The sequence below is a fragment of the Ursus americanus genome, chromosome 2, assembly GCF_024610735.1.
Source record: "Ursus americanus isolate L20-20 chromosome 2, mUrsAme1.1.p, whole genome shotgun sequence".
In the NCBI taxonomy this organism is placed as follows: Eukaryota; Metazoa; Chordata; class Mammalia; order Carnivora; family Ursidae; genus Ursus; species Ursus americanus.
In genome coordinates this window covers 75,448,133-75,705,074 of record NC_142128.1, presented here as the reverse complement: position 1 = coordinate 75,705,074, position 256,942 = coordinate 75,448,133, and the positions used below count along the sequence as shown (strand labels likewise).

General features: G+C 47.0%; 7 protein-coding genes and 1 non-coding gene across 41 annotated transcripts; 3 read left to right on the top strand and 5 right to left on the bottom strand.

The window, feature by feature from the left end:
- Positions 1-17,222: 17,222 nt before the first annotated feature.
- Positions 17,223-34,501, top strand: IRF6 (interferon regulatory factor 6). Its single transcript, XM_045787824.2, has 9 exons — positions 17,223-17,445; positions 21,522-21,605; positions 22,176-22,352; positions 27,087-27,291; positions 28,313-28,441; positions 30,686-30,829; positions 31,902-32,294; positions 32,981-33,099; positions 33,783-34,501. The coding sequence occupies exons 3-9, from the start codon at positions 22,179-22,181 to the stop codon at positions 34,005-34,007; spliced, it is 1,389 nt and encodes a 462-aa protein (XP_045643780.1). The 5' UTR covers positions 17,223-17,445; positions 21,522-21,605; positions 22,176-22,178; the 3' UTR covers positions 34,008-34,501.
- Positions 34,502-38,273: 3,772 nt separating this feature from the next.
- C2H1orf74 (chromosome 2 C1orf74 homolog) lies at positions 38,274-44,044 on the top strand. Its single transcript, XM_045787823.2, has 2 exons — positions 38,274-38,432; positions 39,128-44,044. Exon 2 carries the CDS (start codon positions 39,223-39,225, stop codon positions 40,012-40,014), a length of 792 nt encoding a protein of 263 aa, XP_045643779.1. The 5' UTR covers positions 38,274-38,432; positions 39,128-39,222; the 3' UTR covers positions 40,015-44,044.
- TRAF3IP3 (TRAF3 interacting protein 3) lies at positions 40,622-62,915 on the bottom strand. Of its 2 annotated transcripts, XM_045787822.2 has the most exons (16): positions 62,702-62,915; positions 58,717-59,120; positions 56,935-57,079; positions 56,731-56,794; positions 56,459-56,483; positions 56,168-56,197; positions 55,979-56,074; positions 49,471-49,542; positions 47,152-47,292; positions 46,890-47,027; positions 45,674-45,809; positions 45,039-45,101; positions 43,526-43,585; positions 42,322-42,458; positions 41,384-41,497; positions 40,622-40,760 (listed from the first exon to the last, which is right to left on the bottom strand). In XM_045787822.2, exons 2-16 carry the CDS (start codon positions 59,059-59,061, stop codon positions 40,668-40,670), a joined length of 1,659 nt encoding a protein of 552 aa, XP_045643778.1. In that variant the 5' UTR covers positions 59,062-59,120; positions 62,702-62,915; the 3' UTR covers positions 40,622-40,667. The 2 variants fall into 2 exon arrangements, with proteins under 2 accessions (XP_045643778.1, XP_087714021.1); XM_087857895.1 differs by lacking the exons at positions 40,622-40,760; positions 42,322-42,458 and having other exon boundaries at positions 62,702-62,913.
- A 1,557-nt stretch (positions 62,916-64,472) lies between these two features.
- Positions 64,473-64,545, bottom strand: TRNAN-AUU (transfer RNA asparagine (anticodon AUU)). Its single transcript has one exon. It is a non-coding gene; the product is annotated as a tRNA-Asn (tRNA).
- Positions 64,546-70,535: 5,990 nt separating this feature from the next.
- LAMB3 (laminin subunit beta 3) lies at positions 70,536-201,273 on the top strand. Of its 27 annotated transcripts, XM_087857867.1 has the most exons (29): positions 141,040-141,202; positions 153,997-154,315; positions 155,524-155,625; positions 157,561-162,176; positions 163,006-163,087; positions 163,330-163,404; positions 163,488-163,766; positions 165,129-165,193; positions 166,001-166,155; positions 176,740-176,854; positions 177,389-177,462; positions 181,287-181,478; positions 182,863-182,926; positions 183,350-183,543; positions 185,573-185,693; positions 186,423-186,611; positions 187,782-187,937; positions 188,270-188,466; positions 188,793-188,904; positions 189,730-190,108; positions 191,323-191,483; positions 191,609-191,829; positions 192,110-192,307; positions 192,652-192,796; positions 195,985-196,192; positions 196,627-196,768; positions 197,172-197,348; positions 198,090-198,243; positions 200,755-201,273. In XM_087857867.1, the coding sequence occupies exons 8-29, from the start codon at positions 165,166-165,168 to the stop codon at positions 200,889-200,891; spliced, it is 3,519 nt and encodes a 1,172-aa protein (XP_087713993.1). In that variant the 5' UTR covers positions 141,040-141,202; positions 153,997-154,315; positions 155,524-155,625; positions 157,561-162,176; positions 163,006-163,087; positions 163,330-163,404; positions 163,488-163,766; positions 165,129-165,165; the 3' UTR covers positions 200,892-201,273. The 27 variants fall into 27 exon arrangements, with proteins under 27 accessions (XP_087713892.1, XP_087713890.1, XP_087713900.1 ...); XM_087857766.1 differs by lacking the exons at positions 141,040-141,202; positions 163,488-163,766 and adding exons at positions 70,536-70,631; positions 75,704-75,742 and having other exon boundaries at positions 163,006-163,404; XM_087857861.1 differs by lacking the exon at positions 163,488-163,766 and having other exon boundaries at positions 157,640-157,741; positions 160,439-162,176; positions 163,006-163,404.
- HSD11B1 (hydroxysteroid 11-beta dehydrogenase 1) lies at positions 72,450-133,832 on the bottom strand. Of its 5 annotated transcripts, XM_045787818.2 has the most exons (8): positions 133,710-133,832; positions 123,060-123,210; positions 98,923-99,036; positions 98,044-98,174; positions 97,174-97,285; positions 96,858-97,043; positions 74,704-74,847; positions 72,450-73,011 (listed from the first exon to the last, which is right to left on the bottom strand). In XM_045787818.2, the coding sequence occupies exons 3-8, from the start codon at positions 99,008-99,010 to the stop codon at positions 72,794-72,796; spliced, it is 879 nt and encodes a 292-aa protein (XP_045643774.1). In that variant the 5' UTR covers positions 99,011-99,036; positions 123,060-123,210; positions 133,710-133,832; the 3' UTR covers positions 72,450-72,793. The 5 variants fall into 5 exon arrangements, with proteins under 5 accessions (XP_045643774.1, XP_087714017.1, XP_045643771.2 ...); XM_087857891.1 differs by lacking the exon at positions 98,923-99,036; XM_045787815.2 differs by lacking the exons at positions 123,060-123,210; positions 133,710-133,832 and adding an exon at positions 121,633-121,651.
- G0S2 (G0/G1 switch 2) lies at positions 139,917-140,597 on the bottom strand. Its single transcript, XM_045787821.2, has one exon. The coding sequence runs from the start codon at positions 140,595-140,597 to the stop codon at positions 140,286-140,288; it is 312 nt and encodes a 103-aa protein (XP_045643777.1). The 3' UTR covers positions 139,917-140,285.
- A 1,177-nt stretch (positions 201,274-202,450) lies between the features above and the next one.
- On the bottom strand, positions 202,451-232,007 carry CAMK1G (calcium/calmodulin dependent protein kinase IG). 3 transcript variants are annotated; one of them, XM_045787804.2, is made up of 13 exons: positions 231,927-232,007; positions 221,316-221,436; positions 216,246-216,374; positions 212,982-213,056; positions 210,386-210,524; positions 209,608-209,731; positions 208,187-208,262; positions 207,012-207,124; positions 206,170-206,248; positions 204,746-204,833; positions 204,085-204,509; positions 203,445-203,567; positions 202,451-203,319 (listed from the first exon to the last, which is right to left on the bottom strand). In XM_045787804.2, the coding sequence occupies exons 2-12, from the start codon at positions 221,405-221,407 to the stop codon at positions 203,477-203,479; spliced, it is 1,431 nt and encodes a 476-aa protein (XP_045643760.2). In that variant the 5' UTR covers positions 221,408-221,436; positions 231,927-232,007; the 3' UTR covers positions 202,451-203,319; positions 203,445-203,476. The 3 variants fall into 3 exon arrangements, with proteins under 3 accessions (XP_045643760.2, XP_045643761.2, XP_045643758.2); XM_045787805.2 differs by lacking the exon at positions 231,927-232,007 and adding an exon at positions 222,067-222,174; XM_045787802.2 differs by lacking the exon at positions 231,927-232,007 and adding an exon at positions 222,078-222,174.
- Positions 232,008-256,942: the final 24,935 nt, after the last annotated feature.

Genomic DNA, 256,942 nt, shown 5'->3' with positions numbered 1-256,942 from the left:
ACTCACTTGCTGAACTGTTCCTATGAAGACAAACTTCTCCCTTATCTAAAGTTGGGATACCCAGTGGTACAGTTTATATAGGAAAGGCAGAATAAATGCTTGATTCTCTCCCTTTATTTACACATTTTCAACACAAGGAGTCAATTCACTATATTCTAGTGGTGATTAATCAAGTTTTTTATTTTGTTTTTAGTATCATGATGAACTCATGGAGTTCTACAAATTGATGCACTTTCATCCCTTGCAAATACTAGGGTGTATATGGTTTAAAAGAGCTTATTTGATGTATAGCTATATGTTTGAAAAGATGAATAAACAAACCACTTTCTAATGCAAACTACAGAAAGTTATCAGGAGTCTATCTCAGATTCTCAGAAGAGGGGGAGGTTTGAGGAGGGTGGTGAGGGTGTACAACTTGAGGATACAGATCAGATACTGGAGATATTTGAGTTCTGAAACTAATGTGATAACTTATATAACAACAAGGTCACATGGGTTCAAGATACGTTGACAGGGAGCCATATGTAATCTAAAGGTATGCCTTTCTAATAATTAAAGTTCAGACTCCTCAGCTACTGATTTGGGAGGGTTCTGGGGAAGGTTCTTATATGCACACGCACACATTTGTCTCCTCTCCTCCAGCGGTCTTAAATCAGACAGTTTCCTATACCCAAGACCAGCTCCCTCATCACATGTATACACACGTGTCTCTATACACCCCAGAGCAATCCAGCCCCTCCCTGAGACTGCTGGTAGAAATCAGTATCTCACTGCCCTTATAATGAAATGAGTTTATTTATTCATTAAAAAATGCATATACTAAACACCGTGTGCCAGGTGCTACGCTAGCAGCTGAGGCTAGGAGAAAGAATAAGACCCAGGCTGGCTTCTTAAGGGAGTTTGCAGTCTTGTTTAGTATGGACAAGTATGCAGATTATTGCAATGCACCATGATAAATGCCCAACCCATAAATGCTAATGCCAAGGAAGCAGTCCGGACGGTTGTTTTGGGGAGGGGTGGGTGGGGTGGGGTGTGGGGGGAACTGCTGCCCTTGAGCATTTGTCAGTCAGTCACATTCATTGAACATGAGGATTGAATTCCAAATTGATCTAGATTCTAGATCTTTGGCAGTAGGAGTTGTTTCAGCTGACTTCATGAACAGCATGTGTGTGTGTGTGTGTGTGTGTGTGTGTGTGTGTGTGTGTGTGTGTTCAAGACAGGATATGAGAGATATAGGACAGCAGGAAATTAGAAAGCTGTGTAGTCATCGGATTCCGCGGTATTTACTGTGTATGGGGCAATAAATTTTCAAGGTGGAGCACGTTTTAGAAAATGAGACTCTGAGAAAAGAAAAGCTTCGTAATGCACTTCAGTGCACTCCACATAACATTGAAAAGTAAAATATTAGTATATATAGTTTCTACCCTTTCTGTTCATCTGGACTCATGAGAAGTACCCACTGTCAAACCCAGAGCCTGACATATAGTGACTTTTAATAAATACGTTTCCTTCAGGTTTATTAGAGATTGGTGTATGTTAGGTCAAGCCTAAAAATGAAATATTTTATCCAATTATACTAATCTAATTGAGATGGAGCCTAAAATGCTGTGCTAGTGGGGACAAAGCTTTCCATCCCTCCCTCCAGTGGAATACTGGTATAACCATACTCTACTTTTCATATTTTGGGGCAGGGCTCAGCATGCATGCATTCATTTATCAAACATTTACTAAACACTGTGTTCCAGGCATGACGCGAGGCATTCAACGAATTTAAAAGCTCCAACCTCAGAATTTTCCCTTGAAGCCCTCATAGTCTAATTGGGGAAGCAAAGCAAGTAATAAATAATTACACTGTCATGGGCTAAAATCTCTATTTGGCAGCGCCTGGCTGGCTCAGTGGAAAGAGCATGTGACTCTTGATCTCCAGGTCATGAGTTCGAGCCCCATGTTGGATGTAGAGATTACTTAAATAAATAAACTTTAAAAGAATAAAATAAAATAAGACCCGTATTAGAAGGATGCACAAGGGGTTCTGGGAACCCAGAGGATAAAGAAACTCACTCTTCTTTGGAGAGGAGGGAGAGGGTCATGGGGAGCTGCACAGAGGATATGGCAAGTCAGGGTTTCCCGAGTGAACAGAAGGGAAAGATCATTCCACGGAGAGGTAGTAACATGAGCAAAGGGTAAAGATGTGTTTGGAAAATGGCAAGTCCATGTTTCTGGGGTGGATGGGTGAGAGAGGAGTGGTGGAGAGGCCAACAGGTGAGAAGACCGTCCATTGAAGGCTTTGTGTACCTTGCTGGGGGGGGTTCAGGCCCAACCCCACATGAGGTAAGAAGCTGCTAAAGGATTTGGGGCCTGGGGGTTACATGATCAGGTGTGGACTTTAGAGAAATCCTAATGATGGGACAAGGCTATTCAATCTCCTTTTCAATGGCTCCCCTGAACAGTTAGGTTGCTACCCATGCTGCCCACCAGGATTTTGGAGACTTTTTCATATTTTTATCAAATGCTTCCTTCCACTTCTCAACATTTTTGAAACTAGCATCTCAAGAGACCCTGATAGAGTGATCATAGTAGAGACTATGGTGAATTCAATTTACGAAATCCATACCCTCCATGCTGGTCCCTGTGCAGGGCATGGTTACAACACCAGGGCATCCCATGGGCCAACTTCAGGGACTTGCGCCCCACAGCTGTTAACTTCTTCTGTTCTCCCTTTCTGGCCTCAGAGATCCTGCATCCATCTGCCTAACAAAAAAGATTATTTGATTCACCTGTGCTTGGGAACTTTATTAGACACCCAAGGGAAGAGATCCAAGAGGTAGTCAGAGATGCGTGCATGTCTGGCTTCAGGGAAGAGGTCCAGGATGCCAGGAGAGCCAGGCACATCTGGGAGTGGTCAGCATGAATAAGACACGATGAGATCACCTAGTATAAATACAGAGGGGAGGCCTGAGAACTGAACCCCGGGGCCCCGAAGATTTAGGAGGCTGGGGGGTTGAGGAAGAACCAGCAAGGTGACTGAGAAGGAGCAGACATTGGGGGAGCAGGAAAGCGACTATTTTCTTCCACTTACTGACTGATCCTTCTCAGGAAAGATAGGTTTACAAAAAGGCTAAGACAAGAGAGTACTGGACTCAGATGGATCCAGATTCAAATTTTGGTCATACATTATGTACTAAGTGAGGTTACACTTCATATGTGCTACTGGGTCCAGTCTAGGACCAGGAAGGTATTTGCTTGTTGAGTAATCCCTGACTGTGCACCACTGTGCTCCGGGCGTATATTGAGTGCCAAAGGCATTCATACGAAAGAATCAAATGCCCTCAGCTCTGGGAGCCTACAGTCCAGAGGGAAAGGGCAGCACCAGAAGCCCATGATTCTCCATGACATCACAACATGATCAATTCTTTAATGAACGTATGAGCCATGCACTGAGAGAGCAGAAAGGGGGGGGGGTTAATCCAGCTTGCGATGGCCTGACTTAAAGGTGATGCATTTCTTCCTCATTTGTCTTTTACGTGTCGTGTTGCCCAAGAAAATCGTGACTCTTCTAAGCACCACCAACCAGTCTATGTGACCATTTATGAGAATTTTTTTCTTTTGGAGAGAAGAAGTATAGGTTGTGGGTATAGATTGTGGTCCCACTTTTTGAAAAATGAGGAATTACCATCTTGAATGAAATCGAATGCACAATCGCCTATTAGCTCAAATTAACAGCAGCTGCTCTTACGCTCTCCCACATTTGACTATCACCATACCACTCCCCAGTGTAGCCCCCAAGCCGCTGGCCAAACCAGGGAGCCTATCACATCTGGTGCGGTAGGCTTCAGTGATCTGTTTCTCCTTGGGCGATAATTTACCTTCCATTTGGTGGGCCAGATTTTTTCTTCAACTAGGGAAGCCCCAGTGAACATCAGCCTTTTTGAGATTTAACAGCCATACATTTCTCCCGAATAAGATTTCTTGCATCTTCTTGTGCATTTTATTTCTCCTTGCTTTCTTCTCTATGCATTCATCCTGGTTCGAACTGAAAACTTTAGACATGAAATTTGTAACTGAAGACGTCCTTTCATGAGTTTATTATGAAGTCGTGAACTGAAAATTCCGCAAGGGCAGATCGCAGAGCTGTTTGGAGCTCAGTGTGGAGCACCGTGGACTATACTACCCTTATTCTGCAAACTGGTAGCTTCTCCAGCTCTGCCTGAAGACAGGGCTAGGGATTTGGGAGCCAGATGACGGTTTGGATCACTGTGTCCTCCAGTCCTAAAGTAACTGTAACAGTTGTCCCTTTGGTGGCTGGTATGGATGGTGGTGACTTGGGACAAGGCAGGTCCTAGTGGAAAGGGAGAGGAGGGTAGTCTGGGTAAGCGTTGAGCATTGGCAGCTGGGATCCAAGGAGGAAATTTTTTTCAACCACCCAAGAATATACCCTGAAATTAGTCTTTGCTCTGCAGAAAACAAAAGGACCTTGAAAATCATTAAAAGAAAAGAAAGTCAGAGAACTATGTATTCTTGATTTTAAAACAAAGAAAACTCTACCCTTTCCTCTTAGGGAAGATACATTTGTTCCTAAGTAGAGCATATTACTTGAAGAATACTCATTCTTCAAAGTTATCCCTGTGCTTCAGCCTTTAGCTAAAAGGAATGAGTTTCTTGGGGCTCCTGGGTGGCACAGTGGTTAAGCGTCTGCCTTCGGCTCAGGGCGTGATCCCGGCGTTATGGGATCGAGCCCCACATCAGGCTCCTCCGCTATGAGACTGCTTCTTCCTCTCCCACTCCTCCTGCTTGTGTTCCCTCTCTCGCTGGCTGTCTCTATCTCTGTCGAATAAATAAATAAAATCTTTAAAAAAAAAGGAATGAGTTTCTTTTAATATAGGAATCCCAATGATGCTGAATACACTGGACTGAGTATGTGTGTCCCCCCAAAATCATATGTTGAAATCCTAACCCCCAAAGTAATAGTATTTGGAAGTGGGGCCTCTCAGAAGTGATTAGGTCATAAAGGGGGAGCTCTCATGAATGTGTGTCCTTATAAAAGGGACTCAGAGAGCTCCCTCATGCCTTCCACCATGCGAGGACACAGCAAGAAGATGGCCTTTTAAGAACCGCGAAGCAGGCTGTCATCAAACTCCCTATCTGCCAACACCATGATCTTGAACTTCCCAGCCTCGGAACTGCAAGAAACAAACTTCTGTTGTTTATAAGCCACCCAGTTTATGGTATTCTGTTATAATGCCCCAAAAGGACTAAGACTTCAAGCTTCTACATGCATACATTAGCCGGAAATACACACTTCCCCCTGTTTTGGCCAAATCTCTCAATAATGTCCGAAGAGTCAGTCCTGGTTATACTCACATGAAGCAATCACTTCTGAAGCCTGGCTGTGTTCTGGGGGTAAGAACAGACATTCTCCCCTTCCCTCCCTTACCCTTCCGTTGGCTCCCCCAATTTGTTATACTCAGCCTCAGGCTGCCAAGCCAGAACTAGCTCCCACTGGAACACTCCTTCTGCTGACAGGCATTTCCCCAGACACTCCCACAGTGTAAAGCTGGGAGGGTCGGAAGGAGGCTCCAGCATCAGCCCCATGCTGTTTCCAGAGTGAGATCTCCCCTCTGATGGGCTCAAGACCCTTGGACACCCGTCCAGATCCTCCCATCTTATGGTGAAGGTCATTTCAACAGCCTAATCACAACTGTCTGTCACTGAGCCTCTGTCAGGGCATCCTAAGTTCATCTGGCATGTTGGGTAACTCTGAATCTCAGAGAGACTAGAACAATAACAATATGAGCTGTTATAGTCGTTGAGCATTATTTACTCTCTAAGCGTAAGTTCTTATTAAATGAAACTGAATGAAACAGGAAGGGTGAGGAGGACTTGGCTCTGATGCTTCCAGATGCATACTTGCATATGTGTGTGTGTGCGTGCATGTGTGTGCATGCGTGTATGTGGGGAAAGGAGCAGGCTGTAAAGACCAGGTCCTGAGGACATCTTCTGAGATCCAGGACTCTCCTTTGTTGTGATTTCCTAAGAGAACCTAGGGTAAGACCAATACCAAGGTACTGAAGACAGATTTGGGGGGACAGGGAAATTTTATAACATCTTATTAATCAGCCACCATCGGTCTGCAGTCTAAAATTCTTGAACTCTTGGACAGCGTGGGCAGTTGGGCAGTCTACACTGTCAACAGTAACCACGTCAGACATTTCTGTAAGTTTTGACAATCATATAACAGGCCAGATATGAGTCATACTATAGGTATGCCAGGAAACCCCAAAGCTGTTTAGAGCCCTGGGAATCCAGAGAGAGAGAGAGAGAGAGATGCTTCTTTGGCCTACGACAAGCATTATTTGGCACAATCAGTAATGCTGAGCATCTCCTCTATGCTAAACCTTTAGTGAAGGAAATGCTGTGGCTCTCTCTTTCTGTAGAACAGTAGATCACCTCCCTGGGAACGGCAGAAGGATGCAATCCTAGAAATAATGAAGACAACAAGACTCTGTACAGGGCCTCTGGGCATGACCTTTAGCTGCTCTGGCTACCACTGTGTGACCAGCTCCCTCCAGAGGGAAATGCTTACGTGTCTTCCCACATGGTCACTCTGCACAGCAGCAACTGATTCTTGAAATCGGGGTAGAGTTTGCAGGGCATTTGGGTCGAGAGGTGAAACTGCAGCAGCTGGCATCCCTTCTGTCCCGTGCAGGGCTAGGGTAGAAATGGTAGCTGGAGGCTTTACCATTTGCCAGGTGTTTTCAACCCAGGAAAGTAGGCACAGACATGTCCCAGGAGAGGGTGGTAGTAGTTCCTGTGGCCAGAGAGCTGGATGCCTTGTCCTGGTGCTGAATCATCTGAAAAGGTAAAACCAAAACCATGTCTAAGTCAAGGTGGGTGGGAACGGAGACCGGGGCTGGCAGGGACATCTACCTTAAGGTTGGATGAGAAGAGGTTGGCTGACTCCTGGGAAAGCGAGGTAGGTATTTCTTGCAAGAACTGAAGTCCCCTACTTTTCTACAGGGCTATGGGGAAAATTGCTTGTAATTATGTTAATTACAACAACAGAGCCCTTCACTTCTCAGGAGGGCTTTTCATCTTCAAAGGGGCTCCAGGATGGGACATTAATACTTGACATGAAAGTCTTTGGAGTTTCAGAACTGACGGTGGAGGGGCCCTAGCTATGTGGGCTGGGGCACCAGCGCTGGCCTGGAAAGCCAATGCCCAAGGAATTCTCTGGCTTTCAGGTGGGGAGCAGGTCAAAGCAGGGGTATGTTCCAGAAACTGGCCCTCACCTCACTGAAATTGGAGGGGCAGAGGGATGGAAGCATCAGCCTCTCTCTGGTTCTCCTGAACCCTGACCCCCTATATTGGAACACCCTGATAAATCTGAATTTCAGATAAACAATAAACACACAAATGCACTACACAATTTGCTTGCACACACCCACACACGGCCTGTGAGCAATCAGAGGCTGGGCTTCCTACGTAATAGACTGCTACCAGAGAGGTCAGCAAATTGGGGCGTGTTCCCTCCTGGGGCCACAGGGAACAAGGGCTCTTCAGACCTGCCCAGACCCAGCCTCTTTCCCACCCCCGTGTGGGAATGCCAGAAAGTCCTCCTTTCAGCTGTCAGGGCTAGAACTCAGGGCTGGGCTGCTGGGTGCAGTCCAGCCTCCCCAACTCCTTTATTTACCTTGGATTTGGGGATGAAACAGCCTCAGGAGTGGAATGTCTAAAGCTTCCCATCGCTCCCTCCCATCGTTCCTTCTCTGCACCCTGACCTGCACCCCACCGCTCTGTAGTTCAAGGGAGACATCTGCAGCTGTCCACTTGTATCTCCCCAAACTGCTGGAATAGAGAAATTCCTCTGTGACGAAAACCAGAGAGAGATGGTCCCTGGGCTGAGAGGAGCTTGCAGGCTCGGCAGTGGAATCCAGGCTGCCAGGACGGGTCTGGGCCTGACGGAGAAATGCCGCTGGGTTCCTGGGCTGGGCGGGAAGGGAAGACAAGCTGGCACTTGCCACAGCACAGAATAGTAACTGGGAGGTGGCCATGCTTGCTCTGAGACAGAGCGAAACTCTCAGGGCCTCCAGCCACGGACACACTGAGAGAGGTTCCCAGGCCCCTGAAGCTCCAGATCCAGCCCCTGGGCTCAGTCAGTCAGGGTCAAGGACAGAGCATGCTGCCTTCTTCACGCCCCCAGGACAGACAGATGGTCCCACACATCTACATCCTGGGATATTACTTCGGGCCTGTGGGCAAGATTAACATTCCCAAGCTTTGGTTCCCCCTCATGACCAAATGGAAAGGGCACGGAGTCAGTCAGGTGGGGCGGGGTCAGCTTCCCACTCACCATGGACCAGCTGAGTGACCTTGGGGAAGAGACTCTTCTACAAATCAAATTTTAAAAAGTCTCCCTACGTATCTGAACACAGAGCCATTTAAGGAAAATGGATGTGGGCAAGATGAACCTGGCTGGCTGGCCGGCAACGCTGCAGGGGGATTCCTGGACAGAGGGCAGGGCACAGAACCATGACCCTTCCTTCAAAGTACAAGATGCTGGAAAGATTCCAGAAAAGTTAATATTAGTAAATTACTCTTAGAATTGTACTGAGGAAGAGCAACTTTCTCCTGTGACTTGTGATGGTGGGTAAAACATGCTAATGTTTCTTTCTTTATCCTTTCTTCATGAATTAAAAGTGCAAGACTATATGAATGAAGTGTGACACACTCAGTTCATGGGCATCATTTAAACCATTACCTGCAGTTACGGAAGTATGTTGAACACTGAACGATAAATGTTTATTGATTGACTAACTAAGTCTGACTAGAGAAAGAAACAGCAGAAGCAAGGATTGATTTTACGTCAACTGAGTAGCTCTTATTAGAAATCCTGCATCTTATTTTAGAAGCCTCGAAGACTAGTATTTTATCTCCCCAAATCCCCACTCACTGGTTCTACTATTTTCCTTCCTCCTTCCATTTCTATTTATGCAGCAGTCATGCCTAGCTCTGCAGATAATGTTTTGTAACCAGTGAACCAGGGCAGCTACTTGGCTACGCTAAGGGATTTGTCAGCCAGGCGCCTGGCCAGTGAAGGCCTGGTGGGTCCTTCCTTGGATCTGAACGGCCCAGGAGAAACTGCTGCTTCTAACAGCTCCACGCTATGCAGATGTCACTGTGCTGGGGAGGGACAGGTGGTGTGTGGGCTGCCTCATCTCTAATTCCTAGGTCTGAACAAAATAAGGGAAAAAACAGTCCCACAGAGTGGGATCAGAAGTATCCCAGGGGAGTTAAAACCAGGCGGAGCCTCACACAAGACTTTGGTAACACGTGGGAATAGCCTTGGGATGGGGGTGTGTAAGGATCAGGTGAAGAGCCGTTTCTACTCTTAATCCATCTGTCTTGTGAGTCATTTTGTCTCATTTCAAGTTCAGAGATTTGATCTTGAACCAGAGTATGGTCACTTCCTGTGTGATCTATTATCTTCTGTGAGCCTCAGTTTCCTAAAGTGTAGGTAGGAATGCTAATTACTACCCCATATGTATGCATTGAATAAATATGTATTGAACACTTACTTTGTGCTGGGCCCTAATCGTCCAGCAAACTGCAGTTTCCTGAACTTCCCACGTGGTACCTCTGAACATTTGCGATGTTATGTTCTTTGCCCAAAATGTCATTTGAGTTTTTCTATCCAAAAAATTGATACTGATCTTTTAGGGTCATCTTCAACATTTCTCTCCCCATTTGTTCAGACTTCCGGTGAGGAAATGCCCAGAGAGTCACATGGGCTGGAGACCCTCAAAGATGGAATAGCTCCCTTTGAGACCCAAGGAGGAGCAATTGTTCTCTATCTTATGGTTGGGCCCAGGGACCTTCCAATTGGTGACAATTCATAAAAAGCCTCAGCGATCCCAATACATAGGGACAAAATATCAACATTAAATGAAATAATGTCTGTGAGTGAAATTAGATAATACTTCAAAAAAAACCCCATTTGACTGGAGTTATGGATGGTTAGTAAGTAGCAGCTATTATTCCAGTTGTATTATTATTAATATTGCAAGCGGAAGCAACTTTATCAAGAATAGGAGGCCAGCAGCCACAGTGGGTGTTCTGGGAAGAGTCTACTAGGGTTGTAGGGTAGGAGATGTGGTTGGAAAAGCAGGCTAGGGTGAGACAGGGGTCTTCCAACCAGTCTCCCTGCTTGGCCTTTCCCTCCCTTCTTTCTATCTTAAACACAGCAGCAGAGTGATGGTGCAAAGTAAGTCAGCCCATGTTGCTCTTACTCTAAAGCTCCTAGTGGCTCCCTGTCTCCCTCACAATAAAAGCTAAAGTCATTATCTCTCAGACCTCATATCCTAACACTCTCCCCCTGCTCCTCACTCTTCCAGCCACTGAACTTCATTCTGACCTCCCTGCCCGTCCTTTAATGGGCAAGCATGTGCTCACCTCAGGTCCTTTTCACTTGCCAGCCCCTCCTTCTGGAACAATCTTCCCTCTGCTATCTACAGGGCTCCATCCATCACTTTCTTAGATCTCTACTCAAATGTCATCTTCTCCCTGGTAGTCTATGTGAAATTTCACTTCTCCCCTGTCCCCTCCCCTTCTTTTTTTTTTTTTTTTTTTTAAAGATTTTATTTATTTATGTGACAGAGAGACAGCCAGCGAGAGAGGGAACACAGCAGGGGGAGTGGGAGAGGAAGAAGCAGGCTCACAGAGGAAGAGCCTGATGTGGGACTCGATCCCGGATAGCCAGGATCACGCCCTGAGCCGAAGGCAGACGCCTTAACGACTGCGCTACCCAGGCGCCCCCTGTCCCCTCCCCTTCTTAATCCCTGTTGATTTATTGTTCTTCTTGGAACTTATCACCAACTAACATGCTTTACTTGTTTCGCTTATTTGTCTTGGTTATTGTCTGTCTCCCCCACTAAAGTATAAGCACTATGAGAGCAGAAGTTCTTTTCTGTCTTGCTCACTGCTGTATCCCCCAGAACCTAGAACAGAGCCTGGCACATAACAGATACACACTAAACATCTGTCGGATAAGTGAATATAGTTTCTCGATTCAATAAACCTTGGGACATCACAGAATGTTTTTGAGCAGAAGAATGAATGGATTAGAGCTCACAGAGGGCTGTAGGATAGATTAGAATGGGCCTGGAAGCTGGTGGAGAGGAGGTAGTCACAATAGTAGAAGGACATATAAGTGAAAGTTTAAACAGGGCTTCAGTACCAATAGAAGAAGACAATAGGGGGCGGTTAAGTTTCATGAGGGCAGGGAATTTGTCCGGCATATAGTAGGTGCTCAATAAATATTTACTGATTGATGAATGAAGGGATGATGCTTGCGTTTTTCATGTGGGATTGCCTCAGGCCTCTGGTCTGAGTCAATCTTAGGGAAGACCTGAACATTTTCTGCTCTTGACTCTGGGGTTCCCTTGGCTAGGAGTTACATGAGCTCAACACTGAACTCTTACATTTATGGTACATCTTCCCTTCCTTCCTTATTGGGCTAACACTCCATGGCATGCAGTCATCTTTCAGGCCTCGGCTTAGCTCAGACAAATGGGGGTTCAGGCTGTAGGAATTGAGGTGGGGCTCAGGTTGTAAGTTTCTAGGGGCAGGGACCAGATCGAATGACATGTTTGAATACTATACAACTAAAGCTTTAGGCGATGTGGAGAAATTAGCGTGGAAGGGAGCTGGTAGTGTGGAAATGAGTGTGCCAGTCCAGAGCCCCTCAAGAGCTCCCCTTGGAGCTCAAGGAAATCCCTGTGGATGTCATCTTCAGCTTTCCTGCAGAACCACCGAGTAATGGATAGGAGGCTGATCTAGGTTGAGGCTGGGTGTGTGGACTGTGTTAAGAGAAAGTTCCACACTGGAGGGGTGGTGGGGTGCAAGGTGGGGTGGCTGCTTGGTCAAAGAACCTCACATTTATAACCTCCCTCGTCCGCCCTTTCCCTAGCTACATCTCCTCAAAGGAATTATTCCCTAGGCTCTGAGATCTACACTTGGACCTGGCTCCTAATCCAATCAGCAGAAATGAAATGTTTTGCTTCCTATCCTCCCTGCCCCAAGAATAAATATATAGTAGCTCATTTCTGAATTCTCCAGGTTTATATTAAGCGAATGCCTGGTGCCCAGAACTGCGCCAGATCCTTGCCTAAGGACGGTGGAGAAAAATAACATTTGCATCGGCCTTTTATTGTTTTATTTATTTAATTTGTTCTTCTTGCCCGTCCGGTGAAACAGCCAGTATCCTCATGCAGGAGATGAGTAAGCTGAGGTCCAGCTAGTTCACACAGCTAGAAACCAAGAAAAGGGAAATTCGAGACAAGTTTTGACAAATTCCAAAGCATAGGTTGGTTTTCTGAGGCCATTGGTGTTGCCTCTGGAATTTAATCACTGAACTAGGAATTGTTAGAACTGGAAGGTGATTGCAGAATTTGTTTAGCTCCTTCCAATGAGGGGCTCAGGCTCAGATAGTAGCAGCAACAAGCTTGGCAGTCACGGAATGCCAAAGAAAGGTCTAATACTCAAGTCTCCAGGCTCCCATGTGCTTTTTCTTTTGTCTTTGAAAGTCTGTGATGATAATATCTTTCTTAAATATTACATTTATCTGCTTTAAAAATTAAAGAGCACTGAAAGCTTTATAACCAAAACATCAGCTGTCCCTACTCCCTATTTTTGTTGAAATAATATTTCATCTCCTAATATTTCTGTTGGAATCTTTCATCCCTTCTCATCCCCCTTCCCATGCTTTTTGTCCTCTCTTAACCTTGTGGTTGTACTAGAATGATCGGAGGAGGGAAAAGAGATAAACACACTTGGTCAATCAGTCCTACTGGACAGAAGTCCAATGTCTTAACCACGCTGTCCTCCATAAGATTCTGTATAATTCATTTTTCTGAAGTCAACACATGTCCAGTGCTCACGTAGCTTACCCTGAGCCTGACCTGTGCTAGCAGCTTCTGGCTCACAAGAGTTCCTGTCTGGCCTGTGCCTTGCTGCCCTCAAGGACTTAACTAGGGCCAGAGAATGATTTACACAAGAAAACAAAGAGCAGATAACCGCAGAGATGATCCCTCCCATCCGCACTTGACCAATTTTGGAAAGCTTTCATATCCACAATCTCCTTTGACAGCAGCATATAATCACAGGATATATTGTTTGGTGCTGACCAGGGAGTCAAAATCGGGACACCGCTCTGTCCTGACAGGGCCACATATTTAAAATCAGCACTGTGAGTCTTCACATTCATGGTGGTTTCTTATTTAGCTCTTTTGTCTGCAGGGCCAATGGAAGCTTCTTTCGCCAGGGCAGGTGGAAGTGGACTCTGGGATTTGCACTGAAGGGGAGAAAGAATGATGGGAGGACCCCAGGGAGACAGCTTACTTCTAAGAGATTTACTGGGCCTTGTCTTCCCCCCTCTGCCTCCTCCCTATAGATCCAAGTTTGGGATAAAGAAAGCTGCTTCTTTGAGAACACTTTCTAGTGCTGGGTTCAAGGATAAAAAGAGAGTCAGAAAGTAATAATTCTAAACACTTCAGTGGGGAATTCACCTAAAGTCCCAAACTGAAGTCGGTTTCATTGCCTGGGTGGAAAGTGAGATCCATTTATCAATTTATTTCTGCTGCCCCTTTCACTGTAGAAATCTCAATGAGCCTCAAATTTGGGCCACACTCTGGGATGCCTTTATAGGGGAGAAGGGGACAGAGGAAGAGCAACAGTTCAGGCTGCAGTGTCGGCAAAGCGTTAAGCTCATCTATAGCCCCAGGACCTTGAAACACATGGATGGAGCCAGATTTAAATCAAGGTAGGATTTACGGCAGTCATGATGGGCTCCAAAATGCCTTCTAGAAGGCTGGATGGGGTCTGAGTTCCTCTGAGAGAGCACAGAATCGGACTGTTCAGCCTCTTCCACAGCCCCACCAACAAGGAGCCCAGTCTAGTGCTATTACTGACACGAGGGACACTAAGTTCTCCACTGTACTGAACCACTGGGAGCAGTCCCAGTTGCCACACCCTCTGACTGCCAAGACAAGTGGGATTTGGGTCACATAGCTTTATTGTCATATGATTGATACTGTAGAGATTAAAGCCTGTGGGTGGTGAAAGAGACCCGTCCTCACAAAGTAGGAGCTGCCTGGAAGCAGGAGAGAGGAATTCCCAGATTCCTTGTAGCCATAAATCAATGCCCCTGTGTTGAAATGCACATCTCACTGCCTGAAACTCAGACTCACAAGTGAGTCAGCAATGCCTTACCTGATCGGGGATGGAAGGCAAAACAATGGGAATATCACAGGCCCACGCCACATTGGGGATCTCTGAATCTTAAGAATGCTCTTTTGAGAACACAGAACTGATTTCTCCCGAGCCTTTGGAGGGGCTCACAAGACGTTCTTATTCCCCAGACCAAGCAGATGAGCTTGTATCTCAAGCAAAAGAAGACTTCAGGGTGGCCTATTGCCAGATCTCGTCATTTGAAGAGCCCGGAATTTCTTCCTGATCTCCACCTTAACTCCTCCTGCTTCATCTCCTTTCGTCGACTCTTCAGTAGAGTGACCCCAGAGTTGGGACTTTGTTTTCTTCACCATAGTATCAACAGTGCCTAGATACATGGGTGATTAAAAAAAAAATTAACAGGGGTGCCTGGGCGGCTCAGCCGTTAAGCGTCTGCCTTCAGCTCAGGTCATGATCCCAGGGTCCTGGGATCGAGCCCCACATCAGACTCCCTGCTCGGTGGAAAGCCTGCTTCTCCCTCTCACACTCCCCTTGCTTGTGTTCCCTCTCTCGCTGTCTCTCTCTGTCAAATAAATAAATAAAATCTTAAAAAAAAAAAAAAGAAAATTAACAACCAGTGCAGCACCAGTCAGAATAGACTCTGGTTGGGATGCTGAGCAGAGCCCAAGTGGAAGGGTTTGGGTGCTAGTCTTGGCTTTGTGTCTAATTTGCTACATGACCTGGAGCAAATCACTTGACCTCCTTGGACCTCAGTTTTCTCCTCTATGAAAAGGGGGAATATGGACTAGAAGTTGCAAACTCATATGCCTACAGGGTCAGGTAATTAAAGTAAATGAGTGAACCCAATAGGGTGGGGGTGTCCTGGATTTAACACGTGGATTCCGTCTAAATGAGCAGCTGGTGTCGGATGGAACTGCTGAGCCAGGCTGTCCGCAGCATTTGACTCTTCAAGAGATACTGAAAATCTGGATGCTTATGTGAAATCTACTGGTGTTTGAAATACTGTGTGGGTCCAACAAACATCTCTAAGTCAGTTTTGCCCTCAGACTAGAGGATTAGAAGGGCTTGGATTTTCTGATTTTAAAGTATGTGTCTTCTAAAGAAAATCTTTAAGAAATCACCTTAGTTATGAGGATTTCTGCCAGTGCACACATGAATGCCTGTGTGTGGGCTCCTGTTTGTATGACATAGGGCTTTTGGCTCCCCTTAAAATAACGCTTTCCTGGTAGTCTTCCCCCCACCCCTCACACATACCTGCAGTGGACGGTTTGCTTGGTCTCAAGAGCCAAGCCCTGAGCCAAATAGGAGATGCTGCTTGTCCAGTGAGCTCATCATAGTAAAGAGCAGGCTGTGTTGATGTTCCCCACCAGCAGTGGCTGAGCCAGAAGCTGCCTAAGTCAGGCTTGGGGACTTGCTATCTTCCCATTTGCTGGATATGTCCCTAAGCTGAACTGGCACCAGGAATCAGGTCCACATGATTACCAATCTGGAGTTCTCCAACACATCTGTATTAGTCTGCTGGGGCCAATGGAACTAAGTGCCACAGTGTGGGTAGCTTAAGCAACAGAAATGTCTTGTTTCACAATTCTGCAGCCTGGAAGTCCAAAATCAAGGTGTCAATAAGGTTGGATCCTTCTGAGGGCTCTGAGGGAAGGGTCTGTTCCAGGCCTCTCTCCTTGGCTTGTAGATGGTTGTCTTTTCCCTGTGTCTCTTCACATCATCTTCCCTCTGTGTCTGTCTGCCTCTTTGTCCAAATTTCCCTTTTTTTTAAAAAGGACACCAGTCCTTTAATAAGGACACCCTAGTTGATTAGGGCTCACCCTAATGACCTCATTTTAGCTGGATCACCTCTCTCAAGACTCTATGTCCAACTAAGGTCACATTCTGAGGTATTGGGGGCTGTAGGACTTCAACATCCAAATTTAGGGAGGGACACAATTCAGCCATAACGCTACTCCTTCATGGTCTCTGACTCATTGCTTTAAACTCCAAAACCTAAGTATCTTGCTTAAGCCCCTTCCTACCTGTGCCAGCTCAGTGCCTCAGGGTCTCATGAACTGGTACAGAGCTCACTGTAAGCATGTACTCTGTAAGGACTGGGGTTCACTCTGGTGGGAAAGGAGAGGGGACTCTCATCAAACACCTGTTAGGGGACATATCGGCCCTGAATTTCAGGTAATAACAGGAGATGTCGCCTCATTCTGTGAGGTGTATATACTTCTTATCCTTACACAAAAATTTCAAGTATTTATGTATCCCTCAGTAAGTGCCAAAGTACTGCTTCAAATGCTTTTTAGGAAACAATTTATTGAACGCCCACAACACCCATTTGAGGTGGGTACTATTATTAACCTTGTTGTATGAATAAGAAACTGAGGCCCAGAGAGCTTAAGAAACTTTTCCAAGTCTGTAGTAACTGATGGAGTTGGGGTTTGAATCCTAATAGCTCCGGGGCCCATGCTTTTAATCATTACCAGATAGTGACTGGAAAAGGCAGCAAATATTATTCTCCTTGAAAAGACGAGAAAAGTGAAACCAAGAAGCCAAGTAACTTACAGTTACTCAGGTCAGAGGCAGAATAAAGGCAGAATTCCACTAAGTGTCCTGAGTCCCTTCTCCATATGCCACTCACTTACGCAGGCCCACAGGTAATAGGGCCAGCCCAGAATCTCTTCAACCCTTATTTGTGGTAAACTGTCTCCAAACCACAGGGTAACTATGGGACAAGAGGAAAGGGGAGGCACCTTCTCCACTTTAGATCTGACCTCCGTGTTTCCAAGACCACCAGCCCCGAGGTATGAGGTCCGGACGCGAGTCTGGGAATTTTCTGTGCCGGGGTTAGAAGCCGGAGAGTGAGGTGGGAGAGGGGCTGGGCGGCGCTGGGGCGCCCGGGAACACAGTATCCTATTTCTCGTAACCCGCCAATCCTGAACGCGAGGGGGCGTGGCCATACCTGGGAGGCGTGGCCGGACGGCAGAGGGGGCTGCGGCGTCGCAGGGCGAGGCGCTGACGTGAGTTCGGCGCACCTGAGTCGGGCAGGTAAGGGCTAGTGCGGGACTGGGAGCGGAGCTCGAAGACTCTACCTGCGCAAAGCCCGGTGTTGCTTGCCCAGCCGGTCAAGGAAAGCGGTGGCGGTGGGTGATCTTAACTGGGGACGTGGTTCGGAGGGACGTCTGCTTCTGGTCGCCGGATTGAGAAAAGGTGAGTCGCTAACTTCTGAACATTAGCTTTGGAAGGGGGTGGGGGGTTGGGGACACACCCGCCCCTGAGTTTGTGCGGTTATGAACCTTGCTTGAGAACATCTGTTTGTTTGGGGAGACCTTCTGGGGCTGGGTGCCTGTCGCCCTGCTTTAGGTAGCTTCTGGGCGGTCCTGGCCCCGGAGCGCGGGGCCCCTCCCGAGCCCACACTTCTCTCTATTCTCTTTCCCCCCCTGCCCTACCGGAGTGTGCCGCTCTCGGCCCCTGCCCACCCACCATAGGATAGAGCGGCGGCGCCTCCACCCCTCCGGTCTTACCAGCTCGCTGGGCCGCTGGCCCCTGTGTCCCAAAGGGGATTTCCCAGGCCGCGGGCCTTTGGTCCTGGTGGGTGTTTGGGGAAACGGCGATAGGGCGGCCAGGAGCTCTAGCCAGTTTGTTTTTTCTCCTTGAATTTGTTTAGCAGTCAGGCCCCTATCTGGGGCCTCGGAGACACCCATGGATCTCCAAGTAGCCAAGCTTGGTGTTCGGGAGGGTGGCGCTGGGTGTGGTTGCTCCGGGGGGGGTGAGGCCCTCTTCGCCTGAAGGGGATGGAGGGTGGGTGTGGAATAATGGGGAAAGTCTCCCAGGCCTGACTGGAAAGGAGGCCTGGGGTGCCACTCTTTACAGGGAGCCTGCTTTGTAGTAAAAGGGTCGTCTCTGTCCTAACCCTGCTTTCCTAGTGGATGTCAAAAGTGGAATCCAGGGAAGGGAGAGGGAGAAGGTGCTTGAGTAGGAGTTGGTGAAGGCTGGTGCTGACCCAGGAGAGTAGTTTAGGGTTAGATGTGTGCATAATGCCTGACAGAAGCACCCAGTACCCTGTAGCTCCCTCTCACCAGCCCCCAACTCCAATCCAGCAGGGAGGAAGGGCATGGGAATTATGGCGAGAGGCATAGAATTTACCCGTAAGCAGGGCTAAACTAAATGGAGGAAAGATTGGGGAACTTGCAAGATGGCCTTTAGTTCCCTCCAAGGGAGGGGAAAAAGCAGGACTACCTGGCAAGTGTGTTTTACTCTAAGCCAAACCATTGGCAGCCCAATCTCCAAACCTTGGCTTTGAGGTAGTGGTGCCCCTGGAAACTAGTCTGGGCAGGGGCTGCAGAGGTGGCAGTGGGGGTGTTTATAGAGGACCTGCTCCCTGGAATGGGTGTGTGAGAGAGGACAGTCAGCACCTTGGGGGGGTTGAAAGTATCCCTGCTCAATGCCCAGTGTGAGGGGAGAGGATGGGTTAGCATCTTTGTTCTTTGGCGGGGTAAATACCTGTTGGAGACACAGGCCTTGAATTTCACTGTGATGGCAGCTAGAGATACCAGGGCTGAGTTCAGCTAGGCTAAGTTTCTGTGGGCATTGAGATTTGGGTGATGTGAGTGTTTTGAAAAAGAACTCTGATTTAGGTGTATTTGGGGGTGGATATCATGGAGTCTCCTCCCTAACCACATCCTTGGCCCTTCATGCTGCTGGGATCTTGTCAATATTTTGGTTTACACTGTGAGTGTGCAGAAGGAGGGACTTGGAAGGCAGGGTATTGGGGCAGGATTCAGTACTATGGCGTACTCCGACTCAGGAGTGTTGGGTCCCAGCCCCAGATGAAGCACTTTTCTGTGTCTCAGTTAACCCAGCTATAAAATGGGGATGACAATAGTACTACTTCCAGATCATGAGGATGAAATCAAACATGTTAAATAAAAGTGCATGTAAAATACTGTGAAGCCTATGTAGGTATAAAGTATCGTTGGTATCATGGTCTCAGCAGCTGAAGGTCATCATCTTTTATACCTTCCAATGGCCAAGAAAGATCTTAGCTTCCTGTGTTTAAAAAAATACTACTTGTAGGGTTTTTTTCCTTTTTAAAAAAAATTTGTTTGTTTATTTGACTGAGAGAGAGAGTGTGTGAGCGAGCACAAGCAGGGGGAGCAGCAGGCAAAGGGAGAAGCAGGCTTCCCACTGAGCAGAGAGCCCTATGTGGGGCTCGATCCCAGGACCCTGGGATCATGACCTGAGCTGAAGGCAGATGCTTAACCGACTGAGCCACCCAGGAGCCCCGTTTTTGGTTTTGGTTTTGTTTTTTCATTTTATTATAAATTGAAACATATTGTAGGAAAATGTGAATCATATACAAAAGTATATAGACAAGTATAAAATTCACCCATAATCCTATCACCAGGTCACCATTATGGATGTCTTGTTACACTGGTGTATTATTGCTTTTCCTTTTTTTATTCCTTTTATTGCAAGGCAAGTGCACGCTCTGTTACAGGATGGAGATACCACTACTGAATCAACACTGTATGCTGTATTTTCTCCCTTAACTTCATGTTGTAAACATTTCCCTAAATCCAATAAAAATTCTTCAGACACCCCGTGGTTAATGGTTGCTTAATAGGGCAGCCTATGAATATGTAATTAGCCATTTTCCTCTGTTATTTTGGTTGCTTCCAACTTTTCCCTCTCTGCCAGTTTTTAGAGCCCTAGTTACTGGGTGGCAGATAGGGGAGATCTTGGCAGACTTTCGGGAGGTTGGAGAGGGTTAGCAGCGGTGCAGGTGGGGCATGGAGGAAGGCAGGCTAGGGCGGGGTTGCTCATGTGTAGTGCCATCTTGAGAGATTGCTGAGAACCCAAGACTCTAGATCTTAACGATCAATCTCTATGAGATTGCTTCTCCTTCCCTATCACTATGTGCAGTTCCCTGTGTTGCCTTGGTTGCTTTAATTTTTTCTTGATGAGCTGTCGATCAACTAAGATAAGCCCTTTTCTTCAAAGTCTGTGGTCCGTCAAGAACTGGATCTCACATGTTTGGCAAGCGTAGACACAGACTTACAGGTACTGCAATAGAAATTCTCAAAAGTCCCTGACGAGGCTGACCTATGTGCTGCCCATTTCCCTATTCACTCTTCCCTTGCTCCATCCCCTTTGCAGTAGGCTGGGACTGAGAAGAAGAAGGTAGAACTTGCCCTTAGGAGAGTATGCATTCTCCCCTCCTTATAAGGTATATGTTTTCCCCCTGGTTTGATGGCTTGACTTGCTGCCCTACAAAACAACCTAAACAAGGCCAGAACATAGGGGTGGGGGTGAGGTGGGGGGACAGTTGAATAGTGCATGCCAACCTCACCTGCCCACTGTGAGCTGTGCTCCCAGGGGGAAGGTTTCAGTTGCAGGACTTGTTAATTGGGTCAGAAGGCTCAGGTGAGAGCAGGTTCTGCCTTGCTCTTAAAGTGCCAGAAGCTGAGTTGGGTTTGGGTTTTCCCTGTTTGTTGGGAGTCTGGCTGGGGAAGGAAGTGGTGTTAGGGGCCACCCCCTCAGCTAAGCTCCTCTGAGTGGGAGCCTTCAGCTGACTCAACTGGTTTGGTTTCTGAAGCGTGATCCAGGTGGGGACCTTCCTGGGTGGGAAGGTGACTTATTTATCTTCCTTTCCTCAGGCCATTGTGGGGCTTGAGCAGTTCCAGTGTGGATTTCTTCGGGGAGTCTGATGGAAAACGATGTGCTTTCTCAACGACATAGTGCTGGACACGCAGTAGCTGATAAACACGTATTTGTTGAGCAGATGAGATTTTGCAGGCCTCATCTTAAGTAAAAACAAAGTAAAAGGATCACACCAAAAAAAATCTAAACACAACATCCCAGGCAAACAATTCTCTAATGACCAGTTTTTCCTAAAGGCACCCAGTCTGGGCAGGCCTCTGTTTCCTGCTGTGAGTGCTGGCTGTTGCCAGATGTTATCTGCTATGCGCGTGTATTTTTATGAGAATCAATTGCAGACTTTACCCAGGCCGGCTCGTGCAACCAATGAGTTCGCTGTAGCCTCTGGGGGGAGGTAAACAGACCCAGGCGGAGGAGGCCTTATGAGCAGAGCTTGTCTTATGATTGTTTTTAGCAGTCTAGGGTGAGGAGCTATAGCGTTTGATTATTCTTGGGCTCCTGGACTTTTCTAGACTCAGGTGCAAGAAGGGTCCTTCGAGCCTTTGTCTCCCATGTTCCCAAGTCTCCTTCCAGCCACTGGATTGTCCTGTGGATAACCAACTCAAGACCCGTTTTTCTTGGTACAGAGTCTTTGGCTGGCCCAGAGAAAGGAACGCTGACTCGAGGCCCAGCTCTTCGGATCCCCGCGGATACACTGCCTGCTCATCTCTGTAAGTGAGGACTTTGGAACCAGGACCCACCCCTTGCCTCCTCCTCTCTCACCACGATGGCGTCATTTCTTACTAAAATATTCTCGATCACCTTTGGTTGTCTTGTCTAAAAAGAAAGTGTGCTTCAAATTCTTGCCCCTATCTTTGCTGTTTCCATAACTTTTTTTTCTCCCGTCTCCTGAGATGAGATTGAAAAGAGCAATTTCACTTCTCTTCCAAAGCCCTTGGTTCTTCAGGAAGAACTGTGTTCCAGCAGGGATGACGTCATCTTTTTTTTTTTTTTTCCTGCTTCAGGATTTAAACAGAAGAAATGTGATCTACTTACATGATAAGTCTGATTTGGCTAGAACATGAAGTATAAATGGCTTGGGAATAAGAATCAAAAGAACCTTTTAACCTCTTTTCTTTTCTTCCCCACCTGGCACAGTTTATTCCCATATTTAGTTTCTTTGCTGTAATCTAATGAAACTGTAGCTCTATCATACGGGAACAGTGGCTGGGAAAAGTTCCCAGAAGCTGGCCTAATTCTCCTGCTCTCCCTACTCTTTACCCTCCCCCCCAATCCCCCAGATCATGGCCCTCCACCCCCGCAGAGTTCGGCTGAAGCCCTGGCTGGTGGCCCAGGTGGATAGTGGCCTGTACCCCGGGCTCATCTGGCTACACAGGGACTCCAAACGCTTCCAGATTCCCTGGAAACATGCCACCCGGCATAGCCCCCAACAAGAGGAGGAAAATACCATTTTCAAGGTAAAGGACTTCTTCCACCATCTGACTTAAAATGTTTTCCAGTTCTGTCGGGGCTCTCTGGGTTTTTTGGTTGTTGTTGTTTTGTTCTGTTTTCTATTTTGGCATGAGGAATACGCTAGATCCAAAATGCTGATGCATCAGAGAGAATGTTTATGAAGGGGGTACCCAAACTTAGGCATAGTAATTTCTCTTGCTAGGGCATGTCTATGAGGCTGTTTATTCTTTCCCATTGGTTGCAGGTACTCAACTCACATCCCCAAAGATCCCAGGTGCAGTTGGCTAAACTGCAAATGACTGTATTGGTGTGGTTGTTCCAGAAGCTCCCAAGGGTCAGCAAATGACTCTTGCTCTTCATTCACTCAGGGCTCTTGCTATGAAGAGAGGTGCTTGGGCCTGGGAATGACTCTCCAGACCAGGACAGAACTACTGAGTGTTAGCAGGCTCCTAACATTGCCTGTACAGTGGGTGTAGAGGGCCCTCTGCAAGGTTTTCTTTTGATATTAAAATATCTTGCCCCATCCATAACCTCTGCTTAAAAATTAATAGTCATTTAGTACAAGTTTTTATTCCACAAGTATGTTTTCTTAAATAAAAAAGAGCTCTGATGTGAGAATTATTTACTTAAAGCAAGATTTAATCGCATGGGGGCGCCTGGGTGGCGTAGTCGTTAAGCGTCTGCCTTTGGCTCAGGGCGTGATCCTGGCGTTCTGGGATCGAGCCCCACATCAGGCTCTTCTGCTGGGAGCCTGCTTCTTCCGCTCCCACACCCCCTGCTTGTGTTCCCTCTCTCGCTGGCTGTCTCTATCTCTGTCAAATAAATAAATAAAATCTTTAAAAAAAAAAAAGATTTAATCACATGGCATTTTACAAAATGTAGTGAAGCCAAAGCTTGGCCGAAGACAGAAGTAGGTGAGAAGCTGGTCATGGGGAGGGGTGTTATGTGGTTTTTAACTCTGGCCCCTGTGCCTCTGCTTCAGACCAACGTCTCTGTGCTGGTCAGCCTTCCATCTCATGAGTTGCTTTCGTTTCTGCATCCCTGAGACACGGAGAAGTGAGTTTAGCCCTCTTTCCCTTTATAAGCTGGAAGTCATAATGAAATCCAGTCCCTACCCTGGGTCTCTCAAGACTGATGCCCTGGGCTCTTGCTGAGATTGGATCAGAAGAGGTTGGCTCACCCCTCCAAGGAGAGCCGTCCTAGAGGTGTTTCCCACCCAACTCGGTTATATCAGATATTGATACAAGAGGTAGAGGGAAAATTGGCCTGAGAGTACTTAGAAAGAAAGTAAATGAGCACTTTTAATTTAAAAAGTGCTAGGGAAAACGTCTGTAAACCAGCCCAGCCCTAGCCCAGCTAGCCTCTGGTCATGGCCTTGGTCTGAATCTGGATTTGCCGCTGGTGGCTGGGGCTGATTCCTGAAAGCCTCACTCATGAGAGTTATCTGCATGCGTAGGGCTTGAGAAAAAGGTGGCTGCAGGAAGCTTGTCTTATTTATATCTGTATCTCTGGTTGCAGAATGCTGCAGGAGGGCCGTGGAAGTCAGGTGAAGAGTGAGGGTGCTTTCACAGATCTCAAGCTCTGACAAGCCTTGGGCAGGATATGTGGGGGCAGGAAGGGGGGGCAGTAGCATTAAATGGGTGCCTGCTCTGTATCCCATGTCCATTATCTCATTTAATTCTCAGCAACTCTGTAAGGGAGGTATTACTCTCATGTTGTAGATGCAGAGGCCGAGTCTCCGAGGAGCCAAATAACTTGCCGAAATCATGCAGCCAATAAGGGGTGTGGTCAGGATTTGAACCCGAGCCTCTCTGCTCCCCCATTACCATATACCCCTTTCTGACCAGGAATTAGAAGAGCTGGTTTCAAATCCTACTACTATCAATTGCATGTATGCTCTTGAGCAAGTCATATCATCTCTTTGGGCTTCAGCTTCCCATTCATTAAAATGGGGATGAAACCAGTCTTGCCTGACTCGCAGGATTGTCGTGAGAATTGAGTGAAATAATGTGTGGGGAGGGACTCATGAATTGCCATTAAAATGCAGCGGTTACTTCCATTTCTGGAAGAGAAGAAGGGACCTGCATAGTGACCTGAGTGTCAGAAGCAAGACTCAGAATGGGTTTGAGTAAGTCACGTTCATAAATCGCAGTGATTGCCAAGTGGTGGGTACCACCCTCTGCTGCACCATCGGAGTAGGCCCTGAGAAGGAATGGCTGTGTTGTGAGCAAGAAGGCTGGGGCTGTGGTTCTGGCTTAGTCTGGCTGCTCTCCACGGAGGGGCAGGGATTTAGGGAGCCACAGAAATATGTCGACCTGTGCCAAAGTCAGCACAGCCCAAGCCAGCTGGGTGGGGCCAGCGTGGGAGTGGGCACAGGGGATCAAATAAACGGAAGGGAAAATGTGGTGAGGTAGCAGTCAGGTACCACCAGGCACAACTGGATATGTGCTTTTCAGATACTGCAGACCAATGACATTGAAATCCCCTGTAGGGAGCTGGATGGAATGGTGCCAGCACAGCCACCTCGGGCAGCACCACTTTGTCTGACCTCTTCATTCTGTACTGCAAAATGAATGCAGGTGCCCCCAAGTCTAAGAAGTGAGCCTGAATTAGAAGAGAAGGATTTTTTTTTTTTGATTTTTTATTATGTTAGTCACCATACAGTACATCATTAGTTTTTGATGTAGTGTTCCATGATTCATTGTTTGCGTATAACACCCAGTGCTCCATGAAGTACGTGCCCTCCTTAACACCCATCACCGGCCTAGCCCAATCCCCCACCCTCCTCCCCTCTGAAGCCCTCAGTTTGTTTCCCAGAGTCCATAGTCTCTCGTGGTTCATTCCCCCTTCTGTTTACCTCCCCTTCACTCTTCCCTTCCTTCTACCAATCTCCCTGCTATTCCTTATGTTCCACAAATGAGTGAAACCATATGATAATTGTCTTTCTCTGCTTGACTTATTTCACTTAGCATAATTTCCTCCAGTCCTGTCCATGTTGCTGCAAATGTTGGGTAGTCGTTCTTTCTGATGGCTGAGTAATATTCCATTGTATATATGGACTACATCTTCTTTATCCATTCGTCTATTGAAGGGCATCTCGGTTCCTTCCACAATTTAGCTGTTGTGGACAATGCTGCTATGAACATTGGGGTGCATATGGCCCTTCTCTAGAAGAGAAGGATTTAAATTTGTATTGGAAGACGCTTCCTCATGATCATCAGGCTCTGGGGGTGGGGGGGGAGTGACTGAGGGAGATAGAGATCTCAAAGGATGGGGCAGAAAATTTCCATTTCAGCTTGAGGTCAGAAGCAGAGGCAGGGAGTCGGGACTGGACACATGCCCTGTCTGCTTGAACAAGCTGGGGTATACTTCCTGGTCTCGAGGACTCTGCTAATGACATCCCCCTTTTCTGCATCAAACACAACGTCCTGAAGAAAGCATTGAAGTCTGAGATGATGTTAGCAGTGGGGGAGAGTGGATATCCCGTGAGCAGAAACATACATGCCTTTGGACCCAGAAACTGAAAACCAGAGAGGAGGAGCCAAAGTGGTTTTAGCTCATGCCGCCAGCCGCTGGTGTTTGCAGCGAAGTATTTCCAATGAAGTGGGACTTTGAGGAACTAGGGAAGGGCAGGGGATGGGGTTTCCTCGGACATGGGGCCAGCTGAATGAGGCCCTCCACCTCCAGTTGAACTCCCAGACTATGCTGCCTTGCCCTCCTCCAGGCACGTGTTTTCTACAATTATTTATGCATCAGATTGAAGAATGTAGGGGGAGGGAACGCCAAGGCCAAACTCTTCATATCACATGCCGTCTCCCTTTGTCTTATTATGTAAGTAATTAATGTGAAAAACAAGCCAAAAAAAATTTTACCTGAAATCCTGCTATCCAAAGTTACCCTTAGCATTTTGGTGTATACAGTGGACGCCTGGGCAACATGAGTTGAAACTACACAGGTCTACTTATTTATTTATTTTAAGTTTATTTATTTATTTAAATAATCTCTATACCTGAACTCACAATCTGGAGATCAAGAGCTGCATGCTTTTCTGACTGAGCCAGCCAGGCACCCCTGCACCAGTCCACTTATGTGCAGATTTTTTTTTCAATAAATACAGTAATATAAATTATATTTTCTCTTCCTTATGATTTTCCTAATAGAATTTTCTTTTCTCTGGCTTACTTTATTGTAAGAATGTAGTCTATAATATACAAAATATGTGTTAATCAACTGTTAACAGTAAGATAGTTAAGTTTTGGGGAGTCAAAAATATGTGGATTTTTGACAGTACAGGGGGTCAGTATTCCTGACCCCTGTATTGTTCAAGGGTGAACTGTCTTTTTTCCAGACTTTTCTTTATTTTCAACCCTTATTATAGCCACTCTTGACAGGTGGTGCTGGCACCAACAGTTGAGATAAGGCTCCTCCTCTCAGAAAGATCGTGTTTGCATATGGGTTAATTTCCCTCGGGCCCTGCCTGGCCTGGTCCTGAGGGTGGTGCTTCCTGCTGCAGGCTCTGTAAGTGGGGTTGGGATGGCAGGGCAGTCAGGCAGATGCTCACGGGATATCCACTCTCCCCCACTGCTAACATCATCTCAGACTTCAATGCTTTCTTCAGGACATTGTGTTTGATGCAGAAAAGGGGGATGTCATGTGCATGTGTATATGAGAGAGGGTGAGCACACTTGGCAGTGTTCCTGGGCAACAGCAGGCATTCACTGCGGTTTCCTGTTCCTCAGGCCTGGGCTGTGGAGACAGGGAAGTACCAGGAAGGGGTGGATGACCCTGACCCAGCTAAATGGAAGGCCCAGCTCCGCTGTGCTCTCAACAAGAGCAGGGAATTCAACCTGATGTACGATGGCACCAAGGAAGTACCTATGAACCCAGTGAAGATATATCAAGTGTGTGACATCCCCCAGCCTCAGGGATCGATCATTAACCCAGGTGAGCCCCAGCTGCTGGCGGAACAGGTGGACAGTAAGCCAGGTTCTGGGCTGGACTCTTAAAGAGAGAATTGACTTGAACATTGCTTACAAAGTTTAGTTACAAAGCAAGAAAGCCTTTCCCTAGGAAGGACCCAGAGACCCAAAGATATAAAGTCAGCAAAATCTTCTTGTTCACTTAGGGGAATAGTTACTAGCCCGACTGTTTAAAGCATGAGAAAGTAGAGGGAGTATAGAGTCCTACTGTAGAAAGAGCTTCCCTTGGGACTCAACACTGAGCGGAGAGGTCGGGTGGTTTCAAAAATGGAGGACTTAAAACTTAGGAGGTTTGAGTTCCAAACCTGGCTCTTATCACTTTGCTCCTTGTCGGACATGGAATCAAGTCATTTGACCTTTGAGCCTCAGTTTCTTCAGTGGTAAAATCTGGGCTCTCATCTTTCCTGCCTACCTCAAAGACTATTGTAGGACCCAATTGACATGACATTTAAAAGCTATTAAGTTCCCTTTGTAAATGTTGGATGAGTGATTATTTAATTTGTAGGGTACTTTTTCTAAGAGAATACCACCTGATCCTCCTATTTACCCCATGCTTAGCAAATACCAAGAGCCAGATAACTTAGACTTGTCCTCCAATGGATCTAGTGAGGCCCTGCCAAGAGGGAAGGGCTGCCCTCACATTAAGCTTACAAAGGGGAGAAGTTGGTGTCCTTGAGTCCTTAAAAGGGATGCTAAAGTGTAGCAAGACGTTTAAAGTAGGAATTAAGAAATTTCTAGGGAAGGGGATAGGGTCTGCAGCTCCTGGGTAGGGGAAGGGAAGAGAGCTTACATTAGAGCTCAGTAGGAGGAGGTAGAGCCAGAGGTTACCACTCTTTTGGGCTAGGGCATTAGGGGTGCACACTGAACCCAGGGGAGCCTCTGTACTACCAGTAATAGTACCTAGCCTGTACAGTGGATCAGCTGCAAGGATGACAGTGCAACACTAGTGGCTCACTCGCAGGCTTCTCTGTCCGTTTCTTGGTTAGGATCCACTGGATCTGCTCCTTGGGATGAGAAGGATAATGACGTAGATGAAGAAGATGAGGAAGATGAGCTTGATCAGTCACAACACCATGTTCCCATCCAGGACACCTTCCCCTTCCTGAACATCAATGGTGAGTGGGGGTGGTAGGTGGTAGAGAAGATTGAAGAGGATGGAACGGGCTTTGACTTGGCAACTACTGAGTGACCCCTCAGCCCCTACTGCACTGGGAGCAGTGACAAGGCCCTGCGGCCAAGCTGCTGGTCTACTAGCAGGTAGGGGTCACAGACGAGGGAACTCTGCTGGCCCAGTTATCCCAGTGGGCGGCTTCCAGGCATAGAGAACGTCTTCTGAATCTAAGAGATAATTCAGAGAAATTAAACAAACTCATTCTCAATCCCACATACAAGTCAGTTGTTATAAATTTCACTGATTTCCTCGGGGCCACGTGTAGATATTATTTTGACAAATTATTGGTAAACTCTTCCACTGTTTCCCTTGGTATAAATTTTGTGTCACTTTCTTAACAGAGTCTGCCCTGCTAAGGCTAGATCATGGGAAACTTGTGGTTTCTACACCTCTTAATACTAGGCTTTGGTAGAATTTATCTGCAAGAGACTTCTTGCTTCTTCTATGAACTCTTTGAATTCAGCCTCCCAGGAAAAATGAGTTGAGAGGCTGGAAGGTCACTGGGACAGAGCAGGTACTGACTGTCCAGTGCACATTCTGAGGGTGCTCAAACACAAGGTGAAGTGCTCTTCAGCATCTTCACTCGATCTGCCCACTGAAATGCTCCTAGTTGAGAAGGTCGTCACTGCGTTTCTAGTTCCATCTGGCTGCTATGGGTCAAATAAGAACTTGTGCCACTTAGAAGATTTATCAAGATGATTCCTTTGGGATTTTGGAGTCCCCTACTTTAGGTCATTTCCCTTACCTTTGAGAATCAGGAAATGACTCTTATTATCTGTCCACTTGCCCTCCTTCACTTAACCTGCCATTTATATCTTTACAACCAAGTGATGAGTTAAGAAAAATGTCATTGAAAATTTAAAAAACTAAAAGAAAAATATCATTGAGCTCCTTCAGGTCTATATTGCCACATGCTACATTCCCATTTAGTGATTTGAGTTGGATATCTGGAAATATGAGATCCTTTCCCAAATCCTTGGCTGACTCATTCTGGTATTTTCACCCCTTAAAAGGATGCGACCTATTTCCAGGATCCTGATTTCCAATTTCTGTTCATGTTTTACTCAAGTGAATGTTGTGTGGCCTTATATTATGGGTTGCTTTGGATCCTTTTTGGGAAGATGTGGGATATCTATTTAAAAAGTAGGGGTACTCGGGTGGCTCAGTCAGTTGGGTGTCCGACTCTTGATTTCAACTCATGTCATGATCTCAGGGTCCTGGGATTGAGCCCCAAGTTGGGCTCCCTGCTCAGGGGGTTCTGCTTGAGGGTTCACTCTCTCTCTCCCTTTGCCCCTCCCCCCATTTGTGCACTTGCTCTTTCTCAAATAAATAAATCTTTAAAAATAAAAAAAACCAAAAAAGTAAAATGGGTACGTAGATTTAACCAGGCTTTTGCATGAAGGGTCAAAGAAACATTAACTTCTATGATTTCAGAGCTGTTGGGGCAGAGGAAGAAGAATTGTTGAAGAATAGATGCCTAAGAGGTGAGGCTAGGAAGAGAAATCTGTAGACTTTGGAGTGAACCAACTTTGAGAATAGCAAGAAAATAGGATGGGTATTTCATTTTCTTTCTTAAAAGCTTTAATTGGATACTTTTGAATAAATATTGGTCTTACATGGTTTAAAATTCATAATGGTACAAAAAGGTAATCAGTTGAAAGGTTTTCCTACCTTTTTGTCTCTGAACCCCCCCTTTGGTTTCCCTGGAAGAAACTGATGCTTTCAGATTTTTGGGTATCCTTCCAGATGTTTTGTGCATGTGAAAGTATTTGTTTGTTTTTAATGGAATTTCTAGACACTCAGAGCTAATCAGCTAATTCAATTGAGTTCATTTTATAGAAGACAACCAACTTTGTAATTGCTGGGGTGAAAATCTGTGACAGGGAACCTTTTATTATTGCTTATTCTAATATAACCCCAGAGAAAACTCACATGTCTGGTAATCTTCAGCAAAATGCACATTTTCAGAACTATGAGTTTATGGGAGAACTAATATGATTAGGAAGTAGAAGCAGGGGAACTTTATATCTTATTGTGTTAGTTGTGGGAATCATTGATGGGCTGCCACACTGAGTCATAGTCTAGTGTTTGATTCTTGTCTGTTGACCTTGTTAGGTTTTAAAGCCCCAAGCTAGGTGATGTACATACGTGGTGCCCCTGCCTGCTCACGCACATCTTTCTGTTCTAGGTTCTCCCATGGCACCAGCCAGTGTGGGCAACTGCAGCCCTGAAGCAGTGTGGCCCAAAACTGAACCTCTGGAAATAGATGTACCCCAGGCACCTATACAGCCCTTCTATAGCTCTCCAGAGCTGTGGATCAGCTCTCTCCCAAGTAAGTGGGATCTTTCTAGCTGGGTCTTCAGCTCCTATTATAGTCCCTTCCCTGCCCCATCTTCTGCCTCCATTTCTTTGCCATGTATAGAATAGCTACCTGTCCTATAGGCAGCCTCTGTGTCTGGTTCCTGGCTGGCCAATGAGTCATCAGGTTAGAAGTAAAGAAACATTAGTTCATATCTACCTGCCCATGGGGATGCTCTGATCAGTTGCAGCTCAAGGTTACTCACCTCTTAGGTGGGTGGAAAGCCTGGGTTAATCAGTTTGGCTAGGGGATCTGGGCATAAGGGCAGTTGAGGAATAGGAAGATTAATGGCCATGGATTTGATCAAGAAGGTTTTGGATTTTGAGGGGCTTTTGGAAGAGAGAAAATCTCTCTGAATTGAACACAAATTGATCTCAATGAAGAATCAATGTCACTGTCCCATCTCCCTTTCACACTCTACATGGTGGTAGTAGGGATGGGGTGGAGGGGGGGGATGTGAGTGCTGGTATTTTGTCCAAAAGGCTAATAGCTTTCATAAGACCTATAGGGTTCAATTGAGGCTTGATGAGTGAAAATTTACTTTGCCATGAGCTGTGTCCTTTTATGGTAAATTATTAGAACAAATCCACAGAGTGTGTGCATGTGTGTAATTTTCAGAAAGACAAGATGGCTTGGTATTTTTTCTTATTCTTCTGATTTCTTTAAAAAATGAGCCAAAAATGAGACACAAACCAGATACGTTAGTTTTTAGCTGCTTCCGATGCCTACTGATGTGAAGACTCAGTCAGTATAAATGAGGAGACCGGACCCAGAAGTTTGCTTGGAGAAATTCTAGCCCTTAGGGTGTAATGATTAAACAGAGATAGTATACATGGACCTTGAGCTGTCTGCTTCTAAGGCAGCCTTTTGAGTGAATATTACAGGATAGGTTGATGTCTTCCTTTGTTGCAGGAAGGGTAACTGGTAGTGACCTTCCTGAATGCTGGTTGAAAGGTGGCTTGATCTTGATGGACTTGCATGAGTCTCGGGAATAGACAGGCAGAGCATTAAAGCAGAACTCTCACTGTCCTCTCTCACCTTGTAGTGACTGACCTGGACATCAAGTTTCAGTACCGTGGAAAGGAATATGGGCAGACCATGACCGTGAGCAACCCCCAGGGCTGCCGGCTCTTCTATGGGGACCTGGGTCCCATGCCTGACCAAGAGGAGCTCTTTGGTCCTGTCAGCCTGGAGCAGGTCAAGTTCCCTGGTCCAGAGCATATCACCAATGAGAAGCAGAAGCTGTTCACCAGTAAGCTGCTAGACGTCATGGACAGAGGACTGATCCTGGAGGTCAGCGGTCATGCCATTTATGCCATCAGGCTGTGCCAGTGCAAGGTGTACTGGTCTGGGCCATGTGCCCCATCGCTTGTTGCCCCCAACCTGATTGAGAGACAAAAGAAGGTCAAACTATTTTGCCTGGAAACATTCCTTAGTGGTAAGTCTTTTTCAGAAGGTGGGTGGTTGGGAATTTCTCCCCAGAAGTAGGTTTTCCACCTTCCCTACCCGCTTTCCTGGATCTGCAAAGATCTTAACAAAAAACTCCTGGAGGAAGTGAAGGTAGAAGAGAACCTTAGTTCTGGAAATGAAAGTGGCCTGGGCAACAAAGAAGGGCATTCCACTCCAAAGCTATGTACTTGGAAACTATTTTTAGGTTGGTTATGGCTCCTTTAGTGATAGAAGAGGGAGACAGCCTTGTCATTACCGCCAAATGCCACCAGTGCCACCTTAACTTTGGAAGTTGGCTTCATCATAATCAGCAAAACATTCTTCTCATTTGGGAAATATCTGGGTGGCAAATTCAAGCAGACAAATTTAGGGAGAGCACTGAGCTGTGGATTTTATAATATAATTTGAACCCCAGGTCTAGTTCAGTGATATCCAGTAGAACCCTCTGACATGATAAAAGTGTTCTTTATTTGTGTTGTCCACAATAGACCACATGGGGCAATTAAGCACATAATTGTGACTCATATGACTAAGGAACTATTTAATTTTAATTAATTTAAATGTAATAGCCACATGTGGCTAGTGACCACTATACTGGACAGCACAGAAGATGGTATTTACTGAGTGGATATGGAATGGCCCAGTACACCAGACTTGCTCTTCCACCCTCTGCAGATCTCATTGCCCACCAGAAAGGACAGATAGAGAAGCAGCCACCATTTGAGATCTACTTATGCTTTGGGGAAGAATGGCCAGATGGGAAACCCCTGGAAAGGAAACTCATCTTGGTTCAGGTGAGGCTATAAAGCTGTATCAACAACTCTTTGCCTGTTTACCAGTGCTTTAGCCCCTAGGACTAGGGTTGTGCTGAGCAAAGATCCATCAGCATGTGTGCCTTTTAATCCCATCAGATAGAACAGCGGACTCAAGCTTTGTATATTGTAAGAATCAAGTAGGTCCTATCAAAGTAGGACCAAACTGGAGCACACAGGGTCCTCAAAGTGGATGACTGGCTTAGTGAAGACCTTATCTTGCATTCTCTTACTGACATTAGAGTCTTTCTGAAACCTAACAGGATATGATCCTTTCCAGTTCTTTTAGAAAAACCTTTTGAGTTGCTTTTAAGAATGTAACCTTACTTTAGTAAGTGGCAGCAAGACCTCTTGGGTTTGGTCCCTGGACTTGTAGAAAAGATAGTCAACAGATGAAATGTGGGTAAGTCTTACTAAATAAGCAGCTGTTTATTTAGGCATGTGATGCAATGAAACATATAGGTTCTCTGCCTTCATTTGAACCAAATTCTAGAGTGAAACTTAGCAGGATGGTCCAGAGAGAAGAAGGCATACCCTGTATCTAGACATAAGGGTTGGGGGCTTCCCTGGGGCCTCACTAGTTTTTTCTATCATCTTGAGTCCCTTCTGCTATTTAAAAATCCCTTCTCTTCAGTGAATACCTGTGTGCTCTGTGTCCTGAACAGGTCATTCCAGTGGTCGCTCGGATGATCTACGAGATGTTTTCTGGTGATTTTACACGGTCCTTTGACAGTGGCAGTGTCCGCCTGCAGATCTCAACTCCAGACATCAAAGATAACATCGTTGCTCAACTGAAGCAGCTGTACCGCATCCTCCAAACCCAAGAGAGCTGGCAGCCCATGCAGCCCACCCCCAGCATGCAACTGCCCCCTGCCCTGCCAGCCCAGTAGTCACGAATGCCATCTTTTTTACAATATTGTACATACCGGTATTTTTTATTATTCAGATTTAACCAGCTTTTAAACCTCCTCTTTCTAACAATGTTAGTGGCCTCTGATTCTCCACATATGCCTGGCTTTTCAAGTTGATTTAATTTATGGAAAAAAATCACCCTTTGTATTCCCCCTTTCTTTTTTTAAACCTCCCAATGTTAGTGTAATATAGTAGAGGGAGATTTGGCCTGGGACTTTGGACACCAGCGTTCTAGCTGCAGCTCTGCTTCAGTGGTGTGACCTTGAGCCACCAAGTCATTTAACCTGTAGGGTTCAGATTCATTATTGTAAAACGAAGGGGTTGGAACAATGCTTGAAATAATGCCAGTTAAAACTCTGACCTGATGACTTCATTCTACTTGTACAAGGCAAAACTGCCTGGAACAGAACCCCTCTGCATTGTTCTTGCACCGCATTTTTTTCTTGCTTTCATTAAAGTTCCCTCAAGCACTGATTTGTCCAAGATTGATCTCCGTTTGACCTGTTCTGCTAGTATAGTAAGCTGGCTCCCTGACGGGGTAAGTGAGAGGGAGGGGAGCTGGCTGGTTGCCTAGGAAACAAGCTTGATATCTAAATAGAAATAGGTGCCAAAGTCTGAAAGTCACCTGGTCTGTGGAGTAAAAGCTCATAAACTGAGCTCCTAAAGGGAATCTGTCAACAGAAGGCCTAGGGACTCTGCAGAGTTGATTGTCAGGTGTTTACCTTGCCACCACTCAAATAACACCGTATGTGTGGTAGATGGGAGTATATGACTCAGTGGTACCTTTCAGACAGGACAGAGCTCTTTTTCTTTTTTCTTCTTTGAGGAAGAGCTGGGAGTGAGCTGGGCATCTAGGATAAACTGACTAAAAAAGGGGCGGTTCCTTCTTGTTCGGAAACTTTTACAGTCTTACTATCATTTGGATGTTTTGCAGTGAAAAAATGGGGTATTCAGGGTGAAGGAGGTTGGGGCAGTGCTCTTCTGCAGAAGGCTCATCTGGCTCAAATCTGCTTGTCTCCCTTTTTGTGGAGGTAGCTGGGTGTGGACTACTCAGGTGAAGAGTGGTGTAGAACATTGTAGCTATGGCTGCCACAGACTGGTCTTATCTCTTAACTTTTGCTCTGTCTCTGATCTTTTTGCCCTACCCCCCCATCTTAAAAGAAAAAAAAAAAGTATAATTTAAACTCCAAGACCTAAATGGAAAGCAAGATGTTAATCTCTGGTAGCAGGCCCCTAATGCTCTTGAATACTGATGCCTCTCTGTGCCAGGCAGTTATAAGAAAACCCATGTCTAATGTGCTACGCTTAAAGTTGGCCATCCCCTACTCGCTACTGAAGTTGAGCTAGCCAAAATATCAGGTAGCTTCAGAAGCCGTAAGCTCAATTCAGTTACAGGTGGCAGTGGGACTTATTTAGAATGCCGAAGCTGTGGTTTTAGGGTCTCTAAGGGATGAAGTGGGATCTGCTGTTACGGAAGTATGACCAAAAGAAATCCGAGTAAATGTCAGGTGCTCAGCTGTGAGCAGGAGTTGCGTTTCTAGAGACCAGGAAACATGCAAGGTATAGAAACTTTGTGGTTTTTTGGTCATTTTGCTGAGGGGGTAACGTGAAGGATTTCGTTTTGGTGTCTGGCTAACTCTGTGTGTAACTGCACAGCTCAAAGTTAAAAAGAACCCACTGTAGGTAAATTGGGGGGACAACTGCTAGATCTGGGTGGTCCTTTTCCCTTATGCTGTGAGAGGCTAACAGCCAGGCTTTCCATCTGTACGGGGGTCCAGATAATACGAGCTGGCAGAAGGTGATGAGGATTGTGTTCTGAAGGGTCAATATGGATCAAAGTATAGTATGTGACCATAATAAAAAGTTTATAAAGATGCCACAGGAATGGATGAGTGGTTTTATGTAGTCTTAACTAGAGAGCCCAGTTTCTTCCATGTTTTTTATTGTTTTCAGAATGCTGGGAGAGGAGCGCCCGGGTGGCTCAGTGGTTAAGTGTCAGACTCCTGATTTTGGCTCAGGTCATGACCTCAGGGTGATGAGACTGAGCCCCATGTTGGGCTCCACGCTTAGTGGGGAGTCTGCTTGAGATTCTCTTTCTTCCTCTTCCCCCCCACACTCACTCATTTTCTCTCTCTCTCTCTCAAATAATAACTACATCTTTAAAAAAAAAAAAAGTATGCTGGGTGAGTGCATGCAGTGCTGTTCACTCATCTCCCTCAGTGCCCCCTCTCTGGTCCTGATGGATAGATAGATACCAGGTTCCCTTTCTTTCTTGGAGAGTGTTACCTCCTTTGGTGACTATACCACACACTCTCTGTGTGGTCTACGTTCTTGCCTCTACCTTGCTTAAGAGTGGAAGGAGAATTAGATGGTGTCACTAGCTCTTCTTTTTGTTCTCTGTCCACCCCACCAAACTGGATTAGCTCAAAGTTAAAACACTATAGGTAAATTGGGAGGGCAATTTTGGATCTGGGCTTGTTCCTTCCCCATATAATTAGGTCTCTGGTTATATGTATATGTTCCCATATCATCCTATACTTCCTTTTTCAGAATAATCAATTCCCTTGTAATTGCTCAGCATCTGTGTCCTAGTTGACTACAAACTCGCTGAAGGTTGGGACTGTTTGTCTTGGACTCTGTTGCCAGTGCCTGGTACATACTATATTCTCAAATAGAACTGATCCTTGAACAACACAGGTTTGAACTGCGCAGGCCCACTTATCCTCAGATTGTTTTTTGATATAGTACAGTACTGTAAATGTATTTTCTTATGATTTTTTTAGCATTTTCTTTTTCTCTAGATTATTGTAAGAATACCGTATATAATGTTGCTATAACAAAAATATGTACTGTTTATATTATTGAAAAGGCTTCTGGTCAATAGTAGGCTATTAGTAAAGTTTTGGGGGAGTTAAAAGTTATGTTCAGAGTTTCTACTGTGTGGGGCACCCCCCAACACCTGCGTTATTCAAGGGTCCAACTGTATTTGTTAGAATAAATGAATGAACTCAATAAGTCTTTCATTTCACAGATTTGCTGCTAATGACCATGGGAAAATAAAAATAAATACGGGGAACGAAAAAATCCTAAAATTAGTTTCTAGTCTCTGCTTCTGACTCCCTCTGAGCTAAGGACCAGTGTTAGCCTGGGAGCTCCCACACGCTGATCCTGCTTCCGGGCTGGCCCTATCTTTACTCCATACTTGTCTGTTTTCACCTTTTGAAGATACCACCAAGGTAGAGCCAGGAGTGAAACCTCCAGTGTAGGAGCCCACAGTTCCCTTTGCCTGTCCTGCCCACGTAGCAATAAATTTGGGCCACTTCCTCAGAAGATGAGCTTTCTCAAGAAATTCTTACCCTATAGCTGGCAGTTCAGAGGTGTTAACCCTTCAGTGAAATAACACTTTCTTCCTACTGGCCTGATTGAAAAGCCTGTCTCTGCTCATTTCTCACGTGAAGTCAGAAAACTGATTTCCTCGAACTTGAGCACCCTGAAGGTGGGGTTTTTGTCTATTCTGTATGTTGTAATACCGCCAGTGCCTAGAAGCATGCCTGGCACACATTTATTCCGAGTGAATAATGCTCATGCCCTTCACACCCTACTTAGAGATGACAAATCTTGGACAGGACAGCACTTGTGCACCCACTTCTAAGAATTCAGCCTCTCAAATTTAAGATTTAGGCAGATCAAAGTAAACAGACAACTAACTTTGTTGGTCCACTCACAGGTGAGGACACTCTGCAAAACATGTCGCTTGTCTCGAGATAAGCTTCGTTTGGAGAAGAAATTGCATTTTCCCAGACACAAAACAAAGGTTTTTTTTTTTTTATGTTTTTTTATTATATTATGTTAGTCACCATACAGTACATCCCCGGTTTCCGATGTAAAGTTCGATGACTCATTAGTTGCGCATTGCATGGTGCACTGGGTGAAAACAAAAGGTGTTTTCGCGCTGTGTGCACTTCTCCGGCTTCCCAGACGTAGTAACACGACGCGAAGCCACGTGAGGGCAGCGGCAGCCTAGTTTTGCCAGGTCCCGCCTTCTTTCGGGCACTTCCGCCCCTCCCCGTCCCTACGCAGACGGGTCGGGCCGGCTTCTGTTTGGCCGGAAAGGGCCGGACTGCAGGAGTCCACACTTCCGGCACAACCTGGCGGGAGGTCCTAACGCAAGGCGCGCGGGCGGACTGGATGACGTCACGGGAAGCGGGGGGGGGGGGGGAATGGGTGGAGAGCTTGTGTTGGACATGCGCACTAGGTCGGTTTCGCCGACCTGAAGCTCCGCGCGTTAGGAGGGATTTCGTGTAGCGGCGGAGCGTACGGGTTTCGGCGTCTTCTCGGCAACCAACAGGAAACGTGAAGGCGCTTCTGAGCCCGCGAACCTGCAGCGGATGTGAAAGCAGAAAGTATGTGTGTGTGAGACAGACCTCTGACTCATTTAACAAATCACTATAATATGCTCAGCACTGGGTGTGGGGATTGGAGTGAGCCCATCTTCCGAAGGTCCGTGGATGTCGGCCAGAAGGGAAAGGCGGGCCGGCAAAAGTAAAATACAGCCGTCCTGCAGTTATAACAGATTGTATTTATTATTTTTACGTCCCAGGGTGCAGTGGTTGTAGGTCCGTATTCTAGTGTATATTAATCAGATCGCTATTCTTACAGCTTTTGGCGGGAAGGTAAGGGGACGTTGGCAGTGGAAAGGGGCGTTTGGAACCTAGAACTCTGCCTCAGAAGGGCAGTTTTAGGTAAAATGCCCGGAATTTTGCCAAAGACAGCTCTGCCACTACTCTGCCCCAAACTCTTAAGGTTCGAATCTGCGAAAGTAGTTTGGTAAAATTTAGAAGAAATCAGAGAGAATGAAAGCTTAGCCATAAAACCTGAAAGACACATGAATTTAGGACTAAGGGAGACTAAGTCAACCATAAAAATCAGGCAGCATTGACGATCCCATCTTGTCTGATCTGGGTTAGCATTTCAAAGCAGAGGGAGGGACACAAAGATCTTTGGAAGATGCTGTAAAACTTAGGGGAATGTTGTTGGCAGGTTTCTTGGTATGTCACTGACTGGTGTTAATAATCTCCTGCTACTGCTTTGTTTTTAGGCCCTTGCTCAAGTGTCTGGAGCTCAGAGATGCGGCCCAGGGGAAGGAACTGTAGCTAGGTAAGGAGGCCTTGCTTGACGTTGCTTCCAGATCCCATGTCAGCACCGAGTCCTCAGTTACTGGTGGCAGCTGCTCGGCAGACCCTGGGCATGGGAAGGAGACGGTGCCCACCCCAAGCCGTTTGCCTTCACCTAGCTGGAGAGGTGTTGGCTGTAGCCCGGGGACTGAAGCCAGCTCTGCTGTATGATTACAATTGTGCAGGGGCATCAGAGCTCCAGAGCTATGTGGAGGAACTGCAGGGCCTGGGCTTCCTGACCCAGGGACTTCACATCCTTGAGATTGGAGAAAACAGCTTGATTGTCAGTCCTGAGCACGTATGTCAGCACTTGGAGCAGGGACTGCTTGGTACCATAGCCTTTGTGGATGTTTCCAGCTCCCAACCTCACCCTTGTATTTGCTCCCTGGACCAGCTTCAGCATTTGAAGGCCCTAATGGCTGAGATCATCACGCATTTGCAAGGGCTGCAGAAGGACCTATCCCTGGCAGTCTCCTGCAGCAGACTTCGTTCCTCAGACTGGAATCTGTGTACCGTGTTTGGGATCCTCCTGGGCTATCCTGTTCCATATACCTTTCATCTGAACCAGGGAGATGACAACTGCTTAGCCCTGACCCCACTACGGGTATTCACTGCCCGGATCTCATGGCTGCGTGGTCATGCCCCAGTCTTGCTCTATTCCTTTAGTGTCCCAGAGAGCTTATTGCCAGCCCTGAGGGAGATTCTAAATACTTGGGAGAAAGACCTTAGAACTCGATGTAGGACTCAGAATGACTTTGCTGACCTGAGCATCTCCTCTGAGGTAGTCACGCTGCCAGCAGTGGCTCTCTGACTTTAACTCTTCTCTCGTGTAGAGGGTACTCAGTAAATGATCAGCTCTAGCTCAGGGATGGCATCTCAAGTACCAATTCAGAGCGTCTTGAGACCACTAGGGGAAAATGCTGGAATCAGTTGTCCACATCACAGCGGGCATGAGAATAGGTGGTGGTGGCATTGATCGTACATATTTGCCATTTTTGTACTAGGGAGTCCTCTTGACTTTGCTGAGATATCTGTTGATTTTTCACTGGATAGGAGATAGGAGAAAAGAGATTGTGGAAAAGGGTGGTGGAGGACGAGTAGTATACTCTTGTGTGGTAGCTGTAAATATACCTGGCCTCGTGGGTAGTCCCTGCCAGAAAGTGGAGCGCTAGGTAGGTTTTACTGCGTGTTTATATACCACCAACTGAATTGGACTAAGGAGGTGACTAGGGTGCTCAAATGTCTTATGTTTGTGATGTGACATGTCATTCAGGGGTAAACTAAGAGTTCTGAGGAACAGAGACTATTAGGTGAAGTTTGTTTATTTTACAGTAGGTTAAAAAAATAATAACAAAGTCAGAAATCTCAGGTGGAGAAACCCACACTTTAAAGTATGTCAACCTTCTGAGTTTTTTATTGAATTTCTTGCTTCAGATTTTCACCCAAGCAGCTGCCACACGTGATTCAGATCATCAGGCTGTCCTTGTTGGCCAGGAACACCGCCAGTGCTATAGCAATCATTACCATCAGCATCGAGAGCCATCGCCCACATTGCCTCTGTGAGGAGGGGGTGGGGGAGAGAAAGAGGCCATGGGTTGTTTGGAGAAGGTACAGGCAAAAATAATCTTCCTTCTTCCCCTCCTAGCCCAGTGGAAAACCTTGGGTCAGTAGAAGAGAACAAGCTTTTTATATCACTGTCTCTCTTACTTGGTCCCTTCCTTGGGATAAAACCACTTTACTGCTGGTCACTGGCTCCTAAGCCAGGATTACTAGCTCAGGGAACCATACCCAGCATGGGCCAGATACTTAAATACTGATAAGAATAATCAAGGATGGAAAATAACTCAGCAAAGTTATATTATTCTCTGTTCATATCCCTTAGTACTTTTACTCTCATCACTCTTGCCACTAGCTCATAATAGGCTAAAAGAGTACCACTTCATGCTTTAGCTAATAGTAAGTCTTTCCCTTCAGGCTCAAGAGTTCCATAAAAATTAGGCTTGCATGCATGAGCCAGTGTTTGCTGACACTGGCTATGCTGTCAAGTATATAAACCAAGTTGAATGGAACAGTCTGGCCAGATGTTGGCACAGGCTGATAAACTCTATCTGCAAGATCTGGCCAAAGGAGGAACCATCCCACCATCATCCAGGGCGATAAGGGAGGATAGACCCTCTTACTCTGGGAGGCGGCTCATGGCTCTGGTTCAGCTCTTCTCGACAGTGCTGCAGCTTACGCAGGCAGGAGAGATACTCATCACTGAGGTTGTCTAACTCCGAATGCAGTTCTCTGCACTGGGGGGGAGAATACCACCAACGTCATCACCACCAGTTCCTTCTGGGACAGAGCCCAGGTCAGAGCAAGGGCCCCATGTGAATTACCCCTTCATTTGCTTGGAATTTTTACCACCATCCTCTCTTCCCAGCTTTTCTCAGAAGTTCAGTTTGCCTTTTGATTGTCTCACCTAGTTTCTCTGGAATGTGTTCATTTAAATGATTGATTATAATGTATATTATAATATTACATATTATACATGTCAGTGCTCTCATGTGATTGTGTATGTGCAAGTGCTTTGTAAATGGGGGCATTTACAAATGCTTTGTAAACTTCAAAAAATGAAGTTCTTTAGCACAAAAGACCTGGGAGTGATCTTAGTGTAGCGTCTTCACCAGGACCTAGTTGAGTTGCATGTGAATGCTTCTGGGGATATGTATGTTTCCAAGTCGGTAGACGGAAAGAGTTCTGTTATTTAAAAGACACTATATATATATATATATATATATATATATATATATATATATATATATATATAAAGTTTTAAGATAACTCTAGGACAAAGTTTGAGGGGTAAATATGTTTATTAAATGTGTTTGAGTTTAGGTTGACTTTACAAAAGGTAACTATTTAATAAGACCTTGAATAGCAGTTGGTATAAATGAAGAAGGGAAAAGATTGACAAATCATCCCAAAAGCAAAGACATTTTATAAAGGCAGATGAATACCTGCTGGCATCCAGTCATGATTTAAACTTTGAAATCTTTGCTCTCTGGCTGCCTCCCAGCAGTTTTCCCTACCATTGTGGGATGATCCCCTCACTATCTTGAGGTCACCGTCTCACCTCCTTTTCCTTGGCCTGGAGCTGCAAAGTCTTCTTTTGCAGCTGGTCTCTGAAATCCCATTCTTTCTCCTTCCCTGTACCCTCAGGTTCCACTTCATTATGGGAGGGCTTTGGGCTCCACACAGGCAAAGCCTGATCTAAAAAAGCAGCCAAATTCTCAGTGATGGTGAGGTCCACACCTCTGAGGGAGGGCCCTATCACTGAGAGAAGCCTGGAGTGAGGGGAAGGGAGGAGAGGGAACAAGGGAGGACCTGTCCCTGATGAGACTGCATAGAGTAGAATTCTCTCACTTCCTCCCATTGGGACCCTGCTCAGTCTTGACACGGAGCTGGACTTTGAGCCCCTTGAGGGCAAGGTTGGCATCTTACTTTTCTTTGTATCCCTAGTCCTGTTTAGTGGCAGATATTTCTAGAGAATACTTACTAATCCATTTTCTTTTGTGGTATTTCTAGTAGGTTTGCTGGATGCTTCAATATAACTAACCCCTTCTCCCTTCTGGCCTCATTTCAGACATGAGAATGGCCGTCCTCTCCTAGAATTCATCTTCCTGTGGTTAGAGATGGCTTCTGAGCCACATGGCAGTCTTAGTCTTGGTGAAGAGAGCACTGAACTAGGAGTCAGAAATTCTGGATTGTTGTCCTAGCTGTGTCCTTAATTCTTATGACCGCAGACTTTCATTTTCTTACCCATACTATGTGGGTATCATAATTTCTGCCTTATCTTTTACATGGTGATTGTGATGAGAAAAGACCACATGGACTGCATAAGTGAGGAACTTCCCCCCTCTAACCCCACACACATGATGAATTCTTCTAAGGGAGCTAAGGCAGCAGACTCTTGAGGGCTAGCAGTGAGGTGGTTGTTGCATGCAACATGGTGTGGACTTGGGGAATTGGATGTGACTTGGAAAGTCAAGTATAAAAATTGACATTAAACCCTGAGTTCAAAATCAATTTATTGAAATGTTCAACACAGACATATGTTTTCAGAGAGAGTAGAAATTCTTTTCACAGTTTATATACCTCTCAGGATAGGCACTAACTGGTTAAAGTGTTCTCAGTCCTTAAAAAGCTCCCCTGGATCCCTGACCTAACAGACTCTTAGAACTGCATGGGACTCCAAGAGTTCATGTAGTCCATCCCCTGCCTCTAGACAGGCAAGGAAAGACGACTAGCTTAGAATTTGTGGAAGTAAATTTGCTGACCTTTCTTTGTTAAGAGTTTCTCCTGTTCTTGAAGCTGTAAGGATTGATTCTGGAGCAGACCTGTGGGAAAACACAAAGAACTTGTCTAAACTAGCATATCTACTGCAAACTGTCTTTTCAGAACTTTGCTTCAAACCTTAATTATTCAAGATGTTCCCGTCTTGTTATTGGTTGAATTGTGTCCTTCCCCCGCAAACTCATAGGACTTCCTAACCCCTAGTACCTCAGAATGTGACCTTATTTGGAGATAGGTTCTTTACAGAGGTAATCAAGTATTTTGGGATGTTAGAGCGGGCCCTAATCTCATATGACTGGTGTCCTTATAAGGAGAAATTTCAACACAGAACTAGTTAGAAGACATCTGAAGAAACATAGGGAGAAGAAGGCCATCTACAAGCCAAGGAAAGTGGCCTGGAACACATCCTTTCCTCAAAACCCTCAGAAGAAATCAGCCCTGCCGACACCTTGATCTTGGACTTATAGCCTCCAGAACAAAATAAATTTCTGTTTTTTAAGTCACCCAGTGTGTGGTATTTTGTGAATGAATACATCATCCTCTTATCTCTTCCTACCATGTCTTTACCTTTCAGCCTCTGCTTAACTGTTACCTTAGAAGAAAGACTTCCCCAGATGACCCTGTATGAAATAGCAACTGTTCCCCTTTAACCTGCTTTATTTTTCTCCATGGCAGTTATTACTACCTGACACATACTTAATTGTTCCTAAAAGCTCCATACTTTATTGTGGAGCTTACTTAGAATGTAAGCTTCATTAGGGAAGGAGCTGTGTCACTTCTGTTCGGCACTGTATCCTCAGTGTGTGTGTCTGAGGTGCCTGGCACTTGGTAGGGGAATACATAAAGGCATGATTTTTGAAGTGACTCCTTGCCCATTCAGCTCCTGCCCTATGGGTGCTCGGCATCTGCTGGGCTGCCTTACCCTTAATATTCATTGCATGGAACTTCTCTGTTGGGGTGTCAGAGGTTAAGGTGATTAATAGAGCTATTAATCGAATCAGGTTCTCCAGCTTTTTGGCCATTGCTTCCTTTTTTCTGAAAAGTCCCTTTTCCTGTTTGGCCCCAACAGGTAGTTTTGAAGTGGACTAAAGCACATGCAGTGTGAGCTGATTTTTCTGAACCATTCCTAATGACAGAAGTCTATAGAACATACTCATTATGTAATGAATGTCAATATATAAAATAATTGCCTTAGAAAACCCAGCGTTTTTTAAAATCTGAAAATCTGGGGGAAATGGCAATTCTGGGGAAAATTTGGGTGGTTATCATTGGCACGGAAGGAGAAAAGTAGAAAAGGAAAAAAAAGCAAGCCAATATTAACTTGTGAAGAGCTGTTAAATGACCTCACTTTCCAAGAAGGTCTGAAAACGCACAGAGGTAGGATATGTCAAAGACTGGGCTTCAGGCCCCTCCTTTGCATGCCTTTTGCGGGGCAGGAGCCCCAGGAACACCAAAGAGCCAGCTGTTGTACTTTGAGAATCTGGAAAGGGAACTTACTCTGCAGCTGCTGTACTTTGGCCACCAGGGCCAGTTTCTCCTCCTCTGACCTCTTCAGTTGATCTGAAAATGAAATAATGCAAACCGAAATAGATGAACCTAAGACTTAATGAACCCGACACCCGAGAAGGGGAGTTAGTCGTAGGTGCTGTCTTGTCTATGGCCTCTGATGTGTGCCAAGTTGAGGTTCCTCTTCTACTCGTCCCCAATCTGGAGAGGTAAACCAGATCCCGAGGACCTGGGATGTCATTGGCCTCAACAACATCAGGTTGAATCAAGAGTTGCATTTGCCCGTGATTTTATCGTCTCAGCTGACACAGAGGCAGTGATGGGACCTTCACTGGGCCTTGTTGTTTCAACTGACCTTTCCCTTCCAAATTAGAAATGCAGCCTTGCACGGGTGACTGAAGTGGAACTGCTGTGACCTGGCTCCGAGGGACTGGCTGGAAAAGCCGGCCAATACTACCAGACCCACTAGCGCAGCACAATTCATCTTCAGGCCTCCATGATTAAAACAGCCCTGCCTTTCCCTCGAGGTAAAATGAAATCACAAAGCCAACCAAGGACTGAGACCTTCTCCTCCACCCGGCCTCCTTTCTGGAGCTCGCTCAGCCAGAGGCCTCCGAGAACAGTACCTTGTAGGTGCTGGGTATCCGAGCTGTACAGGTCTCTGTCCCCCTGCAGGTGTTCAATCTTGGCCTGCAGTTCCTGGTGCTCATTCTCCAGAAGTCGCAGAGCCTGGTTCATCTGTAGGTCTCTACTGTCTGCTCCCTGTAAGGAGGGGGCCCGACACAGAAGCAGGTCAGTGCTGGGACAGAGATTGGAAACAGATCCCATGGAAGAGGAAAACTAGAATTTCAGAGACAGAAGGAGTATTAGGGAAATGGAAACTGGGATTTTTTTGTTTCTTCCCTCTGTTCTATTCCTCACATTGGATCAGACTTTTTGATATTTCACAAGGAACTCATTTGAGTCAGGCCCAAATGAAAGAATACCAAATCATCACTTTTTAAGGTGTCTTCACATTGTCTTTACTTCTCGTTCTAACACTGTCAATTTTTTTTTCCTTTGGTAGGGTCATTTTTCTCAAAAAATTAAGGTTCAAAAGAAAAAGGCCTTCATGAGAGATGTGGCTGTAGGGTATTGGGTCATGGCCAGCTGGGTTCACTCCTTTGATAAGACTCACACACCCCGTCTTACGAATTTGGTTTCTCAGGTGCCTGCTTCAGTAAAATGATAAAGGTAAATTTTTGGTGTGGGTCCTCAAAATTTCAAACCAAGTAAATAAAATCTATGATGAGAAATAGCTAATATGTATGGAGGCTTCTCTGTGCCCTGAGGGAATTTTGCTACTGCTTTGTAATAGATTACCGCAATCCTACAACAATCCTATGATGTAGATACTACTATTAGCATCCTTTTGGAGATGAGAAACCTGAGGCTTAGGAGATTAGTTAACTTTGACAAGGTAACACCGATTGGAAATGATGGAACCCTTGAGAATGCCAAGGGTCTATAATTGCTTAAAAATCACCTTGGCACGATGTTAGTCAATACTCAACCTCTAAGTAAGTTAGTGAGGCTTGTTCTGTGCCAGTAGTGGGCATTTCTGAGCTGAATGCTCTGCTGGATTGGGGTGCGGAGAGTCGTTGGAGTATGACAGTAGGCTGATGAATTAGATTTCAGGGCCCAAACAGCAAGTCAGGTACAAAGTGGGCAGTGAGTGAGGAACTAAAAGCCAGATGCTCTCAGGCTGCCTTTGGAACCCCCATCCCAGTGGCAGCTTCTCTCCTCACTGCTGTCACTGCCCCCATCCCACAAGCCTTTTCTCACCACCCCAGGGCCTGGTACCTGCAGTTTGGACTGAAGCACATGGAGTTGGCTCTCCAGCTCTCTGTGCTGGGTCCCCAGGTTCCTCCAGGCCTCCTTCAGAGCTTCGTACTGGCTCCTCCACTCTTCACACTTCTGCTCGGCCAGAGCCAGGGACCGCTGAGGGGGTGTTCAGACAAGAGGAGGGTGCCTTGGGGGTTCCACGGAGTTGTGCAGCTGGCTCCCATGCTGCCCAGAGCCACCCCAGGGTCCCAGCCCCAAGGATTACGCAGCATCCCTGCACCTGTGTGCTCTGCAGTTGCTGCTCTGCGCTCATTTTCTCCTCCAGCACTTTCTGCAGTGACTCCTTGGCCTTCTGCTCATAGCTGTTTTTCTGGTCTTCCATCTCCAGTAACACCTTTTTCATTCCCCAAGGGGAGTATTTCTGTAAATTTGGTGCAATTCAACAGACACATATTGAGCTTCTGTGTGCCAATCCCCGAGCTGGGATACAGAAAGGAAAAGAATTTGCTCCTTGCTCCCAGAGCAGAGATACCAGTAATCTGGTGGACTGTCTTCCAGGCTCGAGGTGGGCAAGGAGAGGGTCCCAGGTGATGAGGGAGGTAAGCGGGGTTAACACAATGCTCTAGCCATGTTGGCCCTCCCCCAGGCCTTCCAAGGGCACTTCAAATTCAACATTTCCAAAGCCAAGTCATCTTTCTCAACCTGCTCCTTTCTCCTGGGCTTCTTACCTCAGTGACCAGCATCATCACCCACTCAGTCTCCCAAGCCTGAGACCAGGGAGTCATCCTTGATTTCTCTCACTTTCTCCCACTGATCAGTTGTTCATCGAGCATTGTCAAATCAACCTTTTTAACGACTCATATCTGTCTCTTCTCCATACTTCCTGTCACTTCCTTAGTTCAGACTCCAATAATACTATTACATGGGTCAATGCAATATTTTCTCTATCTTCAAGCCTTGAAGCTAGAGGGTTGTAAATCTGATCATGTCACTCCCTGTTTAAATCTCTCGGTGACTAAGGATTGGGTACAAATTCCTTGGCATGGCTCCTACTTATAAGCTCAAACTTTGATTCGATGCTGCTTCCACTCACACTGAGCTGCTTGCAGATGCCCTAAGCATTGTGCATTTTGGCCTTTGCCTTTTTCCACATAGCTTCTGCCTAGCGGATCCTCACCTACCCTTTTCACCTGGTTAACTTCTACTCATGGTCAAGGTTCAGTCCAAGGATCATGTAAATTCGGATAAATCTTGACCAATCACCCCTATCCCCCAGAAAGGTAGCTTTTCTTAGTGTTCACATAGTAGCCTCTGTAAGTCTCTATCTTCCCACTCTATTGACTCATCTGTGTCCCTTATGGGATTGTAAACTCCTTCAAGGTAGAAAGCATGCTTTTTTTTTTTTTTTAATATTTGTAGCTTCAGAGATCTGAGCAATCCCTAGTACTGTCAATGTTTTCAAATTAATACATTTGCATTAAAAAGATTGTCTTGGCTTCAGGAGTTAAGAAAAGAGCAGCTTTGCAAATTCACTTAGGGTCTTCCCTTCCCTATCCCTTTCGTCTTTTTGCCCTGTGATTCTGGGGAAGTCAGGCAACTTTTACTGTCAACTCTGGGTTATCCCACTGAATAAGGATCAATATGAAATCATTTCCATTTAGCTTTGGAATCATCTGAAAATTTGGATTTAAATGTGAGTGGGTCTTATGTTCTTGGAATTTTCTTTAGAAGCCAGATCCAGGCTGGCTGAGGTCATACATGGGTATATCCCAGTTAGGGGACTTACTCATGCTGGCCAGCTTTACCCCCCATTGAAAATGAATAGACTGGCATTCCAGAGTACATGTCAGTATTTTATGAGCCTGGTTGGCATTATTTAGTTCATAAGAGTCTGACAAAACAGGCCATACTGAAAAAATAAAAGTTGTGGATCAGCAAACCTGTATATAAACTCTGTTCCCCATAAGACCCCAACCGTGCAGCCAGGTCTACCTTACCTCCCGAACTCTACATGCTTCACCTCATTCTTTTATCCGACATCTCACCACTTGTCAGAAATCCACCACTTTTCAAGTGTGAAGCTGATTTCTTTCTATCTCTTGTAATCCAAGATCAGGCCAATCGAGAGTTTAGTGAAGACGGATAACAATGCCATAAAAAAGCCAAGAGTCGTAGCCTTTTACTTTCCCCCAGGGATTGCTACTAGACTAAAGTTGCCCACGGAATGGAAATCATTTTGCAAGTTTTTATTATAATATCCAATTTATGTGTTCAAAGATTGGGACCTATGAAGGTCTATCTGGTGAGACTCTACCTAGGGCCTCTCCCTACACTTCCAGGTATTTCTAAGGTTCCCCTGGGCCTGGCAAAGTACTTGATGCTGGGGTTCCTTCTCAGGATGCGAAGGGAAGAACATGAGGAAAAAAGGAGAAGAGGGTGGGTTGGGGACCAAAATGAAAACGGCAAAGCAAGAACTGAGTGAGTAGGAATGGGTGCATTCATCTCTATCAGATGTCATTTCTAGAGAGTAGGATAGAGGTTCAAGCATTCTCCTTTAATTCTAGATTCCTGGGCTGGAAGTGTCTTCCAGAATGCTTACCTGGGTGCAGGTGTGCAGCTGGTTTTCTAAAGATCTCAGTTTGCCCTTCAATATGTCTTCGTTAAGCTGGCCCTAGAGCAAATGGGATGAGTTAATGAGTTTGGGCCAAAATATAGCATGCAGAGTTTTCTTCTGTTTTTCCAGCTTACTGCCTGGAACATGGTCTGTGCTCAAGCAATGTTTGTGGAAATGAACTCTTTCAGGAGGTAGGGAGGAGGAAAGATGACAAAGGATGTTTGAGTAGAAGAGGATCTTTTCTTCTTTCTCTGGCTCAGGAGAAGGAGGAATCAGACTGGCCCCAAGTCCTCTCTGTACCTTGAGGTTCTCTATCCGGTGGTTCAGGATATCATTGTAGGAGTTTACTTGAAGGAAATCTTCTCTCTTTTTCTTTCCTCCTTACCACTCTCCCTTGTCTGTCTAGGCACTTCTATATTCCTCACCTTCTCTCAGTCTTGTATATGAACCTTTATTCTAAAGTATAGGCCAGTAAGACTAAAGGAGTCCCCACATTCCCTTCCTTACCCCCTGTCATGGGCTGAATTCTGTCCTCCCCCTCCAAGGCCTCCCCACCAAATTTATATGTTAACATCCCTACTCCCAGCACCTCAGAATGTGACTGTATTTGGAGATAAGGTCCTTAAAGAGATAATTAAGTTAAGGGGCACCTGGGTGGCTCAGTCTGTTGAGTGTCTGGCTCTTGATTTTGGCTCAGGTCATGATCTTGGGGTTGTGGGATCAAGCCCCGAGTCAGGTTGCCTACTCAGCATAGAGTCAGCCTGAGATTCTCTGTCTCCCTCTTTCTGCCCCTCTCCTCCCCCTCGCTCTCTCTTTCCCATTCTTAAAAAAAAGAGATAAGTTAAAATGATGTCGTTAGGGTGGGCTCTAATCCAATATGACTGGTGTCCTCACAAGAAGAGAACAGAACACCATGTGAAGACACAGGAGAAGATAGCCATCTGCAAGCCAAGGAGAGAGGCCTCAGGAGAAACCAACCCTGTTTAATGCCTTGATTTTAGACTTGAAGCTTCCAGAATTGTGAGAAAAGAAATTTCTGTTGGTTCAGCCGCCTAGACCATGGTATTTTGTTATGGCACAGCCCTAACAAACTAATACCTCCCCTCCTCGCCTCCCGCAGGCATTCCCCCAACACACACACACACATGCACGCACTCGTGTGCGTGCACACACACACACACACACACACACACACACACTGGACTCGATGAGAGTGGGGCGCCTGGGTGGCTCAGTTGGTTGAGCATCTGCCTTCGGCTCAGGTCACGATCTCAGGGTCCTGGGATTGAGCCCTGCATCTGGCTCCCTGCTTAGTGGGGAGTCTGCTTCTCCCTCTGCCCTTCCTCCTCCCCCTGCTCACACTCTCTTTCATAAGTGCCCTCTCTCACATAAATAAATCAATAAATAATCTTTTTTAAAAAAAGATGAGAAATTCTTCAAGAAAGCAGGAAATGGAGGAGAGATATTAAGGCAGAGTGTGTGTATGTGGGGAGTGGTGGTGGTGGTAAAAGGGCTTCCCAGAAAGCCATGTTCTATGTCTTCATAAGCAGGGTCGGTTTCATGCCATTTTGGACATTCCAAGAGAGACACTAATCTTAAGAGTGAAGGTGGAGAAAGGCAGACTGTTAGAGCTTTATCTGTTTCTCAGTTTTTCAGTCTTTCAGCTGAGTAGCTAACAACCTCCTTGCTGCTTTGTTCTTTCCTCCACCTGTAGTGGTCTCCCTTTTTCCCAGGGCAGGGTTTTGTTCTTCCAGCCCTGAGTCTGACTTAAGATTGTGTGTATGAGGGGGCTGGGGAGAGGGGAGGGTGCCATCGATGAGAGCCAATTTCCCAGAGGAAAGGCCGTGGGTCTCTAGCAAGAACCGATTTTCATATTCTTTCTCTGACTTTTTCCAACCAGGCCCTGTAAGACACTTGCCAGGTTTAGAAATGACATTTCTCTCCAGGCCTGAGATGCCATATCCCCTCTCAGTCAGGCGGCTTGGGTGTTTGGAACCCTCATCATGTTTCTGGTCTACAATGGCCTGGTGCAAAGGAGGGGATTCTGTTTTGAGGTCTGTCCCCTTCAGTGAGTTTCAGGGCACCTGGGGGAGGCAGGAAGTGGTATCTCACAGCTCCTGTTTTGATCTTGTTTGGCTGATTCTTCTAACCCTAGGAGCCAGGGGGCGCCCCCACCCTTTCTGCTTCCTGTATTACTCAGCTGGGCTTTGCAAAAGCAAAAAGCTTTGCCAAAAATAATTTTTCAAAGTGCCTCCTGCTATTAATGCTTTTCATAATGTCTCGTGTGAGAGCTGAGAGTCCAGGATTTTGCATCTCCAGGAGCCACAGGGCTTAGGGACAGATAAAAGAGATGGACAAAGACTTTCACTATTCTGGCCTAACTGGTAGAAGGGCTGCATTCCCCTGAGCGGCCTGTTCACTGTCAATCCACGGGTCCCGAAATCAACTCCTGTACCCCCATTTCCTGGTTCAGATCTCTGCATTGTCCTTGTGCCTAAACTCTTGCTATGGCAGAATGTAATCAAACCCACTGAGTTTAAAGGTTTATCTTGCTGTACTTCGAGAAGAAAACAGTCATGCCCAAAGCCATCTCATTACATTTTTCCCCCGTCTCCTACCCTTTTTGGGTGGCTCCTCTCTTTTCCTTACTATGGTTTTAATCTAATATTTTGCCTCTCTCAACTGTTTTTTTGTATCTTAGCCATACCCCAGAGTACTTTTCCATTGACGATGGAATAGAAGACAGTTCAGGTGAGCCCCTGCAGTGGGGCTGAAGGACCACCCAAGGCTGGGGCTTGAAAAAATCTCTCGCCCATAGCTCCACCTTCCCAGACTCCCTGAGGCAGGGAAGACAGTCGTAGCCGAGTTGTTGCAAATGGGGCATGTAGTTTCTTGGTCTGAGCCCCAGCTCCCCCCCACCCCGTCCCTGCCCCTCCCCCATAAAGCCCTGTGGTAAGTATGTGGAAAGAAAGACTCTTTACAGGCCAACTGTGGACGTTTTTTTGGGGAATTGTCCCCCGAGAGCCCAGGGCTCAGAGAGCACAGTACCCCCGGTTGGAAAAGGGAGCAAGACGGAGGCCATACACACCTGGTGCTGGTCTGAGGGCTTCAGCTCCTGCTTCTGCTTGGCTTTCCCCAGGCTCTGATCTGTTCTCCAGAAACACTACCACCTCACCGCAGAAGCGCCAGCCCACAGTTCATCTCTGTTCTAGCAGAGCTTGCCTAGGGCTCGCAGCCAATCCCCTGCTGTGCTGTCATCTCAAGATCTCGTTTCCACTTTGCAGAACTTAAAACCCAAGTGTGCCCTGCTCCTGTTTTGTATTGCCCAACACTGACAGCTTGCTTTCTCTTCTGCCCGAATTGTTTCTGTTCTGAAGGTTGGACCCAGCTCTGGAGTGTCGGCAGTGCCCTAGGCCCATCACCTCCAATAGGCCCAGAGTCAGCTTTAAGGGGGAGGCAATGGAGGGAGCTCATTCTTGGGGTTCTTGCAGAGTTTGTGGTGAGCTCCCCCGCATGTGAACTTTGAGATTCGAATCATAGGGGCCAAATGGAAAAAATGAAGGCCTGAACTGGGCTGAATATCAGTCCCCGTTTTGGTCACATTCTTCCAGTTAGTTTTCCCAATACCACAGTCTGGGGCTGTCCTTCCATTGAAGTTGAGGCTTCCATGGCAGGGGTGGAGGGTTGGATTAATTTGTTTTGGGGGAAGCAAGAACTCTTAATGAAAAATCTATTTTTGTGAAAAACAGGAAACTGGGGGGTTGGTGGGGAGGAGGAAGAAAAGAAGGGTGAGTATAGGGAGGGGTGGGAAGAAGGGAGGGAGGAAACCACAACCAGAGGAACTTCGGCTTGTGTGCCCATTGGGGAGTGAAACTGCCGCCAGAGGTGACCTTGGAAATGTTTCCCGTTCCTGCCAAGCCTGCCATGACTTGTGTTCTGAGTGCGCCTTAGCTGGGATATAAGTTACCACGGCTTTGGCCACTTCCACACCACCCGGAGCCATGGTCCTCATTGTTGTCAGAGAACATTTCAAAACACAGATCTGATCCTTTTGGGCTCACTTGCGCAACTGTTTTAGCGTGTATGCTGCCGTCGTGAGCACGACTCCTGGTGAGGATGAGCCCAACACTGCTGAGTACACGCCTTTAAACCCGAAAACCGTGTCCTCCCATTGCTTCCCTGCCGAATGCCTGGAGCAGGGTTTCTCAAACTAGGGGTAGCATGTATTCTCGTGGATCTGCGATACATACACCTTTCATTTAGGAAAGAGTCTCTGCATCGTTTAAGTTTGAGATCCCCTGTCCAACGGGAAAAGTTTAAGCTTCATAATTCCAGAGACCTGCCCGAAGCCCTTCCTGGTCTTGTCTTTGGAACTCGTCTGCCACGATCCCTTCGTTTCAGCCACACTCCGCTATGCCCAATGGCTTATTACACAGAGGCCTATGATCATTCTGATTCCTTTACCTTAAACACCCTTTCCTTTCTGTTTTTTTTTCTTCCCCATCACCATTCCTACCGCTGTAACGGGTAAACGATGCCTCCTTCCAGACCCAGCTCAAGTGGTCCCTTTCCTTTGGAGCCTACTCTGTTCCACTTCAGGCAGAATAACTTTCCTTCTCTTTCCTCCGTGTCCCGTTTTAGAAACCACTGTTACGGCTTTATCACATCGCATGGGGGTTATTTACTACACGCTTCTCTCTTTTGGCTGATATGTGAGCTCCTCAAGAGCAAGAGCCCTACTTCTTTTTGTCCCTGTGGCACGGGGCTCAGCACATAGTTGGAACTTATCAAATGTCTCTCGAATAAATGAGTGAGATGATCTCAAATTAGTTCAGCACCGGAAACCACCTGGCACGCACAGCTGTCTGTCCCAGGCTCCGGCTCTGCTGATGAAAACGACTTCCTTGACAATCAGGAGCCCTGAACATAGACATTAATCCCAGAACGATGACGCGTGAGGAAGGAGGACTGAGCTGGGGAAGTCTCTCTTACATCACTGTAAACTTCTCTGTTTGTTCCACACCCTCGCAGCCCATCTCTCTGTCCACATACAAGCCATCTGTGCTGCAGGGTAAGATGTTCATGGAGGCCTGCGAGGTTGTGCGTTCTCTTTGTACCGGTGCTTTATGCTCGAGTGGCGTAGCTCCCTGAATAGCATAGTCTAGGGGGTTCCACTGTGGGGTCCTCGAAGAGTCCCTGAGAACCTTTCACAAGTTCTATGAGGTCTTTCCTTTCCCAGCTACGTATCTGTTTGAGGCCGGATTTTCCTTCCTATGCTTCCACCAAAACAACGTATTACAGTGGGTGGAAATGGGAGAATCTAGCAGTCTTCTCCTCAGACTTTGAAAAGATTTGCCAAAGTGTAAAACAATGCTACATCCCTCCCTGTTTTTGGAAAAATATACTTATTTTTCATAAAAATAGGTGATTTAGGTTCATGTGTAATGAGTTTACCATTGTTATTTTAAAATGTATACACATTTTAAGATTCCTGTTTTTGTTTCTAATATGGTAAATCCTAATATGGTAAATATAAAAAGTTCTTTGGGGTTTTCAATAAACTTTTTAAAGAGTATAAAGCAGTCCTGAGATTGAAAGGTTGCAAACCCACTGCATTAGACTATATCACACCTCTAGGTCTTTACCTGTGCTGTACCCCCAGCCTAGAATATAGTTCCTGCTTCTACATTAGTCTGGAAAATACTTATGTAACTATAAATATTTCCCTGTTGTTCTCTTCTTTAGAGTCATTCCCTCCGTCTTGTGTACTATTATATCCTGAAAACATTTCTCTTATTTCATTTCTCCGGTCTCTGCATTGTTTAGGCATCTGTCTCCCTGATGAAACCACAAGCTCTCTAAAAGCAGGAACCCTGACTAATTAATGTCATGATTTCCAGTGCTCAGTACAGAGAACATGATCTATGAATACTTGTGGAACGAATGGACTAAAATAAAGAGGTCTGAATTTTAGTTCCAGTTCTGCCTCTAACTAGCAATGTGACTTTGGGCAAGTCACTTGACCTCTCTGACACTCAGTTTCCTCACTGGTGAAATGAGAAAACTTAGACTACATGATCTCTAAAATCTCTTCTCACTTGTTCATTGATGTCTAAGCTGAATAGTAGGAGTATGATGGCTTACAGTTAATATTGGAGTGAATCCCGTACAAAAAAAGTTGACATTTACCACAGTCAGTAATAGCAAATGTATTGGGATCTTCCTTCTCTTCTTCCAACAAATGGAGAAATGGGAGTTCTTGCCAGTTTTGGTTCTGGGTCTTCCCTGGGTGTGGAGTAGCACGACCCCAGCAAATGACTCTGGATTTAGCTGAGCTTTCCCTTATATTTACTGTGACACATCTGACCTCTAGGTCTTAGCACTTCCTACCTCACCTCTTCAGTAGTGAGAAACCTCTTCTCTTGCTGGAATAGTATGGAAAGAAGAATAGAAGCCCATGAGCTTTGTTCCAACAAAGATTTCATTCCCTTACCTTCCAAGAGCTGTCCGAGGCCCTTATCAGAGTGGACAGTAGGTCTTGGAGAATCACCATTTTCTGTTTTAGAACCAGCTCCCTTTGTAGGGCCTCCTGGGGGGCAAAACGCAAGAAGGTATGATTAACCTGGAAGAGGATGGAGTCGATGGGGGAAGGAGCTGAAGGGAGAGTTCACATGTTACTTACTTTGAGGTACTCTGAAAGCTGGATGATTTCCTAGAGAGAAAGAAAAAAGGTGTTCAAGAAGACTCTAGGTCCCCTGAAATCCTGGAACACAGAACCTGAGCCAGGACTGGCTTGTGTCAAGTGAATGTTCTTCCTTGGCTCAGACAGAATCCTTCCAGGTCCCTGAGTCTGTGTCCAGGAAGAGGTGCCCCTCCATCCTAGCTGTGTTTACCATGGAATTCCAGAATGTCAGAGCTTGGGGGAGCTGAGATACCATCTGAGTCAACCCCTTCAAAGTGAGGATTTTCTTACCTTATCTAGAACGGCAACTCCGCAACTGGGAAGAGAAGAAATAACAACAGAAATGACAATGGATCTGAGAAATGAGCCCATCGGGAGGTGGTGAGTCAATTCCCTGTCTGAGCTCTTCTGAAGAGCCAATAGGGTGGGGCAGGTCTTCCTTTCTCTCAATTGACATGCATATGGAAGTTCCTTGTGTTCCTTCTCCACAGACAGGGTGAGGGTTCAAGCAATGCTTAGAAGAGAGGAATGGATGGGGGGGCAGGAACATGGAAGGTACTCACTTGGTTTGCTGACTGGCATCATTCTTAATTGTTGGCTGGGCTGCTTCTGCCTTTGTCTGAGTGCCTGAGCGATAGAGGATAAGGTGATTCAGAATCCATGGAGGAGGAAGTGGGAAGGGACAGGGACTCCCCACTGCCGGCAAGCTGAGTCTGCTGGCAAGATTCTCTGCAAGCCCCAGTGAGGGAGGGAGGCTCTGCTCTTACCACGGTGGTGTCGGGGTGGCTTTTTGGTGGGAGAGTCCTTTGGTGAAAGTTCCCCAGCCTGGGAGGGGCGGTCAGCCAGATCCCTCCACGTGCCTGAGGGAGGGTGACTCTGGGTTGGAAAGACCTCAGAGCTGGTCCCTGACACCTGGAAAGCAAGTGGAGGATGCTGAAAGCCTGTTAGAGTGCGATTCTGCAGCTGACTGCAGAAAGATGAACCAGTGATAACATTTCCGGTCCAGAAAACCAAAGTAAGCCTTTCAAACCTTGAGAACTACAAAGTTCTCCCTGCTTCCACACTCCCTCTTCCTGGCTGGTGGGAATGGTCCTCCCCAGGCCAGGCAAAGGGGGAGCTGGGCTTGTCTCTCCTGACTTTCTCTAGAATCCCTGGTCTACCTTGTGTGGTTTCAGCCACTTACACTGCCAGCATAGTGATGTGGCAAGAGAACTGGTCTGAGAGTGAGGGCGTCTGGGGTCAGACTCTGCCTTTTCTACCAGGTCTCCATCTCCTGTAAACATCTTTAGTCTGTGTGACGTCGATGGTCTCAGGTCCCTTCCATATTCGAGAGGGGGCTTCCTCCCTCTCAGCGCTGGCTGGAATGCTGCCGAGGTTTTGTGTGAAGAGCAGTAGAGCAGGGATGTGTAAGAAGGGGTGTAGTAGCAGTTGTCACAATCTAGTCCGCTCTGTGTTTACATTTTCTTCATACACACTCAAAACTTCTACGGTTGTTAACAGAACACCAAAAGGCTAGGGGATGCCTGTGGCAGCCAATGCTGCAGACTGACTCGATCCCAGTAAAACTTCAATAACCGATAGGCTTAGGTGAAATTCTTTAGTTAAATGTGTTTTTGTTCTTTTTCTCCTTAAAAAAAATTTTTTTAAACAAAAAGCATTCAGAAACCTTCTTGCCATAGAAAGTACCCAGTTTTATTTCACGATCGAGCTCAAGGATCGTTTTTCTGAACAGCACCCTCTGCTGTGGATGACGGGTCCTCTAGTTAAGAAGCCCTGACCGAACTTCTAGTCTGGGTATGAGGCCAGAGACTTCCAGGGAATACAGCGGACGGTCCCTGCTGTCAACGTGCTCACAACGTGGGTGGGAAGACACGGCTGGTCTGCTGCCTTAGGTCATCTCAGCACACCCTGATTCCTGCCAGCACTGCTCCTTCCCAGGCTGGAACGATGGGTTCTCTAAGTGTCATTACACCATCTGAGAGGATTTATAACCTCCTAAGGACCACAGAGAGCAGAGATGGCCTAGAGAAGCCAGGGAAAGCTTACTGGACCGGATAAAACCTTCGCTGAATGAATTTAGTACAAATGGAAGGGTCCAAGTGAAAGAGAAAAGGTAGGTGGGTGCAACAGCCTCACAGAAGACGAAAGGGGGGGGGGCTTTGTGTGTGTGTGTGTTCCTGAGAGGGGGCACCAAGAAGATGGGCCTGTGTACCTGGCATACAGTAAGCACTCCATAAATATCTGTGGAATGATGTATGTAGAGACTGCCCAAATATGAACTGATAACTAGGAATTAGCAATGGAATTGTTTAAAATTCTTTGTTCTTCCTTAAAAGCAAGTGCAAAACAAACAAACAAACAAAAAAATAGCTGAGCAAACAAAAAAGCCCCAAACAACAAAAATCTCTGAGTAAGTGGCTAAGGGAGAAACTATATTACTGAGGAAGCAGGAACTTAATTTAGATTGCTTTTTAGTGAGTCTGAGCCCACCCACGTGGCATAGTACCCCTGCCCCTGTCCAGAGCAGCGTGTCCCCTGACATGACCCACCTGCTGCCGAGTGGAAGAGATCCTGTGGGCCCAAGACAAGGGTTCCTTGAGGTCAGTTGGCTGGCCTGGCCTCCTGGAAGGACCTCGCTCCTTGGCCCTGGGGCTCTGGATCTTGCCTTTCTCCTCCACCTCCAGGTTCCTCCTCCTGAACAACTCCCGTTGTCGCGCTCTCTGGAGCTGCTCTCTCTGCTGGATCCTCAGTGCCTTCCCCACCTGGCGGCAAGTGGTCACATTGGGGCGGCAGCGGCGGCTCTCACGGGTCTCCTGCCGGCGCTCACACTTGGCCTCATAGCTCTCAGCCCACCGGGCCAAGCCAGGGGAAGGCCCGGGGTCCGGGCTGATCATGATGAACTCCTGAGCACCTGTTGTGCTTGGCTTCCAGTTCCTGGAATAGCTGCCTGGGTCTGCCAAATGCCAAGAGGGAGGAGAAGGGGAGGGGTCAGGAGATGGGCAGAAAAATGACTATCTCCCTGGACCAGGGGGCAGAAATAGCACAGCGTCTCATACGTGTGGGTTGAAAACTGACGAGGTGATGGTGTTGAACTGGGGAGTCAGGACTCCTGGGTCCAGGCTCTACACTAACTTTTGTTTTCCTCTGGCCTATGTTTCCTCCTCTGCAAAGTGGAAAGATCTCTTTGGCTACCATTTCTTCCTTGACCTTCCTTGACCTCACCCTGCCTCTAAGTCAGGAAAACCTGAGAAATAATTGATGAAAATTGTCATGAGCATATAGCCTTTTAGATGGCAGATAGGGATATGTTCATTTTCCAGAGACTTCTAGAAAACCAGGTAAATTGGCTCCCTGTTCTCCAATCTAAACGGAAAGCCAGCATCTTCACTGCTCTCTTGGCCCAAGTTGATGCTAAAACAGGTGAGTGACTCTTTTCAAGGCCTGGAGGGATAACCAGACCCCCCAAATTGGGTCCAGTCCTGTGACCACCACCCACTACTGTCTTCTTGGCCCTTAGTAACTAGCTTCTGAGCCTGGTCCTGGGCATGGTTTAGGAGGGAAACCTTGCTAACTCCTCCAGTCATGGAGTCCTGACATTGGTCCGTTGCTATCCACTCCTGGCCCAGCACTGGGCTCTGACCCTCGGGAGCACATCAACTCAAACCAGGATTGGCTGAGTACCTGCCATCTTCCCAGTGTTCACAGAAACCCATTTCAGAGCTTCCAGCTCAATAACTCCCCAGGCTGAAGGTTCCATGTTTTAGAATCTCCTCCCTGTTAGGGCTAAGAATGCTGCCAGGTCTGCTCTCCTTAACCCAAACAGAGATCATACCATCAAAACCAGCAACCACACGAAGGATACCTCAATAAGGTTATTATAAACAAAAATGAAACAAATGCAAACAGTCACCGCAAGTCCCCAGGGAACCAGACTTGGTGTAGAAGCCATACTTGTTGCCTCTTTACAGTCTTACCTGCCATTCACAGAACCCAAAACTTTAACCTCTTCTTCCTTCTCTCTGCCCTTCTCTCTCTTTCTCACTCTCCCTCACCTACCTTCTGCAAATTTGTTTATTCTCTTAGAACCCTCTGGTAGCTTGGCTGAGTTGGGGCTGGACTTGGCTGAGCAGATTCTGAGCACTGGAAATTCTGTGCCCTGCTTCCACTGATCACTGGAGTCAAGCCCACTGGATGATGAAGGAAGAGGGACTCCCCCTTCCAGCTTCTGCTTATCCTCTCTGTCCCATGATGTCATTACTCACTGCCTGCGGAACCAAGTTCTGGATAGGTCAGAGGGCATCTCAGCTTCACTGACCAGCAGGCAATTACCAGCTCTGGCCCCTTGAGTTTATTTATAGGCCAAACAGACTCAACAGGTAGCAGCCTCTCCGTCCTTTCATTGGAACTTTGCTTCCCATCTGGCTCAGTCCAGAATTCTCTGCAGGATTCTTATTCCGTCTCTGGTCATACCACTCATTCCCTGGGGTCATTCTTGGGTAGGGCAGTCTCACTCCAGGAGAGGCATCTTACAAGGTCATGCTCTCAAATGCCTGACTCTCAAGGCTTGGAGGGGCATGCTCTGCTCTTGGGCAGTGCAGACCCCAAGCAGAACTGTGAGGTGTCAATGCTTGTGCTCTCATCACATTCCTGGATAGCTCTCCCCTTTCTTTAGGCTTTTCTCCTCATTCCTACTCTATAGGGTTCCCTGACATCCCACCTGCCACTTCTGTTATTTAAAAACAGAACAGCATCCAGAAGGCCCATTCATGTTGAGTTATAAATGACTGAATGGAGGAGACTCAGGATTATGTGCAGGTGAGCTCCATGTCCAGAATCTACCCTTGTAGTAGCCTAAGCCATAGCCCCTGGCTATTCTGCCTTAGATGGGGGAGAGCCCTGGCTCCTGGCTGCATGGGTTCATATCCTGACTCTGTCATCTACTACCTCTGTGCTGTGGACAAGCTATTAAGCATCTCTAAGTCTTAGTTTTTTCATTAATAAAAGAGGACCACAACCTCCCTTGTAAGGTTATAAGAATTAAAGGAAAAAATGCCCATCAAGCATCTGGCACATAACACACAATAAACATTAGCTTTTTACAATGCTGAGCTAGGATTATTCTTACCCCGGTCTTGCTGATCTTGGCTCTTAAAGCCTTGGTGCTGTAAGACCAAGGCCTCCAGCTAGACTAGCACCCCAGGATCAAGAATGCCTCATCCTTCTGTCCCCCACCCTCTTCTCTTTGAAGGGGTGCTGTTTACTATGTGGAGGGGATGCAGCCTCGGGTTGAAATCATATTTACCCCTCTGGTTCATCTGACCTCTGGGTGTGGGCTACGAGGAAAAAGGACTTCTCTGTGATCTGGACACAACTGCCGTCTCAACTAGGCCCAGCAGAAAGGCAAAGAAGAGGTGGGGTGGAGAATCGGTGTCTAGCCTATCTGCATCCCACCATTAAAACATGGACTGCCAGGTCCCCTCCCTGTTTGGCTCCAGGTAATCTGAGGGCTTTGTAGAGGAGGCAAAGCCTGTGATTATGGAGAATCTTCCCACCTTCCTGCCGTGAGGAGGAAAGGACTGTGGGGGAGGAGCCGGAGCCTGAGAGAAGGTCTCCCTGGACTCTGCCAGGCTGCGGACATGCGGGGCAGCCTCACTCTGCTTCCGAGGGGCAGACCCTGGGACCTGTTACCCAAGCAGGGACTCGCAGTACAGATGGCTCCTTACAGAAGGCAGCATTCCCGGACCCCCAACCCCACCCCCATAAGGATTCGGTGCACACAGCTGAGTGGACTCACACGCAGCTTTCAGGGATGTCTTGACTGTTGTGATTTGCTTAAACACAAGAAGCCATGTGGGATGGCTGACTGACAGGGACGGGCTGCAAACGAAAAGGGAACTGGTCTCTGTGTGGTTCAAAGAGAGGTCACTGGACCACTGCCCAGGCCTTCTGGCATCTGGCAGCATGACAGGCCCCATGTGGAGCTTGGGGAGGAGGTGAGATGGGCTTAGGGCATCCTGCCACAAGGAGAGGTCAGGGTGCTGCCCTCACCTGACAGTGGTTAGTCGCCACCTTTCCAAGTCTGCTCCTACTTCCTGCCCGTGTGTGCAGTGGATGGCTTCCTGCATAGGTCTGGCCGTCCAGTGCAGAGCTCCCAGTGTAGCCGAGAGAAGGGCCTACACCTAAGCTGTGGACAGGCAGCTTGTTGTTTTGGGGACTCCTACTGTGAAGGCAACCGTCAAAAGTCATTTACTTCATGCCCATCACTGGGTAGCTGGGACCTGACTCACTCCTAATCTACTCTAATGGACAGAGCAGAGGAGCGTTCGAAGCTAGACCCCTGGGCCATGGCTAGTGCCTCTGGGACCCAGCGCAGGACGCTTTCTTGCTTACCCCACCCCGAACACTCTTAAACTAACCCATCTACTTCTGTGTCTTCCCCTTGAGCCTAAGGAAGCTTAGATGACAGATCATCTTCCCCACCCCAGAGTCGGAGGCCCCCAAACTGGACACAAAAACGTCCTCCTCCTCAGTTACCTTGGGTCCCAGGCTCCAAACCAAACAGCTCAGGAAAGCATTCCAGCTCTTGGCAGACCGTGGCTCTGGTCTCAGATGGGGCAGGACAGCAGCTGAGTAAAGTGCAAGCTCTCAATCCATGGCTCTGGGCCCCGTTAGCATTTCCCTTCTTAGCACTGTCTTTCTTTTTGCACAGCAGCCTTACTGAAACAGGAAACAGACAAAGCCACAGTGCTTGCTCACCCCAGTTCCTCTCTCTTGCGCTTGGGCACAATCTGAGTGGGCCCCTGAGCCCTGGAGGCCTCTGGGGCTGGGTACAGGAGCTCCTCCCATCTTTGGGCACCCCAGCTACCCTGTCTCTGGCTAGTGGATCGGTGTGAGCTTTCAGTTGGTTTCAAATCCGGATCCCTTTCTAAAAGTAGACAAGGATGGGACTCTGGGTCACATCCAAACCTTGCAGTTTTCTCTGAGGAGGAAAATACCTTTTTGACCTAGAAGAGACGTTCCCAGTATAGGTTTTCATGTATATCGAGTAGCTCTCTGTGTAAAGGTTTTCTCTTTCCTCTGGTTACTTCTTCCCAGTCCTAAAGAGTTGTAAAGAGTTTCTGCTCTTCTAAAGTACCTGGTATCTTTTTCAGAATTCTGGAATGAGGCCAGCTCCAAATTTGCTCCTTTCTGAAGCAATGAGGGGGAGGTGGTGTGAAAAGGTAATGGGTAGGTGGCTAAGGAATGATAGGAACAATAGCAGACAGAATCTCATAAAAAAAAAATTTCCAATTGACTAGGAAATTTGGGAAAAAACTAGAAAGAACTGATCTCTGTGCATTAAAAAGAAACTATTGCAAATGATATTGTCAGGAAATTCACAAGAAGTTCAGGATAAGAAGGTGGAGAGGGAACTGCATTAGGACAAGTTAACTAATAAGTAGCTTTGTAACCGTGTGCAATAAACCCTGTCTGAGCGGTCCACTCAGTACGGCTTCTATGAATTCTAAGGCGTGACACATGTAAGGGGTATAATGAGACTTTTAAATAGCTGTGGGAAGTATGTCACAATCCTCTTCGGTGCCTACTACTTCCCCCATTCTCTGAGAAGTAAAAGGACAAGGAGTGGGCAGGGAAAAGCACAGAGGATGGATTCTCACTAGAACTGAAGGCAAACCACATTCCCGCAGGATGAGAGACAAGAGCTCAAGATCCCGGAGCCTGACATATGGAGATGAGAATGAGCAGAGGATAGAGAGGTTGGGGAGTCCAACATGGCAGAATAATAAATTTTTATTGGCATGGATGAGTGAGAGGGTTCTGGTACTTTAGGGCACTAGAGTATAAAGATTATAACAGGAATTCCTATGGACCAACTATTTGGACTCCATTAAAAATCAGAAAGAAATGTGTATGGAGATCAAAGTCCTTTTTAGGACACACTCAATGGGCTACCACACCGATGATCACGTGAAAGGTAAGATGATTACCTTCATTTTCCGCCAAGAATTCTGAGAGCCTAAGCACCATTAACTGTACTCACTAACACTCTAATTCTGGAGATATCTGCTCCCTAGTGAAATTAGCTCATTTAATGGTTTTATCTTCTTTCTGAAACTGGCAATTTTCCTTCCTGGTTTAAACTGTCATTTCTTGCCACAGCCTTGGTTAAACTATCCCAGTTATTTCACAGATGGCCTCATATTCCAAACTGAAATATCCTCCAGAGCTTTTTCTGTACATTTTATACATTTCTATACTTACTTTACTTACCTTTTTAAATTTTTTATTTTTTAAGTAATCTCTATACCCAGCAGGGGGCTTGAACTCATGACCCTGAGATCAATAGTCGCATGCTCTACCGACTGAGCCAGCCAGGCACCCTTCCTTTCTGATCTATTTTATACTAAGAACAATCTATTGTTCGTAACAGAGAATATTTAAATTGATGCAGTAAAACTGAACCATAACTGATCTCACCAAAGAACTGACAGATTGCTGTCGGCCTGCTGTACAGAGAGCATTTTAGGGGCATGCTTTGAAGACTAATAAGGCAGATTGATGGAGAGATGGGTCAGAAAGCATTCAGATTTTCTTTTTTCAGCTTTGTAAAAATTATAATATAACATTAAAATAATTTGTATTTTTTGTTTGTATTTATGTATTTTTTATTTTTTTATTTTTATTTATTTTTTATTTTTATTTTTTATTTTTTTTAGATTTTTTATTTATTTATTTGACAGAGACAGAGACAGCCAGCGAGAGAGGGAACACAAGCAGGGGGAGTGGGAGAGGAAGAAGCAGGCTCATAGCGGAGGAGCCTGATGTGGGGCTCGATCCCAGAACGCCGGGATCACGCCCTGAGCCGAAGGCAGACGCTTAACCGCTGTGCCACCCAGGCGCCCCTGTATTTATGTATTTTTTAAAGTAGGTTCCACACCCAGCTTGTAGCCCAATGTGGGGCTCAAACTCACAACCCTGAGATCAAGACCTGAGCTGAGATCGAGTTGGATGCTTAACCAACTGAGCCACCCAGATGCCCCTTTTTAATTTTTGTTTAAATAAGTTTTAAAGTAGAAAAATAAACACTTTAATCCTACTCCCTAAACACGAATTAGTTTCATATTTTTCACATTCCCTTCTAGTTTTTGTCTATATGCACACCTTTTTTTTTCTTACATATTTCAAGTGTAGTGAACCTACAACTATGTGCTTGTTTTTCCACTTGATACTATAATTTTTTTCAGATTTTTTGCTTTTTCTCGTATTTTTACCTTTTAGTGTCGTCATGATCTTTCATAATGTACCACAATCTGTTTAATAATTTCCTTATTATCGAATAGTAGCCATGTCTAGCTGACATTGCTCAGGGTAATTATTAACCCCTGGTAAATACAATTTAATAGCCATAAGAAAAATGAGTCTGAGTTATCATAATTTTCTCTAACTGCAGTTATTAATTCAGAGCTGTGATAACTGTCAACCTTCTAACAGGATTACTTTGTATATCACATCTGTCACCTGCTCTGAAGCATACTGCCTGAGCCGCAGCCTCGCAGGAGCACTCGGAAGGAGGGCTGCCTGGGTTGGAAGCCTGGCTTTACCATTGACTTCCTGTTTCAGTTTAGTAAATTACTTGACGTCTTTGCATCTCTGGTTCCGCCCCTGTAAGACGGGCAATGATCATCATACCTACTCGAGGTGATTATTTTAGGATTCATGGTAGAACACTTATGATGTGCTCAATAAATTCCAGCTGTCACTACCGTCATAGTAACACCTGCATTTTGGAGCATCTGTCCTTGTGACTTATTAGTGGTTATGATGAAACAGACCCTCGATCGGACCTGCAGTTGTATGAAAATGAAGTAGTTTCAGTGCAATAGTGTGTTTTATCTGAGACCATTTCATGAGTATATCCAGAGGTTAAAAAACATTTAAAATCATCACTTTGAAAAATTAATAAACTTCAGGAACTTCTCCACCCATGGAATGATGGCAAACGTTAAAATACGTTAAGCTTTTCAACTTACCCAACTCAAGTCAACTGACTATGTTCTTTTACAAATATGTATCACACACCTGTATATGGAAGAAAAACATTTGACGTGCGTCTCAGTGTTCCTTCAAATAAGTGTCTTGGAGGCCATTTAACTTTCATTTTATATCAGACCGAAGCAAGTGTGTTCTGAAATAAATGATGGGAACACAATAGCCCTCTTGGGCTGTCTTGAGGATATAAATGAGTTCATATTTATGCAACAGAATAGTGCCTGAACATAGTAAGTCCTATGTTTACTAAAAACAAATCGTCCCAAGGTGGTGAGACTCTTCTTCATTTTTGCACGATGTAATTGATTATTTGATTCATCTGGAGATTATATAGAGGAATTTCTTTTTATTTATATGGAGATTTTTGTCATTTCTAATTTTTAACTTTTACAAATAATGTGCAAATGAGTATCTTCAGGCAGACAATTCTGTGTTTTTCTTCTTTTGAACTGATACCTTTAGGATAAAATCCAGGAGTGGGTACGCCAGCACAGTGTCAAGAAGAAGCAGTTTAGTTCTGCTTAGGAAGTTTTGCAGGAAGTGGGCAGGAAGGAACAGAGCCAGGGTTTAGGGCACTGCTGGCGATGGCAAGGTCCAGGGAACTGCTGAGAGGTGAGGGGCTCTCCCAACTGCTGCACCGCTACGGGCTGTTTGTAGACAGGCAAAAACAGGGGGTGGTGTGGGGAGAGGAATAATGGGCTGGAATCTGATGAAATGACTTTTAGATCCATCTACACCTTTTCCTCGAAATGAACTTTTCATTCAAATGAAAAGTTGTTTTGTCCCCATATTAAGCCTTTCCCAGTATTAGGGTCTAGGAGTCCTTTATTTCTCAAACATGAATCAAACACCTTATACACACACCAAGATCTGTGTTTGGTATTAGGGATGCAACAATGAGTAAAAGAAAAATACCTTCAAGTAATTATATAAGACATTTTTAAAGGTAAATTTAAAGCCTAGTGAACTAAAGTGATTGACAGATACAGAAATTATAGAGGCAAGGACTAGGGGTGGGAGAGCACCCATCCCAGCATTGAGGATAGGCCTTGGTGGCAGGGAAGACCCTTGTCCCAGAGGAGGTCATGGCAGAGCTGGGTCTTAAAGGACAGGTAGGAGTTAATCAGACAATAGGGAGAGTAAAGAGCATTTGGGGCAGAGGAGATAGCATGGGCAAAGGCCCAGTGGAGACAAAAGGGTGCCTTCAGAGGACCAGCAATTCCTTGTCCTTGGGGAATCAAAAGCAGGACAGGTGGCCTGAGATGTGGCCACGGAGGTAGCCAAGGTCCTTGGACATCACTCTAAAGAATTTGGGTTTTCTTTGTACCATTTTTCTCAGCGATGGCTTTGGGTATATGCAAGCCTCCAGTGGCATCCAAGAATCTGCCTCGATTTCCCCATTTCACCTTGACATTTCTTTCCCTAGGAGACTCACAGCACCTTGCTTTTAAGGGTGACCACTAGCTGTCGCTATTGAACAGATCTAGTTAAAGCCAATGGTTTAGGGCCTAGCCTCGCTGCTAGGGCCGGGCGGCCCCACCAGATGCTTGAGTCCCGCCCCGCCTCCGGTAAGGTGTGTTTATCTGCCCTAAGCGGTGATTCATGAGAAGGCCCGCAGTGACGAGGTGGTGGTAGCTGTCCCAGGACGTGGGCGCGAACTGGGGGGAAGAAATTGTGGTGAAGTGCGGTACACCACCAACAGTCAGCCACTGGGTGGCGCTGTCCCCCTCGACGGCAAAAATGGAGGCTTGTGAAAAGGAAAAGTCTTTGGTTAGGGTGGCCTGGCTCTTTGGTCTTGGGGTGGCCTGGCTTTTCGTGCCCTCGGTTAACCGGAGTTCAGGGTGCCACAGGACTGTTCAAGGACGGTGTAAGGCCCGGAAGGACGCCAACCCAACAGTCCCAGGGCAGCCAATCACAGCACAGAGAGACCCGGACACCAACGGCTTTGTGGTCTTTCAGACTTCAGCTCTCACCGGCGGTCTTTTGAAATCCTCTGTCTGGTTGCTGGTCATGCGACATGCCAGTGTGCCCTCCCCTTGGGCTGTCGTTTCTTTATCCTCCTCCCAGAAACTCCTTTCTCCACAGCCTCTGAAACTCAAGCAGAGCAGGCTGCTCATCTGGAACTTTCCTATTTTTTAAGAACTCACCCCCCCCACCACACACACACCTGCGGCTTTACATTTGCTCTAGGTTCCTGTCCTCACCCCATGTGTTCTAGATGTGTGCAGACTTAATTCTCCTCCTGCCGTTTTTTTTGGTTGTTTTTTTTTTTTTTTTTTGCCTGTGGGCATTGGTGTCCTCAGTCCTGTTGGACCTTCTTGAAAATTCTCTCTTTTCTCTTCTGCCTTTTCTTTTCACACTGGCTCTGTTCCCATTCCTGCTCCCCTCACCCCCTCTTTAAAAAACAGAGAATTTAGACACATTCTAAGCCTCACTAGAAAACTTCTAAGTTTAACAACTAAGTGAAGTTAGGTGAAGGATTGCTGAGGGGGCAGGACCTAGCATGTAAGGGATATTTTGATTTTCCTGAGCATTCTGCATGACCTAGTGACCCTTTGGCGTGGGATGGAGATCTAAGAGTGCTGAGATGTTGACAGCGAAGCAGAGTTGCTGGAGACGTGGTGAGACATGATATCAAGGTGGGCAATGTGTTTTTCTGTTCCCTTAATACTGCAAATTAGTTTGGTTTACATACTTTCCCCCAGAAATTAAGGGCTGCTTCCGGGACTTGGTTAGCATATGTTCCCTAGTGCTGTAGACTGGGCAATAATGAAGAAGAGTGTGGATCTTTGGCAAATTCCATGGACAGCAGGCAATGCGGGGGTGGGGGGGGCGATGGATTCTGTCCTACATGTGGCCCCCTGAGAGGGGAATGGGGGCTCACCCTGAACCACGGAGGCCCGCTGATGGCTAGAAGCATCACACATGCTGGCTTCTTTCTCTAACACGGCTTCGGAGCCCTGCTCTGCAGCGTCAGAAGAGCTACTGGATATGGGGAGATGTTGCAATTTCTACTTATTTTTTATCTTATCTTTTCAAGATTTCTATTTTTGTCTATGCTTTATGTTAATAAATATTGTGTGCATATATTATATAAATAGCAACCGTAGATCTGTTAGAAATCTATACGCCTAATCATTTTTTAGTAATGAAGTATGTGATCAAAAGTTTGGCAGCTACTCTCTGGAGAATCTTTGAAGCTTGCCATGGACTCTGGGGGTGGGTTTGCGACGCTGGCCTAGAGCAGTCCAGCCAAGGAGAAAGGCCCAGCCTGTGTGAACAGATGAGGTGGTGAGGTGGGAATGAACTGTCCCAAAGAGGGAACTCTCCGGGAACAGCAGATGGAATGAGTCACTGACACCTCGGACACCTCGGGGCTCCCTGCTACCTCTTATCTAGGGTCTTCCATACACTCTTAACTGAGGAGAGGGAATCATAGTTTCTCACAGTGAAATTGGGAGAGATGTTCTTCAGCATGGGGAGAGCTGGGACTAAATTAGACCTTGCAGGTGGTCAGTGGGACTGGATCCTGTCACTATGGTCAGGAAACTGGCATCTCAGGAACGGCGTCCTTCTGCTGTATTTCTTTGTTTCTGTCATGATTTACATTTGTGACAAACACTTCCGGTTGCCTCACAGAACCCCAATTTTGTTGGGGTGAGCATGCGCTCAGCTGAAAGCTCCATTTCTCAATCTCTCTTGAAGGGAGGCGTGGTCACGCGACATGACTCTGGGCCACAGGAGGGAGCTGAAGTCCTTGGCTGGGGCTTCCCGGTTTGCTCTTTATCAGGGGGCAGATTTGCTGGCCTGCATCTTTTGCCCTGCCCCTTCCCCTTTTCCTTCCCTGAAACACAGCATGACAGAACTAGAGCTGCTATCTTGCGACTCCACGGTGACAAGGAGGAGGATGGATAGTTGAGTAGAAAGACAGAAGGAGCCTGGCTCCCTGAGGCCTTGGTGTGCCGCTCCTAGACTTTTTGTTAGGGGAGGAAAAGTAATTTCTACTTGATTGAGCCACCGTCAGTGGGTTTTTCTGTTATTCCCAGGGGAATGCAGTGCTGGTGAACATGGAGGTCGATTTCGGGACTTGCACACATTTAAGGCTGTTGACTTAATGCAAAATGCTGACCCCCTGAGAGTTCAAGAATGTGAGCATCCCCTGTCTTTGGGAGCCCATGTTGCCCCAGCCTCGCCAGCAATGGTAGAAGGAAGCTGTCCTGTTAACTTTCAAGTCCTTGGAGGAGGAGAGAGGCATTGAGCTGGGCCTTTAAGAATAACTAATTCTGTCAAGAATGTGGAATGAGAAAGACAGGGCGGTGTGTTGATCAGGCTGTACGGGTTTGAGAGAGCTGATGGTGCATTTCTCTTCTATTACACATTCAGCGATGGGACCCAGTGGCTCGAAATCAACCAGGTGAGAGTATTTATATCAAGGAAGCAGGCTAATGTTACAAATCGGGGAGTGTTTCTTTTTTTCCTCTCTCTTTTTCTGGAGAGCCAGTCGTTAAACATTTACCAACACACCCTTGGAAAGACCAAAGGTTTCGTTTATTAGTTACATAAATACTGTTACGTACTTTTTCTTGCTTTCCCCATAAATGAACAGAATCAGGGAGCAGATGATTTATACTAAACATAGGCTGAAGTCTTAATGTGTCTTTAAGCCTAAAGAGAACCCTGAAAGTTCAGGCTGAAGGCAAAACTAATCTGAAGCTGACTCTGGCTGTAAATTTGTCATCTGCTCATGCTCCTGTCTCAGCATTTATCTCCTTTGCTCCTGATCAGCCTCCTGCCCTCGTCCACGACAAACCTGGCTTCTTGCGCCATTTGTGATGCATGCAGAAGCCCCGGATTCTGGGACTGGCACAACGGTTTATCACGCACGTCCAGACACTTCATGACCTTCTCTGACTCGGCACTAGTGTGCATGCATGTTGTGCTGTATGGTCAGAAATCTGACTTCACATTTTGGTCTATTTTCTTGCACACAGGTGCAGCCAGATCTTTCCTACTTCCTTGCGCTGAGCACAGTCTGGAAAGAATCTCTTTCTAAGAAAAGCCCACCCATATTCACCCTCAGATCTAGCTCCTTGTCCATGTGGTTGGGAGGCTCAGTGGATTCCAGTCTGTTCTGCTGCCTGGTCATTTAGATTAAGCAATGCGGAAAGGAAATTTCCCTTATGGGTCCAGGCCCATGTCTTGTGTCCTAGTATCTCTTACCATGGAAACCCTGCATTTGGGGATGTGGCGTTCATGCTGGATATATCCCATCTGTCCCTCCAGAACACTCTCCATTCTTTCCTACCCTGCTGTCCATGAGGAAGCGGACCTGTGTGGTTTATATCAGTCTTCTCCCTTGCGCCTCTGTATAGCTAATAGATAATATTAGCAAGAAATTGGAGGGAGGGAAGAGAGTAAGGCTGGGTTGTTTATTCTCCCAGATCCCTCCCGCGTGGTCCTAGCTGGCCTGGTGGCATCCTGTAACTAAGTATCACAGCTCCTGTTCTGTGATGCTCTCCAAACAGTTTCTACCTCTGGATTCTCATAACCGTTCTTTTTGTCCCTAAGGTGGGACTAGCCCCAAGATACTACCTTATCCCTTGTGACTGCCCTATAACCTTGTCCACACTTTTGTAAACAAGCCCCTTTTTATTAAAGCCTACTAAAATTATCTACTTTGCCATCTCTTACCTGTTGGGGACCTGACCAATACGGGGCTTTGCTGAGTTGTTAATATAGCTGATTTCTGTTACCTGTTTGGTCGTAGTCAGGTGATGCCTGGCAAGTGTTTGATAAATGTTTGTTGAATGAATAAATGACGAAATGAGTAAGTGGCAGGATGGAACTCCATTCCCTGCTCTCCAGACTTCTAAGACACAGTTGAGAGTTCACACATAACGCGGAGCTGCAGTCTGAGGGCAATAAACATGTGGAGGTTCTGTGGCTCGAGTTCCCAGGGACTTCCACTCCCATGGGTTTGCCCTAGTGATTTATATACACCCAGCTGTCCTTCCCAGAGGAGCAATATAAAATAGCATAAAGACTATCTGAAATACACGATATGGTATGGACACGATGTCCATTAAATGAAGAGTAGGGTGATTTCTTCAACTCAAGAAAGGAGAAAAGGTCCAGACCACAAAAGACGAAATGAACACTGAAAATTTTCGCTTGTAGAGGTTATGGTTTTAAAGGACCATAGTGAATGAACTGAATTTAGAGCTACTAATCATGAATTTACAACATTGATATGACCTTTATTATAATTAATATTGTATTAATCATAATATTATATACGAGGTAAATTTGATAGAACTACCTTTTAGTTATACCTATGGTTACTATCAATTTCACAACTGTGGGTTGCAGTGATTCATGACCTTCATTATAATTATGTTTCCACTGTGCAAGTGTTAGAGGAACACCTTCAGATTGTGAAATGTGATGTGTGACTTCCAACTCTCTTGGGAAACCCATTTGTCTCTCCTCAGAGATGCCTTCATGGATGGAGCTCAGATAAATATCGGGAAGAACAGTCACAAAGCTCCCTTACCATGCCCCACCTTAAGGAAGTGTTTAGTTTTTTATAAACTTGTCCAAACTATAACGTCTTAAGGACAAGAATTCCAAGAGCTTCCTCCCTGGATTTCGCAGCAGGAGATTTGTCCAGATCGAGTTGTCATAGTACACTTCCTCTTGACGCAGAGCTCCCCCTTTGATGATCTCCAGGGCACATTCTTCCTTTGGAGATGCTTCTATGTTGAGTATCCCCGAAACGGCCTTCATGGCTGTGTCTGCAGAATGATGAGAGAAGAGCGGGGTTATCCAAGGCCAGTAGAGTCTACAAGACGGAAAGTCTACAGACAGTAACAGCTTAGCTATTAGGGGCCGTTTGCCGGTGCCTGCTCTACAAGGCCCACCGGCCCTCTCAGAAGACCAGGTACATTTAGGGCCTGCTGTGCAAAGGGAGGCTTGGAGTTAATGTGGGTCCTGTCTTCCCGGATGAAGATTGGGTGGGGGGCAGTTAGAAGTGATTGAGAGATTTAAATCGTGCTTCTCTCTCGAGTGTTTTGGTTGGGGTGAGGGAATAACATGGGGGAGCAGAATGAGGATAGAAGTTATATCAAGACCCAATAGCTAATGGAAAGTGTCAGTCGGCAAAGCCGAGTGCTGTGTGATAACGATTTACTAATTCGTAAAAGGAAGAGATGGACAAGAATCCAGGCCTTTGCTTTCTGTCAACACGAACCACTTTCATTTTGGAAGGGAAGTTACTTCATCTCTTCCAAATTTCCATGTCCTTGTGGTACAGCTTTTTCTCTTTCTATCCTTGTTTCACTGTGTCTTTCTTTCTCTCTTGTTCTGTAACTACTACTAAGTTTACTCAGTTACTCTCTAAATAAAGTTTTCTTATTGTACCTATTCTAGGTAAACTTGCATTTGAACTTAGCAGAAAAGTTGTAAAAATTGTGCAGAGTATTCCCTTGTAGCCTTCACCCTGCTTCCCCTAATTATAACATCGCACATAAGCACTGTACAGTTATCAAGGTACAATATAATTAGGCCAATTTTACTAACTAAAACACAGACCTTATTTTTTTCACTAACATGCTTTTTATGTTCCAGGGTCTTAGCCAGGATTACGCTTAGTAGTCATTTCTTCTTATTTTCTCTCCAATCTGTGACAGTTCTTCATTCTTTCCTTGTCCCTCATGGCCTTGACACTTTTGAAGAGTATTGATCAATTGTTTTGTAGAATGTCAGTTTGGGTTTGTCCATTTTTCTCTCTTTTTTTAAAAAAAAAAAGATTTTATTTTTAAGTAATCTGTGTGCCCAACGTGGGACTCACACTTACAACCCTGAGATCAAGTCTCATGCTCTACCGACTGAGCCAGCCAGGTGCCTCTGTCTATTTTTCTCTCATGATTGGAGTGAGGCTATGCATTTTTGGCAAGAATATCACAAAAATGACATCGTGTCCTCAGTGCATCATATCAAAGGGTTTATGAGGGTCACCTGACTGGCTCAGTCAATAGAGCAAGCAACTCTTGATCTTGGGGTTGTAAGTTTGAGCCCCATATTGGGTGTAGAGATTACTTACCAAAAAAAAGAAGGTTCATGATATCAATATGTCTTATTACTGGTGATGGTATTAAGAATAACAAACTTGGACTTGATAAGCCTCAAAGAGGAAAGTAATGGCCACTGAGAGTTCCTGAGGATGTGAAGTGTTCAGATTAGAGTTAAGTGATGAGTCTGGTGTCACTTAGAACACAGATGAGTCTGGTGTCAGAATGGAAAGAAGTGTCAAAGAATAATAGTCAAAGGCTCCACTAGTGATGGAAGTGCTTCACTAAGTGGAGACTGGTGCTCTCGCTGGCTTTTAGTGCATGACACAGAAGTCAAGGTGTTCAACACCATCTTTACCCATAATGGTAAGGCAGGCAATCATATGCAGGCTGTTTATTCCACTCTCTTCACCTTACCTGTGTTTATGAGGCCGAGGATACAGAGAGTAATCGACACATTGACCTTGGTCATTGAATGTTCCATCCTGATAGAGGAGAAAAACCCATCCAGGGCAAACTTGCTTGCAGAATAGGGCGCAATAAGTGGACTAGTCATTTTCCCTAAATAATAAGGAAATGGGTTAAGAAGGTGACCCATTTTAGCTTCTACAGAGATGATCTTTGCTTTATCTGTAGTAGGATTTGTAACCCCTGTGGAATCCTTTTACCCTTTGAGGCATAGTTTCTCTTTACTCTTATAGAGATTATCATGCCGTGTTGCATTTCTGAAAGAAAAAAAGATTATTACGGTATCAAAGAAACTTCCCTTGAAGAGACTGGGGTGGGAGGTGGGGTGGGCTGCAGGAAAGGCGTCACTGAAGAAAGATTGGTTAGATTTTAGTAAGGGTGGTAAATAAGTGGGACTACAAAAGAGTCATGTAATCCCACAGCCGCTAACTCTGCTACCCCTGACCCAAGACAGCAGAGATGCAAGCGTTTGGCAAGAGCTCTCTGCCAACACAGCAACCTATTATTGATTTTCTTTCTATACAAAGGAAATGAAAATCCCTGTCTTTGCTTTTCTGCTTAAAACTGCTTTTCTTACTTTCATCACCCTGGTTAATTCTCAGCCAGTTTGGAGGAGGACATGTAAACATATGCCTAATAGGGTGACCTATTCATCATCCCTTTTCCAAGGGGAGGGATTAGAAGGCGCCTGAGACCTCAGACTCCTTGCTGAGTAAAGAGTTATAACAGCTACTTTAAAATTCTTGTCTACTAACTCTAAAATATGGGTCATTTAAGGATTGATCTCCATTGATTGCCTTTCCTCCTGAGTATCAGTCATATTTCCTATTTTTGTATGTGGAGTAATTTTGCAATGTATTCTTGATATTTTGAGTGATACATTATAGAGTCTCTGGATTCTGTCATATTCCTCCAAAGAGTATTGATTTTTGTTTTTGTTTTTTTTCAGGTGGGCATTTAATTTGGCTGAAACCCTGTGTCTCTTGCAGTAAGTTCCAGCTAAAATCTCTGTTGAATTATTTATTCTGGGCTTTTTGGTATCTACACTACCCATGTGTAATTCAGGGGACAAACAGATTTTGGAGGAGTTTATGTATGAAATTTGGTACTCTTCCACTGTGGCTCTTTCCTTTCCAGGATGTTCCCCTCCACTTTCTGGCTGCTACAGAAACCCTAAACTCTTCTTTCTGGTTCTTCAAGGTAGTAAGATGCCAGATGTCTATCCCAGATACGGTGTTGATTGTGGCCTACCCTTAGGCATAGGCTATAAAATTGGGAAACTCACCTAGTGTCAGCTCCCCCTTTCCTCTTTTCAAGTAGCAACAACTCTCCAGTTTTTGTCAGCTTTTGCTTTTTCTCTCCAGTGCTTTCAATGGTTGTTTTCAATATTTTGTCCAAAATTTGATCTGGGGCAAGATGATCTGTTAGGTATCCCTCTGCTATTATTGGAATTGGAAACTCTGTAAGTTCTTAAATGAATTTTCTTGCCAAATCAATGAAAAAAGAATGACTTATTCAATAAAGATGCTGGGAAAGTTGGTTAACTCATTGGAAAAAATTAGTAGCTCCTTGTTCTATATTATATATCCAAAAAATTCTAGATGTAAAGTATGGCAGACATCGTTGTCTACTCAATATCCATTTCCTCCTTTTTAATAATAGAATCTGACTTTTTCTCAAGACAGCAGTGTGTTCAGATAAAAATATTTATTTCCTCAGGATTCCCTTGCTCTTTTGTGTGGCCAAGCGATCTAGTTCTGGCCGATGAGAAATCTAACAGAGGGGGTGTCCAGGAAAGATATTAATTTCCTGATGAAATAGGTGGATTCAGGTGGCATGCAGTTTTTACATTTTGCCTCTCTTCTTTCATCCTAAATGTACTTCAGATGTGATGCCTAGAATTGCAGTGGTCATTTGTGAACTTGAGGAAAAGCTACATATTAAGGATTATAGCACAGAAATGTGGAATGAGCTTGGATTCTTGAAGATCTAGTAAGTCCACCAAACCAACCCTGAACTTATTACCTGAGAAAAGCACTATTTAGTGTTAAGTGATTGTAAGTGGAGTTTTTGTTATATGTGCAGCAGAATGCATCTTCTGACTGATAAAAAATCATTCAATCAGGAAAGAAGATAATATAGGTGAATATTCATCATATCCTCCATTATTAAAGATCATTCTAACAGAAAAGTAGAAAAAAATATGTAAAGGCAAGAAATATTTGATTATATAAAATGTAAAACTTCCATATGTGAAAGCAATAGCTATAATAACATCACTATAAAGGTAAAGGGTAGATGATAAACTAGAAAACAATTTGGAACAAAAGCTTAATATCTTTGATCTGAACTTCAGTTCTTAATGTATTAACTCTTCAAAAAAACACAAACAAATCTCTTTAGGGAACCACTCCTACTCCATTCTCAATCATGAGTTTTGGCTTGGATTGACTCTACAGTCAAGTTCCAGGAATGGGTGTGTGTGGCACACGATGTCCAACCAGAGTATCTGATACCACTGGGTTGTTGACTAGTCTAGGACAGGACCAAAGACTCCATCAGGGCTTCAGGACACATTGTTGGTTGCCTAAATTTCTCTACCTCTCTCTTGCAGAAACAAGAGACCATGTGAACCATAGTCCGAACTCCTATAGCAGTGATTTTTGTCCTACTAAGGAAACTTAGTGTATCCCACTTTCTGTCTTTAATTATGCCTTAGGTTATGCTCAAATTTCCTTCTCTTTAACCGAACTCCAGTTGAATTCATGTTCCCACCTGTTGTGGAGACTGCTAGCACGCTCTCAATATATCTTTTGCTCTTCTTTAGTAGTGGAATCTCTGATGTGTGTCTGGGCAAATAATTATCTGGGATAAAGTCCACATTTCTCAGCTTCTTTGAGCCAGATGTTGCCAAATGACTAAGTGCTGTCCAATGGGTTGTAAACAGAAATGTATCATGTGATTTCTGGGATATGTCCTTAAAAGAAGAAATCAGTCTCTCCCTTCCACTCCTTCCTCCTTCTTGGTGCCTGAAGGTGGATATGATGGTTGTGGCTCCAGAATTGTCTAGGACCATGAAGTAGAAGACACATGTTGAGAATGACAGAGCATTGAGAGAGGAGGGAAACTGTGTGACCATGGAGCCTCCATTCTAGCCCTACCTCCAGGGTACTGCCTACCTCCAGATTGATTTATCTTTTAACTTATTTAATCTACTGCTATTTTAACTTTTCTGCATTAAAGAGCTGAACCTAATCCTTATAGATAGTCCTTCTTACTTTTGTGCTGCCCGTGTTCCAAAGGAGAGTTGATACTATCTCTAACGCTAGGTCTGGGTTTGTATAATTGATTTAATCTAATCTCCTGGCCCATAATTGACACAGGAATGAGCATGTGCTCCATTTTGGACCAATGTCTTGAGGAGAATTTTGTTGGAGAATCTGAGAAAATTCTTTATTCTTCTGGGAGAGTTTCTTAAAGTAGCCATTTTGTTTCTCTTCTACTGGACATTTTTGTGCGTAGATATGGGGGCTAGAGTAGCTGCAGCTATCTCACTACCAGCCTGGGGATGAAGTCACACATGGAAGGGAGCAGAGCCAAGAGAATCATGAGGACGTTGAGCTTGAGCCAAGTCAACCTTAAATCTGGACTTCCAGTAATGTCAAAAATGTTTTCTATTGTTAAGCTAAAAATAGACCCAAATTATTTGTAAGAGTAGCATAGTGGTTAAAAGTATGAGTTCTACAATTAGATGACCTGAGTGTGAATCCCAAGTATGCCATTTCATAGCTGTCATATGTGGATAATAATACTGCTAAGCTGAAATAATCCTTGTAGTATACTTAGCACAAACTCTGGCACATAAAAAGTATTTAGTAAATGCGATCGTTATTAGTATTCATGTTTCAAATTGGTGAGAAAACTATGAGCTATTCAAAAGATTATGTTGCGACAAATAGGCTACTTGGAGAAAAGTGCCCTTCTAACAAAAAAATCCAAAGTATATGTGGAAAGTACAATAACAAAATGAGGGTCAATATATGATATCAAGGTAAGAGACACTTTTTAAAGCATGAAATCAAAGGCATAGATTATGAAAGAATATATAAGTAGGTTCAAATGTATAAAATTTAAAAGGGCTTCAGAGTTCTGGAAATGCTCACCATTGCCTTCTTACATACATATCCTTCAAGATTTTGCCTTCTGGGACGCCTGGGTGGCACAGCAGTTAAGCGTCTGCCTTTGGCTCAGGGCGTGATCCCAGCGTTCTGGGATCGAGCCCCACATCAGGCCCTCCTGCTGGGAGTCTGCTTCTTCCTCTCCCACTCCCCCTGCTTGTGTTCCCTCTCTCGCTGGCTGTCTCTATCTCTGTCGAATAAATAAATAAAATCTTAAAAAAAAAAAAAGATTTTGCCTTCTCAGCCGTAGAAGGTCAGGCGAGTGATAGCTAATATGCACAATGGCTTGAACATAGATCGTGGTCTCTTTCAAGATATTGAAATAAGTGATGCAAGGACTCCAACTAGCAGCTGTTGGATTTTAAACTAAAAAGTCATGTAAGGTTGGGACTTAGGTAACCATTTCCAGCCATGGAAAAGGAGAAGCAAACAGACAAGCAGCCATCTGGAGCAGAAAAACAAAATAATCACAAAAATTGGAGCTAAATAGGAGCTAACATTTACTTAGCGCTTATGTGCTAGGGTCAAGGCTAAATAATTGCCTAAAGTCACATAGTTAATGAGTAGGAGAACTGGGAGTCAAATCAGGGTTCAAATTTGACTCTAGTGGCCCACAATTTCAAGGAGTAGGGGATATTTTCTCAATAGAAGCCACTGTTCTTTTTTTTTTTAATCTTATTTTAATTCCAGTATAGCTAACGTGCCGTGTTATATTAGTTTCAGGTGTCCAGTATGGTGATTCAACCATTCTATACATCACTCAGTCAGAAGCCACTGTTCCTTATCTGAGTATTTTTCAGAAGTCATGTGTTAAATCCAGCCATTCCTGAATTAGTAAAGATTCTCTCTGCTTGACAATTAAGCCCCCAAATAGGCAAAATTTATGAATAACAGTATTATTTTCACTTCTAAGCTGACAGACTAGGCTACCCATTGGGCTAGTCACTACTAGTCCCTTTGTGTTAGTTTTCTAGGCCTGCCATAACAAATTACCACAGACTTGGTGGCTTGAGGGGACAAAATTTATTCTCTCATATTTCTGGAGACTACAAGTCCAAAACCAAGGTATCAGCAGGGCCAAAACCAAGGTATCAGCAGGGCTATGTTCTCTCCAAAGGCTCAAGTGGAGAATCCTTCCTTGCCTCTGCAAGCTTCTGATGTCTGCTGCCAATCTTAGGTGTTCCTTGGCTTATCAATGCATCACTCCAGTCTCTGCCTCCTTCTTCACGTGGCCTTCTCCAATTTTGTCTGTGTCTTACTTTTCTTATTAGGATACCTGCCATTGGATTTAGGCCCACCTATATAACCCAGAGCTCATTTTGAGATCCTTACCTTTATTACATCTGTAAAGACCTTTTTTCATATAAGGTCACATTCACAGGTCCCAGGTTGACATTTCAGCTCACTGTGCCCTTCTAGATGATAATAAAGATATTGACTGTGGTATTTTATGTGTCTGTCCAGGTAGCAACAGGGATGCAGAAGCAAGAGACCATGTGAACCATAGTCTGAACTCCTATAGCAGTGATTTTTGTCCTACTAAGGAAACTTAGTGTATTCCACTTTCTATCTTTAATTATGCCTTAGGTTATGTTCAAAGCACAAAGAAGATCTCGAATTGTTTTGCAGAAGAAAGGGAGAGATTTTTGTTGTTGGTGGTATTTTGTTTGTTTGTTTGTTTGTTTGTTGTTCCAGAGAGGAGGGTGAGAGAAGAGAGAAAGAAAGAGGAAGAGAAGAGAGAGGTAGAGAAATAGCCGGACATGGCAGAAAACTTCTGGAAAAATTCACCAGATAGATGCATGGTTTAAAAATATATTTTTAAAGACTTTGTGTATTTATTTGAGAGAGAGAGAGGGAGAGCACAAGTGGGGAGAGAGGCAAAGGGAGAGGGAGAAGCAGATGCCCCACTGAGCAGGGAGCCTGATGCGGGGCCCGATCCCAGGACACTGGGATCCCGTGTTGACCCAAGCTGAAGGCAGATGCTTAACCAACTGAGCCACCCAAGCACCCCTAAAAAAATATTTTTAAATGGTGAAGAAAAATACTGAATTATTAGGGAAGGGTCAAGACTGGACAAAGACTGTTGAAAACTCTTTAACCTTTGCTATGAAAACCATGCGTGAGATACACTGCATCTGTCATTGACATTCATTATCACTTAAATTTTGTGACCTGCCATTGATCTGCAAACCTTTAAACCAGTAATTCTCAGATTCAAATATGGAGAGATGCGGCACCTGACTGGCTAAGTTGGTAGAGCACACAACTCTTGATCTTGGGGTTATAATTTTAAGACCCATGTTGGGTGTAGAGATTACTTAAAAATAATAAAGTCTTAAAAAAAAAAAAACAAATATGGAGAGAAACTGCCGATTTGAGTCTATTCCCTTCCCAGAGTTTTCTAGTCTGTATTCTGGGGTAGAGGGCTGTGTTGAAGGGTTCAGTAGGAAAGAAGGTCTTCATCCATAAAACATATTTATGGTGGGTTTGAGGGTTGTGGGAGCAGGAGATGCATGGTGATTTAAACTCATTGAACCTGATCTAGGAACTCCCAGAAGGGGGGAGGGAAGGTCTTTGGAAGGCACCGAAGTCTTATGACAGCAGCTGGGTGAGCTATCACTAAATTATGAGTTATTGTGTCTCTTTAAACTCCAAACTAGTGTGACCTGGGAAACCATTCGTCCCAAATCTAAACTTGATATTTAGGTGAAGACAGATATTGGACTAACCTAGGAAACTTCAAACTTCACCTTCAGGAGGGAGACTGTGAACTCTGCATTGATGAGAGAAGGTACAGAAGGGCCTGGGACGCACGGGAATGGCTTGTACAAAGACTGGAGGTGGGGATGAGTTAGTTACAATGAGAAGCTAGTAGAACAAGAAAAATAGTAACACAGTTCTTTGTATTTTCTCCTCTTCAAAAGTATAGGCTAATATAAGCACTTGTCCAAAACCCATAGGGCCAGATGTGTTAAGGAATTCAGAATTATTTTTGGATTTTAGGAGGTGGTCTGGGGTTTATACTGTATATTACATAACACTCCCCAGTAGGGCCTGGGGAGGCATGCTGTAAGCAAACACATTATTATTTCTGCACTAAAATATTTGAAAGTTCACACTGAGATAAAAGCTTCAAGTAGCTTCCCTTCAGTTCAAGTTAAATTAACTATAGAGAATTAATTACAGGGGAAAAAAGTTCTTAGTATTCCTAGCTCCCACCCACCCACCCCCACCCTGCCCCCCAGCCCTTCCCATAGCTTTTTGGATTTTGGAGTTGCAGATAAAGGATTTTGTGAACAAGTCTAGGCTCGCTAAAGAAAAGCTAAAACATCAAAAAGCAGAAAAAAAGAGAAAAGAAGGAAGAAGAATCTCCTAGGTGCTCACTATTTCAAAAACAACCCGGGTGCATTTCATTAAAGTCTGTTTTCTATTCACAGAGCTGTTCTTAAACATTTCCCCATATAATGCTGATTGGCTTGTGTGAGGGAACATCTGCATTCCGCTGTATGTAAAATATATTTAGAAGTTTCAGAAAGCTGAAAAGAGCAAGACCCCTCTAAAAACCCAGACTTTTATTTTTTAGAAAAGTTCCATGAGTAAAGGGGCCCTGGCCAAGATGGAATAAATAACATGTAACAGGATGTTAAAAATTGACTTCTCCTGCTCTAGTTTCAGCTGAGGTTCAAAGACTGAGAGCAAACTGGCAAATGCCTCCATCTTCTGAAGGGAGGTTCCAGACTGCCTGTGCCCTTCCACAGCGTTTGTGGTAACACAGATAAGCAAAAACGCGAAAAACCACAAAACCAAAAATGTGTTTGTAACATGTAGACCTTCAACCATCCTGAGGGCAGAAAGGGCCTGAAAGCAGAGAGGCCAGAGGGCGTGGAGTAGGGAAAGGAAATGAGCTGCATCTCAGTGACCTTCCAAGGAGAAAGGGTGGGCCTTCCCCCTCATGTCCATTCTTGTGAGAGAAGCTCCAAGGGCACCTCATGGAGAGCTAGTCCCGAGGAGTTTGAGGGGCACCAAGGACTGGGGTTTGACCCCACCTAAGAGGCTCTGTTCACTACGGGCAAGGCCCCTACAGAGCGGGTGCAAACTGTGTCATACACAAGGGAAGGAAGGCTTCCTGTAGGAAGCTGGACATCCAGCCCACACTCCGTTTGCCGCCACCCTAGGGGCTTTGTCCTAGCGCTCATCCCTTCTTCTCCAGAGCCGTTTCCAATCCTGTCCCAAAGGACAGCCCCAAGTGGTGAGTGTATCTGCCCGTATTCCCACTGTACTCCCAGGGCCAGAGGGAAATACATCACATGAGCGCCTGCTGCCCGCATCACCAGAACTAGCAGAGTTCCAGCAGGGGCTTCCTGAAGACCCCACAAAAACACCCAATGCAAGAATCGGGTTTGGTCATCCTCCCAGCTCAGAGAGCATGAGCTTTGAACATTTGCTGTGACCAGAGTTCAGTGGTATATTAGCTTGGTGCCAGCCAAGTAAGGCCTTACCCCTCCTGAACCTCTGTTCTTTCCTGTGCCCCCCCCCCTTCTTTCAAACAAGAGAGGCTAGAGGGATCCTGGTAAGTGAGGAGGAGATAGGGAACAGGAGGAGAAGCTGAACCCATCTCTCTTTCCTACCCCTGTTTCCTACAGTAGGCTCAAGCTTGGTCAGGGGGGAAGCTTTAGTGAAATAACTCATGACCGGACATTTTAATTACTGAAGGGAGACCTTTCTTGAGACTGGAGGCAGCCAGAGGATCTTTTCTTATCCTAGAGCGTTGCCGTCTGCCTGCCATCACATCCAGGTTCAGGGATGAGCAAACCCATAAATGGGTCTGCGGGAAAGAATAAAGTTGTTTTCCGACTGCAGCCCACAAGATTCACTTGTTCAACTACCAGTTGGAAAACATGCCGGAGTATGAGCTTAATTAAGTCAAATGAACAAGTAAATAAATGTACTAATTTGAATGAAACTGTCATGAAAGTGAAGGGGTAGAAGCCTGAGTGCTTCTGCCCGAGGTCGAGTCTCGTTTACGTGGGGAGAATGGAGCCATCACAGCAGAGTAGATGTATGTGAGCTTGATTTCTCTCCTGGGAAGTTTTAGCCCGTAGAGAAACAGAGCTCTGGTGATCATATTTTCTGAAGCAAAATATGGGACATGGAGTCTGACAAGTAAGAGTGCAGACTTGGTGATGAATGGGACATACTGTTTGCAATTAGCTCTGTCCCAGAAACGCTGGGACTTCGCCACTGTAGGAACAGCTAGAGCCAGAGGGCTGGCAGCTTAGCTGTGCGCTGGAGCTTGTTAGCTGAGAAGAAGAGGTCAAAAGCAGGCCTCGGAGCTTTTGTTCATCCACTCCACACCCTCCATCCCCAACTGCCCTGCTGAGATTTTGAAATTACAGTATTTCCATTTCAAAGGCAGATTTCAAACTGCTTGAGTTGAGAGCTCTGAAGAAAGCGTGCAGGATGGAAAGACTCATTTCTGCCTGCCTTCAGACTTTCAGAGCGACCCCAGGCAAATGCACCACATATTCTACGGAGCAAGCCCCAACTTGGGGTTCACCATGCCCTGGTGGCTTCGAGGCTGGGAACTCATCCTGGATCCTGCCCCTTTTATCCAGCTCTTCCTAAAAATATTTCCTGAGCTGGGCCCCGCAGGGTCTAACCTCTTGAGTTGTTTGGGTTGAGTTGGGTTCTAAAGATAAATCCATGTTTCTACTCCAGGCATTGGAGAACCTGAGGTGTCATTGTAAGTAGTGAGAAAACCCACAATCCAGTGGTAATTGAAACAATGGGAATGGATGGCAATGCCGAGGGAGAGTATGTTGAGTGAGAAGAGAAGAGGGCTCAGGAGGGAAAGAATCTTAAGGAAACCAACGGTAAGACTTCGGCATGAAGAGAACTGCGACAAAGCATTCAGGGTGGCCAGAGGACATGACACCAGGGGGCGGGGGGGGGGAGGGGTGTTTTGGCTGAACACAAAAGAGGAGGATATGATGTTGAAACAGTGCAAAATGTAGCAGAGATAAGTAAGATAAAACCTGTTAGCTAGGTTTTGCAAGATGACTTTGGCAAGAGCTTTCCTGTGCATGTACAAGGCCATGAAATGTGACTCTTCCTTTTGATCTGAGCATAAACACATCTCCCAAGGTGAGACTAAGAGAGTAGATTTCAAGAGCCCCCACAGTTGAAGGCTGGGCCCACCAGTTCCACTAGTATTACCTAATCACCCACATCCAGCCTAAATAGTTATGCTTGGAGAAAGGAGAGTTGTTACTGTCATACGTGTTCATCCACTGGGGGTCAGGGAGGCATTTGCATTCCCGTCATAAGAGAGGCTTTAAGATTATTTGGAGACCTTTGCAAGTGTCCACTGGAGTTTGGGAACTGGTTAAGTGCAATGTGGGATTAAATATATCAGTAAGCATCAGGCTTCTCAGAAACCAAATGTGGAGCCCATGGAGGGGAGCTGGCCTGGGGTCACCTGCCCAGGGATGGTGGGGTGGACTGGGCCCAGGGGGATGGGTTGATCAAAGCCTTGGAGCTGAGGAAGAAGCCAAAAGGGGTGAGCTGGAGGAAACATTAGCACATCTCCTACAGGGGATCTCCAAGGAACTCACGAGAAAGTCCCACAAAATCCGCCCTCATACCTCTTCCAAGTCACTGGATCCCTAGGATGGGGATTTTTTTTCTTTTGAAATAATTTCAAGCTTAGAGAAGAGTTGCAAGAATAGTACAAAGGACCTCTCCCTTCCCCTTCCTGAACCATTTGGGAATAATTGCTGTAATGGAGATCATCGCTGACCCAATGTCCCACCGCCCCGAATATGTTAGTGTGCATTTCCTACACAGAGGGGCATCCTTGGACATAACCACAATGCGACTATCAAAATGTGGAAAGTGGGGCACCTGGGTGGCACAGCGGTTAAGCGTCTGCCTTTGGCTCAGGGCGTGATCCCAGCGTTATGGGATCGAGCCCCACATCGGGCTCCTCTGCTATGAGCCTGCTTCTTCCTCTCCCACTCCCCCTGCTTGTGTTCCCTCTCTTGCTGGCTGTCTCTATCTCTGTCAAATAAATAAATAAAATCTTTAAAATAAAAAAAAATGTGGAAAGTACTTTATTCATTTTCTAGACCTGCCATATCAAGTTACTACAAGCTGGCTGACTTACCACAACAGAAATTTACTCTTTCATGGTTCTGGAGACCAGAAGTCTGAAATCAAGGTGTTGGCTGGGCTGCACGCCCTCCAAAGGTTCTAGGGGAGAGAGAATCCTCCCTTCTTTCTCTAGCTTCTAGTGGCTGTCAGCATTCATCATAGCTATATCACTCCAAACTCTGCCTCTCTCTTTACACAGCTCTCTCCTTATGTCCATGTCTTCTCTTCTGTCTCTTTCAAGGATATTTGCCATTGGATTTAGAGCCTACCCAGGTCATCCAGGATGATCTCATCTCAAAATCCTTAATTACAGCTGCAATGACCCTTTTTCCAAATAACATCACATATATAAGTTCAGGGAGTTGGGACATAGACACATCTTTTTGAGGGTCACCATTCAACCTCCTACAACATTTTGTAGGATGGTACTTAGAAAAAAACAACTATCTTAACCAATGTTAAGTGTACAGTTCAATGGTATTAAGCACATTCATATTGTTCTGCCAGTCATTACCAGCATCCATCTCTAGAGCTCTTTTCATCTTGCCACACTGAAACTGTGTGTCTATTAACAATAGCTCCCCATTCCCCCATACCCCTAGCCCCTGGCAACCACCATCTATTTTCTATCTCTATGATTTTGACTACTCTAAGTATCTTATGCAAGTGTAATTATATAATATTTGCCTTTTTGTGACTGGTTTATTTCACTTGTCCTCAAGGTCCATCCATGTTGTAGCATTTATCAGAGTTTTCTTTCTTTTTAAGTCTGAATTATATGTATATACTACGTTTTGCTTATCCTCTCATCTGCTGATGGACACTTGGGTTGCTTCCATGATTTAGCTATTATGAATAATGCATCTATAAATAGGAGTATAAAGTTATTGGTTTTTTTTGAGGTGTGCTTTCAGTTCTTTTGAGTATATACCAAGGAATATAATTTCTGGATCATACGGTAATTCTATTCTTAATTTTTTGAGGAACCTCTACACTAGTTTCCATAGTGGCTGCACCATTTAACATTCCCACCAACAGTACACGAAGGTTCTAGTCTCTCTACATCCTCACCAGATCTTGTTACTTTCTGTTTTTGTTTTTATTTTGTTTTGTTTTGTTCTTATTTTTTATAATGACCACCCCAACAGTTGTTGGTGATACCTCATTATGGTTTGGGTCTACATTTCTCTGATAAGTAGTGATGTTGAGTATCTTTTCATAGACCCATTCGTCATTTGCGTGTCGTCTTTGGAGAAATGTCTGTTCAAGTCCTTTGTTCATTTTTGAATCATTGTTTTTCTGTTGTTGAGTAGGGTGGTACTTTAAGACTGTATAAATACCATGTTTCTTATTAAACTTTTATCCACTAGTTTTGGCATCCACTGATGCTTTCTGGCTGAATTATTACTAATTATTTTTTTGAATTATTACTAATTATTTCTAATTTCATCACTCCTTCTATATTTCTCATTTAGCTTTCCACTGTATGGAAATGCCTTCTCCACTCCCCATTTGTTCATGTATTTATTTATATCATCATGGATTTTTATTGTATCTTATGGGTTATAATCCGTTATTATCATTATTTATTTGAATGTCCCAATGGTGCCAGGTTTGGCTAGTGGGAGCCTTTTAAAAGTTTCTGTGTCCTAGTAACATCTCCCTATTATTCTTTGGGCAGTTTTTAAATTACTGGCACAAGATTTTCAGGTTCATCTTAAACTTTTCCTGGCACTGCCCTGGAATCAACCATTTCTCCAAGAATACTTGGCTCCTTTTAGTGGAGAATGATATTTAGAAACCAAGATCTGGACACTCAGTGTGCTCCCAGGTCCTCTCAGTAGACAGAGCTGGGAATATATGCATGCATATAGAGACATACATATCTATATTACCATATCTATTCATGGATATTAAGAATGATTGGTTCATAGACACCTCCAGGTCCAATCCAATATCACAGGGTTCATTCAAATTTGTAACACTGACAGCGAGATCCATCATCCTTAGTATGTATTACTTATTTGATGAATGTCCCTTGTACGTAATTATTCTGTAGTTATTTCCGAGCCTTCTGTGTGGATGCCCTCCTCATCCCACCTGGGCACTTCCTACCAGGGCACATGGGTAACCTTTTCACTCGAGGTTGGGCTGCCCCTTGACAGCACCCTTTGCAGATGTCCCCATCGCCCCTCTTAGTTCTAGCACTCCATGCCAGGTGCCACACGGACACCCTTCTTGGCCCACCTGAGCTCTGAAACTTCACACCGGGCTACCATTGCTGCCTCTTGTACGGACGCCCTCCTCACCTCATCTCAGCGTTGCTATCCTGAGCCAGGCTGCCACTTCTGCTCCCTGATACAAACCTGTCCTGTCCTGCTCACATTGGAAAACCTGGGCTGCCAGAAGCAGTCTTTAAGGAAGATTATCTAAAGGCTATGCAAATGACTCAGACAAGTCAACCATTGTTCACCCTGCTTCTTTCCTAACTCTGTCCTCCCCGTGGCCTCATTGATTAGCCCTGAGTCAATAATTGTGTCTCCAGGCTGGTCAAGTCATGAGTAACTTGGGGGATTGACTTATAAAATTCAGCTGAGACAATTAGATACCTCTTCTTCTGGTGGTGGGAGGGAGGATTTGGAATTGGGAGATTGAGAGACCAGGAGAGCTGGCCATGGGGCAGAAGTTTAAAGCATATTGAGAGTTGTTAGGCTGAGAAAAGGGCTGTGGCAGCCAGGTTGAAGCAGGTGCCAAATGAAGCAGAGGTTAATGGAGAGAGAAGAAGGGGAGCAGGTGTGCTGAGTAAAGCAGGTATGGCAGGGCCCTGCCATCAGCTACAATTGCCATAAGCCCAGCGGCCTCCCCAGGGATAGACTGAGACAGATGTATGTCCAATGTGGACCAGTGATCTGGCACCCCTTAAAAATAATATTCTCTAAATATTGTTTAACATTTATTTAATGTTAATTACTTTTCTAATGCTAGAAATAAAAGATTTATTTTATGCACCTATTACATGGGAGTTCCTGAACCAGACAACTTTGTGGGAAAATATCAAATAATTTAAAACCCATATAATAACATGGACTGTGCATTACTTGGATCCTGAACTTTCAGTTGGCTGTGATGGCTGATTCAGGCACATTTCAGTGGGCTATTCTCAGTGTTGGTAGCTTTGCCTGCGATTGGTAGACAAGCTGAAAAAAATCCTGCGGTAAATGTTTTCCTGCATACATCTGTGACTGGATTGACAGTTATATCTTGATAGATTCTCAACATTATGTCTGCTAAGTGAAATGATGGAAGCACGTCTGAGGCTATTGATACCTACTGACAAGTTGCTTTAGACAAAATGGACAATGAGGCACTAGACTTTTAAAGATCAGTGGTGGAAACCACTTAAAAGTGATTTAAAAAAAACCATACTCTTCCCCACCAGGAGTATATGAGAGTGTCCCGCTTACAGCTACTCTGTGGGGGGAATAAAGTTCTCAGCAATTGACAATTTTGTAGGCAAACAAACAAAACAAAACAACAAAAATCAACACTCCACTCCCACCATGGCACTTAGTAGTTTGAATTTGGTAATGCAGAAGTTTCAGTCACTTAAATCTGCTTGTTCACTTGTGAGACTGAGCACAACCTCTGGCCTTCCCTCCCCTCAAGTCAGCCATCATGGGAGGAGAAATATTTTGGTTCTGGTTACCATATAGAACCTGGTCCCTTACTTTTATTTAAAAAAAAATGATTTTAATTTTTCTAATTATTCTAAGCTCATTGTGCAATAAACAGTTCCGAGGTCTATAAAATGAAAGGTAAAAGCCCCTTTCTTTAAACACAGTTGGGCTCATACTATATATACTGTTCTCTAAATTACTTTTCTTTCAAACATTATGATTTTGATAGTCAGTATGTATAAAAATTTACCTAGTATTTCACTGTAGTTTAGAAACCTGTCACTAGTGGTGGATATTCAGATTGCTTTCAGTTTTTTAGTAACTATAAACAATGTAACGATGGTTTACACTGGAATGGGGGCTCCACAATGATGCCCCTTACCTTGCCTTCCTTGTTCACTGCCATAGCTCTGGCATCTGGCACTGTGTGTGGCTCAGAGTGGACCCGCGATTCATATTTTTTAAATAAATGAATGAATATATTTTGCAAACACTTTTGCAAATTTATATGTAGAATAAATTTCTCAGATGTAAAGTTATGCTCTCTCTGCCCAGGCCTTCCTCCTCTTGAAATATCTTGAGTGGACTTCTACTTATTGAAATCAGTACTTATTTCAACAGGAATTCTCCTTGGGTCAAACCCAACTGTCTAAACGTCTATATTCACACCATGTCAAATTCACTTTTCACTGTATCAGTTTTATACTTAGCTGAGTTTCAAAGGTATGCCTTTGCCAACATTTGCAACAAGAAGCTGCATATGAAATCAAGTAGGTGTATTTATTATTAGAAAAGTTTTGCTAACATCTTGATGGGCAGGCTCATGGGAAAACAATTCACAGAATAGAAAATATAAACATCCCATAAACACATGAAAATGTAATTAATTCACTATTGGCCTTTACTAAATATCCACTACATGCCATGTGCTGCTGTAGGAAATAAGATATAATGTAATAAAAAACAGAACACCACTGTCACAAATAAAAAAAGAAATTAAAATTATGACTACTAAACAACTTTTTCTTTTACCTACAAACTTTCTTTTACCTACTGCCAAAAACTTTGTGAACTCTGCAAAGTAGGTATGAGAAGAACCCTCATGTCTATACTCAGGGTGGGAATGGGGCAGGATTCTCATATTCATCTAAATTCATTTTTATTTTTATACATTTAAAAAGTCTAGTCTTTTATTATTCCTTGTATCTAAAACAGTTTGGAAACATGTACCAAAAGACTTCAAAATGTTTCTATAATTTCACCCAGTAAATCTAGTACTAGGAATTTATCAAGGAAATAATCATCAACTCAGCCACACATTTACACAGAAGACATTTATTACAGGATTTTTAAAATAGCAAAACGTTGAAAGGAACCTAAATGTCTGGCACTAGGAAAATAATTGTTTTATGTCTCTATCTATATCTGGAAAGAAATTCTCCAAAATATTGGCATGATTATGGATGATTTTTACTTTCAGTTTTATACTTTTCTTCTTTTTTCAGATATTCATAGAGTGTGTGTATGTGTGTGTGTGTGTGTGTGTGTGTAGTTTTTAAAATATGGACACACTTAAGAAAGTTGTTGGGGCATTGCTCTTTTCATTACTTTGTGCATGTACTTTACAGTCTTCTGAGAAATTTATTTCAGATATTATTTGCTTCTTGTAGTACCTTCTTCTTTTGAATATAATCTTATCTGTATGCTGAGCCTCTTTTTTTTCTTTTTGTTAAGAAAATTCAAGAGGTATGGGGCACTTGGGTGGCTCAGTTGGTTAAGTGTCTGCCTTTAGCTCAGGTCATGATCTCGGGGTCCTGTTTTGGGCTTCCTGCTCAGCGGGAGTCTGCTTTGCTTCTCGCTCTCCCTCTGCCCACCCCCACTCATGCTCTCTTTCTCTCAAATAAACAAATAAAATTTTTTTAAAAATTCAAGAGGCAAATTTGAAACTCAAGCAGTGCATCTGCGTAGACTCTAATTTTGGCCTTTTTAAATACTCTTTTTGGTTTTTTTGGGTTTATTGAAGTATAGTTGACACACAATGTTACATAGTTTCAGGTGTACAACACAGTGATTCAACAGGTCTTATATTCTTCTTTTCTTTTTTTTTTTAAGATTTTATTTATTTATTTGACAGAGATAGAGACAGCCAGCGAGAGAGGGAACACAAGCAGGGGGAGTGGGAGAGGAAGAAGCAGGCTCATAGCGGAGGAGCCTGACGCGGGGCTCGATCCCGTAACGCCGGGATCACGCCCTGAGCTGAAGGCAGACGCTTAACCGCTGTGCCACCCAGGCGCCCCATATTCTTCTTTTCTTAAGATCCAGTTTTCTATTTGTATATTTCCAAATAGAGTGTATTTGTTCTAAGACTTCTCAAACTCCTTGGTAAGTAAATGTAAAGACATGATGGTAGAACACTCCTATTTTCACCAAGAAATGCACTGGAACAAAATCAAGAGTCTAGCAGGGTTAAGTAGCCATGATGACTTAAGCTCTAGCTGGCCTTTCAAGGGTGAAAGGTAGATCAATGGTTGTCATGGATAGCATTATCTTGTTCTCAATCTGTACTAAATTGTTACTGTCTTCAGCAGGGAGTCACCTTCCCCCCTTGCAAATCTCTACTTGCCCCTTTTTCAGGGCTGGTACCACAGTGAACCCAAAGATGAGTCCAGGTTCTGTCTCAATCCTTCAGGTTTGCCCAAACACAACCTCTTGAATCTAGGCAACCATGGCTCCTGAAATTTTTATGTCCAAGTTGTTGATTCTCACTTGAATCTCTTTTTTGGCCTTTGTCCAGACCCTGTAGATGACATATCTACAAATGTGCATACCTCATCTCCCCCTGACACCCCGTCTCCCCCATTCTCTTCAAAATAGTCGAAGGCTGCAGCAGCACCTGGCTCCTGCCCACATAAATACCTCTATTCACACGTATAAACACTTCCACTCACCTTGGAAAGTGTAGTTCCTGGAAATTATTTCTGAGGCAATTGGATTTAAGGGTAAAGATTCATCTTAGAAAAATATAAAACAATTGGGTGAGGGATAAATCACGCCTTCCTACTCTAGTTCCTAGGCCCCCTTGCATCCAAGACCTTGACGCTGGCCCTCCTCTCCCCACCACACTCCAAGGTATATCCATACATTGAGGCACTGTCTGCCTTTCAGGAAAAAGTGGGTATGGAGAGCTGAAGGCAGGGATGAGATTAACATCCATATATTCTTGTCTTGATGCAAAACACAGTTATGGGTATTCCAAATCCTGTTAGTTGATATGTGTAGTTGAGAAACCTGGTTTATTTTTTTTCCTCCCTCTTTGTAATGTTGAATTCTTGAAGTAGGTTTAGACCACACAGGCAGCCCTTAACCCACAAACAGGTTAAGGTCCAACAAGTGACTTCATACATTGGTTTGAGTTTTCCCACAAGAGCATTGTCTTATGAGGTATTTTCCCCTGGCTAGTCATCTCATAATATGCCTGAAATATTATACATCTGTGTAAAAAAATATATGAAGCAATGCTGGAAATGAGTAAACCAGAAAAGGAATACATTTGAATAAGACTTTAAAAAGTACATACAGAAAGTTAATCTTTTCAAAAGAGGATTTACTTGGAAAATAATGAATAGGTAACCAGAGACACTTAAGGAGCTCTCAAAGAGAGGTCTGAGCATCAGAGGCTATTGGCAGGGTTCTCTTATTCCTTTAGTTTTTCATTTTGAATATTTAAAGAAACCCAGAATTTTATTATGTGCAGTTGCACTTCAAAATATGTCTTAACATTTTTCTTGATACAGAAAAACCAATATCCCTACACTTAATGCTGGCCCAGTGAGGTTAGCCTTTGTACTATAATTGTTGTAAGTAGTATTTGTATCACCAATAAAGCCAAAAAAGAGAGGGGGGGAGGAAGTGGAATTTTAAAGGTAATTTTCCAAAATGTATTGGATAAAAGGAAGAGGAAAGGGTCTGGTGAGAACTGACAAGGACTTCGTGGGAAGTGAGGTCCCTGAGAGGAGAAGGGGGCAGGAGGATCGCAGGATTTGTCCATGAGTCCCAAGGGGCAGTAAAGGATGGGCAGAGCGGCAGCCTTAGAAGTTGGATTCTGGCTGTCATGCGTGTGACTGATGGGACGGGCCATAGTTACAGGGTTCACAGAGCCAAGGGGTATGAAAGTGCAGTGACCTTTACTTTTTGAAAATTGAACCTAAGTCAAGAAGACCCATTTTGATTAATGGCCGATAAACTTTTTCCAGATGTTTTCAACTGTTCTTTGCCCAATTCAGTGATTTCTTTTCCAGTCATATTGGAGTAGTAATATCTCTGTCTCTGTTTGTTTCACAAATATCATCTAAGCATTCTCTTTCTGTGCTTCCACCTGCCCCACTGTGTCCCGTACTGCTTGCTGCCTGATGGAAGGGCTTTTGTTTTCATGACAGACCTCGAGTCTGGAGAGATCAAGTCTGGAGTGGGAGTGTGTGGCATGCAGTAGGAACATGAGGTGGCCTGGAGGGACTACCACCTTCTGATCTTATGTGTATCTTGGCATGGGTGATGGGGGAGACACTCCTAGTTGTTTATCAATATCAGTGTCTTTTGTAGAACTAGAACCCCTGGTTTTCAGTTGGACACAAATCCACTTTGAAGAAAGACCACAGTGGCTGCCAACCATGGCAGAAGAGGAGGCTACAACTTCCAGGTTGTATCCTTCTTTTTCCATTTTCTGTAGCTGGAATTCTGACGTGCTAATAATGAACCATCCTGGACTTACTGGTGAGGATAATGCCCCAGGGATGGTGGCTCTGAGACAGAGAGGTTCCTGGACAACTTCATGGGACAGAACTACCATTATCAGCCTTGGACCGCTTACTCCAGGCTGTTTTATGAGAGAAGAATAGATTTGGATTTGTGTCAGCCAGTGTAAATGTGGGTGTTTGTTAGAGTAGCTGAACTCGTAGCCAAACTAGCACATAGTGGAAGGAGGGGAGACTAATCAATGATAGATATTATATATACATAGAAACTTGATCTGTAGGTGCCCCAAACGGTGTTTAATGGTGGGTAGATGTGGACCGTAAGGAAATTCCCAGAGGCAGCAATAGTGTCTCGATGCTGAAGCGTATTTAAAGCTGAGGCTTTAAAGAATGTATTCAAAGTATAGGATTTCTATGTAATGCAATACCTGGAAATGCACTGGGGATAATAATAATTGCTTATCACCATAATTCAATAAATGGCTTAATGCATTCCCTGGAAGGAATGATTAAAAATCCATCCCAATACTCCTTGGCTGACCTTAGGATCAATTTGAGGATTAGCATCCCACATTTGTGGAATTCAGATCTTAAGGAGGAGGGATTAATGAATGTGTTTGCTGGATGTTTAAAAAAATATAGCATGGAACAGAAAAATGCTTCAGTTAGGGAGAGAAAGCATTGTCTGTACTTTGCAAGTTCACAGACATGTTTCAAAGCAAACAGGCTGAACTCTTTGGGCTGTACAAAGAGCAGATGTGAAGGATAGTAGTTCAACTAAATTTCCATCTCTGAGCCCACACACATTACGAAGTGACTTTTGGTAGGTGTAGAAGATGTGTGGAAGCAGAGGTTATCAGACTTTCATCCTGTCCTTGGACTTCTACAGTAATTCTTGTTCCTCCTGACAACGTTAAGACACTGTGTACATTATAGAAAGTTAAATTTCTCTAGCCAAAGATGAAGCACACTCTTTGCCTAGAGTGGATATATTATTTAATCAACTTAAATCATTAAAGCCACCTACACCATGACTGATGTGAGGGTTTTGGCCAATGCGCTTGGATGGATTGGGGATGTGCCCAGCACCCTCCCACTCAGTATGCATCCGGAAGCTCTCCCTTCCTTTCAGCCTGGAGAGAGGCTGTGTCTGGGAGGGGTGGGGAGTCTGTGTTGTCTGGGAAGCGCAGGGATGCATATCAATCACTCCATTTGGCGGGTAGCACAGACACACTGCCCTTTTATCCCATCGCTATGCAGGCCTTTCCTGTCCAGGAAATAGAATTCTTTACAACATAGATGGTGTTCTTGGTTACAGTAATAGCTCATAATGGTTTTGAAATACTTAAGAATTACAAAGTCTTCAGGTTATTTGTTTTTACATTGCCAGGAACCACATTTAGATTGCAGACTTTAATCCTGGCGTTTGCCACATCCTTCTGACTAATCAACAAATAGGTGTGGGACTTCTGTCCTGGACCCATGACAAAACGAATCCCCCAAGCTGGAAACTCTCTAGCTCTTTATTGGTGATAACTTGTGATACTACCACCATCCAAAAAGTCAACGACCTTTCTTGATCACACAGTGTTCTCTTCATGAATATTTCTCTGTATACACTCTCTCCCTATCCTGTTGGTGTTTCAATAGGACTTTTAAGGTAATGAGTTCAGATTTTGGAGACCACTCCCAATTTAGGCAGATCGGCTAATATAGTGTATTTGTTTCTGTTCTTCATTTCAGTTTGCCTTAGCCTAACCCACGCATCAGGCACCTGTATGTTAAAATATTCTATTTCTCAGTTCTACCGTTGCATCAACTAACTTCACCGGCCTATAGCTTTTGGTCATGGCAGAAGCAAAATCATTTTTATCCATCGTGACCAGGTCTCTCCCTTAGGATCAGGGATGTCCCTTTAGACTTCCATTTGTAGATCACAAACCACCAAGTTTCTCATGGGCACTGTGAATTACTGCTCTTTCTCCGTTCCTTCCAGGAACTTGCAGCCCATCTACCTTGAATAGTCCCTTATTTCTTATGGTCCCATTTGTTCTTAACAGTGTCTCTTTGCCTCATCATGCGTGCTTCTCATTGAGTTGACACACCCAAGCCTCACATTCCTATGCCTGCCTCTTCATGTACAGGGGCAAGCGGTGAATCGGCTTTTGCTTAATATCACTGGGAAGATTGATTGATTTTTCACTGTGAACGCTTAAAATTCTAATCTATTGTGTTACTTCTCTGCATGGAAACTGATAAAACTTCACATTCACTGCAGAGCCCCCAACACCATCCCTGGCACGTTTCCCACTCCTGCCTTCCATACTGGTCCCTGCCCCACTCACCAGCCATCGAGGAGACGACAACAATGCTTCCATCACTCTGCTTCAGCATGGGCAAGGCGGCAACACTCAGGACCACGTAGCTGAGGAAGTTGACTTCCATGCTTCTGCGCACGAGGTGGATATCACCACTAAATAGATTCATAGGACTGTTGGTGATGTGGTTGAGAATGAGCATGTCTAGTCCCCCTGCAAGAGATGGCTGTGTTGAGAGAAACCATCTGGGGCAATACCTTTCTTCTCGTTCTCCCCCTCCCCAGAGCTCCCCGGTGACCCTTAGAGCAGAGTCCAGAAGAAGAGGGAGGAGAAGCGGCCTCACCCATGAGCTTTCCAGCTTGGGCAACAAATTGCTCTGCGAAGGTCATATTCTCCATGGAGCCAGCAATGTAGTGTGCTGAAGGTGCTCCAAGCTCCAGGCAGTGGGATACCACCTGTAGGGACACAACAGCAATGGTGTCGGTCTTGGCTGCAGACTTTGGGGGCAATCTCTGAAGTCATGGGGGTTTAAATGAGAAGTTGCTCACAACCCTGTTTTGATACGAACGGTAGAGACATGAGTGCATGAGCATGAGTTCAGTGAACGTGTGTGTTGCTAAAGGCAACCTGCCACGATCTTTGTCCTCTGTCTGAAGTATTTCAGGTAGGGTATAAATAACGAAATTATCACAGTGCTGGGGTTTAAGTTCATGACTTGTGCTTATGAGTTTCTGTGAATAGAAGTATCTGAATTCATTGTTGGTATGGATGCTAGTTTCCATGTGAGTAGCCCTAAGTTTGTGAATGTTTGCATCCTTGGGTTTGTAAGTGTGAGTATATGAGAAAGCATGAGTCTGAGAGTCTGAATGGGGATGAGAATATGAATTCATGAGTAGGTACTGGAATTTTGGTGTCCGAGCACATATCTATACATCCATGATTCCATGTCTAAATGAGTGTGCATAGGCATGTCTATGAGGATAGATAGATAGATAGATAGATAGATAGATAGATAGATAGATAGATGATAGATAGAGATGTGTGTGTGCATAGGAATGAATACTTAAGTGCATTATCTTTATATTCCTGGGGGTGCTTGAACCTGTGTGTGTGTGTGTGTGTTTGCGTCTATGTCTGGATGTGCCAGCTTCTGTATGTTGGCGTGTGTATGTGACATAAGGAGTACATGTGTCTGTGGGCACAGAGCTCTCACCTTCTCTAGAGTTTCTTTAGACCTTGCTGTCACCACCACATGGGCTCCCATCTTCGCCAGATGATAGGCCATCTGTTCTCCAATGCCCTTGCTGGCCCCTGTGACAATCACTTTCTTCCCTTGGAGCATCTCTGTGAAACCCAAAAGAAAGTGAGGGCCATGCCCAACTCAGCAGCAATCTTCCTTCCACTCTGGATGCGGGGAACCTTATCTCAATGGCTAAAGGCTATGAGCCCAGACCAACTTTTCTCAAACTGCATACATCAATGATGGAACAGTTCAAGTCTTTCATAAATATGCTCTGAAAAGGAGGCTCAGCTTGACTGCTCAAAACAAGCCTTCTTGCTGTCCTTCTTAAAAATGTCCATAGACAGAAGCTTCAGCTAAGACACTGGAGTTCCAGACATTTCTGGACTATCCAATTTTACTCAATTGAAATAAAACTCAAAAAATCATCAAAACACATGTGCTCATAGAGATTCCAGGGATTTTCCCTCACTTCTATTTAGTCATCAACTCCAGAGTCCTTTCTTGTCTCCCACTTATCAGTCTCTCCTTAGAGCCCCATTATCTGGCTGTGCTGTAAATTTTGGAATTACCCTCATTTTTGTAGGGAATCTGAAATTGCTTTCCATTAAGGGTGCCAAATAAAGCATGGACTATTTGGCAATCTGTTGGCTACATGATTACCCCTCCCCACATCACTATTACCCAGAGCCCATGTCTGGAAGACACAGGAATACAGTCCCACCTCAGGGTTCCTCTTGTTCAGCAACTTTGGGGATCAGGAACTCATCTTGATCCTCAGAAACATTCCAGCCACCCCTGTGGTTTTTTTTTTTTATCTATTCCTCCAAAATTAGATACATTGGTACTTACCTGGTCTGAATTCCTCATTCGTGGAATAGTAGTAGTAGGCCAAGAAGAACCCCAGAATGGGGGGGAGATATTTTTTCATAAAAGCCATCAGACAGAGACCTGGCCCGAGGAGCCCTGTAGGACACACAGAGAGAACCTACAGAGCTTTCTACAACCTCCTAGGCAGGCAGCAGCCTCTGAATTGTGACATCAGGGACGGGGGAGGCTGGAGTAGTCTCAGGCAGTGCTAGCCAATTTCCCTGTCAGAGCAGCGATTGGCTTTGGGTGGGATCCCATTCGTCCCTGGCAGCCTGTGTGGTGGATTTCATAATGGACAATGTTTACTCCATTTCATTGAGCAAGAAGAGACTTCCAGATGGCCAAGCTCATGACTGTACAGGACTGGATTCCTGAACATCCCTACCCAGAGCCCATCTTCTTCTTAACACCATTTATGCCAAGAATCAACGGCCTTTCAAAAGTGGTATGTCAAAGGCAGAGAGAAAGTGTGTGCGGGGTTTCTGTGGAAATGTGAGTAATAGCAAATTCAAGCCAAATTCAAGCCAAATCTCACTCTTGGCCCCACCTCCCAGTCGGAAGCAATTAAAAATAACAGCACAAAACAGAAAAATAAGCTTAAGAAAAAAATGTGCACATCTTGGGGGGAAAAAAAGCAAACAAGCCCTATAAGCCCCACACTCAAGTTCAATGAACAAGTATTACAACATCAAAGGAGAATGCAAGCCAGCCAGAACCCAGATGGCGGGAAACCCAAGACCAGTTCAAGACTCTCAGGCAAGTGCAACGGAACGTACACTTATTACTTTAACAGCAAATAAAGAAGAAATAATGAGTGCCAAAAAAAAAAAAAGGCACTAAGCTATTAAACTGGGTCTTGTAAATGCTATAGAGGAACAAGACACGTGAAGATGTTAGGAAGAGGAGATCTGGTCCAGAAGCAAAAATGACTAGCACCGTTGAAGCAAAATTAGCCCCCAAAGCCCACATCCAGCTGAAGATTGATCTAGTAACAATCAAAGGGTCAGAGGGGGAAATGCCTAATAATTTAGAATGTATCACAGAAATATAGAAATAACCACTTCAGAATGTTTGTTACAAGAATTCAGTAAGGAACAGTCGTCAGGAAAAGAATTTAAGATATATTCTTGTTAAGTTTTTCAACTTCAAACCAACTAACCAACCATAAAAATTCCCCCATCGCAGAGCAAATACAGAATTCTGCAAATTATCAAGAGTCGAGAAAACCATTGAAATGTTAGGATAAGAATGGGTACCTGTGTTTTGGGAGGAGGAATGTGGGTTGAGGGCGGGGATTGGGGGTTCACACAAGATTAAAAGAAATTGAGTTATGACCCTAAGTACAGTATATGGAAACACTCACTGAGTTTTCACTTCAGAGTAAGGGAAAATAATTTAAGACCCAGAGGAGATGAAATAATTTGTCAACAAAGGCTCACAGCTGTGAATTTCACTTCCAGAAAACAATGAAGATTTGACAACAGTTGAGGGCTAGCTAGAGCTCAAGGTTTATGGAAGACAAAATAGAAAAAATATATATAAAGAAAATTCAAGCGGGAAATTACATTACATCCTGACAGAACTGCAAGATATATATGCATAATTTTGTAAAGGGTTTTATGCTGCCAAGACACGTTACAGACTTGTAACATTTTCATCTCCAGAGGGAAGGAAATTTCAAGTTTTATTTTCTTAGTACTATCCTATTAATAGCAAAATTATAGAAAACAATGAAAAGTTACTTTAAAATCTGATGCTGCTGAAGTGGTAGAAAAATGGACAGAAGAGGGAAGTTTATTATCTCATTAAAAAAAAGACTTGAAGGTGCACTACAGAAAGCATACATTTAAAGAAAGCAAAAATAACAATAAGTAAGATGAACTGCAGGTGGTGGAACATAAAACAAATGCATCGACTATCGCTGATTGTTGGCTGAACTAAAAATTGAAGTCCACATTGTGCTGCTTGGAAGACCCATTTAGACACAAACAGGCACATAAAAAAACACAGACATTTTTAATCATTATTGTGCTAGAAAATAAGGATACAGAGAAAGCATTCAATAAAGTAATTTTCATGAAATAGGTGAAATAATTTTTAACCAGTAAAATGGATTTATGAGAAATGAGGACACTGTGTGATGGTAGATGATATATTAAGTCTCAAAATTTTTGATCTTAGGATCCCTACACATTCTTAAAAAGTATTGAGGCTCTCCATTTTTGCCTAGAGGCATACTTTGGAGATAGTGTAGGTTCAGTTCCAGACCCCCATCATACAGCAAATATCACAATAAAGTGAGTCCAATGAAGTTTTTGGTTTCCCTGTGCATGTGAAAACTATGTTTACACTATACTGTAATCTGTTTAGTGTGAAATAGCATTATGTCTTGAAAATATCTATGCTTTAATTTAAAAAAATACTCTATTGCTAAAAAATGCTAACCATCCTCTGAGTTTTTAGCTAGTTTTCATCTTTTTGCTGGTGGAGGGTCTTCCCTCAATACTGACGGCTACCAAGGGATCAGGGTGGTGGTTGCTGATGGTTGGGTGGCTGTGGCAATTTCTAAAAATAAGACAACAGTAAAGTTTGTCACGTTGATTGACTCCTTTTTTCATGAATGATTTCTCTGCAGTATACAATACTGTCTGATGGCATTTTACCCACAGTAGAACTTCTTTCAAAAATTGGAGTCAAGTCTCTCAAACCCTGCTGCCACTTTATCAACTAAGTTTATGCAGTATTCAAAATCTTCTGTTATTTCAAAAATCTTCACAGCACCTTCAACAGGAATAGATTACTTCTTAGGAAACCACTTTGTTTGCTCTCCCATAACAAGCAACTCCTCGTCCATTAAGTATTCTCCTGAGATTGAAACAATTCACCCATATCTTCAGGCTCCACTGCTAATTCTAGTTCTCTTGCTATTTCCACCACATCTGCAGTTACTTCCTCCACTAAAGTCTTGAACCCCTCAAAGTCATCCCAGAGAGTCAGAATCACCTTCTTCCAAATTCCTGTTAATTTTACTATTTGAACCTCTTTTCATAAATCATGAATGTTTTTAATGGCACTAGAATGATGAGTTCTTTCCAGGAGGCTTTCAATTTACTTTGCCCAGATTCATCAGAGGAATCACTATCTATGGCAGCTATAACTTTATGAAATGTATTTCTTTTTTTTTAAATAAGATTTTATTTATTTATTTGGAGGGGAGAGAGAAAGAGAGACAGAGACAGCATGGGTGGGGGGAGGGGCCAAGGGAGAGGGAGAATCAGGTTCCCTGCTGAGCAGGGAGCCCGTTGTGGGGCTTGATTCCAGGACCCTAAGATCATGACCTAAGCTGAAGGCAAATGCTTAACCACCCAGGTGCCCTGAAATGTACTTCTTAGGTAAAAACACTTGAAAGTTAAAATTAGTCCTGATCCATGGACTGCAGAATGGATATTGTGTTAGCAAGCATGAAAATAACATTAATCTAATTACACTCTCCATAAGATCCCCTTTGGTGACCAGGTGCATTGTCAATCAACAGTAATATTTTGAAAAAAAAAATTTTTTTTTTCTGAGCAGTAGGTTTCAACAGTGGACTTAAAATATTCTGTAAATGGATGTGCTGTCATCCAGGCTTTGTTGTTCTATCGCTAGATCACAGGCAGAGTAGATTTAGCATAATTCTTAAGGACCCCAGGATTTTCAGAATGGTACATGAGCATTGGCTTCAACTTAAAGTCACCAGCTGCATTAGGCCTTAACAAGAGAGTTAGCTTATCCTTTGAAGCTTTGAAGCCAGGCGTTGACTTTTCCTCTCTAGCTGTGAAAGTCCTAGATGGCATCTTCTTCCAAAAGCAAGCTGTTTTGTCTAAATAGAAAACCTGTTGTTTAGGGGCGCCTGGGTGGCTCAGTCATTAAGCATCTGCCTTCATCTCAGGGCGTGATCCTGGAGTTCCAGGATCGAGCCCCGCATCAGGCTCCTCCTCTGGGAGCCTGCTTCTTCCTCTCCCACTCCGCCTGCTTGTGTTCCCTCTCTCGCTGGCTGTCTCTCTGTCAAAAAAAGAAGAAAGAAAGAAAGAAAGAAAGAAAGAAAGAAAGAAAGAAAGAAAGAAAGAAAGAAAAAGAAAAGAAAGAAAAAGAAAAAGAAAATCTGTTTTTTAGTGTAGCCACCTTCGGTGATGATCTTAGCTCAATCTTCTGGATAACTTGCTGCTTCACCTTGCAGTTTTAGGTTATGGAGACGGCTTCTGTCCTTAAACTTTAGGAACCAACCTCTGCTCCTGCCGCTTACTCACCTCTCAGCCTTCATAGAATTGAAGAGACTTAGGGCCTTGCTCTAGATCAGGCTTTGGTTTAAGGGAAGGTCATGGCTATTTGAACTTCTATCCAGACCACTCAAGGGTTCTTCATATCAGTAATAAGGCCCTTTCACTTCCTTATCATTTGGGCGTTTGCTAAATCAGCATTGTTAATTTCCTTTGGGAACTTTTCCCTTGAACTCACAACTGGGCCAGCTGGCACAGGAGCACTAGCTTTCAGCCTAGCTCGGCTCTCGGCACGCCTTCTTCACTCAGGTTAATCATTTTATCTAGCTTATGATTTAAAGTGAGAGATGTGTGCCTCTTCCCTTCACTGGAGCGCTTAGAAGCTTATAGGGTGATTAGTTGGCCTAATTTCAATGTTGTTGTGTCTCAGGGAATAGGGAGGCCTGAGGGGGAGGAGAGAGATGAGGGAATGGCCAGTTGGTGAGGAGTTGGAACACTGTTTATTGATTAATTTTGCCATCTTACGTGGGCACAGTTTGTGGAGCCCCAAAACAATTACAATAGTAATGTCAAAGATCACTGATCACAGACCGTAACAAAGATAATAATGAAAAAGTTTGAAATATTGTGAGAATTATCCAAGTATAACACAGAGACAAAAAGTGAGCAATGTTGTTGATAGACTTGCTTGATACAGGGTTGCTATAAACCTTGAACTTATAAAAAACACAATATTTGCAAAGCACAATAAAGCAAAATGCCATAAAATGAAGTGCGCCTATATGTGGCTTTAACTATTGATATTGATGTATTAGAAATTGAGACCGGGGGGCGGGGGGGATCCTGGCTGGCTCAGTTGGTGGAGCATGCAACTCTTGATCTTGGGGTTGTGAGTTCAAGCCCCATGTTGGGTGTAGAGACTACTGAAAATTTTTTTTGAAAAAAATAAGTGGAGGTTCCTTTACAAGAAATTAGGACTGAGAATTTTTTTGAAGTAAGTTCTACGCCTAACATGGGGCTTGAACTCACGACCCTGAGATCAAGTGTTCTGTGCTCTACCGACTGAGCCAGCCAGTCATCCAAGACTGAGAACTTTTTTTCAACTCAAGAATATGTAAGTATACATGTATTATGCTTTGTATTATCACACATCCTGTAGCTTCTAGAAAACCCGTGGAAGAATAAGAAAAAAGGCAAATAATGTCTTAATGTGATTATGAAAATAATGGACCTTTTTACCCCCAAGAGGATCTCGGGGGTGCCACTTTGACCAGATTATGTAATAAACATCGATCCACAGTACGTTCATATCTTCATGCCTGCTTTTCTCATTAGCCTGTAAGCTCCTGGAGTATGGGGACTGGATCTTTTTATCTTTGTCTCTCTCCATCTCCCCCTAGCCCTGCTCCAAAATAGGCAATCAGTGAACTTTGCTGTTTTAGTGTTTCTGAGGTGCTGCAGCAATGAGAAAATTGCTATCTTTCTGCAGCCTTCTTAAATCCAGGGACATCACTGGGATTCAGCATTCCGGTTAGAACCTTCAGCCCCACTCCCTACTCCTCTTCTAGTGGTTCTCAACATAGTAAAAAAAATAAATAAGAAAGACAAAAGGAAATATGAATCTTTCACCTAGCAATTGTTTTGAGTCATATTTTCACTATTCAAGTAAAGTTCCTTTCACTGCCATGGCAACAAAGCTAGTTGTTCCCTCCACTCCTTCATGCAGGCCCTCCTTTGTAATGCATCAACCATGCACACTTTAGAGCAGGCTTTCAGTGAAATACCTAAACACAACCTGGCAGTCTTAAAAAATTCAGAGTGGGTCCCTCTCAGCTGGAGGTACATGTCCCAGCCCAGCCAGAAATTCTGATTTGATCATTCTCACCTGAATAAGTGGGTCAAGAAGCAACGAGGTGAGAAAAGCAGGACGTTGAATGGGAAAGGGACTATGAGGGATGGGCCAGATCAGATAGGACAAACAGTGGGTGGCAAAACTGTGAGGAAAGGCAGCCAAAGAGGAATTTCCATGCATTTGGCATAAGATGTGGGTCATGAAAGGTGCACCTGTCATTTCCGTGGCGCTTTTCGGGACTGTTTAGTAGCTTTGTTAAGTGGTCTCTTCTTTTTGGAAACTAATCTTACCAGGGGAAGAGTGGGAAGACCTCAGAGTAAAAGGTGGGTGAACCCTTTTGTTTTGGAGATTCTCCCTTCCCTGGGAAAACACCGCCAACATGCTGAGACAGGAAAGGATCTTAGCATATTAGAATGCATAAAATTCTCCCTTTCTCTACTTTTCCCACCCATCCCAATCCAGTTTCTCAGGTCTGATTTTTGAGGAACTCAGTCTGCACCATGGCTGCCAAAATCTGTTCTAGGCTATGGACACAACCACTACTTTATTATCTAATAACACAGGTTCCTCCGAAGTCCCTCCTTTCTTTTTCCTCTCCTGTATACCTAACGAAGTATGGGGGAGAAGTTCTTCGTCAATCCTTCTGCATGACCCCACTCCTAATGGACAGATTTTGCTCATCTTCTCTAACTAGTGTAATCTCAAGATTGGGAAAATGAACTAGAGATGGGCTAAACTGTGCTGTGTATGCTGTCCTGTCCTCACCTGTCACATATGGTCTGTGGCTGGGAGACTGTTGGGGCAGACTACCTAGAATCCATTTGTGTGGGAGAGTCAAGAGCCTCTTGGGAAAGAAAAGGTACCTGATGAGGCCGGGAGTGTGGTCTGATCCCTACCCCTCAGTGGGAGTGGGGTAGAGACAATTCTAAACATGCTGTAGTTGCAGTTTTTCAGGTTTTTCCTTTGGCCTAACTCCCATGGATTTGCATCTGAGCATGGAGAAGAGATAGGGCCCACCTACAGTAAGTGAAAAAGTTACTCCCTGGCAACTTTGGTAAAACACTGGTAACATGAGAGGAGCAGTGGGAGAGGCCCACACAGCTGAGGTGGCTGACTCCAGCAAGGCCACCACATGGCTCACACATTTGGTCTTTGGCCGATCTTGTGTATTTTCTTGGTCATTCAGTCCAGCTTTCAGGAAGCACATCAAGGTGGCATGGCAGCTTCAGCTGGGTGTGTTTCTTTAGGGTGCCCGTGCCTTCAACATTAGAGAGAAACCACATCCCTTCGGTGAGAAGCAGGTTTGCCAGATTAGCAAATAGAAATACAGGACACCCAGTTAAATTTGAATTGCAGAATACGTTTTTTAAGATATATATAGTCAACAAATATATCTGAACCATGGATATATATAAACAGCAAGTACATTTTGGGGCTATGTATAATCTCAACTATTGTGTTAGGGAGGAAAACTTTTCCTATGCCTTTTAAGGTTCTTCTAGCTGATCTAAGAATCAAATTGACATAAGCAAGATTAACAGGAGAAAGTAAATAAAAAAGTTAAATAACATGTATGCCTCCTATATACATGGGAGAGACCCAGGAAAACTAACTTCCTGAAAAGGCTGATGCTACCCCTGAAATACCATCTCCAGCTAAAGACAAAAAATGTGGGTAGGGAGTCAGCTATGGGAAGTTACCAGGAAAAGCACAGTACTCAAGTGTAAGGTTGTTATTCAGATTTAAGTCCCTGCTTTCTCCATTGATAACGTTTTCTAGGGAATTAGAGTCACCTCCTTCCTCCTGATACTGAGGGATACACCCTTACAAATGGAGATTTTCCCCTTATACATGTAAATGTCTCTTACAAAAAGGTAACTTCTACTTGGTTTTCAGAGCTTCTCTTGTGCCTTCAATTTATTAAAAATAACCAACTTAGAATAATCAATGTGCCAAAAAGACATATCTTGGGGTGGTAAAATTTCCTACAACTGAGTGGGATATACTTATACTAAAACAGTATTCCTTGTTTATCTGAAATTTGGGTTTAACTGGGCATTCTGTGTTTTATCTGGCAATCCCAGAAGTGGCACAGAGCTCTGGGAACACTGGGAAACTGGGCCTTAGGTATTCACAAAACATTCTTGACCATGGCCATTGATAGCAGAGGTCAGACTGCCTCATCCACCTTCACACAATGAAACCCAGCAGCCTGGCCACAGACAGCCCCCAAAAGGGCCTTAAGTAGGAAGGAGGAAAAGGGACATGAATGCCATATGGTGGCTGAGGTGAGATTTCACCTGCTAACATTTATTTAGTACTTACTATGGGTCAGGTCCTACAAATGTAAAGCAAATAAAATGCTTTCTATGTCCAGGAAGAAGACAGACCAGGAAGTAAACAAAATGTATAAAGAGCTACTAGTGATATGATCAAAGTCTATGGTGGAGGCTGTGGAGGGCAGGAAGAATTTCCTCTGCTCTTCAAATTTGTTCTAGCTGGACTAATCATCGAATTGAGAAAAGACAGATTAATGGGAGAAAATCATGTTTAGTTTTGTACATATGGAGAATCCACACAGACATGGAATTTCAAAGACATTGAGGCAACATGAGGCTTATATGAGCTAAGGAGAGGGGTTAGGGGTCTGAGGGTACAAGGGATGGGGGGAAGCATTAACAGGAGGGTGAAAGGAGGTGTTTGAAAAACAGAGATTGCCCTATCATGCAGATAAGTTTTTTAGGTACAGAGGAATCTCCTCTATAGCTCTCTTCCTGGTATAAGCAGGCAGCTGGGGGGAGATAAAGAGCTTTTCCTGAATCTGCTGGCTTTTGACTGCTTTTAACTCAAAATAATGTTCACGCCAAAGTGGCCCATCTTGGGGCAGTCTGTAGTTCCCTCCTCTGAAACTTCCCTGGCATTTCACACATTAAAAGTTGAGCTGGTAGATTGTCTCTGCTCATTGAACCAGTCCTGCCAATAGTTCAATTTAGTTAAACTCATTCCAGGAGATGGTATTTCAGGTGTGTCCTCAAAGTTAGGTCTATGGTTCAAGCACTGAGGTATTAAATAAGAGGCATTTCTATGGAAACAAAAGAAAAACAATGGTTAATGATTGGCTCAAGTTATAAGCCAGTTTCTGAGCTCTGAAGGGTAGACAATAGAGAAAATTTCTAGATGTCCAGCTTGAAGCATCTTCAGATAGTGTGAAAGCAGCCAGTGACAGATTTTTCTGGTTTGTGGTTTGAATGTCTTTGATGATATTTTTGCCCATGAAGATTGCCTATATGTGAGCTGTCATGGTGATTTCTCTGAGGTTTACATCAAGTTGTTCATACTTAGTTTGCAGGGCTTCAGGAAAAAGGGCATTTTAGTTCTCAAATGAATCCAACTCAGTAAGTGAGAGAAAAATAAAAAACATTAGTTTGGAGGGTTGTAGCCAGGCATTGGAGGACACTAGAAGAAATCAGGATCTAGTCTAGAATCTAATATTTACTCAGGTCTGTTGTTGAAACCTATTTTTTCTCTATAATCACCGTCATTTCTACCGATATAGCCAAATTAATAATTTGTTTGCAAAATAAGTCTGGTTTCAAAAACAAGCAAGCAAACAAACAAAAAATACTTGGCCTGATTATTTACATAAGTGCAACAAGAATAGCAGTTGGCCATAGAAGCTTTTTAAAAACCTGCTTTGGGGCACCTGGCTGGCTCAGTTGGAAGACTGTGCAACTCTTGATCTCAGGGTCATGGGTTCAAGTCCCATGTGGGGTGTAGAGATTACTTAAATAAATAAAAAAAAATTAAAAACCTGCTTTGCTAAAAGTTTTCATAAGGTATATCTAGATTGAATTCTTAATAAACAGTCTTTTGAGGCCAGAGGCCTAGTCAAATACTTGCCATGAGATTTTGCCTGCAATACTTGTGGATTTGGGTTACTCTCTTCTTGAGGTTCCCAAAATGTCCTGAGGTTCCTATACCTGCCACGAAATGATTTTACTCACCACATAGGCTGCTGGGAACTCTGAAAGCAAGGTACCAGGCTAATATATCCAAGGGACTTTGTTGGCTCCATAAAGTCAGCCTTAGTTCCTTAAAGCAGTCTGGTCATATCTGAGTCTATGTATGTCTCCTTAAAATATGAAATTCTAGTCAAAGTCTTGGTAATACAACCAATGTTTCCAATTATATCTTGTTATAAGGAGAACAGTTTCTTATTGAACTTATGCAAATAAATATATTGCCATGAAAATATAAGAATACTCACTGAGGGTTTTTAAATTCTGGAGGGACAAGGTAGGGAGGAAAAGATAAATGTTTCAATTCTGCTTACAAATGTATAATTTATCACATTGATATAAGTCAGTCAACTTAAGAAAAAGTTTCCTGAAATCTGGAAAACCACAACATTTAAAAATATCAGCAATGTTTTAAACAAAAAGTCATAAAAATGATAATCATCCTCTTCATGCAGTCCCAAGTTGTTAATTCTTTGAATCCAGTTTTTCCACTGGTTTTAGAAATTCTTACCTAGTTCAATTTTGTGATCTTAAGATGATCAGAAACCTGTACTCAGAGTTTTTTTCTCAGTGTCACTTAAGATAAAACACATTTGTAACAGCACTGAAGTAAAACAGTAACTGTAAATGACAAGACTTACAAGTGACCACAGTTAAAGATCTGATTAGACCTCATTGCAATGCAATTGACAAAGAAACTTGGTTATTTGTGACACACAACACTCCAAGGTAAGAACATACCAGGACATCAGATTTCTAAGAGTGTCGTACAATTTTTAGAACACTTAGTTTAATAAAATATCTGCATAAATATAACCCAATAGGGTTTACTATCCCTTATTTGACAATACTTCCCATGTAATTTAACATGCCAAATAAGCCTACTTCATTTAATTTCTCACAAAATCTTTGAAATGTTCCAGGAGTGCTCTGGAACACGTCAGTTAGAGTGTGGTCAAAAGATATCATTTTAGAATTTCCTTTTGGGATCATAAATTATTATGAAACAATTTTTAATTATGTATTTAACCAAATAGACAAAAAAGATTTCAAAGGCAAATACAGAAGGTTAAATCGTTGTAAGCAATATTTAACCTTTTAAATATTAAAACTCCGTTTCCTTAAGTAATCGGACTTGATAAATGTAGGAAATTATTTTGGCAAAACACAGAGTGCTTGTTTTCCAGGTAGATAAATTTAAAGGTGAAGAAAAACTTTTGTTTGCAACTTCTTATTAAGAGCAGACCAATAGTTCAAGAAAACTTTGTCCTTTTACCAAAGAGAGAGACAAAATTTTAATTTTGCCTCAGTGTATTTTTAATATTAAAACTCATTTACTTGCTTAAATTGACTCTAATCTTAGCCAGTACTAACCACACATAAAATTCCTTTCCAGATTCCTTTTCCATAAACCTTCTGCAACATTTTTGCATTCGGATTTTGTCCTAAGTTTTCCCTCCTTAAATAACCAGCCTCTATTTAGGACAAAATTACTCTCTTTTCCCTCAACAAAAATGTGTTCCCATTCCTCATGCTTCTTCTTCTTCTTCTTTTTTTAATCCCCAGACACACATCTTACTTTCCTTGCATACAAAATTATTTTCTTTATTATTTTCAGTAGCCTTAATTACATTTATTAAAATTTTTCTCTTAGAAACCGTAATTTCTAATGAAAACTAAGTAGTAAGCAATTTGTGAACTGTTACACCAGTATTCTTTAGGTTGGCAAATTTATAAATACATTTTATAATTTCCAGAAATGTGTGCTTTTTCATAGTACAACCATTCAATAAAGCACAAATCATGTTTACTAGCAGACCTGAATTTATCGTTAGTTTCTCTGTAATTAAACAAAAGTAAATAAACCAATGTTCAGTACTTAATGTTTCATTGTTTTATCTTGTTTGGAAATGATCTAGATATTCAACAAATTTAACAATGTATCATTTAACTTAGCAAAACTTTATAAAGTTTCAGGTTATGAAAGATTTTGGAAGCTATTTAAAAGTTTACCTACAAAGCTTTTATCTTATTTACATCTATTTAATTTACTTGTTCTTAATAATTGTGTTTAGATTACCCACAAAGCATCATGAGGCATTAGATAAAGTCAATGATTATTTGAAATTTTTTTTCTTTTGGCGAATTTTGCAACGGAGATATAGCATGAACATACTTGACTTTCAGTAAATATAGGCAGAATAAAAGTTTTACATTTAATGCTGATAACTCTAAATATATGTCTATTTTAATTAAACTAACAACTTCTATTAGCTTTTTAATACTGAATATTTTCCCGGATCATGTAAACAAGAAAAACATTTGGGTTAGTTTCTCTTCCTGAGTTTTAGAATGCCCAAGTTTTACAAATGCTTGACTTCAAACCAACTAAAAGAGCTCTTTAGCAAATTAATTTAAGCAATACCACCTGGAAGTAGAGAAAATGCCTCATATTTACAACATATATGGTCACACACTCAGATAGAAACAAAATCTTAGAGCTTTTATTTTTGCTAATATTTGTGAAGAGGACAGAAAGACCCAATTTTTAAATACCTCCCTCGATTTTTTTTTTCCCTGATGAAAAACTCTCTTTAAATTTGTATTTCAAAGAATGGCCCTTAGGTCCTAAGGAAGATGGGGGAAGGAGATTTACATCACAAAAGCACAGAATAAGTGTCCAAGTTCTCTCGGAGGTGGAGATTGGGAGCATATCTGCTTATTATCAGAGGTGCTGGAGTCTGACCACGAGAGCCATTTTAGCCGTTTTTATTATAAAAAGCCTTCCTCCCTCCCTTCTTTCCTTCAGCCTCAGGTGATGGTGGGCTGTATTTACCTTTCAAAGACATGATAATATTTATAATTTCAAGGGACAGAGAAATAAAAATGTTTTTTCCCCTCAAATTTCAGGGTAATTGCTATCAAAAATTTACCTTTTTTTTTTTTAAGTACAGGGAATTTTGTTCTGATATTGTATTTATATCTACCAACATATTGAGAGGAATAGGTGAGTTTTGGGGATTAGTAAAAATGGGTGGGCTTTGACTTTTATTTTTAGAGTTGCATTTCTGGTTTTGAGAGATTTGTAAGACAAAGACAGTTGTTTCTAATTCTCCCAAAGAACTGGATTACAGCCTGAATATCAAGGGACTGGCCTGCTTTTTAAACTAAATTTGCTTCTTTATATCAGGGGGATTTTTAAGTAAAATGAGAATCAAAAGACCTATGCCTTTGTAAAGTCTGTATAAAGCATTTCAACAAAAGCCTCTTTTCTGGGTACACAATTAAACCTTGCTTCTATTAGTCCTAGAATATTAGCCTTTTGAGATCATTTGTAGGAGGGCCTCAGAGAAATTTTGGTTCTGTTTCCTCTGGGAAGGGAGGTTATGAATAGTCATCAACTAATTCCTCTCTAAATTTGTTAGGATTTTCTGGAGGGAAAAAAAAAGCCTTTGTAATTTAAAAGGTCTGCTGCTGTCCAGGCGAAAGAATTTTTCTCCAGTGAGAGATCGAGGACATACCTGTAAAGGACATGGCACAGGAATGCCTAAAGCTGGCAGATCCTGATTATAGAGCCCCGGGAGGTAGAAACAAAGCCAGCCTCACTGCCAATCTTGGGTGCTTTTATTAAGTTAATTTCCTGGCATTCAGCATTTACATAAGCAACTTGCATACTTTGAACCTAGAGAATAGGCTGGATGCTCCCTGTGCACTTTGTAGGGAAAGGGAAGTTGAAACAGGCAGATTTTAGGAAAATTTGCATTGGATGTGGACATTTATTTTTGTCTTAAATCTAATTTCTATTATTTTATCAAAGGAATCCCTAAGGCCAGCTGTTACACTAATAAGACAATTGAGAATTCTATAAAGAATATTTTTCTTTTAAATATAGCCAATTTAAAGGATCTGTCATCTGGCCATTGAGGAGTAGGGTCTATTAATAGCAACTCAAAGCTATAAGCCTTTTAATGGCTTAACCAAAGACACAAGAGGCATTCAAAGAAGGCATAGATGATGCAGCCCCCGTATCCGAAAGTTTACTCCCAAGATTAGTCTAAGCAAGAAAAGGTCTTCACTGCACAGGCAGTAAGGATGGTGTACTGAAAATGGTGTCTCTGGTCTCCCATGAAATCATAAGACACCTCCAGTCACAGACCGCTAATCTGTCATAAGCAATGAAGGTTGAGAAGACAAAGGTTCCTATGGTCTAGAACTTCTCATGAGGAACACCACTGAGAGGTCGCCAGGCCTAGGATGAAAGGTGGGGGAGAGAGAGAGTCAGAGTTAGATTCCCCCAGTCTTTTCGACTGGCCACCAAGGTGTACCCTGGTAAGTACACCCTCCAGATGATGGAGACCAAAGAGAATATTCTCATTGGTCACAAAGCCAAGCTCTTAGGACATAGAACAAGACAAAAGGAAAAATCTTATATGCACCTTAACAGCTTTAGCTAAAGCTTTGGGTCTCTTGTGATATGGAAATATTGGGGTTCAAGCAAATGGTCAAGAAAGAATTCTTGAGAATATCTTCAGTGCGAAAAGGTGGTTTTATTAAAGCACAGGGACTGGACCCATGCACAGAAAGAGCTGCACTGGGGTGGTGAGAAGTGGCCAATTGTGTACTTTTAAAATGGGGGGCGGGGTTAGGGACAGCACGAACCTCCAAGGTATTTTGGAAACAAGGTTTCCAGAACCCTGAGTGAACTAGCTATTGTTGGAAAAGGTCATTTATTACTGTTTAGTAAAAACTCAGTCACAAGACCCTTCAGATGTATTTGAGTGGGCCATATGCTTGGAGGATGATGGCTAACATATATCTTGGGGGGTAGAGATAAAGTTTCCAAAGGAATTTCTATATGTTTAAAGTAGACTCACAGGATCCTGGGCGGGGGGGGGGGGGGGCGGTGTCGGGCTAAGATTTCCAAAGTGTCAACATTGAGGCAGCTGAGCTCCCAGAGGAAGGTCGTCACTCTGCCTGTTTCAAGGACTTGTCAATGGGCTGTAAGTAGTAAGGAAATTTAAATTTTCTTTTGCCTTTGTTTCCCACATCATCCCCCCCGGAATAATTTTGACCCTTAAATCTTTGAGGTTGCTAAGGGTGGAAGGTGTTATCTTCTATAACTTCTTCCTGATGAATAGGGGTGTGGACATGTCCCTACCTGTGGGTCAACACTGGTCAGTTGGGGGCATAATGTATAGGAGTTATGAAAGGCAGAGGTAGCTGAATTCAAGGGAGACCACATGTATGGATCTTCCGAAGTGGAAAGGAGCATCTGTTAGCTTGAGGTTATGGCAGTAAAGGAGTCTTGGCACCAGGTGGAGAGACATGGGAGAAAACAGCAAAACATAATTAGAATAACAAAAAGAAAAAAGAAGCCCCAATAAAAGCCCTTTGGTAGTTGACAAAAATCCTCTTCAGTCCAGGAGTTCAACCAATCATTTAAGGAAAGAGTGGGGTCGTTTAAAGTGCCAATTTGAATATTCATGTCATTAGAAACCCAGAAATGTTTTTGTGATAATCTGGAATGTATACCCAGCATTCTCTTTTTATGATAGCACAACTTCCACCTTGTGCAGCAGTTAAAACATCTAATGCTATTCTAGTTTGTAAAACAGCTTTACGCATTTGTGTTACTTCAGTATTTAATAGGGAAATGCTATTCTGAGTGTCATTTAGGGCTTTGACTATGTACTTATTAAGAGCTTCTGTGTGCCAAACGACATTCTCCAGTACCAAATAGGGAACAAAGATGGATGCTAGGTGGTCATACCAATGAAACACAGAACATCTCTGCCGTTGTTTTAAATTTGGAAGGTTGGCTGAGTTCGTAATGGTTTTAATAATGTTCCTATGCACCCAGGCAAAGCCCAAGAGTACAGTGGCCTATCCAGCCTGGAGGAAGCCATGGCCACGAGACAGAGCCATATAGCCATTGGGTCCCATTAGGAGCCAGCCATCTAATTCTGGACCTCCTTGAATGGCAATCAGGATATCAAAGGCTATTTGGTTTTGGAGGGCCACCTTTCCAAAAGATTGTGGATGCCAGGCCCAATGTAAATAGTAATTTTTAAGGCCTGAGCTATTTGCTGAGTTATTTGTGCAGTAAAAGATGGTCCATTGTCACTTTACAGGGACCGAGGGAGTCCAAATCTATGGACAATTTCTCTTAGCAAAGTTTTTGTCACCTCAGTGGTCTTTTCTGTTTTATAAGGAAAGGTCTCTATCCATCCAGTAAAGGTGTTTACATAAACAAGTACTTATAGGCTTTACAATGTGGCATTTGCATAAAATCTACTTGCCAGTCCTCTCCAGGATATGTCCTCCGCCTTTGGACTGGCCCTAAAAGAGGGCCTGGGCCAGTCGCACCCTCTGGATTTGCTTGTGCACAGACAACACGTGATTGCAGACCTGTTTAATGGTAGTGGTTAAGCTAATTCCATCACAGGTGTTTTTAACCATTTGTTCCAGGGCCTTCTTACCCAAATGGGTAGCCTGTTGTAAACCCTGTATTACCTTTCATTGGTTATTTGTGGGTATAAAGGTTAAGAAGCCAGTCCTGTGCATTTTGTGAATATCCTCGTTTCTGAGCTATGTGAACTTCTTGGTCTGAATAGACAGGAGTTATGGACTTTATTGGAGTTAAGACTGGTATTAGGACTTAATATTTGTTTATTTTGTACTGCCTGCTTGGCTGCACGGCCTGCCAAATTGTTGCCTTTAGATTCTAAGGTCATATCCTTTTGATGTCCTTTGAGGGGAATTACAGCTACCTCCTTAGGTAGGTGTATAGCCTCAAGAAGAGTCATAATTTCAGGCCCATATTTGATTGGGAAATTATGGCTTGATAATAATTCCCCTTCCTTCCAAATTGCTCCATGGGCCTGTAGGACTAGGAAGGCATATTTAGAGTTAGTATTTTTTTTTAAGATTTTACTTATTTATGTGACAGAGAGACAGCCAGCGAGAGAGGGAACACAAGCAGGGGGAGTGGGAGAGGAAGAAGCAGGCTTCTAGCAGAGGAGCCTGATGTGGGGCTCGATCCCATAACGCCGGGATCACGCCCTGAGCCGAAGGCAGACACTTAACGACTGTGCCGCCCAGGCGCCCCTAGAGTTAGTATAGATATTAATTTCGAGGCCCTTTGCTAATCGTAAAGCATGAGCAAGCATTATTAACGCTGCTTTTTGGGCAGACACATGTGCTGGGAGGGCTTTGGCCTCCACGGTCTGAATTAGACTGACTTATAGCATACCCAGCTTTTCTTTTCCCCTTTTCCATGAAACCACTGCCATCAGTAAATCAACTGTCACCTGCATGTTCAATAGGGGAATCTTTTAAATTTGGTCTGCTAGAATAAACAAGATCAATAATCTCTGAGCAGTCATGTTCTAACATGGAAATACGATGGTTGGGCCTGGGCATAAGAGTAGCTGACATGTTTTAAGTATTATTTCAGGTGTATCTAAGAGCATAGCCTGGTATTTAATGAGTCAGCCTCCTGTCATCCATTGGTGGCTTTTGGTCTCTAAGACACTGTGGACCTGATGTGGAGTCATCACTGTCAGGGACTGTCCCATAATAAGGTTTGAGGCTTCTTCCACCAGGAGGGCTGTTGTATGCTTGGCTAAAGCCTCTATTTGCAGTTTTATATCAATAGAGGTAGTTCCTAGGACAAATATGGCCAAGGGATAAAACCATCAAGAAGCCCTCTTTGAGGTCTAGCCTTAACAATATCCTAATTAAGACAAATCACTGGCAAGTGGGAGAAGACTTGTCTCAGGAGATAAGGGCATCCCCAAGTGCATCATCCAATCCAGTCATAAGGAAAGTGGCATCATCCATTATCTCCCCAAGTTCATAGTTAACCCCATGGTGTGGGGTACACTGTGGCTTTTAGGGAATGATATTGTCATTCCAGCCATACAGAATTGGTCAAGTTGCTAGTTGAGTCATACAATTGTTGGGAATCAATCCCATTTTCCAGCTGTTCAAATAATCATATGCCCCTGAGGTCTTGTCATTATCCCCACAGAATAACAAGCATGAAGATTGTCTATACATGAGCTATTGTGGCAATTTCTCTGAAGTTTACCTCAAGTTGTCTAGCTTAGGCAAATAGCAATCAAAGACAATCAGAACTTCAATTTAACATCCACAAAGGTGTGTTATTGAAACATAATTCTTTCTCTCTATAATCACCCCTAATTCCAGAGATAGCCAAATCAAGACTAATTCGTTTGAAAAACAAGACCAATTTTAACAGACATGACCTAATTATTTACATAACAAGACTATTTACATAGCAAGAATAGCAATTGGCCATATAGATCATTCAAAATCGTCTTTGCTGGAACTTTTCATAAGGAATCTAGATTGAACTTTTAGTAGCCTCTCAAGGCCAGAAGCCAAGCCAAATAGTTGCCATTAAACATGCCTGCAATACCTGTAGATTTGGGTGAATTCCTCTTCTGGAGGTCCCCAAAGTGTCCTGAGATTCCTGCACCTGCCAGGAAGTGACATTCTTTACTCACCTGGTAAGGCTGCTGGGAACTCTGTAAGCAAGGTATCAGGCCAACATTTCTAAGGGGCTTTATGGCTCCAGGTTTCATAAAGTCAACCTCAATTTTTTAAAGCTGTCTAGTCATATCTGCGTCTATGCATGTCTCTCTCAAATATGACATTCCAGTTAAAGCCTTGGTAATAACCAATGTTTCCAATGGTGTCTGGTTACAAGGAGAACAGATTCTTATTGAACTTATGCAAATGATTATGATTGCCATGGAAGAAAGAATACTTACTGAGACTTTTTGAATTTCAGAGGATTCGGGTAGAGAGAAAAGTTAAATTCCTCAATGTGTTCACAAAGGAATATTATATCATATTTTTCTAAGTCATAGATATCTTAAGAGAAAGTTTCCTTAATCTAGAAGAACATTAGAGAATCAGCAATATTTTAAACAAGAATCACAAAAACTATAACCATATTTCTCAATTCATTTAGTCCTATGTTACTAATTCTTATTTAGTTTGAATGCAGGTTTTAGTTCTGGAAATTCTTACCCATTTCAGTTTTATGATCTTAAAGATATCGAATACCTGTATTTGTCCTAAAAGTCCTTTTTATGAATCTCCTTGAAGATGAAACATGTTTTATAAGAACATCAGAACACTTATAAATGACAAAAACTCAGATATGGACATTGTTAATGATGTGATATGAGAGTTCATTCTGATGCAATTGACAAGCAAATACAGTTATTTCTGCGACACAGAAAACTTCAATAATCAGAATATTGAGTGATGACCTCTACCAGAATGTAACATACCAAATAAACAAGCCTAATTAGTCAGAGACTTCATTTATGATTTAAATCTTGGGGAAGTTTTTAAAACCTTAGAAAGTTTTAAAGCACATGCCTAAATAGGATTATAGACCATCAAAGACCTGATAAAGACAAAACATAGAAACTGGTTTTTCTGGACAGAGAGAAAACAACTTTGTTTACATTTTCTTATCAAGAGCAGACAAACAATCCAAGAAAACTTGTCTTTTTAACAGAGAGAAAGCAGAATTTCAATCTTACACCAGTGTATTTTTTAAAAGGATTTTATTTATTTGTTTGTTTCAGAGACAGAGAGAGAGAGAGAGAGCAAGCTTGAGAGTGTGGGGGAGGGGAAGGAGGAAAAGAGAATCCCAAGCAGACTCCACCCCTAGTGTGGAGTCTGACAGGGAACTCAATCCCACCACCCCAAGACCATGACCTGAGCTTAAACCAAGAGTCAGACGCTTAACCAACTTAGCCAGCTAGGTGCAGCGCCAGTGTATTTTAAAAATCCATTCATTTCAACTTTAGTCTGTCCTGACCACACTTAAAATTCCTTCCTAAAGATTTCCCTTCACAAACGTTCTACAACTTTCCTTTGCATTCAGATTTGTCCCAAATAATTTCTCTTAAACCAGTCTCAGGACAAAATTACCTTCTTTTACCATCAAAAAAAAAAAAATGTATCCCCATTCCTTACATCGTTCTTATACACACAGAGTTGCTTCCCTTATTTCCATCAGTCTTAATTACATTGAGCAGAATTTTAACTGTTAAACCTTAGTAACTAATTGTGAACCATTACACCAGAATTCTTTAGAGGGCAAATTTACAGATACATTTAAGAACAAAGCGGGCTTTCCAACAGACCCAAATATCCTTAGCTTCTCTGCAATAAGAAGTCAAAAGCAGATAAACTTTATGTTTAGTAATCAATGCCTTAGCACTTTCTCCCATTTGGAAAAGACCTAGATGTCCAATGAATTCAATCCCAATTGAACAAACAAAACTCTAAAGCTTCAGGTTACCAAAGATTTTGAACACTATTTTAACAATTACCCATGAAAACTTTGAGACAGACGAAATGAGCTATCTATTGTCTTAAGTCATGTTTTTGCTAACATACTGCAACAGAGAAAACATGAGCTTATTTGGCCTTTAGTAAACCTTAGTAGAATAAAAGTTTTATTTTTTTATTTTTATTTTTTTTAAAGATTTTATTTATTTATTCGACAGAGATAGAGACAGCCAGAGAGAGAGGGAACACAAGCAGGGGGAGTGGCAGAGGAAGAAGCAGGCTCATAGCAGAGGAGCCTGATGTGGGGCTCGATCCCATAACGCCGGGATCATGCCCTGAGCCAAAGGCAGAAGCTTAACCGCCGTGCCACCCAGGCACCCCAATAAAAGTTTTATACTTAATGCTGAAGACCTATCTTAAACCAACAGACATAAATTAGTTTAAATACCAAATTCTGTTCCACCCGGGTCCACTTAAAAGTTAATCAATTTTATCCCCACTGTCAATTTTTACCTGGGACACTGGTGGGGAAATCTGAAGTGGGCGGTGTTAAGTCCAAGGGGGTGCTCTTCGCTCCTTGACAGCGAGGGGAGGAGGAGGAGCCAATGATGCCAGAGGCACTGAGGATGATATAGGAACCAGTTATACAGGCCGTACCCAAGGTGCTGCAGAAATAGGAGGAGGAGGGGGAGGCGGAAGATGCCAGACGCTGCCAGAAGGCAGAGAAAGATCGTTCCCAGTTCTAAGCCTCATTAGCTGACAGACGAGCAGATGTCATGTTTTTAGTTTTTTCTTCCCCCCACCAAAGTGGAAATATCCAGTCCTTGTTGGGCTGGAGAAGTCAGGGCATTTCCCTGAAACAAAGGGAGTTTTGGCAGCTGCTTGGGGATATTCCTTAAAGTCCTCATCCTGAGGTAGACTAACCACAGTTGGCTCCAACTATAGCCATTAGCCCAGGAAATGAATGAGGGAGAAACCCTCACATCTATTAGGAGGAGGAACAGTGAGAGATGGTCAGTGTCCCCTTCATCAGGGATGGCCTGTTTTCTCCAGCAACCTGGGTTCTATCAGGAGGAGGCCTATTTAGATAATTATCATCCAAGATATCAGAAGGGAGTTTACTGACTTGGTTACTGACTAAACATGTTCTGGAAGAGGCTATTAGGTCCAGGTCCTGATTTAGAGCCATCAAGGCTTGGACCTAAGTTACCTCTGTCCATTTCCCTGTTTCCTGCAGAAGAGATCTAACTGATTGATCCTACTGAGGCCATGCACTGTTACAGGACATCAGTCCTTTCTTAAATTTTATAATCCAAATAGTTTCCAGTGGGCTCAAAAGCATTCTGAGGGAGAGTCCTTGGGAACTGAAGAAGAGAAAAGGTCCATTACCAAGAAAATCCCCACCTCCAGCTGGTATCCCACACAGGATATGTCAGAGGGTCCTGGTATCAAAGTGACCTGAGGCGTCCCTCAAGTGAGATAGCTATGATCACTGCCTTGAAGGCCCTGTAGGAAGGATGCTAGTGTCCCCCTGCTTCCCCATTGCATTCTAGACTGCAAAATGGGTGCCAGTGTATGGACCAAGATACCGTGCCTTGCCTTGCCATGAAGAACCCACCATTTTTAACCCATGGAAAACATTAGAAAAGTTTTACAAGGGGAAACTACCCAAATTTGTAATTTAAGTAGTTATTAGAGGACATTGATGTAAACCAGTAAAGATAGAAATCCATCATGGTCTAAGCGACACTCCAACACATGTAGACTTTTCCAGCCAGTTTCCCTAGGAAATGGTCCCTGTTTGGGTTTTAATTCAATCAGTTGCTGATTTTGGACAGCTCTGAGTGGAAGTCTCACAGCCTGAAGTGACTAGACCAGAGATGTGAAGGGGATCACATTAGACCATTGAGAAGGAACATCAAATGGGAGTCTTAAAGATCGGCAGCCATCCTGGTGACTTAGTTGGCTGTCCTGTGCCCAACACACACACAGCTTTGTATAAGGACAGGAATAAAGAGAGGGCATCAAGTTTCTGGGGCTTATTACCATTCCGACCATGGTACTAACTTTCAGCCAAAAGGCAGTCTTTCTCCTCCCCATAGAGTAGCCACAGACTAGAGGATTGCAGCATGAACAACTGACATGAAAGTATTCCAATAAGACTGTACTCCTTAAAAAGCCCTTGAAATGAAAGTAAAGGAAAAGAAGAGAATGTACTCACCAAGTTTGCACCGAAGCTCGGAGTCCAGATGAGAAGACTCGAGCCACATGTTTGGGCACCAAAATGATGTGGAAGTGTTGGGGTTCAGAGCAAATGGTCAAGAAAGAATTCTTGAGAATATCTTCAGTGCGAAAAGGTGGTTTTATTAAAGCACAGGGACTGGACCCATGCACAGAAAGAGCTGCACTGGGGTGGTGAGAAGTGGCCAATCGTATACTTTTAAATTGGGAGGGGGTTAGGGACAGCACAAACCTCCAAGGTATTTTGGAAACAAGGTTTCCAGGACCCTGAGTGAACTAGCTATTGTTGGAAAGGTCATTTATTACTGTTTAGTAAAAATTCAGTCATAAGACCCTTCAGATGTATTTGAGTGGGCCATATGCTTGGAGGATGATGGCTAACATATATCTTGGGGGATAGAGATAAATTTTCCAAAGGAATTTCTATATGTTTAAAGTAGACTCACAGGATCCTGGGGGGTGGGGAGGGTGTCAGGCTAAGATTTCCAAAGTGTCAACACTGAGGCAGCTGAGCTCCCAGAGGAAGGTCACTCTGCCTGTTTCAAGGACTTGTCAATGGGCTGTAAGTAGTAAGGAAATTTAATTTTTTTTTTTTAAGATTTTATTTATGTATTTGACAGAGAGAGAGACAGCCAGCGAGAGAGGGAACACAAACAGGGGGAGTGGGAGAGGAAGAAGCAGGCTCCCAGCGGAGGAACCTGATGTGGGCTCGATCCCAGAATGCCAGGATCACGCCCGGAGCCAAAGGCAGGTGCTTAATGACTGAGCCACCCAGGCGCCCCGGAAATTTAATTTTTCTTTTGCCTTTGTTTCCCTTTCTTTTTTTTTTTTTTTTTAAGATTTTATTTATTTATTTGTCAGAGAGAGAGAGAGAGCAAAGGCAGGGGGAGTGGCAGGCAGAGGGAGAAGCAGGCTCCCCACTGAGCAAGGAGCCTGATGTGGGACTCTATCACAGGACCCTGCGATCAGGACCTGAGCCGAAGGCAGGCACTTAACTGACTGAGCCACCCAGGCATCCCTGGCCTTTGCTTCCTGCATCATTTTGGAGCCACACTAATACCTAGGAGGTATGTGCCACAGGTTTGGGGACTGTGTGCTGTTTTACTGTGTAGTACATTGCAGGGAAGTTGGTGGGCAACCTAGGCTCAACCTAACACATTCCATGACAAAAGACACAACGGACACAGACAAAGAAAAACAAAGACCGTCTCTGGAAAGAAATGGATCAGTAACCAAAGAGTAATCTAGCATATTTACCAGAGTTGCTAGACCCAAGGAACTAGTTCCACAAATATTTTCTCCTGCTAATCTAAATTTAGAAAGAGGGAAAAAGGACTCTCACCACTCTCACTCCACTGGACTCTGTGGATAGAGATACTGGGAGACTGACATGGTAAGAAATCTTACCTTCTGCCAGCTGTATGTCAGATGTCCCAGGATCTTTGAGCAGCAGCCGTGTCTGGGGCAAGCGGTATCCAGTGAGTTAAAGTATCCTGTTGACTACGTCAACTGCTGGGGAGGGAGAATTTCCTCTGCACTTCAAGGTCCTTGTGCTGGACTAAGAATCAAATCGACATGGGACAGATTAACAGGAGAAAATCAAATTTACTTTCAGACATACAGTGAATCCACATAGACATGAAATTCCAAAGACAGTGAGGCAACATGAGGCTTATATAAGCTAAGGAGATGGGCAGGGGTCTGAGGATACAAAGGGAGAAAGACCATTAGCAGGAAGGTGAAAGGAGATGTTTGGAAAACAAAGATTGCCCTGTTATGCAGATAAGGTAAAGAGGAATCTCCTTTATAGCTCTCATCCTGGATAAGCAGGCAGTTGGGGGGGAGATAAAGAGCTTTTCCTGAATCTGCTGGGTTTGGATTGCTTTTAACTCAAAATAATATTCATGCCAAGGTGGCCTATCTTGGATGGCTGCCTTTGGCCTCCCCAGGATGTAAAGAAGGAAATAGGCTGTCCCATGTGGGGGATGGGCAAGTAGGCAAGGCCTTAGAGGCAAGGTTAACCTTGATCCATTTTGAAACAAGAACAGGAATACTCCAGGCAAATGAGGAAGGGTAAGTGTGAGTGCTGAGTTGGGTTCCAGGAGTGTGTGTGGGAGAGGGGAGGGCTGGTTTGTAGAACACTCCAAGCAGAGGAAGCTGTGGGAGAACATAAAAGGAGGTGTGAAAGAGAAAGGCATGTTTGGGAAACTGCAAACAATTCCATATGGCAGGATCACTAAATTTAAGGGGTGAGGTTACATGGTTAGAAATCTGCCTAGAGAAGTAAGCAGGAATCTCATCTTTGAGGGCCTTGAATATCTACGGCTGGAATCTGTAGTTGTGGCCATTCACTTCCAGACTTGGAACCTCTGCACCCTGGGGTCCCCACCCCTATTCCAGAACTCTGCCTGTTTACTGGCCTTTTGTCTTCCCTCTTGCCTTGTGTCAAAGATTCTGGGTCCCCTGCACTCCTTGGGCTCATCAATCCAGCCTCCCTTCTTCCATCAACATTTCGCTCCTTCTGCATGCTATGCCAGAGCCTCTGGAGGTTTCTGGCCTTCTGGAGCTATGCTCAACAATGTTACTGGGCTCCCCTAAACTGCTAGATTTTTCTACCATGACTTCTACTGGTTGGTTCTGTTTATATTTACCTGACTTCTCAGTAGCCTCTCTTTCTTGCCCCAAAGCATCTTCCCTAGGATTCTGTCCATTTATATTCTCTGGGCTTTCTTCCTTCTTCTCTGACTGCTTCTTCTCAGTGTTCTTTATAGGCTTCCCTTCTCTTTTGGATTCCTTGAACGTTGGAGTTGGCCTTGATTCTTTTCTCACTCTTTCTTCTCTCTCTTCCCTATGGGGTTTCCCTCACTCCAATGGCCCCAATTATTATCTTTGTGTCAATGAAACTTAAAAATCTCTATCTCCTGTGCAACATTGTCTCCTGTGTCAGGTGGCGTAACCAACTGCTTACTCAACCTTGTTCCTTTTTAATGCCTCCTAAACACCTCAAATTCAACGGCCTAAAACTGACCTGATTTTTTAAAAACAGCTTTTTTGAAGTATAATTAATATACCAGAAAATTATCTTGTGGTAAGTGTACAATTCAGCAGTTTTTAATAAATTTGCAAAGTTGGGAAACCATCACCACAAGAGAATTTTAGGACATTTCCCTCACCCCAGAAAGATCCCTCTTACCCATTTACAATTATTCCCTGTTGCCATCCCCAGCCCCAGGCAGCCAATAATCCACTTTCTGTCTTGCATATTAGTGGAGTTACATAACATGATCTTTTGTGTCTGACTTCTTTGACTTTAGCATAATGTTTTTGAGCTTCACCCATATCGTAGCATGTATCCATACTTGTTCCTTTTCATTACCAAATCATATTTCATTGTATGGATATACCATATTTTGTTTAACCATTTACCAATACACAGACATTTGGAATTTCCACTTTTTGGCTATTACGAACAGTGTTGCTATAAACATTGGTGTGGAAGTCTTTGTCTAGACATGTTTTTGTTTCTCTTGGGTATATAACCAGGAGTGCTTTGCTGGGTCATATGGAACATATATGTTTCACTTTTTAAGAAACTGCTAAACTGTTCTCCAATGACCTTGCTATTTTTATTCATCATCTCCTAGGGATTTCTTTCTTTCTCTTTCTTTCTTTCTTTCTTTCTTTCTTTCTTTCTTTCTTTCTTTCTTTCTTTTCTCCTTCCTTCCTTCCTTCCTTCCTTCCTTCCTTCCTTCCTTCCCTCCTTCCTTCCCTCCTTCCTTCCTCTCTTTCTTTCTTTCTTTCTTTCTTTCTTTCTTTCTTTCTTTCAAGATTTTATTTTATTTATTTGACAGAGAGAGACAGCAAGAGAGGGAACACAAGCAAGGGGAGTGTGAGAGGGGAAAGCAGGCTTCCTGCTGAGCAGGGAACCCAACGCAGGGCTCCACCCCAGGACCCTGGGTTCATGACCCGGACTGAAGGCAGACACCTAACAGCTGAGCCGCCCAGGCGCCCCCTCCTAGGGATTTCTATTTCAATTAATGGCTACACCATTCACCCAATGAATACTCCAGAAACTTGGAACTCTTTTTCTACTCCTCCTTCTCCATATCCCATTACTCATCAAGTCTAGTCAATTCTACTTCCCAAGTATCTCTAGACCAGTCTCCCAATCTTGGCCTTCACTATGACTGTCCTAACTCAAGCCACTGTTATTTTCTGCTTTAGGAATCTCCTCATTTTTCTGCCTATCTCACCTTCTCTAATCCATTCATTCAAAAAAAAAAAAAAAAGGTTGTGAAACATTTGATGTGTGCAAAAAATATATGAACCATAAATAAAGTATAATAATAGAGTGAAAGCCTTATGGGCCTACCATCCAACATAACCATTGCTGACACTTGACCATTGCCAGCACTGCAGATATGCCTTGTGGGCTCTACTCGAGTCATCCAATTCTTCTTCAGTGGTTCCCTATTGTTCTTAGGATAAAGTCCAAACTCACTATTTTAGGTTTGTAAGTTCTTCGTAAGTTTTGAAATCCTTTCCCAGGGACTACTTACCCACCCACCCCCATTCTTTTCCTTCAGATTCTTCTGTTCAGAATCACCCTCCCTGCTCTCCCTTGGACCAGGTGACACTGGGCATTTCTCTTATCACAGCTCCCATCACTTGGTATTCACAGTTGTTCATTTGCTGGTTTTTCCCAACACCTAGCTCTGGGACAGCAGAGGCCTGGTCTGTCTCGCCAGTGTATCTCCAGTGTTTAGCATGGTGCTTGGTTCTCAGAAAGCATTTTTTGAGTATTTAAAGGAAAGTGATTTGCATACATCCAGATAAAGATGTCTGGTAGGTATCTGGAGCTCAAGAGAAAGGTCTAGGCTAAAGATACAGATTTGGGAGAATTAAATCTTGTCAGTTATAATCAAAACTGTAGGAGTAAATGAGACAGGGACCAGGATGAAGGGTACAAGGGGGGGATAGGACACTAACATTTATGGGTCAGGCAGAAGAGGAGAACCAGTGAAGGAGGGCAAGAAGGAGCAGGAAGCAGGATGACCTGAGAAAACAGGGAACCCAGGGCGGAGGAGGGGGTGTTGTCTCAATGAGATGGGAGAGGTTATGGCCTTGAAGCTTTGTGAGGTCAAGGAGGATGATAAAGTGACAGGAATACATTGGGTCTTGCCTATAGGAGTCCCTGGAGACTGTGTCAGAGGGTTCTGAGGAGCTAAAGCCAGAAGAGAGTAAAGGGACATGAAGAAATGCAATGCTTAGTGTGAGCCTGGGGATACTTTTGAGGAGTTTGCGAAGTATGCAGATCTGAAGGAAGGTTCCAATTGTTAGGATAGCAATGAGTTAAGCTTTCATTCAAATGTTTTTGAGCATTTTTTTTTTTTCTGTGCCGGACACTGTGTTAGGCTGAGCATATGTTCAGCTTGTGGGAAAGATCCAAGAGTCCACAGACAGGTATGATTTACACGACTCTGGAAAAGGGGACTCCAGGACGTATCCTGAGGGTGGATATTGAACCCTTGTCTTCCACTTGCAAATTCAGTGAGCTCCTCAGCCTAAGGTGTTTCTTTCCTTTGGGTTTTGGGAGGCAGATGGGTGTGGCAGTCCCGTTCATCCACGTCTCTTGGGGGAGCGGGAGGAAGGTGGGGAGAAAAACTCCTTAAGGTCTCCTTTTCCTCAGGCTTGACTACAATATGTACCTCTCACTGTCATTTCTGCTTTGTCCTGCTCCCTCCTGATCTTTGTATAGTCACACATGGAAGGCAAGAAAGTCTTTCCTCGGTTGGTTGAATTTTCCATTTTCTATCTGACCCGGAGGGTTCGGGAAGTTCGAGGGCTTGGAAACCGCCCCGGGGGAAAATGACCTCATAGGAATGGAATGAGTTTTTAGGTTTAGGATGCTAAGCGTTTTAACAAGCTTCTGCCAGCAGAGGGAGCCCCAGGGTTGGGAGAGAAAGATCCGACCGCAGGTTTAAAATGCGAAGGGGACTCGGTTTCTGACAATATTTTTAGCCGTCCAGAGGTATTTATGGGTTAAGTTCAGATGACACAGGGGATGAAAGAGGGAGGGAGGGAGGAAGATAGACTCATAATACACTGACATATACCCAGAAACAGTTACACACACACACACACACACACACACATCACATATCCCGCCCCCTCACCCCTCCCTAGACGCACTCACAATTTCGGCTCCAGTCCAGTAGTTCCTGAACCTTTGCTGTGCAACTGAATCATCTGGGGGAACTAAGAGCAGATTTCCAGGCCCCCTCAAGGCCGGTGGAATCTGAACCGGCAAGGGCAGGACCTAGGCATCTGTATTTTTACAAAGCTCCCCAGGCGATTCTGAAGTGAATGTGGACAGACTGGTGAGCTGCTCTGGGTAATTAGGTAAATACTTTAACTATAGCTTGTTCGAGACTTAATTTAATGGCTCCAGGCATCAACATGTTGACTGTTAGCTAGAATGTATTCGGGGGGGAGACGGCTGTTAGGACTGAGCCATTTCTTTCTTATTTTCCTTTTTAATAATTTTTATGCTTATTAATATAATACAAGAGGAAGGCTTAAAAAGTCACATGGCACCAAACGGGTTATAATGAATAACAGCAATCCTTGTTCCTCCCTTCCCCGTGCCCTAGTCTCATTCAAAGGCAATCACTGGTTTAAATCTTATTTTTTTCCGCTCTGGGAATCAACTCCATATTTTTAAATAATATCCTTTTATTGCTGTTTCTTGATTTTGCAATTTTAGAAATTATGTATTTGATTACCTACTAAGGAACATTAGGACTTTGCTTTTTCTTACAATGCTCCCAGACGCTCATTTCCTTCCTTTTAGATTCCTAATACCTAGCACATTTTTAATTAAATCAATAGTCGGTGTTATATTATTATGACCCATTGTTTACAGCACAGCAGGATAATGTACCGTGATTGCATTTCTTTTCTTCTGCTGTCCCTTTCCCTCCCTGGAGTTAATAATCGCCTCATTTTTGTTTGCTTACTGAGTCATCCGTATTCTCCAATTCCTCTGACAAGAGCTATACGACGCAGATAAATTAGTCAATTTCATGGGAGAATGTGATGTTTTTCTTTGGAGACATCCCTCCTTGGAGCCCCAGGTCATTCTTTTTCAGTCTGGACTGGGAGCTTGATAGACTGTTATCTGGGACATTCCCTTTGCCATCCACCTGGGAACTCTTGGCTCAATTCCTTACGAATGGGAGGGAAATGTTTTTGACACCTTGGAGGCAGGTGTGATATTTCACATTAAACATCTTTATGTAGCATGAATCCATCAGACCCTGGCCAGGTAAACCCCAGTGAGGCAGCTCTGTCTGCTTGTTTTTAATTTATATTCCCCTTGACTCAGTTTGTCTGGGGTAATGATTTCTAGACTGAAGGTGATTTTCTCTTGGAATTGGAAGACTCGGTGGTACTGCCTTTCAGTTTCTAGCACCAGTGTTGTTACGGAGAAGTCCAGTTGCTCTCTGGATTTCTAAGCCTTGTGAACTGTTTTTCTCTCTTTAGAACTTTGGGGATCCCTTTATTCTAGAGTTCTAACATTTCTAATAACGTTCTTTGCAGAGAGGTTTTTTTTTTTTTTCATTCATTGTTTTGAGCACCCAGTGGATCTTTTCAATGTAGAAATTCAAATCTTTCATCATGGGAAAATTTGGAGAAATTATCTTTTTGATTAATGTATTCCCCTCCACCTTCTCTTGTTCTCTTCTTGGAATTCTTATTAGACGAGGTCAGAGATCCTGGACTGATCCTGTAGGTTTCTTATTGTTTTTGTCCTGTCTTTCATCTCTTTCCCTTTTTGTCCTACTTTCTGGAAAATTCTGTCAATTTAACTTCCAGTGCTTCATTTTAATTTTTAAATTTCTGGTTGTAGTTTTATTTTAAAAAGCTCTTTCTTGGGATGCCTGGGTGGCACAGTTGGTTAAAGTGTCCAGCTCTTGGTTTTTGCTCAGGTTGTGATCTCAGGATTGTGGGATCACGCCCTGCATGGGGCTTCTCACTCAGCGTGGAGTCTGCTTGTGATTCTTACTCCCTCTCCCCTACCTCTCCCCTCCCACTCTCTCTAAAATAAATAAATCTTAAAAAAAAAAAAAAAGCTCTTTCTTGTTCTCTAGTATTTTTTTTTTTTTTAAACAGTGGCTTCCCGATCTTTATTCATGGATGCACTGTCTTCCCTTATTTCTGGGGAGATTTTAATGTTGCCATGGCTGTTGTTGTTAGTGATTTCCTCTGCTCTCTGGATTACCTATGTTGGAGTTTCTGTCTTCAATGCCAGAGGCTTTCATTCCATGCTTAGTGATCCTTGGAGTCCATTCCTTGGCTGTTGGAAGCTTTGGGTGTAGGGCAGGGCTTGCCAATTGCTGGATTCTACTGTAGGATAATCCAGAGAGTGCTTGGCAGTTTCATTGAGGAACCCCCAAACGTCAGTGTCTGTGGTTTTCCTTGTTTTGGTTGGGCACTTTCTACAAGGAGGCATCTTCTTTTCTTCTGCCCTAGTGTAGGCTTGAGTAGGGTAAATGGAGAGGGGGGTAAGCTGAGCTGTTCCTGGTCCGGGAGCTGAGCCAGGATGAGGGGCTGGGGAATCTCATCTTTCAGTGCTGAATCTTTGTCTAATCCTTCTGTTTCTAGCTCCATGCCTAACCCCACCCTGTGCTGTGCTGTGCCCGGTGTCCCTGAGCTTGGTGCCTCTTGGGCCAGTGTCCCCAGAAAATCAACTTTCCTTTTTCACCGGGGGGGGGGGGCAGGAGAGGGAGTCTGGAGTGTCTCCTATTCCCCCCTCCCCATGCTCTGGTCCCTGACACGCTCCTGTGCTCTTTGGCCTCTTGTGGGCTTCCCATCATGGGCCCTTTGGCTTCAGCAGTCTCCGCTTTGCTAAGTCACTTATCACTCATCCACCCACTTTTCATCTTCCAAAGGGTGTTGACATCTCTCATCTGCCGTTGTTTCTATTCCTGTTCTCTCTGTCCTTGTGGTTTATAGCATGTAAATTCTTCTACTGTGATCAGTGTATTTTGTCAGGAAGCAGAAGTTAATGTTTGTTCAACTGCCACGTTTATTTAATTAATTAATTTATTTAAAGATTTTATTTATTTATTTGACAGAGAGAGAGACAGCCAGCGAGAGAGGGAACACAAGCAGGGGGAGTGGGAGAGGAAGAAGCAGGCTTCCAGCAGAGGAGCCCGATGCGGGGCTCGATCCCAGGACCCTGGGATCACATCCTGAGCTGAAGGCAGACACTTAACGACTGAGCCACCCAGGTGCCCCTCAACTGCCACGTTTAACCCTACACAACTCTTTTGAGTAGCTGGTCAGGCTTGATATGATGGGAAGCTTATAATAGTGACATCTTCTATTTCCCCCCCCAAGTTATTTGAGAGTCAAGTGCATGGAAATGAGCAGTTTATTAAATCATTTTAATGGAAGAAAATGAGGGGACATTTTCATTTGTTCATCCATTTTTCTCCCCAGACATTTATTGAGCACTAACATATGTCCAGACTGTGCTAGGTGCCAGAATATAAAACCTGATCAATATTTGGTATCTTCTTTTGAAGAAATTATAGTTAATTATAAGGAAGGTAGGCCAGTAAATCCAAGCTCACAATAGCGTAATAATATGCTATCCCAGGGTTGTGCAAAGGGTGCTGTGGGAATACAGAGTAGGGTGTCCACGTCAGTCCAGGATGGTGGGAAAGGCTTCTGGGAGGTGGTGGCCCTGAAGCTAAGTTTTGAAGGAGAAATACAAGTTACGGAGATGAAGAAGATGGGAGAAGGGCATCCCAAACAGAGGGAGCTGCATGTGTTCAGGCAAGGAGTCTAGAAATAGCATGACATGTCAGAGGAACCTCAAGTAGATTGAAATGGCTGGAGCAAGGGTCCACGCTGGGGAGTGGCCCGAGTAAGAGTGTAATGGTCACTGAACTATAAATATCTACGTTAGCCCAGAGCATGATCCTGGGCCGACCGATGAGAGATGCAGAAATAATAATATCTATTCCTTCTGTTAATTTGAGCCAATTTTTAAAACGTTATTTGTAAAATGAGGATACTATGAAATTACATAAAGATATAAAGTATGCAAAATGCTGGCTCAGTGGCAGAAATTTAAAATATTCTAGTTGTCTGCAGACAAACCTGCCTTAAATCTTCCTACTCTCTCTCTCTCTAGTCACTTAACAGTTATAAAAGAGATTCTGGAAAAGCTTAACTATTAGGAAAATCTTTCCTGGGGCACCTGGGTGGCTCAGTCGTTAAGCGTCTGCCTTCGGCTCAGGGCGTGATCCCGGCGTTCTGGGGTCGAGCCCCACATCAGGCTCCTCTGCTATGAGCCTGCTTCTTCCTCTCCCACTCCCCCTGCTTGTGTTCCCTCTCTCGCTGGCTGTCTCTATCTCTGTCAAATGAATAAATAAAATCTTAAAAAAAAAAAAAGAAAGAAAATCTTTCCCTCTTTCCATTTCTGCCAGGCAGGGATTACTTGAGCGTCTTTTAACTGAATATTTTTTTCGATCAGCAGATGCAGTGTTTATGAGTTCTTGGGTGTCTGGGGCAACTTCCTGTAAAGCCTGGTGGTTTTTTGCAGGGCCCTTAGGGGAGACCAAGAGAAATAAATTCCAGTTTCCTCTCCACCGCTAACATATATGTGACCTTGGACAAGGCCCTTTCCCAGTCTTGGCTCCAACCCCCTCACCCGGCAAACAAGAGGAATCAAATTAGGTTACCTTTAAGATTTATTCCAGCACAGAAATTAGATGCAGGGAGCTTTCAGCTGTACTGATACTAGTATAAAGAGCGAGGTAGGAGTTTTGGATTTTACTTTCATATCATCTATTTGTCATATCATATGATATTTTCATTTATCATGAAGAGCGAAAGGCAATGCCTTTCCAATCTTGGCAAGCAGGCAGAAGTGAGATTCTTTCATCGCTCCTTACCTCTCCCACCCTCCCACCCTTTCAGCTTCTGACTGATTTACTCACACAAACCCCAAAGAGAAATGCTGGCACTAAAAAAAAGAAAAAACACACAAAACCCCAAAAAACTTCAAATGTGCCCTTCTGAATTGTTACACACTCCTGGAAAAGTTGGGGGAGCCAGGACTCTTAAAAGCCAACTGTTGTGAAAACACGTCATCCTTGTGTAGAGTCGCTTTCCAAAGCACGAGTCCAGCTATCTTAATCCCTCCGAGTGGTACTGGATCTGCAAACGACGACCTTCTGGATGGTACTGTCTCTCGATGGCAAGTGAAGGTTTGGGTAAATGGTGGGGGTGGGGAATGGCATTTCCTGTTCCTGTCGGGTTTCTTTAACTGACCTAAAAGAAGCGCCTTTGAATTCTCCTTGAACAGGCCCTTTTAAGCCTCAGAGGGTCAGTATCCTGAGCAGTCAGGCTGGACTGGGGCTAAGGAAGAGACGAGCGGCACATGAAGAATTTTGATTGACAGCTTTCGGCCTCCCGTGGTCCATTGAACAAGACTACTTGCGATACAGTGAGCCTTGTTTGAGGCTCCAGGTTTCAATACTAATAATGTTGAAGGGGCTGATGACTGGCTGCAGCATGCAGATACCAGAGTTCCCAGCAATTCCCAAGATACAGCCTGGGGTTTGTGCACTGTCATCGGTTTAAAGCCAATTTTTAAAGAAATGCTTACGACCTGCAATCTTTGCACGATTTTAAAAGAACAGGCAGACCTTTTAAAACTATTTTTGCAACTTTTTGTTCCAACTTAACTTTCTCTCCCAAAATGATCAGAACGCTCCCGGTGCCAGTAACAGACGTCTTGTCCCATCTGCGTCTTATCATATCTTCCCTCCTACACATTGCAAATCTCATCGGGCATTTTTTTGTTTTTTTTTTTTTTTTGACCAGCATTTGACATTGAAATCCCTCTTCAGCCCAGACCTCCAGTTTATTCCAGTAGATGCATTATTTCAATAGCGGTTTTCTGAGGACCTACTATGTACTAGGCCCCGACACATATGGTGATGCTATTATATATAATATGATTTTTAAAAGCCTTACCTTGAGGTTTCAACCAAATTTGACTTCTTTTTATTGATCTCCTGTTTCCTTTTGCTTCTTTTCTCCCTTTTCCTCCTCCTCTGCCTTCCCTTCTGTTTCATCTCTCTCTTTCCCTGCGGTTTCCCACTCTTTGGGGAGGGGCAGGATTTCCTGCTCCGAAGTTGGTTGGTTTCTGGGAGGAGCCAGAAGACCTGCTTCGGGCCTGGAACCAGCTGGTCTGCCACCTGATACAAGAAGGTGAAACCCAGGCCAAGAAGAAGGGCCTTCTGCTAGGACGGAGCTTGTAGCCAGGAGGCACTGGGAGAGGAGCCCAAAGGGAAGCCAGAGTGGGCCACTGGGCCAGTCCTGGCCGGCAAGCCCGGGGGTCCAGGGCTCCTCAAGGGACAGAGCACCCCAGGGCTGGAAGGATTCAAAGTGGTCCTGGTTGCACTGGAGACTTAGCCATTACTGTTGTTAGCTCTACACAGGCCAGAGGCACAAAGGCAGAGCCCCTGTCCCACCCTCAGCAAAAGCTCGAGCTCAGATTCCTGGCTTTGCCTAAAAGGGAGATACTGAAACAAGAACTGGGTTTGAGCAGATTCTCCTGTCCTACCAGAAGAGACTTTAGGATCCAGTGTAGTCTGTGAGGCTTGGGTGTCTGCACATTTCTCAGTTATGAACTCCTCAGGGTGTCATCTAAGTGACCTGAACAATTCCGGTGATCACCCCAGCAGGAGCAGGGAGTAGACAGTGGAGGGGAAGACAGGAGCCTGCCACAAGATCCAGGTGGGGTAGGGGACCCACTAATTCCAGCCTGATTCACACCAATTAATGATGGAGGATCATACCTCAATTTAGAGGTCTCGTCATTTTGGACTAAGGCACAGACAACAATGTGCCAGTACAAAATTCACTGTCTTTATCCATTTATTTATTCACGATTCAACAGATATTTAATGAGTGCCTACTGCATGCCAGGCACTAGGGTGGGAGCTGGGAATAGAGGGTTAGCTGAGCTAGCAAAGCCCCACCCTAGGGCACCAGGCTAGGGAGGGTGTAATTGACATGGTTGCATAGTCATGTCTGAGATTTGAGGACATAAATTTAGAGGAAGGACTGGAATTGTTGGGTGCTAATGTGTTACTTGGAACTGCATCACTGGACAGATTTTGGATAGTCATCTTTCTCTTTCTTAGTCAAATTGGGACATTAGTTCTTTTAACGATGTTTTTCCTTGCAATAACTAACCATAAGTATCCTTCTCTATAGGCTCCCAATTCTTAGAGGATAGACTTTTAAGTCTTGTTTTTCTTTCAGTGGACAGTTGTTTTACCTAGAGAACCATAAGTTCTATTGATTTCTAGCTTATTTACTTTCTAAGGCTCTCTGAAAATGCCTAGCCACAAGTGGACATTTGGGATTTCAATTATTTTTTTCTCATTAAATCCCCTAACATATATTTGAGCCCATTAAAAGAAAGAAAAAAAGAACTGAAAAAGACAAGTCTCCTTTACTTCAACTGTTGGGTCTACTCCAGAATACTCTTTGAAAATTTCCTGACGTCTGTTTTCATTTTTATTTAATTTATAATTTTGAATCTTTGTCCAATGTCCCTTTAAAAGAAAGCCTTCTGAAATTGTCTTTTGTACTGTATTTTCTATTTTTTTCTTGCTCTCTTAAGGCACTTTTTTCTTTCATTTTACGTGGCTGAATTATTTAAATTTTTCCTTTCTTCCCTGCTGCTTTTATATCTTTTTCTCCAGCTGCAGTACTAACAATTAATTGAACTACTTGGTACAGGTCTGTAGTCCAGAGCAGTAAGTACCTAATAAAATCCTGAATTATTTAACAAATGTCTACCCAACTTCTTTAGGTTTAGGAAAATCTTCAATTATAACTCTTTTTTTTTTTTAAAGATTTTATTTATTTATGTGACAGAGAGACAGCCAGCGAGAGAGGGAACACAGCAGGGGGAGTGGGAGAGGAAGAAGCAGGCTCATAGCGGAAGAGCCTGATGTGGGACTCGATCCCGGATCGCCAGGATCACGCCCTGAGCCGAAGGCAGACGCTTTAACGACTGCGCTACCCAGGCGCCCCCTTCAATTATAACTCTTAATATGGCACCAGAGAGGGCTTAAATTTAGCTCCTTTTTAAAAAAAAAAATTCAATTTATTTAAATTGGAAAACGAAACAAACAAAATCCCTCAAAACAGTTCACCCTTCTCTAGGACTGCCCTCTGGTTTAGCAATGTTACAATGTGATTGTTTTTTTTCCAGAGAAAATTCTGATGAAAGGATGGTTGTTTAGATTTCTGGAGTTCCTATTCTGGGGTTCCTCTTTAAATGAATTAATTTACTGGTTTTGACATGTCGAAGTTCCTCCATGATGGCCATTGTTGTTCTAACTCAAAGTTCTTGTCCTTTATCAAAGTAAGCACAAGAGTTAGGACTACAGTGCAGCTTTATAGGGGAAGCAGGAGTTCTTCTAAGAGGAAGTTTTGACATAGAAGAACCCAGGAAGACAAAAGAGGCTGTTTAGTAAGAGTGTGTGCCCGCAAATGGTATCTTTTGTGCCCTTTCGAAGCAAAGGTTGGGACAGGGCCATGCAATCTAATGACCTGACAATGTCTGACCCCGGAATACGGACTAACAGTGACCTTCTTTCACACGCTGACAAGACAGAGAGTGCCCTCATGAAAGTTTTGTAGGGGACCCAAAGCTAAGTTTGGCCAGTTGCCTTTTCCTGAATTGGGCACCAGTCTAGGGGATCTCCAGCTATGACCCCTTAGGTCAACTTGGATTGGATTAGTGATTTATTGGGCCATTCCCTCTGAAACACTCCCTTATACATATATCAGGAAGAAGGTATTCCAGAACAAAACAAAAACACATAAGACAAGACTTTAAAATATAGACAAACAAAAGCAAAGGTGAAGTGAGAAGCAGTTTAATGACACAAATAGTTATCAAAAGGCATACCTCCAAAACAAAAGGTCTAATGAGCTGTATGGGACCTATGTCTAATTACTCCGTGGTATACCTCCCAACCAAAATGTCCAATGACCTCGTACAAAGGCCTAGGTATAATTATTTACCAGCATGTACACCTGTCAACTAAAATACCTAATAACTTTGTACAAAGACTGATTTTATACAAAGACCTACTTGGTTACAAATCATAGAAGTGGCAAGAACCCAGCTGAAACCACTGGAGTTCAGATTGTCATTGGGACTGACTTAGCTGGCAGCAGATATGAAGGACAAATAGAGTTTGGGCACAATGAACCTAGTAAGTGTACTTGTTGGTTTTTGGAAAACACAAAATTCAGAGATTGGCATACTTTCCCAGACTTAAGTGGGCTGACATCACCTGTAGAAGCATACTTATTTTTTGACTGCCTGGGACTCTGTATTTTTGGGGTATGTCAGTTTCTGGTTGGTTAACCCTCAGAAGTGAGGGTCTATCACTGGCTGGTTGGCTTGTAAGAATGTGTTAGCTGAGGCGAGTTGTCATTGATTGAGCCAATGGGTTTGAATTAGTTCTGGAGACCATGATCATAGAACAATCAAACTTGTCCTAAGAATGTGGCAACTTTTTAATATTCTCACAGTTGATACCAACTATATGCTTTCATTAAAACATATTACAAGTTGGAATCTGATATAATACAAAATTACATATTTATTTATATTAATAGATCAGAGTTTTGTAACAAACAAGGTGACTAATGAGTGTTTCAGGGTGACAAAATTTGAGAACCATTCGGTTAAGGTTATTTTCTAAGAGGCAAAAGCCTTTGTTAGATAAACTTAATCGGGAAATAGTTTATTTTGGAATTAAATTCATTATTATTATTTAAATTCTAGGTAGTTAACATATAAATTCATTATTTTTAATAGTCATTTAGCAGGAAGGAAAATATTTGTCAACATGCTGAGAAAAAGAACAAAAAGGCATTGGAAACAGAGAGAGGGTGTGTATGTTGGGGGTGAAGGAAAGGGTTCAGAGAAGCAGGCTGGAATAGGAAATATATCCTCTATTTGGTGGTTGGACCAAATAGAATCCCAGCATCTTGTAAGTGGGTAGGACTTCAGCGGTCATAAGACCAATCTCCTTTCCAAGTTCAGAAATCTCCTCTCCAGTTTATTTCCAACTTCTGCTTGCATGCTTTTAGTAACGGGGAGTTTACTATACATCACAAGGGAACTCCTTATGTTTTGAATTACTCTGATTACTTCATGACCTAAGACCTGCTTCCTTGTACTTCTATTTGCTACTTTTGGTTCTGCATTTTCAAGCCACATAAAATAAGTCTATTTTATTAGGCTTTGTTGGATCAATATGGCAGCCTTTCAACTATTTGGAGGCAAGTATGTGACAGGATTGTATTGTAACTTCTCTATTCCTCTATTCAATTGTTCTGTATGTGACAGGGTTCCTGGATTTTTATATGCCCAAGTCCCTCTGATCTAAGTAGGCTATTGTTTGTCAAGGTTTCTCTTGATATATAACAACTGTCATTGACTGAAAGCTTACTGTTTGCCAGGTAACTGCTGTAAGTACTTTATGTGCATTGTCTCATTTAATTTGCAGAATTATCCCATGAGGGAGGCACTATTTTACAGATGGCGGAAGAACTTAACTAACCTGAGGTAGACAGTTTCTAAGTAACTTGTCCAAGGTCTTAAAGCCAGCAAATGAGTCAGAATGCAAACCCAAGCAAGTCCAGGAGATCTTTAACTTTTTTGATTTCCCACCTGCCAGATTGTAAAGTAACACAAAACTACCTCCTCCTCCCCTTTTCTGGACATTCCACTTCCACTGATGTTAGGGTTTTGTTTTTTAGTTTTTTTTTTTTTTTAGCAGACCCTTGTTGGTTTATATTGAGCTTGTAATCAGTGGAAACACCTAGGTCTTCTTCACATGAACTGCTGCTACTAGAACAAGCCTTCATAATTCTGTGACCGTGCAACTGGATTTTTGGAACTAATTCGGTACTGTATCTTCTCTGTTCAGTTAGAGTTGGTTAGCTTCGGGCATGCTTCCAGCCTGGTGAGTCATTTTGAATCCTGACTCTACAACCTCAGCTCTGCCTCAGTAACGGAACTGATACGGATTCCTCCTGTCACGTCTCCTCGGTTGATGATAAAATTGCCAAACAGGATAGGGCCAAGGACCATTTTTGTCCCTGCGTGGGGAGAGGGGCTCCTGTTTGATAACAACCATAGTCTCTTGAGACCACCTCAAAACCTTGATTCTGATGGAGCAAACCGCTTTTCCTTCCTTTCCTTTAACCCAGGGCTTTTCCACCTCTGCCCTGTTGACATTTTGGACTGAAGAATGCTTTGTGGTGGGTGGGTGTTCCATGCATTATAAGCTGTCTAGCAGCATCCCTGGCTTCTACTCCCAAGCTGCTCGTAATAGTGCCCCTCTTCCCCTACCAGACATTTTCAAATGTCTCCTGGGGGGACAAAATTGCTCCTCCTTCGAGAATTGGTACTCCTATTCCATAAAGAGATTACTTGAGCATCAAGTATTTATTAAGAACCTATTATTTGCCCAGGACTTGATAATTTCTAAGAACACTAAAGAGAAAGAGGAAGACAAGGACCTTGATCACAAGAAGATTATACTGTACCCCTGGATGAAGAGGATTCAGATGGGTGATAACCTGTCTTTCTCCTTCTAAACTAGAGCTTCTTCCTATGATTTGAGTTAGGAGGAGGAAGGCTGGGTAGAGCTAGAGACCCAATTCAGCATTCTTGGCAGCTTGCTTTCTGTCTTCCTACTAGCTAGCTAGTTTTGTTTTCTTTCCTCTCTCGCTCACTCGTTAAAATACAGTAAGGAAGAAAGAGGTGTCGGCCATAGGAGCCTCTGGTCAGGCGTGAGATGGCAAATGTTTTTTGCCCTAGAATTCATCAGTATTTGCTATTAGTGTATTGTAGCTCAGACGTTGATTTGTCTTCTCATCTTAAAATGCTAAGCCTGGTGGGACTTAATAAAACTTTCTCTTCTGCCACCCCTAACATGAAACAAAAACGAGTCCCCAGCATATTACAGGCATGTAATGTGGACATCAGAGTCCCTAACAGTGAAGCAAATGCTGCCAGAGGGTAAGGCAGCTGCTCTCCCCACAGTGCTCAGCTAAGACCCCCTTTGCCAGCATGTTCATCCTCTCTGCTGTCCACCCCAAGAAAACACGCCCCTCTGGAATCAGATACTGAGATATAGTACAAAACGAGTTTTATTTCAAAATGCAAAATTGTGGTCATTGTAATAACAACAACAACAATAATAATAATAATATAAAAAGCATTCCCGCCTTCCACCCTAGTGCAAAATACATGCACTCAGATCGCTCAAAGATACCTAATTTCGGACATGTCACCCTGCAATGCTGCACGGCAGCAACACTTAATCCCAAACTCCTTTTGGTGGATCCGTGTGGTAGTTCCGTTCTAGAAGTCAGTGGCTTCTCAGATCTAAGTCCAAACAGCACAGGACTCCTGCTCTCTCCCACTTGAGCCCGACCCTACACGCTCTCTTTCTCACACCCAGGCTCTCTCCCCTCTCCCTCTGCGGGCTCCCAGGGGTCTTAGGAGGCGTGCTGCCGGTTGGCGAGCGCCCGGCTGCAGGGGACGGCATCCTGCTGCTTGCTTTTCTCCGCCAGGGTCTGGGTCGCGAGGGCCTTCCGCTCTAGGGCGGCCTGCAGCTCGGCCACCGCGGCCTCCTCGTCCCGCAGGCGGCTGGCGGCCGTGAAGGGGCTGCACACAGTCTCCACCAGGCCGATGACCATGCCGAGGAAGGCCAGCACGCTGCCCAGCACGTACAGCTTCACCAGCTTCCGACTGGGCCTTTGGGCCATCAGCTCCTTGGCCAGCGGGATCAGCTCCTGCACTGTTTCCATCTCGGGGGCGGGGGTGACCTGCGGGAGGGGCGGGGCAGGAAAGGGGACCATTCAGCCGCGGAAGGATGGCTCCAGCCTGCCCAAGCGTCCCTCGCTCGGCTGTCCCGCAGGAAGGTGGGGGGGACCCCGCCTGCGGGACCCCGCCCCGCCGCGCTCTCCCCGGCCGGGCTCACCTCGGAGGCTCAGCGCGAGCAGGAGGCAGCGCGAGCCGGGGGCGGCGGCGCGGCGGCGGTCAGCGCGTGCGGGGGTCCGGCCGGCCTCTGCGTTCTCCTCCTCCTCGGCAGCCGCGGCTCTTCCGGGTGGAGACTCCGCAGCTGGCACCTTGGCGGTGCCCCGGGGCCGCTTATATCTTTCCTCCGAGACCCGCCTCCCGGGCTCCCTTGGCTCGGGGCCAGCGCCGCTAGCGCCAGATGAAGGAGGGGGAAGGAGGGGGGAAGGGGGGGGAAGAGGGGAGAGGGGCGGGGAAGGACCAAGGTGGAGGCGGCCATGAGCTGTGCACGCCTGGGTCTTGTGAGCTGGGAGTCCCAGGCAGGGGAGACCGCGGCGGGGGTGCGGGGGGCGGGGCGGCCGGGACGCAGGAGGTCCCACTCCGGGTGCGCACGCAGGTGAGGACCCGGAGCCCTGGGAGGTATCGCGTACATTTCCCACGTGACTCTTCCTTAGTGGTGTGGGTGGTGGCACAGCTTTCCTTGCCCGGGGTGGCCCGTGAGGGACCCCTAAAGAGGACATCGCGGGGCGGGGGGCGGGTACTACCTACCCGGAAAATATTTAGTTTTTATTAAGGGTTGTTGTCTTCCCACAGGTGTGGGGTTCGGAGGGGAGAAGGCTAGGGGGAGAGATCCTGGTAAGGAGCCGAACCAGGTCTCCAGGCTCTGTCTGTGCTTGTGTTTCTTTCCGGCCGGACTGGTTCTATTCACAGGTGCTTGCACCGCTAGGGTCACTTGACAGATAGTTACTTAACTGAGGGTGCCCTTTTACGCAGGTGTGTGTGTGTGATGCCTCTCTGCGCTTGCCCCTGTTCGTATATGTACTTCTCTGTATCATTAAATCCAGATTATCCCCATTCCTACTTTGGGCTACGGGGCAGAGAAGATGGAAGGGGATTGTGGATAAATTTCTGCTGGTGTGGAATGCAAATAGTTCATGCTCTCAGTAACTACTTGCCACTTCCCTGGGTCTGGGGCTGCAACACCACTGTGCCAGCTCAGCTTATAGAAACGGGCAGAAGGGTGAGAGTAGAGGGTTTGGGTAAGAGCTAAAGAGAGAACTCTTGGGGGGCGCCTGGCTGGCTCAGTTGGAAGAGCATGTGGCTCTTGATCTGTGGTCCTTAGTTCAAGCAGAGATTACTTAAGTAAGACTTAAAAAAAAAAAAGCACTCTTGGACGCAAGGGAGGAGAGGAGAGAAAGATACATTTTGGCTTGGATTAAACATCATCACCCTCTGGTAGAGGGTGTAATGATTTAGCTTTGGTTATCCATTCACCGGAGTTAGCCAGCTATAGGGGAGAACAGAGAGGCAAGTGGGCCAAAGGGCTGCCAGCAGTCAAGAGGGAGGAGGGGGAAATCAGACTGGCCAGAAAATTGTAAAGGTCAGTGATGCAATCTTGCAACGCCTCCTGTGGGGAGGGACAGGGACGGGCTGTTTCAAAGACCAAATGTTTGAGTCCTTTGGTGGGCGGGTGGTCTGCGGAGGCAATTTCCCAGACAATTCAATTAAAAAAGACAACCGTAACAACTACCCTTTGCCTTGGCTATTAGCATTTAAGGTAGTAAGATTTGTGTGTGCATGCAGATTGGGCAAGGTTAGTTAAGCAGCTTTTGTAAAATTCTGCCTTTTAGTCTGCACCAAAGCAGTCAAAGTGACACGGAGCCAACCAAATAGGGGTTATTCCTAGGGGATGGTGAACCCTGTTTATTGTTCTTTTAATGTTGTCAGACAGGAAATTTCTGCAACAAGGGACGAAGTTGAGATTAATACTGATCTTGGGTCGGTCTGTCCTTTTTCTTTTTCTTTTTTTTCTTTTTCTTTTCTTCATTCTTTCTTTTAAAAGATTTTACTTATTTATTTGACAGAGAGAGAGGACGTATAAGAAGGGGAGAGGGGCAGTGGGAGAGGGACAGCAGACTCCCCGCTGAGCAGGGAGCCTGATGGGGGGCTTGATCCCAGGACCCTGGGATCATGACCTGAACTGAAAGCAGACACTTAACGGACTGAGCCACCCAGGTGCCCCAGTCTTGGCATTTTCTTTGAATCTTCCTTAAAATTTTGGAGAAGTCTCTAATTACCTGGCAGAAATGATACGTGAGCCTTCTCAGGATTTGTGAGTGTGCCAAACACTGTGGCTTCTGGAAGAGTATATGATGTATACCTTACTATTGGGGCTTTCACCTGGTTCCTTTTCTGAAGGTGAGTCAGCCCAGCTTTGGTCGCAAAACTCCAAAATTGACCGGAAATCGACTCCATCGTAATCATTTCCGTTATTTCTGTAACTGAAAGAGGGAAACCACATGTCTTCGACTGTCAACAAACTGCAGTTTATCTGGGGTTCCCCTTTTTTGTGATTTACTGTGGTAGAGCACATTATTACCTGGATGAGTCCCCCTCTTTCCCTCTTTAATAATCTGACTTTGACCCCCAGAGCCCACCAGCTTGCTGGCCAGGGCTGGGCAGACAGAGCAGCAGGTGGTATGAGTCGGTGCCAGTGCGTTTGGTGTTTCTGGTTTAGGTGGTAGCTGAGTAGGAGATGGTGGGAATAGAAGGCTAAGGAATCCAGGATCAACTTCTGTTTAGGAATTTCTGATAATTCCTCTGTCTAGGTGGGGAAAGAGAACCCAACTTCTAGGGTAGAGGGTTACGTAGGGCTTGGGAAACTAAGCATGTGCTTCAGTAGTGCTGATGTCACTTTAGAGGTGGAAAGCCTTGTGTTGCATCATGAGGGCCAGACCAGCTGTAGGGTGATCAGCCATTTCAGTGTGTCTAGGGCTGAGGGGTTTCCCCGAGTGCAGGACTTACAGGGCTGAAACTGGGACAGCTCTGGGCTAACTGGGATAGTTGGTCACCCTACCCTTGAGTCTATCCTAACATTTATTTTTTTTAATTTTTATTTCTTTTAAAGATTTTATTTATTTATTTGACAGAGAGAGAGACAGCCAGCGAGAGAGGGAACACAAGCAGGGGGAGTGGGAGAGGAAGAAGCAGGCTCCCAGCGGAGGAGCCCGATGTGGGGCTCGATCCCAGAACTCCGGGATCACACCCTGAGCTGAAGGTAGACGCTTAATGACTGAGCCACCCAGACGCTCCTATCCTAACATTTAATTGTGCCATTTCTAGGACGGTAGGAAAGGCCAGTTTAAAGTTTATTTTGCTTTTCAAATCCCTTTCTCCCAAACATTAAAGTTAAGCACCCAGAGCCATCTGCAGAGGAAACAATCACAAAGGGGTGGCAGGTGGTCCTAGGGGTGAGTGCAGAAGAGAGAGCTGTCCCCACAGCTGTGCCTTGGGGATTGAAGGAACGGGACAGAGGCCTTTTGGATGATTGGTTGTATATGAGCCTCACTTAGTAGTAGTAGTATTTTGGTACCAGCTCCTTGCTACCTGCCAAGTCCCTGCCCACCCCTAGTATTATAGGAGGCTGGAGGGAGGGGATCATGCATCATAGGGGATAGGATAAAATCATGTAAATCTTAAAACTCCATTTCTTCCCCAGTCCTGGAGTTACTTTCATTTCATGTACACTAGCTTTGCAGAGCTTTCTTATCTCTCAAATATCAATGCGTGATTTTTGACTAACCTTTGTCTAACCTTTGTCTTCCTCTAGTTTTGAAGACTAGAGTTCTAGAGTCTAGACATTTTTTTTTCTTTTATTTATTTATTTGACAGAAAGACAGCCAGTGAGAGAGGGAGAACAGGCAGGGGGAGTGGGAGAGGAAGAAGCAGGCTCCCTGCGGAGGAGCCCTATGTGGGGCTCGATCCCATAACGCCAGGACCACGCCCTGAGCCGAAGGCAGACGCTTAACTGCTGTGCCACCCAGGCGCCCCTTTTCTTTTCTTTTTTTTAAGTAGGCTCTTGTGTCTAGCAGGGAGCTTGAACTCACGACCCCAAGATCAAGAATTGCACACTCTACCAACTGAGCCAGCCAGGAGTCCCATTGTTTTTGTTTTTCGACAGGTTTCTTTTCTCTTTTCTCCTTCTCCTCCTTCTCCTCCTGCTCTTCCTCCTTTTCCTCCTCCTCCTCCTTCTTCTCTTCCTCCTCCTTCTTCTTTTCCTCCTCCTCCTTCTTTTGCCTTTAGTCCTCTCCTCTGTAATCTGTCTCGAACACTACCACCAAATAAACCTTCCTAAAATTTTTATTCTTAATTGCCTGCTTAAAGCCTGGGTCATTTCTTATTGCCTACATGGACTCCTGGGTTCTGCATATTGGATTTACTTGATTGATATTCTTGGAATCTGAGACTTCTGTGATCTGCTTTTCCCACTCATCTAACTTTAGATTTCATTTTTCTCCATTTGCTCCGCAGATGGGTTTCTCACGGTTCGAGAAACAGTCCATTCTCATTGTGGCTGCCTCACCTTTGCTCATGATCTTCTTCCTACCTGAAATGCTCTTCTCTTTCTACTGTGTCTTCCTTTTTTCAGTTCGTGTGCTCCAAGAATCCAGCAGCACACCCTGATCTCCCCTTTCTGTGAATTTCAGCCACCCCTGTGGCTCGTCCTGCGCAGGTTGGCACTGTGTTGTGTACTGTTTTACAGCTCTCTCATTGTTCCTTGTGGGCTTGCCCTGTCTCCGTGGAACACCAGATCTTTGTACCTTTCATGGTGCTAACGTATAATAGGGGCTTAATCAATAAGAGTTACATTGACCTGAAAGTCAGTATTGAGCTAGAGATTGCAAAATGATCAGATTCTCTTGGGAGGTTATTTTAGGCACAGTGGCTTGTCCTTGGCATAGAGCCTTGGGGTTAAGATTGCCCAAGACCTGGCAGCTCGGCTTAGTTCCTTCCACTCTGGCTTCCTCACCTTTCACTTGCACTCCCAACTTAGTGTCTGACATTGCAGCGATTGGCTTCCTCTAGGGCACTCCTCCAGCCTGCTCCTGGGACCCCAGGGCCTTGACAAATCCAACTGGTGAACCCCTCGTAGACAGTGTGCTTTAGTCCCTCATGGCTTCTGGCCAAGCAGAGCCACTATCTGCTGGACCACACAGGATGTGCTGGGGGCAGCAACACCCAACTGCTCACCTCCCACTTGTGAACCACGCTACTCTGCTCTGTAAGTTTGAATCTGTAAGTGCAGGGAATTTTCCCCAAGCTCAAATGCCACTTAGACTTAAGAGTATAGGCCTCTGGAGTCGAACAGACTTGGGTTCGTTCAAGACCTGGCTCCTCTTACCAGGGTCTGACCTTGGACAAGTGACTTAACTTCTCTAGTCTCATTTCCTCATCTGTAAAGGGAGGGTGGTGATCACACCTGTTAAATGAGGTGTGGTGAAGCCCGTATGAGCCGGAGCACTGGGAGAGGCTGAGCAGTTGGGCAGGAATGGAAGCAGTCAATACCTGTTATTGATTCAGTCATTATTCTGTTGTCTTTGCCCCCTGCTCAGGTCAGCAGTTCCTGTGGTCCTTTAGCCCGGTGCAGGTCATTCACATTCCCTAGGTGGCATATAGGCAGCAATAAGGTCCAAAAACGTTTGTTGAAGATGGCCGTGTATCTGATAACTGTGTTAGGTACAGTTATAGACAGCAGAACACGACATTGTTTTTGCCCTCGTGAGGCTCGCAGTCAAGAAGAGGACTCAGACATTAAGTTATTACAATATACTGGGATAAGCACAATAATAGAAATACATACCAGGTGAACAAATGGGCTAGAATGAGAAATGTATTGACTGATTCAGTTTGGGGAGGAGATGGTCAAGGAAGGCCTAAGAGTGGATGATGCCTGAGCAGCTGAGAGTTTTAAAGAATGGATGATGTTCACCAGGTGACTCTGGGAGGAAGTGGGGGTTCAGGGTTAGGGGAGGCCTGGAGTGAGAGAGGGCTGCATGTAAAAAGGATGGTATGCATGAGAATACGTTGCATGGTCCAAGAGAAGTTAGGCAAGATTGGCATCGGATCATAAAGGATGAGTTTTGGGAAATGGCAGGAAATGAGTAGAAAGTAGTAGGCAGGAGCCATAATGAACAATTACCTAAATGGTTGCCAACGTATGTGATGTCTTGAACTATTGACTACTCCCTCCTTCTAGGAAGACATTCTCCTTGGCTTCCGTGTCATCATATTCTAATTTTCCTCCTATTCTATTCTGGACACTCCTCAGTTTTTTGTTTGTTTGTTTGTTTGTTTTGTTTTTTTTTTTCCTTCTCACTTTTGCCTTTAAAAAAAAATTTTTTTTTAAGTAGACTCCATTTCCAGCATGGATCCCAATGAGAGGATTGAACTCATGACCCTGAGATCAAGACCTGAGCTGAGATTAAGAGTGGGACACTTGGGGCACCTGGGTGGCTCAGTCGTTAAGCGTCTGCCTTTGGCTCAGGTCATGATCCCAGGGTCCTGGGATGGAGTCCCCACATCAGGCTCCCTGCTCAACGGGAAGCCTGCTTCTCCCTCTCCTCCTTCCCCTGCTGGTGTTCCCTCTCTCACTGTGTCTCTCTCTGTCAAATAAATAAATAAAATCTTAAAAAAAAATAGTCGGACACTTAACTGAGCCACCCAGGTTCCTTACCCTTTTGCCTTTTATATGACCTTTATATAAATATCAGCAGTTCTCAGGACTCAGTCCTGGACCTCTTTTTAAACTTAACCTACTCTCTTTAGGTGATTTAGTTTACTTGTGAGGCTTCCATTATGCCTCTGTGCAGATGACATACACGTCTGAGCCCTAGACATCCATATCTTCCTGCCAAGGCTACATCTTGGCTTGGATATCTTGCAGCTATCAAACTTTCTGTGTCTGAAGCCAAAGTCAATGTTTCCACCCCCAAACCTTGTACCACCATCTTGCTTCATCTAGTCTTACCATCTGTCTGGTAGCCCAGGTCCTAAGCCTGGGAGCCATCCTTTTCTCTTCTTTCTCTGTCACCTCTCATGTACGACCACCAAGACTTGTGATTTTGCCTCTTAAAATCTCCTGGCTTTATTTGTTTTCGATCCCCCTTGCCACCCTCCTAGTCTAAGCCCTCATCACCTCACCTGGACTGTTGCTGTGGTCTTATAACTGGTCTCTCTGTCTTGGGTCTTGACCTATCCAATCCAATCCAATCCAATCCAATCAATCTAATTTAATCCAGTGTAAACTTAAAAGAAAAAAGAAAAAAGAAACAAACAGACCTTATCATGTCACTCTTCTCTTTAAAACCTTTCAGTGGGGGGCACCTGGATGGCTGAGTTAGTTAAGTGTCTGCCTTCAGCTCAGGTCATGCTCCCAGCATCCTGGGATTGAGTCCGCATCGGGCTCCCTGCTCAGCGGCGAGTCTGCTCCCTCTCCCTCTGCTGCTCCCCCTGCTTGTGCTCTCTCTCTCTCTCAAATAAATAAATAAATAAATAAAATCTTAAAAAAAAAAACAACAAAAAAAAACCAAAAACCCTTCAGTGGATCCCCATGTTGCCCTTTGGATCATGGCCTGGATTCTTAGCATGGTGTATAAGTTCACCCGTGATCTTTTCCTTGTCTGTTTTTCCAGTTCACCGTATATCCCTCAACCCCTGCTCTCTAGGTGCCAGCCACACTGTTTGGTTCTTTCACAACTTCAGATCCTTCCTCATGTTGTTCTCTCCACCTCAAACACTTTGATCATTTCCCTCATCTTATGGACTCGTGCTCATCCTTCAAGTGTCATTGTCCACTCACTGCCTTAGGGAGGCCTTCCTTGACGCTTAGGTGAGGGAAGCTCCCTGTGCTGCACATTCCCATAGCCATCTTACTTTCCCTTTCACGACTCCATTGTGTGTCTCCATTGCCAGACTGTAAGCTCTGTGAGGGTGGGAACGATCTCTGTCTTGTTCAGTGTTCTCAGAGCTAGCACAAAGCATTGTCTATTGAGTTATTTAATCATAGCTATCAGTTTGTCTTGTATTGCATTGATTATCCTCTAGGCAGTGGGAAAAATTGATGTCTTTCAGGCAGCAGAACAGTTCAATAAGGTTGGCGTTTTAAGTAGCTCACTATTGGCAGAGTGAAGAATGCACGAGTGGAGCAAGACTAGAGGCAATGAGTAGGATATTGTTAGAGTAATTTGGGCAGTGAGGGTCTGGGCTAAGACAGAAGTAATGGGGATAGAGGAAGACAGATTTGAGTGATGCACTGTAGGTAAAACTGGAAGGCTTAGTGCTGTAGAAGAGAAAAGGTGTCAGAGATGACTCCCAGGTTTGGAGAAGGAAGAAGGAGCACATTTGGGGAAGAAGAGAATGGGTACCATTTTGGGTATAATGAGTTTGGACTGTTTATGAGACGTGCTGGCAAAGGTGGTTGTTAGCAGTTGTATAGGAATCAGGAATCTGGAGCTCTGGAGAGAGATTGGGTTGTAAGTTGAGGATTTGAGAAGTTTCAGTGAGTTGGGGGTGGCCGAGATCTTGGGAATGGGGGAGATAACCCATGAGGGAATAGAGAGAGGAGAGAAGGATGGAAATAAGGGGGCTGAGAAAACGCTAATGCTTGCCTGAGACTGGTGGTGAAGGAGAGCGATAGGTCTAACTGCCTAAGTCAGCTTGCAGAGTAGTTTGGTTCTAAGAGTATTAATCACAAAGTCTGATTTTCTTCCTTCACATCCAGAATCTAGGCCAAGAGCCCTCTTGGAATAAAGGACTCATTTCTAATGTAATAGGCAGAATTTTAAGATGGCCCCTGATGTACAAGCCCTATAAAGCCCCCAGGATTTGCGAACATGATGGGATTGTCACTCTCATGATTAGGCTATATTATATGGACAGCTGATTTAATAAAATTAAAAATTCAGTTCTTCAGTCACTTGAACTACATTTCAAGCACTCAACAACCACAAGTAGTTAGTGGCTACCATATTGGACAGTGCAGATAAAGAACATTTCCATGATTGCAGAAAGTTCTATAGCAGAGCACTGGGTCTCAATCCATGGAACTGTAGGAAACATCTGGGAAGTGGTTCTCCATTCTGGCTATAGATGCTGCCTGAATTCTTTGTTCCTCTTCAAAACTAAAACGGTTTATTAACGGTTGCTTACAATTACTGTATCCATTTCTTTATCAGCCATTCACTTTTGCCCACTTCCATCTGGCTTCCATTACCACACCCCCACCAAAAGCTAATGGGATATTTATTGAATGAATTAGATTTTATCATTCAACAGATAATAACTCTTCCTTCCTTCTAAAAACACCTTTTCTCTGTGCTTCAGGGACACTGCATTCTCCTGCTGAAGAACAGGAGAACACTGCACCCTTCTGCTCTTCATTGTATCACCTTAGTTTCTTCTTCCCAGATTTCCTTTGTTACACCTTTCTCTTCTATCAGTCAGTGGTTCTCAACCTTGAACACACATTCGAATCACTGGGGAGCTTTTAAAGTTTCTGAAGGCCGGGCTAGATCAATTAAATCAGAAATTTCTCCAAGTGGGACCTAAAGATCAGTAATGTTTAAAGTTCTAAAGGTGATTCTTTTGTGCAGTCAAGGTAGTGAATTGCTGCTCTTAATGTTGGGGGTATTGTAGGGTCTTACCATGATCCCTCTTCTCCAGCTACATTATTTCCCTAGGTCAGTGGTTCTCAGTCCTGACTCCACTTTAGAATCATCCTGGGAGCTTTTAAAAGCCGTCATTGCCGGGGAGTTCCCCAAGATGGATCGACTCTAAATTCCTGAGGGTGATTCTAGTATCTCCTGGGGCTGGAGTAAGACTTTAGAGGTCCTAAGCCCTGAAAAGATTGAGTTTTCCACCCTGCCCATATAAATCAAAATAACAACAATATTAAATCTTAAAATATAGATAGGGGGGATGTACAGCCTTCTAATTTTGCCTAAGGTGTTTACTTCCATATCTTAAAAAAATAATTAGATACAAAAATTTTGATACCTCTACTTTGCTGGCAACTTAAATATGTGTTTAGCCTGCCTTAGGAAGTCCGAATTTCAACCCAAGGTCACCTCTTTGGAGCGACTTCTCTTATCCATCCTTTTTTTTTTTTTTTTAAGATCTTAAAAAAATTTATTTGATGGAGATCACGCGTGAGGGAGCACAAGCAAAGGGAACGGCAGAGGGAGAGGGAGGAGCAGACTCCCTGCTGAGCAGGGAGCCCAATGCAGGGCTCAATCCCAGGACCCTGGGATCATGACCTGAGCCAAAGGCAGACGCTTAGCTGACTGAGCGACCCAGGCGTCCCTTATCCATCCTTTCTAAAGTGGCACTCCCAACAGCCTGAGATCCTCATCTATTATATCGTCCCCTTAAAAAACATTTCATACAAAGTGTTGGAAATTGTAATTGTTAGATTTAGTTTTTGGTTTACTTGTTTATTGTTTGTCTCCTCCACGATGTCAGGGTCTTGTCTTTTTTGCTGCTATCTTTTGTGTCCCCATCTAGCACAATGGCTGGTACAAAATAAGTGTTCAATAAATATTTCCAGAATGAATGAATGAATGCACACTGATGTATGGCAAATGGCAGTGAGTAGATGAATCCCAAGGCAGATAGGCCACCTTGGGTTGTCACCGTGTACAAGGCTGTCTTCTGGGGTGGGATGGGAGAAGTGAGTTCATGAAGGGAGATCCTTGTTTCCAGCAACCTGGTCAAGGCTTGGAGCAGCAGGTACATGCCATGATGTCGGATGGATGCCAGCAAGTATTTATTTTTAGGTTGTAATTTCCCTGTGTCACCTCCAAATTTTCAGTAAAATTTCTTAAATTCAACAGCTGTGTGTTTCGTTCCTTGGGGAATGGAGGAAGGACTGTGTGTTCATGTTTGGGGTCAAAATAGGCTGGTGAGATGCTTAAAAGAGCTAGGAGTGTTTGAAGGCAAATAGCAACTAGAATGAATTTGAATTATCCGCTAGCATCTCCCTAGAGTTGTCAGCATTATGGTTATTTGGATAGTAGACAAAAGGGTGATTTGGAGAGCTAAGAAGTTGAGGTCACTCTGGTTACATAATTAATAAATTATTTGGTAATTATGTGTTCAGTGGCTGTGTCCCATGAGACAATTGTCTCCCTCTGGACAGTGATTCTGTCTGACTTGTTTACTCTTGGTCACTGGATGCCTGGCTGGGTGGGTGCTCAGTAAATATTTGTTTTGCAAATGAATGGTTCTGGATGTTTTTGTGTTTCTGAGTCAAAAGTCAGAAAGGTCTGCTGACATTTGATGTGGAGGACTGGAAGAAAAGCCCAGGCTCTGAGGATGAGAACCACGTAGAAGCTGGGGGGAGAGGGGTGTTCTGTACAGACTGGTTTGTTGGGAGGATTCAGATCCAAGCTCAGACCCCCAGGACGGCTGGAGGGATAACAGGACACTGTTGATGCCTAGTCAGTGGACTTAGAGAAACAAGTATTCTGAGACCCCACTGGGTTGTGGGAAGGGGTATCTTAATGTCTTAGGCTTGGTGCTCATTGGCCCAGGGTTGGGATAGACCTAAGATGACTGGTGGGACACATTATCTTAGGTGGCACAAGAGCAGGCAGGGATTGACAGACCTTTGGCTATACATGTTCCTGGATTCTCTGAGGGTGACAAAGAACCCTTAAACATGTTGAAGAGTTCTTTTGTCCTAAGACCCTCTCTCCATTTGTGCCCTCCTCTCCCCTGGCCCCACTTGATCCCTTGCATCCCCTCTGCGGGTTTTAAAAGCTGGGTCTTGTATGCTCTGAGTGCCTAGGTCCATAGCCTGAACGCAGAAGTATTTTAGTTCCCCAAACCAAAAATACTGCCATTTTGATTCCTGGCCTTTCTTTCCCCAAGGATCAGCCATGGTGGATGGAATAGGAAGCCTAAGCTTGGGGGCGTATTGATCAGTGGATTGACTCACCATGAATTTTCCCAGGTTCCAGTTCTCAGGAGAAAAAAATGCTTATTTTTCTGGATGATTTTTCTCTGCATGTTGTCTTGACAGAGAGTTATGCAGTAATATTCATGGCATCATGTTTTTCAACACTTTTTGTTAGGTCTCCCCTTGCCCCGTGGATCCGTACTAATAAATCAGTAATTGTTTATTGAGCATCTGCTATGTGCAAACACTGGGTTATGCACTCATCAGGGGATAAAAAGAATGGCTAAGGGTTGTTCCTGTTCTCCAGGAATTTACAATCCAGGTTTAGGGACAAATTACGAAATAACTAAAAGTTAAGTAACCGTAAATACGTAAATTTGACATAGAAGGGATTTACAAACAAAACAGAATTGATTGGTACTAAAATTGTATAAGGTCTGCTGCTGGGATTTGAGGAGAATTTATGGAGAATACCAGAGAAGTCATCACTGATCCAGGACCCTGATCTGAGTCTTGGATTTAGAACTTATCCAAGTGTGCAAGAGGTGGAGACATCAGTGTAGATGAGCAGAGCTGGATGAACTGAGCCTAAGTGTGGTCAAGGGAACGGAATGGCTGGATCAGAGCACCATGTGAAGGGGGGCTGTGTGAGATAAGGTCAAATGTGCAGCTTTTTGGGGCACCTGGGTGGCTCAGTCGTTAAGCGTCTGCCTTCGGCTCGGGGTGTGGTCCCAGGGTCCCGGGATCAAGCCCCACATCGGGCTCCCTGCTCCACTGGGAGCCTGCTTCTTCCTCTCCCACTCCCCCTGCTTGTGTTCCCTCTCTCACTGGCTGTCTCTCTCTGTGTCAAATAAATAAATAAAATCTTAAAAAAAAATTGTAGCTTTTTAAGCAGGACCCTGAGAGCCTAGCCTGGCTGTGGGCTTGGAATCTTAACCTGGAGATGATGGAAAGCGTACAGGTCAAAGTGCATACCAAGTCCAAGGCAGCAAGCGAAGCACTAGGCCAATGCTAACAGGGTGAAACGTACCTTGGAAGAAGTGCAAAGGCTTGTGTGTGCATCAATGTGTGTGTGTGTGTGCACGCGTGTGCGTGCGTGTGTGCGTGTGCACGCACGTGGGGACACCTCTTAAGAAGAGCACAAATTCAAGATGGGGGACGAATGCTATTCTAATAGTATTTGACTTGAAACAGCTAGAAGGGTTAATAGACCTCTCAGCTCAGTATGGGTCCTTGGTGTGATCTGGCTGGGATCTGGCCGGGAAAAGCCTCCTGCAGCTCAGGCTTCAGCAGCAGGAATCGAGTTTCCAGAACCAGAGTGGTACTGGTGTGCTATTTTCTTTCCTCAAGTCCTTGAAGAGGACGACTTTGATAAGATGGCCAATATTCATACAGGGGCTTCCTGAGTTCTCTCCTGTGGGAGAGTCTTATTCTCATGTGCTCTTTCCATTCAGGTTTCCCTAGGACCGGGAGCCCACTTGACTTTCTCAGACCACTGCACATCCTCGTGCAGAGTTTACTGAGCTGCCCGAGGTGACACGTTCCAACCTTGTCTGGGAGGAAAAGTATCGATGTACAACCAGCTGAGCAAGCATTTGTCCGGGATGAAATGCTGTTCTGAGACATGGAACTTCTAGAGCTAAAACAAGGAGAATCCTGGAAAACTACAATGGTTGGTCACCCTACAACATTCCAGAACCTTCTCCTTGAAGATTCGCCCCCACACCCAGTGGTTTTTCTCTTAGAAACTGGAGCAGGACGCCGGTCTCATAGGTATTTATCTTCTCAGTACAACTTGCAGAGATCTCATGGTCTGTGTTTCTAAGGTTTTCCAAGGGGTCAAGCTTGTGAAGTTTTAAGTTTTGCAAATCTGACATATTCACTAAGGCCATTTTTCCTATCCGTTTCCTTGCGGTGGCATAGTCTATAAACTGTCCCATATGATGTTCCCTTTTTGTGAGAAACAGATTCCCTTAATCTTGGAAGGACCAGATATTGTAATGGAAAGAAAGTGGAATTTTGGAAGCTTAAAGCTCTTCTGGTGGATTCTGGTTTCACCATATACTAGTTGTGGTAGTCAGTGCAATGTGTTCACCACGTTCTACTGTGTTTTCCTCTTCTGGACACATAGGAAGATCCCTTAGGCGCCCTCTGAACGGTTCTGGCCAATAGGTTGTAAGCCGAGTGACTGTGTCACTTTAGAGCTGAAGCACGGAATATGAGAGAGCTTCTCCATGCTCCTCTGTCCTTGCTGTCATGACCATGAAGGCCACGTGGCCTTGTTGGTGCGGCTACAAGACGGCAGAAGTCCCTGAGTGCCTGTAGAACAGAGGACCTCTCCCCTCACCATCGTCTCCCATCTTACTTTGTGCGAGCAACAGACGAATGTTTGTTGTGTTACAGCTGCTGAGATTTTGTGCTTAGTTTATCACTGGCAATGAAAAACGCTAGTTCTGCGTCTTCCTCCCCTTGGGTTACCCTAATAAAATAGCATGAATTGGGTGGCTTAAGCAACAGACATTTATTTCTCACGGTTCTAGGAGAGGAGAAGGCCAAGGCCAACTGGTGCTGGTGAGAGCTGGCTTCCTGGAGTCAGACAGGTGGCTCTTTGTTCTCTGTGGAGGCAGAGCCTTGGTGTCCCCTCCTCTTCTTATAAGGGCACTAATCCCATTAGGGGGACTCCACCCGGATGACCTCATCTAGACCTAAGTACCTCCCAAAGCCCCGTCTCCTAATACCATCACATTGGGGTTAGGGTTTCAACATATGAATGGGTGGGAGAAGCATATTTAGTTCCTAACACCTTGTAATCTTGTCAAGCTACCTAATAATGCTGACGCTTTAAAAAAGGGAAGTAATATCTCCTTCAAAGAGCCATCTTAAAGAGCTACATAAATGAGATACTGTAGATGTGGTGTTTAGAATGGTTCCTCATGCATACCAAGAGCAGAAAAACATTTTGTTCCCTTTTGTTCTTTTAGGAAAATATGCAGATGTTTCTTTCTGGAGTAATATTTAACCAAAGGAGTAAATACAACGTCTCCTGTCCAGGGAAGCATACACAGAGTCTCCAGAAGATGCAGGTAGGCCCATCTCTGTACTGTTGTTTGTCTCTTGATCTTTCCCCTGGAGTGGTCTTTGATCAAGGAACCTGTGCCCACAACAGGCCACCATGGTGTCAGACATTGGACACCAGGACCTCCCCACCCCTTCACTTCTAAGCATCATATTTTAGGAAAATTGTTGACAGGTGGGGGAACTTCTAGAGGAAGGTGAGCAGGTTAGGAAAAGCCTGGAAGCCATGGGGGTGGGTGAACAGCCTACTACAAGTAAGGTTGCCAGGTTTAGCAAATAAAAATATGAGAAGCCCAGTAACATTAGAATTTCAGATAAACAGTGGATCCCATTTTAGTAGATAAGTTGCGCCATGCAATCTTTTTATCTGAGATTCAGATTTCACTGGGATCCCTGTATTTTATCTGGCAGTGCTGGCCACAAGGATTGTGGAGGACAGTGCACACACATCACACAGAGACGCCACATCGCACTTGGGAGCACAAATGTGTATTTATACTTGGCTCCCGGGAGCTGCTGGGTATGCAGATTTCTGAGTGAGCAAGGGGGAAGGAAGTTCAGAATTAGGTGTGTTATTCTGGGAGAACTGCATGGGAAAGGCAAATTTGGGTGAGGGTGGGAGTTTTTGGTTATCCTCACTTCCTCCTTCCCCTCAAAATATCGATAGATGAGAACAGGCTCTTTTGATTTGCCCTAAGACATACGAGCGGGAAGATAAGGTGCTGGTAATTACTTAGTACTTTTTCTACCTTCCCTCTCTTTTGGCTTGTCCTTCCTTACACATTTATTAGTACATCCATTTATTGAGGAACTATGCTAAGGGCTTTCTTGACAGAAGAAATCGAATAGCCCCAAGAAGCCATATTTCTTAAGAAGGGGAAACCGTGTCTTACAAAACCGACAGTAGTTTAGACAACTTCTAGTGAACTCCGGGGCAGTCTGTGGTTTTAGTGGAAGGGGTGCGGGGCACAGGAGGGAGCAAAGAGGATGGATTAATAACTTGTGGAGGAACAAAAATTACCATCCTTACCCCAATACTTGTAACTTTATGTTTACTGATTATTCTAGCAAAATATGCTCATTGTGGAAGATGAGAGCATGCAGAGGAATAGAAAGAGACGGGAAATGTTAGTGTGTTGGATATTTTCTCCCTGGCTTCTCTCTGAGTATTAGTTTTCTTTAGAGTTAAGTAGATTTTATATACATTTATTTTCTAATCACCCCTTCAGTATCCCATAAACATGTCCCTCTTTATTGGTATTAAATCTCTTATCAATATTTTAGGTCAGAAGGGTGTCAGGATTTGTTTTTTTTTTTTTTAAGATTTTATTTATTTATTTGACAGAGAGAGATAGCGAGAGAGGGAACACAAGCAGGGGGAGTGGGAGTGGGAGAAGCAGGCTTCCTGCTGAGCAGGGAGCCTGATGCGGGGCTCGATCCCAGGACCCTGGGATCATGACCTGAGCTGAAGGCAGACGCTTAACGACTGAGCCACCCAGGCGCCCCAGAAGGGGGTCAGTTTTGACTCATGTTTTCAGGGGAAGGAATGAGATTGGATAAAGACTCATCACCCTTGTCTGCTAGGATATGGACCAGATATAGATCAGTGTAAGCAAGGCCCCAGGGAAAGTGTAGGTGGCTTTTGTCTAGAGCCCTCAGACTTGCTGGGCAAGTTAAAAACAAGACTTCTGTCCAGATTCGCTTAGACTCCTATTCTTATCAGGTGTTGGACTCTGGTTTTACTGAATCTTGATGACCATAAAATAATAGGTCTGTTTTGCTTACGCCTGTTCCTCTGCCCTCTGTTTGTAAACACTCCCCACCCCCTACCCTCTGTCCCTCTGCCCTCTGTTTGTAAACACTCCCCACCCCCTACCCTCTGTCCCTCTGCCCTCTGTTTGTAAACACTCCCCACCCCCTACCCTCTGTCCTTCCCTGTCCAGGAATGCAGGAAGCATCACCCTGCTCTCGGGAGCTTAGCTTTGTTGGCCCCAGAGCGTCCCCTCATCCCTTCTGGTCCAGATCATGGTTCCCGAGGAGTTTGCAGCCCTTAAGGAAGAGAGCGGAATGCACAAAGCATTCTTGGGTTGGGACCTGGGGCCTCCGTGGACGGCTCGCTGCCCGGTAAGTGAGCTATGCAATGTCTGGATGGGAGTGATATTTGTGTTTTGATAAGAACAACTGCAGATTCTGCTGATCATTGTCCTTGACACCTGCGTGTGATGCACACGTGGGTACAGACACCCTTTATGGAGGACACACCTGGGCGGGCCAGAAGTTTGCATTGTTTCCTTTATCTTTATAAGGATCCATGAGGTAGATGGCTAATGTCCCCACTGGAGGCAAGTAGCTTTGGTTGTCCAGAGGCACCCAGCTGGTGGGTGCAGAACCAAGAACTTCACCTTCACCCCTCTCACTCTGAGGTCCAGGCTTTAACTAACGCTGTCCATCTTGGAGAGCAGAACATTTTGGAGCTGGAGGGGGCTTCAAAGAAGATTTAAAAACATTGAATGTCCCAGCCGCTCTATAAGCCAATTGAATTTTTGAGTGGGGCCTGGCTTAAGTATATGATTTTGTAAGCTCTGTAAGTAATTCTGGGGGGCAGCCTGGATGAAGAACGAGTAAAATCCAACACCTTTATTTATAAATGATGAAAATGTAACCCAGCGATGAGCTTGCCCTAATTTACACTTTTATTGAGTAGCAGAGCTGGAGCTAGGTCTAGGATTTCCAAGACGTTCAAGTCCATACATGGACCCTGTGTGGCCACAAGCACTGCTGGGAGGTGATGATTAAAAGCCTTGAGTTGGGGTTGATTCTAGACATGAAGCCAGATACACCCATGCTCCCTTCCCCCTCAGACCACAAGGTGCTCATTTCCCCAGACTCCATCAACAAACGCCAGTTTGAACATTTGGATATTTCGTTTGTCGTTCTACTGGCCCTTTCAGGGATCATATTTAGAGTTCTAAAGTCCTGTTCAGCAGCCCTCTGCTAGCTTGGGGAGCAGATCTCCTGGTGCAAATGCCCATGACCCTCGCAGCCATTCCTCTGTGTCTTCCCCAAATGCTTCTGGCCTGCCATGTGGCTGCATGTTGCCCCCTTCAGGCATATCTCTCTCTCCTCTCAGGCTGGGCCATGGCCACTTGGCCAGCTTCACAGAGCATCTCTGTGGCCAAAGGTCTCAGAGGTTGAACTTAGGTTTTGAGAACCTAATGCCCTGAGGGCAGAGATAGAGGCGGCCGGGAGTAGAGGAGGGTGCATGACCATGAGCCGACTTGTCTGCAGGAGGAAGGTCAGGAATCTGGGAGGGCAGTAAAGGTGGTAAAAATGCCAGCGTATTCTTCCCTCTTCTCTGGGAAGCCAGCCAACAATGGGCCAACCATGGGCCAGCGTTCTCCTCCAGCAAGCTGCAGGCTACACTGGGCTGCACCCTCAGGAGGGAAGGGGTGGGGCATTTGGGGGTGTACCATGGGAGGTAAAACAGAAGGAGCTGAGGCTCCTGAGGTGACCCGGGAGCCTGACCTCGGGAGGGGATTCCCCTTCCTGTGGCGAGGCGGAAGTTGTGTCATCCTGCCATAGACGCTTTGTTTGATCTTGTTAGGTCACTGTGATGCTTGTCCGGCTACCTTCTCTTTCCCTTCCTTATAAGGTGTTCCGTCCTCAGCCAGAGCAGCTCCCGGTCAGCATGGCGGGAACACACTGCCTGTAGGTGCCCGAGCCTCTCAGGTGGGGGATCTGGGGGCGAGCCCCTTCCCCATCTCTGCCCACACAAGAGAGACTGTCGATTTGAAAAACAAACAAGGAGGCACGTACTGGTGTGTGTTCCGGATGTTTCTACAGCATCGCTGTCTCCCCAGGGGTCCCCAGCTGACACCAGTCCTCCAAGAGTTGAAGCAGGAGCTCAAAGCGGCCTCGTCAGGGATTGGGCCTTGGTTAGGTTTGGGGAACAGGAAGTTCAGAGTCGGGTGGATTCCGGTTAAAGATTAGCGAAGGCAAAGAAAGGGACTTGAGGCAACGTTAGAATCTAAGTGATGGTTAAAAATATGAGTGCTGGAGCAAACTGGTCTGGGTCCAAATGACCTCTTCCTCGCTGGACCCAAGTTGCCGAACATGTGCCTCATTGTCTTCATCTGCAAAGTAAGGATAATTCAATGTCTACCCCCCCCCCCCGAGATGTAGTGAGTATAGAATGAGTTAATACATCCAAAGGGTTTAGAACGGTGCCTGGCACACCCCCCGGAGCGCCTGGTGACATGTTAGCTGTAGTTAATTTAGGCTGACTGCCTGATTCTCCCCAGACCTCGGGCCCAAGCTAATGTGTGCCTTCGTCCAGTGGGTGAGGAGGGGTGGGTGGGGGGAGAGAGAAGGGCACCGAGTGGAGTCACCCCATGATGGGCCAGCCAGGCTCCGGTTCTGCCGGCCTCTGCCCGACGCTAGGTTCCTGTCTGTGCTCAGTAACACAACAGACTCACTTTCTTCCTCTGGTTTTTGGAGAGGAGCACGGAGAGGGGACCGGTGTCTGGGCTGCTGAGCTGTTGTGCACGTGTGGAGGGCCACGCCAGCTTGAGTCAGGTGGCGAATCCCCAGGGATGTTCCTGGAGCCTACCCCGTCCCGCAGACGAGGACTCAGATGTGACTCACTCAGTCTGGGCCTGAGTCACCGGTGGCCCTTCCTCTACCACCTGCGGTTCGACATGCGCAGCCTGGACCAGGCTCTCATCCTCCTTCACCTCTTCCCTCCGTTCCTCTCTCCTTCCCTCCTTTCCTTGTTCTCTATCCCTTGATCCCCCATTGATCAGATCCTGGTGTCCCTGACAGATGGATAACGGAGATGGGGGCTTCTAATGCCTCCCCCACACCCTGTCAGACATTGCTGGGAAGGACCGAGAAGTGCACAGGATACTGCCCACATCGGCGTGGTGGCATCGCCGTGATCTGAGGGTCGGTGCCTCCCAAAGAGCCCTGTCTCTGCAGCTGAGCGCTGCCGGAATTTCCGCTCTTAGCCGTCGTTCTGGTGACCGAACAGCCGAGCTGTCCCCTCTGAGAATGCAAGCACACCCACAGTGCATGGGGACCCCTTAAACTACATCGGTTATTTACCCTTCAGGGTGAACCTCTTCGCTACACAGAGAGTGAGCATCTACTGTGCCAAGCACTGTTCTCGGCACTTGGAAAACAGTAGTGGACAAAAAATGGACAAAAATCTCTACCTCCTTGGACCTGATATTCTGGTGGGAGGAGTCAGAAAATAAACATGATAAATAGGTATATAGTTGATTTGAGGTGGTAAGTCTTACCAACGACAGAGACCCAGTCTACCCATAATGAGGGGAGGTGGCCTTGGGAATGGGATGGGGCGGGGAAGTTGGTTGTCATTTTAAATATGGTGGTCACCATTGAGAAAGCAGCATTTGACAGAGACTTGAAAGAGGTAAGACAGTTAGCCTCGGAGATGCCTAGGGGAACGGTGTTCTGGTGTTCCGGGCCAGAGAGAGCACCTGGGGCCAGAGCCCGAGGGCAGAAGCAGTGACTTGGGGGCCCCGCACCTGGTGTTTGCGTCATGCAGGGCCTCACAGACTCTCTCTGAGGGCTTTGGCTTTGACCCTGACCGTAACAGGGAGCTGGTGCAGGGTTCCGAACAGGGGCATGACATGACCTGTTGTGTGGGGTCTACTGCAGACCAGCTGGAGGCTATCACAGAAGTCCGGGGAAGAGAGGCTCGGGGCAAGAGGGTGGGCGTTGCCTTTGGAAGGGGAACTACCGTTTCCTGATAGCATGATGCGGGTGCAAGAGAAACGGGAGTCAAGGAACGCTTGGCCAGCCGCTTCCCTGAGCGCAAGTTCTGATGAGCCAGGTCTGCTGCTGAGGCCGAGGGCCGCAGAATAGGATGATGGGAAGCAGGGCAAGAGGGGACACACAGGGTGACTGGGGCACAGTAGTGATGCCCCTACCTGCCCTTTAGCCCTGGCCAGGTCCTAACCTTGTCTCGGGTTCTGTTTTAGGCTTCTTGTCTCTGAACAAATTGGATTCTGAAGTTCAAAGCCTGAGCCTGGGGCCCTGCCATGGGGGTGGGGAGGATGTCTAGACACCCCCCCCCCCCCCATAGTGCTCAGTGTCGCTGAGGAGTGAGGCTGACTGGGCTGCCCTTGGGGTCTGCAGAAATGATGTCCTGGACTGGGCCCGGAGTGTGTAGGGCCCAAACAGAGCAATTGCCACTTTCCTCTGTGAAGCCAAACCACTGCTGGGACCTGCCCCAGCCTGTGAAGTCTGAGACTCTAAAGGCTTATTTACCTGGGCTCCCGGCCTCCTAAGAGAGGAGAAGGAGGGGGATTTGAAGGGCTCCAGCCACTCAGTGTGCGGCCTACCACACACCGCCCCGCCTCGTCTGAGGATCTGGGATTGCAACACCGGCTCCTTCTGCTGGTTAACTATTAATGAGTTCTTTGTCACATCCTCTTTCCTGGTGGTGGGCAGCGGAGAGGGCAGTTCCAGGAGGGTGAAGGCTTCCTGGAAGCCTTGAGTTCAGGGAGCTGGAGAAGTGGAAACAGACAGGCAGGTGGGCTCCAAACCCCGAGGTGGGGGTAGGGGGGGCAGCAGTGCTGTTTCTCTGGAGGACGTGCTGGGGGTCTCTCTGGGTACTTGTTGCAGCGGCTGGCCCATGGACAGAAGCTGCTCCTGCTGACTCGGGCTGGCGGAGTCCTGGAATTCTTACAGGGGTCTAGACACTAACATTAGCGGAGTATCTGTTACGCGTGTAAACAACTGAACGCCCATTTGCCAATTACAGGACTTCCCCTGCCCATCTAAACTTATTGGACTAAGAACTGAAGGGTTAGAAGTGCCCGGTTTAATCCACATTTTCCCCTGTAAGGGTTCTCAAACCAACTTCTTGGACTTAACCCTCAAACTGTAGAGAACTTTCTATAGTTCTCTATAGAGAACTGTTCGGGGGCCACTGACAGCCTGGACTGGGTAGATAGGAGTCTCCTTTAAATAGACACTTCGAGGCAATGGTTTTCCAAAACAATGCCCCGCAGGCTCTCCTGCACTGCAGGGCCAAGGTCCAGACTGGGTGACCTTCCACTCTCTCTAAAAGCCCCCTGACCCTCACCTAGGGGACGAGTGTCCTCTGAGACCAGCCTCTCGGTCTAGGCCTGTTACTGCCGTATCCAGTGGCCCTCAGGCAGAATTGCACCCAGAAACCCACACAGGAAGCTGTTCTCGGGCCAGGTGGGGGGCGGGCAGAGGAAGCTGGTCTAGTTATGCTTCAGGTCAGGTCTGTTTGCTGGCCCTCCAGGCTGGCATTCCTGCCCGGGAAGGGAGGGGCTAGGAGACCAGCCCTTAGGAAGCTGGGGGCATGACTCACAGGTAGTTACCTGTCCTAGGGCTCCCTGCCAACCTGCAGAGCAATCCAGAGGGGAGGCCTTTCGAGTTTATTCCTGTTTATTCCTCTTAAGCTTTCCTTGGGTGAGTTGCGCTTTGACCCCTCCCTGACGAACCTAAAGCTCCTGCAAATCATCCCCCCCCCCCGCCCCCACTCCAAGCAGGGATTTTCCACTTTTTTAGTTTTCCCTTGGGAGGGGGTCTGGTGCTTTCCAGGGTCCTGGATGTTTGGGTCTTTTCACCTTGTAGCCCAGTGACAGGTCTGGGCAATAACACCCTACAGACAAGCCCTGATCTTTGTGTCCTCTGCGTGGTCTTCTGTCCAGGGCTGTCCAGGACACAAGATGAAGCTGACCCCTGTGGGCCTTGGAGAAGTGCCAGGTGCAGTGCCTGTCACAAATGTGAGTGCCCTTCCCTGCTGCCTGGGGCTTTCTGTTTGCAGCGGCTCCCTTCACCACCAGCCCCGCCCCGCCCGCCCCCACAGGCACCTACAGGCAGCTGGGGACTGATGAGCTTGCTCTGAGGCCTCTGAGACCGACCCACCTGCCCAGTCCTGTCCTGGGGGGTGGGGGTGCAGTGACGGCAGATGGGCGTGCCAGCCGCCGGATTCCTGAGACCCGCCCTGCAGTGGATGACGCCCAGGTGGGGAGTCTCCAGAGGTGAGGCCGTTCTTTAAAAACTGGGAGCCAGGAGAGGAGACCCCACATTCAAGGGGTGCTCTTGGAGGCCATCTGGAGAAAGCAGAGCAGCAGCACGGAGCGAGGTATGTTACCTGCCTTCCCCTGCCCGATGGGGGCCAGGCGTGGGAGCAGGGCTGTCAGTGTCCCTGGGCGTCTGGGGCCTCGCTGCAGGGCCTGATTCATTCCTTGCTCAGGGAGGTCACTGGAGCAGGCGCGCTCACCTGCAAAGGCTAGGTTAAATGTCTGCCATTGTTTGAGTTGCTTTTTCACATCTGCTAAGTGTCTCAGTGACTTAGAAGAAAGCAGCTTCAGATCCGGACTGAGCACAAAGAGAAGTGTAAAGTGTGGGCTGGCCCAGCTAGAGCTCTTCCAAGGGCCACTCCGATGCCTGCTTGTGGGGGATTCCAACCCCGGGGGCGGGAGGGCAGATAGCACTGGATGAAAACCAAAAAGTGGGTCTCCCTCTTGGGCCGTGATTAGCTGTGCAACCTCAGGCCACCTGTCTCTTCCCTGGGGCCCCTGACTCTTCTGGGAGGGGGTTGGAAGGCATGGTTTCCAGGCATTTGCATGTGTGATGTAAAGACACCAGGAGCCCCAGCCCCTCCCTGCTCCTGCCTTTTCTACCCCCCTCAGTCTGTGGCTGTCATTGGGGCAGAGCATGCGTCCAAACCAAGGCAGAGGTGGGCACTGCATGATCAGGGGTGGGGGCATGCCTCTGCAGGGTTGGCCTGCCTGCCTCCTGGAGGGACCCTTCCAGGATCCAGCCTCAGCCTCCAGAAGCCCTGCTGTGGGGCTGTCCTCCTGCACAGCCCCGGGCCCTAAAGGGAGACATTTTGAGTTCTTTCCAGTTCAGATGAAATCCTCACTCCCTTTTTAAATTCTGCCAGGCTTCCCCGTCTCCCCATCGTATCCCAGCGACCTGCTTAGCTCAGAGCTGTGGTCACCACAGCCTCACCCTCAGGGAGTCCTGGGTGGTATTGGAGACTATGCCAGGCGCAGAGAGGCCTCGCCTCCAGGCCCTCGGACACTTTGACCCACTCACCTTTGGGCCTGCAGACGGGGCCCAGCCCTGAGAAAGGCCGGTTCTGTTTCTTGGGGCAGCAGCAAGGCCTCGGACTTTGCTATAACTCCTCCCCTGCAAAGGGCCAGCTCTTTTCTGCTCCCCGCATTGTCTTTATGACTGTGTGAGCAGGGAAGGGCCTACCCTCTTTCCCTCCCATCTCAGAGTGGGGAAGATGAAGTCTGGGAGGGGATGACATTTTCCCAGGGTACACTGTGAGTCACATGCCAGCTGGGACAGGGGTCCAGGGGTCTGGTATTTTCCAAGCTTTTGGCTACAAATGTACCTGCTGCTTAGAGGTACCCTAGGTCAGGACCCTGAGTAAAGGGCGCTGGTGCGCCTTAGGGTTTGCATTGTTTTCTCCAGGCTGCTTTGCCCTCCCCAGGTGCGGTAATCTCAGGGGATTCCCCCACTGGCTGAAGATGAGGCCACTCCTTCTCCTGTGCTTTGGTAAGAATCCCTTCCCATCCTTCCAGGCCCTGGTCTATAGCAGGGAGGGGACAGCCATGGGTGGGAGGATAGTGTACCAAAGTGTGAGCATCATCTGTCACCCTGTCGTCCTTCAGCTTGGAACACTTGCCTCCTGGGGCACCCATGGGGTTTCTCTGCTCCTTTGGGCCTTTGGGAAAGACGATTCCCTGCCTCTCTAGAGAGGCTCCCAAGTGTCTTCTTAGTCCTACCTGGGGTGGCTCGTGGTTCCCCAAGTGCCCTGCCCAGCTAATTGCCCAGCCTTTCACTCTCTCGCTGGTTCCAGAGCCATCATGGCTGGGTTTTACAGTGGACTGCAGCCAGGCACTCATGAAGTGTGGCTGAGTCCACTTTGCAGATAAAGGAACAGAAAGCACGCCGGCATCTCCCAGTCTTGCACAAATGGTGAGCTGCCAGCCCTGCTCTGGCTGCCGGCAGAGGCCAGCCTGCAAGTGAAGGGATTGAGGAGTGTGTCCTGGTGGCTGAGCCTGTGCCTGTAACTTGATTCTAAAAAGCCACAGATGGAGGCCACATTTCAGGATCATCCCAGGGTTTCCGATGGCCAGCATTTCTCCTTCTTTCCTTTTTAAATTACGGGTTGCAGAACACGAAATCGACTTTTTTTACCTAACAACATCAGGATTCCAGTCCTTACCTCCACCACCGGTGGGAACATGCGTGAGGGAAGGGGTCCAGTCTTGGTGATTTACGCTTCCCTGGGGGAACACTGGGGTGGCCTGGTGGGCTCTCCTCTGTCTAGGCTATTCCCCAGCACCCCTGTGATTTCAGTCTGGCCCGGCCTCCTGTGTGCCCAGCAAGCCTGCTCCCGTGGGGCCTGCTATCCACCTGTTGGGGACCTGCTCATTGGGAGGACCCGGTTTCTCCGAGCTTCATCCACCTGCGGGCTGACCAAGCCTGAGACCTACTGCACCCAGTATGGCGAGGTAGGTCCTAGCACCAGGGCCTCCAGGACTGGAGAAGACAGGGTGCGGTGGGGTGCGTGAGCCTGCCTGTTGTTCACAGAATGCCTAGAGTGTCTTTGGGATAGCCGCAGCTCCGTGCACTGTGGAGGGTGCAAGAAAAGCCTAAGGCCAGATCTCTGCCTCTAAAGAATTTTCTCCTTCACTGGGTGAGAGAAAACATCCTCAGAATTAGCTGAATGGCCCTCTTCTCCCTTCTGCTTGATAAAGCTGGCGTCTTTCCTCAGTCCTCAGGCAGGGGCAGGACACTTTTTCAAGTCTTGGGAACAGACAATCAGATAACTGTTGATCCATTCGAATGAAGAGTCTAACATGTTGTCTGTGGTGGGCAAGGTCAAGGCTGAGGGAGCATAGGTGGTGGGATGTGTGCACTGGGTAGTGTTCTTGCCATGGGATGAACTGAGTGGGGCCATGGTCACCGTTTGCCACCATCTCTTTGGCCAGTGTTGGGAAATGAGTGTAAGCAGAGCTAGCGGGAGAATGTTGGATTGTGGGCTGGAGTTGACCTATGTTTTGCAGTTGCCATGTATGAAGAGCCAACTTACTTACCTCTCAGCCTCGTTGGTCCCCTCAAGCAAGTGGGAAACATCCCAACTGCTGTTAGAGGACATAAGTCAACAGGATAGACGAGGAAGTGATGAGGCCAGTGAGGGGGTTCAGCGACTCAGCTGATAAGTAAGAGCGTGAGCTGAACAATCCAGAAATTCAAACACTTTGACTTACGTCGGTTAACAGTCCCCGTTTAGTCAACTGAGTTCTTCAAAGGGCTGTTGTGATTTTTCTTCTACATGTCTTTGGACCTTTTTTGGAGGAACGTTGGCTTCTTTTCTTTTCTCTTTAACAAGGTGGGGGTCGTTCTTGGTGTCTCGTGTTTACCAAAGTTGAAACCACTTACTATTTCCTTGTTTCTGACTGCATGTCTCATTTGGCCATTTTGCTGCCCTGAAACCAAAGGTTTGGACAAAGGAATGTGTGAGAGAGGAGTTTTCCCTGAGTCTTCTAGACTTTTCAGAAAAAGAGAGAGAAATACGGAGAGAAAGGGAGTGAGAGAGATTGACTGCCGTGAAGGAGACTTGGGTCCTCCATGGTGTCCTCTTTCCAGACTGTCCTTGTCGTTGGGATGATGGAGGTAGCATCCGATACGGCCTCTGGGCCCCACTGCCCTTCTAGACTCCAGTGTTCCGTTGGCTACTTTCAATGGCAGGTGGTACTGAGTAGTGGCTTTGGGGGTGCTGAGCAGAGACGGCTCTGGTTTCTGCGTCTCACCCAGTTGGATGTGGGAAAGCCAGTTTGACAGTGTTGGGTAAGACGGCCAGCATAAGGCCAGGACTCCCTGTGGGCCCAGATTACTCCACAAGCATCAGGGGACCTGGTGGTAGTGAGCTTTCTAGGCAATGGAATGGTTTTTGCTGCTCCCTTCCCACATGCCCTCAAAATCTGGTGTCACTGAGCCATGTCTAAAAATTTCAGGGAGACTTCTGCTGACTTCCTTCCCTGAGCTGGCCTGCCTGCTGGGAGGGGAAGAAAGGAGAAATACAGAGCTCCTGTGCTGGGATGTCCCCTCGGCCCCAGCCCTGTCTGGACAGCCTCTGTCCCCCAAAGCCTTGGGCTTTTGGCTTCACCTTGGCCTGCCCTCTGCCTCTCTCAGATGCTGCAGGCCGCCACCTCCCTTCCCTGCTCGTTTGCAGCCCCCTGACAACAGACTGGTGCTTGCAAAAGAGAAGTCTAGACTTTTGCAACCCTGGGGATGGATAAATTTCAGCCTTTTGCTGTTGTGAAAGTTGAAACATATGGGCTTTTTTTTCCCTTTCCTTTTCTGTAAGGGGGAAGAGAGCCCTGCAGCCTCTTTTTGAGAGTAGACGATGGGGCATCTTGGATGCAGTGTGTAGTCCCAGGTCTGCCACTAACTTGTGGTGTGATCTTGGGCAAGCTATTACCCCTCTCTAAGCCTTAACCTTCCTCTTCCGTGAGTGAGTGTTAGATGAAAGGGTCTTGAGGTTTGCTCCTGGCCCCAACTTTCTTTGGGAATGAGCTGATGGCTGAGAGCCAGCTTCTGTCCGCCTGCCTTCCCCCTCTCCCTTGTTCCATTGCCCTTTCTCTCTCTCTTACCTGCCTAACGTCCTAGAGGCTCCTGGTTGACAGCAAGGAAGACACATGCAAAGGCACGGAGTCCCTTCTAGGGCTCCGTGCAGATGCTCCCTGAACCCTCACCGGGTAGCCTGGTAGCCGTGTGATGAAAATTAGGAATCGGTATTTTAACTCTGCCGACTTCCAATTGCAGTTTTTAAGTTTAGTGTATTCTGTTACCAAATGCTACAGAGAACAGCTCTAATTTATGAGGCACGTGTTATGTGTTCCAGACATCATACGAAGAGTTTTACAGAAACGATCTCAATTAATTTTCACGATGCTTCCGTGGGGGCGCTTGTTACCTCTGTGTGTGGTTGGGAGGGTTTGGGTGTGTGCTGGGACCCAGACTGCAAAGGGAAACACACAGGTGTCGAGTTTTCTGAGGAGTTAGAGGTGGGGGGCATACCGGGCAGCCCCAGCTGGAGATGAGGCGTCACATGGAGCTGCATTCCTGTGCCTGCCTCTGTCCCCTCTCCCCTTCACCCCTTCCTCCCAGCTCCTGCCCTCATAGACACACCTTCCTTAGGGTGAAGCTTCTGGTTAGTGCCTCTGTGCTATTTCTGTGACATGGTGAGCCCTGAGCCAAGCACAGCCGCCTCCGGCACCTGCCGTCTGCCCCCTGATGTGGCGTGAGTGCGAGTGCGCTGAAGATTTACGACTCTTGGACACTCTGCACCGCTCTTTCCCCTGCTCTCAACCCCGGGCGGGACTCTGTGGAATGGGAGTTGCAGCAGCAGTGGGGACTCCTTCCAGCTCCAAAATTGTCTCTCCCAGCTCTTGGTCTCAGAATGTGGCTCCTGTTCGCTTGCCACCTCTTTTGCCTGGTTTGGTCTCAGTGGCTAAATCCTATCAGCCTCGACGACTTGCTTCTGTGGTTTTGGTGTCCATACTGCAGCCCTTGCAATGGACATAGGACTTGGCCAGCTTTGCCTTGCGATATCCCACCCCCACCTTTGCCCTTCATAGGTCTGCCTGCCTTAATTTCCCTTTCACTATCCAAGTTTGGACCCAGGCTGTTCTTTACCAAAATGGCCCTGTCTCCTTGTTCTCCTTCTTTTATTTCCTAACTAACCTCTGGGTAGACTCACTATTCCCTAAAGCTCAAGGCATGTCTGTGTTGCCCCCTTATCCTTGTTCTCTTCTATGCCTTCTCTGAGCGTCAGCTCCTTATTTGAAAAATGAGAGTAACAACAGCACCCAGCCCAGCGAGTGGTTGTGAGGACTGTATAAAGGATTGAGCCAAGTGACCACGGCTGGTGTCTGCAAGACACTAAATGTTCCCTCCCCTCTCCCCGTACACACCCGCCTCCTGGCACCTGTGTGTGCTTGCACAAGTCACCCCAGCTGTGAATCGCACTCCTGAGTATTTCTTCCCTGATTAGGACACCCCCTCGCATACTTATCGAAATCAACCGATCCTTGGGCCAGCCCACTCTGCTCCCAAGGTGGCCTCTGTGAGTCTGGTCTGCAGTGGACTGTTGGAGAATCTGGAGGCAATCACCGTTAGCGAAGTTGCCCTGCCTGGGGGTGGGGACCTGGTTCTGATCCTGGCTCTGAGACTTTGATGAGGGATGTGACCTTGCTAGCTCCTGGGTTCTCTCTAGACCGCCATTTCTCCATTTATGGATGAAGGAGTTGGGTTAGTCGGCCTTTGTGTTTGCTCAGCCCTAGCATCACTGCCTGCTTCTCGGAGATGGCTGGGCTGTGTGTGACCCCATGGGTTCATCATGGTCTCTCCCAGGCGGGGGCTTCTCTGCTGGCCGGGGCTGAGCTGTGTCCTTCCGGTCGTCTCTGGGCTGCTTGAAGTGCCCCATGAACCAGTGCGTTTTCCCTGGAAGCTTTCCAGCCCTGATTTCTGCTCCTGACGATGTCTCCTCCAATGTTGTGTCTGCTTCCCTAAATGCTTTATTTATCTCCCACTCCCTCCCTTTCTGGGGGAAAACTTAATTACCCAGCTGCCTTAATAACAGTTTTACACAGTGCCTTCCTCAGGTTAATTAGCTGTGTAAACCCAACAGCTGTCATTTTTATCTCTTGGAAACAAGCTGAAGAGCAGTAACCAGCTGATATCCCCTTCACCCCAAGACACACACACACGCACACACTTGCACACATGCATGTCAGTGCACCCCCATGCACATACCCCAACAACCACTGCCTTTCTTGGACAATTGTCTGTTTTCTGGACCTTTGACATGGCTCATATCTAGGCAGAGGATGTGTTCATATATATCCCGAGCTCCTTACCCTCTGCCCACAGAGTACGTTGAGACTGCCTCTGACCAAAACGTCTGCCGTCCTGTTTCCCAGAACTTCTCAGCAGTTCTGAGACTTCCAAAGCTCCTGCCACTGGGGATCCACTCTTTGGGATGAAGCATTGTTGCCTTCCTTGTTTGAAATACAGACACTCTTGGGAAAGGCACCATATCAGTCTATCATCCACCGTTCTATCTCAGCCAGGGTTTGCTTATCAGAAAATTAGCTGTGGCTTTTGTAATGGGTTCCAAGAAAGTAAAGGCCAGGATGGGTAAGTTTTGAGGGATAGAAGGCCGTGGATAGGGACATTGAGGGAAAGTGTTACCATCAGAAGGAAGCAGAACTTGGGTTGGTGGCATGTGAGATTCTTGGGTACTGGTTGTTATGGGCTGGGGAGTACAGCTCTTGGGGCTAGAAGGATAGAAGCAGGGGGAAAGATGTAATGGGAAGGCCTAGACAAACCTGATGGGCTCAGACTTTGCTGGCCTGGTCCCTCGCCCCTTGCTTTTGGGGTTCAGGTCCCTAGAAGTCTCAGCAACATTTTGCAGACCTACTTTGCTTCTTTGTCCTCAGGGGCTGTAGGAACCATTGTCACTGGCAGAGCCTGCAAAGTTCCAGACAGGCAAAGCAATTCTCTGCACTCAGGTCTAGGGAAATACCTCTGTTTCTGGAGAGGTCCAGGCTGGGGCTGAGGCTGTCCTTCCCAGGGAAGAAGGGAGGGAGCATCCTGACAACCAACTCTGGTCCCTGCCAGTGGCTGCCAAGTGACCACTGTGTCCCTTGAATTAGAACAGGGCTAGAAGATTTAGGGGAAGACACCCTGGGGCAGAAATCCCTGCTTTATCTCTTCCCAGCTTTATGGACTTGGACACATTTCTTAACTTCTCTAAGACTTGCTTTCCTATCTGTCGAATGAGTATACCCACCATTTAATGTAAAATACTGACCTCAGAGATTTTGGAAGGATGAGGTGAGATAATATATGCACAGTGCTCAGGAGAGAGCCCCGTGCCGTGTAATTTCTGGGTGTGTGGTACACAGCGTCTCTAATCAGCCTCAGAGTCAGCCTACTGAACTCGGTTTGGACGGCGAGAGGGCAGTGTTGAGTTAAGGCTTTGGTGAAGGTGTTACTTCATGACAAGCGAGAAGATGAAGCTGAAAGTGCCTTATACCACTGGGGCTTTCCTCCTCAGCACCATGGCAGAACCCAACCTGACCTTTACCGGCAATATCCGCTGACCTAGAAAGGCTGAGGCTTGTGGATCCCAGTGGGGTCTAATGGGGGCCTTGCTGCTCCTTCTGCCCGCTTAGCTGAGAGGAGTATTTCTCCAGTACGGCGTCTGGTTAGTGTCTTTTATTTTTTCCTTCCTTCCTTTGCATTCTTGTCCGGAGTGTTGTAAACTTCTGAGCAGATAAGCTGGAGTAGGGGAGATTCTCATAGTGTGTGAGCGCAAGAAGGAGCCTCCTTATCTTATTCCATGCCTGCATATTACCACCGAGGAAGCTCAAGGAGAGAGAATGCTTTTTCTTGCAGGCAGCTGGAGTGTTTTTGTCCTGGCTTCCTTTCTTTAGGCCCTGGCTGGCAGCCATGACCCTGATGCTATCTCCTTAGATAGACTCAGGCAGCCTGTGTCTTGCTCTTGGGCGGGAGCCGGGCCCCGAAAACCAGAGGCTATTCTCCTGTTTCCCCCTCGAATGAGCTCTGTGTTCTGCAAAGACGCAGAGCTTTGATTTGCATTTACCTTCCTTTTCCCACCTATTTCCACCGTGATTCAGGCTCCTGCTGGCTCTTGCTCGCTCCTTGGCCCTCCCCCTAGCTCTCTGGGAGGGTTTGTCTTCCGGCCAGACTGCTGAGCTTCTAGAAAGCTCCAGGATAAGGGAAGAGGCCCAGCCTTTCCAGATGGAGAGCAAGTAGGAGCCAAACTGGCTGGAGGCCTGACAGGCTGAATTGATAATAATGCTGCGTCTCTGAGGTAGGGCAGCCAGGAGGACGTTGGCCAGTTGACCCCAGAGAGGGGAGCTGCTGCAGCTGAGAGCTCCACCTCTGGGAGTGCCGGAGTCACGTAGCACACAGGAGGGGAAGAGCCTTGCGATGAGAAGCACGCACATGCATTTATACACATACTCACATAGGCATACAAGAATACATAGAAAGGGAAACTGAGGCTCAGAGGGAAAGAGAAAGTTAGCAGCTTGTCTTCACGTGGGCTTCTGCCCCAAGCTGCTCTATTTCAGGTCTCCATCCAGCTGGCTGGTTGACAAGCAGAGCCACTTAAAATACCTATCCTGAGTCTGCTGGCTTAGCCTGTCTCTAAGGATTGCAATAAATCCCCCCTTTAGCTATGTTTCTATGATAAGCAGCACGTAGGTTTGAAGCCCACGAGGGCATCTGATCTTCCATCAGTGCCTGCACACGTGGAGGGAAGGTGGGGCGAGCATGGGGCACCCCTAGGCTCACTAGGAAGCCTGAGCCAGGAGGCAGGGTAAAAAGCCCATGCTGAACACCCCGGACGTTTTTTAGTTTGCTTTATTTTATAATAATGTCTATTTTCCTGAGTAAAAAAAGCGAATATATATCCAAGGTATTAAAGTTTAAAATTATTAAAGAGGAACAAATAAGGAAAAACCTTCCCTATCATCCTATTACCCAGAAATATTGGGGTAAGCTGCGTGGGGTGGCCATTTTTGTAGGTCAGATTGGCTGAATATCAGCCATTTCATATGGTTCAACCTAATCTATTGGTGTATTCCAAACACTTCCTATTCCTTTAAATTTATGTATTTGAGATCATGACGTAGACATGTTTATGCCCAACTTTTGTTATTCATAAAACATTATAATGTCATCATTTTCCCCAAGTAATTAAAATGAGCAGTCTTTTTAATAGTTACATAATATTTCATCCTTTGGGGACCATCAAGGTCATTTCCAGTTCCAGGTTGAGCTGTTCTAGCTCTGGTGCCCCAGGCCTGAGGAAAGAAAGAGCCTTGTTTCTGGCGCTGTCTTGGCCAGGGATCAGGCTGGGATCAGGTCCCAGCAGAGCTGGGGAGAGAGCTCTGGTGACAGGCGGCCGGAAGGCAGCTGGCCCTTGTCTCTCTGCGGGACATGTGCTGAGTGCAGACAAAGGCTGGGCAGTGGAAAAGTTTGCCCCCGAGAGGCTGTGCAGAGTGGGGAGAAGGGCACGCTCACTGCCAGGGACCAAAATAGGATTCTGGAAGAGAGTCAGATTCCAGCAAAAGGCTTCTCTTGCCCAGAAAGGATTATTTTAAGTGCTCAGGTATTTATTTCAGCCACTGACACATCTACAGTTTCTGTGTTAACTGAGCTGGGTCAGCCTGAGAAGTCAGCTTTCTTCCCAAAGTGCTCTCTCCACCTTAGGCTTCCTCGTGGTCAGCGGCAGGGTCAGGCCAAGTCCTTTGAGTGAGACTGAGATTGTCACCCTTTACCATGCTTCCCATGATGTCTGTGCACCCACCTGGTTTCCTAGCAGAAGGAAGAGGATGACACAGAGGGAGGGGGAGAGAGGGAGAGGGAGAGAGGGAGAGAGGAGGGGAAGGTGTTAAGGGACCCTCTCTAGTGTTGGTGCCGGGGCCGACACGGGCTGTCGGTCAGTAGAAAAGTCACTAGCCTTTTTGAGCCTCATCTTTCACATACATAAAATGGGAATAATATTCCTTACCACGTAGGGCTGTTGTGAGGCTTCAATAGGTTTTCATATTCAAACTCCTAGCACAGTGCCTGGCCCATGGTGGGCTCTCTGTCACATAATTTTGCTATTTTATCACCTCCATCCCCCATCCGTCCTTTTAAACTCCGTGGCTGCAGGAAGAGAATGTCTAGTGATAATGAAAATGTTAGCTCTTACTGAGTATTTACTCTTCATTCAGTAAGTATGAAGGGCCTACTGTGTGCAAGGCACTTTTCTGAGCACTAGGGATTCAGGAAAGGAAGCCCTCGTAGAATATACATTTATAGCAGACAGTAAACATAATATAAGCAAATAAGCAGACAATAAATGCACACTATTTCAAGTGGAGATGCGTACTATGAAGAAAACTGGAGCAGGGCAAGTGGGGAGGGAGGGGCAGTGAGCGGGGAGGGGGAAGGGAGGCACCGAGGGCTCGATACAGGGCACAGGTGCTAGCCATTATTTGAACATTAAATGTCATACAATTATTGTTTAATAAAGCACTTTTGGACCTGATGAGGAGACCTCCAAGCCCCAAGAAGGGTGACAATTCTCTTACTTTGGAGGTGAGAGCTGGAAAGCTGGGTGGGTAGCAGAGGCTCAGAGGGCCAGGACTCCTGGCTCCCCTTCTGCTTCAGCACTGCCAGGCTTTGTCAGCCGTGGAGGGGGAAGATGGGTGTTGGGCAAGAAGTTTCCATAACCCCAGGCTCAAGCTCAGCATATTAACTCAATCCCTTTGGGACTGACCTGTCAGGTTAACCAGTTCCACAGACACTGCCCATACTAAGACATCAGCCTTACTGGCTTGTCACCTTCCCTGGACAGGGCAGAGGTTCAGGAGGTGGAAGGCCTTGGAGAAGCCAAAGCTTTCCCCTGGTTCTGGTGAGTGGAGGCCTTCGGGGAAAGCAGAGGCATGGGGTGTTTGGAGATACAGTTGTCCCCACCCAGAGGAGCATCAGGCCAGTGAGTTTCTTGTCCAAGCTTCTACTTGTGGGTGATTATGGAGCCCTCTGAACAGTGTTCTTTACGCTAGGCACAAGGTCTGGTACCATGGTAACTCAGAGAAAACAGAATTTATTTGTGTTGCATGGAGAAGTTGGGGCAAGGTCATGCTGTGTGTGTGTGTGTGTGTGTGTGTGTGCGCGCGCGCGCGCACACACATATAAACTAGGAGAACAAGGGCCATGTACTCTGGCCCTGTTCTTTTGCTTGGTGATCTCTGCCTGCTGTGGAGCCCATGGGGTTCAGTTCTGTCTCTTGTCTCACTCCAGGGCATGGGCAGGCCAGGGAAGGTGTAGTTTTGGGGGGAGCTCCCCAGCGAGGCTGTTTCCTTTTTGACTGCCTACTCTAAACTCGATCTTCATGTGGGATCTCTTGCTCTTAGCCCCAGGGCTGCAGATTTCCTCTGTCCTATGCATTCCTGGCCCTGGGACCACCTAACCACAAAGCTTCGTTTGGTTGGGGACCCTCAGATTCTTTCCTGTGGTTAGGGAATGCCATACCTGGAAAGGGTCCTCAAGTCCCAGACGTCAGTGCTGGAAGGCCTTTGAGATCATCCAAATGTTACTGTAATGTTGGCTTCCTGAAGACAGGCTCTTTGTTTTGTTCACTATTATACTCCAGAGCCCAGAGCAGGTCTAGCACATAGTACACACTCAATAAATATTTGTTGAATGATTGAATGAATGGTTCGATTCCAACCGCCACTCAATCTGCAGAGGAGAAAACTGAGCCTAGAAAATGGGGGAACAGAGCTAGGACTGGAACCCAAAGTCCTTTGCTGTGTCCCCTCTCCTTGATGCTCAGAAACTCGGTTTTCCCTGGAGCTGCCAGCATTAGGTGAAATGAGATATAAAACTAACTTATACCCAGCACATGGAAGGTACTCAATTAAAGTGAGTTCCTCATCTTTTCTTCTTTTTGCTCTTGATATTCTCTTCAGGTTTCTCTCTGTTTTTTTTTTTTAAAGATTTAATTAATTTATTTATTTATGTATTTATCTAGAGAGTAAGCAGGGGGAGGGGCAGAGTGAGAAGGAAAACGAGACTTCCAGTCAGACTCTGTGCTGAGTGTGGAGCCGGATGTGGGGCTTGATCTCACAACCCTGAGATCACAACCTGAGCCAAAACCAAGAGTCAGACACTTAACCGACTGAGCCACCCAGGCACCCGTCAAGTTTCTCTTTGAGGCAATGTTCTGTACCATTGTTTTTCTGCCACCTCACAGCTCTTTCCTGGCAATAATGCCTATCCACTGGTCACTTACCTGTACGTTGGGAGGAACACAAAAGAATTACATTCAAAGATGACCGATAGCCTTGTTTTAAGAGGCTAATCCGTCTGAGGGTATTAATGAAACCAGTGGATCCCTGAGGGTAGGATTTCCGTGGAGGGAAAGTTCTAGGCTATCAGGATGCAGGGGGAACCCTCTCTGGACCTCACCCACGAGGCTCTGTCCTCTCCCTGTCCCACAGTGGCAGATGAAATGCTGCAAGTGTGACTCTAGGTTGCCTCACAATTACAACAGCCACCGAGTGGAGAATGTGGTTTCATCCTCAGGCCCCATGCGCTGGTGGCAGTCACAGAATGGTAAGCTCCGGCCATCCCCAGGGGCCTAAACTTGTGGGAGGTCCCAGAGGGTGGGGGTGGTTGAAAGGTGCCCGGGAGCCCTTTTGGATGTCCCTGGCATTTCTTATGGTGGTGGGACATGTGTGGTTGACAGACCTTCTGCCTCTATATTTGAGGTCTCTCAGATGCTGTAGGTAGAAGAATTTGCTAGAAGTTAAGGAAAGGTGAAGAAGAGCGAAGAATGCCTTTATTTTACCCCACTTAGTTACAATGAGCTCGTTGAAGGACTTGAACTTGTAGAGCAGACATGTTGAAATCCTTCAGCGTGTTAGGGTCATCAGGAGATGATGGGAAGGAAATGTGGCAAAGGACAGATGGGATCTTGAGTAGGAAGTATAGGGAGAAGCATGTTGGTACCATTCCTCTCCAAGAGGAAAATCAGAGGATCAAGCTTAGTGTGTCTGACTTTCCAGAGCTAATAGAGTCCAGAGCCTCCTTCAGGGCTAGAAAGGTAGAATTTCTCTGGTCTAAAGTTTCTACTTTTTGTCTTTCCAGATGTGAACCCCGTCTCTCTGCAGTTAGACCTGGACAAGAGGTTCCAGCTTCGAGACATCATGATGGATTTTAAGGTGTGCTTCCTGGGGATGGCAGGGGTAGGAGAGGGGGACCCTGGGCCATGTGGGCTTGGGCTTATGGGGAGCACAGTGGCTTTGTCTCCCCAGGCTTGGGGTGATGGCAGCACATGGTAGGTGGGCTCTACTTCCCCAGGCTAAGGTGACACTTACCCTGGGTCTGTATCATGGTGACAGCAGAGGCCCACTCCTGGGAACACAGTGGCACCTCCAGGCCCCCTGTCCTGGCCATGCAGGGGTTATATCCGCTTCCTCTTTGTATCCCCCATCCTCAACCCATCTAATTAATTCAGCTCTGCCAAGTACCAGTTCATTGGGTCTGGTCAGTTATTATACAGCTGTGTATTCTTGGTATGTTTAATAATTGTGATGATGAGATTGAATTTAACAAACAGCCAATAACTGGCCCATCCTTATGAAAGATGTGCTTTCAGAGCAGCCCCCTTGGTGCGCCATGTACTCATTCACTGCTGTTATTTCTCAGAGTACTTTTGGATTCTGCTTTTAGACTAGCCTCCCGAGATACTCCTTTGGGCAGGAACATTTTTGTTCATTTGTCACAGGTCTTTTTTTTTTTTTCCAGAGAAGTTTTGATTTTATTCTTTCTACAGAAATAGTCAAATAATTAAGGATGAAGCTTGGTTAATAAGATCAGATGATCACGAAGGGTGATATCATTTTCAGGTGCTAAAATGAGCTGTGAATAAAAAGCAATAGGATCTAATTTCTTCCTTAACTCAGAAAGTTAGCTCTGACATCCTCTCTTCAAGAAAAGGTCAAAAGTATTTTGAGAAATGGCAGTATCATTTGAATAAATGCCCAGTCTCTAAAGGTGACAACTTTGAAGGGCAACGTCCATCTGGATGGATATTGTTAGTACATTGCTTGTTCATTACTCACTCATTCATTTACTCGTCCATTCTTGCTACGCACATACCGAACACTGGTTGTATGTTAGGTTTGGGGCCAGATGTTAGGGATCGAAAGATGAATGAAGCTAAATCGTGGTTCTCACATTGCTCTAGTGTCTGTCGGGAAGACAGGGACTGACGCTGAGGAGGTAGGACGTGTGCTCTGATATTGGTAGGAAATGGTGCTGGGAACACAGAGGGGTGTCCAGCTTGGTCTGTCTTTGAGGGTGTGAGTCACAGAATGCCCAGGAAAAGGTGAACCTTTGTAGACCACTCATAGCCAGGCAAAGGGCAAAGTTCATTCTTGGGCCAAGAGAACCAACCCTAAAGTGCAAAGGCCTGGAGGCAAGAGGCAAGAAGGTATGTAACTGGGGAGGGGCCAACGGAATGCATATATAGGGTCTGGAGGGGAAAGTGTGTATGTGGTGGTGAGAAGTAGGGACGTGGAAGTCTACAAGCTGGTGAGAGATGAGTTTGCAGACATAAATGGGGAGGAGGGAAGTAGACTAAAACTTCATCCATTCATTCAACAAATGACTAAGTGCCTCCTTTGTGCTCGATGTTGGGGGTGCAAGTTGAACAAGACAGATGGGGGCCTATGGTTTACTGTAGTGGGTCTCAATTAGGGGATATTTGGCAGTTTCTGGAGACATTCTTGGTTGTCACGACTATGGGTATGCGACTGACATCTCACATGTAGAGTCAGGGAGGCTGCTAATCGTCTTCTGATGATCGGGACGGCCCACGCAAGGCATTAGCCAGCTCCGAATAGTAACAGAGCCAAAGGCTGGGAAACCGTGGTCTAGGGGGAGTGGAATCAAAAGCAGCAAGCCCACAAATAAATGATTGGAAATTGTGGTGACATTTATGAAGGAAACAAACAAAATGCTGGAATGAGGTAAGGTGGGCAGAGTGTGGGCAGAAGAATGTGCGCTAGATAGGTACGAAAAATCTCCGGAGGAGGTGACATTTAAGCTGAGAACAAAAAATGAGAAGGAGCCCACCAGGGGGAAGAACATTCAGGCAGAAGAAACAAGCTGAACAAAGGCTCTGAGGAAGGACTGAGCATGGTGCAGCTGAGGGCTTGCTTGGAAAGATGGAGGTGCACAGGACACCAGGTGAGCTGAGGACACAGGTCCACATGGCACAGGACATGGCCAGGAGTTCAGACTCATTCAAGAAGCACAGACAGAGAACTTGAATAGACCTCTCTCCGAAGAAGACACACAGATGGCCAGCAGGCCAGTGCAAAGATGCTCAACGCCATGAATCCTCAGAAAAATGCAGATCAAAACTGCGCTGATACATGACCTCAGGCTTGTTAGAAGGGCTGTGATCCAAGACGCACGCTGCACCTGCTGGCGAGGATGTGGAGAAAAAGGACCCCTTGGGCACTGTTGGTGGGAATGTAAACTGGTGTAGCCCCCCTTGAAAATAATATGGAGGTTCCTCCACAGACTGAAAACAGAGCTACCCTATGATCTGACAATTCCACCTGGGTGTATATCAGAAGGAAATGAAATCCCTGTCTCGAGGAGATATCTCTACATTCGTGTTTATTGCAGCATTATTCGCAGTAGTCCGAGACATGGGAAGAAGCTAAGTATCCATCAGCAGACGAACAGACAGAATGTAATCCCTGTCCATATATCTATCCACGATGGGATATTCAGCTATAGAAAAGAAGGGAATCCTGGCTTTGGAGACAACATAGGTGGACTTTGAGGGTATTCTGCTAAGTGAAATAAGTCAGACAAAGAAAGACAAACACCACGTGTTCTCACTTATATGTGGGATCTAAAAAAGCTGAACCCATACAGATAGAGACTAGAATGGTGGTTGGCAGGGTCTGGGGGCGGGGGATGGGGAGATATTAGTCAAAGGGCACGAACTTCCGCTGTAAGATGATGAAGTTCTGGAAATCTAGTGTACAGCACGGTGACTGCACTGAACACCGCATTATATTCCTGAAAGTGGTTAAGAGTATAAATCTTACAAGTTACCCCCCACACCCAAAATGGAAATTATGGGAGGGGATGGATGTGACACTATGACAACAATCATTTTGCAGTATGTACGTGTGTCAAATCGTCACATTGTACATCTTACATGTATTACATGTCAATACTATCTCAGTAAAGCTGGAAAAAAAATAGTGGGAAGCTATTCTAGGGTTTTTCTCAGAGGGGCGACACAGTCCATTTTGTGCGTGGTGGTGGGTGGAACCAAGGTGACAGTGAACAACGGGAAATCAGGTGCCATCTTCTGGAGAGGTGAGGGGGATGGGCCCTGAAGCTGCAGACAGGGCCTGGTGTGGGGTCTGTTTGGAGGCTGGGTTTCTGGACCTGTAGTCTGAGGGTGTGGTCCAAGCTGGGAGCCCTCAGCATGAAGACAGCATTGAGAGCCCCCAGAACCGGGTGAAAATGCAGGGGGAGGAAGGACGCGTCATGCTGAGAGACTTGCCTTTCATCTTTAGCTAATGCAGGTCGTGGAGGGGGCTCGAGCAGGAGTGACGAGGTCAGGTAGTCATCTAGGAAGGCCTCTCCAGTGAAGTGGGGAGAGAGGTTGGGAGGGCCCGGACATTGGCTGTGGGATAATTTTCTGGCCTGACCGCCTGGGTGGTGGGCTGAGCTAGGGATCCCATTCTTCTAGAGTATAGATCACCTTTCTCTTGGTTTCCACAGTTCCCCTGGGGAAGATCTGACAGGGCCAGTGTTTGTCAGGAGGACCCGGATGCCCCGAAGCCCACTTGCTCCCTCTCGTGCCCCTTCTCCCTCCCTCACTGTAATTCTTTCGGGGGAACCACCTGTGCACCCTTAGGAGCCTGTTTCGATGATTGTATCTCTCTGGTGTCCCCTTCCCATCAGTCAGTCCATCCGCAAGACCCCCGTGCTGTCTGTGTCCCCGCAGGGGCCCATGCCCGCTGGGATGCTGATTGAGCGCTCCTCGGACTTCGGCAACACCTGGCAGGTGTACCAATACCTGGCTGCCGACTGCACCTCCGCCTTCCCCCGGGTCCACCAGGGCCAGCCTCAGAGCTGGCAGGATGTTCGGTGCCAGTCCCTGCCCCAGAGGCCCAATGGGCACCTGGATGGGGGGAAGGTAGGTAGAGGGGAACTCCGAAAAGTAGGCTCAGGGTTGTGTGTTGGGGGGCGGTCCCTGGCGTCACGTTGTTCACATAGTCCTCCAGCCTCTGGAGAAGAGATGGCCCCTGGGTGTGCCTCGCTGTCTTTCCTGCTCCCTAGCTGCTTTCAGAATATTTGCTGTTTGTCCCCTTTGCTACTCAGGAGGAATATTTCAAAAACACGTTGAGGGCACTGCATAACCCAGCCCCGCCCTCTTCTTTAGCCACCGCCCCCGGCTCCTTGGCACGTGCCCATGGTGGAAAGGGTAAAATCCACTTTGCTTCTGTGCGAGGACTTTGAGATGGTTATTTTAGATTCAAGTGAGCAAATGACACAAATTGAATTCCATCTCTGATTTCACCTTGATAGGGTTGAACACAAGAATGAGCTTTCTCAGTTTAATCCCTCCACCTGGCCCTTGGGGAAATTCAGGTACAAGGCACAGCTGTAGGTCACCGGCACTTACACCCTGAGCGAGAAACCGAGAAACCGAGAAACCGAGAAACCGAGAACCTGCCTCTAGAAACAGCTCAGAACTCTCTCCCTGACTCCTCCCACCTGGGCTGGGATTCTTGCATTTCTTTTGTAACTGCCTTTCCCCTCCCCGCCACTTGAGGGAGGCTGCGGGTTCTGTCCTGCCTTCTCTGGCTCAGGCTCCCTCCCTGTGGCTCCCCTAGGCACCCAGTGCTCAGCGAGCTGCCCTCCCTGTGGGCGGTGCCTCTTTCCTTCGCAGTTACAGTCCAGCCCACATCCATGTTAATTAGCCACACTCCCTAGACGCCAGATCAGAACACAGGACTTTTTCCTGACCGGTGGAGGGCTGTCATGAAAGCTCTGGGACATTCAGGTGAAGTTCCATAGAATGAGTTGTTTTTATGAAAAAGGAAAAGCATCGTGGAAATGGGGGTTGTCTAGAGGGTGGTGGTGACCACCTCCATGAATCCTTGGGTCCTGGACCTTCTCATTCATCCAAGGTGTTTGGAAAATTAGTTTTCCCTAAACCCTCATGTGCACATTCTGCATCTTACCATTATTTTTGACCCAAGGAAATCAGGAAATTCTTGGGGTATCTGTATTTCCAAGTAGAGAGAAGTTGCCGGTACACACACACACACACACACACACACACAAGAAGTTGCCGGTACACACACACACACACACACATTTAGGGCCCAGTGATCATTTCATTCCGTCAGGTGGTTGGCAGCCCTCACATCCGTGGTCTGCTCAAGGCTCCCGGTGAGAAGGACCTTTGAGCAGTGTGACAGGGATGGGGCTTAGGTGGGAAGGGAGACTTCCTCTGAGCGTGGGGTACCCCATTTACCTCTTCCCGAGGCCTTCCCTTCCCTCTTTCTCTGTAGGTTCAACTTAACATTATGGATTTAGCATCTGGGATTCCGGCCACTCAAAGTCAAAAAATTCAAGGTCAGTGTGGTTACTCCTCTTGCTTGTGGTGGAACTATGGGTGGGAAGCGAAACTTGGAACTTGGGACTTGAAATGGTTGGTTGGTTGGGTCACAGAAATTCCCTGGTCTTTCATATTTCTGTCCACGTGGTTGGGTTTAATACTCACCCTGCTTGTTCCATTGGGCTGGGTGGTAGACTCAGGAGGCCTGAGGTGGAGGGCAGGGGTCTTCTCTGCCTTGGGAGGGTTGAGGGCTGAGGAGGATGGCTCCTGATATAACCAACCTTAGGAAGGCAGGGAAGATGGGGTAGTGAGATCAGAATTCCTTTCCTTATTCATCCAGCCTGAGGAGACTCGATTTTGCGTCTAACTTCCTTTTTTTTTTTTTTTTTTTACTTTCCCTTCCCCAACCCCCTCCCTCCTCGTTGCTTGCCCCCTCTCAGAGCTGGCGGCAATCACAAACTTGAGAGTTAACTTCACCAGGCTGGCCCCTGTGCCCCAGAGAGGCTACTACCCCCCCAGTGCCTACTACGCCGTGTCCCAGCTGCGTCTGCAAGGCAGCTGCTTCTGCCACGGCCACGCCGACCGCTGCACCCCACAGCCCGGAGCCTCGGCCGGCCCCTCCGCCACCGTGCAGGTGACAGCCCCGGGTGGGAAGGGCTGAGGGAAGAGCAAGACCAAAGCAGACGAAGGCCATTCCTGGGGCTCCTATAAAACGAGGACTTGGGTCTTTTAAGATTTTAGCAATGGTGGAAAAGAGTCTAAGTGATGATTCTTTCAGAGATCAGAATTTTGTAGCACTTCCTTAATTAAGCCTGCCTTCTGGCTTGTGAGGGTTTGATTTTCAGTCACCTGTAAGTGCATCTGTGGGTCTTGAAGGAGCTTAAGGCAATGCAGCTCAACCCTGGCTACATGTTATAATTTCCTGGGGATCTTAAAAAAAAAAAGTGCTCAGACCTCCTTCCTCAGATATTCCAGTTTTATTATTGGTTTTTAAAGCTTCCAGGGGATTCTCAGCACTGCCAGGGTGGAGAGGCACTGGTTTGGGGACTCTAGAGTCCTATCTGGTGGCGAGGTCAGGGGCAGGGTGAGAGAACAGAGCGCTGAGTCAGATGCATCGGGGATGGGAGGGGGAACTTCAGCTTCACCAGCAGCCCTGGGGGTTTTGCTGGGAAACCACATGTGAGAACCATCAGTAAAGGAGAGAGAACTTTGGGCTCCGAGGCAGAAGAAGCTGTCATTTCGCTTTTCTGGGGCTTCTTTTCTTCTGTTCACATAGGGAGCTCATTTACCCTGGCGGTAGACGGGCACAGGGCAGTCGTGTAAAACGGCCTGCAAGGGAAACACAGGTGAAGTGAGCCCTGGGCAGCTTCGTCCTTCCCATGGCTGGGCCAGCCCCTGCCAGGGCTGCAGAGGAGGGCAGAGGGAGACCGGCTCCAGGAATGTGTCATGTATTAGGGCCTAGAGACGAACACAGGCCGAATCAGACTGCTGACGGATGAGGAATACAATGTGCTGGGAGATGGAGAGGAGGGATAGGGCACGCCCAGCCCCAGGGGCTCCCGCATCTGGCCGCACCCCCCAATCACCACTTTAAAAAGTACCAATGTCTGGCCCTTGTCCCTGAGGTTTGGATGGAACTGGGCCTGGCAATGGTATTTTTTTTTTTAAAAAGCTTCCCACGTGACTCTGGCATTGCATCCAGGATTGAGATCCAGGGAGACCCGATGAAGAAGGTGTCATTCTAGCTGGCAGGATCTTACTGGTGAGGGGAGAGAGGAGGGAATTCCAGGCAGAAAGAAAAACATCAGCGAAGGCCAAGAGGTGGGGAAAAACAGGGCTGTGCAGGACACAGCTGGAGGTTCAGCTTGGCTGTGCTGTTCCGAGTGGGAAACGAAGATGGGGCCAGTGCCATCCGAGTCTTTAATGCCAGGCGAAGGGTGTCAGGCTTAATTCAGAAGACAGTGAGCACACAGTAGCTATTCTGTTTTTATATCTTAATGAGTCTAGTAACGATTGATCATAGTGGTCCCATTAGCCAAACAGCCGCAGTCAAAGATTGTTGGAATATAAACTCCAGAGGGCCCACAAAGTTCTAGAATTGTAGTTTGCCAATAAGGGTGTCTGGGCACCTTCCAGGTGCTGCTTTGAACTGGGGATCGTGGGGATGTCCAAGGGCAAGGAGTGAGTTTTTATTTATTTATTTATTTATTTATTTATTTATTTATTTATTTATTTATTTAAGATGTATTTATTTGAGAGCGAGAGAGTACACGGGGCAGGGAGGGGCAGGGGGAGAGGGAGAGAGAGTCCCAAGCAGGCTCCACTTGGAGCGCAGAGCCCAATGTGGGGCTTGATCAGGACCTGAGCCCAAACCAAGAGTCAGATGCTCAGCCGACTGCGCCATCCAGGTCCCCAGGAATGAGCTTTAAAAAGCCTAGTTAGAGTAGAAGGGCCCGCGCGCGCACACGCACACACAAACCCACAACAGCACACAAGCAGGCACCTGGGAGTGTCTCTGGAGCTGAGTGAAAGCTGGAAGATGTGGGGTCTGAGCTGGACCCTGAGCGGTGGGGGGTGGGGGGGGAGGGGAGGGGAAAGGGCAGGTCCATCGCGGGGACGTTCCTTTGATGATTATTCCTGATAACAGGTGGCCCCTTTTCCAGGTCCACGATGTCTGCGTCTGCCAGCACAACACTGCTGGCCCCAATTGTGAACGCTGTGCACCCTTCTACAGCAATCGGCCCTGGAGACCCGCAGATGACCAGGACCCCCACGAATGCCAGCGTAGGGTCCTGGACTCACCGTCTCCCCTGTAGTGGCTGGGTGGGGTGCTGGCCTCTCTGGGCCTCAATGATCTCACCTGGACACAGGGAGAATCTATTCTTTATTATTTAAATCTAATCTTGATCGCACCCCGGTAATATAAGCTTTCCTTACTCTGTGGGGATGGAGGGATTTTGTGTTGCAACCACCCTCTGCCTCCCCAAACCTTCTTCTCACCCAGGCCCAAAGGTCCAATGCCACATGGCCTTCATGGTATCCCCAGATCCACTTTCTTCTGTCCCCTCCACTTACGTTGTCCTGTCTAGGCCATACCTGGTTTCCTACTTCAGAGGGCCCCCTGGAGTCAGGGCCTTTGTCTGCCCAAGTGGGAGAAACAAGGGTCTCCAGCCCAGAGAGAGGCAGTGACCCAGCAGGAGATCCGTGGTGGCAATGGGGGAGCGTTGGGATGGACCATCAAAGGGCTCCCTTTTTGGCCCCACACAGATGTTATTCTTGGGTTAGTCCCCATACTGGGGGGTAGTAGGCCTGAATTCTTACTCTAGTCTGCTTTCTTACTGGCCATATAACCTTAAATGACTTAGACAAGCCTCCCTGGGCCTCAGTTTCCCCATTTCCTAGACCTGAACTTCTTGGAGAGTTGTAAGAGATGTCAGTGCATTGGTGTGGAACGTGCTTTGTGGACGGAAGTGGGGCTGGTCTACGGTCAGCCCTGGGAATCTCCTTTTTCAGGGTGTGACTGCAACGGGCACTCAGAGAGCTGTCACTTCGACCCAGCTGTGTTTGCTGCGAGCCAGGGGACAAACGGAGGCGTGTGTGACAACTGCCGGGACCACACTGAGGGCAAGAACTGTGAGCGGTGTCAGCTGCACTATTTCCGCAACCGGCGTCCCGGCGCTCCCATTCAGGAGACCTGTATCCGTGAGTAGGGACCCTGGGGGCCAGTTTGTCATCTGCCCACACTCACCACAGCGTATGTGTCCCTGAGGACACTCGACCCTCAGGAAGCACGAAGCCTTGGTTGTTTGTCAGGACTTGTGGGCAGTTGTTTTAATATAGCTGTGGATTTCTAAGCAAATCGCTTAACCTCTCTGGACCATCAATCAATCAGTCAATCGATAATTATGTGGCTCTTATTTTGGACATAGGAGAGACAAAAGTAAATATAAGAGACAGTTCCTGCTGTCAGGAAACACAGACACTTGTTTGGCAATGTAAACCACACGAGAAAAAGGCACCCTAAGCCCTTCGTCCGTGTTTGTGTTATTGCCTTTATCATGTGGTCATGTGGTTTGCTCTGTGTTTTTCGATCTCTGCCGGTATTGAGAACTCCTCCATGGCAGGGATTATGTCCTATATCCTCAGGCCCTAGCACCATGACAGGCACATAGCTGATGCCGAAGAAATGTTTCCTGAAGGAACATCTGCATGGAACAGCCAGGAGGGACTGAGCGTGTCCACAAGGCCAGTGCGTTCGCACAGGAGAGAGCAGATGGACGGGAGCAATCTGAATCAGGCGGGGTTAATCATGAAGGACTTTTTAGATGGAGAAAGACTCTGCATTTTGAAAGGCCTGCAAGAGGTCTGGGTGTGGGGGTGGGAGAAAGCTGGTTCACTTACTGGTGCTATTATTTGTATAGGGAAAGAGAAAGACAAGTTGACCTCTGTTTCCTACAGTTACTGGCTGTGTGACCTTGAGTGTGTTCCCACCTTTCCGGGTTGTCATGAGGATTACATAAGGCAACAGGCAAGCGTGCCCAGCTCAGTGCTTGGCGCATAGCAGTTGTTTGGGAAATAATGACCACAAAAACCTCTGTAGTACTTAACATGTGCCAAACACTGTTCTGTCTGCTTTTCATTGACTCATTTATTCCTCAGAGGAAATCTATGAGAGTTGTATCATTACACCCATTTTACAGGTGAGGAAACTGAGGCACAGAGGGGTTAAGTCACCTGACCAAGGTTGTAAGGTTATAAGCTAGTAAGTGGTGGAGTAAAGATCTGAACCGGGCAGTCTGGCTTCTACAATCTGCTCTTTGCTTTCTGCCTTTCCTTGTTATGTTTACTGTGGTGGTTGCTTTTGTCTCTCAGCCTGCGAGTGTGATCCCGATGGGGCAGTGCCGGGGGTTCCCTGTGACCCGGTGACTGGGCAGTGCGTGTGCAAGGAGCACGTGCAGGGGGAGCGCTGTGACCTGTGCAAGCCAGGATTTACGGGACTCACCTATGCCAACCCACAGGGCTGCCACCGTGAGTAGGGGGACCCAGCCTGGGACAGCATGGGGAAGATGGCGTGGGCTCCCAGGCTCCTGACTTACCTCGGGGCTGTGTGCTGGGTGCTGTGCCCTGGGACTCCAGCAGGTGGCAGCACAAGCCTGGGTTAGAAGGTGGCACTGAGTGGGGGGGGGGGCAAGCTGTCAGGTGCTGGGCAGGAAAGCGCCCTGGCCTTGTGAGTCAGCCAGGTTATCTGGAAAGAATGACCCTGCCTGGTTCTTTTCCCAGGCTGGACCCTCTCCCTGATGTGTGTCCTCTAGGGGTGTGCTTTCGTTATCTTGCGAGCTCAGTAACCCTCCCTCCTGCAGGCTGTGACTGCAGCCTCCTGGGGTCTCGTCGGGACATGCCATGCGATGAGGAGAGTGGGCAGTGCCTGTGTCTGCCCCACGTGGTGGGCCCCAAATGTGACCAGTGCGCTCCCTACTACTGGAAGCTGGCTAGCGGTCGGGGCTGTGAGCCGTGTGCCTGTGACCCTCACAACTCCCTCGGCCCCCAGTGCAACCAGGTATAGGAGGCGGTGGCCCCCTGGGTCCCTCCGTAGGAAAGGGGGCCTGCGCACCAGCCTCTGTCTCCCCTCCACGCTGCCCAAAGTCAGACTGTACCCATTCTCCCTCCCTGTGTGGCTCGGAGCCTTCTACGGGGCCATTCGGGGCTTCGACTTCTGAGCTCGGCTCTGAATGGGAGCCCTTGTTTCGGGGAGCACACCTGCTCTGCAGGCCGTCAGCGCGTCCTGGACCCTGTGTGCTGACCGGGGATCTGGGACGCAGGCCCCGATGCCAGGGCACGGCCGGGCCTGCGAGGCAGGTGCCCTCACGGTACTCTCCCCCGCAGTTCACAGGGCAGTGCCCCTGTCGAGAAGGGTTTAGTGGCCTGACGTGCAGCGCCGCAGCCATACGCCAGTGTCCCGACCGGACGTACGGAGATGCAGGCACGACATGCCGTGGTGGGTGCTTCACTGAGCGGGGGGATGCAGGGGCACGGGGGGCGAGCGCTCGGGTGGGCAGTTGGTAGAGGGCGCGCGGGAGGGTCTGTGGTGCGGGAGGACGTCCCGTATTGGGACGTGTGGGGTGGGCCCTGGCAGCCCCGTGAGCACGCATGTTCCCCTCAACTGCGCCAGCCGTCGGCTTAGCTTCTCAGCCCCAGGGCTGCCGGATGTCAGGCCGTCCCCCTGTGCCTGTGCCCGGGACCGGAGGGTTGCTTCGCTGCCCGTTTCCCTGAGACAGCATGTCCCAGAAGCCATCTCCAGGGCAGGGAGGGGGAGGAGCTTCTTCCTTGATGGAGAAAGTGCATCCTGAGGGGAAAGGTGTGATTCCCCAGAGTCCGTTTGACAGGTAGCCACAGAGCGTGGGCCCCGGAGCGTGCAGACCCAGGTCTGGTCTCAGTGTGGCCTCTGTCTTACTGAGTGGCTGGGGCCAGTCACTGCCCCCAGGGCCTCTGTTTCCTGAGGGCACACTGCACTTAGTATCTCTGTGCCTGTTGCCTGTCTACACGCGTGGGAAAATGAGGGTGGCTAACTCTGTCACAGAGTGACTGTGTGTGCAGGCAGGTGTCTAACTTAGGGCAGCGCCTGTCGCCTGGCGCACAGTAGGTGCTAAGTAAGGGCTTGCTTTCGTTGCGGCCATTGCTGTGATTCTACTCTGGCCTTGACCACCTACTGTTCCAAGCCCTGTAGATGGGCCCTGAGGTCAGACCTTGCTTCAGGCCCTCCCCACCACATGCCTTTAGCTTCCTGACCCCCAACCCTGACCATCGTCTTTACCTGCCTTAGCCTGTGACTGTGACTTCCGGGGAACCGAGGGCCCAGGCTGTGACAAGGCCTCGGGCCGCTGCCTCTGCCGCCCTGGCTTGACCGGACCCCGCTGTGACCAGTGCCAACGAGGTTACTGTGACCGCTACCCAGTGTGCGTGGCCTGCCACCCTTGCTTCCAGATCTATGATGCCGATCTCCGGGGGCAGTCCCTGCGCCTCGGCAGCCTCCGAAATGCCACCACCAGCCTACGGCCGGGTCTGGGCCTGGACGATCCCGGCCTCGCCTCCCGGATTGCCAATGCAAAGAGCAAGATGGAGCAGATCCAAGCAATCCTCTCCCGTCCCTCGGTCACCGAGCAGGAGGTATCCCAGGTGGCCAATGCCATTTTCTCCATCAGGTAAACTTGCCTTTCCCTGCCGGGCACCGGGAAGAATTACGTCACGCGGGTTCACAGAAGTGGCACACGCTGGTCCTTCCCTCCACTCACACAGCCCTTTACAGCTTACAGAGCATTTTCACACGCGCTCTCTCTTTGAACTATCATAGCAGTCCGGTGAGGTTGGTGTGGTGGGTGTCATTACTTCCGTTTTGCAGGTGGGGAAACAGGCACAGATAGATAGGTGATGTGACAGAGTCACGCGGCCACTGAGGGGCAGGGCGGGGACTCGGAGCACAGGCAGGAGCCCCAGTGTTCTTTCAAGTGCCCAGCACTGCCTGTGGGAGAGAGTCACCTCTGCATTAGTCACCCTGGTACAGGGCATCCACGAGGCAGGGGCTCTAAAAATAACTTGTATTTGCCTTTGGAATGGGAGCGGCCCCACCCACACCTCCTTCTTACCAGCAGAAGCGCTTTCTTAGGAAGGTTTGGTTCTGGAAGTTTCTATAATTAGTTTGCATTCCCCAAGCGCTAGCTGACTTTTCGGTGCCCAGAGTCATTCAGGTATGTGACTGACCTAAGTCTCAGAATTGAGTAGCGAGTCTATGGGTATTTGGGAGGCTGAAAACGCAGGCACGGAAGGGTGTTCCGTGGAAGGACGTTCCATGCCAGAGCAAAGCCTGTAGGTGAAGAATGCAAAGCCCGCAGGAGGGACTTGGTGGCTGGTAGACCAGCAAAGGGGGTGGGGAGAGAGGAATCTCTGAAAGCTGAATGGTTGCAGGCCGGGGCTGGTGGATCCTGACCCGCTTTGGGTGGAGACGACCAGTGGGAGGCAGCCATGGGTGCTCGTGGGGAGGTGTGGGCTGCAGAGGAGAGACCTGGGAGCCTGGTGAGCAGGCGGTGCAGGTGGTAAAGCTGGCGTTGGCCTGCAGCGAGCCAGGGGGGGAGGGGGCAGGGTGATGCTCCTCGTGGAAGCCAGCTCTGGGGAGGGACAGCAGGCCCAGGACTGTAGAGTCGCACCAGCGATCTGCCTGCTGAGGGACGGAGGGAGCATGTGGCGGCTCTCTGAGCCTTCGTCCCCCAGAATCCTCCTTGGCCTGTGGGGTCTGCATTCTGCGGCCTTTGCTGAAGACCTCTCTTTTTCCTGACTCAGAGAGGTTTCTCCGAGGGGCTAGCAGGTTCTGGGGAGGCGGCCCCTCTCCCATATTTTAGTGAAAGCTCTTCTCCCATCTCAGGCAGACCCTCCAGGGCCTGCAGCCTGATCTGCCCTTAGAGGTGGAGCCCTCGTCCCTCTCGGAAAACCTGAACAATCTGGACAGAATCTTCAATCGCCTCCTCGTTCTGTATCAGAGCAAGAAGGAACAGTTTGAAAGGATAAGCGGTGCGAATCCTTTAGGTGAGGAGGGCTGCTCAGACAGCGGCACGCAAGGCCGCGCCACACCGGGGCTCCGCACCTGCTGGCCCTCCATCTCCAGGCCTCCAGGGCCAGGGTGGCTCAGTTCCCTTCTTGTCTTCCCCCAGGGGCCTTCCGGGTGCTGACCGCAGCCTACCAGCGGTCCTCCCAGGCTGCTCAGCAGGTGGCCGACGGCTCTCGCCTGCTCTTGCAGCTCAGGAACAGCCGGAGAGAGGCAGAGAGGCTGGAGGGTCAGCTGGGAGGAGGGGCCGGAGTCAGCAGTCCCCAGCTGGCGGCCCTGAGGCTGGAGATGGCTTCCTTGCCTGATCTGACACCCACCATCAACAAGGTGACTCATGGCATGGAACCCCACTTCCTGGATCCCCCTGCCCCAGTTTGTCACACGCCAGCTGCTGCTGGGTTTCCTCCTAGGGCCGTGTGAACCTGCCCTGCTCCCACACCCATCCTGATCTTTGGCCCCTCACGGTGTGCTCAGTGGTTGCCAAGGAAACAAGTTTCTGGTGCCTGGTTGCCATGGAGATGTCTGGCTGTTTGTTCCCTGGGTGTGGGATGGGAGTGGTTGTCAAAGAGCCTTGGGTACCCTCTTTGACGCCTCCTTCTGTCCACAGCTCTGCGGGGGCTCCAGGCAGACAGCCTGTACCCCAGGAGCGTGCCCTGGAGAGTTGTGTCCCCGAGACAATGGCACGGCATGTGGCCCTCACTGCAGAGGTGCCCTCCCCAGGGCGGGTGGGGCCTTCCGGATGGCGGGGCAGGTGGCCCAGCAGCTGCAGGGTTTCGATGCCCAGCTCCAGCAGACCCGGCAGATGGTAGGTCCAGCCGGGGGGGGGGGGTAGGGGGATGGGCCCACGTAGGGAAAGGCTAAGGGGGTAGAGTCCGCAGGGCAAGTCCGTGTTTATTTTACAAGTCAGGAGACAAAAGCCCAGAGAGGTTAAGTAACTTGTCTGAGGCCCCACAGCAAGTGAGAGGGCGAGTGTGGGGCTAGTGTTTTGGGCTTTACCTGACTCCATATCATTTCTTCCAGAGCCAAAACAGGTTAGCTACCAATGTTTCCCAGGTAGATCTTGGGTAGTGGTGTCCACAGAATCCCTGAGGGCTGCTGAGAGGCCCTCTTGGGGCCTGGACCACTGCTGACTGTAGCGTGTGCTGGCAGATCAAGGCCGCCGAGAAGGCCGCCTCGAAGGTGCAGTCAGATGCCCAGCGCCTGGAGACCCAGGTGAGCGCCAGCCGCTCCCAGATGGAGGAAGACGTCAGGCGCATGCGGCTCTTCATCCAGCAGGTGCGGGACTTCCTGTCAGGTGAGCCTGGCCCTTACTCCTCTTTGACCTGATATTTGGACTCCTGCCTGGCACTAGCCCCTCCGTTCCCTCCATCAGCTAGCTGCCTCCTCCCCTCATCTCCAGGCCACTGGGGCCAGGTGTCCACCGCTTACCTGGATGGCTGCCGCAGCCCTTCAGGTGTTCTCAATCCTCCCCTCCTTCCCCGCTATGGTTCACTTTCACCAGAGCAACCTCCATCCGCTTTGAAACATGCGTAAGTGGGTTCACATTCCTCTCGTGTTCCAGATCCCTCCCTGGCTCTCCCTCACTCTCAGAGTTATTGTGGCCTCTGCTCCCCTCCGGGAGCCCAGTTCTTACCTGCCTCAGAGACTTGGAAGTGCTCTTTCTCTGCCTGGAATGCTCGTTCCAAGGCTGCCGATTTTATCCCTCATGGTCTCCGTTGAAATATCATCTCCCCAGAGGGGTCTTTGCTGACCACCCCATCTGGCCTCCCCCTCCCCTTCACCCCCCAGCATCTGACCTTCATTGCCTGACCTTCATCACACTGTTCCAAGCCTGTGGTGGTTGAATTCATTTGTCTACAGGTGTATTGTTAGTCTGTCCCCTAGACTCTAAAGTCCAGGAGGAAAGGGATGGCTGTCTGTCTTGTTTGCTGTGTCCTTGGCACCCAGCGTAAGGCCAGACACAGAAAAGCATCCAGTCTGGGATGAAGGGATAAATGAACCAGATCCCCTCTCTTGCCACCCTGGGAGTAGAAAGATCCCTGGACAGGACTCAGGAACCCGTGACTTCGGGCAGGTTGCTTTTCTCTTTGCCTCATGTTTCGCTTCTGCAAACTGGGCTGGTAGTATTTCATGTTCCTTCCGGGGACCTAGTAATTGATGTAAAGTTTGTTTTGAAAAATTGAAGTCGCCTCAGGAATATGAGCTGATATTATTAGATTTCTGGTCCCTGCCAGGGAATTTGCTTGGCCGGGAGCCCAGTTCCTAGGAGCCGAGGGCTTGGTGTGACAACAGGGCTCTTCCTGCTACTATCGAGGTGCCTTTGCTCCCAACAGGCCCCACCCCCTCCTGAGTGTGGAGGGCAGGTTGGAGACGGGCAGGGAGGATCTCTGGCAGCCATGGCTTGCCTGAGGCCAGGCTGGGGTCAGCCTCCTGGCAAGCCCCAGAATGGGGGAGAGTGGATGCAGGGAGATGGTGCTCCAGAAACCAGGATGAAGGGCAGGCCAAGGTTTGGGGCTTGGACTCGCAGATAAGGAAATCCTCCCCCAAGCAGAGCCTGGTGAGGCTGGATGGCATCAGCCTTGACCAGGAGGTGGGAGGAAGGTTAGGAAGTCTCTGGGGTACAGCCTGGGCTCACATGAACAGGCAGGAAGTCGCTGGGCTGGGGCATCCCTTTTGTCCTCTAAATTATGCGTGTGTCTCAGGTCAGGTCCTCTGATGGGACCAGGGGCAGGGAGAAGGAGCAGGGTCTGAGAGAGGCCTGACCCCTGCGAAGGGCCCAGGACAGTTCTGATAGTCTCCATGGCAGTGGGTTTTGGTCTCCAGAGTACTGTGCGGGGGGCACGGGTACCAACTAGCTGCTGCTGTGTGCGGGGTGAGTGTGGGGGCGTGCGTGGGAGGCCTGTGGGGGAAGGCGGACACGTGGTCTCCCAGGTCTTCAGACGGAATTCACAAAAATCATAGCTCAGGCTCATTGAGTCCTCACTAAGTGCCCGGCACTGTTCCGAGTGCTTCACAGGGATTACACGGGTTAGTCCTGATTGCCCACCGCTTTGCAGAGGAGAGCTCCAGGCACAGGGAGGTTCAGTAGCCTGCCTAAGGGCATCCAGCTTGGAGGGAATACGGGTAGGATTCTTCTCATTCTGTCGTCCACACTCTAGATGGACACACACACATGGTTTTGCTAATGTTTTTCCTCTCTCTGGATTGCTCCCCTGCCCCACCTCTCCAGACCTGGCTAAGTTTACTCCCCCTCTAAGCATCCTCTAGATGGCCCACTCTCCAGGAACCCCCCACCGCCCTCCATCCCATCGGGCTGTCTGAGCACCCTGTGCTCACCCTCGGCACTCAGGCTGGCCCTCCTTGGTTATGTGCCTGTCTGTCCCACTAGGTTTCGAGCTCCGTGAGGACAGGGACTGAGTCTGCTTTGATTTTCAGTCTCAGTTCCCCATGTGCTGGCCCCAAGTCCCAGGACAAAGCATCTGGGTGGTCAGGTGCCCCCTCCCCTACCACATCAGTCCCTGGGCTCTGTAAAAGTGAAAGGGAGAGATAGGGAGGAGATGCCACTTCTGTACTTCCAACCTAGCTCTCTGACCCGGAGTTGGTTTGTAAAATTCTTGCTGACTGGTTGTTTCATTTCGTCCTTTGAGGTTAAGGATCATTATTTCCATTTCATGGATCTGGAAAGTAAGCTTAGAGGAGCCATTCGGCTTGTCCCAGTTTGCTTGAAGAGTAGAGGGGAGACCTGGGTCTGGAGGTCTTTGAATCTTTCATCTGCTCTGCAAACACCAAGTGCCTCCGAGGACCAGGCACTGTGGCAGGAGCCGGGGATATGACACCCAGTCCCATCACAGGGCTTCTAGCGGGGTAACAGACAGAAAACAGACAGATACATGAGTCAAGGGTTCGGCATGTGGGAGGCAATAAATGCTAGGGAGAACGAGAAAGCAGAGAAGGAGAGTAAGAGGTGTTGGCACAGGGGGAAGGTTGCGATTCTAGATCGTGTGGCTGGGGTTGGTCTCTCTGAAAAGGTGACATTGGAGCAAAGACCTGATGATCTTTCTCTGCCTTTGTGGAAACGAGCACGCTGGCCCTGGGGAGGGGTGTGGGGAAGGGGTCTTCCTGCCAAGGAAGCAGTTCCAGCTCCTGGCCGCTCTCCCCAGTGTAGGGCTGATTATGTTTGCGCTGCCGGCATTGTTCAGTCCCAGCTGTCTGGCACTGCCTCCTTCTCTTCAGCCCGCAGTTTCCTGTGGCACCAGACACTTAGCTGCCACAGCTGTGCCCACAGTCATCCTCCCCGCTACGTTCCCAGAAGTTCTGAGAACGGGCACCTGAGCGTCCCCACGAGGGTGCGGCGGCCCCTTGGGCAGCCGGGGGCAGGGATGCCACGCCGGTGCTGCCCATGGAGCTGCTCAGCTCGGAGAGACCTCTGATCTTTGGGGAGGTGGCGAGGCTCCCCCGGTCTGATGGACGGCTGTCTTCCAGGCTCTGACACCGATGCGGCCACCATCCAGGAGGTCAGCGAGGCCGTGCTGGCCCTGTGGCTGCCCACAGACTCGGCCACGGTCCTGCGGAAGATGAACGAGATCCAGGCCATTGCTGCCAGGCTACCCAACGTGGACCTGGTGCTGTCTCAGACCAAGAAAGACATTGCTCGGGCTCAGAGGCTCCAGATGGAGGCCGAGCAGGCCAGGTATGGCCCAGGGCCCCGAGCCTGTGTGTCTCCCTGCGTGGGACTGGGCTGCTGTTTTGCTCCCCGACTCCTTTGGTTGCTGGAAGAGAGTAAAGAATCTGTACATGTCAGAGGGGTGCAGAGGGCTGGGGGACAGGAGGGCTGCTTACCATGGTGGGGGGGGGTGTGTGAAGTGAGAAACAGCGTCCAGGGTGAACTTTCCTCGGCGTGACCCTGTCTTCTGTATTGGTGACACCGAAGGGTGTCTCAGACATAACGCTCACACTCCTCACGTCTGCTCGGTGGGGTCCTGGGGTAGAAAAGCTACTGCGTTAATGCTCCCTTTTTAGTCTTGGCTGGAAGGGTACTCTCTTGAACCAGTTGGTGAGTGGAGCCGTGCATCTCTTCATTCACTGGTCACTCATTCTCTCTTGTCTCCCCTCCCCCCGCCGCAGGAGCCGGGCTCACGCCGTGGAGGGCCAGGTGGAGGACGTGGTGGGCAACCTTCGGCAGGGCGCGGTGGCGCTGCAAGAAGCCCAGGACACCATGCAAGGCACCAGCCGATCCCTCCGGCTTATCCAGGAGAGGGTTGCTGAGGTGAGATGGTGTGGCTTCCTTCTGCCGCATTTGGGAATGAACAGATAGATTCAGGTACAAGATACAGAAGATGCCAGAAAATGACCTGGAAGGGAACCTAAAGACGGAGGGCTATGAGCTCTGGGCCTGGCTTTGAGCCCTTGGTTTTCTGGTTGCGTGGCTGGGTGCACAAAGCCAGGGGTGGGTTCTGGGCTGCTTTGGAGGGGGGTGGAGGGGTGGGGATCAGGTGAGCTGGAGAGGGAGGGGGCCTGGATGCCAGGGGATGGATAGATAGGGGATCAACAGGGGGACAATAGTGTATCCTGCTTGGAGAGAGTTTTCGCTACCTGATGAGCTGGGCAGGAGAAGGATGAGGCCCCTGGTTAGGAGACCCACCACAATCCAGGTCTCTTTCCCCACCAAGGTTCAGCAGGTCCTGGGGCCGGCGGAAGGACTGGTGGCCGGAATGACCTTGCAGCTGGGTGACTTCCGGGCGCGGATGGAGGAGCTCAGCCGCAGGGCGAGGCAGCAGCAGGAGCAGGCAGCGTCGGCCCGGCAGCTCACAGAGAGCGCTGAGCAGCGAGCGCTGAGCGCCCAGGAGGTGAGAGCGGGTGGAGGTCATCCTCGGCAGCACCAGCCAGGGTGCTGAGCAGGAGAGGACTCAAAAGCAAGTGGAACATGTTACTGTAGAGTCATCAGAAAGGGCTTCAGGACTCACCCTGACCTGGGCTGGCATCTGGACTTCACTTCAGGCCACCTCTGGGGAGCTGGTTCAGGGATATTGCAGATGATCGAATCCAGTCTGTCTCTGCTTACAGATGGAGGGGAACTTTGTCCAGGCCCAAAGCTCACCTGTAAAGCAGGGGTCCCTTGACATCCAATCCAGAGCTTGTCTCCCCGTCCTGGCTACCCAGCCCAGAGAGGCAGTTTTGACTTAGCCTCACCTGGGCCCCATCATTGTCAGACTTATGTCAGAGAGGCGATCCGAGAGCCATCGTCTGGGTCTCCAGTGTCCCAGGAACGTCGGCATTCATGGTTGGTCCCAGTACAGTGGCCAGGCTGCCAAGTATACTGCTAAGTGACAACTAAGTGCCTGGTACTGTGTGGGGAGTTAGGTGGGAAAGGACAGGAGCCACTGGTGGAGGGAGGGACATAACGGAAGAAGCGTAAGATAGATTGGGGCCTAGGGGTTTTCATAGGCCACAGCTCCCGACTGGGGAGTGTCAGGAAGCTCTCATCCCTGTGTGTGGATTTGGATGATATCGGGGGCTTTAGCCAAAGGTCTTTAGGACTTTGGATGATGCTGATACTGGTGGCACTGAGACCGTTTCACCTTTTTCAGGGATTCGAGAGAATAAAGCAAAAATATGCTGAGTTGAAGGACCAGTTGGGTAGGAGCCCCATGCTGGGGGTTCAGGGCAGCCGGATCCTGAGCGTCAAGACGGAGGCAGAGGAGCTGTTTGGGGAGACCATGGAGATGATGGACAGGATGAAAGGTGAGGGGACGGTCCTGGGGCTTGGAATCATGGGCATCCCAGGAGGCTGGTCCCAACCCAGGGCTTCTGAGGCCCGCCATTGTCAGAGCTGGCAGTGTGAAGGGGGCGAGACCAGCAGGGCTTTCCGAAGCACCCAGAAAGTATGAGGCACAGTGATGGGGCTGTGGGGAATGCAGAGATGCTCGTAAGACTTGTCCTGCCCTTAAGAGCTTGCAATCCAGATGGGGCCATTTTTCTGGTCACCTGCAAGATGCATGAAACTATTTAACAGCACAAGAGGGTCTGTGATAGGAGCCCACATAATGAGCTAAACATTATGCGGATAAACATTCCTTTCAGAGAGAAATGCTCCGTGAAGGCAATGTTCAGAAAAGATAAGATTTGACATAGTCCTGGGGGAGGCTGTGGGGAAAATCAGGGACATGAAGACAGGGTGGGTGGGAAGCAACAGGACATGTTCTGGGGATGGGAGCAGGAGCACCCACCAGGAGAGGAGGGGTGATGAGGATCAGAACGGGTGGGAGAGAAGCAGCATGGGGTCAGTGTGGCCGGGTCCAGGTGGCTGGCCTCCATGCCAGCATGAGAAGGATAGGCTCAGCCCTGGAGACAGTAGAGAACCGTCCAAAGGTTTTGAATATGGCACAGACAAAAAAATAGTTTTCAAAAGGGTTCTGAGGTTCTTCAGATGGGAGAATAGGGATTTCCAGGAACTGGGCTCAATGTCTAAGATGTGATGATGGGGCCCTGCGCTGGTGTGCCCAGTGAATGCCACAAACAGAATTTCTCCGAATTTCAGAGAAAACAGACAAGAATCTGGCGAGGCAGGTAGACAGCATGGGGAAGGTTGGGCTGGTGAGTTGACAATGGGTAGATCGAAAGCTGTGGCCAGCCGTCCCTGAAGGGTGAGTTGCTGAGCTGGACGGAGTTGCTGAGGGGCTGGGTTATCGTGCGCCCTGCCCTTGTCCGTCAGTGTTTTACACGAAGGTAAAGACTTTGTTTATCAGATCTGTGGGCAGCAGGTCGCTAATACTCTGGGTAACAGAACCACTTATTCTCAGGCCATCGCAGAAGGCTAAAAGGATGGGCTGAAACTAGCAGGGCAAAATTAAAAAGAAGTATTATCTTCTGGTCTTATTTGGGCCCAAACTCACAAGTACAGCTCAGGTGAGGCCTGGCTTCTCAATGGCTAATGGACCTGAGAACACTTTGTAACTGCTAAAATGATAAAACATTTCCTAACTGGTGAGGGATAAGCAGCTGTGAATTGTTAGTCACTTGAAAAAAACCCAGGGGTTTCGAGTGATTGTAAGCTGCACGGAAGTCAGCAGTGTCTTGCTACCGCCGAACGACTGAAGTACAGAGCGTGCAACGTAAGGGGAGTAATGGCTCAGGGATATTAAAAATCTTTAGTAACTGATGTGTCATACATCTACGAACCAGAAAAGGCTCGGGTTGTAGCAATGGAACAGGCATTTACCTGTCTGCAGGAGCTTACCTTTCATTGCAGGATTTTGGGGAAGATATGCATGGGGGGCGGGGAGGGATCCTGGGGTGGGGGAGACCAGGAAACACAACAGCAGCTGCTAAAATTTCAGTATTTGATCGACCCACAGGCCCATACGGGTGCCCAGTGGCTGAGTGTCAGCCCAGTAACACCGCTGTTCCACTCTGCTGGTGGGCTCTCACCTGCGGATGGCGTTCAGCAGTGTCTACCACGTGCTCAGAAGGGAGACGGACAGGCCTGCACGGATCCCAGGGAGGGCGACCAGGGTTGGGAGGTAGAGAAGGCTCAGTAATTTTATCAGGTGACGAATGGGTGAAGGAACTAGGGAGATTTAATCGAGAAGGTGTGGCCTCGGACATTTGAAAGACTTCCATGTGGGAGACGGAGCAAATATATTCGCACACCCCTAGGAGGCGGGCCTGAGACAACTGGGTGGAAGCAGCAGTGGTCAGATTCTGGCTTCACGAGAAGACTTTTAACAGCTAGAGCTGCCTAAAGTCGGAGCCATGTGAGGCAGCGTACTCCCTCCTCATTTCTAGAAGAGCTGGGGGCCAGCTCTCGTGAGCGTGGGTGACAGGAGGGATAGGCTGGACTAGGTCGCTTTGGAGTCGTCCACATCCTCCAGTGGACTGGAGCGGGGAGACTAGATTTATCCGGAGGTAACTGGAGGAGGGAGAGTGAGGAGGAATTCTGGTCCCGCAGCCGGCTCTTTGGCCATGGTGCCCGCTGGAGGATCCCCGGTGGGTTGGCAGCTGAGTCCAGTAGCCGGTGGTTTCCCTCATCAGTCTGGGACACCTGAGAGTGGAGCCAGAGGGGCTTCCTGGGTCTGGTTTCTCCAAGAGTGGGGTAGGGGTGAAGAGCCAGGAGGCCGGAGGGGGTTGCCTCCCTGTCCAGGCTCCCCCGCAGCTGATTTCTCCCCCAAGCGCTGCCTCCAGGTTGTGGGAGGAGAAGGAAGGGTGGGGAGTCTTTGGGTCTCTCACCAGCTCCTCCTCCTCCCCTTGCCTCAGACATGGAGTCAGAGCTGCTTCGGGGGAGCCAGGCCATCAAGCTCCGCTCGGCAGACCTGACGGGGCTGGAGAAGCACGTGGAGCGGATCCGCGACCACATCAACGAGCGAGTGCTCTACTACGCCACCTGTAAGTGACGTGCCAGCTGCGGCCCCCTGCCCCGCTCCTCGGCCCTCTTTCCTGTCGGAGGACGGACTGGCTTGGAGTACTTTCCAGCTCCAGGAGACTTTCCTGCAGCCTAAAAGCACAGCCCGGACCACCCCTGGTGCACAGCTGTTAAGATTATTCTGGGCTGCAGCTGAGCCCGAGCTGATGGGAAACCACGTTGGAGAGACAGAGAGGGTGGAGGCGGGCCGTGCGTGTCCTTAGGACGGGGAGCTCTCGAGTGGAGGTACACTCGGCTGGCCAATGTCCTGGCCCTTCATCTTCCATGGAGGCTGAACCTGGGTGAACACACAGACTTACCAAAAAATGATGTACCGATGAAAAGCCCAATAAAAATCTTTGGAAAGAAGTCTAGAGGTTGAAAGAGAGAAAATGGTCTGTCTTCTCTTTAAGTACACCTTTGTCACTTGTTCCTGTCTCCTACCTGGGATTCCTGGGGGCTCCTGCCCAAGCCCAAGCCTGGTGGTGCCTGAAGCATAGGCTGCCCCACCCCCACTTGGCTCAGTACAGCTTGCTCGTCACCCAAACTCAGGGGGACTGGCCCCTTTGCCCCGGGACCCAACGGATCCCATCCTTGAGAGACCAGATGATTTTCGTCTCTGGGCAGTGATCCAGTCGCTCATTCACAGGTGAGGAAACAGAAATCCAGAGAAGGGAGGTATCGTGTCCAAATTCCCACAGGTCCAGGGGCGGAATCTGTGTCTCTTGGGATCTCAAAGAGAAGTTGCAAATGGGTGTGCATTTGTGCGTGTGGCAGATGTGGAAATGGCGTGAACATTTGTGTGCTAACCATGGCCCATGCGATGTGCTAGGCATTTTTAAAATTAAAAACAAATTTTTTCAAAGATTGTATTTATTTGACTGAGAGAGAGAGAGAGACAGAGAAACAGTATAAGCAGGAAGGAGGGGCAGAGGCAGAAGGAGAAGCAGGCTCCCCCCTGAGCAGGGAGCCCGATGCAGGCCTCGATCCCAGGACCCTGGCATCATGACCTGAGCTGAAGGCAGACGCTTCACTGACTGAGCCACCCAGGCGCCCCGTGCTAGGCATTTTACCTACATTTTCTTGGCCATTATTAATCACGGTAATGATCTGTTGAGCACGGTGCTGGAGACCTCGTCTGCGTTATCTCACGGTGCAGGTGCTGCTGCTGTTCCCATTTGACAAGCGAGGAAGCCAAGGCACAGAAGGCCGTGTTACTGCCCCAAGGTCAGATGGGGCAGGGCAGAGGGCAGGGCAGAAAGGGCTTTGAATTCATCATCATCTAAAATAGCGGTTAGGAGGACGGATGCTGGAGCCTGACTGCTTGGGCTCCCACAGAGCCTGCCCCGGGAGCTGTTGTGAGGAGTAAATGAGTCAACAGATGGAACTCGTGCCACTTAGTACCTGGCGCAGGCTGTGCTCTCCGTCTGCGTCAGCCACTACCCTGCCAGGTTCCTGCTGACCCCCAGGCCCCAGCACACTCTCCGCTCCACACAGGCTCAGAAGTCCCAGAGCCACGTCTGACTCTAAGAACCACCAAATGAAGCCTCCTAGAGAAAAATATGTCCATTTTATTGAGCACAACACCAAACGTGAAGCTGGAGGGGGCAGGGGTACAAGAAAACGAGGGAGGGACAAGAATAATGCCTCTGATTTTCCGGGAGAGAAAGAAGAGCAGAAGCAGGATGAGAATTACCAGCTGAAATGAAAACGGTCAACTTCCAATTTTTACTTCATCGGGTGTGGGTGAGGCATCTGGCCAGGGTAAGAATTCCCTACAGTCCCTAATCGCGGATTGCCGTCTTCTTCATCTGGGAGGCTGTGGTACTGCTTTCGGCCTGGGGCAGGAGGGCGGTGTTTCAGAAGTGTACTGGGCCGGTTGGAGCTAGTCGTGGAGTCAAGGATTGGGACTTGAGAGCCACAGGCCGACCACGGAGCCGCGTGTCATTCATGCAGACGGGCAGGCGACTACATTAATGAGCCCGTTCTGGCCGCGGGGATGAAGGCCTCAAGGCAGGAGCGTGTGCTGAGCGGGAGTCTGGGTCAATGCTCCATATGGCTTTGCTCGGAGAAGGGGACACAGCCTGGCCAGCCCAGGAAGCTTCACCACAAACGACACAGCCCCGGGCGACAGCTACCTAGGTCACTGCACAGAGCCACGGCACGTGGGGTGTGGGGGCACACGGCAGGCAGGTCAGGGAGACCTGGAAGCGGGTGGGCGCCGCTCCTCCTGCCCGCAGCTTCAACGAGGCCTCCGCGCCTTGGGGGCTCGCTCCTGGGCCTTCTGGGAGGGTCTGCCCCAGGCGGCGGCAGCCTGCTGCTTCTCCCCGGCAGCCACTCCTGCCAGGCCCTGCTCCGCCTTCCTCCCGCTGCAGGGTGGACGCCAGGTTGGGAAGGCAGAGAAGAGTTGCACGTCTCTCCTGCACAGGAAAGGGGTTCAGGGTCGGCGGGGGGGGGGGGCCTCAGACCCGTTCATTCAGACTCTGGGATGGGGCTGGCTCTCGCCGAGCCCCCTGCCCTGGCCCTCCTGCCTCTGTCGCCTCACCTGAAAATCGACACAGGCATGGGCTCCAGGGATCACATGATGAGACACACTCCAGTCTGGCCCGCCCGGCAGTGGGAACCGCCACCCGCTTTCACTGGCACCATGACCTCTGATTTGTAGTTCCTGGAAAGCACGCGAGGCAGGGGGTTGTGAGGTGTTTGAGGAAGGGGGAAGAGCTGGGGGAGCTCTCCCTGCCTGTGGCCTCCACTCGGCCCTCCCTCCATCGGGTTCCGAAAGTCCAAGCCCTTTGCTGAAAGCACGAAGATGACAACGAAGCCCCGCTTTTGCCCCCAAAACACAATGGTTCTGGAAACTCAAGAAATCTAGTGCCCACCAACTGACACGGACTCAGTTTCCGCAGGCATTTGGAATTCCTGTTGCCTCACTACACTTGTACGTAGCGCTGTGAGGTGGGCTGGGCAGGCCAGTGTGATCTTACAGACGAGCAAACCAGAAACAGAGACGTCGACTCCTCTGTCCAGGGCCACACAGCAGTGGCAGGGACAGGACTGGAGGCCTTCCCTTTGCCCCCTGACCCGGAGCTCCTCCCACCCTGCAGGGCTGTCTCCCTTCGGCCAGTTTCTTTCAGCCCGGTTGCCTGAGCAGGGCGAGGCCTCCGTCTTTGGCTGAAGATACTTACTGTTTCTTGTTGGCTTTTTTGAGGAGCGTGGGCTCGGAGCAGCGGGAGGACCTCCCCTTGCTGCCGACGCTCAGGCAGCTGGAGCAGCAGCCGCAGGGCCCGGCGGCCAGGGGCGCGTGCTGCGCGGGCACCAGGCTGCTGCTGACGCGGAGAGAGCCGGTGACCAGGCAGTTGAGGGACCGGCCCCCGGGGGCAGCGGGCCGGGGGCCGTGCTGGCAGGGCAGGCGCGTCAGGGCGGGAAGGGCGGCGCTCTGGTCCTGGGCGGGGGCCTGGGTGACGGTGATCTCCGAGCAGCCGGGTCTCGAGGCTTCGGAGGCTGCAGTGCTGGGGGGCCTGTTCTCCACCTCCGGGCGGAGGCCGGGGCTGTGCATGTTCATGTGCAGCTTCCTCATGTGGTGGACCACCGCGGCCGCGTTGAAGGCTTGCTGAGGGGGCACCACAGCCGCCTCTGAGCCTCCCCGTTCTCGGACGGCCACGGGGCTCCAGCTTTCCCACCGCCCCGTGGCCTCCGGAAACCCGTGCGCCCGCGTCTCATCTCAGAGATGGTCCAGGGAGGTCCAGCGTCTACCGGGAAGCCCGGGGAAGCCCCCATGCCGGCCCTGCCCCAGCTCAGCTCCAGGGCCCAGAACAGCCCGCCCACCTCCCCCGAAGGGCCACTTACCCTCCACTTGCTCTTGGCAAAGTTCTTCTGGATCTGGAGACTGACTGATGGGTAGATGTCCCGGTGGAGGGCTGTGTTTCCGTCAATCCTGTGGGTGTAGAAGGGACGCCTGGCTCGAGGGGGGCTGTGGGAACTCAGCCAGGGGGTGGCCGGGGGGCCGTGCATGCCGGTCCACATTAAGCTGAGGGGAGTGCTCAGAAGAAGGGTGGCCCACGGCAGGAACGCGCTGGAACCAGGGCTCCCCTCTCCCCCTGGGCAGGTCATTACGGGGCCCATGCTTTGGCAAAACCACAGTCTTGCTTTATGCAAGGGTGGGCAAACGATGACCTGTGGGCCAAATCTACCCATTGCCTGTTTTTGTAACTAGGTCTCACTGGGACCTCATTCAAGTAGGAGCTATGGCTGCTTCCATGCTACAAGGGCAGACTGAGTAGTTGCCGTATAGACGGTATGGCCAGCTAAGCCTAAAATACTTCTTTTCTGGTTTCTGACAGAAAAGGCTTTCCAGCCGCTGTGTCAAAGGGCGCTTAGGTTGTCACTATCCTTTAGCTCAAAACTTTCCTCAGAACGCGCCTCTTCCTGGAAGCCTTCCTCAGTGAGGCCACCCGACACAGGCTGCCCTCTTCTTGGTCATCCATCTCTAAGTGTTCCTCAGATACTTGCCCTATGCACAGTACTTTCTAGGTACTAGGGGCACAGAGAAGTAACGGATGTGACCCTGATCCCCTGGGGCTGGTTCCAGTGTGGCCGTGGAGCCTTGTTCCACGCCATGAACTTGAGTAATTCATGGTAAGCTGTGTCACTGCTGAAGAGAGGTAAGGAGGTGTACCTGGCCTGCAGGACCCAGGGCTTCAGGACAGGGCAGAAACGACATACAAGGCAAGAGGCAGGACATTCTAGGTGGTGAAAATGGTGTGAGCCAACGTGTAGGTTGGAAAGAGTTTGGGATAGGGGGTAGGGGAGGGCAAGAAGAGAAATACAGCTTTGAGGCCTTTCTGGAACACAGAGAGTGTGTTGGGACTTTGGGGAAATCCAGGCGGAGGTAAAGGGTCAGGCCGGGTTAGGGATATATTCACCATCAACAGTGAAGTGATGCTCTAAAGGGCGGGGCAGAGCTGCCTAGTGCGGGGGGCCTCTGGAGCAGCTAGTACTGAGTCCTGACTGCACCCGAGTACCGATCACAGTGCCTGGCTGCGTCTGTCTCCCGCCCTTGACTCGGTGACAGCTGCCGCTCGTGGGTCAGAGCCCACCGCATTAAATGCTGTCTGCATCTCTTGGACCCGATAAACCGTGCTCCTCGCGTGCTGCACGAGTAAGGAGCTCAGGGCACGCAAACTGTGGGGAAACACCACGTGGATGAGGCGTCGAGGTATTTGGGGAACCGCACAAGGCTAGGGTCCAGAGCCCACCCCATCCTCACTCACCAGGGGTGCCTCAAGGCCTTCTCACAGGTGTACCGTTCATTTGGGTCCTTCTCCAGCAGGTGGCAAATAAAATCCTTGGCTAAGGGGAGCAATCAGAGACACAACTAAGGACCAGATTTCATGACTGATGGAAATTCACTTCCAGGCTGGTGGGCGGCAGTGACTGCATCTTTAGCTAATCTTCCAAAGAGGCAATTTTAAGAGCCTTAAAAGAGAAAAAAAAAAAAAAAATCCAAACCACCTAACAACAACCCACCATAACCACCAAAGAGAGGCTCTACGTGGCCTCACCCACACAACACTGCAGATACAGCTCCTATCACGAGGCCCCAACGTGCGTGCCCGCCACGGGTCTACGCGTTTACACCATTCAGGGGCCAGCAGCCCCACGTGGGCACATGTGAGTGGTGCCTCGGCCCACCTCTGATCTCCACTTAACGGACCCAACGACGACTGCCTTCTCTCTCACACACGGACATCGCATGCTCTCAGTCTGGGTATATAATAAAGGCAAAACTTGGCCTTGGTTTTGCCACTCGTGCCTAGAACCCTCCCTTGTGACTGGCTCTGCCCTCCTGGCCCCTCATCTAAACTACCTCCCTGCTTTTCCCAGGCATGCTGTGGTTCTGTCTCCAGGAAAACAAAAGCATGAACCTTAGATGCGAATAATTTATTTGGCCTTTGAGCCAGATGAAGATTTCTCCACTTTCCTTGGCAGCCTGTTCTATAAGATTCCCCGGGGACGTTCAAGAGCCAGGACTGTCATCCGTTGTTAAGCTCTTTTGTCTTGGCAGCCTCTGCCTTGAACCTGTTATCTTGTCCTTCACACCTGCTAGCCTTACCTGACTCAGAAATGTCATCCCAAAATGGAGACTCAAATTCATAGTAGCCTTCCTTGATCTTCTCGAAAAGCTTAGACTCTGTTTCTTCATAGAAGGGGGGATACCCACACAACCTGCAGTGAAACAGGAAGGAGTTAATGCTGCTAAAAACCCGTCTCCCTGGGCCAACCTCTCCCTTTGCTCGGCCTCCACTGCAGACGCAGGCAGGAAATAGGACCCCCAACCAGCAGTAGGAACAGGACATGGATCTGCCTGATTCTCGAATGATGCAGGCCCCATCAAGTGTTTATGCAGGAGCCAAAGCTTGGAACAGGCAACTCTGGAAGGCCTCTTTGTGCATTATTCCCCCCAAACCTTCACTCCCCCTCCTATATCTCCCTGATCCTTGGGGATATATAAAATACCTTTAAGAGAGATGATAGATTGTCTGCTTGAATGTACTTTTCGTGAGGGAATATACATTTTGTGATTTTTAGGCTATTTTTGTTCTTTATTCTTTAGCACCTAAACCAGTGATTAGCACAGAATAGACTGTCAATGAATATTTGTTGAGTCCACGAATGAATGAGAGTAGTTATTCAACATAAGCTTAGTAAATAAAGAACTGAGTCCCTACTAAGGGATAAATAAGTTATTTTCCTAAAAGCAGAGTCTGCTATGGGTGGGGAGGGATGGTGGGGAAGGGGTGATGAGCAGGTTTGGAAAGGAGAGGCCAAGTATATGTGGACAGGAGCTATGACCAGGTTCATTCAGGCCATCATTATGTCTGGGGCGGACTTGCCAGGAGAGAAATCTGAGGTGTGAACACTGTGTCCACTTGGCTTCCAAGCTTGGCTTGGCCTCTCCTTTCTTCACTGCTCATTCCATAGAGCAGGACTCAACACAGTTATAGAGAGGAAATGGGGGTGGGGGTGCAGGAAGAGAAAGTACCATATGGCTGAATAGTGGGTTCACACTGAGCTCTGTTTTAATAATCTGGTGGAGACCAGGACAGAAACCTTTGGAGCCGTGTGCGTGGTAAGTGTGTGTGTGTGTGTGTATGTGTGCGTGCACATGTGTACACGCACACGCTTTGCAGGTGGATGTTGCTCGAGGAGCTAAGAGGGGAGGGGAGAAAAAGCATGAGCAGGTTCTGAGATTTCCCAGGAACTGAGCCAATGCCAGCTTCTACTCACAATATGTAAGTGATGACGCCAATGGACCAGCAATCCACGGCCTTGCTGTAGGGTTTCTGGGCCAATACTTCCGGAGCTGCAGCAAACCAAAGGTAGAGTCAGGGCTGGGACAAGAAGAGAAGGCTGAGGGGTGACGGTCAAAGGTCAGGAAAAGGCTTAGAGAAGCAGACTGACTTCTACCCCTGGGATGGTAGTGTTTCTGTAAGAATGAAAATTCTTACTGTGGCTCTCCCATCAGACTGAATCTTCCTCCATCAGCCTGGAAGGTCCCCATGACAGGGCCTTTAACTCTTACATCAGACTGGGGATCTCTAGGGCTACATCTCCCCTATCAGACTGAGTAGTGTCTGAAGGCAGGTCTGTGTCTCCCCACGCAGATAGGGTATCCCAGGGCCGGGGCTGTGTGTCTCTATTCACATGGGGACACATGAGAAGTATGGGCAGTCTCTCTCCCACTAGACTGGGATCTGCCTGAGAGAAGAGACAGAGCCTTCCACATTAAATGAGGGCTCTTAGAGGGCACGTGATAACTGTCCCATCATTTCAGGTACCTTCTGCTGTATCAGATTGAGAGTTCCATGAGAAAATGAACCATGTCTTCCTCTGCTAGGACTTTAGAGATGTACCGTCTGTATTTATCCCAGATTCTAGGGCTTTGTACTCAGTGGGACTCAATACCTATTGACTGACCTCTCTTTGAGGGTGAGAGCACATATTTCCTCTATTAAGTTAGAGGTCTCCTTCCTGTGTCCCATCCTCAACCAGGTGTTGAGTGGCTAAGGGAGAAGGCACAGGAAGGGATGCTCTGAGTACTGGCTTTCTCTCCATGGATCTCAGGAATGCTTTCACCTGGTAACTTGCCTACTTTTACTTTTTTGGGACTTTCAAAGCCTCCTGTTTAGGCAGGAGACCCCACCTCTACCAGTTTCCTAGGATGTTTCTTTGGGAATAGATTTGGAGGGCATGCCTGAGTTCCTCAGCTTCAAACTCAACACTATGCTTACAGGATTCCAACAACTGGGGCATTGAGGTCTCCTCCGGAAGTGGGAGAAAGGAAAAGGGGCGCCTAGTGTCAACCCCTCAGCAATCTAACCAACTCTGGTTTTATGATCTTGTCTCTGCCCCTCGTCTAGCCAGAAACACAAAGGCAGGGAGTCTGTCTGCAAAAATGAGAGCCAAGGATAGGCAGGGGCTGTAGGAAGGGCTCAGGGGTGGGCTGTCTCTAAAGATGTAGGGTTTGGGATTAGGAGGGGGTAGTTCCAGAGATACATAGATCTACCCTAAACCTCATAGTGAATGCTCTACTTGGATTGCCCCTGAAGTTGAACCCTGTCTCCTCATAATCACCCCTTTCTGTTAAATGATATCCATGAGGTTGAACATAGCCAACTGGTCAACCTTCCTCCTCCTCCCAGACTCACCCACGTAGCCTGGGGTCCCACAGGCAGTGGACATGACTCCGCTCTGTTCCATCTTGGACAGACCAAAGTCTGTGATCATGATCTTGGAATTTTCTTCAGGGGTTAGGTACAGCAGGTTTTCAGGCTGTGGGAGAAGAGCGATATCATGCAGTGTAGGATATAATCATCTGAAATACATATTTCTTTTCCTCCCCTGATACAGAGTTTCTAAGGAAGCTGCGCTCTGGGCTCCTGACTTCAAGGTCAGGCTCATCTCCCCCAGTTTTTCCCTCCTTCCTCCTACCTGCAATCCCCCACTCCATACCCGAGCACCCTGGATTTCGCTTTGGCCCTCATGTTGCTCAGCTTTAGAGCCTCTGATGTACTCCCCCCCCACCCGCCATCTCCAACTACCCTAAGACTGTTTTTTGAGGGAACCAAACCATGGTTAATTGTCTCTGATCTCTCTAAAGTCTAGTACATGTCTGATGCAATGTTGACCCCCCAATAAGTATTTCTTACATTTGATTTTGACTATAGCTAGGTTCAAGAAACATGTGGATTATCTTGGTATCCTAATAGGGTGAGGCCTGATGAAAAGTTCAGGAAAAGGCTGAGATGAAAATTAGCAATGATTGTTCAGTCATTTAAGCTTTGTTTAAGGCATCTGAGGGCAGAAGGGACCTTAGGAGTCTATTGGTCCAACCCTCTCATTTTACACAGCTGAGGCTGCCCATGACCCAGGCAGCTTCCTAAAGGGTCATTCTCTGTTTCCCACTGAGGGCTCCCACTTTGGCACCTTTAAGTCTCTGTGGACGATGCCATTCTCGTGGAGGTATTTCACTGCTGACAAGACCTGCTGGATCACCAGGCTGGCATCCTTCTCTGTGTAGACACCCCGCTCCAGGATCCGGTCAAAGAGTTCCCCGCCAGAAACACTGTGGGCATAGGGGCAAGCGTAGGAATCCAGGTCTTATTTCAGGTCAAAGGGACATAAGTGTGTTTGCTCTGTCACCATGAAGACACGGCTGTGGCGGAACAGGCAGGTGCCCATAGCCTGGGCAGGGAGGGCTACTTCAGTCTGAGAATACCTCCTTTGGGGGCTGGTATGACATCACGGGGGAGTCATTTCTTTGGGCCAACCATTGCCTTCTCCCTGGACCCTTCCTTAAAATGCAAAATGCTCTGGGTTAGAGTCAAGCAAGAAGCCAATAATCCCTTTGTGGGCACATTCTTAGCTGCCTACTTTCCTGGCCTAGGACCCAGGGAGTCATGATGAAAAGGAGAGGTGACACTGAAATCAGGTCAAGGCAGGAAAGAAAAGGCGTACAAATGAGATCAATTGTGCTTGCGTCAGGATTTCTTTCCTCCTTGTGGAAAGCTGGGCTACCTAAAGCCGGAATCATGGGTGGAGCCGTAGCAGTGTTTGGAGACTTCAGTCGTATGGTATCTTAGGATTCAGGGGCTTTAAGATCCAGTCTGTCCCCTGTCTCTTGAACGCCATCTACCCTACTTTTGCCAAGACGTTCTGTAGTCCATACTGGAACACTGCAGAGGGAGACCACTCACTACCTCCTAAGACAGCTTTATCTTTCACCACCCTCTCTATATTTCTCTAGATTACGATGGAACCCACTCTCTGCAGTTTCTACCAGCAGACACTATTTCCACCCACTGGGGCCACGCACAGCAAGAATACCATCCTTTCCCACGAATCGCTTCCAGTATGTGAGGGCGGTGAGGTGCTCAGCTGAGGCCCTCTCGGGGGTAAACATTCCAGCCCACGTCAACCACGAACCAGGGCTTCCAATTCTGTCACAGTCCTAGCCCCCTTCTCACTGCTCCAGGACACTGGACCTGGACATGCACATGTGATAGGGCCACTTGGTAACGAGGAAGGAGAATTTCTCTACTCAAAATGCACACCACCCTACTCCTTTCGCTTCTGTCCTAAAGCTCTGGGCTCTGCCACAGGAGCTAGAGGCCCAAGAGGAAGACAGTCTCTACGCACAACTAGGAATTCCTGACTTGGAAGCGGCCTGGGTCCTAGAGCTGGCGCTCTCGTAGGCTTTGCACCTCTTCAGTGCCATCTAACTCTACCTGCTTCCCTCCCCGCCTTCGCTGTCTGAATGCGCGCTAATCCTGTTGAATTGGCCTCATTAAGGCACCACATGGTCCCTGCTCATTTGTTAGTGCTGTTCTGTCTCCCTCTGCCCCAACCTCACTCCCTTGACCACCTGCTCCCTCTATTCCCTGTGCCTCAGGTGAGCCGAGGAGTTAATAGGCTGCTCAGGCCTGAGTTAGCTCATTCAAGTATCTGAGGAATCAGCCTGTCAGTCAAAAATATTGCCTCTGGCTACAGAGATTGCAGAGCGCGCGCGCGCGCGCGCGTGTGTGTGTGTGTGTGTGTGTGTGTGTGCTTTATAAATAGAAGTTTCTCTGAGTCCAAGGCTGAGCCCTCAGGAGCACCGACCAATGCCTACAGCATTCGCTCTCAGGCAGCACTCCTATTTATATATGACAATGATGTGGAGACTTTTCCAGTGAGGTGCCATTTCTGTCCCACAGATGGGCACACACGATCACAGCCTGTTTTTAACTTTGGATGGCTCTCTTTTGAGAAAGTCTTTTTTTTTAAATATCAAATTGAAATCTATGTACCTGTGGTTTCTAATCCCACAGTCACTTTACCCAGGAGTGGCATGAAGACATTTATTTTTCCTTCTTTTTTTAAAGATTTATTTATTGATTTGAGAGCCAGCAAGCAAGCGCATGAGCGAGCAGGGGGAGGGGCAGAGGAGAGACTCCCTGCTGAGCACAGAGTCTGATGAGGGGCCCTGATCCCAGGACCCCGAGATCATGACCTGAGCCAAAATTAAGTCATCTGCTCAGCCGATTGAGCCACCCAGGCGCCCCATTAAGACATTTAGTATTCAGTTTGGTGGATACAGACAGACTGGCCAAAATGGACTCGAGCCAGAACCCAGAAGGGTTCTGGAGGTCACCTCCCATGCCAGGCATTATCCCTTCAACTGTGGGGTTGTGGGAAGGTCCAGAAAGTCTGAGGGGAGTGGCTGGGGCAGCAGGGGAAGATGGGTGGGTTGGAGCCACAGCTATTCGCTGACTTGTAGAAAATATTTTAAAAACTGGTAAGGCTGTACTGGAACAGACCATCTCAATAATCAGTCCTAGATGTACCCCTCAGTCCACACAGAATATGTTTGTGACCAGAAGCATCCTTAGCCTGAGAGAACTCGCAGCATGTGAAGGCCTCTTCAGCTAATTTTTGATCTTATCTTTTGAATCACCATACTCCCCTCACCACCGAGCAGCCTCCTTTAGGCCTCCCAGGCCCCCGAGACATCTGTGGAGGAAGTGGGTCACCTTTCACTTACAGCTGCATGACCAGGTAGTAGTGAGTGGTGCTCTCATAGATGTCCTCTAGGGTCACGATGTTTTCGTGCTTGATCCTGGGGAAGAGTAAGGCTCATGGTGAGTGGTATGTGGCTTAGGTAGTTCAGACAAAGAATAGACACCTTGTCCACCAGACTTTTATTTCTGTTAGAGACTTCTGATGACAATATTTAGGAAGAGCAGATCCTTGTGAAGCCTTCCTAATAAATAAGCAGTCACAAAGAATTCCTACAGAAAAGATCCCAGGGTGGTATTCAATCCATATTTTTTTTAAAGATTTTATTTATTTATTTGACAGAGAGAGAGACAGCCAGCGAGGGAGGGAACACAAGCAGGGCGAGTGGGAGAGGAAGAAGCAGGCTCCCAGCAGAGCAGGAAGCCCGATGCGGGGCTCGATCCCAGGACCCCGGGATCACTCCCTGAGCCAAAGGCAGATGCTTAATGACCAAGCCACCCAGGTGCCCCTCAATCCATATTTTTGAACGGATAATTGATCATCCTGCCTTCAGGGAACCACCACTTTGCCACCCCTCCAGAAATCTCTTTAGACTTTACCAAAAGAGAAAGTTAAAAGAACTGAAGAAGGCTAAGGAACACCCCAAACTTTTATTTTAGAGATTATTTTACAAAATGGGTATCCAGATCTCCTTCAGAAATATCCTTGAAGAAAGTGGACTGTATCAGAAGAGAATCAGGTTAGCTAAGCCTCCTGATGGGTAACCATGGAAGGAGCACTGCAAGATTATTATTCCAGAGTATCGTGAGGAGCAAGGAAGGTGCTGATTTCTGGGGTCCGTTCTGTGGGACGTCTTGGATCAGTAATTCTCAACCAGGGGCTCTTCTGTCCCTCAGGAGACACTTGGCAATATCTAGAGACATTTTCATTGTTGTGACTGGCAAGGGGGGAGGAGCTACTGGCATCTAGTGGGTAGAGGCAGGAATGCTGGTAAACACTCTACAATGCACACAGAACAGCCCCTCAACCCAATAAAGAATTATCTTGTCTGATGTGTCAATAGCATTGTGTTCGGGAAAATTTGCTCTAGATTACTGGGATTACTCAGGGGCCAAGGTGAGCAGAATGATCATATTAAGTGGGGGGCTTGGCTTCCTAGGCAGCAATTCTATGCATGCCTGTCCAGGAGGAACATTTCTAGGCAGTTTAACTCATGGTCGTGCAGCGTAAGGATTAAGAACTTGGACTCTAAGTCACTTGGGCTTGAGTGTGGATCTGGCTGAGGTACTTGTGAATTGGGTGACTTTGGCTGACTTTCTCAAATCTTCTAAATCCCACTGTTTGGTTTGTAAAGTACATCTCTCTCATAGGGTTATATCAGAATTAAAAGAGATAAAGCACGTAAAATGCTTAGTACAGTGCCTGGGGAAGAGCAAACACATAATAAATAGTAGCTATCATGTTCAAGTTTAATTTCTAAAAATATAGACCTGTTACAGTGGTTATGAGATGGATTCCACCACACTCACGGGCTGACAATGCTAACATCAATTTATCGATGGTTCATTTACAGAACAAATATTGACTGAGCATCTATGCTCTTAGGGACTGATGATATAATGCAATGGTAAGAAAGACCACCATAGTCCTTGCTCTCAATGAGTCCGCAGCCTATCTCTGCTCTGATCTCTGTGGAGCCCAAACTGGTATCTCCAGCATCCTCCATGTATTGATTGGGGGAAACATAGATTCAATATGTTCCAGCAAATTTCTTTCTACTTCCTCCAAGCTTACACATCCTTTCGGTTCTCTATCCCAAGCAATGATATTACTATCCACTGAATTGCTCAATCTTAGCATCAGTTTTTAAAAAGATTTATTTATTTATTTGAGAGAGAGAGTGAGCAGGGGTGGGAGGGGCAGAGGGAGAGGGACAGGGAAGCTCAAGCAGACTCCATGCTGAGCACAGAGCCCGACATAGGGCTCGATCCCACAACCCATGAGATCATGACCTGCCGAAATCAAGAGTCAGACGCTTAACCAACTGAGCCACTGAGGCACCCCTCCGCATCATTTTTAATACTTTTCTCTTTTGTACTCCTACTGGCCTACCTGAACCCAGTCACCTCTCTCTTGAATCCAGTCTTCCTGCTGCCACATGATCCTGCTTTGTATCCTCATTCCTTGTTGAGCTTATTGAGAAAGTCTTAGAATTGATCTCCTACCCTCTAGGCTGGCATCAAATCCATCTTCCACTATCCTTAAGAGGGATGGCTCTAAAATATAAGTCTGATCATGTGATCCCTTCCCTAAAATCCTTTGATAACTTTTATTTGCCCACAGAATAAAGTCAGCGCTCTTTACCACGGTATCCAAGACCCTTCAACATCAGGTCTCTTCTGATTCCGTCTCCTGTCCCTGGATGGTTCTTACTCTAAGCTCAGGGGCTCCCAACACTCATTCTTCCCTAACATCCTTTGCACTTTCACAATTCTGTGTTCAAGTTTATGTTACTCTCAGCCTGAATTCCCTTTCTGTATTGCCTCTCCTGTCTCCATCAAATTCTACTCACCCATCGAGGTCCTTCTTCTTTGAAAATGTACCCAATACCCCATTCTCATAAAAACACCCATGTAGGCGAAATGAATCTGTCTTCTCTAGACTTCACCTGCTGCTACCATTGGCTCATGTTCAGTGGGATTAGAATTTGTTATGGCCCCCTCTGTCTCTGCCCAGAAAATGTGAGCTCCTGAGGGTCAGGAATTTTGTCAGCCTTAGTCTTGTGTCCCTGATGCCTAACATACTTTCGGCACACCGTGGGGTGCCACAAGGCTTTATCATATGGGTTCTGCTATTACCATTTGGCGGTTTGTTAGTGTGGCCTCCATCATGATGGCTGCGTGCTGAACCTACATTTGGTTCGGTACAATTCAGGCTAATTTCCAAATCTTATTCTGCTTCCTCAATTGCTGATTCTTCCTGGTATTGGCCCTCCACTGATTTTTGTGCCTTTGAGCTAATTACTCTCTGGTCTACGTGCACAAACCAGGTCTGCTACCAGTTGGTTTGCTAGTCAATTTGCTGTACCCCTCCCCCACCAAAAAAAAAAATCAGCCAAGACACCTGTCTGGCTAAACTTAGCTGACTGAGCAAATGGACCCAACAATGTGATCAAAGGGAGCCATGCCTTTGAGTGTGGAAATCCAGCGTCAGTCCTTCCCGAAGGAAATTTGTGAAGGAAATGTTGTGATCCCACAGTCGTACCCGGCCAACCCTAAGACCCACTCACTTTTTCAACACGGCAATCTCATTCTCCAGACTGCTGTCCCGGAAGGCAGGTGACTTCTTGATGCACTTCAGGGCGAAGAGCTTCCCAGTCACCCTCTGCTTCACCAGGAAAACTTCTGAAAAAGCTCCTCTAAAGAGAAGACACCAGGAGATACAAATTAGTACTGGCTGGCTAGAGAGCACCGTTGGACGCAAAACCAAGGGGTAGATGAAGGAAGGTGTGGCTGGTACTTAGTTTCCCTTGTTACCTTGGGAACTGAGGAGCTGTATTGAGGGCAAAGTCTATCTGACAAGCCCTGTGTCCTTTCTTTCGAGAAGGAAAAGATTCTACTACAGACTCAGAGACTAGCTGGGTGCTATTTCCTGATTCTATAATTTGGGAAGGACTCCCAGGGACTCTGCTTTGGTTTTGGAGAGATTTCCATTTGGCCGACCCGTTAAAGAGGGGCCGCTGCTTTACAATTTACTCTGCTTCTTCCAGCACGGTGGAGTGTGGCACCCTGGAACGGCAGTTGGAGGTAGCACTGGGGACAGGGCCCAGGTAGTGATGGAAACAAAACTCCAATCTCCGTGTTCGATGGTGATAATGACCCTGAACCAATTATCAGAGGCTAAGGGGGCTGAACACCCTCTCATTCAGTAGGATCTGTGAGAACCAAAGACAGGACCTAGCAGCTCCAGGCGGGTTTTCTGAAGATGGAGAGGAGGGAGTCCAGTGGAAACACAGGGTAGGTTCCAAATTACAGCCTTCTTGTTTTTAAAAGGGACCTCTGGAGCCCAGGCTATTAGAGCTGTAGTTAGCTAGCCGTGGATGCTGGAGCCCAGGTGCCCATGTGAGAACCTCAGCTTTTTGCGTGACGAGTCACCTCACTGCTATAAACCCAGTTTCTTTATCTGAAAAGTGGGGGTGTCAATAGTAGCTGATGCATAGGGTTGTTTAGAAGATTAAATGAATTAACATATGTAATGTGCTTAAAAGCATTGCTGAATCTGTTAAACCACATGTGTCAGACACTATTATTGTTATTACTATTATTATTTGAATACCATTAGTGAGGACACATGGTAGTGACAAGAGGCGATAGACCGTAAGGGAGGAAACAGCGGAGCCATCCTCTCCCCTGCCATGTGGGGATTCTAGAATGGAGGCCCAAGAGCAGTCGAGCTTGAGTAAGGTCTTTGAGAGTCTGCGTTAGAAAATCCTTGGTGTGGGGCGCCTGGGGGGCTCAGATGGTGAAGCGTGTGCCTTTGGCTCAGGTCATGATCCCGGGGTCCTGGGATCCCGTCCTGCATCAGGCTCCCTGGTCAGTGGGGAGCCTGCTTCTCCCTCTGCCTCTGCCTCTCTCTCTCTCTGTCTCTCATGGATAAATAAATAAAATCTTAGAAAGAAAGAACGAGAGAAAATACTTGGTGTTTCCTGGTCTGAGCTTCCTGTTTCCCCAGCTTCACTCTGAGTTAGTCAGGGCCTCCAGAGCTTGCTCTATTCGGTCATTCACTCCTTCGCTCATCCCGTCAATCAAGATTTACTGAGCACCTGCTGAGTCAGGCACTGGAGATAAAAAGGTAAATGTTTCTGCTCTTAAGAGGCCTGTAGACAAGTGAAGAACACAGACAAATGAGCCATTAACAGGGGTCTGAGACATGTTATTAGGCATTCGGTGGGTGCATGTTCAGCTGAAGGCACCTCTCTGTGCTGGTCACCCGGATGCGTATCAGTCCGGCTTCGTGTCCGCTGTGTGAGATGGATAAGTACGGAGAAGCAGGGGCTATTATGAGACCGCAGACGATGAACACTTAAGACAGGGTCTCTGCTCTGGTCCACAACTCCAGCAGATGCCATTCACCTCGGAACCATTGTACATCTTCATACAGTAATTATTACGGTTTTTCCCCCAGCAGACAGCTGGCTGGAAAAAAGGGCACTTTTTTTCTAATGTGTACAATGCGGTTGCTCGGGGTAGCTAAGAAGCTCATAATTCCTGGCCTTTGGACTTCAGAGCACCCTGAACTCAGTTTTAAGGGATGAATGGGAGGTAGCCCAGTGAAAAATTGGAAGTGATGTCTCAGGTGGGGGTGGGAGGGGAGTCTAACGGATAGCGTGGAGGCGCAAGATGGCGGGTAGGGATGGGGCTACCGGGGTCCAGCACCATTTGTGAAGTGTGAGACAGGGAGTAAGGGGAGATGAATATGCAGGAGTACCCTGTCCTCTGCCCGCGCACATATGGTAAATGCTCCAGAAACGTGTGATGGACGGTTGGATGGAAGGCTGGAAGGCTGGATGTGTGAGAAGTTTGGCCTGGGATTAGCTGTGCGTTCTACTCATCTCCAGATCCCTCTTTCCCTATTGTGAAAGGAGAGTGGAGAACCACACAGCCTTCAAGATTCCTGCCGGCTGTGACCCTCTAGGACCCACTTTTAGAGTCCCCCCCTTTCACCTGTGCATACAGGTGGCCCCCTGATTTCCAAGCTGACATCCACCTGGGGTCCTCTTGTGGAATGAGATCAAATTGAGACCTTCCTGGGGCTGCCATTTCCATGGCAGCAGGTGTAAGTGGTGCCTCCTGGAGTTGTGCGGTGTTGTGGCAATTCGAAATGGTGCTCCTGCCCTTCTGTCTCAGGCTGCTTTGTATAGTGTGTGTGTGTGTGTGTGTGTGTGTGTGTGTGGCGTGTGTGGCGGGGCAGGGGAGAGCGATCACGAGACCTAATCGTACCATCACTCAGACCGGGGAGCAGAGGGAGCAGAGAGCTAGTTTTGAGCAGCTAAGGGGCTGGGGTCGGAAGGCAAGACAAGCAGAGCATTGGAGCCAGGAGTGTTTCGCTGCAGTAGAACCTGGTCTGCCTTTCCTGCTCTGACTAGCTCTCCCCTCCTGCCGGGAGACGGGGGAGGCGAGGGAGGTCCAAGGAGAAAAGCCTCTTCCTGCGCAGTGAAAGGAAGAGGCCTGGGACCTGGGTGACATGCTCCCTGCTACGGACTAGCTTTGCCCAGTGTTCCTACAGCTACCTTAGCGCCCTGGAACTGTGGTGACCTCGGGGCAGATTTATTAAAAGCCTTCTGTTCTGCTAGGTTGCTTCGGAGGAGCTGAGGACTACAGAGAAGAAGCCTTAGTCTTGAGGTTCTGGTGCGCTGTGCCCAGAGGAGTCTGCTCTGCCCCCCAGCACCTCACTGTGGGAACTACACGGGGTCTGCAGCCTGGGGCTGCCTGTCCCCCTCCTGGGCACGACAGGGGTGCCCACTCTCTAGCTTTTGTTCAGCCCCAACTGCGACAACAGCTGTGACTTGCCCCCTGTCTGGTCCCCCCAGTTCCCCAAATCAGTGCAGGGCTGGGTAGGTTAGAGCCACTGAAAGCACATAAAATACAGATTCCTGGCTGCTCGGTCCTAGCTCCCCAAATCCCAGTGCAGTAGGTCTGGGACCAGGAATCTGTATTAAAAAAAAAAAAAACAGAAAAACAAAAACAAAACTACCTGGGCTAAAATGCTACTAGGGAATTTTTAACTCTCTTGAGTGTGGCAAGGCCATTGTGCATATAGAAGAAAATGCCTTTATTTTTAGGAGATGCAGACAAAAGGATTCCAAGATGACATGTCATGATGTTTGTAACTGTTTACAAATTGTTCAGGGAAGTCAGTGTGTGTGATGTATGTATGTATGTAAAACAAATACAGTGAAATGTTAACAATTGTTGAATTGAGGTGGCGTGTATATTGGCTGTTCACTGTACTATTTTTTCACTTACTTTTTTAAATTTAGATATTTTCGCAGTTGAAAGTTAGAGGGCGACGCTCCCCCAGTGACTCTGATGTTCCTCTACGTTTAGACCTCTGTGGCCAAGCTCCACGAGAGCAGTATGTGTCTGTCTTCTGACAGTCCCACAGCACACGTCCGAGCAGACCGTGAATAAGCACCTGGCAAACCGGGGCATCCTCCCTCCCTCCTTGAGTTTTGGAATTCTTAGCAAATCATTTCTGATTCACGCATGAGTCTTGTCCCTCTCTCCTGCCAAAAACCCCCTCTCTAACCACCCCCGTCTTGGCAAAGGTCCTTGATGGAGGGCCAACGTTCTGATGGCCAGCACCAGCGCCGAGATCTTCCTGTGTGCTCGGAGCCCGACACTTGCCTGGGCAGGGAGAGCTCGGGATCCTCGTCTTGGGGCCAGGCCTGGTTCCTCTGAGTCTACAGTGAGAGTGAGGGCAGCTGTCATTGCCCGAGGTCACAGCCTCCTAGCCAAGGCGGAGGGAGCTAAACTTAGCCCAGAGTTGGCTAAAGGGCAAGCTTGCTTGAATGGACAGCCTACTAACTGCCCCTCACTTCCTGGGGCCCAATTAGCCCAGACTAATTAGCTGGCCAGCTGGGGTCCCGAGGCTATGGAGCCTGTGGCCTGGAGCCGTTGGCAGCCTGCATCAGAGCCTGCGCCCTCCCGGAGGAGAGGCAGGACCGAGCGGACAGTCAGCTCCAGACAGGCTGTCTCTGTTCCTCCAGCCGTGTAATCGTTGTCAAGGGGCAGGCGCAGACACTCCAGAGGCTGGTAGGAGTTTGGACTACGGCGTGACTTTATTTTTCCAACACGGCACTTAAATATAGAGAGGATGGTGGTGGGGACCTGACTCTGGCGTGTGTACCCATCAGTATTCTGGGCCCCAGAAGCCCCTTCTCCTCTGTCTACATCAGACAGTGGGGTGGGCTGACCTGTTCACAGCCGGGGGGAAATGAAGAAGCTGGAGGAGGCCCAGGAAGGTTCTAGGGCACTGAGTCTCCGCAAGTGCTCTGGAATGCCTCTTTCCTGCTGCTTGGGCAAGAAGCCACAAGCTGTCCCAGATCTAGAGGCCGGGTCCCTGGGGGTGGGCCAGGCGTAGAGCCTAGGGAAAGGGCTGGTATTCCCTGTGGGCCGCAGTGTACGAAACCAAGGTACCTTCCTCTACTCTACCTCCCTAGTCCCTTCAAGCTGCTGAGATGATGTCCCAGCTGCCTTAGTCCCAGCTTGTCAGCTGCTGGCCCAGAACAACTCTTCCCAGGGGCCCCCCCACCCTACAAGCAGCCCTGCCACCCCCATCTCTCAGCCCCAGGACTCACGATCCCAGCACTTCCATGAAGATGAAGGTTTTCCGGATGTTGGTGGTCTGTTTCTTCCAGGAGCTGCAGTCATCTTCTTCCTTTCGACCCATCGCCTCCAGAGTTGAAGCTTTGGGGGATGCTTTGAAGAAGGGGAGAAAGGGTCTGATCAGCTAATGTCTCAGACAGGATGAGAACACATTGCAAAAAGAATCAAAAACACTCACATCTTTCACATGGTAACTAGAACAAAGGATTAGGAGCAAAACCTGGATAATGGGCAAAAATAAGACCGTTCTCTCCACTTGCTATTTAAAATTACTACCACAGGGGCCCCTGGGTGGCTCAGTAGGTTAAGCATCTGCGTTCAACTCAGGTCATGATCTCGGGGTCCTGGGATGGAGTCTCGTGTTGTCCCCCCACCCGGCACCGTGTGTGCTCGCTCTCTATCTCAAAAAAAAAAAAAAGTCTAAAATTACTGTAACAAATGTGTTGTGTGTCTACTGCCTTGCCACACACGCTCTGGGAGTCGAGAGTCTGGTAGTGCAAAGTCCACTTTGTACATATGTATTTAAGGGCAATAACACACACGTGTGGATTAATACGCAAATATCCACCTTGCAGGGGGGGTGTCTGAGCTGAGCTGAGGCGTTCCCTGCGTTTCCATGTGACGGTCAAGGTACTGATTCAAACCGCAGAGTCAGCCCGACATCCCTTCTGTTACCATGTGTTGTATCCGTTCTCCCCCCTCCCCAGTCATGCTTCCTCCTACCTCGCTCCTACCTGTTCCGGGCTAAGTGAGAGACTGTTGGATGAACGAGCACTGTTTCCTCCCAAACTCCCACAGCATTAGTACAGTGCTGGAGAAATAGTTATTCATTAAAATCTGAATCGAACCTTGTCCTATCTTTGTATCGGGGTTCCGGAATTGCCATGTTCATTCACCCGAGTCAGCCCCTATCACGCACCAGGTGCCGGCTACGTGCGGATGATGGTCCTGTCCTCCTGGGCCCGGCAGGCTCCAGGGGGCGAGCAACGAGCCAGTCAAGTACCACGCACGCAGTGACAAAGCATGGGGAAACCGTGAAAGAATAAACCTAAGCTTGTAAGAGGGACAAAAGGAGATGGTCATCTTTTGATAAAGTCACGGGTAGGCCCTAGAGCAGGTCATATTTAAGCTGAGAGTAGAAGAAGTTCGTGAAGGAGCCTGCCAAGCACAGAGTGTGTGTGAGGGAGCATTTTGGCAGAAGGAGTAAAAGACCGGAGGTCAACATGGGGGCAGGGCAGGAACAGAGCCTGAAGGGACAGAAGGGACAGTGTGGCGGGAGCTGGGTGAACTCTGCATGACTCGGGGCGGTGAATGGGCAGGGGAAGGCAGGCAGGGGACAGACCATATAAGGCCTTAGAGACTGCTGGACGCTGGATTTTCTTCTATGTGAAACTGCAAGACACTGAAGGATTTTTAGCAGAGAAATGACACCACTGAAGTTTCAGAGCTCACTCCAGCTGCTCTGCAGAGAACGGGGAGGGGGGAGTAAGAATTGATACATGGAAAATGGGTAGGGGACAGAAGTCCAGGAGAAAATGATGGTGGCTTGGATCATGGCGGTAGTGAGGGCGAGAGGGGGAGGACTCCAGATACATTCCGGGGTTCTGATTATGTACAATACCAGGTGATGTGCCCACGGAGCGGGGAGAGGGGTCTAGGCTGGCTGTCAGTGTTTCTGGTAGGAGTGTCGGGGGGACGGTGCCCTCAGTGAGGCAGTGAATACTTGAGAGAAACAAGTTCTTGGGGGTGGTTGGGTGGTTTGGGGGGAATCTCTGTCCCTCTGGGCACTCTCTGCCCTAGGCCTCTACTACTGGTGGATACTGAGTATCTGGGAAGGGTGGGGGAACACCATTTCTGCCAACACCCTTTCCCCCATTCTCCTTGGGCCTGAGAAGTAGGAAAATATGTCCAAAGGCTGTATCTGTTAGGCAATGCCTCTCCTTCCCCATTTAAAAAAATGCCTGTAGAGTCCATGGAGTCTTCTAGAGGAAGTTTGTGCCTCCACAGTTTAGCATCGGGTAAAGAGCGGAGGTTTGGAGGCCAACCTGAGTTCAAATTCTGACGCTGCTAGTTACCACCTGAATGGCCTTAGGCAAGTTACTGACCTCTTTGAGTCTATTAACTCATCTGTCAAATGGGGACAGAGCCCGCTATGGTCATGGGGCAGGTTAAATGAAATAGTGAACGTAGAGACTTAGCACCTTGTCTCATGTATGCTAAACAGTTGTGATAGAGATAATATTTGGGGGGTACTAAATTGATGTGATCTCCATCTGGAGGACTCATGTCATAAAACAAGTTCTAAGGTATAGAGGGAAACCGCTTCTGCATTCAGACATGAGTGTGAGGCTTAAGCCCCCGTGAATAAGAGGAACATGGCGTGAGTGAGGGCCTTGCTGGAGAGGAACAGGTGTTAACAGACTGACAGTTTTGGTCCGAGTGGATCCTGGGAAGGAGACGGGGGAGATGGGTGTACACATCTTTGCTTTCACCCATCCAGGAATGGGGGAGATTGGTGACACATATGGGTGGGCTTCTCAGGACCCTGCTGGGGGGGAAGCCATAAGCGTGGGAGGGACTCTGACTGCAGCACATTTAACAGGGCGGAAAGTAATCATGGGGCAGGCCTAGAGGGAGAAGGTGAGTGACCCGCAGGATTCCAGAAGTTCCTCAGGGCCTGTGGGGGGCTGGAAACAGCTTGCTCCAGAACATGACAGCCAACTGTGTTGAACGGTCTCTGTGTTGAGTGGTCTCGTGTTGTCAGCTTGAAACCGACCACAGCGGGAGTACTGACACCACGGACGCAGGCAAATGCTACAATCAGGGCTTCTCCCCCACTCACCCCCTACCTTCAAGAACCAGTCCTTAAACATTTATCATCTCGCTTCTGCCCGGGGCCCTGATGAGGGGACACAGAGCTGCTAGAGGGCCTGTCCCCTGGGGTGCAGAAGAAGAGACAGCTCTGATCAGGGCTTCTCAGGTGGAAGCAAGCGGCTGGGAGCCGGGCCTTTAGTGCAGGGTGTCAGCAGGATGCCCCGCAGGCCGGATGGGACGAGTCACACCTGAGAGGTCAGCATCATCCTCTGGTGAGCTCCCAGACAATCGGGATCTGAGGTCCCTCAGGAATCTGAGGCCGCCATCTCCCAACTACAACCAAGTCAAGTAAGCACCTTATACCATAAAATACCCCCTTGAAGTAGAGCAAGAGGGGAAGCCATTTCAAGGCTGTGTGTTTCCTGGAAGAAACTGACTTAGCTAAATGAGACGCCGCGGAACCTGAGACGCTATAATGAACAAGTTCAAATTCAAAGTTTCCCACTTCCCTTTTTGCTGCCTGGTGACGGTGGGAGTTCACGAGAAAGGTTTTATAGGAAACAAAGCAGCTACATTTTCTTTGTTCACTTCAGTATCGTGTGCAAACTTGCAGCCTCGCTGTGTACCAATCGGTGGCTGGTATTATGAAAAACGCATGTGAGAAACGTTATGAATTCCTTAGCATTCGGTACATTCCAATGCAGATCTGGTGGTTTGCGCTTGTATCTTCAGGCCCGTTCGTGGAATTTGCTCCTCTGGGAGGCTGGCAGCCCAGAAGGACACAGCAGTTCAGCCACTGGGCACAGGAGGACTCGTCAGCAATTCAGGGGTGGCCTGACCCTTGATTCGGAGGGCATGGTCCACAAGGCAGAGACAAATGAACCCTGACTGGCAGACTGCTTTGGAGAAGATGAAATATTAGAATCGAGGGCTATCTTTAGCCAGATACCGTTCTGCAGATTCTTAGCCCCAGATCTGGCAGCTTCTACTTATCAGAGTGGTTGGCATCTGGGCTTGGACCAAGTGCTTCTTAGCGCATACACTGCAGCTGGAAGTCTTAAAGAATGTACGGGCTGGGGGCATGGGGGTGGACATTAAAAGGAGTCAAATCAACAGGGTCAGTCTTTGTCCCACTGTCTCTCCCACTCTGTCTCTCTCCCCTCTACAGACCAGCAGGGCTGCCCCTGTGGCTTTTCCAGGTTAAGGACCCAATCAAGAATCTTCTTTCCAGCTCAGGGACCATCAGCGGGGTGTTCATCACTCCCCCTGCTGGAGCCCCATGGAATGATGGCCTGCTCTCCGGGAGGCACGACCACCTCATTAGCAGATCGGTACTCAGTGTTCTTTCTCCCCATCTCTCTTAAATAGCTTAAAAACATAGTATTCTTAGCTAAGCTAGGCTATAAGAAAACATCTTTCCCGCCCACCCCTCCTCCCATACACTCAATCCTAACAATTTAGCTCTATCTTCAGAGCAATGTGGAGAACCCGGGGCCTGGATCTGAAACCCCCAGTCACTCCTGCTCCTCCCTGACCTCAGTGAGGTCCCCAGGCCCTGCGCCCAGCACGGTGGAGATCTAACCATGGGCTCTCAGAGGGGCGGCCCACAGTCTTTCTGTAACCCACTTCTTTCCGTTGAAGTCCTCCCCCTTCCCCCTGACTCCTATAATCTACGTTCTTTCAGAGGAAAAGAAAACACATTCTGAGAAGCTTGCAGCCCAGAGATTGCTGTCATTTGTTCCCAAAATACTCCCACCTCTCTCTTTCCGGCAGCCACTTCCCCTGGGCTTCAAAGTTCGGGAAGAGCCGAGTTACTGCTGATCTCCTAGGGGTAGCTCGGGAGACACCGTGGGTGTTGGCATCCGTGACCTCCACTTCCCAACAGGGCAAAACCCTCGAGGATATTCTGCAGAAATGACTCCCGGCCAAGGAAATGACCTTATTCAGGGGGCATCTTTGAGTTGTGGAGATAACACTCCTTCATTCCCCACTGGACTAAATGTGGTTATTTCGCAAATGACTGTGCACGTTGCTCATTGCTCGGGGCCAAAGCCCTTCAGAGGTCAGTTGTAGATCGATGGTGGATGTGTGAGCCTCGCTCCCCTGACTGTGAGAGCTGCAGGCACCCCGTGTTACTCCCCGGCAATCCCTCGTCCTCGTGCCTAGTTCTGAGCCCGGCATACACTGAGGGTCCTGCCCTCCTGTGTTCAATGATTCAGTGAGGAGGAGAGCCCAGGGGCGAGGGCGGGTTGATCAGAGAGCTGAATTTAAAATAGGTACAGGGTGGGAGAATGGATTCTTTACCTTGCTCTAGAGAGGGACCTCTAGCAAGAAGACCTGTATCCTGGGAAGGGAAGACCTTGGGGCCTCCTCTCTAAAGATCTCAAGGTCAGGCTCTGTTTAGAACACCGCAACAGGACCGGGCAGAATGGCCGCAGAGAGCCCAACCGCCTGGGCTCCACCGCCAACAGCGCCCCTCAGGGCCTGGGCCCGGTTCTTGGTCAGCAGAACTTCCCTGGGACACTCGAAGAAGCCCTCCCCGACCATTCCATCCGGAGTCAGTCCCTCCACCCACCCAAAGGTACTCTATCATGTGAGCCCGCTCCTTGCTTCCGTACGACCTGTGACGATCTGAAATTCTCTTGCTTATTTGTTTGAGGTCGTGACCTCAGGAGAAAGTAACTCCAGGTGGACCAAACCTTGCCCGTCCCCTTGTCTCCCTTGGCCTAGTGCAGCGCCTGGCTCCGAGGCAGTACTCAGTCATAGATTTCGGGGTGGTCTTCCTGCTCTGTTGGGGGACAGTTCCACAGCTGGGGAGGAGACTGGAGAGGGAAAAGTTCTTTCTAAAGGGCAGGCCATGCAGCCCTGGGGCGGATGCCACCTCTGAGCGCCGCCCTTTCTGTGCTTCTGGGGACAGACTGTGTGACCCGCAGCGGCATCCAGCCTGGCTCCTTATGAGGTGCTGCTGAGAGATGCTTGGCCCGTGAGCCCAGGACGCAGGTGCCCTCCCCATGCTTCTTCCATGGAGGATCCCTGTCATTCTGTCCTTCCCAGGCTCCACCTGGTGACAGGAGCAGCACCAGCAAGAGACAGACCTCTAAGGCAGAGAAGGATTACCTTCAATGGCCTCCTCACTGCCATCACCATTCCCCAAAGATGCCAGGTCACCTCATGACCTCACGCTGCCCTGGAACCTCTCTCTGGCCCCTCACTCCGCCCACCCTACTCTACAGAGCCTCCTTATGAAAACTTTCCTCTGCGGAGTCCCAGCTGCTCTGAGATGCTTATTAAATGAATCAGCTGGACTAACAGTTTAAAAGTCACCCCTCCTGATAATACATTCCAAAGTCTTGGGCGCACCATGTTTTAATCCAGCCATTCCATTCCATTCCATTCCATTCCATTCCATTCAATGCAATGCAATTCAGTGTGTGTTTCCCAAACCCACAGCAGGGTTCCTAAACTGGACAGGAACAACCCAGAGGAGATGGTGAGAAGGAGAAAATCCTGGAATACCACCTCTGCAGCCTTCAACCCACAGATAATGGCTCTCGACCTTACCCATAGCCACAGTGCCTTTGTTAATGCTCTCACTTGGCGCTTGTGGGCAAGCAGGTATAAATCACTCCGGGCGCAGTGAGCAGGCCTCCGAGCCTTGCTGAGGGACCTCAACAGAACCAGCCCACCCTAAGATTGCTTTATGATCAGCTTCCAGGGTTTTCCATTTCTTGGGAGTGTGACTCAGAAAGGCTTGTGGGTCTTGGGAGGGACGTTATCAGTTGGATCATCTTTCATAAGAATGCTCTCTGCCTCTAGGCTGGGGCTCACGGAGTCATGGCAATATACAAATCACTTGGTTATAAGGGGCTAAAAGGCTAACACTGGGATGTTTTGTTGCCCTGACCTCCAGCTTCCTGGACTTTGGCCCACATTGGACTCTGCGTCATCCTTTGGATTGAGAGGGACATTAGAAAGAGCTCAAACTCTCATTCTGGTTTTGATTTGGTACCGAGGAGCTGTGCAGCCCCAGGCAGATCCCTGTACATCTCTGGGCTTCCACATTTCTCCTTAGTGAAAAGAGGAGATTGGAATAGATTAAGGTGCCTTGAAGTTTGTTTTTCAGACTATGAGTCCCAGAAGACTCTCCGTGTGCAAAGTGGATTTGCTGTTCCTTCTTAGAGATTCACGATCCACATGAGCTTATTAAAGACACTTGGGTAACGCTGTTTAACTGGGCATCTCCCAAACTTACTGGCTTGTGAAACTCTTTCCTTGTGTAACACCTACTAGCATCCAGGGGATCTAGGGTTGCCCAGAGCCTACTTGGGAAAACAGGGAGACTGGCCATCTCTGACACTCGGTGATTCTCCATGTGTTTGAGCAACATAGAAATTTCCAGCAACCTGCTGCCCTCAGTCACAGCACCGCTCTCCTCATGGTGTCAGAGGCATGTAGCTGGGCCTGTGTGAGCTGTCATGACCCATTCCCAGCTCATGGGCTGTAGCCCAAGCCCAGGCCCTGGATCTTAAAGCCTCCTGGAGACTTCTGGCCGGACAGAGCCTCCAAGGAATATGGACTCCCTCCCCAGCACCCCCACTAGGCCAGCGTCTCAAAGGCCAACCCCGCATGCCAGTTTCTGTTCACAACATCACTGAAGAAGGACGTTCTACCAATGCTTCCTGCTGTTTATTTCAGGCTCAAACCCACATTTAAGTTGAAGCAAATCCCTCCTGCTGCAGTGACAAGCCAGAATTCACATGTTGCTGAAAACTTATTGTGTGCTTCTTATAACAGAAATGAAGAAAAGCCTTTAGGGCTTCATTTAGTGGCTGAGGGGTCAACACAAAGAGTCCCTGGAGAGAGCAGGGTGTGCCACAGATTCCTGATGTGCTCTTAACCCCAGGGGGCCTCAGTGTCCTCCTCTGCTGAATGGGAATAAGGATCCCTGCTCTATTCCCCCCCCCCATTCCTGGGGCATCAGGGGGCACAGAATCACTCTGCAACCACTATCATGCTATGCAGTGGGTCCACATTCCAGGCACATGAATTAAATAAACACCACGCACTGGGGAGGAAGAGAGGGAAACAAATAAGACTTTAAATAGATGTGAACACGCAACAGGAGACGTGAAGCCACTGTCCCCTAACCCGTCTCAGCTCCTAAGTACGCCTCACAGTGTGCGCCTCTCATCTCACTGTGATTTTAAAATGTTTAAAACTATCTAATTCTTCATACACCACGGTCTTGAAATGCAAACCGACTGCTTCATCTGGTACTGACCCCAGAGGAGAGAGCTCTGCCGCCACACTGGGAAACACTGCCCGCCCCGGGTTTCTTCATGGGCATCATGCTGGTCTCCCTGGGGCATCCTCCTAAGGAGTTTTCAAGGGTAATAGTGTTGACTGCGTGCCTGCCACACGCGGCCCTTAAGCCGGACCGTGCAAGCGGTGCCTCCTTTGTGCAGGTGCTGGGCTCCTTACTCAAAGTGCCCGGCCAGGCACGCTCCTCCCGGGGAGGGGTGCAGAAGGCGGGCTGCGCGCAAGATGGCTTTGGCGGGAAGCCCTGCGTGACCAGCCCTGACTCCCCGGGGACGCGGGCCTGCCGGCGCGGGTGCACCGGCTTGCGCCCCCGCCCTCCAGGCGGTGACCGCGGGGACGCGCCTGCGGTTGTAGCGGCGCGCGCGGGTGGCCGCTCCCGTCTCATTCATGCTGCAGCTCATCCACCTGCCCGCCCCGCACCGCACGCGCATGCAAGTTAGCTATTTCTGGCCGTGAGCGCGCTTGTAAGCGAGGGGGAGGGAGCCCGGCGCCGCTCTCCGCGGCCCTAGGCCATCTCTCCCGTCCCGTCCCGTCCGGCCCCACGTGCTCCCAGGCCTCGCGGGGTGCGGGCTGAGCGCTGGGCGCGGCACCTTGCCGGGCACTTCACCTGCATCACCTCCCCTCGTGCCTCACTGCCGCCTTTGGGGGAGGTCGGTGTCATGAAGCCCATTTCACAGCTGCGGTACTTATGGGTAGAAATGTTAAGAAAAATGCCCCAAATCAGATAGTAAATGGCAGAGCCGGACTGAGAACCCCAGTCTATCGGAGCCACCACAAAACCTGTTGCCTCTCTCCTGGAGGCGATTATCCGATTTCGCTTACCTTGCCTCATCCTTAGGATGCTTTCATGCAACCCCAGCACCTGACCGAGTCCCCCCGGAACACGTGACTTGGATGCTCTGAGAAAGACACCGAGGCCAGGCCGTCTACTGCCTCTCCTGGCCCCAGCTCAAAACCTTCTGTCACTCAGACTTCAGGCTTCTTTCCCAAAGTTTTGCTCCGTCTTTCTCAAGAGTGCTCTTAATACACACCCGCAGCCCCCCATCCCCCTCAACACACTGTAGCTATCTGTAGTATCATGGAAAGGTCACCGATGATGTAAGAAATTCTGGGTTCAAATGCTACTAGATAGCACCGATATCCAGCTTTGCAGCCCTAGGCAAGCCTCTCTTGAGTCTCAGTGGTCTCTCATCCATGCAAAGGGAGAAATACCATTCGCCCCACCAGCTCGGTGGGCTTGTCCTAAAGATAACTGATTAAAGGCACATTATAAACTGTAAAGTGTGCTCCCCAGATCAAGTATTACTAAGCACTTTGTGTTATGGCCTATTGGATCTCATCTTTGGTCCTGGTTAAGCCTGGGTCAAAAGCATTGCCAGGGGCCGGGCTGTTTCCAGCCTCTGCTCTGGGAAAGATCATCTCTTTCCTTCCCCAGGAGAAACCTGCTTGACTCTTTGACCCTTCTCAGAGATTTTCCTCATGATCCATTTAGCCGGCTCCAGAGCGAGCCACTGGCCAGCCATGCACTACAGCCAGACCAGCACGAGCCCTGGCAGCTGCCTCCTCCGGGAGCCTCGGGGTTAATGCTTGTGCGTCAAAGTTACGTGGAGAGAAGGGGCCACAGTGCAGATGGGGGTGGTGGAGAATCCAGACCTCCTTTTAACATCTTTACCTGCCAGCCCAACTGGGGAAGTTTAAAGACAGAAGGGAGCCGGATGCACCCCTGGGGAAGGTGAAGGAGGCGGTCTTGTGACCGACAGCAATGAGTTCTGCATCCTAACGCAGCCCAGGCGGGACGTGGAGCTGGAGCCTGTCCATGGACCCTGTCCATGGACCCTGCCGGGAGGGACTGAGGCTGGTCCGCTCTCCTGGGGCTTGCAGAGCCACAGGCTGTTTACCAACTGCCTTTTTGCCCACTGGCTCTCTTACTGCTCCCAACAACCCCCGCAGGTAGGCAGAAGGGCACTGCTCCTTGCCAGATGGGGTCAGAGAGGTTAAGAGATGAAGGATAGGCAGGAGGCAGGGGTGTGGGCCTGCTGAGGTACCGGCACTCTGTAGCTGGACAGCCCCTCCCAGCCCCGGAGCCCTGAGGATTGCCCCTAGAATGCAGCCTGCGGGCAGGCATTGCAGGAGGGACATATCCTGATATTTTGCTCCCCTTTCCCTGCTCAGAAGTGCAAACATTTCCCACTCACGCCAACCCTGAAGTGACGGCAGATGGCTCTGCATGGAGATGCCACCTGGGCCCCCATTCAGACTTATTTTCCAAGGCGGCTACAACTTACCCTTGATAGCACAAGAGTCAGGCAAGACAGGAAATGGGGCTGAAATGAGTAAAATACCCAAGCTGCTTGCAAAAGTGGCTCTTCACACACATTTCTAGGTGCTGCCTGCCTCCCACTAAGCCAGGAAACCTCCCCAAACCAAGAAAAGAATCAGACTCATCTTACCCGGAGACTCGGAGGAATGGTGCTTCTGGTGCCCCTACTCCAGCTCCTACAGGTCTGTGAGGATTAGCTGCTCAAGCGCCTTAACAATAACCCGAATTAAAGGGGAGGAATGCAGGGGTTTTCTTTCCCAGGACCGTAACCAGGCAGTCTTAAAGGGGAGGAAAAGTAGCTATGGTGGCTGGCATCTCCTGTCTTTTCTCTGCTGTGCCTTCCCTCCCTCCGAGCAGCATTGAGTCTGATCCAGAAAATTGCTTTTGGAAAGGGCCCTTTTATGCCTTGTGTGTGTGTGTGTGTGTGTGTGTGTGTGTGTGTAATTGTGTTTGCACTGATGTGTGTAATGGAAAGAGAGGGAGGAAGAATAAAAAGCAAAAATAAAGCTTTATACTACAAGTTTCCATTGGCCTGAATGGGGTGGTAACAGAAAATCTGAGAAGCTTTTTAGGACTGCCTGCCTCAGTTTCTCTTTTAACCACTCAGTTGCTGGAGTGTGTTGTTTACAAACGCCTTCCCGGGGAATAGGATATCTACATTGGTTGAAAAGTAGGGATTGAAGACGCCTCCGTGTCTAGTTTACTCTTATAGAATGGGAAGAGAAGCAGGGGGACCCTCTGTTGGGTAGTTCCTCCCCTCATCTCTGCTATGTCTCCTCCCCCTGTTTCTAGAAGCATAGCATCCTGATTCCAAAATCTACCATCCTCTTTTCAGTCCTCACCCATTAGACCTGAGGAGATGACTCCCCTTCTTCTGGAAACTCCTGCTCACTCTGCTCCCCTATACTCACCTCTCCATCCTGCCCTTGGGCTGTTCCTTCAGTGTAGGTTCCTTGAACTTCTGTCTTCTGCCCCTTGCTGTCTCTTTCCCTCCTCTTTCCTTAATCTCAACATCCACGCACAGGGTCTGTTACCCTCATCATGTGAATGTCCCAAATCAACACCCCTGTCTGGATTGTCGACCTTAACCTTACCATCCACACATCCACTTCCATCCACAAACAATCCTGAACATGTAATAGCTTCCTTCAAACCACTCTTCTCCTGTTTCCCCAGCTAGGCTGCAGAGCTACCGTCTTCCCAAACACTCCAGTTAGAGAGCCAGGCACTTTTCTTTGGTTGTGTTGTCTCTTTCATTGCCTTCCAAATCCAATCAGCTGTTATGCACTTTCAGCTGTTTCCTTGAGTTAGCTTTTATATTGTGCCTTTTCAATTTTTAAAGAATCATTTGTGTCTTTTGAATAAATAGCACATTCACATGGGCCAGAAATCAGAACCAGATGGGAAGACATACACTGAAGTGTCTCACCCCACTCTCACCCACCTGCACTTCTCCTCCATCCCCTCCCCCCCGCCCTGGCCTCTATATGTGGCCACTCTTATTAGCTTCTTGTGTACCCCTCCAGTATTGCCTGTGGATACAAGGAAAAGAATAGGTATAGATACATAGATAGATATAGCTATCGATCAATATATATGGATATTCCCTGCCATCCTTTTTTACACAAAAGGCAGTCAGTAAATGCTGCCTCTTCTATAGTTTCATCTCTACAATTTAATTCAGGCCCTCCTTCTCCTCTCTCTGATACTATTGTGATAGTCTAGGCTCTAATTGGTCCCTGGGTGAGGTGGTCCATTGGGATAGCTAAAAGCAGCTCTGGAGAAGTCTTCTAGGTTAGACTCCTGGATGACTGGAGGTGTGGCCTTGGACAAGTGACTTAACTTCTTTGTGCCTCATTTTCCCCATCTGTGAAATGGGATAATTCCTGAACTTATTTCATACACCAGCAGGGTGGAGTGAGACCAATGACTAGCATATGGTAGGCAGTCAATATTACAGTTTTTTTTCCCCTCCAATCCAGCTTCCGTTCTTGCTAGAATTATCTCAATAAAACATATGGATTGCTTTCACCTCAAAAAAAGATCTATTACCCACAGAATAAAGGCCAAACACCTTAGCCAATCATTGGAGGCATTCCAGGATCTGGCACAAAACTATCCCCTCTCCCCTGAACCCCTTCACTGGGACTCCACTGGAACCGACACTCCAGCCATACCATACGACACTGATTCCTAACACGCCACTTTTCTCAAAGTTCCTGACCTTCACTTGTGCTGGCCTACCAATACAGAATGCCCTTTCCTCATTCTCTGCCTAGGGAAATGCCACAGCTCTGAAAAATCCTCATCAAATACTATCTCATCCATGAACCTTCCATGATTTCCCGACTTCCTCACAACTAGTCACTCCTTCCTCCACGCCGTTCCCAAAACTCTTTGTCTACAGCTCTCCTTGGTTCTTTATCTTTTTCTGTCTTGAATTTTAGCCTGTGTTTCCACTGCTTAGATTCCCTGGGTCCAGCATCCCTGACTAGCAGTCACCCTCCTCCTGTTTGAACACTAGAACTGGGGAGTTTATCGCAGCCTGAGACAGTCAAGTGGTGGCCACAGCATCAACATGTGTTAGAAAGTTTATCTCCATAGGGAGCTGAACGCCGCCAGCACACACGTACGTGCACTCGTTCCTTAAATGTTTATCAACACTGACTGCGTACTAGGTACTGGGGACACAAAACCAGACGCAGACTCTACGGTCATAGAACTGCTGTCCAAGCCCATAAATCAGCCAAGTCTATGATCTGTAACGTGCTCTGATACAAGTTTGAATTGGACAAGGAGATGCCGGTCAGCACCAGCCCCCTGGAACCCTCCCCCGCCCCTGCCCCTTTCCTTCCATCCACCTGCACCGTGCTGGCCTTGGTGAGCCACTGAGCCAGGGATGACTTCTCGGCTGTGGAAACAGAAATAAATTCCATGTTGGGTGCTACTGGAGAAAGTGTTACCTTTATGCTGAGTTCCAAAGGCAGATGCCCTCACAGGTACTGATCAGGCCATATGCTGGACATCGGGGGTGGGGGGCAGGGGCAGAGCGTCCATTGCAGCAGCAGTAGCACAGGTGACTAGGGAAGTGGGCGGGCATTTGGGAATGTGTCCTGGGGAGGTGGAACGAGCTTTTGGCACGAGAACGCAAGCTCACGTGTGCATAAACACGCGCACGCGCGCTTGTGCATTGAGGCACGCATGCGCACTTGTGCGTATACGCACGCATGCGCGCATTCACAGTTGCGTGTGGGGTTTTGCCTGGTTCGGATTTTTAATGGCCTTATTGCTATGATTTCTCCGATCAGCAAGTCAATCGAATATGTATTCAACGTCAACTATGTGCCCAGTAGAGGACGCAAGACACAGAAAGCAGGCGGAGATGAATCAATAGATCAGGTGCTAATAACCCACATCGTCCCCAGAGATGGGGCTGTGGCAGGAAAGCTGTGGGTTGGAGGCATCAGAAAAAGTTTCATGGAAGTCAGCCTGGGCCTTCAGGGTGATCTAGGACCAGATTTAGGAGGTGGGTGAGGTGGGTTTAGGGGAAACACAGAGGCTGGGATAGCTAAGATGCATGCGGGAGGAGAGGAGGCGGCCCTGCCGTGAGGTGGGGGACAGGGCTGGCCCGGCGGGGTTTGGAGCAGCCTGGCTGAGGGCGTTGGACTGGGCTGTGAAGGCAGTAGAGGCGCTGCGGGTTCTCCAGCAGCGGTGTTTGTGGGAAAGCAACGGCGGAGTGCCTAATGAGGGGAGAAGTTAGAGACTGCAACGTCAGCAGGGAGGCTCTGCTGACACAGAGACCTGAGGGGATGAAGGTCTGAAGTAAGGGGGTACAGGAGAGGAGAAGGAAGGCCCATGCCCATCAGGGAGCATCCTTCTCTCACCTAAAGTCACCTGTGCATCCGAGCCTGTCACAGGTGAGGTTGGCAAAGGGAGAGGTGGCCAGGTGTACTCACTGGGTGCTCACCTCCACCGCTCCCATGTGGTCATGCTTACCCCCAACTGGACAAAATAAGGGGTCCTCTTATGATTTGGGATAAGGAGGAGACAAGGGAGGTGTGCTCATGAGAACAAAGCAGTCTTTCTCTTTCAAAGAGCGCTGGTCTGCGTTGTCTTTTATGTTTGATTAGATCTCTAGATTGAGCTTTTTGGAGAGCCACCTGACAACAAGACATAATGAGGTGCCAAGGTGGAAAAAGGAAGGGAGAGTGTCGTCTGTGCATCCATCCATCCATCCATCCATCCTTCCATCCATAAAACAGGTATTTATGAAGCACTACTCTGTTTGGGGCAATAGGCTAGGCTCTAAACATAGAGTAATAAATAAGATAAACACAGTTTCTTCCTGAATGAGTCTTGCATTCTAGCTGTGAAGTCAGAATTTAAACAAATATGGATAATTACAATTGTGATAAGTACTATGAATAGTTTGGGGCACCGTGTGTTAGGGGACCTTAGGCAGCCCTGAGAAAGTGACTTTCAAACTGGCATCAGAAGCAAGAAGAACTAGCTACGTGAAAAGTTAAAGAAACACAAGAACAGAATATGTAAAGACCCTGGGGTAGAAAGGAGCCATACCTATTGGAGAGACAGAAGTGCGTTGTCACTGGGCAGTAAGATCAAGAGGGAGAGAAGTCCTGAATTCAGCTGGTGAAGCAGGTAAAGAAACAAATCGTGCAAGGCTTTGAAAGTATGATAAGCTGGGCCACCAATGAACAAACACCACTTATTTCATAACACACTTCCAATCGGAAGTTGGATAAGAGAGAATGGAACAGGCACAGAAAGTGGGTGCGAGAGGGAGGAAATGGAAATTATAGGACAGTAGAGACAGGCGGGCACACAGGCATGAATCAGTGTAATACTTGCTACTTTAGTGTTTATTTGTTTTAAAAATAAGACACCAGATTTCTAGTACTTCCAGGAATAGACACCACTACGTCTTAGTCTACATTGTTCCTGCAGCCTGCAGTGTGCTCATCTTTTGGTTTGAGCAGGACCTTTAAGAAGTGTCCTCCCCTGATCACTCTTCCCTGGGTCCACCGGCAAAATGGATGACCCTCTCTGTTCTCCCAGCACTCATTTCTGCAACAGCACGCCCCCTGCTCCCCTGGCTGGAAATTGGTCTGCCACACGTCAAGGTTGACCATTAGCGATGAGCTCTCTAAGCTTAGAAACCATGCTTCCGTGACCTCTATGCTCTCACATCACCTGGCAGAAAGCATGCTCCCCAGATGTCTGAAAAATCAAAGGGCAGAATAAAACCTAAAAGAAAAGTTTTCTGCTGCGTCCTGAGTTTGACACTCTTCGTAGCAGGAGGAGGAGTTCAGTGCATCGGTAATGGGTTTACCATGGGCTGCCCCTGCACACGTGCAGGATCCAAAAGAATATATTAAACAGTCATTTCTTCCGATTTGTGCTGCAGCTTCCGGTTTCTTTAGAGGGTGCGGAGCATTGGGTGGCAGGGATGGGCTAGTCAGTCAGGACCCCTGGCTACTTCTTCATGACCCCTCCACCTAGGGAGGAAGTTATCAGCTCATTCCACCTGGATCTCTTTGGTCTCCTCTTTCCCATAGCTCCTTCATCCTATATACCCTGTCCTTAGTTCTTTATGTCCTTCTCTTCAGCCCCTGTCAAGGCTCAGCAAACATTCAGCTGTATCTAGCTCTACCCTGGGGGTGGGGGGGGGTGGCCTTGGATCGTGCAGGTGGGATGTCTACAAGGTGAGTAAGTTTTCACCCGCTCCCCTCCCCATGTGTTTGCTATGTGTCTCTGTGCTAAAGAATCTATCGCCTCCAGTGCCTTGAGTCGCATTCCCAAATGAACGCAGCCTTGGTATGTGCCATGTTCCAGGAATAAATAGGGTATAGGACAAAGCCCATCACCCTGGGCTTCAGATTTTTGGCTGATGACCTCATCAGTTCCCATGTGAGAACCTGGTTCTGGTCCCTGGCAGAGATTGTAGAACCTTTCTCTTCTGCGTCCATCATTATTTGCATGTATTTCTCTATCCACAGCTGGCGGAATCAGTCATGACTCTCCATGGTCACCAGCATGTGACCTTGAAAGACAGTAGGGGCGGGAGGGGGTCAAGTGCAGTGAGTGGGTAGTCATGAGTATCACTTGCCTCATCCAAACTTTTATCAAGGCTACTTACAAAGTACCTGATTGTCCAATTTGATTTTAATTTCCTTTTTCTGTTTCTTCCTAAGCCTCCACGGAATAAACAAATAACAAAAGAAATGGAGTACAAAGGGAAATTATGATGTGAGAATTTCACTAAAGAATTTACCCCACTTTACTCTATTCTAGTACTAAGGCATTGACATTGGCCCCAAACTGGGGTCTGGGGAATCTAGCATATGTTTCCACAGTATCTTTATTAGCCAAGCAGCCTGGCTTAAGTCTAGACCTCAAGGATCTTCCTCTTCTTATCTATCAAATTGGGCTAATGATGTCAGTCTACCCCAAGAGTCTGTCTACTCTCAATGACACATGTCAGGAAAGGACTGTATGAAACATGAAAAGTAAGGTTGCATTCATTCCTTTTTGAAAATCACATGTCTAGCTCCAGGTCCTGCCCCCACATTGGGCAGAGTTAGAATGCAGCAGGATTGCTCTTGGCCTCACCTCTGGAGAGATGGGAATCAGGGCTCCTTCACTCCCAAGAGCAAGCTGCTACTGCCCTCTAGTGACAGCATTCTGCCCAGACCTGGTCCCTGTGTCCACCCCATAGGCTAATGGCGGAAACCGGGTATTTTTCTTGGCAGGACCCTTTCTGACCAGCCTTTTCTCAAAAAAAAGCCTTGCCTCATACTTCTCCATGTTCTTGCTTTGGGTGGTGATTTCTGCTCTTTTCTATAAGAACTGACAGGTGTTTTTCAGGCGTCTACTATGTGGGGATGGGCAGTGTGCCAACTTTGAGGTGACACATCTTCCCTCCTCCTACCTCCTTCTGCTGCCCAGTCTCCCTTAGGAGGGGGACATCTCAGACCAGTCATCCGCAGGATGTCATCCTTCTGGAAACATTCCAGGGATGATGACTGAGCCTCCTTCTCTCTCTTCCAGTGGAAAGGACCCAGTGGGACTAAGGACACTACCTACTAATCTCCTCTGTCCTCCTGGTGCTCGGCACAGAGCAGGCATTCTGGAAGGATTTGCCTATTGAAGAATTTGTCTACTGAATAAATCGTTGACCTTCAGAAGTGACTCCTGGATGGATCCTGAAATTCTATAATACGTAAGCATCTTTGAGAGCTACAGTGAAGAGGCTAGGAGTCAAACACGAAAGCAGACCTGGGATTGAATTTTGGGTGCTCTATTACTCGTGGTGTGATCCTAGGCAAGTTTCTCAACATTTCTGAGCCTGTTTCTCATGTGACAAATGGGCATAAAGGAATACTTTCCTCTACAAGAGGGTCATGAGAATTAAATGAGAAAATGCATATGGAGTGTTTGGAAAATGATAAGCATTCAGGAAGAGGACCTTTTGGGCACATGACTCAGTCTGAGACACTGCAGAGACCCATATGAGAGGAAGGCAGCCCAGGAGAGCAGGGGGAAGGCGGCATGCTTAGCCAAGGAAGAGGCAGTGTCTGCATCAATGGGCCGGTGTGAGCACATGTGTGTGCACCCCTGTAAACTAGGTGTCTGGGACAAAGGATTTCCACGTACAGTGAGGTCTCGGCTTAAGAGCCTTGGGTGTAGAGGTGACAGGTCCTCTCCCCTCTTGGGGGAACTGTCTCTTCCAGGAAGAGGAATAGTCCTGAGCCCTCCAGTATCCAGGGAAGTCCAATGTACGCGCTAGTTATGGACTTGGTCATAAGTGGGGAGGCAGAGAAAGACAAAACCTTTCCTTAATAACGGGAGGGTGACAACCAGCACTCTTAGACAGCTGGGATGCTAGGACCTGGGAGCTAGACAGCATTCTGGGGACATATCCACCCCCAGTGTCCCTGGGGAAAGTAGCAACGAGAAAATCCCTTTTCTTCCTCTCCCTACACACTAAGGGCAGGTGAACCTCTTCTCCCCCCTTCCCAGCCCCCGCCCCAGTCCAGGCTTTCAGAGGGAGGAGGGCTTCTGAGGCTGCCAGCAGCATCACTGCTTAGATGTTCTCATCCGCTGTTGTTCCTGGGATGGAACATTTAAATAATAGAACTGATGATAAGTAAAATTTAGCAGAGATGATTTGCTTCTGAGGAAAGAAACGTCGCTTGATTTAGACACCAGATCTCTTGTTTGACTGTTCTCAGCTCTGTGGTCTGAATTTGACCTTCAGAATGGATTGACAGAACCTTGTGGAGGGAGAGAATACAGGCACGGTGTCTCCAGGGCAAGGTCTATGGGCTGAGAACAAGGGCCTGGCTCCGGCTCTGTGCGGTGCGTTGGGAACAGACACAATACACTCCAACCCCAAGGCTACGTCCTGCACGCCTACTGGAGGCGAGTCCACAGCGTGGGGACGGGGGCAGGCTGCTATTGATACCCAGCATAAGGCAATCATCTTGATCTCAGCATTCAGCATTTCTGCCTCCGCCCCAGCTGGTGGGAGGAAGCAGAGAGAAAGTGATCTGCCTAGGCTTTCCCAAACCTTGGAGAAAGCAACCACACTGAGAGATTACAAAGAGGACAAGGGTTTTTCTACTTGCAGTGGTGGCAAGGCCCGTGGACTCGGTAGCACTAGAGAAGTATTGATTGATCCTGAGGTCTAGAGGACCTGAATTATTCTACTAAAAGGGTCATGTTTGGGGGCCAGGCCTGTAAGATGGGGTATGGGGGAAAGAAGGGGAAGACATTTCTTCCATTCTTCTGGACTAGGGAATCGTAGATTCCAGGAACAGAAGAAAAGATCAGCATTCAAGGCAGATGCCATTCGTTTTACCACCCTAGGAAGCTTGGGAAGTATCAGCCTTTGAAACCAAGCCAGGCCAGTCATTTTGGACATTTCTCTGTAAGGTGAAGTTGGCCTTATCATGACCTGGAACCCAGATGAGAATGGAAGGATTAGGGGCCTAGGTGGGGCTCAGTATCTGGAGAGGTGGCCATGGGCGATGGCTGGGGTAGCAGCAAATTGTCACATCCCAAAGTACCCACAAGAAGTCATGGGGGCATCGCAAGTGTGTAGAGACCCCTGCAGTGAACGTCTAGGAGAAGCCAGCGTTCTGAGGTTGTCATGTCACGTGGGTTTGCATGGGCTCCCTGCTCGGCCTGGAGTCCCGTCTTGTTTTCTGCTGAGAAGCTTAGAAGCCAGGCTTCTAGAACAGCTCACATTTGACCTCCCCTGTGAAATCCTCCGTGCCAGAATAACTCTTTCCACAGTATTTGGCAGTACCTTATTCATTCTTCCATTATATGCAATATTTGTAATCACGACATTAATTTATTTCATGAAATTTGGGGCCCTTAGAGTAGATACTGTCTTTAAGTGCCTAGCATATAGCAGCTAGTAATTTATTAATTCAGTCAACAAATAGGAATTAGGATTCGGGAAAGCAGGCTGAGAGACAGCATGAGGTGAGATTCGGGGGGAGGTACCAGGGCGAGACTCCAAACCCGGGTTGGGGGTGGAAACAAAAGCAAGCAAGCGCCCTTGTCCCAGGGGACTTGAGCACTGGACAGGGTTGTCATGCAGGATCCCAGCACAGGAATCCAGGTGGGAAATGGGGTTCAGGGAGGAGCCTTGGTTGCATGAATAGTCTGGGACTCCGTCCGAGAGCTTGGCACGGATCGCCAGCCCAGCAGAGCTGCAGTGGCCACCGGCAGGCTGGACTCGTTCAAGGGCAGATGTGAAACAGCCACCGAGGCCCTGCAGAAATCCTTGGGGCAAGTCGGAGAAGGCTTTAGGAATGGTGGGATTGGGGGCTGGGGTGGAAGAGACACAGCCATTTGGGTTATTACTCAGTAAGGTTTCTAAGCTGTGCTGATACGCGAGGAAGCTGAAGAAATTAGGTCTCAAATCTAATGAATGAATGATTTCTTCTTCTCTTTGAGCCCTGGGCATTGGCACCCCCATCGGCCCGACAGATGGGATGGTGGTTGGAGGAGCGCCTACCTTCCTGTTACGGGTTGAATTGTGTCCCCTCGAATTCATGTGTAGAGCGCCCAGAGTGTGATCTTACTTGGAAGTAGGGTCATTGAGCTGTAATTCGTGAAGGTGAAGTCACTAGGTGGGCTCTAATCAGTAGCACTGGTGTCCTTATAAAAAAGTGAAATTTGGGTACCGATTTATACACAGGGAGTACACCACGTGAAGACAAAGGTCGAGATTGGGGCGGTGCTTCTACAAGCCAAGGAATACTAAAGCTTGCTGGCAAACCAGCAGAAACTGGAAGAGAAACCTGGAACACGTTCTTCCTCAGAGCTCCCAGGAGGAACAAACTCGACCCCAACACCTTGATCTTGGACTTGCAGCTTCCAGAGCTGGGAGACAGTACACTTTTGTTGTTTAAGCCACTGGTTTGGGTATTTTTGTTACAGCAACCCTAGCAAACTCACACACCTCCATAGGGATGGGTAGGAGTGAAGGCCGGGGGTGGGAACCAGGACAGGGCAGCGGTGAGGAAGCATCTGGCTTAGCCTGCCTCCCTTGCACACGGGCTGGAGTGAGAGCCACAGAATTCCCCAAGACTGCCTTCGCTGCCCCCTCGAGATGTGCATTTGCTGATGGTGTGAAACCCTCAATCCTGTTTCTGCACTTCCAGTCCGGAGTCAGAGCCCAGGCGGGGCCCTCCAGGAGCTGTGGATGCAACATGCTTTCCATGGCAGAATTAGCTGAGAAGTGAGTTGTTACTACCTGTTTTTCAAAGCACAATTTCCATTGCTGGTCCATCTGACAGGTACTCTCGCAAGAACAGAAAGAGACATTTCCGTGCCTTTATCCACCTGGGTGACTGGGTCAGAAAGAAGTGCTTCAGTCGCTACTTGGTAGAACTATGCCTTGGTATTGCTAAGCACACCCCTGAGCAGGTTGGAGAACCTTCACCATACAGATCTTCAATGCAGAATACTTATTTGAGCACTCAGTTTATTCCCAATCATCCGTCTCCTTGGTCAGATTCCTGGCTGCAGACCTGGGTTTGAACTGTCATAAGAAAATGTGAATGTTGAGTGAATGGGTGTGCGTGTGCGTGTACGTGTGTGTGTGTGAGAAAGAGAGACAGAGACAGAAACAAAGAGACAGAGATGGATGGAAATAACTGACCACGAATCTTTGGTAGCTGTCTAAACAAAATAGCTAGTATTTTCAGATTTCCTTGAAAACTGTTGTGTTTCAAAATCACTGCCAAAGAGATTTTGAACTTCAGAAAAACAGGAAATGAGAGGATTGTAAACCCCAGGGAAGAAATCTGACATTTTGAGGCCAAAGACTGACTCCGTTTGATGCACTAACAAGGACCATTAAGTATCCTGTGTTTTGTTAAACAGATACTTCTTGCTGACCTAACATTCCCCCAGAAGTATGGAGTGACCAAGAGGGCCAATCCAGAGCTCGGGATTTGAAACTCTTTAAGACCATGGACCAGCGCCCTCTACTGGCCACTCTTGGCTCAGCCAGTGGCCGTTTCCGCAGTTAAGTTCGTCCTATTGCATCGATGACTTAAAAACAGAACTCATTGAATCCAGGGTGTCCAGGTAGGATTTTTCTCTCCCACTTCCAACTATATTTTTTTCTAGCTCCTCCTTTCCCAGTTTCTTGTGGAGTGTGTGTGTGTGGGGGGGAAGGGGAGCTTTGATAAGACAGAATAAACAGTTTTTATTAGCATAAATCCACGGACATTTTGAGAGCCTCACTATCCATGGCAGAAAGGCTTATTTTTCATGTAGATGATCTAATCTGAGGGATTCAGTCCGTACTCATTGGGACTGTGCTTCCGTTATGCTAAGACTTTAAGCCTCTTCGTTTGATATTGTCAAGTGAGACCCTGCCCTCGCCCACCAGGGTAGTGAGGGGAGATGCCCAGATCTTGGGGTAGGGACAACGCAGATTGATGTGTCACTCCCTACAGAGCAGGGCTAAGGGGACTGGTTGGGGGGAAGGAGGAAAGGAAGGTGGAGTAGGGCGCGTCCAGGGTCCCATTCCTGTATGATTTGGAAGGCAATCCTAAGAGAAAAGCTGAGAAACGTCTTGTCCAACTACTGGGAAGATTGTGTTCATTTAGGGGACCAGACACAATCTGCCTGGTCTTCTAGCCACTGGGGGCACCAGGGAGGGCCTTTCAACACCCTCTGTTGGAACTGGACCCCATTTTCACATATTTGGCTTGAGCCAACTCCTTCATGTATAAGGAGGGCTACTTGTGTGGGGCTGATCTCTCTGCAGAACTGTTTAGATTTAGAATATTTAAGTCTAGACTTACCCAGAAACCAGGTCATCCCACTACAGTCTCCCCTACTCTTCTCTTCAAAAATAAAACGAACTGCACAGTGATGGAGCAGAATAGTCTTTAGAAACACGGACTCTCATATCGGACTGTCCGGGTGATGGTCCCTGTAGTGTCTCTTACTACCTGTATGACCTGGGAAAGCCACATAACCACACTTTGCCTCAGTTCCCTTATTTATAGAGTGGGAATATCGATGGTGCTCACCATAGAGGGTTGTTGTGAGGGACAAGTGAGTTAAGACACCAAAGCACTGAGAACAGTTCCTGGCACATGGGAGCACTCCACAGTTGTCTCCCACCACCACCATCATCATTCTACGACCAACATGTAAGAGACGGAAAATATGGCCCCAGGAACCACCACCGCATTTGTACTTGATTGCCCATGTTCTCATGAGTGGAATGGGAGATGTTCGGGTGGTTTGTCTATCAGCACAAGGGGTCACCAACATCCAGTTCACCTGTCCTCTTCGGGACACATGCACAGGGCCATGTGAGGAGTTCTGGTCGATAAAATGTGAATGGATATGATTTCTGTCATCACTTCGGGGCTGAGCAGTGAAAAGCCCAAATACGATTCTTCACTTTCTCTTCCTTTGTCACAGCAGCTGTGAAGGGTGGAGGTTAGAGAAGATGGGGGGGCACCGGGGAGCCCGGGTCCTCCAGGGACTGTGTGGAGCACAGTCGCACTGACTTTTTCCGTATGTGGCATGAACAAGAAATGAACTTTTGTGGTGTGAAGCCGCCGAAGTTCAGAGTCATAACCACAGCACAGCCAAGTCCAGTAGTTCTCGGCCTGGTCCGCTTACTCGGGGACTGTTAGAAATGCAGATTCTCAGGTTCCACACCCCCCCCAGAGTAAGTCAGAGCCTGAGGGTGGGGCTAGCGATCTGGGTTTTAACGGCTCCCCAGGAGATCTTGACACGAGTTTGCGAGCCCCTGCGCTAAGCTATCCTGAATGCTTTCTCAGGGGCCCCTGCTTGGGATGGTCCGTTCTGCTTTACCCCTTTCCATTGGTAGAGAAGGTGAAGCCCCAGCTGCCTCAGAATGGTTAACGTCAAACATGTCAAGGCCTAGGGTATTTACCCGAGGTCAACAAACCACCTGGAAATGGGTTCACTGTTGCTTTAAGGTGAGTGCCTTCTGGTTCTTTTCAGGAGTGTCTGAAAGCACTGGGTTTATTGCACTCTTTTTCACTCTGCTTTAGAGCCCTTCCGTACCCCAGGGAAAAAAGGCTGATGATCCCTGTTTCACCAAGGAGGAATGCGAGGCTCTGAGTAGCCAAGTTGTTTGTCCACAGCATGGAGCTATGTAGCTTTGCACCACACACAGGCCTGGCGCTGGGCTTCACACAAGCCCACTTCACACAAGCAGACACTCGGTAAATGGTTGTAGAGAAAAAAGAAGGCACAAAGACATTGGCTGCTCTAAAACTTCGTTTAGTTGTGTGAGCTTAGCTGGGTGTCAGTCCTGGTGCCCATTGCTGTGTCTGGGTGGGTCCTGCCAACATGGGGGGTGTGTAGGCAAAGGGTAGACACAGGAGGGACAGGGAAGGGCTGGGTAGCACAATCTGATCCCGCCTTCCTGAGTCCCTTCGCCAGGCAGAGCTGTCCGCGGTCAGCAGAGGGCAGTATTGCTTTAACAACCACTTTGATTACTTCTGGAGAAAGACTGCTTGCTCACATCTGCTTTGACAACACTGGTGGAAATGACAGAGGGTCTGGTTGCTCACATCTGCTTTGACAACACTGGTGGAAATGACGGAGGGTCTGGTTCATGTGAAGAACGAACACAGCAAAAAAGTTAGACACCTACATACCCACCATCTATATTATTAGACAGTTAGCATTTCCTCTATAATTCTTTCAGATTTTCTAGTCTGCAAATTTCTTATTAAAATGTCAGTAGAAGCTCTGCCACCCCCCGCCCTCTGGCTAGTGGGGAGCTCCCCTGTGTGGACCAGTCCCAGAGCAACTAAGTGTGTGCGGTGGCATCAGCCTTCATTAAGGGTCCTATTCATCATATTCTTGCTGCTCAGATATGTGTGCCCAACCAGCTCCCCTCCACACATTCTCTTTCCTTCCCTGTCTTTTTTTTCTTCCTTCTCTCCGTCATCCCTCATACTCTCCACTTTACCCCTGTATCCTGGCACGGGTCTAAGTGGGAAGCTGATGGCTTAGTAGGGCCAGGTACTGGGAACGGGGGGGTAGGTGTGAAAGACACAATACATCCCCTCCCTTAAGAATTTTTAGTCTTGCAAAGACAAATCCGCAGAAGCAGAACTTAGAGGAGAAAGGCAGGAAAACATTTAAATCATGTTCTCCAAGCCATAGAAAAAGTGCACATTTGAGCCTCTGACTCAAATCTTAGCAAGAGGCTCCCAAGTTTTTCAGGACTTCTTCATCATGAACTTTCTAGAATGCATCTCTTCCATGTCTGCAGGCACACTGCAAGGTTTTCCAAGAGCCCATTCCTATACCCAGGAGAAAAAAGGAACAGATTCCTTAATCTGGCTGTGAGAGGGCAGCTCAGCTCATCCAGGAGGTCCCAGGTAACCCTCCCCCTGGGATTATTAGAAGCCATTCTCGCACCCACCGGAATCATTGGGTCAGGCCCCCTAGGACCACCCCAGCCAGGGGCAGGTCTTAACCAGGTTTTAAATCAGCCTGGCTCCGTGTCCCCCGGCACTGGCTCAGCCTTCTGAAAAGGAAGCTGTTTCCTACTGTTGTGCCGCCAGAGGGACCCAGGGTGCCCTGCTGGGACCTGGATGCTGGGAGGTGAGAGGCACCATCAGTGGCCTATGGCTACACTGGCATTAGGAGATTAATGAGCCTTTTTGAGTAATGAATGTAGCTACAGCCAACTGTTGGCAATTAGAGCAAAGCCATGCTGTGCTCTGGATCTGTCAGCTGGGACCAATGGAGGAGCAGAACAGTGGGAAGAGCTAGACAGAAAGGAAGGAAGGGTTGAAATTCTACCTTCCCTGTCCTAGGCCAGCACTCTGGGTCTGCAATGATACTGAGTTAAGCCTTCCATAACCGTATGAATCTGATATCTCCTTGATTTGAAAGACATATATAAAGCAGTGAGGGGCCTTAGGGGGTCATCTCGTCTACCTTCCTGCCTCTGCTTGGGACCACGCAGCAGTGCTTCTCAAAGTTTATTCTGGGTACAGTTCACCTGGGAACCTGCAAACCTTGTTTCCAGGTGATTGCTGATGCTTCTGATTTGGGGACTACACACTGAGTGACAAGATCCATAGCCGGGGAGGGCGGGGGGGAGAGGAGAGGGGAGAGAGAGAGAGAGGGAATTTATTTCATTAAGTTGAGATCTGTCTCTATACTTCATTCATCATTTATACGTTCATTCATCCAACAGTGCTAGGCAGCTGGATTCACATGTATTGATACAGAGATGGGTAAAAATAGCCTGGAGTAACCAGAGAGATGCCCTGGAACTAGGAAGAGGAGACTAGGGGGCAGAGTGGGTACTGGACTGAGTCACACTGGAGTGAGCAGCTGAGACCTCTGGGAGCCTGTGCTCCTCCTCCCTTCGAAAGGATGCCCTTCTAAAGACAGCAGCCAAGGGCCAAGACAGGCAGTAGGGAGAGAGAAGTAATGCTCACATCATCTTCTCTTTAAGAGAGAAAATGCATCTTAAAAGCAGTGGGAGCTAATTTGCTCTTCTCTAATCAATCACCCAGTATAGAAAACGAAAACGCACTGCAGCAAGCCTGAAACAGCTGAGAGGGGCTGCGAGGCTGGCAGGCAAGGGGGGGAGGGCCTGCAGAGAGGATCGTTTTCTCTTTATGGATTTAAAATAAAATGAATCTTAAAGACATATGGCATGTGTGTGCGTGTGTGTGGCTGTGTGCGTGTATGTCGGGGGTCGTGTCTGAAGTGGCGCCAATCTTCTGCCGGTTCCCAGGCAGCTCCAGCCTGCCCTGTCCTCCTGCCTCTTTTCTGATGTATATGTGGCAGCAGGGAAATGATGAATTCTGTTAAGGCTTCTCTGTACTTCTCCCTCCAGAAAGGGTCCCCAGCAGCATGGAGCTTCCTCTTTAAAGAGCTTTCCCTCTTCAAGCTTATCCCTGGATAGCTTCTGTTCCCTCCTGGGTCTTAGTTCCCTTCCCTGTAGAATGGGGGAGATTCACTGTCCGTTCACATCGCTGGAGTGCAGAAAAGTGGGACATTACTAACACTGACGTAACATAGACTGCCGGAGAAGCCGGTGCTCGGGCTGTTTCTGCCTGGGTCTTAGGTTTGGGATGAGGAGGACAGCCCCAGCTAGTCTTAGGCGGTAGCTCTGGAAGAAGCACCTCTCCGAAATGCCATGTGGTACCGTGCACCGTCTCTGGCTGCCCCGTCTTACTGTTCAGAGACGTGTCCCCAGCCAGCTCTCTTCCTCCCTTGCTCTTTCCTTCCCTGTCTTTTCTTCCTCTTTCTCTCCCCTTCCCCTCATATCCTCTCCTTTACCCCTGTATCTAGCATGACCATATTTTTCAAATTAAAAATTGGAACACAGCCTGACAATGGGTCAGAGTATTTGAAATCCTGGATGTTTACAGGGATTCTAGAATGTATGATCACTCTAAACACCCTTCTTTATGCTTCCTCCTTTGCCCTACTGCTGCTCTGGGCTATAACTACGTGGCCATAAGACAACCAGTTGGGGTCAACATGATGCCAAATATCCAGATGTTTAGAAATTCCAGATGGTAGATTTAATTTTGCAGTTTTTTTATTCTGGGTGCTTAGTGCCCTGTGGACACAATTCAACAAAAACAAAATAGATGAATAAATACAGATGACCTCTATAGCCTAAGCAGTGAGTTGTTCAGCATCTTGTCTTCAAAACAACTGGTAGACAGACTTAGAGGTTTTTTTTCTTCCTGCTGACATCATTTTGGTGGTGTGTTGTGCAGACTTCATATAAGCTGTCTCTGACCGTGCTTTCTGGGGACCCTCGCAGGAAAGAGACTCTTCCAGTGAAAGAACAGCCTGAGAAAGAAAACCATGGCTTGGTTTTCTGGAGCCATAGGGTCTGTGTAATAGTGAGTGGAGTCCCTCATCCAAAGCCCTATTACATCATCCATCCATCCATCCATCCATCCATCCATCCATCCATCTATATATCCATCCATCCATCCATCCACCCATCTATCCATATGTCCATCCATCCATCCATACATCTATATATCCATCCATCCATCCACCCATCCATCCATATGTCCATCCATCCATCCATCCATCCATCCATCCATCCATCCATCTATATATCCATCCATCCATCCACCCATCCATCCATATGTCCGTTCATCCATCCATCCATCCATCCATCCATCCATCCATCCATCCACCCATCCATATGTCCATCCATCCATCCATCCATCCATCCATCCATCCATCCATCCATCCATCTATATATCCATCCACCCATCTATCCATCCACCCATCTACTCACCCACTTCCTCATTTACAGACCTGCTTGTCTTCCCTCTTTCTCTCCCTCCCTCCCTTTTCTTCCTTTCTTTCCTTCCTCTCTCCTTCCCTTTCTCCTTCCTTACTTTCCACTTTTAAAACTTATACACCTGCTATTTACCCTGCACTGAGCTAGACACTGGTCTTGGCCTGCTATCACTGAGTTTATTGGGTGAGACAGATGTGCACACGGCTATTACAATGATGTTGTAGAACATACAGGGGTGCATTTCTTCCCTAGACCCATCCCTGGACATTCCCACTGTCGCCTGGCTTTAGGTCTCCCCCCTCCCCAAGGGGGGGCATTATGTCCAGGAGTTCAAAGAATCGCAGAGAAGGGCTGCTGTTTGTGGTAGGTGGGTCTCGTTCCAGACAAGGTGGGTGGCTGGAAGAAGGAACAATTTGTATATAAAAATTTGAATGCTATCCTTTGATTTCTTCTCCCTCTAGAGCTCTTAATTCATATGTCTTCACAGAATAGCCACCCTCCAGTCATGGGGAGCAGCAAGCCTCTGATGAGGTGGAGGACCTTTCTTCTCTGAGAATGTCCTGCTCTAGCATCGTCACCCCCTGGTGGGAGCAGAGGGACAGGGAAGCACTGGCCATTCATTTATCTCACTTCTGGCTGGTGTCTGGCCTGGTGGGAGAGTGTAACCAAGAAGACAGAAGGCTCATGGCTTTTGGAGCTTAATTAAACATATTTACAAAACCCGGGCCTGGTTAGCTAGCGAGGCACAGTGAGACCGAGGCTGGTATTGTGCTGTAAGATTAATAAACCAATTAAATAAAGATTGCAGCGGCTTGGCAACCCCATTGGGGGCACGAGGCGATTTTGACAGCTGCTCTTTTCTGATGATTGCCACAAATTTTAGAAGAAAACACAGCCTGGGCTTCCCTCATTCCATGAGAGAATACCCCAGGCTGTTGTCTTGTCTAATGGCTCACACTGCAAGTCAGGTTTTTCCCCAAGCTGTAGGTTGGATGTCATGTTTAGCCAACTGGGAAAAAAAGAAAACGAAAGCTATTTCTTTCCCTCCAATCCTTTAAAAAATATCAAAACCCACTACTATGAGACCATTTATTTCTCGCTGCAATGTACCGTTTCTGGGGGCAGGGGAATGGGGTAGCAGGGGAATTCTGGGAGTCCCAGCAGGAAACTGAAGAGGGGGCTCCCTGTGGAGGGAGGCCCCAGCTCCAGCTGGTCTTTCTCTTGTCCCCTTTCTCTTGTGTTAGCATGCTCCCTCAGAGCTCTGCTTCTCTCAGAGTCAAATCACTGTTTGGATTTCTACAAGTGTTATATTAGGTTCAAATGTCCCCCCTTCCAAACCCTCCCCATTCCCTGGGGGCATAGTTAGTAAAAACAGTCCCTTCTGCTAAGTGCAATGAAGATCTTTCTTTTGTGAAGCAACAAGTACCCTTACTCAGGGAATGGCGGTGAGGAGTGAGCTCCACACACTTCTCTTTCCTCAAGACCGCTGGAGGCCAGGCCCAAGGCTTTCTGCTTAGAACCCTGAGTGAGACTGTGGCCAAAAATGTCCCCACCTGATGGGACAGTTAGGAGCCTTGCCTTCAGGGATATCCAAAAGCACGAAAGAAAGAGTGTTAGGGGCTTCCTACCCTGGACCAGGTGTGGGGGCCCTGTGTGCTCTGGGGGGCCTGGTGTCACACCAGCTGCCTTGGCTCCCTTCCCACAGCTGCCAGAAGCTCTCTAGAGGGTCAGGAATTTGGAGAACGTCGGTGGGGCTGGGCAGGTCAGAAAAGATTCTGAGCGTTTCAGTTTTCTCATTTGCAAAAACAAGGGGAGGGATAGTAACTATGTAATCATAATAATAAAAAAATCAATTATAATAAAATAACTATAATAAAAAATCAATTCTGTCCACTTTATAAAATTGGCAAAGAAGCAAGGCGAATAATGGACTTGGAGAGTTCTAGATAAATGTGAATATTTGTAGTTAGTTGGTAGTCCCGTGATTCCTTTCTGGAACAAAATAGAGAATGAATGAATCAGATTCACCTGGGCATACCAGTTATGATCTTGCCCAGTTGTTGAGACTCCGAGAGCTTCATTTTAAGTGGGTGTGACTTGAGTTCAAAAGTGTGGACTTCGGCATCATGATCAGACCTTACTTAGGCTGTTTAACTTTGGAAGATATATTTGAGTCTCATTTTTCTCATCTGTAAAATGGGAATGAGCGTAATTCCTGCCTTATAGGATTATTGTAAAAATTCATTAACATCACTCATGTAAAGTTTACAGTTCAGTGTCTACTACTTAGTAAGTGGTCAGTATAATAATAATAACAATGATAATAACCATATATGATAACCTTAATTATTCTCATTTAAAAATGAGATTATGTCTATAAATCATCCTGCACCGTGTCTGGCACATAGCAGACATTCAGTATATAAATAAAGGCTCATCTCCTCTCCTTCCTAAATGAACCATCCAATCCACACAATTAAAAAAACAAAAACAAAACTGGCCCAACTGTGTTTCCTGTTTAATAGAAAGGCTGTTGTAATGTGGAGTGAGTGGATAGAGCCAAAAAAGGTCCCATGCCTTTGAAAGCTCCGGCCGACATGGTCACAGTTTTCTCCAGGAGGAAAACATGCCTTTAAGGAATGAGGTGGGGGAACAAGGAAAGAAGATCACAAGCCACAGGCAGCCCCAGGGTGGCTGCTGAGGCCGGGACCCCCACCTCGCCTGTCGCAGAGGTAGTGAGTGCCCTGCAGATGTGTTCACTTGCCTCCCACCAGGTCCTAAAATCTAGGCAGCCCCTCAACACCCTTACGTGAACATCTACAGTTTTCTCCCTAAGTTGAAATCATTTCTAGATATAATTTCAGAGTATTATAAATGCTGACTCTTTAAAGGGAAACCATTACCCCTTGTTAAATGTATTCAGTGGAATCCAGATACCACAGTGATTTGATATCCATCATCATCCAGTTAAAAAGCGTATCAGCAAACTGTTTCTTTAACATCAGGAAGTTTGATTTCATTCTCTTTCTTAAACTCATCTTCGTCTTTTATCTCTCACGGAGAGCTACTACTGCATTACTCTAATGTAGTATGTTTTTATGTTTGATTGTCCTTGATAGTCACCAAATATGCATGTCTTAAATATTATATAATATTATGTAAATACCAAAAGATCTTTTCAATTTAAATTTTAGTTAACATAGAGTGCAATATTGGTTTCTGGAGTGGAATTCAGTGATTCATTACTTACATACAACACCCAGTTCCCTCCTTCATACCCATCACCCATCTAGCCTGTCCCCTGCCCACCTCCCTCCATTAGCCCTCAGTTTGTTCTCTATCGTTAAGAGTCTCTTATGGCTTGTTTCCCTCTTTCCTTTTTTTCTTTTCCCCCTTCCCATACATTCATCTGTTTTCTTTCTTAAATTATACATATGAATGAGATCATATGGTATTTGTCTTTCTCTGACTGACTTATTTCACTTAGCATAATACACTCCAGCTCCATCCACGCTGTCGCAAATGGCAAGATTTCATTCTTTTTGATGCCTGAGTAATATTCCATTATACACACACACGCGCCATGTCTTCCTTATCCATTTATCAGTTGATGGACATTTGGGCTTTCTCCATAGTTTGGCTATTGTTGATAATGCTGCTATAAATATTGGCATGCATATACCCCTTCAAATCTGTATTTTTGTATCCTTTGGGTAAATACCTAGTCGTGCAATTGATGGACTGTAGGGTAGTTTTATTTTTAATTTTTTGAAGAACCTCCATACTGTTTTCCAGAGTGGCTGCACCAGTTTGCATTCCCACCAACAGTGCAGGAGGGTTCCCCTTTCTCCACATCCTTGCCAACACCTGTTGTTCCTTGTTAATTTTAGCCATTCTGCCAGATGTGAGGTGGTATCTCATTATGGTTTTGATTTGCATTTCCCTGATGATGAGTGATGTTGAGTATCTTTTCATGTGTCTGTTGGCCATCTGGATGTCTTCTTTGGAAAATTGTCTATTCATGGTCGAGTTTCATTCTTCTGCATGTGTCCAATTTTCCCAGCACCATTTGTTGAAGAGTCTGTCTTTTTTCCATTGGATATTCTTTCTTGTTTTGTCAAAGATCAGTTGACCATAGAGTTGAGGGTCCATTTCTGCATTCTCTATTCTCTTCCATTGATCTGTCTGTTTTTGTGCCATAACCATACTGTCTTGATGACTACAGCTTTATAATATAGCTTGAAATCTGGAATTGTGATGCCTCCAGTTTTGTTTTTCTTTTTCAGAATTGCTTTGGCTATATAGGGTCTTTTATGGTTCCATACAAATTTTAAGATTGCTTGTTCTAGCTTTGTGAAAAATGCTGGTGGTATTGTGATAGGGATTGCATTAAATGTGTAGATTGCTTTGGGTAGTATAGACATTTTAACAATATTTGTTCTAATCCACGAACATCGAATGCTTTTCCATTTCTTTGTGTCCTCTTCAATTTCTCTAAGTGTTCTATCATTTTCAGAGTACAGATCTTTTACCTGTTTGTTTACGTTTATTCCTAAATATCTTACTGTTTTTGTTTCAATTGTAAATGGGATTGATTCCTGTTTTCTCATTTTACTGCTTCATTATTGGTGTATAGAAATGCAACAAATTTCTGCACATCGATTTTATATCCTGCAACTTTGCTGAATTCATCTATTTTTTTTTTGAAGATTTTACTTATTTATTTGACAGAGGAGAGACAGCCAGTGAGAGAGGGAACACAAGCAGGGGAATGAGAGAGGAAGAAGCAGGCTCCCAGCGGAGGAGCCTGATGCGGGGCTTGATCCCAGGGATCTGGGATCACGCTCTGAGCCGAAGGCAGACACCCAATGACTGAGCCACCCAGGCGCCCCTGCTGAATTCATCTATTAGTACTTGCCATATTTTGGTGGAGTCTTTCGGGTTTTCTACATAGAGTATCATGTTATCTGCAAATAGTGAAAGTTTGATTTCTTCCTTACTGATTTAGGTGCCTTTTATTTCTTTTTATTGTCTGATTGCTGAGGCTAAGACTTCATACTACATTAAATAGTAATGGTGAAAGTGGATATCCTTGTCTTGTTCCTGACAGTAGGGAAAAAGCTCTCAGTTTTTCCCCATTGAGGATGATATTAGCTGTGGGTCTTTGGTATATGGCCTTTATGATGTTGAGGTATGTTTCATCTAGCCCTACATTGTTGAGGGTTTATATCGAGGAAGGATGCTGTATTTTGTCAAAAGCTTTTTCTGCATCTATTGATAGGATATACAGTTCTTATCCTTTCTTTTATTAACGTGGTATATCACATTGAATGATTTGTGAATATTGAACCATCCTTGCAGCCCAGAAATAAATCTCACTTGATCATGGTGAATGATTCTTTTAATGTGCTGTTGAATTCAATTTGCTAGTATTTTATTGAGAAATTTTGCATCTGTGTTCATCTGAGATATTAGCCTGTAATTCTCCTTTTTAGTGGGATCTTTGTCTGGTTTTGGAATCAAGGTAATTCTGGCTTCGTAGAATGAGTTTGGAAGTTTTCCTCCCATTTCTATTTTATGGAACAGTTTGAGAAGAATAGGTGTTAAGTCTTCTTTAAATGTCTATATACCAGAAAAATTTTAAAATATATTTTTAACTATGCTAAAAAAACACAAAACAAAAGTTACCATCTTAACAATTTTTTTTTTTTCCAGTTGGCTCCATACCCAGTGTGGGGCTTGAACTCACCACTCTGAGATCAAGAGTTGCATGCTCTCAGGGCGTGGTCCCGGCATTATGGGATCGAGCCCCACGTCAGGCTCCCCTGCTGGGAGCCTGCTTCTTCCTCTCCCACTCCCCCTGCTTGTGTTCCCTCTCTCGCTGGCTGTCTCTGTCAAATAAATAAATAAATAAAATCTTAAAAAAAAAAAAAAAGTTGCATGCTCTACCAACTGAGCCAGCCAGATGCCCTTCCATCTTAACTATTTCTAAGTGTATAATTCAGTAGTGTAAGTACACACACAGTATTGTGTATAATGAGAAATGTTAATATTAAAATATTTCCATAAGGTTCAAATGTTAAAATTACTTCTTGAATGTGTCATCATTGTAATTATTGTAAGTGTACAAATAATCAAAGTAACATAAATATAACATTTTTCAATACTAAATTAAATATAAAAAATGTATTGGGACTACATTTCTCAATGAAATTAACATGATTCTCCCAATAGATAATAAATATCACTTATTATAGAATAAGAAAGGGTCCAACATCACATCTATTCTTTCTGAAAAACATATCTCTTGCTTTTGTAGATATGAACGGTGACAAATCTTGCTTACCTGAAGAAATCAATAGGAACAGAAGATGTGCTATTGTGATAGCTTTACTAATTATTTGAACTCTCTTTGGGTTCAGTGCTCCCAATCACACAGTGGCCCATCTTCAAAAATGATATTTTTCCTTCAATTTTGTTGAAAGAGAAAAATATTTCCTAAGGGATCTGTTATTCATCATTAGAACCATTCACTTTCTCAATTTCGGGAATATCCAAAAAGCCTTTTGTAAAATGTATCCAGTGACCATTAATTACATTTTTTATGTTTTCACCTTGTCTAATCTAATTTATGAAGAAAGGTTGGAATATTAAAATACTGTTGATTTCAATCCACTTTCTCAATGCATTTTTAAAAAAATAAGATGCTTTTATTTTATTACATGCTTAAGTATCTTTTTGTCAAATTTTAGAACTCAGATTTAGCTCATTCAATTTGTGGAAAATGCCTGTGCATAATCTATTTAGCAAACCCAGTCTTCCTTGTCAAACCAGTTTGCAAATCAGACTTACTTCTCTAAGAAAAAGTCTGACTTAAATTTTTAATTTAGATCAACATTACAGTGTATTTTGAGGAATATTATGAAAACCACCATAAGAAGGATTACTTCTAATCTTGCAAAAAAGATTACTAGAAGCAGTCAAGATTAAAATCATGAAAGATATAATATAATTAATCTATTTTATGACAAGTTATAAAAGCAAGAATAAATCTATATTTCTCATCACTTAGTTTCCATAATTCAATGTTATGTGCAGCCCAAATCGTAAGCTGTTTATGAAACAAAAAACATGATAAAAGTTATGTCATTATTAGGTGAATGTGCATGCATGTGTGTGCTAAATCTTGGAGTTGGCTTTTGAGAATAATTAAATAAGAACCTTGTATGAAAACACAGAACTGACTCCTTTAATTTCATTAGACATCGAGATAAGCTCTCCAACACATTCATGAA

Bases quoted from the DNA above. Each gene is read 5' to 3' on its own strand.
- IRF6 (XM_045787824.2), top strand. From the start codon at position 22,179: ATGGCCCTCCACCCCCGCAGAGTTCGGCTGAAGCCCTGGCTGGTGGCC. The intron at 28,442-30,685 runs GTGAGTGGGGGT...TTTCTGTTCTAG, and splicing joins CCCCTTCCTGAACATCAATG to GTTCTCCCATGGCACCAGCC. The intron at 33,100-33,782 runs GTGAGGCTATAA...TGTCCTGAACAG, and splicing joins GGAAACTCATCTTGGTTCAG to GTCATTCCAGTGGTCGCTCG.
- C2H1orf74 (XM_045787823.2), top strand. From the start codon at position 39,223: ATGTCAGCACCGAGTCCTCAGTTACTGGTGGCAGCTGCTCGGCAGACC.
- TRAF3IP3 (XM_045787822.2), bottom strand. From the start codon at position 59,061: ATGATCAGCCCGGACCCCGGGCCTTCCCCTGGCTTGGCCCGGTGGGCT. The intron at 56,484-56,730 runs GTGAGTACCTTC...TTCTCTTCCCAG, and splicing joins GATGCCAGTCAGCAAACCAA to TTGCGGAGTTGCCGTTCTAG. The intron at 47,293-49,470 runs GTAAGCATTCTG...CCAAATTTACAG, and splicing joins AGCTGCACACCTGCACCCAG to AAATACTCCCCTTGGGGAAT.
- HSD11B1 (XM_045787818.2), bottom strand. From the start codon at position 99,010: ATGGCTTTTATGAAAAAATATCTCCCCCCCATTCTGGGGTTCTTCTTG. The intron at 98,175-98,922 runs GTAAGTACCAAT...TGGGTTTCACAG, and splicing joins GAATGAGGAATTCAGACCAG to AGATGCTCCAAGGGAAGAAA. The intron at 74,848-96,857 runs GTGAGTGGGGCA...CTTATTATTTAG, and splicing joins TGTCGTCTCCTCGATGGCTG to GGAAAATGACTAGTCCACTT.
- G0S2 (XM_045787821.2), bottom strand. From the start codon at position 140,597: ATGGAAACAGTGCAGGAGCTGATCCCGCTGGCCAAGGAGCTGATGGCC.
- LAMB3 (XM_087857766.1), top strand. The intron at 181,479-182,862 runs GTAGGTAGAGGG...CTTTCTCTGTAG, and splicing joins GGCACCTGGATGGGGGGAAG to GTTCAACTTAACATTATGGA. The intron at 182,927-183,349 runs GTCAGTGTGGTT...GCCCCCTCTCAG, and splicing joins TCAAAGTCAAAAAATTCAAG to AGCTGGCGGCAATCACAAAC.
- CAMK1G (XM_045787804.2), bottom strand. From the start codon at position 221,407: ATGGGTCGAAAGGAAGAAGATGACTGCAGCTCCTGGAAGAAACAGACC. The intron at 209,732-210,385 runs GTGCCAAAGTGG...CTTCTCCCACAG, and splicing joins TCGTCCACAGAGACTTAAAG to CCTGAAAACCTGCTGTACCT. The intron at 204,834-206,169 runs GTGAGTGAGGAT...CTACACCCACAG, and splicing joins AAGGCCTTGAGGCACCCCTG to GATTGACGGAAACACAGCCC.